Source organism: Hesperophylax consimilis, chromosome 4, assembly GCF_061612785.1.
Source record: "Hesperophylax consimilis isolate HC1 chromosome 4, BYU_Hcon_1.0, whole genome shotgun sequence".
NCBI lineage: Eukaryota > Metazoa > Arthropoda > Insecta > Trichoptera > Limnephilidae > Hesperophylax > Hesperophylax consimilis.
In genome coordinates, this window is record NC_142839.1 from 37,312,037 (window position 1) to 37,598,584 (window position 286,548).

A 286,548-nucleotide genomic window follows, 5' to 3' on the forward strand; every position below is an offset into this window, starting at 1 on the left:
ATTGGTAATTCTAACAAAGCTAACCGCATATTCTTAATAAAATAAGATAAGTACATTAATTATTTGTTTTTGGTGTTTTGATTCCTCTCGATACATTCTAAATCGTACACACACTGTTCTAAGTGACCCCATTCAAATATGGTCATGGTTTCAACGGATCATTCAATTAAACATACAGGAGAATAATTATAAACATCATTGAAGAAGAAGATAATAAATCTAACATATCTAAACTAAATATGAAACAGAACAAGCCACATAAAAATAAAAATAAACGGTTTCAACTGGGAATCGAACCCAGGATCTATGTTTTACCGGGGCAAAGTCTTTAATCACTCGACCATTGAGACTTAATTATTATAAGTCATTTTTTTCAATCTCATATTTCAAATTCAGAATTAACAATACTATATTTTATTAATACTATTTTTCGACGGTTAACTTTTTATTTTTCTGAGTCTTGTTCTGTTTCATGTTTCGTTTAGATTTATTGGTATAATCTTCTTTTTCAATGATATATTACATGGATAACCTTCAAAAGTTATTAAAAAAATTTGATCCAAAAAAAAAAAAAAATTGAGTAAAAATAATTCAATGATAGGCATTTCAGTCCTTATTCAGAAATTCAGTATGAGTCACTTGTCAGAAAAAGCCTTTTCTCAGTCATCCAGAGGATTTCCGGAAACACTTTTATTAAAATTAATAAATTTCCGCCACCGATTTTTTAATTATGTATTGGGTACTGTAATAATTTATTGCATATTTTTTTGGGCATGAATAACAATGGCTAAATGGTTATGCAAATGATTTTTGGATATGAATAAGAATGGCTAAATGGTTATACAAATGATTTTTGATAAATGTACATTATGAACTGGTTGACTGTTTTGTTCGAAACCTGTTGTTATTTCGTAAATTTGATGATACCACTATCATTGGAAAAATATTATGTATTATGTCTTGCATTGAAAAAAACCCACATAATATAAATACACATTTTTAATGAAATCTATAGATAAAATTAATAATTTATTTAAATCCTGCAAATTTAAGCCCGTCGTCCCACGGGTCGCTAAGCAATTGACATACTAAAAACCTAAAGTAAGACCCTGCAAAGAAAAAGTCCACACTGAACTTCGCTGCAGACCGTTAATTTAATTTTCTTCCAGCATTCGGTTTATGTCGATTGCTTACCGAACCGTGGGACGATGAGCTAAATCATAACGATTTTTAGGCTAATAATTTTTTTTAAACCACAAAACGCAGCCTGATCTATTTATTTTAAATGCGTGGCTGCATCAAAGGCGTGTTGATGTATTCTTTATCTTTAGAATATAATTTTTTTAATTTTTTATTTCGGTGACAAATCTTTTTATATGGCTGTTAATTGGGCAATTCTGCAGACTTCACTTTTAAAAACAAAATTAATATTGGATGAATTTATAAAAAAACATTATTAATTGGACTTCAACAATCAGTTTTATACCATGTTCATAATTATTTTGAGAATTTTCCAACTCTGTTTATAAGATTTATAATAAAATCTATCACAACTCAACTGCCATATAAATTTCTTCACACGATTTAATCATTTTAAAGAGACAAGGGATCACATAATATTAATTTGAAATGAAAAAATTACAATATTAAGAAATGTTAAAATGGAATTTTTCAAGGGAGATTATGATTTTGTCAACGTGGTGAGAATGAGAAGATATCAAGTAGGTATAATTAATTTATCTTTGACTAATATTGATTGAATTCACAACGCATTCTTAGAGAAATCTATAATGATTAGATTCAATAAAAAGTAAACATTAAATGTTTTAACTAACTTTATTAGGTTCTTTTAAGTTATATGTTCCAGTGGCGTGCATTGTTTTATGACCAAAGGTAGACTGTGTGTAGTTTTTCAATTTCAAGTGTGAATTTTGTGCGTTGAATCATTGAAAATGTCCATTTTATTATCATCTGTATTTGATTGTTATAGCAAACTGATTATACGAACATACAAGATATCTAGCAAATTCATGAAAAAAATACAATTACATCACTTTTTTCTATAATTTATTCTTAGGTTCATTGCTCATATGGCGCCAATGCATTTGCGAACCGAAATGCGAGCCGAGCCTCGAAGAATGGAACAAAGCAACAGCAGTTCGCGCGAAACACCGCTTGTGGTTGCTTCGTTCATTTCTCATAATTCGATTCTCGGCTCGCGTTTCGGCTTACAAATGTATACGCAGCATTAAAGTAGGCACAGCTTTCAACCTTTATTTACTGCACGCCACTGATGTTTTCGACTGAGAATTTATCATATCTATTGTCAAACAATAATAAATATGATATACCTACTATTTATATATTTTCGTATATTTTAACTTACAGAAAAAATACAGTCCCAAGTTCTTAGAAGTATCGTAAAATAAGTTTAATTTATATTTACCAATTAATAACATTAGTTGGAAATTAGTATTTTTTGTGATAACTAATTTAATTAACTTTCTGTTTCTACCTATCTTCTACCCATCGATCACACCAACACCTTCTAACAATCTTTCCACCTACGCATTATCGTCAGTACACCAAATCGACTAGACATTTTAAAAAGTGTGACAAACTTTACAAATAAAAATTATAAAACTTCCTAGTACACTGTCTTACAAATCGATAATTTAATTAATCAACCTTACAAGTTATTAATTTTAGTAGCAAAATCCAATACCTACGAAACTAAACACTCACTAACAAGGCAAAACTTTTGATTTTTTTAAACAACCATTTGATTTAGGTGACGCGGCACCAACATTACCTACTTAACAACTAGAATTGATTATTTACTTTTGTTAGGACAACAACCAAGTGATACAGTTACCCGTTATTCCATGGCTGTTTATACAAATATTCAAATACAAGAGTGTTTCAAATCAATCCATTTTCATTTCCAACTATCATTGTTTAGCTCCTCCTGCTAGCAGCGCTCCAATACACAAAACACCACCAACCGGAAAGCTTGCCTCTTGGTTATCGGTTTGTAACCTTTAAAGAAATTTCCCTAATTTTGACAGAAAAGGTGCCCTGGAAAGAAAGTTAATATCACAGGCGGAGGTTAGTTCCAGTTTGCTCGTGTTGAACCCAATTTTTCTGCAGTATGCACATCATCATATGGTTGAAATCAACAATAGCAAACTGGAATGCGTTTCCATTTAAGAATCTCTCCAAATTATTGGTAATCCGGATAAAAACGGGATTGCAAGCTTAAAAAAATGAATTAAAAGATTTCTTGATAAATTTTTAGTAAATCACGAATATATTATCACGATGTCAGAACATGTTCATGAAAATCCGAATATTTTCGCATTTCTTCACAAATTAACAAAGGCAAATGCATGTGTTTTCATTACTACCATTGCCATCGTTCCATTACAACGAAAATGCACAGGTTTGGGAAACCTGTTAATTCATTCGTTAACGCCTGCAATCCCGTTTTTAACAAGATTACCAATAATTTGAAGAGATTCTTAATAAATTAGCAATTCTCACTTTTCTTCGTTTGCAATTCTGCCACTAACAAGTAATTTATACATTTATTTATAAATTAAAAGGCATTGAGAAAAAGACGTACCTACAGTTAAATAAATTAATTTGATCATTGCAATTTATAGAAGCCATACCAAACACAAAAACCATATCTGTTAATAGAACGCATAGCATTATATCGAGCCATAATCGGCAGAACAGCGTAAGCGACGTTTTTTGTCAAATTACGATTTTTAACGAAAGCCGTTCAATTTTACCTAATACGTATGCTACAAAAATATAACAGTTCTATCTTACGCCTGACGCTTTTTTGGTACCTGTGCCTTTTAGCGTATGAACTTCCTTACAAATCTTGTAGACGAGCAAAACAGCGCAACCGACGTCATTTGATAGCGTAAGCGACAATATGGTCGGTTACGTTCTTACGCCGAACGGTAGAGAATGTTCCAGTTTTGTCAGTTAGCGTCCATCGGATGACCGGTAAATCTGTTTAATTTAACGTTACGTATTTAAATATTAGCATAATTAGTTATATAATATTAATATAATTACTGTTACCTACTACGCACTGTGCGTTTAAGGGGTAAAATGTCATTGTGTTATGAAGTAAACTAATACAAAATACTTTTCTTGTGCAGATGGCTCCACAAACTCCAACGCGTAAGATGGTAGAAATAGCATTACAGTCTATAGCCAATACCTCTTCAGGTTCACCGATTATTCTGCCAAAGATAGATAGTGATTCAAGAAAGTCACCTACATTACCGAAACCTTTGACTACTGTTCGTCTAGTAGATTACACTGATAGCGAAAGTGATTCGATGGACATTCTGGAACCCCCCGATAATAATTTAAGAACAATTTTATGTATTGACGAGGAGCCCCATAATCAGAAAATGGATGTTTGTGATGGGAACACTTCAGCAACAGCACATTTAAGTCCAATTGTTCATTTCTCCGATACTGAATTATGTTTAGATTTCGAACCATCTGAAGAGTCTTGGAAGCCTGATTCAGATGATGCAGAAATGAGCGATGAAAGCTTACTTATTGGGAGTGTTAGTGATCCACATTTATCTGTTGGATATGCTGGGTTAAGGAAATCAAAATTAGTCCCAAAGAGAGTGCGAAGGAGAGGAGAAAAATGTAATGGACAGCACAAAAGTGTTAAATCAAATCCGTGTCTAAATAAAAAATGTGGCAACAATTGTGCCATTCAATTCAGTGAAGAAGATCGCCTTAACATACATGCATTTTATTGGGGCATGGCCAGCAACCAGCGGCAGAGGGACTGGCTTCTTTTGTGTATAAACAAACAGCCAATCAAAAGAAAAAGGGCTAAAAATGATAGCAGAAGAAACACATCATATAAAAATTTCATAAATTGGAACAAGAAAAGAGTTCAAGTCTGTCAGCAATTTATTTTGACAACTCTTGACATCGGGAAAATGACTATCAGGCATGCATGCAATAATATTTTAGAAAATAATTTTTCTAAAACCGATATGAGAGGAAAGCACGAACCATCCAATAAAACGGACCAAGAAAAAAAGGACATGGTAATAAAGTTTACTACACAATTGCCCGCTGTTCCATCTCACTACTGTCGAAATAAATCTTCGAAAAGATATCTTCCTGCCGATTTGCGTAATGTGAAAACTGTGTATAAAATATACATTGAAAATGTTAATTCATTAGATGAATCTGGGCATAGTAACATTGTGAGTCTGAATATTTTAAGAAAAATATTTAATACGAATTTCAACTTGGGTTTTCATTTACCTAAAAAGGACAAGTGTTCTTTATGTGAGAAAGTGAAAAATTTGTCCGGTGACGAGAAGCTTCAGCAAACTGAAATGGATATTTACAAAAGTCACCTCAGCGAAAAGGAAAAATGCAAAGAGATCTTCATTAATGATCAGGCTAAAAGCAAAAATGATAATGATATTTTGTGCGCAAGTTTTGACCTCGAGAAGGTGCTAACCACTCCCCATGGAGAAAGCGTAAATTTGTATTATAGTCGAAAATACGGAGATCAAGTATAGGGATCTTAAAGGTCTCTGCGAGAAAGGTATTATTCCTGAGAGGATGAGGCATGAATTTTTGGAACTGCCACATGGATCCACAGTGGAAGATACCTTACCCTAATCCGACCAGGAAGACATGTGAATAGTTTTGAAAAATGTGGCTCAAACCAACAAACTTTTTCAAAAATTGCCGATATAAGTGCTATTATTAAAAAAATATATACCTACGATGTATCTATTATGTTTATTATTTGTTAAAATATTTTTGTTTTATTTTTATAGTTTTTAGAAAATAATATTTTTTCTTAATTTTCCCTGTAAAGTACAAGCAAGATAATTAAAAAAATATTACTTAAAAAATATATATGTTTTTTATTAGTAGTTACTTATGGCCTATTGCATGATAAAATTTTTTTAAAAATCTACTCCAAATAGCGTAAGCGACATTTCAGAGGGAAAAAAATCTGTTAGGGTTACAGGCAAAACAGCGTTACCGCCACTATCTCGACAACTGGAGGCATTTAAATAAAAAGTATTTTCATTTCATACAGGCAGTAACCAAAGATTATTAATCTTGATTAACCTAAATCCTTTTTGGAATCAATTAAGAGAGTTAATTAAAAAAAACCTTCTCCTGTATAATTTGCAAATTGTCGCTTACGCTGTTCTGCCGATTATGGCTCGATATATGTCCTATGCCAGTAAAAAGAATTTTTCCTTCTATGAGGAATAAGTAATCCGGTTGGTAAATTTTTGGATATCGAGCACAAATGTTAATTATTTTATTTACAAAAACACCATATTTCTCTAAATTGGAAATTTGATGGAATATCGGTAAAACGGATAATTAGTTTTTATTGCTTTAAGTTCTTGATTTCAAAACATGACATGTGTAATAATTTTTATAAAAACTCAACAGTGGATGCTTAAAGCGCCACCACAGAGAGGTCGCCTGCGCTAAAATAGGGAACCATACAGTTTATTTTTCACCAAACAAATTTCATATTTATAACTTTAGCCATATGTTCTTAGTGATTTGAATGCAAAAATAAATCTCCTTGATGGTGCTACATAATAATGTTTAATATATAAATACAGAAGAGGACAGATACAAGTTCTCACGAGAATTTCTTGAAGTGGAGATAAAAGAGGATTATTTGTATTTCTTACATACATCTTTTTCAAGATAGAGTCACACTTCAATCATCCACTGTAGGTATATTTATTTATCAGCAGAGATAAACCAAGTAGGATTGGTTCTGACCTACACAATGCACCCGGTAGTTTGTTTTGTTGTAGATTTATTAATGTTTGTATGAAATGACTTCTAACACATACCTTATTTATTTCTCGTCAAACATTCAATCTAAATTTTCAAACTAACCAAACACACATTTTCTTTTAATTTCTCTAGACATTCAAACAATCATTTCATCGATGCTACATTCAAAACCTTTCACTCTAATTTAGTGATTATCTTTCAATATCTGATGTTTAAAAGTATAAAACTTACATATCTATAAGTCTACTAGATGCTTATAGATAAAGCCAGAAGTTTATAATATTATTCAGAAACTAAATTGAACAAGGCTTCATTTCTTATTCTGACTGGCAGGCTACGTTAAGATTGTTCAATATTTTAAAAGCCGTAGATCCTAGAGGCCCTAGACGAGTGGAAAAAAGCGAGTAAATCAAAAATAATCTCTGCGATGGTGCTTTTCTCATTTCGCTCAATAAATTAACAATTTCAAACAGTAACCATGTTTGCTGTGAGAGAAATCTTTGAATGTTTTATTTTCAAAAGAAGACTTTTAACATATTTTACTTCAATCAGTGTCTCGATGATTCTAGCAATCAGTTCCATAAAATTTAATCCAATTTGTAGCCACCAACGTATTGTCATTGTCTCACAACAAACATTATCTTTCTGTATACAGAGAATTATTGTGTTATATTATGAATTACTAACAAAAAGGCTCCAGTTCTTAACATTCATGTATTTTTTAAACACACACTAAATAAAAAATTAAGATATCAAAGATTTAACTAAACTTGTAAGCAGCTTTGCGGTGTTTTTGCATTTGTTACATTGTGTGCATAGATTAAGGTTGTTCATCCTTATTCTATGATTGTACGGGATAAATGACATCAAATTTTGTTGTAATTCGAATTATTAGAATTCACAAAATATTTGTTCAGATTTCCAACTTTAGAGGAGAGATTCGCCCGCTGTAGTAAGAATAGGCACAAGCATCCCGTCCATTCAAATCAATCTCTGCCTGAGTCGATACTCATTCATGTTACAATGGTGATTGTATATAGTATTTTTTATCACAATATATTGTAGGAGGCTTCAAGATTGATTAAAACCGCCACAGACAGGAAGAAGTCGGCAGTTCTTTGTCCAAAACTGCACTCTTGGGTAGCTCGCTGTTAATATTTCAAGTTGACCTATGCAATATTCTAGCCCGGAACGTCTTGCTTCAATTGCGCCCGCATACGGCCGGCCCTGGATGAGTTTCCACTGAGTTATAATACTTATGAAATCATTTCACTTGTCTGAAATGTATTCTTTTATTATTAGGTATGCTGCAGAAAATAAACAAACAATTTCCAAGTTTTTGTAAGTTGCTGTAAGCTTTTCAACACCTCATTTACTAATAATATAAGTTCTTGCTTGTTAATATCACTAAAAATTACCCGCATTTGAAGGCATATCTTCACATTCAAATACTTTATCTACCTTTGTAATAACTAGCGAAAATTTGTAGGTCTTGTCTCAGGGTTTTTAGTCTCCATAAGACACAAGATTGAACAATGATTGTTTGAAGTGCTTAAATATTACTATTCGTCCATCGTTTAAAAAGGTCTGATTTCTTTTATCACGACGCTTGAAAATTTTTAACCTACATTGGGGTTCGACAAACTAGAAAGGAACTGATATTCTAAAAAAATATTCAATATTTAGTTTCTATACATATAATAATTACAAAATCTTCAGTCAAGCGACCAATTGTACTTTTAAAATTTCCAAATAGATTAGTAATTATTGTTAGTAAGTTATTTTATAAATATTATATTTGTAGATAGTTGGAAAAGTAGAATTTAAAAGTAGACATATAATTTGACTATGTTTAGTTGAGGGCTTTGAATTGTCGATGCAAAAGGAAGTTCTAGATATATATTAATATGTAAGCTCGAAATATTTGAATAAGCATAGTACTTTATACATGTAGAAGCGTTTCAAAGAATCAAACTTATAATCACATTTATTTACCTACAGAGTAGAGGCCATTGTTTTTTCGTTTTAAAGATAGTTTATCCTTATATTACAATGAAAATATTAATAAAGATAAAAACATTTTACATTCGAGATCATTCTTACGTTCAACCTTAATTTATATATTTGAAAATTATGTCGCTTTCATACAAAATTCATTGAACATACGATACCAAAGACAAAATTTTACACTTTATAATATTATTTAGCAAATGTACAACTATTGAGAAAATAAGCGAAATACAGTTAACGTTTTCAAAATTAGGCTCTAAATATTATTCTCTTAATTGAATCTGAGGTGTTTATTATAATACTACTTTTCGTTTGAGGTTAAATATAAACGCTTGTTATATTCTACGTGTTCATACATGGTATTAATTGATTTTTTTTATTAACGTACGCTTAATAAAAAAACTTAAAAGTAATAATATTTGATAAGTCGTTTGCAAAATACAAATACAATGTTGTGTTGATGATTCAATCCAAAATTGAGTGAAAAGAATTGAGTTTTTTTACAAAAAAAAGTATTTATTCATATTGTGTATTTACGGGCGCAAACAATTAATTTGTTTTAATATTGCAAAGAAATACCATGCAAAAAGCGTTTTTTAATTAATTAATTTAATAACGCCATCTATGGACAAGTAGAATATAAGAAGTGTCACGTTTCACCTTAAATGGAAATATTTTTATTTCATTGTAAACAAAAAAAATACCCCTAAAAATCGTCATTCAGCCTTGATTTTTGTACACGCCAAAGCAAGCTCTTTGAAAAAAATCTTCTTCCTGAAAACCCACCTTAATCGCTGTCACAATATATCAAGTAGTTATTTTATGATATAGTTTATTAGCATTTCGTTTCATAAACTCAAAGGAACTCGTTGACACGAACACAAATATTGATATCAATAATTAATTGCTCTTAAAGTAAAATTAAGGAGGCCTTCTCAAACTAAGAGTAATTCGCTTTATAATATTATTCAACAATTATTTATAACAATAGTAATTTGACGGATGAAAGACTTGCGTGATTTATAAATTTGCTATAAACGTATTTTCAACAACCTTAAATGTCCACTTAGCTACAAACAGAGGATTTTCCGAAATAATCAATCACATTCTATCAGCGACAAATGTTCAATGTTCCGAGATAATATATTTTATAATCATTTGTCCATAATTCACTAATCTCACGGTTTCACATCGAAAAGCACTGTGTGGAAAAATGCGTGTAATTAAAGGGATGAGGTGGCGCCATCTGTGGCTATTGGTTGTAAGTTGTGGAGTAGCCAACAACTAGCAACTGTTGGTGTAATGGGGTGTTTATCTGTCGGGCGGGGCTGGCTTTGTGTCGTCAGGGTCCAGGCTCAGACACTCCCTGAGGTAGTCCTCCATGGAGCGGTACACATGCTCCAGCACTCCGACAAGGAGATGATCCTCGTCTGCGTAACTCTGAAATCAAATTAAGTGATCCTTAAGAAAGTGAAAAAAATGACATCGACTTAACTATTGAGAAAGGTGAGAAAAAAACTATTCAAAATCATAGGTTTTCATAGACGTAAACTGCTATGATTGAAAAGGATAAGAGCAAAAGGCAGAAGGAAATAAAATGATCTAATTAAATTAAAGATTAAACCCAAAAATCAATCAAAGAACTTTCACAAAGAGCGTTCTGAAAACAGGAGTCTTCAAGATCACAATCACAATCGCCAAACGCGGCCAACGCACAGGTAGTTTTATTCCAATTGGAAACAATTTTGTCACAATATGGGCATTAACATGGCCTAAAACAAGAAAACTGTTTGAAGAAATGTTAGAGAAAAAAAATTTCCTGGCTCCTCTAGGAAGTAAATTTGGAATGAAGGGGGACAAACAGACAAATTAAATTACACTAAAATTGTAGGGATGAAATTAAAAATTTATAATATTTTGATGAAGGTCAATGATATTGAGGAACTCACGGAGAAGGCACAAAACTTGTGACAGTTGTCGGTGGTCACTGATCAGTCTCTAAGAAAGAAAAAAATCTAAAACCTGAGCAGGGGACTAGTACCGCTTGAAGACTACCAACCTGATATCTAAAGATGACCCCTGCATCGGCCAGAGCCCTGGCAAGCCCCACGCCGTGCTGCAGGGGGGCGCTCACGTCGGCCAGCCCATGCACCAGGTACAGGGAGTGCGGGGGTACGTTGCGCGCACGCTGCGTAGCGTCCGCTTCCACGTAGCCCTTCACGTTTTCCGTGGGCAGCCCTAGCACTCTCTCCGTGAAGGCTGAGTCTGAAATGAGGTAATAATGTTGTAATTCTTGGATACTATGTAATAGTATCAAGAAATCATGACCATCAGGTGACTAGCAAGTTTAAACCTGCACTGAAGGAGCAACAGATGCTGAACCAGTGTTGCCACATCAAACACCATGCTACTAGTCTCATTACTTTATTTACACAAGTGTATTATAATATTTTTCATGTAATGAATATTGAACTTACTGTAGTAAAGCCAGTCTGTGATGGGTGACACAGCGATGCCACACTTAAAGATATTCTGTTGCGACCCGAGCAACATGGCCGTGACATAGCCCCCATATCCCCAGCCCCACACCCCTACCCTTGTCTCGTCCAGGAACTTTTGCGTGTCCAGGAGATATCTGAAAATCGTAAGATGCTTTTGTAATGTTGAGGAACATGATGGAAAGAAAGATGCTGAATACGGGTACCATATAAAAATGTCAACAAATGAAATAATAAAAAAATTGCTAAACTCAAGTAGTCTCAAGATAAAAGATATCCTAGACTAGACTACAAGACCAGAGCAGGCAACATAAAACCCAGTAGAAAAAAACATTGTGGTCTAGTGACATCACTGTACCTTCACTATTCCAGCAACTCTATGTGGCCTTAAAATGTAACAAGTAATATAATCGTATATTTGTGTAGTCCAAGAAATTCTGAAAATAAATAGGCAACCACTCTTTTTTAACACGCGACGGACCATACAAATCACCATCAAATTGTTTGAAAATGAAGGAATAAAGAAATTGCTTTTGCGCAATTAGCGCTTGAGTATCAAAACAAAACAAAAGTGGCCGAAAGTCACTGGGCTGGAGGGTATCCACCGCTTACCCGCTCTGGTATAAGTAACAGATGGTTACTTCTTCAGAGCTCTCCAACGACTCTAATTTTTTTTTCATTAAACGACTCTACATTTATCATAAAAAGAATCTAGACCCCCAATGTCTCTGCATAGTGGTTAGGCTGCAGGACGAATACAATATACACAAAAACATAATTAACAAAGTTACTGGGCTAGACTAAGCATACTGTATCAGTGTTTCCTTGTGTCGTGCGCTCACCTAATGACGGTGATTTGATCGCTGACCTCAACGCCGCCCAGCCGCTTGTTGAGCGCGCGCCTGCCGTGCCCCGCAGCGCCACGCACATCCAACTGCACATACACCACGTCGTTGTGCGAGGACATGTAGGCGCCCCAGTCCACGGAGAAGCGCTCCGACACCTGCGAGCTGCCTGGCCTACCGTTACTAGAAAGTAAATAGGAAATATTATACACATTGATTGTTAGTTTTTCATTGATTCTATATATGCTATATTTCATATGCTGAACCATCTCAGCCTACCCAGTCACCATCAACTTTACCTAAAGGAAGAAAAATATAATTGCAATTGCTGTTCTTGTACGCATTAAAAATCTAGGTGTTGATTTTATAAGTCAGAAACAACAAATTAACATGCATTGGACGATTGGCATTGATGCGTTTATTAGATATACGTTACTTCTGTTATTAGATATGTTGGGAGGTTGAAGATGTGTTCGGTGTTGAAAGTAAACCATGTAATATTTGATAATAGATTTATTACAGCAAGGATTATTTAAGTAATTAAGTAGCGCGTATTAGACTGACTGAACTGATAAGGTGAAGAACGTTCTAGAACATTCTAGTTGCTATGGCTAAAAGAACATTCCCAAACAAACCTCTAGGCAACGGCCGAAATTTCCAATATGTTTCTATTACGGCCTAGGTACCTTAGCGCTTGGCACTTTGTACTAAGTAGTACTTGACACCGTCCGACTCGAGTAGGGGCGTACCACTACCGATATATATAGGTTATTTGGCAGCAATATGTGGCATATTTTAAATTTATGTTCAACAAATTAGTGTTCCAAAGAAAATCTGTCATTTGCAATTTAAATTTAAGCCCATCGAAATGCTTTTTCAATAATTTTTATTTTTTTAATTATATATTACATTATTTTTGCAAGGTAAATTTAATTTTTTTTTTTTTTTAATAATTATCATTAACTCGCAAATAATTGCCAAAGTTGCCCCTAAAATCATGAAAAATAGAACTTTAGTGGCTGATATTTTATAATTTAAGACACAAATAAGTAAAGTAACACATATCCGTACTAGACATATATTTTATACAGTTTGATTAAAATATAATTTGGCCACAAATCAAAATTTAAGTTTTACATAATATATGAAAAAGGCCGCACAGCCTCAATGAACCATTTTTTTCATTGTATCTACAAATTTTAGTTTCCTACACAATTTTAATGCATTTAAATACAAGCTCATCTTTTGATGTCCGTAAACTTCCTTCCAATCTGGACTGCTGTTGTTGGTAAAACGTGTGCTAGTATACCAACGAATTTATGAATAACTTACACCCTTTCTTTACATCTTTGCCTATTGCACTTAATTCTTCTACCAATGAATCGATAGTAAAAGAGGTCCGACTTACACTTGCACTAACACTGGGAAGGCCGCATCTCTCAGCTCCTCTCTCCAGCTTGGTGGCAGCAGCATGAGCACCTGCGCCCGGCACCCGCCTGGCAGAGGTACTTCGAGTGCTCGGCGCGTGGGCAGCGCTAATTCTCTGATACGGCCGCCCGCTCGCGCCCGGGCGCTCCACAGGATGCGTGACAGCCGCTGGGTTAGCGCATTGTGCACCGCACCCAAGGGTAGACCAGGACCCTCACATCTGGAAATAAAATTATAATGATTATCATAAAATTTATAATATTATATATATAATAATATTTTCTCATTGAACACTAACAAGACATACTATATACATTTCTCAATTAACAAACTACTAACACTCCCTAACACTAAAATAATTATTCACAATAACAAATGTAATAAAAACATATGTATCCAAGGCTGTTCAATATTGAAGTCAGTATCAGAAATTAAATATCTCGGAGTGATAATAGAACAACATATGAAGTGGAAAAGACATATCTGTGAATTGGTTAAGCGTATCAGAAAGTGTGTATACATATTCATAAGATTAAGAAATATTTTAAAAAGAAATAACCTAAAAAGAGTATACTACGCACTAATCCAGTCGTTAATTCAATACGGAATTATTGGATGGGGGGGGTCATACAATAAGATTCTAACCCCGATCAAAGTGGTCCAGAAGCTAATCCTCAAAGTAATCCTCAAGAAACCCTCCACGTATCCAACAGAAACACTATTCACAGATTTCGGGGTGCCCCGAGTAGAAGATATATTCAAGAAAAATGCAATTATCCAAATTTATAAAGAAAATATAATCAACAAATTTGAAACCCACTTATTTAAAAGATATCAATACAATATCAAAATTCCAAAATGTAATACCAAACAAATGCAAAATAACTATAAATATTTAGGAATAAAGTATTTCAACAACCTTCCGATTGAAATAAAGAAATTAAAGGATATTAACATACTTAAACTAAAACTGAAGTTACTCTTTCAGAAATAATTAACTAAATAATTGCCTGTTTTTTCCCTTCATTGATATTTATTATCAGTCTATACTCATCTCCACTGTATTTAGATTTTGTCTCTTTATATATTGTTCCTATCATATATATTATACTTACTTATAGCATAATGATTCTATTTTTTTTATAATTAGTGTAACTCTCTCACCACGCACAAGAACCAGTTTCTTCATTGGTGAGATTGCGAACATAAATATATTTTGTAATGTAAATATATTTTTTTATGTACTCATATTATATTATATTATGTACTCATTATTGACCTAGGTATATTGTTCGATAGCAAACTAACTTTTGTGTATCATATTAATAACATTATCAATAAGGCTCTTAAGACTCTTGGATTTGTTTTGAGAATTTCATAAGACTTCGATAATTTAGGCACATTTATCATGTTGTACAAAACCCTTGTTAGATGCCAACTAAAGTATAACTCTACATTATGGTCTCCCTTTTACAATATTCATTCCGATAATATTGAAAAGATTCAACATAAGTTCTTGAAGTATATAAACTATAAATTGCATATTCCTGTAGAAAACATTGATTATAACTACTTACTAGATAAATTGTCCCTATAAAAACTTTCTGAAAGAAGAATAAACACAGATTTAATAGTACTACATAAAATACTTCATTACAAAATTGACTGTCCTGAGTTGCTCCAATTAATCAGCATCCACATACCCAAAAGATCTTGCCGAAATTTACTACCCTTTTATTTTTACAACACCAGGACACTGTCTTATCAAAATTCCCCAATTCCAAGACTTCACAGTCTCGGAAATAAATACTCTGATCTGGGAGATATATTTCATCTTAAAAATAATCAATATAAATATTGTTTATTTCAATTCTTTTATAGATCGAGACACAAATAGACATCTATAATTTCCGCAATATATATATTTTTATTTTTATTTTGAATATCTATTTATGTGAGACTTCTTATCATTTTTACTAATGTATCTTATTTTATTATATGCTTTTGTTGTAACATTTAATATTTTTTCTTTTTTCGTTGTATTATGTTTCCTTTATTGTTTTAATTTTGTAGAATCTATAATAACTGTGATACTCTACTATTAAACTTTGTAGTGTGTAAAAGCCCATTAGGGCGTGTAATAATAATAAATAAATATCCTGTACCCACTTTATATATAAAAAAAAAAAAAAAAATTAAAAAAAAAAAATGATGTTTAGCTAAGCGCAAAAAGGAGGTGAAGGCATATGATACGGAAACATGGACACTGAACAAAGCATTGACACGAAAGATTTGTATAAATAATATAATGACTACTGATGATTTTATACCGATTTCCATAGCACGGTCGCACTATTAATATCCAGACCAATATCGAAAATGCAAATCGACATACGCGGGAACACTAGCGCGTCTGTTCATGAATTGACATTCTTAAACGTCAGGCGGCTCCGTAAAAGTTGTAAATATTAATAAATTGAACATTATGCAAAATTGAAATAATAACTTCAATATCCATTGGCAGTCCGCGTGTACTTTTTGACACTAAAAAGGAAGTTAATTAGTTTATGGGGTAATTAGGTCATGTTATAACTAACAATGTTTGTTTCTCAATGGAATCAATTGATCCCATCTTAGATGAATTAATTTAGTATATGGATCATGAACCTATACGATTTCTTTCAGTTCTAAGAGCTTAGTTAGTTCTCCCCCACTCATTAATAAGTCAGTTATTTAAAGACACTATCCAAAAAGTAGTGCATATTGACAGCTTATCCGATACCTTGGAAGCCGCGCTAAAGTAGTGACTTTTGTCTACTGACTGTCGGAATCATATTCTGACCGTGTTCTAAAATATCGCCATCTGACCCCGAATTTCGCATTGACATAGGGATTTATCGATCCTCCGTGCTAAACCTCCTGATTTTCCTAATGTTATTTGGAGTAAAAAATGCTAATGAAATTTTGACCTCCGGTGACATTTATGTTACCTTAAATAAATAAAAAAATAATTCATTAAAAAGTATTGCCATTAATACTCCTACATGCAAGATGATTGTATCCAAGCACACTATCTGGAAACTTCCTTATTTGTTATGATTTCGAATTTGTTTATCACTGTCTATGTATCATTCATGCAATATACAAATTGATTAAAAACTGTGCAGACAGCTTATCCATTCCGTTGTTCATATTATTTAATAAGTCTCTGTCAACGGGAATTTTCCCAAAACTTTGGAAAAAAAGTTACTTGACTCCAATATTTAAATGCGGGGATAAATCTGCAATTGAAAATTATCGTCCAATTTGTATCCAATCATCAATACCCAAGATTTTTGAAAAATTAATTCTTCTAGAGATAAACCCCAGCGTGAAATCCATCATTACAACTTGCCAACATGGTTTTGTTTCAAACAGATCAACCTTAACCAATCTATCCCTGTACGAAAATTATATAACAAATGCACTTGCTAATAGACAACAAGTCGATTCTATATATACTGATTTCAGCAAAGCGTTTGATAAGGTTTGCCATAAAATTCTTGTTAGCAAGCTGGCGAAAATTGGCATAACCGGTAACGTACTATCCTGGTTTAAGAATTATCTGTCTAATCGAGAGCTTACTAAAGGTCAACTGTCCTACACTTTTACAGCTACAAGCGGCGTGCCCCAGGGATCACATCTAGGACCCATTCTTTTCAACATATTTATAAATGACGTTACAAATGTATTTAAACGTGTCTTTATTTTGATGTTCGCAGATGATATGAAAATTTACCAAATTATTGAAAATATTAATGACTGCTTATTATCAAATCTCATTAGCTTTTCTGATTGGTGTATCCTAAATAAATTAACCCTTAATGTAAAAAAGTGTCAAGTCATGAAATTTTATAGGAAGAAAAACCCATTGATTTTCACATACTGTATGAATAATCAAGTCTTAGGACGAGTTGTTTCGGAGAATTTGAACAATTCATCAAATTTCAACGTTCATTTTCGGGTTCTGTGAAAGACTTATTCAAGTTCTGTTTTTATATCATTGTAGGCTAGTTGCTTGACAAAACTGAAATAAAAACAGAACTTGAAAAAATCTTTCACAGAACTTGAAAATGACCGTTGAAATTTGATGAATTGTTCAGATTCTCCGAAACAACCCGTCCTTAGTATCTGTACCCGAAATAAAAGACCTGGGGATAATATTTGACACCAAATTAACATTTATCTCTCACATTAACAATATAACCACTAAAGCGATGCAAATGTTGGGTTTCATATTAAGAACTTCAAAAGATTTCAAAAATTTAAAAACTTTAAAAATATTGTATTCATCCATTGTCAGGAGCCATTTAGAATTCAACTCAACCATTTGGAATCCATTTTACAATATTCATGAAAAATCTATCGAGCGAATCCAACATAAATTTTTACGAAACATAAATTATAGATTAGGTATTCCTATTGAAAACATTAACTACACCTCACTGTTGAAAGTCATGGGCCTTGCCACATTAAAAGAAAGAAGAATATGTTCTGATCTCTTTTTTCTTTATAAAATTGTTAATAACATGTTTGACTCCCCTGAACTCCTTAGGTTGATCGACTTTCATGTGCCTAGTAGAACGGTTCGTCAGAAGGTACCTTACCATTGTAACATTGCAGGTACCAAAGCAGAAATAAATTCAGTAATGAACCGACTACACAATGCAGGGAATAAATATTGCGTGAACACTAACGGTACTGAATGTCTATCAGCCTATAAACACATTATTATTAAATCTGTATGTCAAATATGAACTTGGCAAACATTAAATGGAGTATGTGCGAACTATTTCTACTACTCTGCAAACTATTTTTATACTTTCCTTTAATCATTATCATTGATTTGGAGGATTTTGGCAGATTCTCTATTTTTCATCTCAATTATTTGTACCTACATTTTGTTAACTCGTATATTTTTGTATATTTTTTTATATAACCTATATTTATCATATAAAATATAAGATTTGTATAATTTATTATCTGTAAAAGCCCTATGGGCGTTTAAATAAATAAATAAATATGTTTATTATGATGACATACTTTAACACATAATGAACCGAGCCATGTCCCGGCGCCGGTGGGGAGATGAAGGCATCGAAGCTGGTGCAGTTGGAGTAATTCTGGCGATCGTTCAGATCGCAAGTGACGCACAGCGGCTCCGTGCGGCGGGGGTCCTCATTCACTGGGTCCCTCACCACGTACAGGTGCTGCTGGCCTGGTCTTCTCTCCGCGGTTCCTGTGGATAATTAGTGAAAGCATTAGAGGAGTGGGTAGGTATGCTATGTGCAACAAATACCGGCCTTGACAGCAATCTGCAATTACATAGTGTTCAAGAAGACAGTGACCTTCACGAGGGATAATGGCAAAGGAAAATTTACCTATGCATCGTATAACCATTAATGTGACTACCGCCTTGCAGACCTCCCCTAATTCCAATAACCCATTTACCTTTTAAAATCTTGTTTAAGGTTAAACGCAACGCTCTTTGTATTCTACGTGTTCACAGATGGCGTTAATTAATTAATTTTGTTTAAATACGCTTTTGCAAGGTATTGCTTTACAATATTAAGACAAATCATTTGTTTGCGCCCGTATATACGCAATATGAATATGAATCAATAGTTTTGTTCGTTTAAAGACTTAATTCTTTCGAGAAAGGCACACAAATACAATATTTTACCGATGATTCAATCCAATATTGTATTTGTATGCCTTTCTCGATAGAATTGAGTTTTTATATGGACAAAACTATTTATTCATATTCATATTGCGTATATGAGGGCGCAAACAAATAATTTGTCTTAATACTGTAAAGCAATACCTTGCAAAAGCGTATTTAAACAAAATTAATTAATTAACGCCATCTGTGAACACGTAGAATACAACGAGCTTTGCGTTATAGATCTATACAAAATAATGATAATGGTAAAAAAGGTTTGAAGCTATGATTTCAAGATTTGATTAGTAATAGTTCAACTAATTATCAATAGGTGTCTGTTTTGCCACTGAATTATTAATTTTTCTTTTTTTTCTGTCATTATTATTTATTACAATGCACTGAATATCAATTACCATTTTTACCGTTACTGTATGTATAGATAATATTAATTAACATTTTTACCGTTACTGCATCTATGTATAGTCTCTGTTGTGCCACTGAATTATCAAGTTTTATTTTTTCTTTATTCTTTATTATAAAGATATTTTGAATTTATTTATACTGTAACTTTATAAAGGTAAATCTATCTATCTGGTTTCTTAATAATGAAAGGTGGGTTGCAATGATAATTCGGGTACCGTCGCCACGGGAACCATTTATTGGACAACCAACATCTCTGCCATAGGTCATCCACTTGGTCCATCCCAAGTGGTTTGCTACTTTTGGTAACTTTGCAGGGATGCCGGGGTTCTTGGGTTGATGTTTGTCCGGGTCTTGGCGGCAGATGCATCTACCCACCACTGACTGGGAGGTCGAATCTGGAGAGACTAATTGAAGGAGACCTTTTAACCTGTCCAGCAAGACTATCTCGAAACATTGCCTTGCACAGCAGTGTCACTCCTGGACACATTGAAACCCAGATTCGTTTCCACCCGTCACATCTTTTTTCTTCCCAGGACTTCCTCTCCTTACTTTTCTAAAAAGACCCTTTATACAGCATCACCAAAGATGGCATAGGCCCTGAGGCGAATTATTTTTATGTGTTTACTGTTAGGTCGCGTTTCACAACTTAATTTCCTTTTTTATTACTACTTATTATTAAGGCATATTTATGAAGTGTAAAGCATATTTAGCGAATGCTTCACTTTTATTGTTATCCCAAACATGTTACACTTTAAGCCAAGATTCACTTAGGAAAAGTCGTTACCAAGATAGTAGACGAGATGGTTGAAGGTGTCCCAGGCGAGAATCTTGTTGACCTCGTAGCGGCCGTGGCTGATGACGGCCATGCGCTGCTGCGTGATGGTGACGTGCTTGATGTGCGTGAACCTGTCCGCTCCGCCCTCTCGGATCTCCGCCAGCAAGAGGAACGAATCTCCGTCGGCGGCGAACAGCGGTGCCGGCTGAATGTCCAGCCAGGTATCTTCCAGGGCGCGCTCAGAGTGGGTCTGAAAGTAGACACGGCATTACAAGACTAAATTAAACTTAGTACAAAACCAGCTAGTCGCCCCAACTAAGCTGGAAGGCGCAAATGTAGGAGCCGTGCGAGGGCAGACGAAAGAACGCAAATCAGAGTCGCCGATGATTTCATATCGATTTCGCGAGCACGGTCGCGCTGTTGATTGCCAGACCGATATTCATCTTACAATATACGCGGGCAACACTAGCACATCTGTCCATGATTTGACGTTCCTAAACGTCAGACGGCCACGTAAATGGTAAAAAAATACAAAAAAGATAATGTCGAATTGAAATATCAACTTGTATATACATTGGCAGTCCGAATGTACTTTTGACACTAAAAAGGGAGTTAATTAGTTCATGATATCATTAGTCATAATTAACAACTTTTTTTTCTCCAAGCTGGATCGGAATCAATTGTCGGGTCTTAAATGAATAATAATAATAATAAGTGTTACAAGAGAACTACTTACTCTTATTGTAACTCTTTGTGTAACAAATAGATATAATGATATCCTCACTGGGATCTCCCGTGCTGAGGATTTCATTTTAAACAAGTGTATGGATTGTGTATACGATTTCTTTTAATTCTAAGCTTAGCTTAGTTAGTTCGCTTCCAATCATTAATAAGGCAATTCTGTTGCATAACAAATGACATTATCCAAAAAATTGTGCATATTGTCAGCTTATCTGACACCTTGGAAGCCTCTGTTAAAAGCAGCGGCTTTTGTCTGCCGACTGTCGGAATCGTATTCTGACCGTGCTCGCAAATATCGCTAGCTGATCATAAACGATATTTTGTCAATATCGTATTGATATAGGGTTTTATCGATGTAAAGTCGTAGAAACGACCCGTTCTCACTTAGCGAATGTCAACTGTGTACAAATGTTAGCCGTGCGTTTGGCGTATTTCCCGACCATGAATTTATTTTTTTACAATTGGCAAAGTCGAAATTATTTATTTTAACTGACCAACTGGCGAATGCGTATAATATACAGGGTGTCCGGGGGTAAAGTGCGGGAGTTGATTATACGTGATGAAACAAGTAAAGAAAAAAACAACTTTTTTCGAAATTCGAATGTTTATTTTTCCACACAAAAATATTTTTTCATAGAAGAATATTTCTTTTCCCATACAATCAATTCAACTTCTTATTCTAAAAACTACCTTAAAATACAGAGATTTCGAAAAAAGTTCAGTGTTTTTTTTACTCGTACTATCATGTAGAATCACCCCGAAGTTAGCGCACATTACCCCCGGACATCCTATATATTATGTATGGAACTTAACTATTTATTGGTTTATTTTATATTCACCATTAAATATTTTTAAGAATAAACTTAAATAAAAAATAAACAAGTACCTATATACAAATGTTTTTTTGCATATTTTTATCTACACATGTTTTAAATGCTTTCGAATAATAGAGTCGATTGTTCTGAACTCCTGGAACTTGTGAGTCCACAGACCCAACTCGAGAAAATGCGTCATTTCACTGCTCCAATTTCAAATCTCTGCGCAAACTGTAACACGTAACTCGCGGAATTGATTATAGGTAACCCATATTACTAAGTCGATATTCTTAATGCGAATTCACAAACAAGACTAAACGGTATTAAGTTGAATAATTGAAGCAGGAAGAAAATATACGTTAATTTATTATCAATGATTGATTCACCTCAAACGTAGGTAAGTGATTGATTCAGTTCAAATAAACGTGCCCGTGGAGTATAACTTAAATATCTGCAATTCAATTCTATGATGATGTATTGCAAAATGCTGATATCCAAGGGCAGAAGTACCAACCAATATATTCGCATATTCACAATAATATTATAACCTTTTTTTTATGTTCTTAGGGGAAATAGTCTAGTAGCCATCTTGTGTGACTAAATTTTCAACTGATTTTTCTGAAAAGTGACTATTATTGTTTAATTTTTATGTTGTTAATGCAGATATAACGGCTTTTATTTTTTGGGGTGTTGGCTGAGACAAGGAATGGGATACGTCATTATAAAAATTAAGTAGGTTTTGGCATTTTTCGTATATCTTCACCCTCGCCCCGCGGCTTCAAATTGGGTGACCGTATAAATCATCACAATGATAATTCATCACATCTTTAAAAAGTTATATAAAGTCATGGAAAGTGATGAAACAAAAACTTTATTGACTGGGTTACGTAGGTTAGGTTAGGTTAAAACAAAAATTTTCATCGTTTCTATTGACTTTATATCACTTTTTAAAAGTGTGTTGAATTGTCACTGTGTTGAGTTATCATGGAACCTCAAATTGATCTCGAATTGTTCCATCCAGGGTGTTTTAAGTCCATGTGTTCTTATAAACTATGTAAAAATTAGGTTCAAGTAAAACAGAAAATCAATTCTTAAGTTTACAAAGTTTTAGAATGGGTATTCCAGCAATTTCTCTTTTAAATTAAATGAATTTGCTTAAATTGTCGGACAGAAGGATTTTCACTGACAGTATTTCTATATGAAAGTGTAAATGATGCATTTGATAGTTCAGAAATGGTAGCATTGATATGCTTTCGGATTCCACTACGTAACACTAGAAGTCGGGACTTATTTCAGTGAAAAAATTCAGGGACTAACTTACCATAGGTATTCCCCATTGCCCAGAATACTTATGGAGGGAAATAATTATACCGAGTCAGTGGACATCTTTAATTATTTATTTATTATTCATTAACGCCCTATCGGGCTTTTACATAGTGAATTGACAGTATATGTATGTAATTGTAACATAATACATGGATAAAATAGCTAAATATAATTTACTCGTAAGGTAATTAGAAAATAAATTTATGTAATATACTGATATGTATTATAAAACGAATGTTTAAAAAAAGAAGAAAAATAATCTCTGTTGTATCTGTACAGAAAAAAACTAAAAAGTAATGGCAAAATACCAACGCCGTAATTAATATTGAATTTAAATAGTACTACTTGAAATGGTAAATTAAATCAAAGTATAATATACATATCAAGTATGACCGTATACAGTCATTAATATGCGTCCAAAAAATAAATAACAAATAAACTAAGGAATATGTGAGTTAAACGTTGGAAGGTATAGAGACAAGACTTTTTTTAAAGCTAATAAATAATACAAGTTAATAACTAGCAAATAGGTCTGAAATTACATAGTTGCCTTTTGAAACTCACAAAGTTATTAACACCAAATATATCAATAAGTTCACAGTATTTGTTTGCAAGGAAATGAATTCTTTGAATTGGTGAATACATAGAGTAGTTAGGGCGATGCCATACGTAGTAATGCAAAATCATGTGTTTTTGGTTTGAAAATTTGGTCGCCTAGAAATGTTTCAGATGCTATAATTAAATAATGCGAGTAGAATACATCTCGGCCTCTGAAATAATTGAGTATTTTTTAGATAAGTCTTTTTATAAGCCCAGAAAAAAATAATGTATAAGGTCTATGAAAACTGCTTTAAAGTTCAAAATCTCCTACTTACGAACACATTTTCAGCTGTGATTTTATTGTATAATGTGGAAAATTAAGTTATTTATAAAATGATCGAAAAAAAAATAATATTTATGCCTGAACATCCACAAAATAAAATAAAAGGCACTTTTTGGCCATGTTTTTTTCTTGCATAAATCAAAACAGGCGGATGGTGTTAAGCGGGAATTTAAACCTTATCGCCATCTACGTAAGGATTGTTATTGATAGCGGCTCAATTTAAAATATTAAACGACGCAGTGCATCGCCTTTATTGTTACATTTAAAAGTGTCTTTGATTCGAGTTTGTCTGGCAGGTACATTCATATAAATTAATTCCAATAATTCAGGGCTGTCAATGAGAGATTTGATAATTTTTAATAAAAATAATATATCAGTTAGAACTCTTCTATCTGATAGTTTGAGAAGTCTGGTTTCGGTACGTAAGTTATTATAATTTATAAATTCGATGGGAATATTCATTTTAAAATTGATGTACCGAAGAAATTTATTTTGTACCTTTTCTTGAGAATGGACTTTGTAGAACGGTGACCATACTGTTGAATTATATTCTAATTTATTTATCACAAATACAAAGGACTGTTACTGAGGCAGTTTAGTTATGTACAGTAAATTTATGTATTGTATAATTTTTACTATTAATATGTAAAAGCCCCAGAAAAACTTAGATAAGTAAATAATTTTATGTATTTAAGCGGTACATTTATCTACATGGGTTTTTAGTAAAAAAAAACACTTTTAAAACTTTTCCGTTTGAAAATGTTTGTAACCCGTGTAGAAAATGAGTAATGACTTTCAGGCTTCAAGGATATTGAATAGTAAAAAATAAGTTTCTCAGGCGTCAGGGCCAAATCGTAAAAATGAAAACTGTCTACAGCCCATTTTTATAATTCGGAAACCCGCGTGGCTTAGCCGTATAGCTTATAGGAAGTTGATATTGAAAATTCGTTTCCCCGCAGACATAAAATATTACCTAAGAAACAAACTTCTACTACGTGTCTACTAGTATTGCAGTGTTTCTCAAACTTTTTTCGTATTACGATCCCCAAAATAGGAAAAAAAACAAAATTACAATATTAACAGTTAATAAAACGCCCTTTTACAGAATGAAGATACACAACTATATTTAAAGTAGGTATGTACTTATTGTAGGCTTGTGTTTCGCTTTCATCACATATCACTTATTTCGATCAATTCATTCCTGTCGTACATTCGGGTTTGGCTCATAAACTCATTAATTAATAACACGGACTTTATATCTGATAGATAACAATTAGCTCGAATTATTTAGCCGACATTGGGAATCATTCTAGGCCTCGATCTTGAGATTGCAATCGTATTTATTAGTCTCAATCCGTACATTATCAGCAGCTATGCGCCATCTATGGGTAACCTCTTAAAATAATATCTAGAATACCACAATTTCTAAGGCATAAAAACTGTAAATGTGGCAACTATTATGTTCACGCAGTTTCATAAGGTGTCACGTTTTTCTTTTGCTAAAATTCCAGTTCCCTGGTAAGAGTTTCATGCGCTGAATAAATAATACACACATATCTTCAAATATAAAAAAACCGTACTTCCTTCCATGGAGATTTGGACGGATATCATTGTCTCCACTGACATAATACCTTTTGACTATCAGATAGAGACAACCAATAAACATTGCACACTCTATCTCTCTTACACTACCCGACTTAGTGTTTGACTTGAATTAGATTTTTAATCTGTACTGAAAGACCGAATATTTAAAATTTAAGCAAAAAATGGTACTGTCTTACTTTCGCATGTCGAAACGTGCATACTTCGCATTATTTCTCCTGTTCTTCCTTATTATATGATGCCCCCGGGGGAGACTACTGGTTTGAGAAGCCTTGCTTTATTGGTCCTGAATAGACTTAAATTTCCCTCAAAAAGTCCTCACATCTTTTGGGGTTTTTCCCATAAAAGTTTTGCGCGGCTTCAGAAAATGAAATGCGATAAAATTGAGGACATCCCACTGGCATTTATGATTCATTGAAAGCTCATCAATGTTTCAGTTTGGACCGAAACGTAATTTTACCTAAGCTCTTTGCCTAATTAACTTTCAAAGCCCGTGTGACTGTTGTGGATATAATACCGTACGACCTACACAATTAGGAAGAAAACAAATTTTAGTTTTTAATCCTTGAAGATAATATATATTACAACTGTCGATGTGAAACAAAAAAGATTCGGTCGCATCTGGGAATTGAACCCAGGTCCTCTGCCTTACCGGGGTAGTGCTCTAACCACTGAATTAATGCGCCTTCAAGACACAAGACACAAGACACAAGACACAAGACACAAGACACAAGACACAAGACACAAGACACAAGACACAAGACACAAGACACAAGACACAAGACACAAGACACAAGACACAAGACACAAGACACAAGACACAAGACACAAGACACGAGACACGAGACACTAGACACAAGCACACTCAAATTTCTAAATGAGACAAAATTGAACGAATGTGATAACTTTAAAAAACTGCTGTTCTAAGTTATTATCTATGTAAAGATGAAGTTCTCGATTTGATTTCATAAAAATGTTATTTTCATCTACTATTCACCTTTAATCTGAATCCGTTTTTTTAGGAATTACATGTTTACGTCAAAAGAGAGACTTTTTTTTGAATTTATATGTTGAATTCAAACTCTAAAGAGTGTAAGCACGATTTATGAATATGTTTGTTTCGGGTTCGTATTTCACTCGAAAACGTATGGGGAGATTCGAAGTAATCTCCGGTTATTTCCCATTCGAGGGAGGAATAACCTCACGTTGCACGAAGCCTTCTTTGCCGACACGTGTAAGCTCCGACTTCGCCTTGCCGATAATAAAGATGTTTGGAGGCTACTAACTCTTCTCAAACTACGTAAGAAGAGTGTATATTGCCTACCTACATACAACTACGGTAAAGTATAGGTGTAAAGACGCGTTGTAGAATCTATAGAAGTGGAAAGAAAAATATACTTCAATTGCCGTACTTTCGATTTCATAGTTTTAGTCTCAAACTGTCAAAGGTCGCTAAACCTTCTCAAAAAGCAATTTGGTTAAAAGTACAGGGTTTTCCAATAAGAGGTGTTATTTTGATATTCAATCGTAAAAGATCAATGGTTTTGTTGCTTGTGTGGCACGTAGCGCCGTTTTGTTGAAATTAAACGTTGTCCAGATCAATACCATCCAATTCCGGCCATAAAATATCACTAATCATCTCTCGATAGCGCAATCCTGTTGCTCCAGCCACATTTTAAAAAAAGTAAGGTCCAATGACTCCGCCGGACCATAAACCGCACCAAACAGTCACACGTTGAAGATAAAGAGGCTTTTCAACAATAACTCTTAGGTTTTCCGAGCCCCAGATGCGACAATTTTGCTTGTTGACGAAGCCACCGAGGTGAAAATGGGCCTCATCACTCAAGATGATTTGCAATTGATTCACTCGAGTGAATTTTAATAATTTAAATGCGTTGTTGAAGCGTGTATTGTTCCATTTTTATTAATGACGTAGTTTTTACTTGTCAAATGTCAAAAAATTACAGCTTCAAAAGTAACATCTACCGAAATAGCGAGCTATTCAAAATAACACCTCTTATTGGAGAACCCTGTAGTATACTTTTAACTAAATTGCTTTAAAAAGAGTCAAAATTACCTCGTGTGTAATGAAAAAGTGTTATTCGGCAAAATTCGTAAATACACGCAATTAATTTATTGTTATAAAAAACACAATTCGTCTTAACCCGCCGTCCTACGGGTCGGTAAGCAATCTACATAAACCGAAAGCTGAAACACCCTGCGCAGATGATTAAGTTCGCTATAGTAAAGTAACGGTCTGCAGCGCAGTTCAAAGTGGAACTTTTCTTGCAGTATTCGGTTTATGTTGATCGCTTACCGTCCCGTAGGACGACGGACTTAGCATAAGCTTTAACGTCATTGCCTGCATACATATTTTATTATTATTATGAATGTTTTAGGTTAGAGGAGAGTGGAATACCTGTACTTTACTACGGCAATGTGGGATATATCAAAAGGTTTTGATTCACTAACAATTACTAACGATGTAAAATAATAACGAAAAGTTAAAATATTTTTTTTGTTATCTTCGCACATGGCGTAAAGGTGCGTATAAAAAGGGCAAAATTTCCGCTAGCCGAGTCACGAATTGCGGGAGAGGACAAAGCATAAGTATTGGATTACATTTCTGAACCACTAAAGACAGAGTTAATAGCCGCGTTAATACGTTTTTATGTACCATCAAAAAAGCATAAAGGTCGTTTGTAGGTTATGTATTTTTTTCGATTTCTATAATTTATTAAAGTAAAATAAATAATATATTTCACATAAAATTCGTTAAAACGCATGACAAAAAACTAAGGCGCACAACTTGTGTCGCTAGGAGGCGCTAGTTTAGCATGTTGCCATCAGAATGTATGGAAAATATCAGAAGTTGGAGGAATCATTCATATTATAGGGTATTTGGTGTTGAAACAACTTGTTTTAACATACGTATATATATCGTATAAGTACCTACCTCCTCCATTTTCTCTTTGAAAATTAGGTTTTTCGACTCCATGCGCAAGTATATTTCAAGGTACTATATACGATGTAAATATCCAAAGGAACAAAAAAGAGTCGTTGGACAAATATTGACGTTAAGTATTTGTCTGCATCTTGGTTGTGTAAACATCTTAACCTACAGGCCCCTATCAAATTTACTGCTAGAGTGAACTCAACAAATATATATGAATATAAACGAAAAAACAACCAAATACTAGTATTCACTATGTCATGTACCCACGATAACCAAACTTGCCCTTAGTCCCTTAGGTAATTTAGGCTGGCCGCATACATACGTTTTTCGTATTCGATTTCCGAATTCGTTTTCCGTATTCGGACATCCGAATGCACGGAATCAGTAGAAAATACATTAACTGCCGCACACGTTCGTTTTAGTTCCGAACGGAACAAATTCCTTACGCACGTTCCGAATGCCAGCCGGCGCGTTCGGAGAAAACGAATGGAAAAAACCTAATGACGTCATGTGGAACGCAGCTATTGCATACAGTTTGTTTGTGCCGACGCAAACGTACGGAAATTTCTGTTCGTAATTCAGTGTTGCCAACGGATCTTGACCTAATATCGCCGTTTCTCATACATAAGGTAGCGTAAAGTAGCCGAATTTGCTGTTAGGTGGGACATGTTTAAAATTGATGCTTTTACGTGAAAATAAAAATTTCGTGGTGGGGGGGTGGCTAGAGAATTTCAAAAAAATAAAATTTGTCCCCAGAAAATAAAAAAAAATTCGGTGGCTAGAGAATTTCAAGAAAATATAAAATTTGTCCCCAGAAAAATAAATTTCATGGGGGGGGGTGGCTAAAGAATTTCGGGACATGTTTAAAATTGATGTTTTTCGCCGATTCTCGCTCTGAGTAGCCTAAATGGCGATATATCGCCCTTGTTGGCAACACTTGTACTGACGTTTTTACATTCCGAATGAAGAAAAACGAACGTTTGCGCTAGTCTCACGGAATTCCGAATACGGAAAACGAATTCGTAAATCGAATACGGAAAACGTATGTTTGCGGCCAGCCTTAAAAATGCACATGTTCGAAAATTCAAATACGTTCTTTCACATCCCGCTGAGTAGTTACGAATTTTTGAATTCAGTTCCTACACGGTACCCTCTAAAAAATAATAAAAACACACATCAAGTACCTAATTACCAATTTCCGCGTACAATGCAATGAAAACATTTTCTGAAGGAAACCAATTTTAAATTAATAAATTGGAATAGTTCTATACTTTTTCCAATTTTCAAAATTAAATATTTTGGTGTATGTCAAGGTTTGTAGCAAACATCGTTAAGTACGTCTTCTACGAACCTTAGGTTTATGTAGATCAACATTTTAAAAGGAAAACATATATTTTTTTGTGAACTTGTCAAAGGAATTAGGAAATGTATTTATACACGACTTAAAATATTCTTAAACTATAAAACCTGAAAAGAGTGTACTATGCAATCGTTCAATCTATATTACAATATGGAATTATCGGCTGGGGAGGGATATATATGATACAAATTTTAATACACTTCAAAGATTGAATATTGAAAGATTGATTGAAAATACCATCTACCTTTTTTTACTGAAACCGTTTTTACAATAATCAATGTACCTAAAATAGACAAAATGTATAAAATTTTTCAATAATACTGATTTTAAAAGAAAAATAATATAATAACTTACAATTTAATATAGCAGCGTTAGAGTGCTATCGCGCTGTGAGAGTTAATGACGAAAATTGCGACGCGCGTTACGGGCGGCGCTACGTACTTTAAGTCGCGTTTGTCAATCCTTTGGAAAGCGCGTTACATTTGAGTGCTGTGTATTGATAACTGTATTTATTGTTTATAGATGCACCCTAAAGTGAATCGATATTTTTAACCATGTCGGTTGTTAGTTCTATTGATTAATTAATTTGACAAAAGTTTTTACGAAAACACTTGACGATTTTTTGAAATTCCTGCACACGCTCCGTCTTTTGATGCAAAACCAACAGTCTATTTCAATGTATTCTTCACTTCGTTACTTCTTGAAAATGTTGTAAAAGATACCAATCCGTTATGTTGCACAATTTTTGAACACAGGAATTTTGAAATCGAATTCACGGGCAAAAAAGTGGATGATACTTAGTACTGTGAATGAAATAAAGTATTATCGTCTCACCAAAAATGGGGATAACAAGACAAGCCACCATTTTTATTATTGGAAAAGGGATTCCAATGAAATAAGGCAATCCCACCTCATATGCGCTCGCTGTAAAAAGGGACTTGTTGACTTTGCTCGGGAAAACACGACTGTGAAGCAATATAATTTTTTTTTTTAAATAGTTAGAATTGTGTAGTTTTTTTTATTAGAAACATAAATTATCATTCTTTACTTGTTTAGTTGTAAAAATAATCATTGATATGTGTTTATATTTGTCCAAGTTATTGCATTTATATTTAATATTATACTTTTTTATTTAAACCCTGTAGCAATTTGCAAAATAAGCAAAGCACCAAAACGATTAAAATAGCACTAAAATTCCAAAAATGAACACCGAGTATATTCACAATACCAACCTCTATCTACGACTAACTTATAACAAATTATTATAAGCAATAATTATTCGCCTGAAATATCCATACAGATTGAAAATATCTCGCGAGTAAAAATAAATGCCTCCGACGGGAATTGAACCCGCACCTTCTGATGTCCGGTCAGGTGCTCTGGACCACTGAGCTACGTCGACTTATTCCCAACCATCAATACTTACTTATACTAACAATCTTCTTTTAAATATAAAAATTATCGAAAAAATAACGAATTTAAGTTTTAATTGAAAAATTACTGGAAACAACTGTCATTAGTTCCAGTGAGTCCATATTTAGTATTATTTAAAAAAACTTATTTTTCTGTTATTGATAAACACATGCCATGTAATACAACATAACTACTTCTTCTAATCATTGTATTTTTTGTAAACAACACCTTCTAATTACCTAAAAGGTTGAAGAATTAGGTGGAAGGCAAATAAACTAAATTATCATAATACTTAATGTCAAAATTAACTATTTTACGAAATTGCGATGTTCGTGAAAAACAACTTGGAAATGAATGTGAAAAGCTTAAAGCTTATCCTGTTTAATTGTGCTTTGGCGTTTTCACCACTTCTACAAAGTACCGAGCGACCCTAAATTAGAATTTATTAAATTTCACATTATATCGGTCTTTGTACAAAAATTCTGGTTCCCACGCGTAGTAAAAAAATGTATTGTTTGAAAGGCAACAAATAAAGGTACATTGTTAGAGATAGGTGAAATTATGACGAGAATCGGATGATTAGTATTAATGTTTGTATGAAAATTAAAACATAAAATTTATATGGTATGCTGAGATTTATAACAATGTGAAAATATTTTTTTAATTTCATTCCAATCATAAATGGTAAAGAAGGTAATTCTCTGGAGTTATGAGATATGAATAAATATTTAGTAATTGCCTGTGTTCACATTGGGAGAGTAAAAGCTCGCGGAATCCTTTTCTAGCCAATACCACAATTCTGTGACATAAATATACATGACAATATGTGACACAAATAGTGGCCATTGGAGATAGCTTTTCGAGGCTGAGAGCTTTTTGACTCCCTACGTGAACTGAGCATCATGAATGAATTAATTAATAATATTGATACATTATTTGTAGTGAAAGATTACACTGTATTCATTTAAAATGCTAAAAAACTTCGCAGGGTACTTAATTTGCTTTATGGTTACGTATTATTTACTTTTCTTTCCAACAAATGTCTTGAACAGACCAGAGAACCCTTAAATGTTAAGGAAGTTAAGAGTCTTGAGTCTTGTCTTATGTGTCACAATAATAAATAAATAGTGGACAATTTTTATAGCGCCGCTTTTGTGAGTTATCACCTCAGGGGCGCTTTACAGTTGATGCAGGTATTTAAAAATATATAAATATTACCAAAATAAAGTGAAGTTAAGTAAAGTAAAATGAAGTTAAGTAAAATAAAATGAAGAACAGGAACAGGTGACATGAAGATAGAAGATGGAGACTCTGCTGCAAGAATCCTAGGTGGTGAAGGAACTGTACCAGCTGCTGCAGCGAGAGAGACTACCCCGTCCACCAAACGTGCCAGCACGAGGTTCGTCATCCGTTCAGGTATGTGTCTGCTGCTAATATAGCGCTGACATGTGTCTGCTGCTAATAAAGAGCGCTGACACAATATCCTCACATAGATAACAAACCTCAGCTGCACCCCTGTGACGTTCGACGAAGATAGAAGATGGAGACTCTGCTGCAAGAATCCTAGGTGGTGAAGGAACTGTACCAGCTGCTGCAGCGAGAGAGACTACCCCGTCCACCAAACGCGCCAGCACGAGGTTCGTCATCCGTTCAGGTATGTTTCTGCTGCTAATATAGCGCTGACATGTGTCTGCTGCTGATAAAGAGCGCTGACACAATATCCTCACATAGATAACAGACCTTGGCAGCACCGCTGAGCAAAATCGCCTCATCCTAGTCTATTTTAGTCTCCCTAGTCACTTCTTAGCTATTCATGCCACTTAGTGCATCTTCTCGACTCTTTTAGACTCTTTCCTGGTTCTAATACCTAAATAAAATCCAACAAAAAAAATTAAAAAAATTTTCTATTGTCGTGATCCGACGATTTCATACCTCTGTCTCAGACCTATAGAGCTCGCTTATCGCAGGCTATCATAAGCAAAATCTTGAACCAAAGTCAAAGTGAAGTGTATGTGTGTCATCTGTAACAAAAAACATAAACAAAAACAAAATTTTTAAATAAAATTTTGCTTGTGTGTTTTCTAGGTAGATATCCTCGGTTGAAGAGGTCCCGTAAATCCCTACACCACTTGACACTTGAGGGGTCAGGTATAAAATCTTCGACTGCATTGAGAATCTTTGTTCTGGCTTCACTTTCCAAATTTAATCGGTTTAAAATGCTATAATAATTGCAAATTCCGGCTAAACGGTAGAAGTTACGCGCATTTCGTGAAATAAGAAGGTAAGCACTATATAAAACACGGATGCTGAACATTTTTCAGCAATCTCTTAGCAAGGGAAACCTTCTGAAAGGATTAAGCAAACCGGAGCGGTTAAACCACGTCCGCTCTCTATGAAACATATGTTGTGAAGTTCAAATATCACTATGTAAGTAATAGAATAAAATTATAGTAGTTTTACAATAGGTTTGTAGTACATGTGAAATGTAAAATTTTATAGCTTAATAAAATATACATAAAAAAGAACATTCGAATTTAATATTTGATTGAATACGAAGGAAAGCGTCCTAGATGGCCGCCCACCTACGATAGCGATGGGATTCAAAGTTATCCGATTAAACTTCATACGTTTATAATCTAAAAACATGGTGTATTCTAACTGGCGTTCTAATTGAATGTCAATTGTCTTTTACATCGCAGAACGGTTGCGTTCACTGCCACTGCTATTGCAGTACCTGCATATCACCACACGCCCTCCTGATGTCGTCATCACTGTACAAATTGACTTAACCAGCCCGGAGGCCTTCGCACCCTAGTGGGTCGTCCTTCTGTACTGGTCTCTCCTTCTTCTTCACTGTCTTCTTCAAACACATCGAGAAGATTTACGGTGGGACTTGTGGCCAATTCCTCGCATCTCTCTTCAGACTCAGTTCGTTCTCTGTCAGGCATCTTCCGCAGGTCAAGCACATGTCTTGGTACACCATCAACTATGATATTGTTGACTGAATTAAGTCCTGTCACCCTTCCTTGCCTCCAGCGTGATGTGCATCTTTTGTCTACTGGTTTGACCGCAACGACATCGCCCACTTCAAACTCAGTCGATACTTCCTCTTCTATATTCACTTGCGCAGAAGGGTGCCTCCATGAATAAGTGTGAACCGAGCTAGAAGGCGCAACACCCTCATCCTTCTGACTCTTCGCAGCCAAATTATACCAAAATACTGCCTGCAGAGGATCGCTTCCACTTCTGGCTGCAGTTCTCTTTATTGTTCAATGATGTCGTTCAACTATACCATTTCCTGCTGGACGGTATGCCGCGCGAAATCTTTGACGTACATTCCATCTCTTACACATATCTGTAACACTATAGGAATGAAACGCAGTACTATTGTCCATGAGAACTTCACTGGGCGGGCCTCTTTCCCGAAACACTTCTTCCAGATTTTTGACAATCGAAACTGCGTTCTCTGATTCGATTTCCCGCCACACGGCAAATCTACTTGGCCCGCAATCGATGAGTGTGAAGAAACATTTCCTACCGAAATGAGTGACATCAACTGCCAAGCGACTCCAATTTGTTGCAACATTGAGGTTACCCGCTTCATGGGTTGACGGCGGTGGGTCAATTGTCCTGCATTGTATGCAGTTACGTACGCATCTATCGACGTCCTCTCTTCTCACCTCGGGATCAACCAGCCGGGCAAGATGAAGCGTTCGCTCTACTCCAAAATGATGCTGAGCATGTAAAGCTTCTACGCTTAAAGCACATATTTGCTCTCCAGTTTCTTTTTCAAGTATCTCCAACCTCTCTTCATACTCTGAAGATTGTAAGTCTCTTTCATGACGTTTCCTGTCATGGCTACTCTTTACCCAGGCCTTGCAGACCCTAGTAAGTACATCGGCTTTATTTTTACAAGACTCTACAAGGGTGATCGACAATGTGAGATCAAATTCTTCTACAATCTCCTTCACCAATCCCAGACGCCGCTTGACGAGCATCTCTGACATGCCAGAAACTTTTACACGACTACTCCCGGTAAGTGTAGATTTCACCCAGCACAAAACCGTTGCCGAATCTGTAATTATTTCTACAACTTGAAGATTCCACTTGAGAGCTAGGTTTAATCCCTTCAGGACAGCATCTAGCTCCGCTATGTTAATATGCGCTACATCGGTTGTCTTACGCAGCCATGCGGCGTCTTCAACAGTTCTTCCCTCAATTTCCAAGGTAACTCCAAGGGCCAGATTACTTGCATCACAATAAACTCTGGCATCACCTAATGATTCAGGCACTAGCCACTCCCCTTTTACAGGATCGTCAATTCTCACTCTCACCACAAGCTCTTCAGCCATTTGTTGGGCCCTGTCGCCAACGTAATCATCCCATGCCTGGCCTTGACACTCTCTCTTCATGAAGCTGCAGGCTGTCCTTAACCATCCACACACAGGATAGTGCCCAGTCAGCTTGCCACAGATAGAAAATAATTCCCTTCTACTCAGGTGCGATCCTTCTTGCATTATGGGAATGTCATTGCCTCTTCTAAATATTAGACGTCCGACCTTATCACGTTCAATACGCAATCCGAGTACTCTTGCGCCCTCCAGCTTCTCGGGAGGTTTAGTTACGAGACCGTAAGTATGCAAGTGTGCCGCAACCTCTTCAGCTGATATTATGTTTTCATTCACTATAATGTCATCGATGTAGCTATCTGTGCCCCGTCGCACCCTTTCGTCAAGCGAGAGCACCTCGTTTACAATCCGTGTCATGATTTTGGGACCACACTTTAACCCAAAACCTAATCTTGTCAAACAGTATGTTTTGCCTTTATACTTAATGAGTTGGTACTTCCAAAGTTTTTCGTCAATGTGCACTTGTAAATATGCTGATTGGAGATCAAGCAACTTTAGAGGTTCACGTAGCTTCCTCCACTTCCGAAGTGTCTCATCACACACTGCTACATCCTCACCAGTATGGCACTGAACACTCTCGTTGAGTTCACGATAATCCAAGACAGGACGTACTTTTCCTTTGTTCTTTTGGATCACAGCCATTAAAGGAAGGATACCACCGGAGCTTCCCTTCCATGGCCTGAGCCAGCCCTGGGAGATCCACCTTTGAATCTCTTCTTCAAAAGCTGCCTCCGCTTCTGGTAACTTAGTGCTTCTATAGCACTCTACAGTGTTTTCTAATTCAGCAGGAGAACCTCTCCACACCCAACTCACGCACCAGTTTCTTCCGTTGAATGTAGCTTTAAAATCCTTGTTCTCAACAGATATTCTGTCTGCCGAGGTTTCACCAGACTCGACACAATTCGCACTGTACTCGTCTAGTCTGCTTCTTACGAACTCTACCCTATCGCGCATTATCGTAACACCACCCAGTTCTTCGATAACGTCCATGCCCAGTATAACATCGACTGCACTTAATAGTTTTTTCACCACCACACAGTCTACCAGTAGCGACACACCATGCACTTTTTTTTTTTTTTTTTTTTTTTTTTTTTACAGTATTACCGCACAAGAGTCCCAACTGCTCCCGTCTGGAGCCAGTGAGACTATGGCATCCCCAAACTACTATCTTGGCGACACCTCGCCCCTCACAAAATACACGACTGCCATCAACAGCAATCACATCACAACCAGGACCTTGTACACTACACAGCCCACTCATCACTACTGTACGAGAACACCCTGAGTCAACGAGTGCACGCACCTGCTTTCCATTGACTGCAACTTGGATTATTGGTAGCGCCTTTATTCTTGATTCAGAAGAGCTGCCGACGCACCAGTTCTCCTGCTTCCGTTTCCCTTCCCACAGTGCCTGGCCAAGTGACCATCTTTTCCGCAGTTCCAACAGACACTTTTCAGCTGCTCACAACAGAATTTGACCATGTGTGGCCCACCACATTTAAAACAACGCCGTCTTGCATTTGGAGATATTGCGACAAATTTCTGTTGGCCCTGAGCCACCGCCACGACAGGCTGATCCACGAGCTCTGCCATAAGAGCTCTAGCACGCTCCATGATTGTTGACAGCGGCATTGTCTCTACTTTTGGCTGCGCGCGCAATTCACGTGATACCACTGAAGGCAGACCCACTATGAAAGCTTTCATGAGGAGAGCATCCGACGTCACACCCGCTAGCCTTGCCAACCTCCTCAGGTCCGTCATATAGACGTCGACCGGCTCATCACGCCATGTGCGCCTCACGAACTCCTCATAGGCCAGAAACGGGTTTGTTGCGAACGCACAAATCAACGCATTTTTTATGGCGTCACCATTGCCCTTATCCTCTGCACTCAGCTCATTGTAGACAGCAAATGCAGGTCCCTCCAGAAACATCGGGATGATCGCGCACACATCCTTTACTTCTTTAATTTTTAAAACCAACTCGACTTTTGTTATCCACTGAATAACGTCGCTCTCGCCATTAAAACACCTTAATAAATCTCCGAGTTTAATATTTGACATCTTGCCGAAATAGCTTGTATTCTAACTGGCGTTCTAATTGAATGTCAATTGTCTTTTACATCGCAGAACGGTTGCGTTCACTGCCACTGCTATTGCAGTACCTGCATATCACCACACATGGATTATAAAATTAAGGTAATATGTCCTGTAGAACCTTTATCCTTTCCTGTGGATCACTTTGCGGCAGCTGCTCCTTCTGCCTGTGGAAATGATTCGAAAGCCAGGCTTGTCCAAGTTCTGTCGCTGCACTTTAAATTTGAATTTCTTTAAGAACTATATAAACCCTAGTATACTGATAGAGGTAGTCTATCTTGTTTTATCTTATTAAATTTTCTGGACGTTTCTTTTGAACACTGGGCGGGAAGCACGTCTTGCATAAAATTTCTCCGGCAACGATGATTTATAAAGAAAGTGAAAGTAAACGGTGTCTGAAATTGGAACACGTCAAGCAAATACGTTCTTTCTACGGGGCTAATTTAATTATTAGATAAAATTAATAAGAAGTAAGTACCTAATTCTACGCTTACCTGCAAAAGTCAATCATAAAAGAATAAGGGTTCATCAAAGTTAAAAGAAAACTGTGAAAATTAATAAAAAATCAAAAAATTCGGTCGATCGTAGCACTTGCCTTAATTGAACACACAAAGAAAACTGAAAAAAACAACCAGTAAAAAACAAGCTTTTTTTAGTGAAAAACTCTTTAAATTTTTTTTAATATTTAAAAAATGGTTTGACTGAGGACTGAATCTTCCTGCCTAGGAACTGGAGTGGACAACTCTACCAATCTCACCAAATGCCTATCGGGTAGGATGTCATTCGATTTCAGAGAAATGTGTATATGTTGTACGTGTGTAATTGATTACTTTAAGTATAAAATTGAATGGCATTAAAATATTGTTGTAGTTATAACGTTGTGACACATCAGGTTTGAATTTTGTTAGTGAATACGCATCGACCACGCTGTTGATTATGTGTACGAGGCAAAAAAGTCCCATTTTAATTCAGAGGGATAAATAATATAATAATAAGTGTTTTTTGTATCACTTAGATATAATATAACCTCACTGGGATCTCATTTGCTGCGGATTTCATCTACACGTGATTAAAATTTAATAGTATGGATAGTATAAAGTAATTATAAATATATCGAATAGGGTTTTCTCTGAAATAATCATATATGTATTAGATGGTGTTTTTTTTGTTCAGTTTAGTGGTTTTAGCTTCATTTGAATTTTGTGTCAGTATATTATCTATTTCTAATCTCCCTATGTTTTTGTATCCAGATTTTTATTTGATATTTAAATGTTAAAATATTGTTGTAAGTTTTGAATGAGAGTGGGATTTTGTCGTAGAGTTTAGTACCATAATATAGGAAGCTTTTCTGTCCAAATAATATATTTGTAGTTGCTTGTTGGATATGTTTTTGACCTTGAGATCTTGTGTTTTTAAGAAATGTGTTAGTTGTTATTTCTTGTATTTTGTATTTATGAATGTAAAGGGGTATTGTTTTAGAATAGAATAATTTAAGTGACATAATGCTAGTTCTTACCGGGACTTCCAGAATAAGTTTTACTATGGCTTTTTGAGTTTAAATGAGTGATTTTAGGATATTGTCATTTGCACATCCCATTCGATAATACCGAATTATATGTACGATTGGCAGAGAGCCATGTATATATTTATTAAGTATTTTTTAAGTATTCCAGGACATTCCTGGTGGTTTTGAAGAAATAACTTTTTTTATTTCATTATTTAAATAGTTAATATTCTCGGTCAATTTTAAATTTTTGATCAATTTTTACACATAGATAAGTTACAATTATTACAATACCCAATTAAGTGATGGGAGCATGTATTTTTAAAGTTCAGGTTTTCTTTCGGAGTTTTTTTTTATTGTATTTTGAAAGTGATGAATTTGGTTTTATTAGCATTAAGTGTAAGAAACTTAAAGATCTATCATAAGAGCTATCTAAAATCAAACTAATATTTTACACTCCAACAAGTCTTGAACAAATTATCGGCAAACAGGACTTAATTGAAGCGTTCGGCGTTTTTCAAAAGGAAAATCTCGGCTATCGATAAAAACTTAGATAAGTCTTTGGGCCCACAAAGATTTTGCGAATACGAAAAATGCGTCCGCAAAAGTTGGAAAGATTTTCGAAAATGATGCCATTTGATTCCTCGCAAAGTCTGGCTTTACAAAATCTGGCCAAGCGGAAACTGGAGAATTTGTTTCATTAGAGGGAGATACAACCATCCGACGGAGGAATGCGACACGTTTATTGGAATATTTAATTGTATTTTTTTAAATATTTTACATGTTAACCGTTTTCTCGTTGATATCACTGGCAGGAATAAACATAGTGTCTGAATAGCACTGAATTAGTAAATGGCCTATGATTGATGACGGCGATAATTAAGCATTATAATTTCAAAATGATAGTTGGTTTCATAAAGTTTTTGGTTAGGTTAGGTTAAAATAAAGGCAAAAATAAAGACAAGCAGTCAAAAAGTCTGAATACAACATCAATTATACTTACAGCTACAAAATATGTGCCATTCTTATTTTTACATCAGGTCAATCGGGAGACCGAATGAAATTGTAAAATAACCTCTGAAAAACGATGACATCAAAAATCAAGGTCACCGAAAATTATTGGCAGATTCAGAATACGAAAATCATTGAAAGCATTTGATTGACGTAATAAATTAGACCATCGATGACATGTAATAAAGTAAAATTAATGTAGTCATAATCATCATAAAATGAAAGTCACCCAATACCATTGTTATTAAAAACATGGTTGTTGGTCGACAGCTTTCGACAAGTAAAATGTATTTTACAAAAAATATTTGAGGAATACTTTGGTACTGTAATTGTTAAAAATTCTGTTTTTTTTGTTCAGTTGAGTGGTTTCAGTTTCAGTCTGTATTTGGTGTTATTATATTATCTATTTCTGATCTCCCCAATGCCATATTAAAATAAAAGTTTTAGTAGGGCACCATAATACCTACATCTTTTAATGTTAAGTATTATAATCGTGAAGTATCATATTGTTGTTAAGTATTGTAATATTAAGTTAAGTTTTATATTATTAAGTTAAGTATTATATTATTAAGTTAAGTATTTTATTATTAAGTTAAGTTTCATATTATTAAGTTTAGTATAATTATATTAAGTTAAGTATGATATTATTAAGTTAAGTATCATATTATATTAAGTTAATTATTATATTATTTAGGTAATTGTAAACGAATAAATATGAAAAATAAGAGATTTCTTGTCAGATTTGTGTCAAATATAATATTTTACATAAAATAACTAAATGAACACAATGTCAAAAAATCGGATGGCTAACCCTTGTAACAGCCGATATTTTGTGATACGTTAAAATATTGGCATTCTTTGAACTAAGAAATAACTCGGCCCTCGAAGGGTTAAGAAAAGTTTTGTCCGATCAAATTTGTTTATAGAAGGCGGGAGAGGGGCTGGAGGGCGCGGGTGATGGAAGTTCCCTGGTGAAAATATCGAATTAAAAGATTGAATGATCCAATCAATCAAACGGGAGAAACGGTTAACAGGCTGTTTCAAGTCCAGAGGTAAAATCCAGGAACCGCTGATCATTGGAATTTAATAGATATGGAAGTAGATATTTAATATACAAAGTACGGGAGCTGAATCAACACTTCATGTAATGAGAACGCTTATAATGTACACAAACTAAGAATTTTTAATAAAGTTAATCGTCTGACGAATGAACGGCGTATTTTGCATAGCGTGTGCAGAATTTATTGTACTCAAACCATGGCGGCGAGTCATCGCAAATGAATCCACTTGTCTCTGTTGCTTTGACTGGGGTTTACAGAAACAAAGCAGAAAATTTGTTTTCTGTAAGAGCAAAAACCTTAGAAATGTGACGTTGTAGAATGTATACAACTTTTTCTCGTCAACGTACGAGTATCCATTGTCCGGCGCGTATTGTCAAAAGCTATGGAGCTTTAGGGCACCGTGGTATACGTTATATATATGTTTAAATTCGAATATCTGGCAATGTCTGGGAGCGAAACAAATACATCATAAAACCTGGTTTCACAAGTGTTGGTTAATATTATTGGGATACAACGAACATATTTACAAATAATTGTTTTTTATTGAAAGCTCATAAAAAGGGAGGACATTTCCATATTGTTGGATTCCTATCCAATACCTCTATACCACGGAGATTTAGAATCCGTATTTTTATACACCTGTACAAATTATTAGAGATATGGCTGCAAAATACGTACCTGCTTACACAATACCAAGAAAGTAGGTCAAAGCGCAAACTTTTTAAATTACCCCAATTTTTTTGCTGCTTATTCAAAATGTAGGTACTGTATTATAAATTTCGTATTGTTGACTGAGCGTAACGGAGTCCTGTTATAACTCTATCGTCTTGCGTTTATTCTGTTTGTAAATTTGTTTGTACTTATGTTTCCGATACAAGATGGTGGCCGTTTTAACGGTTTACCTAACTGCCTGAAGAAAGTTTGAAAAATCTTTGAGATTGTGACGTTTATTTTGCAAAATGTACAGTTCATCAATTGAAATAAAAAAGTTACATAAAAGACTTTATAATTAAGGAGATACTTAAATGCCTACCTACTTTTAGATTTCTGAGGAAATTTGTTTTTTTTTTTTATTTATTACGAGAAAATTATTACAAGCGCACTTTTTTAGATGCGAGGTCTACTAATTCAGAGAACTCCTAGTACAGAAACTTTCAGAATTCACTGTACCATTCTGAAGCATCTAATAAATAAAGGTTACGTGGTTTATGTCTATTGCCAAAGTTTGGAAGAAAGAGAACAAAAAAAACCTCGGCAGAGTTAATGCATTTGTTCGGGTTGCACGCTTTTTTGGCTAAATAAAAACTCAGCTACGACGCGGCGGGGAAATGTTTGTGTCCGTGAGCAGTTTCACGTTTATTTTAGTCAAATTAGTTGCCAAAACTATGGTATTTTGCTGAAATGCTGGAACCACTTTTGACAGGGGCGGACTGAACAATATTACCATGAAATCGACCAATTGAAAAAAAATACAAGCCAAATAAAAAATTATTTATTATCAAAAAGAATTCAATGACTTATGAAGGCATATTTTGTATTATTTTCGAGTCAACGATAAAATTATGTGCCATTTTTGATTTGATGCCAAAATGATAGGTCGATTTTTGTTCGTGACTGTGGCGTTGTTCACGTCACACCGGCCAACGTTATTGACCACCGTCTTACCAGCCAGTAGCGTCTTCTACTTCATAATGACGCTGTAGTCAATTGGAACCGTTTTAGAATGTGTGGTTTTAGATAATTTTTAAAAATCAATAACTATAATATAATTTATAAAACGATACATTTTAGTGCGATGATCAGAATCAGATAAGTAAACTTTAAATCTTTCGCATATTGTGAAAATACATTGGAAATAATAAAGCAGAATGTTTTCTAGCGTAATCGAAATCTTGAAAACACATGATTTGTGAACGATTTTCAGTGCGTGCTCAAATCAGTTGGGTTCTCAAAGAAAGAAAACTTTCAATTTAATTTAGAGTATGGCCAACCAACTGCAACTACATAATTATATGAAGCCAGAAACTAAACCGTATTTTTATCCAGTGACAAAAAATACTGAAAATCTTAGCAAAGAGCAGAAAATCTATTTTCCGAAGCAGCAAAAACTCTAATCGTGTAGTTTAAAATTCCTAAAACAAAGCAAATATTTTCTGCTAGTAAAATCATTGTCATAGCCAGCTATTCTACCTTGAAATATCATGTAGCTGTTGAAAAATAGGACAAGAAATCAAATTAATTGAAGTTCAAAATGACATTATTTTTAAGCGATAATTATAAGCCCAAAACATCTATATAAATTGAAAAAAAAATCCGAGAAAAAATACATGCCGCCGACGGGAATTGACCACGCAGCCTTCTGATTGTCGGTCAGGTTCTCTGCCAATTGCGCTACGTCGGCATAATCAAAACCCGCCATATTATTTTGTATGTACTATTTTTCATTCAACAATTATTGCGTAAAAAATTTTTTCCCCATAGAAAACATCCAACTTTATAGATTGAAGGTTCAATTGCATGCCGGTATTTTTTCTTCGAAGATTTAATAAAAATATTATGTTATCCTTTATGCTATGCATAAAAAACCTTGTCCCTTAAACATTTAACTTATCGTAAAAAAAATAGTTTAATTTAAATAAACCATTCCGTTGTTGGGAGTGTATCTCCATTTTGCCTTCTAGTCTAGTAGTTAGTTATATTATCTAGTGTGCACGAGAGAGTTTATTGTTTGATGTTCTTTTAATGAAGTTTAGTGCTCCTCGGGCCCCAGGGCGGGGCAGGTGCCGGGTGTCGGGTCCGCCTCTGAGTTCAGATATGCAATTATGAAGCATTCAGCGTTCCCGTAGCTGGATCGCCATCGCCTATAAACTCACAACTTTTCGTAACTCACTACGGGTAATACACGGGACGGGGTGGTGCTGCGAACTGCGAGGTATGGAAAAAATAATGAATATTTTAATATTTGCTAGGGAAAAATTCCTAGCCTTATATTTACATATTTTTCGCAAGTAAAACGTACCGCGTACTGTGTTTTGTTAGAAAGGATGGAATGCCAAGTCCAGCCAAATACACTTAACCCTTAAATGCATGATTTATTAATTTTTCTGGAAAAAAATATATTCTGTAGATATTTAAATGCATATGCAAGGAAATATAAAGAATTTTTTTTTTGTAATTTTTAAATGATATTTGATTAAAAAAAATTGTTGCAAATTTACAACACCACGTATTAAAAAATAATATGAACAATTTACGTATGAAAAAAAAAAAAAAAAAACTTTAAAAAAATTCTGAAAAATACGAGTTATTACATATAAGTATTGTATTATTGTGTCTACTTACCTAAGAAAATCAAAATAATAACAGCAAAACCAAACTGTAATTCTAACCTCCAACCAATTTTCGAGAATCTTCACTTTGTTGAAGAAAAAGTGACATTTGACATTCGCGAAAGAAAAAAAAGGTGATGCCACTCGATAAAATATATTACCGTGACCTTGATAATTCTAAAACGGCATGCATTAAGTATACACCAAAGAGTTAAAGGTGGTTTGAACGGTATGTTGCAGTTTTGCAACAGTATGCATTTAAGGGTTAAGTTTATACGTGATTAACAGTTTGGATAATTAATATACAAAATTATTTAATAGAACCTATCTATAAAACTCACAATGCCTTACGAGATGTAGACATTTTCAAGTGTAACTTGAAACCATATAAAATGCAATTTACTAAACTGATAACTTATTTTTTTATTTTGTGAAATAATCCTATCATCATAGTTTATTTTGTGGTTTTTATTATAATCATGCGAAAACTGTATTACTACTAACTGTCTTTAATTATTTTTATAACATTTTTTAATTCCATATAATGTTTATTCTTTATATTTCTATGTCATTTATAAATATATTGTATGGGTTCAAATATTGAATCAACGATTAGAATTAATGGATGATTAGAATAATTAATTAAAACATTATTTGTCTAATATTGTAAATAATTGCTGTTTATGCTAAATGTATAAATGACTGTTTGTTTCCTAAATAAAAAAAATAATAATAAGGTCACCCCAAGTGGTTCACTACTTTGAGTGAATTAGCAGGAGTGCAGGGTCCATGTAGTGAAGTTTGACCATGCCTTGATGGCGGATGCATCTGCCAACAGCTGAGCTACTGGAGGCCTTTCATCTCTCCAGCTGGTCTCTTTCGACTCATCGCCTTGAGCCGCAATGGGAGAGATAGATTCATACGTCTGTCACTCCTGGACTAAACACCAGATTCCTACCCGCCCCTCGTGCCTTTTTCCTTCCCAGAACCGCATCTTCTTAATATACTTAAAATACACTCCACCCAGCATCCCCAAAGATGATATAGGCCGTGAGGTAAATTTCCTAATGGCCTCCTGCGTAAGACTTATTAAAAAAAAACTTAACAATGGAACTATGCAACCTCTGATTATGGAGAGTATCGTGAGAATGTAGATAAAGTATGTATGTAGGAAGATGTGGAAAAACTGACTTTTTAGAAAAGGTCAAAGTTACGAAAAAAGGAAAATTGCTTTTTGATACAGTGTGAAGAAACTTCTAGGAAGGGGAAACTGCTTAATCATCTCACGTTAGAGTCAAAGTATTCAAAACCCAAAAATATATACTAAAAAGTTCTGATCTCATATAGTTTTTCAAATGCATTTTATCAAACACAAATATTCAAAATTCACTTTGGTATTTTAAAATAAATGGAAATTAAAACAATTTTAACCATTCCATGAAGTGTTTGTTATCGTAACGATAGTAAACACACAATATCCGTTAATAAAATTATATTATATTATATTATGTTTAACTAAAAGTTTTCTTACACATTTTTATGTCTATTGGAATTGAGAAAACGTCCGTAATAAATTAATTTCATATTTCCACGCAAGTTCGAAATTTATTAAAATTTTACACTAAATTACTTTTCATGTGTTAAAGCCACTAAGTTTGAAGAAAATTGGATTGGACTGCAAATGTATTCTCGTAAACTCCGTATTAACAGTTATCTAAAAACTATATCCATCAAATTAGAAGCAGGAAATTTGGCAAATTCAGGCATGTAAGAAAACACTACTTTTAAACTGCATTATTAATTGACTTTCATTATCATTCAGTACAGTAATTAGATTAAGCTGCTTGTTAAAAAGTATGGAATATTATGTTTTAGATTCGCCTAATCCGTTCACAGTAGCAAAATGTATCGTTTTTATTTTTAATAATAAAATGTGTAACGTCATCAGCATCAATTTAGCCTGACAGTTGACACCTCCACGTGCTCTTGACATCTTGTCAGCTGCTGTCAATTAAGCTCTCGTGTAAGCCGAAATCTCTACAAAATTCGTCGGCACGTTTAAAATTCTCGTAGTTTACAACAAAGAATTTTTTTGATCAAACGTCGAACAACGTCAATATTGATATGTTCGCTATTGTTTAATGTTTCCGGGAACTTGGTAAATGTTTACGACTTAAATTTAGAAATAACCTTCTCGAGATTAGAACTATTTTTATCACTAATTGATGGAAGATGCCTAAATTCACGTTCGATTTTCTGTACTCTATTACACAAGAACTAATTATTACAAACTGTAAAGCAAGGTTTGAGTTATGCAGTAGATTTAGCTTTGAGAAATCAATCAGATCGTCAGCAACGCAAATAATTTCAGTCAAAAAACATACATAACTTCAAAAATAGTATACATGATGCTTGATGTTTGATGAGGTTAACTCGTAATGATTCCTGCGAGTTGTTGTTTGTGGTATATTAACGAGTTTTTTTCATTCGTAAAATGAGCTGCGGCAAAAGTGGGCAGTGTTTTTAACATCATTATCGAAATTTTTATGAAAAAACACATTTAGCTATTTAAAAACAGCTGTTATGTTTGGTGACTAAATATGATTAGCCAGATACTTCAGAACGTTCCTCTTCCCCATCTTCTTACACCCTCCACTTCCTTCAGTCTCACAACCAGTGGCGGTTCGTGACTTTTGGGTGTGTATTGAGTTATAATATTTAAAAAAATGACATCATTGATGTCGTTGTAGCCGAAAACGTTTTTTTTTCGAAAATTCGGTTTTTGGTATGAAGATTTTCAAGAAATCGGTGCAGTGCACTGCCAAACTGAAATTTTCATACAATAAAAAGAATTATCGAAAACAAAAACAAAAAATCTTTCTACAAATCATAAATAATGTCGAATTTTTTAAACTTAGCACTCTATCACACTTCAAAGTCAGGAGACAACACTGTTCACAACATACCCAATTTTGGGATGCCATCGTTCCTCTGGTTCCAGATGATTAGCGGTTCCGTCTCTTATGCGGTTCACACATAAAAATGTCATAACTTTTACATGAAATACTAAAATTACATAATCATTTCTTTCAATATAATTCTATTTATACCTAATTTCCGTTCAGAAATCGAAATGTTATCAGATTCTAGAAAAAAATATTGATTGTCCTTCCTTCCGGTTTTCTTACGAAAATTAGAATTGGTAACACTGTTATTAAATCCTTTACCCAATGTCTGGGTTGGGCTGGGCAGTATATATTATAGTTATCATTAACTAGCTGTACCCCATCACGCGTTGCTGTGGCCCAGTCTGTCTGCAGACAGAGAAACAATAGCGAGTGTTGCTTTTACATCCACGATAGATGATGGCCCTGTTTTTAAAAATATAGGTACGCGCATTTTAATGCAAAGTTGTGTCAAAATTTCTAAGCAATCGGTGAAGAACTTGGATTAAAGATTTTGAAAAAACGAACATTTACATTTTTATTTATATAAATAGATATATGTATAATGATATTTTCCTTGTGATTTGAATGACAGTCAATTAAAACACAATTGAGTTTCTCTGTAATGAAAGAAGAGGTTTATTTTGTTAATCTCACAAGAGTTACATACAGAAAAGCATTCAGTAACAAAACATTACCTGTAATGAAAGAAACGACATTTAATGTTATTAATTTTATGTCAATTCCTTAATCACAATCACGATAGCAATTACAAATTATTTCCATCAATCTGTCATGTCACAACCCATAGATTATTTTTACTATGTCACCATAAACTACGATATATCGAGTCGACTGTGTAGGTACTGTGGCGCACATCCAGCCAGTGACAGTCCACGACACACACAGCCACAATGACGAGACAAGCTCGGCATTGCATTGAATTAAAGAAAATTATATTTTTCTTTACATATGTATAAACCCAGCTTCAATAAATACACAAAGCACTTACGAGGGCTGTAAAATAATCACCAATTAGCTATAAATAAAAAAGCCGTTAGACACGAATGGTTTATTGCGTAGGTACATCTTGAAACTACAGTTTTCCACTATTTTTCAATAAAGTCGCTATTTTTAAAAAATTTAAATTGAATTGACTTTTTTTTGAATTTTTTTTTAATTTTAGTTTAAATTGAAGTATTTGTCATGGAGTTTCCCAATTTGCAAATTTCTTCTGCGTAAAACTCAGAAGGCTGAGAATGTGGACGGATCAAATGAAATCCAGGCTTTACGGGAACACGGAATGTTCTCAAAATGTTAATTCACATGTAGAAGTGGTTTAGGGAACTTTGATGACGATGAAGATATTCACAATGCTGTGACAAATTGACTACATTCCTAGGTGGCCAAGGTTTACGCAGAAAGAATTTGCAAATTAAAGAAACGTTTTGCAAAGTAGTTGAATTTGAAAGGCATGAAAAATAGTGCAAAGCTGTAGTTTTAATGGGTAAGTAATGTAATATTTACATACGGAAAAAAAACATTTACTAAGATTTTTTTTAAAATTATTGATAATCCAGTCAAAAACGGGATAGCAGGCCTTTAACTAATGTTTTCAATAAAACAATATTTTTGCATTTCGTCATTATATATTATCAAGACAAATGCACGTGCATGAAAACATGTTCCGATATATTAGGAATTTACTAGAATTTTATCAGGAAACAACCTACAATCTAGTTTTAAACCGCATAACTAATAATTTAAAGATTTTTTTAATAAATTAGCAATACTCATTTTTCTACATGCATCTTTGCGTTTTTTTTTAAAATTTAAACAGTGATTACTTTTCGAACTGCCCCTGTATTTTTAAAATAGCGATCCACATTTATATCGCCAAGAATTTTTCTCTATCCCCTCACCAAGTCTTTATCGTTCTCTTTACCGTAATTATTATAACCCATAGCTGGCCTTCCCTCGTAATGGTCTGCTGGCAGAGACGGAAGAAATAAATGAAAAGAGAACATTGTGAAAAATAAAGATAAAAACCTCATGACACGTCCAGTTGGGTGCCAGACACGCGCTGACGATGCTTAGGTTCTGCGCCCGGTTCATCCAGACCGCCGCCACGTGCAGGTTGGTGCTCCCCACCCAGCTGGCTGATGTGAAGTAGTAGTCTCTGAAAAATTACATACAAATACTTGAGCATCTTCTATTTCTTAACTGGCCATTACTTGGTGACAAAACAAACTGCGCACAACTCGCGTGGTGAGCCACGAGGATAACTGCTCACACATTTTGATGAAAAAAAATTAAGAAAGTCAGAGTTATTCAAATAATCGGTCAGTGTCTGAGGTGGCATCGCAATTGGGTCCAATCCAGGCATCGCGTTGTGAGTTCAATTCCTCGACTGGCGAAGTCCTTCATCCGAGGAAGAGCCATCCGAGGAATTGCACTCATGATACCTGGGTGGGACCCAGACGCGATGCCCACTCAGATCAGGTTGTATTAAATTCAATTTTAATATCTATTATAGCTCAAAAAATTGTGAGAAAAACAAAATAATTTATTCACTGGCAGCGGAATATCCTGTAATGTTTCATAAAATACTATTACGCACTTACATGATGTTACAATACTGAAGGTATCTATTATTATGTCTAGGAGAAGATACATATTTGAAGGCTAACCCTTATCTCCCATTTACTCTAGTACTATGTATATTGGACCATCACCATTATACTCGTATTTATACAATATCATGAACCTACTTGTAACACAATATCGTGGGCTAGTCATGTAAACATTAGATTAATAGGCTTGGAACATAATATTCCCATCTACAAATATAATACACAATAAACTTAATGTCTTATAAATGGGTTCGTAATAGAGTGGCCTGATTGATTCCTGAGCGGTGTTACGTCACCTTTGAACATCTTTTTCGAAGTGTTTGTTCGGAAAAGACACTCAAGATTACAAGACGATGTCAAACAAACCATAAAAATATGAAACCCGGTTATTTCTATGTAAGACGCACCTACATAAATGTCAAACAACGTTAAAGTTTTCAACAGCTCAAGAATCACTGAAGCTCATTTTACATATTCAGAAAAAGAGTCGAATCGCTTAGTCGTGAAGTTTTTAGAAATTCAAACCATTTTCGGATTCAGTAAATGTTGATATTAGGTTCATATTCATTCTCATAAGGATAACCAAAAGATATTTTTTAAGTATTCTAGATATATATTTTAGGTGTCTAACCGAATCAAGCAGAACAGTGGCAAACAGAATACTTTTCAATAATGTTATAAAGCCATAGAAAAATGAAAAAAAACTTGGTAAGGATAGTTTTAGGTTATTTCAGATAGTTCAGAATAGTTTCAACCTTTTTCATTACTTTATATCACTTTTCAATGGTGTTCTGTTTTGTCATTGTTCTGTTTGGTCATGGAACCATCCCTTTCACTAATTTTGTTTAGAATTAGTCTTAATTAGTCATTCAACGAACAAAGTATTATTAATCAACCCTTATCGTATTTTTTTTGTAATTACAAATTAATACGTGTATTGTATTTATTATACTCCTCTAATTACAATGAAATTAAATATAATATACTGTAAATTCAATGGAAATGCTCGATATACCCTGAGAAATCTACTCTTTACGGTAAACACACACTCCATACCAATTTAATTTATATCTACATATCAATTGGTCACCCTACACGATGAAGAAAATAACCCTTCAGATCATGCTTATAAAATTTTGTTTTACACTTAATTTTTTATTAATTAGCTATTCTTTAATTAGAATAACCTGATTATTTATAATATCAAATAGCATGATGATCACTTCGAAGTGAATGTAGAGGATATACCCATCCAAAGATATTAGAAGAACGAGATATGCTATGTTGGCCGCCGGACCGTAGGCGGAGTACTACCTAATTAGGGTACTTTGAACGGTATCGGGACGTGTACGCACAGAAATCTGTTCTATGTATTAGTGCGGATACCTTAGCGTAAGCGAAGGTGTGCAGTAGTATTGGTGAACAAAACCGGCGACACTCGGCAAAACAATTCCACACAGTAAGAACTGCTCATAGCATATCTCGTTCTTCTAATATCTTTGTACCCATCACAAAGTAATTCTCCATTATTGGAAGTGTGTGGTTTTCGAGGATTCTCAAAACTTCAAGACTCGGCGATTCGTTTCAAGAATGTACTCACTGTCCGTCCAGGGCTGGTGGGGGAGAAACTTCCCATCTCCTCGGTTTGCTGGCGTTCTGGACCTCCACTATCCACAGCTTTACTGTCGGATTTGGGGAACCTGGCTGTTAGGGAAGTATGGAAAGGAAATGTACTGTAAACTAATGTAATTAGGGCTAATCTTGATCCTGGCAAAATCAATTACATATATGTTTCAAATCAAATTGTGTTCTAAACAGTCATTTTTGAGAGGTCATGTCTTCTGTTCAAACTTGGATAAAGTATCTACAATTCAAAAAAATCCTTGGAAAAAAGGAGAAGTTAAGGTAAGTTTACACGTTTTAATATTGTATTTCGTCTAAGCTGAAGGCCCCTTTGTTCGATAATTTAAATAAAAAAGCAGTATCGATGATCGATAATGAGCACAAATAAAAATGAAAATAAATTAGGGAAAATCTAGAATCTGCTCAATCTTAATATGCAATAATTATCTATATAACATCCTGTTTCACCTTAATTAGTTGAAGAAACAAATATTTACTTCGGAAAAGAAGGAAAAACGTCACAAAATATATTATTAGGTTCTTAATTTGGGTTAATTAAATAACTTGTATATATTAAGATTGAAACGGAACCTTCCGGCAAATGACACAAATTATTAACAAGAAAAAAAGATTGCATCTTTTATGCATATTTCACCATCTTATTGTTTGTACCTACCTATCTAATTGAGTTGAAACAAAGAGTTTTTTTCAATAATTTGTGAGTATTGACATTGAAGCGGAATTCTAGAATTTAATAAAATTTTCTTTCGCTGACACTGTGTTGATTACATATCGTAAACTATTTAATTAAATCTGTCAGAAAAACTACCTACATATTTAAGTGTTTTTAATGCGACTCGAGTTTTAGGTATTTCCATTTTTCAAACAAATAATATACAGAAATATCAATGCTAAAAAATGTACGAAGAATTTTTCCAGATTCTACGTTCATATCGTTGTGCTTTACTGAAATAATTTTATTTTTCTGTGCGTATTCGGGGTGAACAAGCTTCTGTCGGCATTTTCTGGCCAATGACAACTGGCGTGGCAACAATGAACAATTGAACAACACCTTTGGAAAAGGCGCGTAAACACATGGCTAGAAAAATACGACGGAGCGTTTTGGCTTCAAATATGAACACGGCACAATATTACATATTCGCAAACCTGTTTTCTTGCAGGAGAAATTTTTTCACACTTGTTCTTTTATAATCAAATGAAATTCTTCAATTTAAAAATTTCCGGTTAGTTTTACTGCAGAACCACGGAAAAAAAACTGCTTTTAAGTTCATGCATACAAAAGAAAAGTTATGCTTGCTGCATTTTTCGTGAGGCACGTTTGTACTTTATATTATATAATGTTAATAAAAGATTATCTTTTTGTGCCTCTCACAACAAACTGTCGGTAAGCTGTGTTGTCACGACAGTTTATATGAAAGTATCTATAATTACTCAATTATTTTCAGATGCAATATCGTAATATCCATTAAAAGCTTTGGAGATATGAATTATCTAGCTGGTAAAACCGTAAAATTGATAAAACGCTACAACATTGTTAATTGTATATTTATCATCCTATTCAATTAGAAGTTAAAACAAGGCGGAATCCGGGTAGTAACTACTTGTCGAAATATAAAATATAAGCTTATAATTGTTCATTTTTATTACGTCGCTTGTGCACTCCATTAACATATACCAGTTTTGCACAACATTACTACACATACGCTGGAGTGGTGTTGTTAATCTGAAACACTGTACCATTATGTTATCGTATAAATTTACCTTGTAAATATAGATAAACGAATAAGATAAAATAAAATTGTAAAGATGACGACTTTGACTTAAATAAATGCAGTGTGAGATTATCTGATCCCTTTTAATAATTTCTAGAACACTAATTTCCGGCGATAAAATAAGCGCAATGACTATTCATCTTTGGTCGGTTATAATGACGGTTACTTCTGTGTTCCATGGCACAGAATAATACCTCAAAGCAAAGATTTCCGTTCCATTAGAATTTATTTTAAGTCTGGCTTTTTACGAATGAACGATTTTATTATTGCACCACGATAAACGATTTGCCCACAGGGGCGGAAAAGGCAGATGCCATTGAGCTTCGGGAGATTTTTTGCTGTTTTTGGTTCACCCTGTATTATCTAAAAGGATGCAGGGGGAGATGAGCAAAAAGTGTACCCCGTATTTCAACTTTTTTATAACCTCCCGGTGAATTCACATTTCACGTTCCGAGGCCACTTCGTTTATACGAGTAAACTTAAACTGTGGGTAATTCATCTCCTTTATTCACGTGTGAGTTTTAATGTTGATTGTTTTCAAGTTGAATAATTATAAGGCTATGCTGCAAGCTGCGGCTGTTGCAAGGGTCGTAAAGGGATCTGTTTTAACTGCGCAACGAAGTTTGTTTTTTAATAAAAAAGTGAAATAATTTATTTTAAACGAGGTTTTTTAATGGCTTCGGAATATTTCAAATCCAATGTCAGGTGCTAATTTTTGTTTGAAAAACGTTGTGAATCATTCATAATTTAATGCCGGAAGTTCTGATCTGTTCTTTATATACTATATGACTTACTTTTCCAATGGCTGCGTTTTATTATCTCCATATTGAGGGAATATTATTCCCTTTTTATATATTAAAATATTGACGGCATTGTCTATGATATCATTGTCATTGCAAAATAAGGCAATATATCACCCATTGAAGCCTTTTCGAAGCAATGAGGTATTTTCACAAACTACACGGAGAAAAATGAGTATTGCTGATTTATTAAAATAATGTTAAAAACGTGACAGCGTGCCATTTCCTGATAAATTATTAGTAATTTCATAGTATAATTATTATAATAATAAAACGTGTTCACACAGCTCCGTTCATCTTTTTATAATATAATGACGAAAAGTGAAAATATTAAATTACTATAAATATTTTTACGAACACGTGTTCCGACATCATCGTAACACATTCGTGTTTTACCGGTATTTTATTAGGAAATTTGTCAATTCATTCGTTAAAGACCTGTAGTCCCGTTTTTAACAAGAAAACGAATAATTTGAAGAGATTTTTAAGAAATTAGTAATATTTTATTTGAGCAAGTTTTACACTGTTCTTAATATGTGGAAGATTAAGTTTATTTTACTGATGCATCGTAGGTACCTACTAAAAATATGTAATTTTACGTTACTGTTAAATGTTTTACTAATTTGGTTTTATATTTAGTTTATCAGTTTACTGTTATATTATGCTTTAATTTTTTTGTTTAAATGTGTAATTTTTTCTCTAAATTACAAAAACAGTAAATATATATATTCTTGAAGACGTCATGATCAAGAAAGAATTGGAATTCATTATGTATTTAGCGCAAGAAACTCTAGTAGCTACTTCAACAGTATAGTAATAATAATAAGGTTAGTCAAATACTAGCTACTACAATGGTTCGTTTATGATAAAATGGAAGAAAAAGTGCTGGAATATGAAATGTGTCCTGGCTGTGTTATTTGAAACCTGTATTTTTTTCTACGAACGAAAACATATACCTCAACAAAAGCTACCAACAAAAAGCTGGAGGCATTTGAAATGTGGATTTACGGCAGAAAGCTCAAAATTTCATGGATGGAAAGATTCACAAACAAGTAAGAGGAAAGAAAGAGAAGGTATTTTTAGTATGTACTCGTACATCCACAGCTCGGTTACTTCAAATGGGTATATTGGACATAATATAATGAGGAGGTGACAGATAAAAAGTATTACAATTGCTGTTAATCGAAAGAAAATTTGAGAGAAAACGAATCCACGGTAGATGAAGACTGCCATTAAAATAATCAATGGGTATAATTATACAGGGTTTTCCAATAAGAGTTGTTATTTTGATATTCAATCATAAAAGATCAATGGTTTTGTTGCTTGTGTGGCAAGTAGCGCCGTCTTATTGGAAGTAAACGTTGTCCAGATCAATACCATCGAATTCCGGCCATAAAAAATTATTAATCATCTCTCTATAGCGCAATCCATTCACCGTAACTGTTGCTCCAGCCTCATTTTTGAAACAGTGAGGTGATGACTCCGCCGGACCATAAACTGCACCTAACAGTCACACGTTGAGGATAGAGAGGCTTTTCAACAATAACTCTTGGGTTTTCCGAGCCCCGGATGTGACAATTTTGCTTGTTGACGAAGCCACCGAGGTGGAAATGGGCCTCATCACTCAAGATGATTTGCATTTGATTCACTTAAGTGAATTTTAATAATTTCAATGCGTTGTTGAAGCGTGTATCGTTTCATTTTTATTAATAACGTAGTTTCTACTTGTCAAATGTCAAAAAATAACAGCTTCAAAAGTTACATCTACCGAAATAGCGGGCTATTCAAAATAACATCTCTTATTGGAAAACCCTGTATAATGTATGTTATAAGATGATATAAACGTTTCGGTTCAAACATACTCCGCTCTCTTTTAATTGAGGTTGTAATGAGGAGAGTGCGTTCTATTTAATGAAAACCCCGGTAATTTTTAATTTTTTACAATATTTACCGTCCAATTTTAACTAAATATTTTCATCGTAAAACAATCTTATAAAGCGAGTATTTTTAGTTCGTGAAAAACAGGTCAAATGCAATAACAGTCATCATAGTTGTCAACCTCATAAGGAAAGTGTCTTTTTTTCAGATGAAGTCGGAAACAAGCCAAAACAGACAGAAAAGGTTTTAAAATAAAGTAAAGTTTTCATAATCGATTCATCATATTTTTACGATTAACCATATAGGTAAGCAGGGCCGTCTTAAGCCATGGTGGGGCCCCTGGACACACTGAGGTTGGCCCCCCCACCTATTCTTATCCTGGAGGGAAGGAACAAAAGAATGCCCTCTATACTAGACTCGAGGCCCGCGTTATCTTCAATATTTATCTTAAGCTAAAATAACTATATACCGTAGAGTTATTGTCTATAATTTTTCGTTTTGTTTTTAATTCGTAATACTTCACAACGCGCCCTCTCCTATCGGATTTTCGATAAAATCAGGGTTATCTTGTTTAATCTGCAGGCTGCAGCACGAAACAACTCTTGTCAGTCACGTATTCAACTTGTATCAGTCGCGTAGTCAACTTGTTTTTGTCACGTAGTCAACTTGTATCAGTCGCGTAGTCAACTTCTAATAGTCACGTAGTCAACTTGTATCAGTCACGTATTCAACTTGTATCAGTCACGTAGTCAACTTGTTTCAGTCATGTAGTCGACTTGTATCAGTCACGTAGTCAACTTGTATCAAAAACGTAGTCACATTGTATCATTCAGGTTGTAAACTTCAGTCACATAGATTTTCAAGCCATCAAGTGCGGCATCTTCCTCCACTACGTCTTCCGTCATTCTTACTCCGATTTATCAATTCGGTTATCTTGTGTTGGTCGTTTGGGAGTTTTTTTTTCTTTTGGCATTCAATAAAATATATTTTCATATTTTTTTTCGATGAAGAACTTTTAAGCTGGTTTTTCTAGTTATCAAGGGAGTTTAAATTGTAGAACTCCGTTTTTCGTTATGCGGAATTCACACTATCGATTTTTGCCTTGCGCAATTATGTGCAATTATTTTAAATTATGTTATAATTCTAGGTAAACGAAGATATTTGTAAAACAGAAAGATCACGCTAACGTGTGAAAATCGAGCCATGCATATACCGCATGTGGATGGCTCTGGGTAAAATGTTGTTTATGGCTAGATTAAGATGTGTCGCCTAACTCCTGCTACGAAGACACGGTCTGGTGGTGTGTGTTAGATTTATTGGCGTTGATTCTGCTGTAGCCAGCCGCTGCAGATCAGGGGTTAATTAATTTACATTTTAGAAACCTACCCCGACACTATCGCTCTATTTTCCCGCAGGATACGGTGGATAATACTATGCACTTGGTTACTAGACTTTAAATGCATCCTAAAATAGGTCAATTTTGAGTCGAATGTAATGAGTGTAATGCTGTATGAGTAGCTTAACATATCAAAGTAAACTGACAATTGACGATTGAATTTTTGACTGAAGCTGCATGTACTGTAGATACCTACCTTAGATTGTTTAGTTGTTCATGAACCATCTCCTGTCACATAATACATTATTTAGATTCATTGATTGCATGAGCATATGGTACTTTTACGCAAATTCATTTGCAGACCACTATTATAATTGTGATGTACGAGTATGTTGAAGCGATCAAACTTTCAGGTAAGGGATGCGAAATATTACAGAAATAACCAGTTCAGATCTACTGAATAAATCTTTACTATTTAAAGTAATAATGCAGTGTTTACAAAAACAAGAAATTATATTCCGCAAACCTATTGATGTTTTACAAGTAAGAGCAAATGGTTACGATTATATTATAAGCAAAACAATCTAGTGCAGTGCCAACACCTACAAGCAGATTAAGAACAATCCCATCAACAAGATTTATCTGAAGATAAGGAAACTAGTCGAAGCTTCCAGCATTCGGAAAGAGGATCGATCTAAGCTAATCGTAAAAGCCTCCAGAACTCCTGCCCTGTATGATCTTCCAAAAATCCATAAAAAAGATATCCCAATGAGACCTATTGTCAGCGCTATTGGTACACTGACGTACAAACTTTCTCAATGCCTATGGAGATTACTGCAGATGCAAACAGGAAAAACTAATTCGTGGATTAAGAATTCCACATATCTGATAAGTAAGCTTAAGAAGTTTGAGACTGAAGACTGAGGAAGGAGATATTATTTTCACCAATGTGCCTTTAGAAGACTCCATGACAGCGCTCAGTAAGACGAGGAAGACATTTATAAGCTTTTTACTGCCTCAAAACGGGTTACTGTGTATTTCAGGGTGAACTTTTTGAGCAAGTGGAAGGAGTTGCGATGGGCAGTCCGCTGTCGCCAGTACTAGTCAATTTATTTATGAAGAAATTTGGAAAAAGAAATGGCACTCCTGATAGCTTCAGCTGTTCCTAAAGTAATACTCCAAAAATAAATCACTAAGAAACTGTGTTGAAGTTTTTCAATTGTTCAAAAATATTGTTTCTTTTGGCAAACTGAAAAATTATAAAACCTGTAATGTTTCACCTTTTTGGGTGTGAGAGTAATTTTATATAATTCCTTTTTGTTTGTTTTAAAACAATATAAAATTTTCTTCTCTCTTGGCTATGACCGATATTTAATTTTTTTCTCTAAGGCTTTGCATATGTGTTCGCAGGGATGGAAAATTCCTCCCCTACAACACATAAGCCTCCATGAAAATTGGACCCTTTTCTTTGATATCTACAGAAAGCTACTTAAAGCTCTCTTGTACTATATATCTTTAGAGACATATGTACTTAACTAATTAATACGTTATTTACGATCTTGAACGCAAATATACCCGTATTTATATTGTAATTAAATTCCATCAAACGTTGTGTAATTTTTTTGATTTATGATATAGGAATTTAATTACATTCATTTTTGTGGTAACCCCCTTGGTTCTGATCGAGGTGTTGAGTTTCACAATTTAATTGGTCTTTCCTTTGCAAACCTAGACTTAAATGAATTTTCTGAATGAGCTAACTTTCCTATTGTAATTATTCTGATTCCCTGCACCCTAACAAAGTCGTAGTTAAACGCTGATAAAAGATATTATACATGTTTATTTGGACAGGTAATTTAATATAACTCAAATGGTTAATTGTTAGTAAATTTGATTTTGGTGAACTTTTGTGTCTGTGTGGCACCACTCCTTTATGATTCTGCTGCTATAAGGTACATGTAAAGATTGATTTAGTAGGTTAATGTAATTAGTTAATTGCATATTTGACGAACTCGGAATAGCCCATTTGCTGGCATAATTTGGCTCCAAATCCTCCTGCAAGTAAACGAGATGATCGTGAGTCAACAAGAAATTTGCACAATCCTTTGACACGGCTCCTTGATTGATACCTAAGTTATCTCGTCCCAAAAAGCCTTCCACGTCATCATGTGCAGCCTTCAAGTTTCCCCTCGGGTCTCGATACCCCCAAATTCCGACCCCTCCTTGGACTACAATTTACTTAGGGCGAACCGATTTCGTCCTATATACAATCATATACTCACGGTTGGTGTGGACTTACGGGTTGTGAATCCTCATTCCACGTTTAAGAGAAAATGCGATAGTGGCCTATAAGACCTAAAATGCAAGCTGTATGCAGGTCCGCATTCTCCAGTAAACAGTACATACGAATAAATATATGTATACATACAGTTTGGGAAAGGTTTATAACTCGCAATACGAGGCTATCTACCTCGCATCCCGAGCTCGGATCTCGCGCCAAGAACTCTGCGAAGCTCTAGGTCTGGTAACCGAATATATACGTACTAATAAGGTGATACTAATAAATACTAGTAGAATAAGAAATTATTTGATAGTTTGTTTTGGAGAGCTATCGAACTCCAGGCTTTTGTTTGTTTGGTTTTGACGTTTTTATTTAAGAGAATCGTCATCTCTATTTGGTTTGGTTAATGGTCTTGTTGTAGGAGCGACCACTGCCTCCTATTGATGAACTGTATTTGTTTTAAATTTTACCTCCAGGGTTCAACATTAATTTTTGTTCATCCTATCCCGTGATTTTCCAATTGTTTCAAGTAGTTGATTGCCACATTAGAGAGTACTCGACCCTCAAATATCTCAGGCAACTGATGGGGTTTTGTATGAGCACCCAATCAATAATATTCAAATGTTTCGTATAATTATTCGATATAAATCTTCCTAACCCGTGATTTTTCAATTGTCGTTTGTGATTGATAGGTATTTGAGCGCGCGCAGCTTCCAGCTGGTTCAGATAACTAATAAAAATCTATGCGACTATCTATTCAATGATATTTAAATGTTTCATGTAATATTTCGATATAAATCTGGCTAACCCGTGATTTTTCAATTGTCGTTTGTGATTGATAAGTATTTGTAAGCACGCAGCTTCCAGCTGTTTCAGGTAACTAATAAAATCCTTTGTGACTAACTAATTAATGGTATTTAAATGTTTTATGTAATTTTTTGATGTAAATCTGGCTAACCCGTGATTTTTCAATTGTCGTTTGTGATTGATAAGTATTTGTAAGCACGCAGCTTCCAGCTGTTTCAGGTAACCAATAAAAACTGTGCAATTATCTAATCAATGGTATTTAAATGTTTTATGTAATTTTTTGATGTAAATCTGGCTAACCCGTGATTTTTCAATTGTCGTTTGTGATTGATAAGTATTTGAGAACACGCATCTTCCAGCTGTTTCGGGTAATTAATAAAATCCTTTGTGACTAACTAATTATGGCCAAGGTCGTTTTCAAACTATGCGGTTGACCCAATTCTCCAGTGATCCTTTGTTTTGTAAACAAATAATATAAACATCTCCTGACACACTAACCTAAATGTGAGATTTGTTTATTTTAAAATTCCTTAGAAGTCATTTGTGCCTCTTTACTGATTCAGTTATGATACCGTTTATTGTGCATAGTTAATTTAAATATTTTTAATTCCTTTATTGAAGTTAAACTATTTATTTCATTTTCCGAATTTAGTAAATTTACTAGGTTAAATGAAGAATAAATATAAATATATATATATGTACACATATCTCGATTGTCAAAATACGTTAAATAAGATTACATATATTAATAAATAAATATAAGGTATATGATTCTACATGGTCTTGAATATTAATAAATACATATTTTCTTTTTCAATAATATAGATATGTCCTCGGGTAGGTATTAAAAATCGCTACCATTTCGATGTTTCGATTAATAAATAAAATACATATATATAATTACATTACTCATATATATATTCTTTATATACAATATTTTATTTTATATTTATAAATATATATACAAATATACAATATACATATATTAATGTGTAATTCTTTGTTTTGTTGTTTTAATTTAATATTCAATTGATATACTTCCACTTCACAGCCCTTCTGTGTCTCCTGGGACCTGAAAATTATTTATAAAAGGAAAACTCACCCACGTCAAGGTATTTCCGGTCGGGTAGTACACAACAACCTTGATGAAGAAATCCTACCTAATTAATTGTATTTTTCAACTAATTTCAAAATAAATCTTTTCGACTATTTATTCCTATTTAAAATTTTATTCTCGCTTGAATCGTATAAATTAGCTGATATTTAATTTTTCTTCCGAACGAAATCCTAATCCAGAAAACCCGTTGATTTTATAACACCTTTCTAGTTTAGGCTTTTGAATGATAGCTGTTTCAAATTCTTTTTCGAAATGATAGACTGATGATTAAAATTCCGGTTAAAACGACAAACACTTTTAACACTGTCGCTATACGCACGATGGATTTTAATTGAACAATTTATTAATTCTAAATTTCTTTTTATATAAATTGATAAGAAAATTTATTCCGAATTGTGCAAACTTTTAATTAACTTCTTAATAAATTAATTTTTTTTCCTCTTACTATTAATTTTAGAACAAAGGTTTAAACGTTTATTATTATCGAATCCCTTTTTTTTTGTTTTTGTGTTTCTTTTAACCTAAGATGAAGTATTTATTACTATTATTATTATTTTTTAACCAAATTGACGTTAAATTATAATCTATTTTTAAATATCAATACGCGATCACGTTCACTTTAGATTAACGATAACAAACTCTTAAATTTAATTTGAATGTTTTCACTTTGAATGAAATAATTATTTTTAAATTTTTAATTAATTCACAATTCACTTTTTGCACTTCACTTAACACTTTTAAGCACTGAGTTTAAATTATATTTATTTTCACTGTTTAACCAAATTAAACTGATTTAACAAAACTTCACTGGTGGGGTTTTCAGAATTTAGAAACTGAATTTAAGACTTTTTACAAAACTTTCTAAGTCTAGGGACTTGTTCAGAATTTAACACTTAGATTATTTCACTAGAATTTTACCAATAGACGTAGTACTGCCATGTAACAACTTTTCAAACCCTCGGCGCGACTGCCCTCCTGACTGATGAGTTCCATCTTTTATACCCCTCTCAGGTTCCAAAAGACGTATCTGAATGTCTCTTGATGCTTAATTCTATCTCCTATCAACTCGTAAATCCAAACACCCCTTCCATCAATATCGAATGTGCTCCCATAAGATGTTCTGCTTTCCGGCTCTGGGCGGTAGTTAGTTTTTATCTCACAAATCTAAGTCGATAGGGTCCGAATCGGGTAAGTCTGTGTTAATCGCCCAAGCTTCCTTTGTCCTGTGTTCATACAAAATGTAGTTAAATTCTCATGATTTTGTGTTCCTTTTTTTTCTCAATTTGCGATAGGTCCGTCCTCAATAATATATATATACATCTCAATTTTACGCATCTCGTGTGAAAAATACCTAAATCCATGTTGAAATCCCTACTATGCAGTTTAGAATTTCGATTTATCTAAATTCTACTCAATTTTATTGTCACCTATATGAGCTTTTCCATTTTCACCAGTACTTTCTCTCTTAATGCCGCAGATTTGAATTTTTCCTTATCTTTTGGATTTTCTTTTATCCGCGACGTTTTCTTGCACAATTTTCTTCTTTATTCTTATGTCATTTCTCATAACTCTTTAACTAGTTATTTTCCAAGTCGTATTTATTTATTTCACGGATAAATTTGAATTGTATCACTTTTCTCCACTTGGATTATTCTTTATCTCCGTTCTTTACCCTTTCTTTCATCTTTTCTCCACTTTTCCCGATGTGTGTGGTCTCCTGGGAAATTTCATACTTCATTTATTATTAATTAATATATAGTTTTCCACACTTCTATGGGAGATATACCTAATTTGACTCTGGGATATCTGTCACTTTTATTGCCTGATCCAATCTCCGCCCCATCCTCCATCTTTCTCATACAAGATTTCACATAAATTATATGTCTGGACACCTGTTTACGTTTAAAATTTTTGTACCAGACTCGTAAATTTAGTTTAATTTCAAACCTATTAATTTTTATCTCTTTTGACTAATCTAAATACTTCATAAGACCAACGTTAAAGTTAATCGCTTTTCCAATCGTTTATTACCTTAACGTAAATAAAAATCATGTTCGGATTTCGATTGTTTACCCTTCAAAATATACATGAGACCGCCAACCTTTTGTCTTGTTTCGATCCCTCCGTAATATTGGGTAACTCTAATATATATCTAACCTAATAATCATGAAAATGTCTACTTTTCCTGAATCTAATCTATCGATATATGTTTAATTTTACTGTCTTCTTCTAATACTCAATTTTCATTTTCCTAGAACCTTCGTAGCAGTCCAAAATCCCTGTACTATCCTTCCATTCGATCGCCGCACTTTTCTAAAAGTGTATTTTTTTGCGAGATTTTTCATTCAAAATTGATTTACCAATATGTCCGTTTCATCTTAAATTGATAACGATTAATTTCCATTGTTTCCAACACTCACTCCTCTCTTTAGTACGATTTTTATCGAACATGACACCCTCCTGCTATCATAAATAATTGCACTACAGTTGAAATTCCGCCAGTAACTTTCCTTTGCTTTTCCCGTCCCTTTTTTATACTATCACGTTTATAAATTTTCCATTGCATTTTCGTGCGTGTGTTTTTCAATTTGTAAAATCTTCAAAGCACTCGATTTCAACGGTTCGCCATCACCTAAATGTCTCGGTTATTGTAAACATTTCCTAGAGTTTGTCGCCTTGAACGTCAGTGTTTATGCCATAGTGCGTTCACCTCTAATTTTTGTGGGAACGGAAATGCAATTAATTATCTTTTTTAATGTCGGGTCCAAGGTTCAATCCTTTGTCTTTCGTAGACACACCCCCCTTCGTTCACTGATTGGTTACTCAAAATTTTTATAGCTCTTTGTTTAGATCTATTGGTTGACAACCTTCATTGTTTATTTTTAGGCCTAGAAAAGGGGAAGCCCTGTCTAGTCCTGGACGATTTTACGACATCTCTGCTCTCGTCCCGGAACCTTGATTTAATTTCAACTATTACAGGAATCTACTGCAAGCAAGCTGGATCAATTCTTTCTCCGCCAGATGTCGTTAGCATGTCCGTTTTCATAAATAATTTGCATATTTTCTTGCAGCTATGGTTTATCTGTTTTTCTCTCACTGTGATTTAAAGCCTTTCATCACAGTTCCCCCCTCTGAACTCAATTTGCTGTGGCTAACGTTGTATACTACTTTAGACATCGAAATTGTGTTCAAAATGTAGTCTAGCTTTTCTCCCCCCCTTCGTTCTGTTATTCCCTATCTCTCTTTCCATTCTGTTATTTCCTTTCTCTACCTCACTCTATCATTCTCTATCTCTCTCTCCATTCTGTTATTTCCTTTCTCCCCCCCCCTCATTCTGTTATTCCCTATCTCTCTTTCCATTCTGTTTGGATTGTTAACAACCTTGAACTTTGAATCACATTGTATTTTCTATTTTTTTTTTTTTTCGCGTAGATTTTATTTTATGGAATTTTCTCTAATTTTGATAAACTCAAAATTAATCTCTTTTTTTTTTCTGGGAAAAAAAAACACGCCCCTCGACTCGCGTGTTTAGGTGGTCCTCAACCTGGTTGGACTAAGACCTCCCTCTTCACAACAAGCGTTTCTTGACGTTTTATTCTTCAATCTTTTTTTTTTCTTTAATGAAAATTTTTTTTTTTTTCAAATTCCAAACTGTTGAGTACCCCTGCTCCGTGTTATCAGTTGCTGCAAATTCCAATTCTACGCGCTTCCGTTTATTATTTGTCTAGACCATTTTATTTATTTTCATTCACTGTCAAGTGGCTTATCTCGGTGCCGTCTGAATTGTAATTTTTCTTTGAAATTGAAAGTTGAAATCACAACTAACACTTTTGTTGTTTCAAAACAACACTTATTTGTTTGATCTATACTTGATTTAAGCTCCGATGTTTGTATTTCATAATAAGTGTCCGCAAATCCTAACACTTTTATCCCGTTAGATAAATCATAATTTATCTTTTATCTTTATCCAATGTTTATCCTTATCTATAAGGATTATTTACGTTATCCTTCGTTTCATCTGGATATCACTTTTATCTTATCCTTTTTTGTTTTGTTTATCTTAATGTGTCACCCGTTCGTTCATGAAGGGCCAAAATGGTTTACGTTTAAAATTCCTTCGCGTTTAATCCAAGTCGTAAATTTCTTATTTTGTTTATATTCTCAAAGGCGCGAGGGTTAGTTTTATAAACAATATGAGTCCTATTTTGTGGGTTCACTGTCCCGTCATAATGAATCGTGTTTAATTGCTTTCGTTTGTTTACGTAACGCAGTCTGTTGCATGCGAGCACTTTTTCACTTTTATTTATATTTTATTTATTGATCTATTTTATTTTTAATATCACTAAACTATTTCACAGTTCTCTGGTAACAATATTTCCCTTCTCGTTTTTCTATTTTTTTTTTGTTTTTCTAGATTTTTTTCCGTGTTTTGTCACCTGGCTGTTCCTGTAAAATTTCAAGTTCGTTTATGATTTTCACATCACTCTCTTGTATACCCTCGTCTTGTTTGATATCCGAATATGTTCTAGCCTCCCCCTCTGACTGACCCATATTTTCACGTGCCTTCAAATTCTCGACTTGTAACGAACTTTTTCGCGATCGTTTGAATATTTCTCTCAGTTCATCACCTAAAGGAACTGTTTCGGGTCTTACCTTCTCGTCATCGAGTTTTCTTTTCTCTGCCATATTTATTTATCGTTGAGTTCAAATCTATATTCAATTTGCAAAATTTGTAAATTCTATTATGATTTTGAAATACCTAACATGATTTTTTTTTTCAATAACTATCACGATGTTTCCTCTAAATAGGTATATATATACACATATATATATCCCATCATAAGCATTCGTCAACGACATTAAAATCTCGAGCCAACTCCGAATTGTTTATTTTTTTTCTTTGAAATTGAAACTCGAATTCTCAAATAACACTTTGTCTTTTCAAAACAACGTTTATTTGTTTGGCCTATACTTGAATTCTTTATCGAATCCATTGACTGGGTTCTCTGTGTCTTAAAATATGTTTTAATAGTCAACAACCTGATCCGAATGTCAACAAAATTATCATGAGTAAATCTTACGTTATTTCAACTTACCCGTTTAGATGGTAAATTATATTATGTAAGATTAATCTTACCTCACAAAACAAAACATCAAATGTTTCACCCTCATTAATGTCTCTGCCGATTATCGAGATTTGTGATCCTGACAACAAGTATCTACATTGGCGGCACGTAGCGCGACCATTTGAATCTAACACGTGGTCCTAATGATTAACTATGATGTAATACAATTACACTTTTCTATTTTGATATTATTGTTATTATAGATCTATCTATCACATGATATGGGTGTAATATTTCCGCTATTTATTATGTTACAACATGATCATAATAGATTACACCCCAACATATCAAAATAATTGTTTTTCTTTTGTTTTATAATGATATTGATGTTAATCAAAAAAATATATATATTTTTTTTTTTTGTTAATCAATTGATATTAATCAATTTTATATTTTCCGTAATCATTATTTTTGCAAAACCAATGATATCTAGTAAGGTACATTGGGTGTTGTAAAACATTAATCAATTTAATTTCTCTAAACCTTTCTATCCTCCTCATAATTCTGTCGAATGTCTAGCGATGAAATAATAATTTCTTTTCCTGACTTTGTGAATAATTTGTTAAGTACCACGGCCCGCCGCTGGTCGGATATAAGATAAACAATAATTGTTTACGTTAATACTTCACGATATCCAAATGCAATGTTTATGTTATATTTGTTCCAGCTATCTCGTTTTGTGTCATTGTTTATTTAATCTCGACGTTTGTTATTTAATTTTTTGTTCCTCGGAGTGATACGTATTATTCAACGATGTTTCCGACTTTTTAAAATCTCGATGTTTATCTTATCAATTTTTAGATGTTCTTTGATGTCCCAATAAGTTCGATGTTTTTCGGGTTTGTCTGTTTATTAAACTTGCTTTATATCAACATTCCGATTTGTTCGATGAACCCAAAACATAAACAATGTTTTTGTTTACGGAACGCATTCCTCTCGAGTGAATGACATCATTAACCTACTTCTTTCATATTGTTTATATTATCGTATGAAAGGTATTTTTATTGACTCTAAAGTTCACGGTCATTTGAATTAACACATTTTTATTTATAAGGACACTTTTTGTATTATAAGATTTATTCGTTAACACTTTCTTTTTGGATTTATTGTTTGTTTACGTTAATCTATTTATTTTTAAATTTCACTGTATATTTATGTAATGTCGCACTTTTCTGATAATTTTTTTTTTTTTTTTGTTTTGTTAACTCTTTAATTAATTTCGTCCTATTTATTATTATTATTTTCTCCGTTTTTGCAATAGGTTGACCAATAACTTTGTTTTTTTTTCTCTCAAAACTTATAAAACCTGAACCTCCTGGACACGGCTATGCAGTTGTAATGTTTCACCTTTTTGGGTGTGAGAGTAATTTTATATAATTCCTTTTTGTTTGTTTTAAAACAATATAAAATTTTCTTCTCTCTTGGCTATGACCGATATTTAATTTTTTTCTCTAAGGCTTTGCATATGTGTTCGCAGGGATGGAAAATTCCTCCCCTACAACACATAAGCCTCCATGAAAATTGGACCCTTTTCTTTGATATCTACAGAAAGCTACTTAAAGCTCTCTTGTACTATATATCTTTAGAGACATATGTACTTAACTAATTAATACGTTATTTACGATCTTGAACGCAAATATACCCGTATTTATATTGTAATTAAATTCCATCAAACGTTGTGTAATTTTTTTGATTTATGATATAGGAATTTAATTACATTCATTTTTGTGGTAACCCCCTTGGTTCTGATCGAGGTGTTGAGTTTCACAATTTAATTGGTCTTTCCTTTGCAAACCTAGACTTAAATGAATTTTCTGAATGAGCTAACTTTCCTATTGTAATTATTCTGATTCCCTGCACCCTAACAAAGTCGTAGTTAAACGCTGATAAAAGATATTATACATGTTTATTTGGACAGGTAATTTAATATAACTCAAATGGTTAATTGTTAGTAAATTTGATTTTGGTGAACTTTTGTGTCTGTGTGGCACCACTCCTTTATGATTCTGCTGCTATAAGGTACATGTAAAGATTGATTTAGTAGGTTAATGTAATTAGTTAATTGCATATTTGACGAACTCGGAATAGCCCATTTGCTGGCATAATTTGGCTCCAAATCCTCCTGCAAGTAAACGAGATGATCGTGAGTCAACAAGAAATTTGCACAATCCTTTGACACGGCTCCTTGATTGATACCTAAGTTATCTCGTCCCAAAAAGCCTTCCACGTCATCATGTGCAGCCTTCAAGTTTCCCCTCGGGTCTCGATACCCCCAAATTCCGACCCCTCCTTGGACTACAATTTACTTAGGGCGAACCGATTTCGTCCTATATACAATCATATACTCACGGTTGGTGTGGACTTACGGGTTGTGAATCCTCATTCCACGTTTAAGAGAAAATGCGATAGTGGCCTATAAGACCTAAAATGCAAGCTGTATGCAGGTCCGCATTCTCCAGTAAACAGTACATACGAATAAATATATGTATACATACAGTTTGGGAAAGGTTTATAACTCGCAATACGAGGCTATCTACCTCGCATCCCGAGCTCGGATCTCGCGCCAAGAACTCTGCGAAGCTCTAGGTCTGGTAACCGAATATATACGTACTAATAAGGTGATACTAATAAATACTAGTAGAATAAGAAATTATTTGATAGTTTGTTTTGGAGAGCTATCGAACTCCAGGCTTTTGTTTGTTTGGTTTTGACGTTTTTATTTAAGAGAATCGTCATCTCTATTTGGTTTGGTTAATGGTCTTGTTGTAGGAGCGACCACTGCCTCCTATTGATGAACTGTATTTGTTTTAAATTTTACCTCCAGGGTTCAACATTAATTTTTGTTCATCCTATCCCGTGATTTTCCAATTGTTTCAAGTAGTTGATTGCCACATTAGAGAGTACTCGACCCTCAAATATCTCAGGCAACTGATGGGGTTTTGTATGAGCACCCAATCAATAATATTCAAATGTTTCGTATAATTATTCGATATAAATCTTCCTAACCCGTGATTTTTCAATTGTCGTTTGTGATTGATAGGTATTTGAGCGCGCGCAGCTTCCAGCTGGTTCAGATAACTAATAAAAATCTATGCGACTATCTATTCAATGATATTTAAATGTTTCATGTAATATTTCGATATAAATCTGGCTAACCCGTGATTTTTCAATTGTCGTTTGTGATTGATAAGTATTTGTAAGCACGCAGCTTCCAGCTGTTTCAGGTAACTAATAAAATCCTTTGTGACTAACTAATTAATGGTATTTAAATGTTTTATGTAATTTTTTGATGTAAATCTGGCTAACCCGTGATTTTTCAATTGTCGTTTGTGATTGATAAGTATTTGTAAGCACGCAGCTTCCAGCTGTTTCAGGTAACCAATAAAAACTGTGCAATTATCTAATCAATGGTATTTAAATGTTTTATGTAATTTTTTGATGTAAATCTGGCTAACCCGTGATTTTTCAATTGTCGTTTGTGATTGATAAGTATTTGAGAACACGCATCTTCCAGCTGTTTCGGGTAATTAATAAAATCCTTTGTGACTAACTAATTATGGCCAAGGTCGTTTTCAAACTATGCGGTTGACCCAATTCTCCAGTGATCCTTTGTTTTGTAAACAAATAATATAAACATCTCCTGACACACTAACCTAAATGTGAGATTTGTTTATTTTAAAATTCCTTAGAAGTCATTTGTGCCTCTTTACTGATTCAGTTATGATACCGTTTATTGTGCATAGTTAATTTAAATATTTTTAATTCCTTTATTGAAGTTAAACTATTTATTTCATTTTCCGAATTTAGTAAATTTACTAGGTTAAATGAAGAATAAATATAAATATATATATATGTACACATATCTCGATTGTCAAAATACGTTAAATAAGATTACATATATTAATAAATAAATATAAGGTATATGATTCTACATGGTCTTGAATATTAATAAATACATATTTTCTTTTTCAATAATATAGATATGTCCTCGGGTAGGTATTAAAAATCGCTACCATTTCGATGTTTCGATTAATAAATAAAATACATATATATAATTACATTACTCATATATATATTCTTTATATACAATATTTTATTTTATATTTATAAATATATATACAAATATACAATATACATATATTAATGTGTAATTCTTTGTTTTGTTGTTTTAATTTAATATTCAATTGATATACTTCCACTTCACAGCCCTTCTGTGTCTCCTGGGACCTGAAAATTATTTATAAAAGGAAAACTCACCCACGTCAAGGTATTTCCGGTCGGGTAGTACACAACAACCTTGATGAAGAAATCCTACCTAATTAATTGTATTTTTCAACTAATTTCAAAATAAATCTTTTCGACTATTTATTCCTATTTAAAATTTTATTCTCGCTTGAATCGTATAAATTAGCTGATATTTAATTTTTCTTCCGAACGAAATCCTAATCCAGAAAACCCGTTGATTTTATAACACCTTTCTAGTTTAGGCTTTTGAATGATAGCTGTTTCAAATTCTTTTTCGAAATGATAGACTGATGATTAAAATTCCGGTTAAAACGACAAACACTTTTAACACTGTCGCTATACGCACGATGGATTTTAATTGAACAATTTATTAATTCTAAATTTCTTTTTATATAAATTGATAAGAAAATTTATTCCGAATTGTGCAAACTTTTAATTAACTTCTTAATAAATTAATTTTTTTTCCTCTTACTATTAATTTTAGAACAAAGGTTTAAACGTTTATTATTATCGAATCCCTTTTTTTTTGTTTTTGTGTTTCTTTTAACCTAAGATGAAGTATTTATTACTATTATTATTATTTTTTAACCAAATTGACGTTAAATTATAATCTATTTTTAAATATCAATACGCGATCACGTTCACTTTAGATTAACGATAACAAACTCTTAAATTTAATTTGAATGTTTTCACTTTGAATGAAATAATTATTTTTAAATTTTTAATTAATTCACAATTCACTTTTTGCACTTCACTTAACACTTTTAAGCACTGAGTTTAAATTATATTTATTTTCACTGTTTAACCAAATTAAACTGATTTAACAAAACTTCACTGGTGGGGTTTTCAGAATTTAGAAACTGAATTTAAGACTTTTTACAAAACTTTCTAAGTCTAGGGACTTGTTCAGAATTTAACACTTAGATTATTTCACTAGAATTTTACCAATAGACGTAGTACTGCCATGTAACAACTTTTCAAACCCTCGGCGCGACTGCCCTCCTGACTGATGAGTTCCATCTTTTATACCCCTCTCAGGTTCCAAAAGACGTATCTGAATGTCTCTTGATGCTTAATTCTATCTCCTATCAACTCGTAAATCCAAACACCCCTTCCATCAATATCGAATGTGCTCCCATAAGATGTTCTGCTTTCCGGCTCTGGGCGGTAGTTAGTTTTTATCTCACAAATCTAAGTCGATAGGGTCCGAATCGGGTAAGTCTGTGTTAATCGCCCAAGCTTCCTTTGTCCTGTGTTCATACAAAATGTAGTTAAATTCTCATGATTTTGTGTTCCTTTTTTTTCTCAATTTGCGATAGGTCCGTCCTCAATAATATATATATACATCTCAATTTTACGCATCTCGTGTGAAAAATACCTAAATCCATGTTGAAATCCCTACTATGCAGTTTAGAATTTCGATTTATCTAAATTCTACTCAATTTTATTGTCACCTATATGAGCTTTTCCATTTTCACCAGTACTTTCTCTCTTAATGCCGCAGATTTGAATTTTTCCTTATCTTTTGGATTTTCTTTTATCCGCGACGTTTTCTTGCACAATTTTCTTCTTTATTCTTATGTCATTTCTCATAACTCTTTAACTAGTTATTTTCCAAGTCGTATTTATTTATTTCACGGATAAATTTGAATTGTATCACTTTTCTCCACTTGGATTATTCTTTATCTCCGTTCTTTACCCTTTCTTTCATCTTTTCTCCACTTTTCCCGATGTGTGTGGTCTCCTGGGAAATTTCATACTTCATTTATTATTAATTAATATATAGTTTTCCACACTTCTATGGGAGATATACCTAATTTGACTCTGGGATATCTGTCACTTTTATTGCCTGATCCAATCTCCGCCCCATCCTCCATCTTTCTCATACAAGATTTCACATAAATTATATGTCTGGACACCTGTTTACGTTTAAAATTTTTGTACCAGACTCGTAAATTTAGTTTAATTTCAAACCTATTAATTTTTATCTCTTTTGACTAATCTAAATACTTCATAAGACCAACGTTAAAGTTAATCGCTTTTCCAATCGTTTATTACCTTAACGTAAATAAAAATCATGTTCGGATTTCGATTGTTTACCCTTCAAAATATACATGAGACCGCCAACCTTTTGTCTTGTTTCGATCCCTCCGTAATATTGGGTAACTCTAATATATATCTAACCTAATAATCATGAAAATGTCTACTTTTCCTGAATCTAATCTATCGATATATGTTTAATTTTACTGTCTTCTTCTAATACTCAATTTTCATTTTCCTAGAACCTTCGTAGCAGTCCAAAATCCCTGTACTATCCTTCCATTCGATCGCCGCACTTTTCTAAAAGTGTATTTTTTTGCGAGATTTTTCATTCAAAATTGATTTACCAATATGTCCGTTTCATCTTAAATTGATAACGATTAATTTCCATTGTTTCCAACACTCACTCCTCTCTTTAGTACGATTTTTATCGAACATGACACCCTCCTGCTATCATAAATAATTGCACTACAGTTGAAATTCCGCCAGTAACTTTCCTTTGCTTTTCCCGTCCCTTTTTTATACTATCACGTTTATAAATTTTCCATTGCATTTTCGTGCGTGTGTTTTTCAATTTGTAAAATCTTCAAAGCACTCGATTTCAACGGTTCGCCATCACCTAAATGTCTCGGTTATTGTAAACATTTCCTAGAGTTTGTCGCCTTGAACGTCAGTGTTTATGCCATAGTGCGTTCACCTCTAATTTTTGTGGGAACGGAAATGCAATTAATTATCTTTTTTAATGTCGGGTCCAAGGTTCAATCCTTTGTCTTTCGTAGACACACCCCCCTTCGTTCACTGATTGGTTACTCAAAATTTTTATAGCTCTTTGTTTAGATCTATTGGTTGACAACCTTCATTGTTTATTTTTAGGCCTAGAAAAGGGGAAGCCCTGTCTAGTCCTGGACGATTTTACGACATCTCTGCTCTCGTCCCGGAACCTTGATTTAATTTCAACTATTACAGGAATCTACTGCAAGCAAGCTGGATCAATTCTTTCTCCGCCAGATGTCGTTAGCATGTCCGTTTTCATAAATAATTTGCATATTTTCTTGCAGCTATGGTTTATCTGTTTTTCTCTCACTGTGATTTAAAGCCTTTCATCACAAACCGAACCCCGCAGCACATGTTTCAAAGTTAGTTAATCTTATAGCCTTAGTACTCGTAAATGATTAATTCATAACACTACAAAATTATATAATTTTTTTTTCTTAAAAATAAATATAAACATTATTTTACAAGCAATAATTATTCGCCTGAAACACTCATCCACATTGAAAAATCTCCTGATAAAAGATACATGACGCCAACGGGACTCGAACCCGTGTCCCTTCGATTTCCGGTCGACAGCTCTGACCACTGAGCTATGGCGGCTTATCTCTTACCCGCGAAATGATTCAATATATACTAGTGTTTCATTCAACAATTACTGCTTGTTACATTTTTTCACCTGAAAACAACCAACTTTATTTTATATGAGAAAGGCATTGTAAGTGCTAACTCTCTCACTAGATGGCGTCGAGACAAATTGTCTACATTTTTAGGTGAAATACTTGAACTTGTCAAATATTAATTATTATTTTTTTTCTTAAAAACATTAATTTACCAAAAAAAATAATAATTATAAACATTACCTAACCTAACCTGACCATATTTGAAAATCTCATACTACAACCACAGTAAGCGGAAACTGTTTCTTGTATTATGATGAAGGACTTCGCCAGCTGAGGAATTAAACACACGACCCCTGGGTGGGACCCAAACGCGATTACAACTCAGCCACCGACCAGTCGACCATACCGGTACCATATAATACAAATTAACTTTTTCCCATGCATAAAAAATAGCAAATTAAAAGTTTTTAAATACCGTCAAACACAGCTGAACTGCACAAACGGAACTTGCTCTACGGTTTATATGGAACACAACTATAAACAAACACTTCTCTACGTGTTCATAAAATATCCCTCAAGCTTTTACAAATTGCACGTATTTTTCAGATGCAATTCAATAGCTGGTTGTTTTACAAAGCTGCAGACTGCTTTGACAATATGCGAGGTGTTGGTAAAAACTTCCTAACCAAGTTCTTAATTTAACGGTGTTAATCATTTTACCATTTACTCTTTGCTCACCGCCAGAAAGGCTAGTGACCAAGGAAAATAATGCATCGCATACGTAATATTATATGAGATACTGGGTTTTAAATGTAAAATTTTTAGTGTACCTGCATAATGAACTAAAAATTATTACAATTTTATTAAAAACTAACTGTACCCTTCCACGCGTTGCTGTGGCACATCTGTCTGTGCAAAAGAAGAAACAATAGCGCGTGTTTCTTTTACGTCCAACAGATGGCGCAGTTAAAAAATAATATTTTTACCTGACGCAGGTGACATCTATAACATATAGGTTTATAAAAACTTACGCGTATACGAATGCAACGTTGTATGAAAATTTCAAAGCAATCGGTGAAGAATTTGAATTTTTATTTATATAGATAATTCGGTGGCCGGATAAATCATCAAAATGATAATTCATCACATTTTTAAAAAGTTATGTAAAGTCATGGAAAGTGATGAAACAAAAACTTTATTAACTGGGTTAATTAGGTTGGGTTAGGTTAGGTTTGATTTTTTTTTCATCGTTTCTAATGACTTTATATCACTTTTTAAAAGGTGTGTTGAATTGTCACTGTGTTGAGTTATCATGGACCCGTCGCAATAATACGGTAGATTTTGCCTCGATGTTGGTTTGCGAGGTATATGGAAAGAAATCTAGTATAATAAATAGTTCAGGCCTGACAATTATGGATTTTCTGATCTTTCTTAGTCTTCAACTAATCTTCTGTTGTTCGGATAATTTAAAAAAATTACATATTTGATAGTCATAATTGACAATATCCCTTGTAATAACCATTCTGATAGAAGTAAATCAGAACCAAATCTGCAGAAGTCAAAAGAGCCGCACAAGACAGGGAAGAATGGAAGAGGAGATTAGATAAAATTGCTGCAAACCAATCCCAGGATTGAAACCAGAGAGAGAGAGAACCATTCTGAAGTTAATAAATCATAACAATTTATTTTGATTTTTTCTATCGTTTGTGAATGAATAGCATAACTTGGTGCTGATTGTTGGTATTTCCAACACCATTGAGTTGTACTCGATTTAACTCCTATTAACCAATGACAAGTACAATTTTTATGGTTTGAATATTTTTGATTAGCTGCACATTCTTAATATCCACATAACCCAACATTTTCAAAGCTTAATTTGACGTAATTTAGTTTTAGATGAAAGTTTGCACCCAAATCATTTTCCTCGGTTACATTTGTTAGCACAATGTATGATGGAGTAATCATAAATTAATGGATTTTTTTATTCTACGTAATCTCCTATCTCATGACAGTTGTAAATTATTCTTTAGGCACCAGATAAAAGTATTTGACGGTAATTACTGTATAAGAAGGATATCCCGTGTAGGTTTGCATTTAAACATACCTTCGGTTTTATTCAGAGATTGATGAAATTTCGCACACTTGACCTTCAAAACAAGAAAAAGTGAGGGTTACATAAGATTTTTTTAAATCACTTCACCCCCTTTCCCACTCTTATTATTGAATTTAAAATATGAATATGACTATGTTTAACACACTTAAAAAAATATGAGTACGGCGTTTTTAAATCAAATACTGTTAAAAATTTGAATGCATGATCATTTCCTAGTAAAATTTTAGTCATTCAGAATATATCTGAACACGTGTTAACCACGCTGGTCGCCTTGTCCGAATAAATATAATGGACGAGATGCGAAAATATTATTATTTTTAACAACACGTGTTCCAACTTTCTAATAACCAGTCCCGTTTTCAACAGGAAAACGTATAATTTGACAAAATTTTTAATAAATTAACAATATTTCATATCTGTATGTTTTACTATCTACTATTACCAATCTGATTTCGAAAAACCCTGCGTAAGGTATGAAATCCGGGCAACGCCGGGGACTTCAGCTAGTATTATATAAAAAGAGTTTCCTTGTTTTTTAAGCAAATTTTCAGTTTTATTCTAAGATTGATCAAATTTTGCACACTTGACCTTCAAAACTGTCTGAATGATATTTTTCTAAAAATTACCCCTCCACCTTTTCCTATAATTTATGCTCTTAATATCGCCCGGACAAAATACCAGCATTCAGAATACAGCCGTTGCTTGTAATGACTTTTGCCGTGTTTGCTGACCGGATTTGAATAGCAAGGTTTACACACCTTTTTAAACCCATCTCCTTCCCATCACTACCTTCAGCCTCACAAAATACTCCCCAATTGAGGAAACCATAGCCTCACTAGGCAAAAGAGTATTTCTAAATAAATAAATCTGTAATCTAACAGTCATTTGTAACTGACATGCAGTAATTTCTTCATGTTCGACTCTTAACTCAAGCGTGCTTCTTTAATGTTTCCTTCAAAACACTGGGGACTTCATTGTATCGCAGCTTATTCAAAAGACGGATCCTATTAGAACAAAACTTGAATGAGATGTTTTGTTCTTTCAATCCATGTTCTATAAATTCATTAGCCAGTTCTCTCCCCTCCGGTACCGAGTTTAGCCAAAGTGGCTCTAGCTATTTCGCTGGCTTATCATTTTCTTTGGAGAAAGTTTCCATGTAAATTATCCCATCTGCTTGACTCGAGACTCCACTAGAATAGCCGCCAACGCCAACTTTTTAGTACTCTTCAGAGTGATCCCTCGGAGAGAAACTGAAAGTCCTGGAGAAATGTTATTCGCTAACGGGCGAGTTTGAAACTGCAATTAATTTATGTGATTTAAAAATGCACAGAGGTCAGACGTTTTGTTAGCACGATCTTAATCACTTTTCAGATAGATGAGATAATTTTCGCAGAGTATGAAACGGTGTCTATTTAAGGAGAAAATGGTACCGTAAAATGGAGTGACTTTAATCAATTTTCAACTTTGAAATTAAATAAATTTTTATTTAATATTTTTATTTGGGATATTTATTGCACATGTTTAAACAATCGAAATATATGTTTTTTTAATGTTTATCTGTGTTTGGGGCGTCAAAAGGAATGGTGACCAAAGTCACCTTACGGAATGGGGCAACTTTTATGATCAATTTTTATAAGCTCATTACAATAATAAGTCACTACCAAAAAAACTGTAAAAAGCGAGTTCGAGTGCTAAAATATATAAAATATCGATGGACACTGACTTATAATTTAAATAACAACATAACTATTATAATCCTCCGGCATAAGGCCTCCGTGGTCGAGGGGTAAGGCTCTCAACTAGCATCCGGAGGTCGCAGGTTTAAATCCCAGGGTGCGCAAATAAATTTGATTTGATTTATTTAGGTCGTTTCAATATTTATTCATTTAAAATAATGTATAGCGTAATTGCGGCACGTTCCGTAGTGGAAGATACTCTCAGTAACGCCCTTGTGTAAGACCACCACTCTGATTTGAAACGTTGCTAGAAATGGTGATTAATATGGCCAAGTCATAAAAAATATTAAAGTCAAGCATGTCCTCTAGAATGGATTACTTTTCACTTTTCTGTTAATCAAAATCACGTAATAAACACAACCGATTTGAAGAAAACCCTGTTCAGAGCGCTGAGTGTTTTATTAAAAACGTTGTTTAGAAAAGTCTGATGTCTTCTGTTATTATTATAAAGTATTTGATTTTTTATACAACCCATGATCAAAATAATATTGTGGAGAGTTTTTTTTTAATTTTAAACTTTTTTTACTTGTAGGTACATGGATTAGGTGTCATTATGGGTAAAAAAACACAATGGCAATAAACGATAATTTATCATTTGTTATAACAGCGAATCGGCAACGGTAACAAAATGCGTAAAATAAATGAACTTATGTGAATAAACCTGGATCGTACTATCCTTTCAACCTACATTTATTTGGAATGGCATTTGCTACATTGATTAAAAAAATACTGAAGAATGTAATCAGAGCGGCTAAAAATAGGTCGCCTCCATAAATATAGCATGATCAGATTCCGGAGAAATCCATAAATATCGTTTCCAATGGACGGAAATCTTTTCATGTAGAAATCTAACTAAAGCTTTCGTAATCCTATTTATTTTTCCTCTTTCCCAACTCCAACTTTCCCCTCACAAATGCGGGGAAAGTTAATTCTCTTTAACAATTCTATTTTTGAAGATTTTCTGTAATTTCGTACTTTTGTTGTCTGGTAAAAGAAGCGTCGTAAAAACCGGAGAAAATGAAAACGTCGCTGAGACATTGGCACATAAAACGGCACCTTTTCTTTATGGGAGGTGTGGCACGTTTTCCGTTAATTAGATCGGGGCTCACGACTGTTATTAGTGGGGAGCAAAGAGAAATATACACTGTGGACAGTGGAAACCTTTAGCGGAGAAGTGAAAATAAGGTACCAAAACAAATAGGTGCTATTTTTCACAACTAATGAACGCACTCCATCAGTCTTTGAAAGCAGCTTTTCGTGAAGTTAATTTATTATTAAGAGCATGATTTTGCCTTTAATTAACCGGTTATCTTTGAAATTGCTGCATCACATCACTTTAGTGATGAAAGTTACGATTTCGAAACAATCGAACTAAATGCTTGGAAATGAACGATGTCGATGGATGTTTGAACAAAGGTGCAATTAAACAAGAAAGTACGGCTATTTTTTCACTCTGGATCTTTTTTATTTAATTTGAACATCAATAAATAAACGAATGATTTTTTTCTAATTCCATCAAAAGCATTTAATCGAAAAAAACTGTTTTTTTAAAAACCACCTTACTTATAAAGGCGGTGTAAATATTGACTTATTCCAATGGCGTTTTTTTGGCTAAAACGGTCTTAAACTGGGATCAAGCGTTTACCAACGTTGAAGCAGCGTATAATAATTTAATTAGTAAGTCTGAAAATGTTTAGGTTTATTTTTATGAGACAAAACTTATCAAGAGGAAACGCCTCACTCACGTCACAATTCATCCAAAAGTCAATCGAATATATATTAAGCATACAGAACGCATTTTGAATCAATCTGATAGTTGCTGATTAATTTTTGCACATAGTAAATGAATCAGCGATTCGAACAACATTTATTAATATAAATGAGCAGTTCAATTCATCAATGATAAAATCACCAATAATTTATTGTTGCGAGAATCAAAATTTGGACGCATCAATTGCGTTGCAAATTATATCATAACTGATAACGAGCATATTTGCATTAAATTTGAATAAATTTTACTATTTATGTATTTGTTTTTGCTAGTCGTCACTAACTTGGTGTCGGGCCAGTAATACTCAGCAGCCGGCATGTGTCGTGTCCCTCTAACCGTCATGTGTAATTACATACATATTGACATGTCCACAGTTCTGGGTGGAATTCCACACATGGCTGTGTCGCTAGTTTTACGAGTTCCACTAGTTATCCGAACGATTGAGTCCGGGAAATTCGCTGGAAACATTTAGCCTTTTCACGCTGCCGAACTTCAATGGAATTTTAATGGCTTGTCAAATGCAAGTTGATGAAAGCTCAATTGGCGTAATGTAAAACAAACGACTGCACCCGAAAATTTTATACGAAAAGGGTGAATTTTGTATGTAAATTCAGTACACGATTGCATTTTGTATTTAAATACAAAATACCCAGTAAAATTGCATTTATTTAATGTAAAAAGCGTGAAAAGGGTTCGCTTTAAGCTCGCAGGGAATTTACTGGAAAGGGCTTTATAAAACGGATAAAACATTGACTGTAAATCGGTCGCAAGTTCTACTAAATCGTTACGAGTAACTATGTTAAGGATTTAATTGTCCAAATAGGATTAGATCCTGTTTTAAGGCATCCGCATTGAACTATGTTTAAACTCCCGACAAGTAAATAGTTTATCCAAGTTTGATACATTTTAACACAAAATTCAACAGACATCAAACATTAATTAATTTATTTTTCTTTACATCAGCATTTATAATAGAAATTATATGTAGGTTACCAAAAATAAATACAGATTATAATATCACAAAGTAGTTATAACACACAATATTACACAGCTACTTTACTTTAGATTAAATATTACCCATTTTCAAAACCTCAAAGTATTTTCTAATCGATCTATTTTGGTTAGACTAAAATAATTAGAATTTTCTATCCCGCTCTATTGCAGGTATTTGTAACAATTTTATATCTAAGAAATTTAATAATTTGACTAGAGACAGTTGTAATACTACACAAAAACAAAATTACTCGATTTATGTGACACTACGTGCCACACGCGGGTCGCATGGAGATGGTCAATCTTTGAAAAGGGGATATGAAGCGTTATCCCCATGTAGAAAGCGGTACTGAGATGACGAAAAGAGTAAATTTGAAATGAGTATTTATAGTAAATTAATTTTGAAATTTATTACGTTTTTTTCGCCAAATATTTTATTTACTAAACAAGTTACTTTATCAACATCTCGATCCTCAATTTTATAACGAAAAATATTAATATTTTATCGTTAAAAATTGCTTCCGAAGTGGAAACATTTTTTTAAAACAATTATTTTAGACTTAACCGTGAAATGAAAATATGAATTCCTAAAATTCCTAATACAGGCAACTCTTTCAAGTTAGACGTTTATAATTTTTTCAGATCTAAATGAACTTCGCGACTTTATAGATACAAAATATGTAGTTAATTTCGATGAAAATATCATTACTTGGGACATTTTCAGTTGAAATGTATTTAATTTACCCGTTTTAGTCATCACAGATCCGAAATTCTTAAATTGGTAAACATCGTCATCAATTCGCCAGCAAATGAATGAAGAGTGGGTACAACGAATAAAGAGTACATACCGTCGGGTATCTGACGCTCTTGGTGGCGGGGTAGGTTCCGGTGGTGGCCGCCGCGGAGAACCAGGGGAAGGTGAGCGAGCCCACCGCGGAGTCGTCGAAGGCTGCGTACAGCACGTGGGACCCGTCCGGACTTCCCCACAGCGCCTCCGGGGAGTGCAGGACGTCCTCTGGGGAGAGTTATATCATTATAACACTCATCTATATATTTATTGAATATCAACGGTATAAATATACCATACACCATAATTTATGTCACAGAATAACAATTAACTGTTGCATTCTTTCGTAAAATGACGACAGAAAGTATAAAATTAATACTAGAAGGAAACACAAGTACATACAAAATATTATCAACAAGTATGAGTGGTCTTACATTATATTAATAATGATTTAGAAGATATGATAGTAAAGTCTTTTTGTACCTAGCTTCTGTGATCTGTTTAGATCCGCTACATCTGCGTAGGTACCTATTACTAACTTCGTGTAATCTAGGTACAAACGAGTGTTTGAAATACTCAGTCTTGGAATTGTTACAATTAAACAGGGGTTAAGAACGAATAGCTCTAATGGGTACATGAAATTCATTGAGGTTAATTAAATCAAGGCTGTCTACACTACCATTTACAATTTTGAACATAAATATTAAGTCGAATATAATTCTTTGATCTGAGAGTTTTTAATAAATTTATTTTTTCATTAAGTAATTATAGTTTATACTTTCAATGGGAATACCGAGTTTAAAATTAATGTGACGATATCTTAAAAGAATAAAGTTGCATTTCTAAACTAACCTTCAAAACTTACACATGGAAATACACAATCGTACCTCATAATATAATGCCCCATTTTCATAAATATATATTTTTTAGAATTTTGATTTTTTTAAATATTTTTGAATAATATATTCGTATTATATTGTTAGAATGACCGGTCAGTAGCTGAGTTGAAAATGCGTCAGGTCCCCACCCAGACATAGTGAGTTCAATTTCTAGGCTGACAAAGTCCTCCATCACGACCCAAGCAACTTTCCGCTTATTGTGATGTTAGTAGGAGATTTTTAAATATTCTCAGGTTATTCGTAACCCTGGAATATTTGTCTTTCTTAAAAAAAAACTCTAACATTAGTACTAAACTATTTAAAGAAAACACGTAATAAGTGTTTCTTTTACAAAATATGTTATCAACAATGGTAATTAACGTTTACTCCAACAGAAATCTGACTGTTTCTATCTACAAAATACTGGATCAAAGCTTAGGATGGGTTGTTTCATTTGCGAGTTCCGTGAATGTCCTATTCAAGTTTTGTTATTGTATAATTATAGGTCAGTTACTTGACAGAACTGAAATAATAACAGAACTGGAATAAAACTTTCACAGAACTCGTACTTGTATGTATAATGTATAATAAGCCGTTCAAACCACCATTCAGCTCGAAGATTCCTTGAAATGACACTAGCGGTGTTTGATGACCAGACCTGAAGATTGAGGCATTTTCCAATATTCCTCTGCCCCATCTCGTTCCCCTCCTCTCTCCCTTCATCTTTACAACACACCCCGATTGGGGATGCCATAGTCTCACTGGCTTCGAGCGTATGGAACTAGTGAGGTATGCTAATACCTACCCATCATATTCTAAATATAGTAATTATTTTCAACGCTCCACTAACATAGAACCTATTTGCATTATATCTAGGTGGGCGACAGACCGAGAGCTAATGATTTTTTGATTGATTGATGAATAAACGCTCCGCGTTCCTCTTTCATTACGTACCAACAGTTTTGTTTAGATAAGCTGGAAGGCCCGTCCAGTGTTTATGAGTAATGATAGATAGGTGATGTCATGAAAAATACTTATAAGACCAAGGACAAATTGTACATTATAAAAAGACAATAATTATAGTTGATGAAGAATAAAGACAATCTCCTCGTCAATTTCAGTTGTTGTGTTTCCAGAGAAATCTTTTTATATGTTTTTATTTTGTTTCACGTTTTATTATGACAAAATAACAAATAAATAATATATATTTTTTTAAATGTGAATACCGCACAAGATTCCCAATTGCTCCAAACCGCCTGGAGCCAGTAAGACTATGGTACCCCAATTGGGGTATGTTTTGAGGCTGAAGGTAATGAAGAGAAGAAAAAGATGAAGAGGAGGAAGGTGGGTAAGTACCTGGCTATTTATATCTGGTCACCAAATACGGATAAAGCCATTTTTTAAACGGTTCGATTTTGAATTAGTCGTACACCAGGACGATACTGAGAGTTTCTTCCACGCTGGAACGAGCCGCCACCTTATATTGTTTTAAATGGTTAAACTGTGAAATAACACAAATAAAATTTACATGTGCACCCTGGGATTTGAAACCCTGATCTCCGGATCGCTATTCCAGAGCCCTGTCTCTCTACCTCGGGGGCCGTATTTGTAATAATGTAGGTAATGAAACAATTTTAATTATGCGGGGTTTAGGTTTTTAATTAGGTTTTCATTGCGACCGAGTATCCAATTTCGTTTTATTAATGCTATTTTTGTAATACTTATAATTTAATAATTAATTATGTCTTAGTGCTTTCTATCAGCATGGTGCGCTGTAGAATATATACATCACAAAATTATGCTTTATATATTCGAAGAATTTTTACTTAGCAATGCAAATGATAATAATCGCAAAACGTAATTCAAAACCGAACATTCCCAAAACATAGGCTCTTAATAAGCGATATTTGATATCTGCAGCGTCGTATCTGATCGGCATGCTATCAAAAGCCTCCAGTGCCTAGTAATGTTCGCGAAGTTTGGATCGAATCTCCAATTTTCACTTTTCCACTGAAATCGATCGAGGAGTTTGGTTCCAAATTACCGTTATCTCTCCGAATCTTTGTCAATCGGTTTAGCATTACCGATGCCAAGTTTGCTCCGTCAAAATGAAAATGATTACAGGAAGTAATTTGATCCCAAGTACTGAAAGTTTCAAACTCCAAATTATTCTCTTTCCATCGTTAAACAATTTGGTGTCTCCTGTGTATGGGATCCTTGGTATCAGACGCAATAAATTGGTGAACCAAAAACATTGAAGTTTGCATGATATTTAGTGAAATTTAACCCACACAGGAAGCCATGAGTAAAATAATTTCCATCTGGGCCTATGTCATCAGAGGAGGTTTAGGTAAGGGAAAAGGAGTGGGGGGTGGGTAGAAATCTAGGGATCAGTATGTCCAGGAGGGACGAACAAATGATCGTACCCTCCTGTTGCGGCGCAAGGCGATGGGTCAAGAGAAACCAGTTGAATGGGTCTCCCCAAACCAGCCTCTCCCGATCTGGCACGCCACGCAGCTGGTGGGCAGGCGCATCCTGAACCCACCCCACCCGATGAACTCTGGCACCCCTGCTAACCCCCGCCTCACAAAATGTTTAAAGCGCTTCTAAAATGAAATCGTCTATTGAGGCGGGTAACGTACATGTATTTCTATCAAATAAAAAAATGAACGCCCGGTTTATTGAAATGAAATGAAAATCTTCAATGATATGTTTGGGAAAATAACTAACGCTGCTTACAAATTTATGAAGCTGCAATGTAAACGACGAGAGTACAACTATAGTTGCGATTTTATTAATCAAATAAGAAGATCTCAGTTGTGCAATAAACGAAATGGAAGGATAGCCAAATTCGCAATGAAACCAGTAAAGAAGTACGCAAAAGCCTCGATGAGACTGGTAAGAACATTATAACCAAGGCTATAATGAATCCAGCAAGGATATTTCCAGTGCTGCAAAGAAAGTGATGAGGAGATAGCCAAACGTTGTTACAAAAAAATAAAAAGGTGTTCAAAATGCGTGAAATTAGTGCATGGGTTCCCATAACAGTGGAAACATTGAGAAGGTACTTAAAGCTGCACGTGTGCTGCAAGTGAGAACAAAACCATAGTTGCATTGAATCCCAGTGCTTCATGAACGCAGTGAAAGATACTCAATGCTGCAAATAAAGTGTAAATAGAGATGCTTAAAATCGAGACGTATCTACTAATCTTATTAAAACAAAGTTTATTGAAATTTGTCATTGTCGAAAAATAATGAGGAGAAGGTATCAAATTACTTATAACTTAAAGAACTAAGATATAAAGTGCTCTGATGAAGATATTTTTCATATGTTATCTGTGTAAGAATGTCACATTAGTGTACGAACACAAAGAACGCGTTTTTCGGCTTTCAGATTAGCCGGCGAGTAAGCGGCCGACCGGCGCAGGCGAGCCGACAAGAATGTTTGTATATAAACGTGTGAGAACGCACATAGTGAAGGCAGGTTCAGATTTGTGTCCGCGCGCTGGCGCGCCGAGAAGCTTTACCGGAATGAATTCTTAATTCCTACTCGCCGGTGCGGCCGGTTAGTGAAGCTTGTTTTGGAAGCTAGTGTCAAAACATAAATAAACAAGTCCTGTCAAAATGAGCGACTTACTAATTGCTGCTGTTTTTAACAAATCGCCGATCTGGGATAAAAGAAGCTTACATAGCAACAAAAATGTTGTCGTCAAGGATGTTGTCAGTAAGGATATGAATGAAAACGGTACGAACAAAAGTACAAACTAAGAAAATTTCATAATAACCTCAAATGTCACGAGTGAAATAAGGTATATTTAAAAATCTTTCATTAATAAATAAAATTCAAAAATTCACCATGACTTTTTCTACTACTATTAATTGGATGAATACCAATTGTTTTATTTCTTAATTTCAAGAAAGAATTCTACAAAAGTAAAAAATCTTCTTCCGACGAGCTTGACATTTTGTTAAAACTGACAGCTGCTATCAGGCTACCGCGCAAATGGCGCGGATTTAACCGGCGTTCTATGTGTCCACAAGTCGGCGCCTATCTTCTACGGCGGACTCAGGCACTGAGTGCTGGTAATCTGAAAGCCGAAACACGCGTTCTTTGTGTACGTACACTTATACCTTAACCAGACCGGCGCGGCACCTCGTTGTACATGTAACAGCAGGGCGCCAACCGTACCCAGCCTAGTAGCGTAGCCAGGAGTCTAAACAGTGATGCTAATGAGTTTCTACTTGACTAGGCTATATGACATCAGCGGGTTGTGACTTACCCTGATACAGCCAGTCAGGCACCCCGTTGTAAAGGATGCCCGGCCTGCCCGTGTCCGTGAGCCGCCACTCCTGGTCCACGGCGGGCGATGGCCGCAGGTAGATGTCATTGTCTGCCACCAGCAACAGTGCGCCGGCCGCTCCTAGCCACGCGGCGTACTGCAGCCGGGAGCGCTGCACGCGACCAGCTCCCTTCAGTCTCACGGGGGTGTGGTGACTGAAACAAAATACAAACGTCAACATGTTTTCAACAACATAATTTTTTTAAATCGATCAGATTTGTGAGGTTATGATCGGTGATATCATTCGCGAACCGTGGAAGGTGGCAAAATGAAAACGCTCGTAGCGTCCCACGCGTCGCTTGCCCGTGCACACAACACTTTGTGTTCTACGATTACTCCACTATTTGATACTAAAGGTCAGTTGTTTCATAGAACTGTAACAATTTATCAAAATTCCAAGTCAAGTTCTGTGAATGCTCTATTCAGGTTTTATTATTACTCCTTTACGGGACAGTTGTTACACACTATTTGATGAATTGTTCAAGACGGCCGGCATAGTCCAGTGGTAACGCATTGGACTGCCATTCCGAAGGTCGCGGGTTCGAACCCGGCGTGCGCAAATAAATTTTATTTGATTAATTTTTGTTATTTCACAATTAATTAATTAAAATAATATAAAGTATATTTGCGGCACGTTCCAGAGTGGAAGATACTACCAGTATCGCCCTGGTGTAAGACCACCATTTAGAATTGAAACGTTGCTCCAAATGGCTTTAGCCGTGTTTAGTGACTAGATCTGAATAGCCAGGTACTTCCCCACCTTCCTCTTTCCCTTCCCCACTTACCTTCAGCCTCACAACATCCCCCAATTGGGGATGCCATAGTCTCACTGGCTCCAGACGGGAGCAGTTGGGACTCTTGTGAGGTATTCACTATAAAAAGAATTAAAAAAAAGTTCTGTGAAACAACTGGCCTTAAATATTTAATTTAGTTAAAATAAATAATTGTTGTACCTACCACCATGTAACCAAAACAATCGGCATGTTTTGAAACCATGGTTTCTTCGTCAGGATAAACATTTAATGAAAATTAATAAGGATAGACAAATATTACCAAGAATACTTATGGAGGGAAATAATTATGCCGAGTCAGTGGACATCTTTAATTTATCACATAAAAAATTCAAAAGATTGTTATTGAGGCAGTTTAGTTATGTTTAACTTTTACTATTCATTTGTCGAAGCCCTTAAAATAAGTATAGACAAATAAGTACATACAGATACAGACACTAAATATTAGAGTGAAGAATCCATTGTTTTCGAAACGTATCGATTATTTTGATTATAATGTGTATGGTGCATAAAAAGTGATTTATTTACATTAAAATAAAATGACCACAAAGTAAATTTTGCAGTTATTAACCTGTCGACTGTGGAAAGGACACACCGGTTTCCTGTAAAAACGATGAAATTTTTTAAAACGATTTAAACCCTTAAGTACAACGGAGCTGTACGAAGAATACATTCAGAATCGCTTGCGCTAAATATTGCTTCAGTAAATACTTTTTATTGGATGTATGCAGCTTCTCCGACGGCTTTGGTATAAATTATCTATGATTTTCCAGCTTGTCATTTTTCCTCAAGGTCACGAACGTCATTACAATAAGTAACGACAACAACATAACAAGTTAAAGAAGTAAAATATTTAACTTGGCATTTATTTTACGAAACTGGTGTTAAGAAGTGTTCGAGGTTTATGGGTGTAAATTATTAATCAATCAAATAAATTAAGATATTCATTAATATAGTTATTTAGCGTTAATAATAGTTTTAATTTTAATATAATAATTAAAATAAAATAACTTTGTTTAAATACCACTTTATTGTATATATTTATAACCAACCGGTTTCAGTTCAGCCCGAACCTTCATCAGGGTTAATAAAAACATATTAAATTAATTACAGAGGTGTATGGGTACTTATAGTTAAGCTGGAAGAGGGAGAGAGAACATCAACTTTGGTGGGGGTGGAAGACTTAGGTAGGAGAGAGGGGGTAAACATAGGTGCAGGAAATGGAAATATATTTAAAATGGGGCTGTTTGTTAAATCTAATTGTTTATTTAGTAAATTGATTTTATTGACTTTAAGGGATTTTTTTATCTCGAGTGCTTCTAAATTGTTGAGGCGTAGACCTATCCCGTTTCTATGTAATACTTCTACACCTGAAAGCTTATCAAATGAGTGATCTTTATCTATTAAATGTGTTGCAAATTCCGAAAAACCTATGTTGTTTAAGCATCTCAAGTGCTCAACTACCCGCGTTTGAACATTTCTTGCAGTTTTACCAATGTAAAATGCTTCGCAGTCGTTACATTTAAGTTTATAGATGCCAGAATGACTTAAATTATTTTCTTTATCTTTTGAGTTAATTAAAAGTTTACCTAGGTTATTATTGGTATAAAAAGCGGCTTTAATTTCTGTTGGAAATTTTAAAACACATGAGGACGAGAAATTATTAATGTATAAAATTCTACGCCAACCATGGTTTTTATTTACTGCGATGTTGGGGATACTATTGTACAGGAATTTATTACAAAATATGAGTCGTTGTTTTTTTGCAAGGATTTTATCAATTAAGGTATGGGTATATCCGTTATTTATGGCGATAGATTTGATTATAGAGAGTTCAATATTGAAGTTAACTTTAGATAGCGGAATAGTGACAAGTCTGTGGACCATAGAATGGAAGGCAGAATGTTTATGGGAAATGGGATGGTTAGAAGTACTATGAATGACTGTATCGGTAAAAGTAGGTTTTCTATAAATATTAAAATTAAATTTATTATTAATAATGGAAAGGGATAGGTCTAGAAAATTTAAACTGTAATTAGTACCTATTTCTACTGTAAACTGAATATTTTTATGGAACGAATTAAGGAGGGACAAGAAGGAATTAAGTTGACGTTCTGTACCTTTCCATATGCAAAAAATGTCATCAACATAACGTTTCCACATAAAAACGTTATTTAAAAGAGGTGAGTTAGAACTAAAAATATTTTTTTCCAAGTTATCCATGAAGATGTCAGCAAATAGAGGACTCGTAGGAAGACCCATGGGTAGTCCGTATTTTTGTTGGACTATAGCGTCATTAAATTTAAAGTAGTTTTGGTTAAGACAGATGTTAAACATTCGGGCAAGATCGTCAGAAAGATCTTTTGGTAGGTTTGAATTTGTTAATAAATTAGACAGTATAGTTCTACATTCGGGTACAGGTACATTTGGGAATAAATTTACAACATCGAAAGAAACTAATTTACAGTTATTGGGTAGAGACAAATCTTTTAAATTATTGACTAATTCATAAGAATTCTTAATTGTATACACAGGGGAAAATACATTTGAATTATTAAATAAGTGAGTCACAAAGGAAGCTAATTTGTAATTTGGGGAATTACAGCATGATACTACAGGTCTAATGGGGCTATTAATTTTGTGGATTTTTAAGAATCCATATAGTCTTGGGATTTTTGGGTTTTTCGTGAGGAATTTGACATTATCAGTGATTTATTTGTCAGTGACTGACCCTACTAATAAGTTTCAACAACACATCAAAAACGCATTAAAAGTTTGTAAATCACCAGTTTTTCAAGATCTGTCATATGATAATGTCAAATTCCTCACGAAAAACCCAAAAATCCCAAGACTATATGGATTCTTAAAAATCCACAAAATTAATAGCCCCATTAGACCTGTAGTATCATGCTGTAATTCCCCAAATTACAAATTAGCTTCCTTTGTGACTCACTTATTTAATAATTCAAATGTATTTTCCCCTGTGTATACAATTAAGAATTCTTATGAATTAGTCAATAATTTAAAAGATTTGTCTCTACCCAATAACTGTAAATTAGTTTCTTTCGATGTTGTAAATTTATTCCCAAATGTACCTGTACCCGAATGTAGAACTATACTGTCTAATTTATTAACAAATTCAAACCTACCAAAAGATCTTTCTGACGATCTTGCCCGAATGTTTAACATCTGTCTTAACCAAAACTACTTTAAATTTAATGACGCTATAGTCCAACAAAAATACGGACTACCCATGGGTCTTCCTACGAGTCCTCTATTTGCTGACATCTTCATGGATAACTTGGAAAAAAATATTTTTAGTTCTAACTCACCTCTTTTAAATAACGTTTTTATGTGGAAACGTTATGTTGATGACATTTTTTGCATATGGAAAGGTACAGAACGTCAACTTAATTCCTTCTTGTCCCTCCTTAATTCGTTCCATAAAAATATTCAGTTTACAGTAGAAATAGGTACTAATTACAGTTTAAATTTTCTAGACCTATCCCTTTCCATTATTAATAATAAATTTAATTTTAATATTTATAGAAAACCTACTTTTACCGATACAGTCATTCATAGTACTTCTAACCATCCCATTTCCCATAAACATTCTGCCTTCCATTCTATGGTCCACAGACTTGTCACTATTCCGCTATCTAAAGTTAACTTCAATATTGAACTCTCTATAATCAAATCTATCGCCATAAATAACGGATATACCCATACCTTAATTGATAAAATCCTTGCAAAAAAACAACGACTCATATTTTGTAATAAATTCCTGTACAATAGTATCCCCAACATCGCAGTAAATAAAAACCATGGTTGGCGTAGAATTTTATACATTAATAATTTCTCGTCCTCATGTGTTTTAAAATTTCCAACAGAAATTAAAGCCGCTTTTTATACCAATAATAACCTAGGTAAACTTTTAATTAACTCAAAAGATAAAGAAAATAATTTAAGTCATTCTGGCATCTATAAACTTAAATGTAACGACTGCGAAGCATTTTACATTGGTAAAACTGCAAGAAATGTTCAAACGCGGGTAGTTGAGCACTTGAGATGCTTAAACAACATAGGTTTTTCGGAATTTGCAACACATTTAATAGATAAAGATCACTCATTTGATAAGCTTTCAGGTGTAGAAGTATTACATAGAAACGGGATAGGTCTACGCCTCAACAATTTAGAAGCACTCGAGATAAAAAAATCCCTTAAAGTCAATAAAATCAATTTACTAAATAAACAATTAGATTTAACAAACAGCCCCATTTTAAATATATTTCCATTTCCTGCACCTATGTTTACCCCCTCTCTCCTACCTAAGTCTTCCACCCCCACCAAAGTTGATGTTCTCTCTCCCTCTTCCAGCTTAACTATAAGTACCCATACACCTCTGTAATTAATTTAATATGTTTTTATTAACCCTGATGAAGGTTCGGGCTGAACTGAAACCGGTTGGTTATAAATATATACAATAAAGTGGTATTTAAACAAAGTTATTTTATTTTAATTATTATAATTATGTATACCCACAAAGTGTTTGCTACAAGTGAAAAATTAATTTTAATACTTCTCTTCTAAGGAATGTACAGAAACGATTTACAAAGAACTTAGAAAGACCGACAATACGAAGATAGACCCAGGAACTAAGATTACCAACATTAAAAGAAAGAAGAAAAAGAGGTAACTTGAGACCTTCAAAATTTTATTATGACATTATATTGCCTGCTCTGGCACCCAAGAAATCTTCACCACAAGAATTTAAATCTCCAATAAAAAAAATTAACAAAACACGTTCCGCATCCGGTCCTAGAAAAGACTTCCATTCTAATAGAGTAGTGGATACATGGAACAAACTTCCACAACACGTTAAACTTGTTGTGAAATCAGATATGAGTGCTTCAGCGGAATGCTGCCTGCTCATTAAATAATAATAATAACAATAAACACTATATTCTTGCACCCTCTTTGTAGTTACTATAGATTCTAGTAGGTTATTTGACGGTATTCTACAATGGCTTCCAAATTCATGAAAAGATTTCGAGTCATATTACAAAATTGTACTTGCAACCCCCGACGAAGTCTCATCTTAGAACAGCCATCGTCTAGTGAGATGGGTAATGTGCATAATACGTAACATATATTTTACGTTAATAAACGGCCAAGTAGCCGGCAATGAAATTGAAATTGAAATATGTAGGGCATAGCGTAGACCATTGCTGTGCCTAAAGGAGCAGTTAGCTAGTAAATTATGGAAAATGTGCTAATTTTTTTTCTGGTCTTCGTTATAATGGCAACATTTTTTGTTATCGCATGAAAATACAACGAGGAGTTGTTGATAAGAAGAAAATACAAGAAAGCCTTTCATGACCGGGGAATAAATGCAGAGACATCTGAAAAGGAAGATGGCTCGTTTCATGAATACAAAGGAGGTCGTGTTCCCACAATGCAGGCGGGAAAATGGTTTGCATTCTTAATTTAAAATTTCGTATATTTACTGAAACTTCATTGTGGGAACAAGACGGGACACTGAATTTGAGGGAAATTGGATTCTCACTTTAATTTCGGTTGCTGGTGTTTTTGTTAAGGAATGTACGTGACGAATTTGGCCCATGTAATATAATGTAAGAGTATATTACAGTTGATACGAGTACCTACCTGTATATGATATATATGAGCCTACTCTATTTTGTAATCATATATACTACTCTGTATTGTAATGTAAGAGTATATTGCTGTTGATACGAGTACCATGTACCGGCGTATATCTTTCTTTGGACATCTAGTTTTCTAACCTTGTATTACTCGCTACGTACATCGCCGTACAATGTATACTATCAACCTCTACGTGGATTTCTAGTTTGCTATCCTTGTATTTTTCGCCACATACACCGTATATCGGCGCACCACGTGTTCTACAAATACCAACTGCCACAAATCCACTGGACTTCTGGTTTGCTAATATTTATCGCCAAGAATACCGTATACCGGCGTATCACGCATACTATCAATCTACTCTTGGACATCTAGTTTGCTATCCTCGTATTTGTCAAAGTTCATGATGTTAATACCACAGTATTTTGTATTTCCTTTCATTTGTAACAGAATTCCACATACTTTGTTCAGTAGACGAATAATGTCTACATTAACCACCTTGAACATATATACGTGCAGGATAAGTTAGATAAGCTTGTGTAGATAAGCTTCAATAAGTACGCTAATATAGTTTTCCTAGATATTATATATATTCGAATACAGCATAATTCCAAGCATTCAATAATAACTGATTCAACTCAATCATTTTGTTTGTTTCATACTTCAACACAACCAATTTCCATCTAAATTCATTTCTATGGATTGAGAAAAGTTTTAATGTTTGATTCAACGTACTGGAAATGTTCTTAATTTGTTTTTGCGTTGATCTTTCGTTTGATATTCAACCTTGATTAAAAATGAGATTAGATCTGACAGTATTATGATGGTTTACTATTATTTTATCTTTCAAAGAATTTTTTTGTTTCCTTTCTATAACTATTTACATGGTAAATAAAACATTTAATTCATAAATACATATTATTGTTTTCTCTGTGAAAATAAACTATTTGATTTTTTTAAATTTATTTATTTATTTATATATACGCCTAAAAAGGCTTTTACATAAAAGTGATACATGATGCAGTGTACATAGGAGAATATATGTATTTTACAGGAGATATTCACAGTAAATAGATGTAATCCATTGTAAAGTTGGTACAAAATACACAATTGTAAAATTGTGATTACAAGTATAATGAGAAAATATTAAGAAATAATTTTTAAAAAAGAAAAAAACTAAATGTGAAGCAATATTAGTAAAACGTAAGAGTAACAAAAAATAAAAAAAATAATTACAACAACACTACATATAAGACAAAACATTAAAACTAATTTACCAATGCTACTCTAATTTGTAGGATTCGACAAAGTGTTGGTATAGATTATGCTTAGTTCTATAAATGGAGTCAATAAATAAATCAATAGCACCCCCAAACTTGTTGCCCAGATCATGCATCCTATTGGCCAATGAGTGTGTCTGATAGTTGATTGTGTATGTATTGCAGAAGAATGTTATATTTTGTCGTGTATTCCTAGTCGGCACATGGAATTTAATAGTGGCAACGATGGTTAGACTATCAATTAAGTTGTTAATGACTCTGTGTAACACAATCAGGTCTGAAATAATTCTCCTGTAAGACAGTGTTATTATTTTGTGATTCAATTCGTCAGAAGTTAACAAAGTGTGAAGTAATTACATACTCGTTTAAATAATGTATTACCACAGGTCATGGTATCGAACCAACGTATAGGTACTGAGTACTGAGTACCTACATCTAATAATGCCTACTTACGCTAGTCGCGAGTTACCAGCGACTTGTAAGGCATCCTGCTAGAAAAAAGATTACGTCACCCCTCGGGATATGTTTGAAATAAAAAAGAGCCAACACCTAACCGTCGTTAAAGCAATTTGACAACACATCTTCTTCGCTACCTCCAGAAGATTGTGTCGGGAGGAGTCCCGAATAAGAAGGCGGGATGGACCAAATTACGATTTGGGTATTCCGATCACGAGCGCAGCGCGCGTGCCTTATACCGACGAGCCTCGTCTTAAACAAGCCGAAATTTGATAAAAATTGTCTTTGATATAAAAATTGTGACCAAAATCTGATAAAAATTGTCCTCTGTACAAAATTCGCCACAAATATGATAAAAATCGGCTTTTATATAAAAAAAAAGATAAAGAAGCTTAACCGTTACCCGACAAATGGCGCATCGATTATGTAAATTTGACGCTAATATCTCAGAAATACTCGTAAACAAAGGAATCGTATAATCGTGATTTACAAGCGCAATATTCGTTAGGAATATATTCTTGTTAGATTGGCATCTCTATCAAATGATAATTTGAGGTCATACACGGGGTGTTCTTGTGCACGTACACTATGCTCGATAACTAGAAACCTTGTAACTACTCACATAGGAAAATACATACATTGTCGTAAATCAAGTTGCGAGCTTTCAAGGAAAAAATTCTACCATAATATGGGGCGACTTATCTGTGCGGGGGCAACTTTTATCATCGTGGACATCTGTCAAATTCTCGCTACCACTCAGAAATTTGTATTTGTTCTTAATTCATCTTAGATCATACTTACATCTCAATAATATTACCCATGTATTCTAAACTCTAACCACACCCCCGCGTACCAAATATCTACTGATTTATAACAGGTTTCTAGTTAACTCTTTAAGTTTTTAAGTTCCAAAAAAATATATGTTATTTTTTAAGACAATATCTTTACATTTTTTATGCAGAAACGTTAATTATATGAAATTCCATCGATAGAAAAAAATCGCAAAGTAAGCTCCGAAAATGATTTAAAACACGTTTTGTTGTTCTGTTATTTATTATGTTATAGGCATGGAAAAAACAAAGTGTATATTTAAATGCAAACAAAGCATTTGTCGAGAGACTTTCGTCCCATTTATTTTTATTTTTATTTTATTTCATGTTATTAACGCCTAGAAGGCTTTTACACATACATGTTATGGGTTTTGTTGTTCAGTAGCATTATAAAATATTTTAATTACATAGCATAATAAATTGAGTATGAACTTACATAACAATGTGTAGGGTTATTGTTATGGTGTTATTATTTTATAAACATAAGCAAGCAAAGTTTATTGTACAAAGTACGTCGGTTGAATATTTTACAGAACATAGGTTAAACTAATACATAAACTTGAGAAAAATATAACAGATATAGGTAGGTAGTTAAGTAGATACAATTCAAGTATATAGTTACGGTGTTATTGGAATTTGGACAATGAGTTCGATAAGTTTATATAAATATAGTGTAGTTACAAGAGTACAATAATGTAAGTAGGTAATACACACAAGACAAGTAAGTTAAAACGAATCGTATTTTATTCAATATTTTAAGAATTTTCTATTAATTATTATCGTTTTTTAATAAAAGCGCACTCCCTCTGACATTTGTATTTACATATCCCTTTCAAAACATCTTTGAACGCTTACTACAGGGCCTTTATTACTCCTCTAGGAGGTTTTACTTAAACACCCTTCAGACATGTCTCACACTGTCTATTTCATTTACTTGGCTTAATTAAAATATAAAATGTTTATAAATCAACATCATTGCGATACAATAATTATCCTGTACTCGTATTATCAATTACATTACGAATAATTTCAATAAATTTAGTCTGTAGAATTGGCCCGCCATAACACAGGGAAGTTAATAGTATGGCAGGTGAAATTAATAATACATAAAAATGGATTAACAGAACAAAATTTATTGCATGAAAAAAATTATTTTATATATTGGGTATCGTGGTTACAAAGATGATTTTAAAATAAGTGTAAAATTAATCGGTTTTTTGTTACATTCAAACATATTGGTTGTTGAATTGCGAAGCAGTTTTTCAGATAGTTTCAGAAAGAAAAGGTAATAAATATACTTTATAAATTCCTCAAAATTAAAATATGATCGTGACATTTATATTGTAAATTATATCAGTTTCTATCAATAATGTAGTATATATTTTGCCCTGAGGAAGGAACGGTTGTTCTGGTCGGCGTTAATAAAAAACATAGTGGTTTAAAAAAAAACAATATGGTGGATAACCACAAAGTTATAGCTACATTCAATTCAATAATTTGGAAGTAGTTCAATATTCGAACACGCCTTTTCAATTTTTTTTATAAGCTTATAAGACTGTCATGTGTCAAAGTTGCACCATTCTTGAGTGTGACTTGATCACCATGTTGTTTTGACTCCTTAAATACACAAAAAATTAAATTAATTTACCAGCACAAACGATTTAAAAAAAAAGTTATTTATTTTCAAAGTTGAAAATTTTACAAAGTCACCCCATTTAACGGTACTTTAATTTACATACTAATTTTTTAAAGGTAACTTAAATAAAGCTTATAATAAATCTGTTAGTTACTACCCGGCATTGCCAGAGTTTTAAACTTGAACACTTTCTTTATTTAAAAATATCCAAAAATAAATATGGGAACTTCTCTTAATTTTGACAGTTCAATTAACATTTTTATTTTGTATGTTGTGAGACTGAAGGTAGTGGGGATGGGAAAGAGATGGGGAAGAGGAAGATGGGAGAGTACCTGGTTATTCAGACCAAGTCACCAAACCCGGCAAAACCATTTCAAGCAATGTTTCAATTTTGAATAGTAGTCTTATACGAGGGTGATACTGAGAGTATCTTCCACTCTTAAATGATAAAAAATGTGAAATAACACATTTTCATGAAATAAAATTAACTTGCTCACGGCGGGATTTTACCCCTCGAATACGGAGGCCGTGATAAATGATATCAGAAATAAAAAATCTAAAAAGAAAAGGCTGGGAAAATTTAAAGACTCCGCAGCTCAAAATTGAGAATTGTTTGAAGCCGAATCAGATAAATCGCTTTATAAAAAAACTACGGTATTAGAAACAGTATAATTTTTTTCCCAAAAACATTTCAAAAACATTCTTCCCTTTTTACAAGACAAGAAACCATACACAGTTTTCAAACATGAGGCAATTTATTTTAAAAAAAATATGTTCTTTGGGTTTCATTTTAATTTGAATGCTTACATGTAGGTGAATACCCACATACTCGTACATTTCTTCAATAAATTGTATTGTTTGTGTTTTTATTAACAAATATTATGGTGGTGGTTCGCTACGTTTGGTGATTTAACAGGGGTTCACAGGTTCATCAGGTGAGGTGTGTTCAGATGCGCCTGCCCATCAGCTGCGTGGCGTACCGGATCGGGAGAGACTGATTTGAAGAGATCCTTTGAACTCCTACTCGTCTCTCGACCCATCGCCTGGAATATGTTCGTTTGTCTGTCTGATCCATAGATTCCTGCAAAACCCTCATACCGTTTTCCTTACCAGAACGTCCTCTCCTACGTTGCCTGAAAAAGCCCTTCCACACAGCATACCAAAAGATGACAGACACTGAAGGAAATTATTTTCCTCAGTGGCCCCTGTGTGGAGTTAATGTAAGAAAAAGGTTCGATCACCCTGTTTATAGGCAACGTTTGCATATTATCTAAGGTAACCAGACATACGGAATCATGTTAGCAGTTTGCTTTGTTATACGAGTATATCTTCGTCACCAGCACACGAACATTATTAGTTTACCCATTGACAAACCATCGATTCCGATCAAAATAGATTCCAGAAAGGGAAGTTTTTTCATACAGTCGCTAAGGACTTACGCGGGTTTTTATATTTACACACGCAACGTCAGAGGAAATAACAAAAGCTCAAAGACCTTCGTATTGCAAATCAATTCCCGGAAAGGAAGTACCAATAATGATTAATGAAGTTCATGTTATTACTGTCAACTTTTATTAATTCAGGGTTCGTTGTAAAGAACTATAAACATGTCATATTTTCGTGACATCATTATTATGGCAAATTAGGGAGGATGGTCGTGGTTTTTTTGAATTCATCAAAATAAAATATTTAAAAACAAAGTAGGTCAGACTTGCGACTTTGCAGGTTAAATTTCCAGTTCAGGAGGGGAAGACACTTGTAGTTGAGTGACAATCCTGTGAGAGCCACACAGAAAAACGTTAAGTTAATGACGCATAACCTTGGAATGATTATTTTATTTTAATTTGTCAATGTACACAACAGACTGGGGTTAACATAACAGAAATTATAATTCATAAAATAAAAATGAATAAATACCAACCGTCCAATAACGGCGTACAACAATATATAAACATCAATATAAAAATAAAACAAGATTCAACGGAGGTATGATTTGAGATTTTCGCGTCCAAAAGTATTATAATGATTTGTTTTTGGGGTATTATGCCGTGTTGCGCTACCTATTTCTGTAGCCAACGTTTCGAACAAAGAAGTTTGGCTAAAGAAGGAGGTAATACGCAACTCGGCATAATACCCCAAAAACAAATTACTATAAAAGATTCAATGAAGTTTGAGTCAGGTAAAATCAAGTTAGAACTATATTTATATGAAAATGAAATACTTTGTATGCACCACTTTGAATAAATAATAAACTTCATGTTTCAAATCCAATGGCCTAAGGTCAAGATAATGAAAATTAACTATTTAATTACCTTTATTTAAACTATCACAAAATATATCCAGAATCTTACCACTGAGATGCTATAAAATTTGAAAAAGATTATGTAAAATTTTCTTATTTATTATTTTTTAAGAAATTAATTAATTAATTTCTTAGTAGACGGTGATTGACATAGATTTTGACAAGAAGGAATATTGTTAACTGTTATTTATGATTTTGAAAAAATGTCACGACGTTTATGGTTTCCTTCTGATTTTAAATATTCTAGGCGTTTGGAAAATTCTATTATATAGGATAATGTATAAGTTATTATATTTTAAACTGATTCGATCCTTATTATGTGAATTTCATAATATTATATTGTTATGTGACCCACGCCTTAGTACCACTGGCTCCGGGAAGAACTTTCGTCCGATATTCACATTAAAATAATTTATAAATTATTTCCCAGACAAAAACACATTTTTATTACATTTTCCGTCGCCTCTCTCCCCCACTTATACAAATTTCCCAACACTGTATTTGGGCAGACGGGTAAAATTATTGTTAGATTGTGAAAAAAATTACGATAAAAAAGGTAATGTTTGTTTTAAAAGAGATATTAAAAAATAAATTAGTTAGGGCTGGGTGCTAACGTGTGAGGATTGCAATGCGCAACAGCAGTGGTGGAACATCCACTTTCTCCAAAATTATTTTTCTTTACCACTCTAATAAAGTGACCTTTTCAGCGATATTATTAAAACATACTACATCGTAAAACGAGCGCGGTTTCACAATAGAAATTTCCACCCAACGCGGGCACGTTCCTACGATGATGACATTTTGAAAAATAGCAACTTTTATGGTGGTAATTCCATGACAATGGAATTCGAAGCCATTCACAAAGATGCCTACGTCATTGTGTCAACTTACTAAAATTAGACAACGTGTGGTTCTATTTATGACCATATTCTTCTTGTGCTCCTTCTACAAGAGATTGGACATTATCTTCAGATTTTTTTCCCCACAATATTCAATATTCTATCAATGACGATTAAAAACCATAAATAAATTCTAGAAAAGGTAAATGTGTAGTTAAAGGAAATTTATTACACATACATTTTATATTAATGCTCCGTAGTAAGCGATCAAAACGACGAAGAACGACTCCGAATCCAATATAATGACGCTTGCGGAATCAAATTTGGATACAGAATATACAGCAGTGCATCAACAATGTTCATGCAACTAGGACTGAATGGATTTGCCGGCCTGACTAGACACCGGGTCACTGGTTGTTTTTTTGAGCCAGGCCTACAATGGCCCCCGCCAACACGGTGGTGACCGCAGCCTACCAGCACCAAGCGCCACTCCTAAGTGAGCGCTGGGCCCAAGCTCACTCAAGACTACACCCTACATAGTTGTCCTTGATTGGTTAGTTTTTTTTTAAATCCATTTTTAGATGTTCTTGTATCTCGTAAAGTTCATTGTATTCATGCAGTTGTGTTTATTTTAAAATCTAATTGTATGTCTCAATGTATATATTTATTTGGGACATGTTGCAATCACTAATCTTCCCACATCCTAGAGTAAAAATTATTATTATTTTAAAAGAGACCCCGTGATATTTTTTCGTACCATATTACATAAGAGAAAAAAAGTCTGTTTTAATAAAATTCGGAGCATACTTTGCGATTTTTTTTCTATGGAGGGAATTTCATATAATTACCATTTCGGCTCGACAAATATAAAGATATTATCTTGAAAACAACATATATTTTTTCATGAATTTAAAAACTTACAGTGTTCTAGAGAAATATGTTATAAATCTGTAGAATTTCGGAATGCGGGGGCTTAGTGTACGTCTGTTTATGTATCTAACTGAACCATTACCCAGTCTTATTATAATAAATACTACTTTACGCTAATACGAGTACATAACATTATTCTTCTGCTAAATTACAAATGTAATTCCGTTTCCGCGTAGGTACATATTTGCTATCTGATATACCATTACAAATATGAACATAATGTTTATGATATTACTCGTACGTTTTTCTATTCCAACTTTATTCGAGTTTATTGCTGATAAAAACAACAACTGATCTTGACAAACTGAGGTAGTAGATTAACAGAGTTTAATTACGAATATTATATTTTATAAAAGTTTACAGGATTAGGTTTGTATACACGTTCCTTAAATACAACTTTAGGAACTATTTAAGACAGTTCGTCACCTGAGAAATCTTTCACCTACCGGCATTAAGTTGTATTCAATATTTCCTTAATTAAACATTGTTATACTGAATAATCTTCAAAGTAAATCGAAGTGTTACCTCGATTTTCAAAATCTTATAGACTAAAGCCGACTATAGTACAGGTCTGGATGTGTGACCGCTAAATTACGAAGTGAGTTTAGTAAAGATCACTGACTAAAATAGTCTAATCACTCTCTTTATTTAATGTTGCTGTAAAACAACATACAAATCTTCCATTGCTTCCATTTGCAAACTGTCGTTGCTCGATGGCACTGACTTGATCACGTGGCACTTCAAAATCGGTTCCGCACCCAGATCTATATTTTAATCGACCTTGTATAAACAATATATTACATAGATACCCACCGCAATTTTTTCATCGAGTAGGTAGGTACCTAATTTTTGTTTGTAATTTTTCCATCGATGACATAGGTATAAAATTTTAAAGGAGCTACTTATTATACGAATATTTTCACGGATAGATATATGAACCATAGTAAATCCTTCGTTACATTTCCCACGGCGGCTATCAAACGATCCGGCCAAGTAGAAGTCCGCCTATACGACTAAAATCATTGTTGCCAGGATTATTTTGATACTCTGTTTGAATTCCTCGAAATTTTGTGACAGAATAAAAGCTATTTTAGAGAACACGATATCAAAAAAAGTAAGTTAGTCTTAAACAGACCCATGCTGCAGAAGGGAAGAAATATAAAAGCTTACGGGTCGTTTCTGATTTGAGCTATTTACCATTAAAAAAACTCGTAAAAATTTGAAGAAAGTCGTAAAGATAAATTGATGAAAACAGTTTTGATGGCACTTCTGATCTAATCAGAAAACTAGAACCAAATGTGGTAAAGGTAATATGCACGGTATCCAGAAACTAAATAGAAGAATTGAAATAGAATAAAGGTAATATGCACGGGATCCAGAAACTTAATAGAAGAAATGAAATAGAATAAAGGTAATATACACGGTATCTAGAAATAGAAGAAATGAAATAGAATTAAGGTAATAAACACGGTATCCAGAAACCAAATAGAAGAACCAAATAGAATATAGGTAATATACACGATATCCAGAAACTAAACAGAAGAAAAAATAAAGTTAATATACACGGTATCCAGAAACTAAATAGAAGAACCCATTAGTATAAAGGTAATATACACGGTATCCAGAAACTCAAAGCAGAAGCGGGAAACTGGTGAATCTAAATTATATTTGGAGTCGATTTTGAAGTGTAACTTTTTGATTCGAGTTTTCTTTTCGAGTAAATTGTGTCCTAAGTTGGATTTTTTTTAATCGGTCGCTAGGTAGTTGATAACAGCTACTTAATGTATCAAACCGTAAACCCTGATAGATAAGAAAATAAGTTTTTTTTGGGTTTTCTGATAATATATGTACATTCACCAGTTTCCCGCTTGTACTACGAATTTCCGAACATCGTGGATTTAAATAAGATGCGCACATTTATTTATAGGCAGGATACATTAAAAAAAAATCAATTAATACCGAGGACCTTATTAAGCCCAAATTCGATAGATCAGAATGATAAGGTAATTTTTCAGATTTAATTGAAAAAATAATAATAAATCGGATCTAATTAAGTTTTATCTCACGAAGGTTTTTGATTATCTTTTAAGGAAATGATTTAATTAGGGATTGAAGAGATTTTTTTTTCATTTTTTTCAGGATTGCGTACAGTGTTAAAGAATGCTATGGGCCTAAAAAATGCTAAAAATCGTAAAATTTAGAGACGACCCATTGAAAGCTGAATTTTAAGATGATATTTTTACGATGATATTTTGACAGGGATGAAAAGATTTTGAAGAATCTGGAATTAATTACCGAAAATCTGATGAGATTATTTTTCTGAAATATTTAGCGAAATTTTGGTATATTTATTCATTTTCAACAAGCTTTCGAAATAATTTTATAACATTCTATTAAAACTACCAAATGCTAATCAAGTGTGTATAAAGCAGTAAATATCCTTCGAGCTCTGACGTTTGCAATTTTTTTTCATCTTGCGATCATCAAGAGCTATGGAGCCAAAAAAATAAATGTAGACAAATACAAGAAAGGAGAAACGCAATATTATTATTTGTTATTTATTATTTTAAAATTATTCAAAGCGGAAAATAATAATTGCTAAATATCAGGTCTCTTCAATAAAAAAAATCTCTCTGTGAAAGTTCTTTCATCATTTCAGTTTTGTGGAACAACTGACCAATAATGATATCATAACAGAACTTGAATAGAACCTTCACAGAACTTAAAAATCTACTTTGAAAGTTGAGGTGTTGTTAAAATTCTGCGAAACAACCCGTCCTAAATGATTTTATCTCTGAACTTGAACTCTATCTTATCATCAACTGAAAAAAGATCTGATTTAGTCAAGTTCAAACCCTTAAAAAACTTATACCTACAGAGGGCAGCACTAGTTAATTTTAACAATAAGAAACTTGGATAGATATTTTATACATTTTACACCACGTAGACTATGAAAATAGAAGTTATTTTTTGTGGAGCTATTCAATTGGTCCCTTTTTGTACGATGCTTATGGCTTAGACCAAGTTGGTTAGTTTTCCAAAGAGCCCCAACCGCAGTGGAGATATGAAATGGATTCCCGTCGACAGAACGGGGTGCGTCACTGTAAACTGTGACAATTCTGTAGCAACTTGTCCCATTTGTTTTAGTTAACTTGCCCACCTAATATACTTCAGCCTTTGTTTGGGTAACTTTTAATCAAGTAATACAGTTTAGCCTGACCTTATCGTACCTAACCTAACCTAACCTAACCAACCTATATAATATACATTCGTACGTGGATGAAATTCAAGACCCTAACTTACCATATCTACAATTTAAAAGGTGGGTTTGGGTACCGCCGTTCCCGGAACCAACACCTCTGCCATGGGTCACCCCAAGTGGTTCGCTAAGTTTGGTAATTTAGCAGGGGTGGGAGAGGCTGGTTTAGGGAGACCCTTTGACCTTTCCAACTGGTCTCTCGACCCATCCCCTTGCGCTGCAGTTGAAGGAATTTTTCATATGTCTGTCATTCCTGGACATACTGATCCCTAGATTCCTACCCAACTCTCATACCTTTTGCCTTCCCAGAATTTAATCTCCCATCTTTACTTAAAAGAGACCCTCCATACAACATCCCAAAAGATGACTTGGTTCTGAAGCAAAATATGTTCTTCAACCTCTCGTGTAGGGTTAATATAAAAAATACCTGCATACATTTCATGTGTGATTATTAGGCTCGTGATTTATAATATGTTTTTCCTTTATTTCGAAAAGCAAACTGTAACGGACCTAGGTATGGGGTCCATTCAATAAAATAATGTAAAAATTTCACAATGGCGCGGATGGTTAAATGATAACCAAATGTATTGAATTTATTGTCATTATATTTCATTTGTCGAACTCCATTTTTATGTAAGTTTTTTTTGCAATTATTATGATAATTATTTAATTTAAAAAACGATTTATATGTCAGCATTATTATCATTACTATACATGACAGCTGTTTCGCCTTCCGAAAGCATTATCGAACAGTGGTGAAGCCAGATACAGAAGATCCATTCATATAATTTATATATACGTGCATAGTGAAAATCTTTTAACAAATTTCTTTTACTTGTATTTATTTCGAGTAAATTGTGGGATATTGAAATTATTTATTGTTATGACATTGAGAAGTTTCAAGTGTTATATTATTGTATTGTTTAAATTTATCTAAAGGTCATAGTGGGGCCATTGGTGTTCCTAAATTGATAATTTGGGAGACGCGAAAATTTGAAACAGAAAAATCAGAAAAAGATAGGTCGCATCATTCGGGTTGAATCTTGTGATCCTACATAAAGATAGCAGCCAATAAAATTTGCGGTAAGAAAATGAAGATAACTTTGGTGGTGCTTATTCGAAGTATGATAAAGTTAAATGGCAGTTAAATATGACCGAAAGCGATAGGGTCACATTAGCTCAGATGGTAGAACGGTGCCCCCGCAAGGCGACGCGCGACGGTCCAGGGTTCAAGTCCTAGATGCGACTTTCGTATCTTTTCTGTTTCAAATTTTCGTTTAAGAATCCGCTTATATTGTTTTAAAAAAGTTTTTTTTTTTCATTTTTTAAATGAAAAATAACGTCAAAAATCAAATGTGACGAGAATTTTAAACAAACCAACCATAGACTATTTTCTTTGCGCTATAACTTACCAACATATATATTTCTTGAACAGTAAAACTATTCCAATATAAACCGTTTGAATCTGAGTTCTAGTTTAAAAGGGACTTTTCAAAAGCCTTAAAACACAATCAGAATTCAAGATTCAGAACAAGTTGATATTTTATTTAAAACAAACTTAAAATAGGCTTAATTATATTATATCACCCCATTTCGAAGTACACCAAGCCTCGCCCGTCACCCCTCGGTTGAAAGAAGCACACAATTTGTATTTCAGTCAGGGTCCGTCACCCTCAGCGGCTGGAAAGCTAATCTATCTCCGCCAGTCCCCGGTCCCCGCCCGTCCCATCTTAGAAACACACAGTGTTACTACCTAGACACAAACGCAGACACTGGCCTGCAAGAAGCCACAGATAAACTTGACGGTGTCATGTTCAGATAAAAAGGCGCCTAGGTCGGGGCCTGACGTCCATAGATAAAAATGGATTGATTTAAACCGAGTTGTTTTTCTTGGACGGAGTAATGAATCGAAAGGTGTATTGGCTATGAGAATCGCACACTGGGCTAAATGTGACATTTTCATACAAAAAAATGATCTAAAAATGTCGCTTCGTTTGTTACGAAGTACTCCTTTAGCACAATGATATTAGAAGATGGGGGCAATAGACCCAGCCCTTCTACCTGTCACACCCTTCAGTTGAGACCGATCACTAGTGGAGACAAAACGCCCGTTGCGTGTGCCAGGTCAACCCTACTTATTTCGGAATATACCTGATTAAAACCCCAAAAGCGATTATGAAACCATCATTTTCAGATATTTATTTACAGTTTATTTTTAAAATTATCAGTTGTTTTGATTAATAAAAGTGTACATCAATTAAATACAAAAACGAGACATTTAGAGATTTAATTAGCTCCGGTGATCTCCGGGCTTCTATTTGATCATTTTTAAGACCATTAGTTATTGTAATTTTCTAATTTGTTTTTTTCCGTTTTGCCCTATTTACAGTAATCAATAATTTTAAAGTGATCGGTGGTTGTAATTAAAAAAAAAAATAACATCTCACAACTAGACTATATATTACATCGTGTTAGTTACATAAGAGATTTATTTTGATATATACATCGATGACATTCAATTTAAAAATTTTGATATTGGTAAACTTTTAAACTCAAGAAGAAACCTTGGTGTTCTTCCTTTCAAAAACTGTTTAAAAAACTGAATATAAAATAGAACGAATTTTATGAGATATGTGAAGTCGTGTCAGTTGGTGACAGATATAGCACAGAGTGACTCAACGGCTTATAATGTTTTGTTTCAAATGTAGTGACCCGAGCGGTGAATTAGTTTTTTTTCACGTGGTTCTAATATGGATACCGTATTTGTGGTAAGATGACAACAGTTCAAGAACTCTGGGCATAAAAAAATCCAGATCAGCTAAATTCACCGCAGACGGTAATGGAATCAAATATACACTGTCATGCCGCCATATTGCATTAGATTTTTTTACACGGGCCAGAAATAATAAAAAGGGTATTATTGTCGATATTTACAGAAGAGGCCCAAAAAGCACGAAACAAGGAATAAAATAAATTCAGAGAGCATCATTTCCGTTAATGTTGCCGTGAAAATTTCAATACTGATGTTTTCAATTTTTCTTGTTGTCATCAGATCTTCTCATAACGAGCAAAATGCAGCTGCCAAAAAAGAAGCTAACCACACTCCTCAAAGAGCGGTGGAAATGCTAATGGCTCCATCATCACAGCCGACAAGTGGAAATTGTCCAAGAAGTCAGGATGATGATGGTAGTGATGATAATGATGATTATAATAGTGATTATGACTCAGAATTAAAAACATTTTTGTTAGTAATTATTATACTCGTATATAACAAACAGCTTATAAAATTAACATATAATATGTAATTTTTTTAAAGACCTTCCTTGCCACATTCAAATGTTCACATTAAAACTTTCCTAGGAATAAAGGGCACTTTTGAAAAAAAGGCCCCACTGTGCGTCAGCAGGGGGGGGGGGGGGCAGAAAGACTCAACTGGGAATGAAACCCAGGAACTCTGTCTTGTACGTAAGATACGTTAAATTACGTAAAATAATTAGATCACAATGGCCGAGTGGTTAGGTTAGGTTCCTGGGCTTAGATTGAGATTGTTACCTTTTTGTTTTTCCGTGGCTAATTCTGTTTAATATATCATTTAGATTTATTAGTATTATATTCTTCTTCGATGATATATAACTTTGGTGGGTAATTTTTTTTTAATCATTCCCTTAAATTGAGTATTCTTTAAGACTTTTACAAAAAAGTCAATTGATGTCCCATATAAATAAAAATCAGATATATTTATCCGAGACACAAATAGAACTTTTATAAACAAATAGAACTTCGTAATCATTAAAAAAATAAGGGAAAAAGTTGTTGAAGATAATATTGTTAATTCTGAATTTGAAATATGAGATCGAAAAAAATGACGAAAAATATTTAAGTCCTATTGATCAAGTGGTTAGAGGCGTTGTCCCGGTAAGACAGAGTTCTTAGGTTTGATTCCCAGTTGAGACCGTTACCTTTTTTATTTTTCTATGGCTTGTTCGGTTCCATGTTTTGTTTAGATTTATTAGTATTATCTTCTTTAATGATTGTTCAAATTCATTTAAAACCCGGGTGACCGAAGATCCTTTAATATAAGATTATATGATTTCCAAAAACCGATTAAAAAATAATAAAATATTAATAATATGAAACATTTATCACTAATGATTTCCCTAAGAAACAAAACAAAACTCAAAAGTTAACAGTTGGAGTACTTTTAATAATGGCACTGGCTGTTGGATGTATTTACTGTGACTGTTTCAGCAACCCTCTATTTTCTTCTCAACAGTCGAAAGTTTATCTTTTTGTTTTCGTTGTTTTTTCTTCTCCGTTTGTTTCATTGGGTTTCCGTCACTGTCGTTTTGTTCCGGAACATAAATTTTAACAAGTTTTTTGATTAACTTGCAAAATATTTTATTTATTCTTCTATTCGAATACGCCTTATACGCCTTTATACTTGTTTAATCATTTTTCAATTATAAAAGCTATAAAGATTTGCGAAAAACTCTTTTACAACAGCGATAGTCTATTTATACATGGATACTATTACTAAAGGTCCTATTTATGCATGGATACTAGTAAAAAAGGGCCTGTTTATATATGGATACTAGTGCAAAAGGGCCTATTTATACATGGATACTAGCACAAAAGGGTCTATTTATGCATGGATACTAGTACAAAAGGGCCTATTTATAGATCGATACTAGTACAAAAGGGCCTATTTATACACGCATACTAATAAAAAGAGCCTATTTTGAGTTAGTGTCGCAATTTTTTTATGAATGGTCCTCCCATTTCAAAAGAGAAACAAATCAAATATTATCAGGGAAAGCAGTGTAAATAAGTTAATATATTGTTAATTTTTATTTTTATTAAATATAAGTTAATCACAATCGCATCATGATTATATGGTTCCTTTAATTACGAAATTTAATATAAAATAGTATTTTTAATAAAAAATCCACCTTTGATCGAGAGGTTCCCTCAATATTCAGGGACAATATTTTTAATTGTTCCCCGATATTTTTTGACTCCCCTTGGCCGGGAGACCCATCGGTCTTCGGCCCCTTAAATAGCGGCATAGTTTGTAGTTGGAGGCCCACTTAATTTGGTATCCGCTTCACTCACTGCACTACCTGCACGCGCGGTAACAATAACGAGCCGGTGTAGCCCAGTCAATGAAGGGAAAAAAAGACCCAATGTCGGAACTAATTCCCCGGAAGCTGAATTTTTCACAGATGTTAGAAGACTTTTAGACATGTATTTTTACAAAAGTCCCCGACTTTCCCCCTTGTGCTTTCTTCCCCACCCCCCCTTGAATATATTTTTCAAAGCCTTTCGGAATACGCTAATATCTCCTTAATGGTTTTATAAAATCAGATTATTTATTTTTTGTTTAGTTTCTTATTAGTTATTCTAAAAAATTGTATTCTTTCATTTTTGCACGAAAAGCTATACAATCTCTACAATTTATTAGTAAAGGAAAAATATCAGTTTTTAAAATAGTATTTCAAAATATATTTGCACATAACTTTTTTCTGAGCCTGTTAACGAAAAAAAATAAATCAACAAAACTTGTAGACAATATTTTTAACTATAAAATAATGTATATAATGATGGGTTTTAATTTATAATAAGGCACCTAGGCTGTTAATAAGGAGCACGGCGCGCAGCGGCTCGAACGCGCAGCGGTTCGCAGCGCAGCGAGAAATTACAAAAACCTTAGGAAAATAATGATTAATTCATGTGTTTGCTTTTTTTATAACAAATTCATCTAACTTTGAAGTTTTATTGTTATTTACCAGTTTTAGTTCGGAGGGGAGGGGGGGAATATAAATATTTTCCCCTGCCCAATGAAGCGCTTTCATTATCCACCAACCGCCGTGCCCCGGTCTGGCTAAACAGTTATATTATGTTGTATGATTGTTTGTAACTTATTATTTAAATAAAGGTATGTGGGAAATTTATGGGAATCAGTTTACGCGTCCTCAACAGTAACCCAGATGCTCCAGGGACATGAATATTCTCGGGCAAACAGAGCCTACACTTTATCAGCAGCGTCTCTTGTTCACGTAATCAGAGAAGAATACCGAGATATTGATAGGAAATTAAGACAAATAGAAAATATGTATCAAGATTTTACGTGTTACGTGGAAAAAAATATGGAGGAGGTTAATAATGATGACAATGTAAAAGAGACGATTTCATATACTGAAGCAAATGAAGGCAGGATTAAGGAATCATCGAGTAGGACTGCCAAGTTGTGGCTTTACCTTCTACATTGCATCGACCTCAAGCTTAGATTTATATTTGCAGAGAAGTCCGGGAATCGGAAAATGCACCTAAATACTATTGTTGATATGCTTCCATTTTTCCACCCGGCAGGACATTTACCATACGCAAAATCAGCACATATGTACGTTCAAAGTATGTTGCAACTCGAATCAAGAATAACTAAAGAAGAATATAAACTATTCACTGAAAATGGGTACTTTACAATAAGAAAAAGCGACAGATATTGGTCCGGTACGTGGACGGACATGATCATCGAGCAGTGTCTCATGCGACCAATGAAGTCAGTAGGAGGTTTGACACTTGGACGCGGAATCACTGACAGCGCTTTGTCAAAGTGGAAACTTGGAACCACTTACTGCGTGAAAGTGCAACAGAGCATTGAAGAATTCATCGGTATAGAATTTAATTTTACTGAACAGCATGTTGAACTGCGCGAATCACGGAAGAAAAGGGATTAGCTAGATATAGGAAAATATATATCATGGCTAAGACAGCACACCCCGTTCACCAAGCTCTTGGGGGAGCTGGTGTCTTTATCTTCAGGGTTTATTTCGGATAATAGTGTCAATTGTGATAACGCTTATGAGGTGGGCCTGGCATGTATGCAAAAAATGAAAGGATGTACTTTTGGAGATATACGACTGAAAAGGAAAGACATGGTGACTACCCAGCAAGATTCAAATCCGCAACTGTTAGGACGAGACAAGCTGCAGTAAACCCCCAGCAGCTATTTAACAGAATACTGTGCATTAGTGATAGTCCTAGCAAGCTTTAAACCTACTTAGGAAATGAATTGGCTTCAAGACCCCTTCTATTTTTGATGAAGTCTCCCTTCGTAAAGGAACAACATCATGTATGACGAAAGTATTTATCGAAAGTATTCATGACGAAGTTGATTTGGAAAATGCTGCAATAGTCATCGATGGGGGATACCTCCTACACTCTGTTGTTTGGCAAACTTAAACTACTTACGGAGACATCATTAAATCATACTCACGTTTCGTCCATACTACATTTGGCAAACATTCTATTGTCGTTTTCGATGGATACCCTGAAGAACCAACTGTAAAATATGAAGAGCAAAGACGAAGGTCGGCTAACAACTCATCGTACGATATTGAATTAAACTGCACTACACGTTGTTTGACTAAGAAGGAAGCTTTCTTATATAATAAGAAAAACAACAAAAATAATGATTGAAGCACTGTGTCATGAATTTAGTGAATCTGGTTTGTAAACAGTCACGGCCGCAGGTGATGCCGATATTGACATTTTACTAACCGGCATCGAACAACTCAACATCTTCTCAAAAGTGATTGTTGTTGGCACGGATAGTGATCTTTTGGTATTACTTGTAAGTCTTGCTCCTGAAGGAAAATCTATTTTTTTCTGTAAAGATGTTGGTGGATAGCCCCCTTCAAGAACTTTCTACATCATAGAGAAACCTATAATGTTACGTAAAGATATTCGAAAACACATGCTATTTACCCATGCCATTACGGGGTGTGATACGACCCTATCTTTATATGGGTTAGGAAAGATAAAAGTTGTTGACATGATGAAAAACAATCCCGAAGCAAAACACGCAGCTGAGGCATTTCTGGAAAAAGATGCAACTGAAGGGAACTTGTGGCAAAATGGAGAAAAATTCGCTCTCGGCATGTATGGTCTTGGTAGCTACTCTAATTGAAACGAAGCTCAATACTATAAGTTTACCAGACTAACGACAAAATCAGCTTTTAAAACTAAATTTGACTTGGCAAAACTACCACCGACTTCAGAATCGTGTCATCAACATTTGTTGAGAGTTTATTTGCAAGTACAGTTTTGGTTAGGAAACAAACTAAACCCTATAAACTGGGGATGGAGGTATGAAAATTTAAATGAGAATGGTGGAAAGAAGAAATCATTTGCTCCTGATGACCTTGTTTCTATGGTGTACTGTTCCTGCAAGTCTGGATGTGGAAATTACGGTGGCTGCAGAAAATCTGGATTTACCTGCTCTGGCATGTGCTATAACCGTAACGGATTATCATGTCTGAACACACCCCAGTATGACGAATAAATGGAAGACTCTCTTGACTAGAAAATTATTTAAATATTTGCCTAATTTGGTCATAGATAATATTGATAAGTATATAATATAATTTACAAACCGTTTTTTCATTATAATATTTTTTGAGGTATATTTTAAGAAGCTTGTTTGAAAGTAAACCATTTTAGATCTATGCACTATTTTAAGTGATTTGTTGTTTCGGTATTTTATTGTTGATAGGTGCACATAATAAAACAAGTGAGAATTTCCACAAAAGATTTTTCAGAACTTCGCCATAACATAAGGTCTGCAATATTTTAATGTTGTGAAAGGGTAGTCCTACGCTGTTGTAGGTATTTTTGGCTTATTTAAATAATAAGTTACAAACAATCATACAACATAATATGACTGTTTAGCCAGACCGGGGCACGGCGGTTGGTGGATAATGAAAGCGCTTCATTGGGCAGGGGAAAATATTTATATTCCCCCCCTCCCCTCCGAACTAAAACTGGTAAATAACAATAAAACTTCAAAGTTAGATGAATTTGTTATAAAAAAAGCAAACACATGAATTAATCATTATTTTCCTAAGGTTTTTGTAATTTCTCGCTGCGCTGCGAACCGCTGCGCGTTCGAGCCGCTGCGCGCCGTGCTCCTTATTAACAGCCTAGGTGCCTTATTATAAATTAAAACCCATCATTATATACATTATTTTATAGTTAAAAATATTGTCTACAAGTTTTGTTGATTTATTTTTTTTCGTTAACAGGCTCAGAAAAAAGTTATGTGCAAATATATTCTGAAATACTATTTTAAAAACTGATATTTTTCCTTTACTAATAAAGTTGGGGACTTTTGTAAAAATTCATGTCTAAAAGTCTTCTAACATCTGTGAAAAATTCAGCTTCCGGGGAATTAGTTCCGACACAAAACCTTCATTGACTGGGCTATCAGTGGGGGATAAAAAAGGGCTCCACCTTGCAAAAGGTTAGGTAGTAGCGATTTTCACATATGTTGTTAAGATTGGGACTCTAAAGAAAAAAAAAAGTTTTCGACCTTGGGGGGGTCGAGCTCGATCCGCCATCTTGGATTGAAGGTGCCAAAATTTGGTTTTTTCAAAATAATTATGAAGTGGTTGATTTTAAAACCAAATTGTTGAAAGCAAACTTAAAGACAACTAAATTATCTACAGTTTTTGTGGAAAGTTTTTTTTTGTAAGTCTAATAGGTAACGAGTTACAGCGGTTGAAAGAAGAAAATTTTGACAAAAAATTGTAAAACTCCAGTTTTCTTGATAAATTTTGTACGAACATATTACACAATATCATTTTAACGTATTTCTACGTTACAATATACTTATATAGCATCATCCGTGTACTCGATCACGTTGATTTGTTATAGTGGGATCCTAGTCTACAGCTGACTTGGCAACACTGATTGAGTCCTGGTTACAGGACGTTGCCTGGATGCTCATGTCTGCAGATGTTCTTTTCGATGAAACAATGCCAGTTCAAGTTTCACAAGAACGATTTTTAGCCAATGAAAATAACAAAGTCCGTCTGATTTCGATGCTTACAAAGCAATTTATACAGGATGATTTTACAGTTAAGCAGGCTGAAGATGATGCTGATGAGTTGATTGTCAATACTGCAATTTCCTTGTGTTCATCATATGACGCTGTTTTCATTATTGGCGAAGACGTTGATCTCCTAGTTCTGCTGACAGCATTAGCACCACCCAAAAGTAGTATTTATCTTCGCAAACCCGGGAGAGGCAAAACTTTTGAAAGACTGTGTTCCGCGAATAGTGTGAAATACAAAGAGGCGGCTGAGAATATTCTGTTTCTTCATGGCATTTAAGGCATTTAGAGGCTGCGATACAACATCGTCCTTCTTCAACCAAGGAAAAACAAAATTTTGTTCGCTTGTGCAAAACGACACAAGACTCAATGCCATGATTGGAATCTTCAAACAACATGATGCAACACCAGAAGACATAGCAGTTGCAAAAACACGCTTTCTTGTTGCTTTGTACGGGGGTGACATGGATAAGGAAACCTTGGAAGAAGTCCGCTACAAACGTTTCGCAAAGTCGACAGCAAAAAGCAAATTCAATCTTGCCTCTTTGCCACCAACGAACGACGCTGCACGGTACCATACATTTAGAACGTACCATCAAGTCCAAAAATGGTATGGAATCCAAAAAAATCCAGAAACTGGGGCTGGAAACGTGACACCAACGGGCTTGTTCCAGTAAGAATGACAAAAAAACCAGCACCCGAGATTTCATGCAATTGTAAAAAAGGATGCGGCATTGCATGTAGCTGCACGAAAGCTGGATTGAAGTGTTCTATTGTATGTGGGTGCTGTAATGGTCAAACATGCTGAAATTCGCTAGAGGTTCACATCGATGTCGAGGACGAAGAAGAAGAGATTTTGTCAATGAAAGCCCAGAATCTCAGTATCACAGGCAATGAGTTAGATGGTGACATTGGTGACGAAGACTGTTATTAAGTAACATAATTTATAGTAACATAATTCATAGTAATGTAACATAATTTCGAAATCTACCATCGCTGGTATATCTGTGGAGTAGACCTACTGGAGATACCACAATAAAAAAATGCGCCATGTTCTATACCTCATGGTGGTGTGGAAATGAGTTTACAAAATCATTATAATTATGTAATGAATAACCCGAAAAAATTACAAAGTTGGGAATTTCATCATTTTTTAGAAAAATATTCACATTTCTGCCACTGTAACTCATTACCTATTAGACTTACAAAAAAATACGATTTAAAAAAAATGTAGGTAATTTAGTTGTCTTTAAGTTTGCTCTCAACAATTTGGTTGTAAAAACGACCACTTCACAATTATTTTGAAAAAAACAAATTTTGGCACCTTCAATCCAAGATGGCGGGTCGAGCTCGACCCTCCCAAGGTCGAAAACTTTTTTTTTTCCTTAGAGTCCCAATCTTAACAACATATATCAAAATCGCTACTACCTAACCTTTTGCAAGGTAAAACTCCCCACTGACTGGACTATTAAAGCAGCAGAAGATATCCTCAATTCTGACCTAAAGGCTTTGGAAGAATATTTCCTCAATTGGCGACTAAAGCCAAATGGGTCGAAAACAGTTGCGACAGCTTTTCATCTTAGCAATTCACAAGCGGATGCCAAACTCTGTGTTCAGTTTGATGGAAAAAATATTTACCATGACCCCCACCCCCGCTATCTCGGAGTTACTTTGGACAGGAGCTTGAACTACCGGCAACACATGGAAACAGTGGGTAAAAAAACCAGGACAAGGCTTAACTTAGTTAATAAGCTAGCTGGAACTAGCTGGGGATGCGACGCCAACACGCTCAGAACAGCATCCATTGCCCTGGTTTTCTCAACGGCTGAATACTGTGCTCCAGTATGGGCTAGAAGCGCCCACACTTCCATGGTAGACGTTCAGCTTAATGCCACAATGCGAACCATCAGCGGGACTTTAAAATCTACTCCTCTCCCTTGGCTCCCCGTACTTGCAAACATAACCCCGCCAAACATCAGGCGAGAAATTGCAACACTGAGGGAATACAAGAAGGCGCTGCAAAAAAGCGCAATACCTCTACACGAAGATGTCGTCTCCCACCCGGCATGCCGCTTGAAGTCCCGAAAGCCCTTCTGGGCGGAAGGAGAGAGGCTCCTCCGACTACCTCTCACCCCAGAAGATAGTTGGAAACTTGAGTGGCAAACGGCCAACGTGGGAAATGCCCATCTCATACAGGACCCCACCGAGAGACAGCCGGGGTTCTCACTGCCTCGCAAAACCTGGTCCGCCATCAATAGGTTAAGGTGCTCCCATAGCCGCTGTGCCCACATGATGCACAGATGGGGCCTTAAAGAGTCGGCGATGTGTGAATGTGGTGCGGTGCAGACTACCGAACATGTGGTCAACGAATGCCCGCTCCATTCATTCCCCGGCGGGATTGATGAGGTCCACATGGCGACGCCTGAGGCCCTAAAATGGCTCGCAGATCTAGATGTCCCCCTCTGACCCCCCACCATACGAAAGAAGAAGAATATAAAATAGTGGTAAATATCGGTTTATTTATTCGGTTAAACCAATTACTACATAAAACACCCTACTCTTTGTACTATAATACTAATATGTACTATAATAAACCTTGGTTAAAAACATGCAAAAACTCTTACAACGCACACTGAATTTAAAACCATAGTAGGTTAATTTTTTTTTATGTGAAATCGCACAAGAGTCCCAACTCCTCCCAACCGCCTGAATCCATCCCTATGGCAACCCCGATTGTGTTATGTTGTGAGGCTGACGGTAGTAGGGTGGGAAGGGGATGGGGAACAGAAATCTGGGGAAGTACCTGGCTATTCAGATCACGTCACCAAACACGGCCAAACAATTCTGAATAGTTGTCATATTCCAGGGCGATACTGAGAGTATCTTCCACCCTGGAACGTGCCTCATATATACTACGTATATATTTATTTTAAATGAGTAAATTGTGAAATAACGTAAATTAATCAAATAAAATTTACTTGCGCACGCCGGGATTTGAACCCGCAACCTCCAGGTTGCTAGTCGAGAGCCTTACCCGTCGACCACGGAGGCCGTGTAAAAATCAATATTTACTCATAATGTCAATGTAACACAAAAAATATTTTGCGAATTTATATGACAGGTAGAGCATAAAATTAAATTTTCAAAATGCGTATTTTGAAAATTTTACTTCTATAATATCTATAACTGTACGTGTGAACCCGGCGTTGCTCAGCTTTTCTTTACTTTCAATAGATATTATATGCATGTTTATATATATATATATATATATATATATATATATAAGCGAAAACCCTATCAACATCCGTAGCGTAGTTTAGAAGAACTAAGTGCACAAACAGACAGACGCGGATAGCGGCTTTATTTTATACTAGTTATATATAATGAGAAGTAGCGAAATTTCTCGTAGATTTTTTTAAACCGCCCCGAACGTTTAGAACCGTTTGCATTAACCATGGCTTTATTATGAGGGTGAAAAACATCATGTTACGTCAGAGTGGTGAATTCCTCTTTGAAATGCGAATTAAATTAGTGCTAAAAAATAAAAATTTAATTTAAATATTATCAAGTAAACTCAGCTTTGTAGCTGATGCTTTCTTTGTGAGCTTATTAGAAATGGAGTTAATACGTTGTACTGAAGCGTCACTTTCCTTTGAGATGCGAATTAAATTGATGGTACGTTTTGGTTCTGACAACGCCCGGTAATATATAAATTGCATGTGAACATTCTTTAAATTCTGTTTGCTTCCCGTCGAGACCTACAAATTCCAGTCCCGTTCTCTGGGAATCCTGTTTCGCATACTGAAAATCTCTCACAATCTTGTCCAGAATTTTCGAGAATTATTTATTACTTGTCTTTTATTATGGAATTTCATATTTTCCTTGGTTATTTTTTAAATGAACAATTTAACAAAACATTTGTGTTAATATAATTTTTTTTTTAATACTTCCATTAATTATCATTTAATGTTGATTTGTCATTCGTGTTAACTGCATTTTTAATACACTTCATGTAGTATCCTTTTCTTCACTACATTGTGTTTATGTAATATTGTGATTACTTGAATTTGAACGCCAGAACGAATGCAAGACTGAGCTTCTAAGACAATCATTATACCCTGCGTGATTTGCTAAATCCCATCAACATATTTTGTAATAAAAAATGAATACTTTTTCATATACAAATAAGAAAGCCAGAATAAAAATTTCACGTATTTTTATTTGAGCTTTTTTGAAAAATAAATGCATTTTTTAAATAAGGTTGCAGATGGGTGGTCACAGTAATGGCTTAAAGCATGGCAGGGAAGCTCCGGCTCTTAGCTTCAAGCTCCAAGTTCTAGGCTCGCATCGTGGAGCTTGGAGTGGAGAGGGTTCTAATGGCACTAATGGATGTGCTGAGACGTCTCTTGGTCCTGGAGGAAAACGTTTCCACTTTGGCCGTCTAGCTTTGTCTAGGAAAAGTGTATGGAAGAGACGCTTTTTTTCAAATTATTTACTGTCTGTGTATTGAAGAACGCCGTCTAGGAGATACTGTGTAGTGAATTCACAATGTAGTGTGTTGGCAGTTTGGCAGACTAAACCAGTTTGTAACGAACTATTTATTACCTACTTGATTCAAGTAGTTTGAATACTTTCCTGATTGTTTTTTTTTATTTATTTAATTTAAATTATCAAACAAAAACGTGAATATTATAAGCATTATTTCCTGGCCTGAAATATTCATACAAATTGAAAATATCTCCCGATTAAAAATAAATGCCGCCTACCGGATTTATTTTTACTCGGGAGATATTTTCAATTTGTATATAATAATTTGTTATACTTTGCGCTATGCATAAAAACCTTGTCTTATAAACATTAGTTTATCATTAAAAAATAAAAATAAAATAACATCAATACTGTTTTTTTTCATAACAAGCTTCGTTGGTTAATTATGTATGATGTGCTTATAAAATGTTACAATTATTGTAACATTTTATAAGCACATACAGTAATAAATTGTTCAGTTGCAAATAAAATTCTTACTTGGCCTTTTTCGTTCAAACTTATTTGGATGAGGCCAAAATACTTAACCGAATTGAATAATTAAAAAAAGCAATAATATTAAATATTGTAAAAATTCCTGTAATATTCCAAAATCTGTTTCTGAAAAAATAAGAAAATACACAGATTTAGGAAATGAGATTAAAAGAATTTGGCATTCTCAGACTATAAAAATATTACAATTTGTTATTTCGGTTACTGGCATTATACCTAGTTCTCTCATTCAAAACTTAGGCGTATTAGATCTGTCAAAGAATTTATATATAAAAATGCAAAAATCAGTCATATTAAATACATGTAGGATTACGAAAGATTTTTTAAATATTTATATTAAGTGATCAGTAGGATTTATAGGTCCAGTTAAGAGTTCTACAGAGCTGATATCTGATATGAAAATATCTGGAGTCGGTGAATTATTTTCCCATTTGATCTCTGGTATAATGCACTTGCATAATGTGGATTGACTAGATGATCAATTGCGGAAAAGTGTGTGGAAGGGTTTAGTATTTCCTGTGGGGAAGATTTAACCTGGACATAAAATTAAATACAAAAAAACTTTCAATCAAAATGGAAATAAAAATTCAACTTTAAAAAATAATAAAATAACATATAACCAGTAACAATATATTTTTTAAACTAATAAAAATAAAGGAGAAACAGATTTTCGTAATTTTAGAAGAAACTTAGTCAATTATTTACGAATTAATCAAACATGTTTTAAAAAAATTGCCGTAATTACTATGTTGAAATAAAAAAATTAAAACTAAAGAGACTAAAAAAAAACTTCTTCTCCAGGGACTGACTAAAATGAGTGAACCGCGCTTTCACTTAAGCCAAATCCTAACTGGATCGTACCGAGATCTGTTTCGTATATTAACTGCTGTAAATTTTTTATAATTTCATCCAATTTCAGAGAATTGCGTCGGTGTTTATACCTCAGTTCCAACAAAAGTTGATAGAATGCATTGTCATCGACAACGAGTCTATCTGCCAAGATTGAGCTCAATCAGATTTTGAGAAGTTGTTTTTTTTTTCGCATCCAAGATTCCGTTTCATACATTCATTTATTTATGCATTCATACAAGAAAACAAAATCAGGATTGTATTATTAATTAAATCCCATCCGTATTAAATATAACCTATAATACACCTTTCGATTATAAAATATTAAGTTTGGTTGGGTATTTTGACCTCAAATCCAAAATTTTGTTTTGTATAAAAAAAGCCGTGCAGCCGTTCCTCTTAACACATGCAATTTGAGCCTCAAAGCTATCGAGGAAAAGAGCTCTCTCTCGTTACGGAACATTTTATCTTTGTGTATCCACAAGTTTGTTCCATATTCCGCATTCGAATATTCAAATACATATTACTGGCGTATCAGGCATCAGTTTAGGCGGTTGCAGTGCGCTGGAGCCAGTACGGCGGGAGCAAGTACTATTTCAGCGGGAAAATAGAAAACCAGAGAAAAGGCAAAATAAAAACTTCCACCTTCGTTATCTATGGGCATGCATGCATGATGCATAGACGAGAATGAAGTACGGAATAGCACAAGAGGCTGCGATAATGGTGATTTAGAAGGAGGCCGGCCGTATTTCGGTGTTCTTTTTACGTTGATTATGTTTATGTCAATTTTTCATCCTTTTTACGAACCCCGAGATGAAATATGTACGAATATTTATGGCAAGAGGCAAGAGCCCTCTAAGAGATTGCGAACAATACAACAACAAACCCTTCGTGTTTACGACTCCATTTTTGCCGGAATTTGCATCTTTGGGAATTATGATATTCCTCTAAAACATAAACGAAATCTGGAATATAATTTGTCTACTGATGATATCGTGTGCCTACCATAAAAAAATTACGCACAAAATATTAAATTTTGGCATTTAGTAATATTTTTCCACTTTCCAATTATTTTTTATACTTCTTGCATTGTTCTGTTAATGAAATATGGCGACGAACGTTTATAAATATCAAGGTTTTTTTTCATACAAAAAAGTGAATTAGATATTTTTAACATAATTTATCTATTAACCAAGTACGTACCTACCTACCCGCATAACATAATATGAAAGAAATCTCTATTGTCTCCGATTTTTATGGTCAAATGCTTATTCGTGGTAATTTCCAATCTTCCGAAGAAGTTTCCGCCGGTATAGAAAACAGTTTTTCGCTTTGCGTGTGTTTTCAATTAGAATAGTGTAGATTTAGTTAAATATTTTTATGAACTGTGATAAAAACATCAATTACAATAATGAACTAGAGTGCAAAATATTATTGCTTAAAAATATATTCATATAGACCAATGAACGCTGATTCTGAATATATTAGTATTATTATTTTTTTTTTTTAATTCCTTTATTTTTCCCAATTTTTACATTAATTACATACAATATTTTATAAATCAATAAGAATAATGGGAACCCACTAAGGCGCAGCCTGTGCGTGGGTAATATATTTAAGTTATTATTTTATTGTACCTAGAAATAAAACAAATTGTGGGCATATAAAATAAAAACAAGATTACATTTTGTATTAGCGTTTTGTATAAAAAGTGTTTATAATAGTGTATAGTGAAGTTATAAGTGTTTAGTGTAATATATGGTGAATATTTTATGAGAAACATAAATTGATTAAAACAAATTAAATAAAAAAAAGTTTCAACTGCTGTATCGAAAAGCCATAATTTTAATTCTTTTAAATATTGAGGATGTTTAGTTATCACTTGAATATTTTTCGGTAAAAGATTGAAAGTACGAGGTCCAATGAAACTGCAGTGTGTTTGCATTTGTTTTGTGTTCGTTTGGTGAGTATAAAATACATTATTATTTCTAATGTTGGTTCTGTTTTCATTTATTTCGAATTTATTTTTGTTTTTAAATATGTATTTCATAGTTTGCAAAATAAATAGTTTACGGAGACAGAATAGTTTAGATTCTTTGTATAACTCATCCGTTGAAAATGTTCTTTTCCGACTATACATAACTTTGATGATATAATTTTGAATTATTTGTAAAGGTTTGATATGTGCATTAAGCGCACCGCCCCATCCTATTATTCCGTATATGAGTGAAGATTGCACCAAAGAAAAATAAATAATTTTCAGTTTTTCAACATTGAGCACTTCTTTTAGTCTGTAAAATGTGTATGTAAGATATCTTAATTTACAGACGGTATTATTAATTTGTGACTGCCAATTTAATTTTGTATCAATAACAATACCTAAATATTTAATCTTTTCAACTTTTCCGAGTTCAAAGCAAGATGAGCATATTTCTTGATTACAGTTAACGTTATGTATTCGAATTTTAAGGTTATTAGGGGGTATATTTTTACTATTTTTAGAAAGAGTTAGGTAAAATGTTTTACTATAGTTTAAGAAGAGTCTATTACATTTTAGCCATGATGAGACATATGTAATACATTTTGTTGCCTTCAAAAAAGTTTCAGGCCAGGATTTTCCATTCACTATTATTACTGTATCATCTGCGTAAGATACAATTTCACCAGAGATTATAACATCACATAAATCGTTTATGTATATTAGAAAGAGAATTGGGCCAAGCACAGTTCCCTGTGGTATTCCGTTTTTTATTCCTGTTTCAGTACTATAAAAATCCCCTATTTTTGTTTTTAGTTTTCTGTCTTTGAGATAGCTAGTAAGAATTTTTAGTGCATCATTTTTTAAACCTATTTGATTCATTTTTTTATAAGTAGATTGTGATTTACCATATCAAAAGCTTTTCTTAAGTCTAGGAATATAGCTAAACTCTTTTTATTTTGATCAACAGATGTGTATAATTTTTTAGTCAGATCGAATATTGCATCTTCAGTGCTTAGTTTTGTTCTGAAGCCATATTGATTTTGGGACAGAATTTTGTTTTGTTCTAGGTAATTCATTATTCTATTTTTGATACATTTTTCAAATATTTTTGAGAGGTTTGAGACCAAGGAAATAGGTCTGTAGTTGTCTAATATGTGCGTTTCTCCTGATTTGTGAATTGGTATTATGATAGAGGTTTTTAATTGTTCGGGAAAATGTCCCTCTTTTAAGGATATATTAAAAATATGAAGCTATGAAGTTAAAATGTAATGTTTTATTTTTTTTAGTGTGTTACCTGATAAACCATCAATTCCTGTAGAATTTGTTGATTTTAGACCGTCAATGTGTTTATCAATTTCATCTGTTGTGATGGGTGAAAAATATTCTAAGGAGTTAATTGAATCGTTAGTTGAGTCTAAGTGTAAAGATGAGTCTACGGCTATTGTATTATCAATTTTACTAGAAGATTCGAGTAATTGATCTACCACATTTGTAAAAAAGTTGTTAAAGTTTTCTGCAATAGTCATTTATTATAATCTCATTGACATCGGTTGATACTTTTTTTTTGTTCGTGATTTCGTTAACAATATTCCACGTTTTTTTGGTATCATTTTTTGCACTATCAATTTTTTCACAATAATACTTCTTTTTGCAATTTCTTATACTATTTACTTTACTATTTAGTAAATTTCTATACATTAAATATTTCGTTTTCATGAAAGGCATAATTCTTGTGTTATTTTTTTGACACGCTTTTTGATAATTTAACATCTCTTTGTATAATTTATCTTTTTTTTTTTTTTTTTACAGTATTACCGCACAAAAGTCCCAACTGCTCCCGTCTGGAGCCAGTGAGACTATGGCATCCCCAATTGGGGTATGATGTGAGGCTGAGGGTATTGGGGAGGGGAGGGAGATGGGGAAGAGGAAGGTGGGGAAGTACCTGGCTATTCAGATCTGGTCACCAAACACGGCTAAAGCCATTTCAAGCAACGTTTCAATTCTGAATGGTGGTCTTACACCAGGGCGATACTGAGAGTATCTTCCACTCTGGAACGTGCCGCAAATATACTATATATTATTTTAAATTAATTAATTGTGAAATAACACAAATTAATCAAATAAAATTTATTTGCGCACGCCGGGTTCGAACCCGCGACCTTCGGATCTGTAGTCAAAAGCGTATACCACTAGACCACGCCGGCCGTCATCTCTTTGTTTAATAGAGACTATTAGTCCTACAGTGATCCAAGGCTTAATTTTTTTATAATTTCTCTTAGCGATGACAATTTTATTTGTACTTTTCGAAATATAAGCTTCTAGAGTTTTATAAAATAATTCGAATGCTGAATTTGGGTTAGCTATTGATAGTATGTTGTCCCATTTTTCTGAATGAAGTAAATTGTTTAATGTGATGTAATTAATTTCATTTATTTCAACAGTGTTATAGTACTCTTTTGAATTTGTGGTTAAGATGTTTTGTCCGTAGAATGTTGGGTAGTGGTCAGTAATGTTTGTTTTTAGAGTTGAAGATTTAGTTATAACGTGTTTTTGTGTTTTGATAAATATGTGATCTAGAGTCGTGGAATTATTAAGATTTTCTCTTGTTGGTGAGTTTATGTATGATTGATATCCTGCATATGACAAACAATCTAAGTATTCATTTATACATTTTGTTTTTTTGTTGTTTTCATTAATGTTTATATTAATATCACCAGTTAATATTGCAAAGTTAAAGTTATTTCTGTTAGTAATTTTTATAAGTGAATTAAGTTCATTATTGAATAGAGATTCATTTAAGGAAGGTGATCTATAGATAGCTAATAGCAAATAAGTACAATTACTATGGGTAAATGTTAATTTGATTGCGTTAGCTGTTTTAAAGTCTAGAATTTCGAAGGCAGGTTTTTTAAGACAATTTTTTATAAATAAAGTGATTCCATCGTGACCAGTATGTTTACATTCGGATGAAATAGTTATATATCCTGGCAAGTTATAGGGAATTACTTCTTTCATTTGCGTTTCTGTTAAAATGACAATACTAGGAGAAAAATCAAGACTATTGAGAAGAATACAAAGTTCATCAAAGTGCCTTCTTAAGCTTCTAATATTCATATTAAGAATTGAAAAGTTAACGTCTTTAAAGTGATTATTTAGTTCACTTGTGTTTTTACAAATATAATTTTCATACAAAAAAATTTCATCAGACATTTTGATAGAATATAAGTTATTTTCACGTGCTAGATGTTAGATGGTCCTTTATTCTGAAGGTATGTCATTCGGCTGCCTATTATTATACCTAGAATTTATAAATCGTCATTTAAAAACGAATAGAACATCGTTTTGTTGGTATGACTGAACCTGCTGATTCTAATATACTGAGAATCTACACGTACGTCTATGGTCTACAAGAGAGTGGTTTATTTATGGTCTACAGTGAAAATGGTTGCATTCGAACTGATGATAGATAATATAGTTTTTATTTCGCTGTTATTGTTTCAGTATTGACGGAATTGAAACATTATTTAGGCGCCTATAATAATAAACATTTTAGAAAATGAATTATAGTGATAGGCATTGATGTACAATTTAACGATGATGATATGTGTATTATTTGATTTACAAAGGATATTTTGAGGTTAGAGTCAAAATCAAAACTCAATATTTGTGTGTATGGTAATTTGCTTATATTAATATTATTATTATGCAAATTTGATATTTAAATTATCGATTATAATAATTATAACGTAATAATGCGTACCGCGCATGACATGTCCATAAAAATTAAAACTATGAAATTTATTTAAACTATGAAAAATAACTATAACAATAAAAAATAAACTATATTTAGGTAAGAGAGTTCCTGATTGTGTGCTTTTTGTTCTAGGATTGGGTGGTTACAACTTATTATTTTGGTACACGGAGAAAAATGAGTATTGCTAATTTAATAAGAACCTCTTAAAATTATTAGTAATTTTGTTAAAAACGGGATTGCAGGCCGTTTCCTGATAAAATTTGAGTAAATTCGTAATAATATCGGAAGACGTGTTAATTCCCGTGGTAGTTTGTCTTGATAATATTTAATGACGAAAGACGAAAATATTAGGATTTTTATGAACACGTGTTCGGACATCGGATTTTACTAAAAGTTTTTCATGAAACTTACCAATTCATTTATTGAGGTCCTGCAATCCCGTTTTAAACTATTTGAACTAATTTGAAGCGATTCTCATAATAAATAAGCAATATTTTTTGTCAGTATTTTTTCTCCATGTAGCCACTGGATCCATTTTTGGCCGCGATTCTTAAATATAATTAAATAATATGGTATTAATTAAATAATATGGTATTAATTAAATAATATGGTAAATGCATATATATGACACCAGTCGATCGAGTGGGAAGCTAAAAATACTACAATAAATAAACCACTAACTAGATCGATTTCTTCGGGCTTTTAGTATGAAACAAATTGGCCCTAAGTAATCAAAGATGTGCCAATACATAGACAGTAAAATTCTCATGGAGCCTACTTATTATATTATAAACCAATGAAAAACTCTGAAATTTATTCCATAGACTTTCAGAGATTTTCATTGGTGGATATAGGTTAGGTAATCATATGACGTCACAATATTTCCGTTCCAATTTTCGATCAGAGTTATACCCCCCTGAATACTAGCAATGACCTTTCATACTTCCAGAAATTAATTTTCTGAAGAATGTTGCAATAACGATATTTGTAAAAATTATACTCACTCATTTGTTACATCATAAACTGTGAAGTGAGCGGTGAACGTTCTCCGGAAAACCTGCAAAGAAGATAAACATTTTCATCAGTCTCGCTTTTCCGCGAAATATTTTGCGTTTACAAACATAACAGTGGCTTGTATGTTTGCTATTTAACATTTATATTAAATTGTATACAATAGATTACAGCATAATAGGGGAAGTTCAAGTTAAAGGAAGACAAGAAGCGCTAAAGTAAATCAAATAAGTGGGTCGGTCACGTCAAGAGTCGGAATTATATGCATATGTATGAATACGGATAAGGCAAAGGATGTGTGTCAAGATAGAGTTATATTATGTCTGTCTTGAATTGCGGAGAAATGGTGAACAGTTTAAAACCTAACCATTTTTTGTTTTGTTTTAAACTCCTGGAGCCACTGAGAATATGTTATCCCCAATTCGGGTATGTTGTGAAGCTGAAGGTAGCGGGAAGGTAAGTAGATGGAAAAGAGGATGGTCTTGGCTGTTCAGATAATGTCACCAAACACTGCCAAAGCCATTTCAAGCAACGTTTCAAATTCTAACTATTGGTCTTACACCAGAGCCATACAGAGAGTATCTTCCACTCTGGAACGTACCGCAAGTATACTATATATTATTTTAAATGAGTAATTTATGAAAAATACAAATTAATCTAAGAAAAAGTATTATTTTTTTAATGATAAATTAATGTTTTTAAGTAAAGGTTTTTTATGCATAGCATAAAAGATAATAAATTATTATAAACAATAATTAGTCGCCTGAAATATTCTTACAAATTGAAAATATCTCCCACTACGCCGACGTAGCTCAGTGGTCCAGAACACCTGACCGGACGTGAGAAGGTGAGGGTTCAATTCCCGTCGGCGGAATTTATTTTTACTCTGAGATATCTTCAATTTGTAAGGATAATGTAGAACCGGAACAATATGGAACGAGTTCAGCACAAATTTCTTAGGCACCTAAATTTAAGCTCCCAATTCTAGCGTAGCGAAGTCCTGTTTTAACTCGACCGTTTCGCATTTTTTTGTCTGAATTTTATTTACTACGTTCCGTTTCCGTTTCAAGATGGTGGTCGTTTTAATGGTTAAGTAAAGATTATTTTTTCAAATGTGAAATCATCGTGATTTTGTGGATTTTTTATTCGTATTTTTTAATACTATGGTACCTACATACCTGCCCAGTTAGAAAAAATAATTGTCATTGAGATAGTGACGTTTCTTTGAACAAAATGGTTCGGGAGGTGAATCTATATGATGGTAGAAGTAAAAAAAAAAATTACCTTTTTGAAAATTGCGACTTTTTTCCCAATACAAAAATATTTTTCCGTAGAAGAAAATTTATCTTCCCATATTAAAAATAAAGTTTTTAAACTAAAAAGTACCTTAAAACGTTGGAATTTCGAACAGTTTTATTTATTTTTTACTTGTACTATCATGTTGAATCCCACCCGAAATTAGCGCACTTTACCCCCGGACACCCTAAATACATTACAACTTACTAATCTTATTACTTTAGAGAAAATTTGATTGATTTATTTAATAACATACAATTAAAAATATTTTTTTGGACCCGAGGTCTACTATTCGGTTCATAGAACTACTAGTAGGTACGTGTATTCAGGCTGTAATGCGTAATACCTTCTAAACTTTGGTATCGTTTGTACCTTGGTTCGTAACTATGCATTATTTTTTTCTATAAATTAACCCCCTAACTAATAACCGTGTTTTAAATTTTATACTACTGGTAAATAAACATTTACCGTACCTTAACGGTTCTTTATCAGAAGTGTAAAATTTAAAACAGCTTTATTAGCAAGGCCTTCGTATTAAATTACATCTTATCTTCACAAAATCCATACAAAACGAATATCTGTATGAAAGTTTAATCTATAAAGTTGGTAACAATAGAGCCACAATCTGTCACATTTAACGAGTAGGACCGCAGTGAAATAACGGTCATAAATTATGAAAACGAGAACATGTCTGAGATTTTAATGTCTGCAAATAAACGCAGATAAGTAATGCGAGTGCTCCCTTGAAATTACCCCGCGAGGGAGGCAGTCGGTAGGCGGCACCAAACAGCACAAAGTAATGAAAAAGTATGATGTACTCGCGTTGAAAATAATCCTGCATAAGTAGCTACTACCACAGTGTATTTCAACCTACCACGCTTATATTATACTTAGTACGCTGGGTTATTTAAGCAGGTAGGTAATTATGAAAAACATCACGAGCAAGAGTAGACCACGTTACGTAAAGAAAAAGCCTAACGACTTTTGTATGACGCGATATTATAATATATATATTTTTTAAATTTAAAATGCCTGAATTTTAATCGTACACAGAGAATAACGAGTAGGGTGATATATTAAAAATCCTGTTAAAAGCATAATGGCAAGCCATTTCCTAGTAAAATATTAGTCCATTCAGAATATATCGGAACACGGAATTTTCATGATAAATACAATGACGAAATGCGACAATACTAGAATTTTTATAAACACATTTTCCGAAATCCTCATAACACATTCGTGTTTTACTGATTAGTTTTTTAGTAAATCTGTCAATTCATTCGTTAAAGGCTTGTAATCCCGTTTTTAACAGGACTACGAAAAAAATTCTAGATTTTTAATAAATTGGCAATATTTTAAGTCAGTAAGTTTTCTCCGAGTAGATGCTACTGTAGCCTTAGGGGTACCTACGTATGGGGGTCTAGCACAGTGAAATCGATCACTTTACGATATCGTATCGTCAGGCGTAACTACTGATGATTTTATACTGGTTTTTCCCGAGCACGGTCGCGCTGTTGATAGCCATACCAATATTGATAATTTAATTAATAAGAAATCGATATACGCTGCCAACACACTACATCTGCCTATGAATTGACATTCCTAAAGTTCAGACGGCTGCGTAAATGTTAAAAATACTCAAAAATTGACAATGTTGAATTTAAATATTAACTTTTATCCATTGGTAGTCTGCATTTAATTTTTGACTCCAAGAAGGTAGTTAATTAGTTCTTGAGGTATTTATTCATAAGTCATTACTAACAACTTGTATTTCTCCAAGTTGGAAAGAAATCAATTGATGGCGCCTTAGATGAATTGATTAAGTCTATTGATCAGTATCAGACTGGTTAGTTTACCTCCATTCAATAATAGGCCAGTTATTTTGCATGATGAACGGCATTATGCAAAAAGTTGTGCATATCGACATTACTTAATCTTATCTGGTCGCACTAAAACCAGCGGCTTTTGTTTAAAGACTGTCGGAAACATGTTCTGAGCGTACTCGCAAATATCGCTAACAGACAATCTATGACGGATTTCATCAATGTCTTGTTGATAAAAGGTTTTATCGATTTACCCTAGTCTTTGAAATTATATCAGGATTCTCCAGGTGACACATTTATCAATTTAAGGCGACAAGACTAAACAACAGGGATTTGCTCGACACTCACAATTTAATTATTTATGATAAACTTATTACAAAAATCTCAAATAATTCTACAGGGATCAAAACGGATGCAAGTTTTGTAACACTAATAAAAACAGGACCTTACTATTAAACATACTACGCATGGGTGGGACCCAAACGCGATGTCAACTCAGCAACCGACCCGTCTAATAACTGTAAAATTAGAGGTAATTACCAGATTTTAGTATTTAAACGATGAATTAGTAACTTCCCGAGGAATCCTTGTAGCTACATTTGAGATTTTATTAATACGTTCATCAGAAATAATTAAAATAAACCCCACGGAAAGATAGATTTTAGAATTATTATTTTTCGGAATAACTTATTGAGTAAAACCTCAAATCGTTCCATTTTTATTAATAACGTACTTTCTACTTGTCAAATGTTAAAAAATGACAGCTTCAAAAGTAACATCTACCGAAATAGCGGGCTATTTAAAATAACACCTCTTATTGGAAAACCCTGTAAAAAGGACTAAAGATGTACGATGAAATGCCTGAAAGTCTGAACAATGAAGGAAGAATGAATTATTTAAAAAGAAATGTTATAAAATACATAAAGAAAAATATTTAAAGTTAAAAAATGAAATATTATCTTGTTTACATTAGTTTATATTCAAATTTTGTATAAACTAACTCATAAATAATAAAAAAAAAATTTAAATAAAACTTAGGGTGACCTATGGCAGAGGTGTAGGTTATCCAAAAAATGGTTCCCGAGGCGGCGGTACCCAAACCCGCCTTAAAAATTTAAAGATTTTACAAGTACTAGAAACAAGTTATTTTTTAAATTCTGTTGGAAATGGGATCCACAAATTTCAGAAAGTTAGCATTCAACAATATACGTTAATATTATCTAAGTAATAAATTGGTGTCCCATAGTGTGAAACCGCTTTACGCGGGAGGAGCAATGTATTTGTGCTTAGGTATGCTGCAGTAACATAGTGTATATTATCATGTTTTTCTTGTAGGTGTGCGTGGTTTATGAGTTGCATGAGTTCGGAACAGTCGAATTTGGAGTTTGGTATTTTCAATAATATAAGTTACTTGTTTATTTTACGTCTATCTTCCAATGTGTCTTAATAAAAATAGATAATGTACGAGTATGTGTTCTAGAGGGATAGTTAATTTAATATTTATGAAAAGTAGATTGTTTTGTATTCGCTCAATGTTATTAATGTGAATTTTGTAAGAATGAGACCAAACTTCTGAGATGTATTCAATTAAGCTCTCAACTAGAGACACGTTTCATAGTTTATAATTAATATTAAGCCTAGTGTTTTCGTACTTTTGTTCACAACAACAATTTGCTCATAAATGTTTTCATTATTTCTTATTCAAAATTTCTCTATTGTGCTTGAAACTATGATCATGTTGAAAACTATTATTCATTCATGTTGTTCGAGTTCTGCTTTCACCTGTTTCTACTTATTCAAAGTTCCTCGTTCATACATAAGGGAGCAGGTGTGAGAGCTTCTGAAACCTACAACTTTATCTTTGCAAACTGGATAGTTTTATCATAACACTATTCTCTTTCTAGAACATAATGCCATAATACTGGTCCTACATCGCTTTCCTTTTAGCTAAGTTCACTTAGATTTGATTTTCCAGTGCGCGTTGAAGGAATTTATGAAGGAAGGACATTATGATTTTTAGAATTAGACAAGTAATATTTGAAGAAGGACATATTTTAGGATGAGACAATACCCTTAAATAAACCCAGAATCTTAACAACGTAAGTGAGGAAGCCGTGCACAAAAATATGCTATGCGTGGTCCTGTCACGTATTGGTATTGGTCAGACCTGCGGTTGAGTTTGCCCCATCAAATCTCTAAAATAAAGTGGGAATTGACATAAGTGAAGAAGTCATGTAAAAAAATATTCGGCGCTCGGACCGGCGTAATGGATGGACCTATAGTCGACTTTGCTCTAACAGGAAACTCTAAAATCTATTTAAATACTGAAGACAATATTAGTGATTTTTTCAAACGAAAATCTGAAACAGAAAAATCAGAAAAGGAAATGGTCACATCTGGGACTCGAACCCAGGACCCTTGTCTTTCCGGGACAATGCTCTACCAACTGCGCTAATGGGACCCTATCCTATTCGGTCACTTTTAACTGTATCATACTTCGAATAAGAACTACCAACGTTGTCTTCATTTTTTCACCGCACATTTTTATTGGCAACTATCTTTATGTATGATCGCAAGATTCAACCCGAACTAAATGCAATCCTAGACAGCGTCTTATAGATAAACCTATCTTATTGTTTTTATTTTTAATGTGAATATTTAATGTGAAAATGTGATGATGTGTTTTTAATGTGAAAATAATAATTCATTTTCTAGACTTGCAGAAAAAGTCAATAGATGTCGCACACGGTTTGGGTACCGCCGCCTCGGGAACCATTTTTTGGATAACCTACACCTCTGCCATAGGTCACCCTAAGTTTTATTTAAAAAAATTTTTTTATTATTTATGAGTTAGTTTATACAAAATTTGAATATAAACTAATGTAAACAAGATAATATTTCATTTTTTAACTTTAAATATTTTTCTTTATGTATTTTATAACATTTCTTTTTAAATAATTCATTCTTCCTTCATTGTTCAGACTTTCAGGCATTTCATCGTACATCTTTAGTCCTTTTTACAGGGTTTTCCAATAAGAGGTGTTATTTTAAATAGCCCGCTATTTCGGTAGATGTTACTTTTGAAGCTGTCATTTTTTAACATTTGACAAGTAGAAAGTACGTTATTAATAAAAATGGAACGATACACGCTTCAACAACGAATTTAAATTATTCCACTTGAGTGAATCAAATGCAAATCATCTTGAGTGATGAGGCCCATTTCCACCTCGGTGGCTTCATCAACAAGCAAAATTATCGCATCTGGGCATCGGAAAACCCAAGAGTTATTGTTGAAAAGCCTCTCTATCAACGTGTGACTGTTTGGTGCGGTTTATTGTCCGGCGGAGTCATTGGACCTTACTTTTTCGAAAATGAGGCTGGAGCAACAGTTACGGTGAATGGATAGCGCTATCGAGAGAGGATTTATGATTTTTATGGCCGGAATTAGATAGTATTGATCTGGACAACGTTTACTTTCAACAAGACGGCGATATGTGCCACACAAGCAACGAAACCATTGACGAAACTTTTACGATTGAATATCAAAATAACACCTATAATTGGAGAACCTTGTACATTAGGCAGTTCTTTGATTTTGATATCTTCGTATGTGGCAATCTAATTCTATTTAAATTTCTGGTTTCGTAATTATGATAATTAGTGGTTCACTACGTTTGGAGATTTAGTAGGGGATACCGGGTTCATCAGATGAGGTGTGTTCAGGATGCGCCTGCCCTACAGCCGCGTGGCATGCCAGATTGACTGGTCTCTCGACCCATCGCCCTGCCCCACAGCGAGAGGAATAGATTCATAAGACCTTCACTCTTGGACATACTGATCCCTAGATTCCTACCGACCCCTCATACCCTTTTCCTTTCCAGAACTTCCCTTTTTTTAAGCAAACAAAACTATTTATTCGTATTCATAAATAGACGGCCGGCATAGTCCAGTGGTAACGCATTGGACTGCCATTCCGAAGGTCGCGGGTTCGAACCCGGCGTGCGCAAATAAATTTTATTTGATTAATTTGTGTTATTTCACAATTAATTAATTAAAATAATATAAAGTATATTTGCGGCACGTTCCAGAGTGGAAGATACTACCAGTATCGCCCTGGTGTAAGACCACCATTCAGAATTGAAACGTTGCTCCAAATGGCTTTAGCCGTGTTTAGTGACTAGATCTGAATAGCCAGGTACTTCCCCACCTTCCTCTTTCCCTTCCCCACTTACCTTCAGCCTCACAACATCCCCCAATTGGGGATGCCATAGTCTAGGACGGGAGCAGTTGGGACTCTTGTGAGGTATTCACTAAAAAAATAAAAATAAAATATTGAGTGTGTACGCACGAAAACAAATAAATTGTATATTGTAAAGCGATACCTTCCAAAACTTATTTATGAACACGGAGAATATAAAGAACGCCGCGCTTAACCTTAATTTATCAATATACGTTATCCTATGGATAATATAAGCTATCAAGAGGATGGAGAAATACTCCCTCAGTATAATAATGGTTCTGTCATATTTTTTCAAACATAGACAACGCGTTTTGTTTTCAATATATTTATTTATTTATTTATTTGGTACAAAATATTTTTTACATTTTAAGTTTTCCAGTAATGTAGGCTTCACTGGGTGGCTTGCCCGTGCTGAGGCCTTCATTTTATAATATGAAAATATAATCTACATTATTCATTTAAAGATAAAATAATACATTTAAAATTAAAAATACATAAAATATATTTAAAATTAAAAAATAATACATTGAAAATAATCTTGTGTTTTTGTGAGTGATGTGTGTTTATATTGGTTTTGTGTGTTACGTGTAGGTTTTATTTTTATTTTATGCTATGAAATTTTGGTAATATTGTCTTTAATCCATTTCGTTCTTTAATCCATTTTGTAATTTTGTGTGTGAATGTATTTTTATTTTCCTCAATTTTAATTTCAAGTTTTACACTGTTGAAAGCTTTTATAGCATGGTATTGGTAGTGTCTTTGTATTGTATTATTATTATTATTATTTGTTGTTATTATTATTATTTTTTTTTACTTTCTACTTCCGATTTAGTTGTCCGGGTTAAATCTTCCCCAAAGGAAAAACTTAACCCTTCCACTCACTTTTCCACAAATGATCATCTAGTCAATCAACATTATGTAAGAGCATTGTATAAGTAAAATAAATACAAAACAATACAAGAACAACAACGCGTCAACTCACCAGATATCAAATGGGAAAAAAAATTCACCGTCTCCAGATATTTTCATATCAGAGGGTTCGGCTCGGTAGAACTTCTAACAGGGCCTATAAATCCTACTGATCCCTCAACATAAATATTTAAAAAATCTTTTGTTATCCTACATGTATTCAAAATGACCGACTTTTGCATCTTTATATATAATTTTTTTGATAAATCTAATACGCCTAAATTTTTAATTAGAGAGCTAGGTATAATGCCAGTAGCCGAAATAACGAATGGTAATATTTTTATAGTCTGAGAATGCCAAATTCTTTTTATTTCATTTCCTAAATCTGTGTATTTTCTTATTTTTTCGCTAACAGATTTTTGAATATTACAGGAATTTGGTATAGCGACATCAATGATATAAGTTATTTTTTTAATTTTGTCATGTAAAACTATATCGGGTCTATTATGACTAATCGCTCGGTCTGTTAGTATAGTTTTATCATAATATATTTTATAAAATTAGTTTTCTAAAAATGAATTTGGTTCGTATTCATAATATGGTACTACATTACGGCAGTCAATCAAGTTATGTTTAATTACCAAATTTTGGTGAATTATTTTTAAAACTTGATTGTGCCTAAATGTATACTCGGACGGTGCTAATATAGAACATCCCGATATAATATGTTCTATAGTTTCCGGAAAAGCCAAACATTTTCTACACAAATCATCAATTTGATTTGTATCTTTGATTATATGCTTTCTATAATTTTTAGTATTAATGACTCTATCCTGAATGGCAAGCATAAATCCTTCTATTTCTGCGCTCAACTCTCCAATACTCAACCATTTGTTTGACGAAATTTTGTCAACATACGTTTGGTTGAGATAATTGAAGTGTTTTGCGTGTAAAATTTTATTTGACCAGGAATCTAATAATTCCTGGTTTGGATTTATAAAAATGTTGGAATTCTCATCGTATAAATTTAAAGGTGTAATATTTCTATCTGCCTTGCAAATTATTTTGTGCATTTCTGAGCTATGAGCTTTCCTATGGAAAAAAGTTCTTAGCATTTCTACCTGATTATGTTTCAAAGAAGTTATTTTGACTATACCTCTACCTCCTAAATTTCTAGGTAAATTAACTCGTTCTATAGCTGAATTTGGATGATGGCAATTAAACTTTGTTAGCGTAGTTCTAATTAATCTTTCTAAGTTATCTAAATCTGTATTAGACCATTTAATTATGCCAAATGAGTACGTTAATAGAGGTATTGCCCAAGTATTTATTGCTTTTACTAAATTTTTAGCAGATAGATTGCATTTTAAAATTTTCCTGATCCTAGTTTGAAATTTAATCCTAATATCACTTTTAATACTATTATCGTCTAATCTATTTGATTGTGGGTATCCTAAATATTTATAAACCTCATCCCTTTTCATACTAGTAATTTGGAAATTTCTAAATATACTCTCGTCCCCATCTACAATTTTGCCTTTCTCTATATGGATCGTTCTACATTTATCTAAACCAAAAGTCATTTTGATATCATCTGAAAAGTTTTTAACTACCTCAATCATTTTCTCTAAATTTTGTTCAGAATTTGAAAATAATTTTATGTCATCCATAAATAATAAATGCGAAATTGTACTACTCTCCCCTGTATTACCCTTAACTTTTATTCAAAACTTGCTTTTAATTAACATTTTAGATAGAGGATTCAATGCTAAGCAAAACCAAAGAGGACTCAATGAGTCTCCTTGAAAAATTCCTCTTTTAATTGAAATGCCCGGTATTACTGTTTTCTTCCCTTTTAAATTGATAAGTAAATTGGTATTCCAAAAGGACATAATATTTTCCAAAAAGTTAATAATAATGGGGTTAATTTTATATATATTTAATACTTTGATCAGCCACGAGTGCGGGACACTATCGAAAGCCTTTTGGTAGTCTATATAGCAAGTATGTAAATTACGTTTTCGAGTTTGAATCTGTTTTAGAATTACAGAATCAATAACTAATTGTTCTTTACATCCCATATGTTTTCTGCGACAACCTTTTTGTTGTTCAGATAAAATATTTTTTTCATCTAAATGAGTATATATTAAATCTGTTAAACAAGAGGTCAAAATTTTGTATATTGTCGGTAAACATGTAATCGGTCTGTACTGAGAGGGATTATTAATATTTTCGCTTTTGGGTAACATATAAGTAATGCCCTTAGTTAGAAAATTTGGAAAATTTTGAGGTTGACTGACAAATTTTGAAAGATTTTTTGCCAAAAGAGGATGTAAAGTAGTCAGACGTTTGTACCAAAAATTATGTATCCAATCGCAACCCGTGGCTTTCCAATTATGAGTATTTTTAATAATTTTGGTTAACAATTCAACCGATATATTAGAAAAACTCATTTGTTCAATACCTGAAAAATTGAGTTCTTCATTTTCTATCCAGGGAGTTGACTCGTTATGTTTTATATCTTTACTCCAAATTTTAGTCCAAAAATCGCGCATATCTGATTCAGATGGCAACGGAATATTATTATTCGAAATAATATTTTGTTTATCGTCAAGTTTGGAATAAAATATTTTTTCATTTTTCTGGAATAATCTATTATTATTTTTTTTATTATACGTATAATTATATCTTTTTAATCTACTAGCTTTTACGCCTAATTTTTGTTTTAATAAATCCAATAAATCATTGATTATATTTTCATTATTATGACTATCAATGTTATAACCAAATTTTCTACCAATTTCATCTACATGTCTCAAAATTTTCCTACTTCTATTTCCATTTTTATATTCTATTACTCTAGCTATGTTACTTCTTAAAAATACTACATCATTTTCTAATCTGATCTGCCATTCTGGTTTACTATAACTATATGATCTATCGTCAGAGGATGATAATTTAATTCCTAACTTATTACAAACAGTAATCGCACTAGCGTATACTATTGTATGAAGATCTAAAAAACTAATTTCGTCAAATATGATTTTTGGTAAAATTATGTTATTTAATTCAAAAATTAATTTAGATAATTTCTTTGACGTATGCAATTTCGGTAATTTTGGTCTAACTGTTGGCTCTACATCTATATATCTGTTTATATTATTATGAAGTAAGTTAGCTAATTCTACTATATTTTCATCAACAAAGTTTAAATTTGCAATGTTGATTTCCCTAAGATTATAAATAATGTCTAAGTTATTTGAATCTACTGTAATATCATTGGACATTTCGACTAGAATATTATCCAAACTATCTACATTCAATGCATCTGATATGATATTATTACTTGTGTTAATTTGTTCTAAATTATTTCTCCTTTGCAATCTATCTGCTACTTCTCTTTTAATCTGTTCTAATGTGACTACAGAAATTAAATTATTTTTGAAAATAGCTCGCTTTTGGTCTGCTAATCTTTGTTCGCTTACTTGGGCAATCGGATAATTTTGTGAGAAAAGTAAATGTAATTTTTTCCTGTATAACAACATATCTGTTTCTACTTTGGTTACATAAAAATATGAACGAACAATGAACATATTGACATCGTTCGTCCATTTCATACGCTGTCTAGGAATACCTGCTTTTGTTTTTTGGGGTCTTAGACTATCCATGTTCATCTGTACAGATGACATAATAATCCCCTGTTCATCTACGTTGGTTGCAAATGACATTGTCATTTTGCAAAACAACTTGGAGATGATTGTATCTTTACTACTACATTCCAGTAACCAAATCTTTTTTTGTATTTTTATTATTATTATTACTATTTATTATTGCATTGCCAACACAAATCATACAAAATGCTAGTTCCTTGTGAGATATCCGTACACATTTTAATTATTATAGGCATACTACATGTCTAATGACACCAATGTTACACATTAGGTACATCAAATAATGTGCGGGCATTTTTTTTTTTCTAGTTTGTGTACATTTTTCACTGTTAAAAACTGTTGAATTCCGAAAAATCTGTGTCGTATAAAAATGTGACTAGGTACCGCAGCCTGCTCGCTTCTATACTAAAACAGCCAACTTTGCTTTATCCAGTTACAGTATTTTTAAGTTTGTACATTGCTACCGCGGCAGGAAGTGAAACACGTAAGTACAAGACTTCGATTTGCGCATTCTGTATGCTAGAATTCCGTAAATTTGTATGCAAAAGATTTCTTGATCAAAAATCTAAGCCACGAAATTTGTTGCTTCTCAACTCCGAGTTTTGTAAGCAAATTCTGGAGTCACCCAGTGCAGCGTTTCCGTGAGTATTTTCGTATGATTCTGTACGAGTATGTAGATATTAAATGGACAATGCATACAAATATACACATGTATTATGTATGTTTATAAGTATCTCGGGAAGCAACATGGCAACGTGCCAGCCCGATGATTTGCCGGCGCTATGTCTTTTTGCCTCAGAGCGGGTTGGATTTTATAAAAGAATTTTGTATTGTTGTCGTACAATGCTCTGAATAGGGATGCAGTTGATTTGATGGATTCGAATCAATCAAGAAGTGCATTCAAAGGAGAAATATATTGTTACATTTGGAGTATTATTTGAAAGAATGGGAACAATTTTACCTAGCTCTGAGTGTAAATAGGGGTGACTACATTCGTCTTCGTTCCTTTCTTTTCATATATTCACAAAAAAATGTGTTTTTTATTTATTGTTTTCAAGTTTAATTTATAGACCTCTGTTGTGTTCGCACAAACAGTCTCCAACTCGTCTTGGAAGGAATAATAAATAATAGGTTCTTTAATATTAATCAGCGATTTATTAATACTACGCGTATTATATTGGTGACTCGACCTAACAAGAAGCTTGCTAATTGGAATCTGAGCCAGTGAGATTGTCTGAGACCCTTCGCAATGTCCATGGCGACAACTGGCCACTGGCTCCATCTTGCGGACTTCCCCGCAAGCTCTACGCACTGCCATCTGTGCGTGCATCTACAAAGCTTCCTAACAACCTCTATTTAATTAAATTTATTATCAGTTTTTCCTTTGGTATAATCGTTATAATTCACCCATAACAGGTCACCCTAGTGAGGAGAACTAAGAAATACAATTTACTATACATGTATTTAATATCATATTTTGTATGTACAATGTTTAAATAGTCTCCATAATAAAAACTAAAATAAAAAAAATGTATTGCTTAAATTTGTCCCAGGATCGAAAGCGGCCATTGATGTTTCCAATTTAATAATTTGAAAGAAGCATGGGTTTTTTCCCGCATAATTTCCACAATTTGATAATGCCATCGGAAGGTGATACAGCCGACACGCGTGAACCTTAAAAAAAGTTAAGTTAGTGTTTGTTAAAGCTGATGGATGGAGAATGGTATTCCAAACACACAAGTGAATGGAATAGGAAGTCCGGGACACCTAGGAGACTTGGAATGATCAATTTAATCAAATGCTTATATCAGATCGAGAGTCGGTGTAACCGTACATTTAATATTACATATTTCAGAAGTGCGTACGGTTCAATATAGTTAGTATTCCGCTGATTTGGGCACTTATCCTAATATAGTAGGTAGGTACACTATTAACTAGATATATAGTTAAAGCCGCCCGTTCAAGCCAATAACGGGTTTAATGGTTATTGAAAGCACCCCTTCATTTTAAGCTGCAGTAAACATATGTATGTAGGTACTAGTTGGTAGTATTCGCTTTCGAGCAGGGATTTAAGATTGGGGGGATGTTTTCGTGAAATTTAGATCATTTTATTTGTTGAACATTTAATTTCTTTCAAACTGTATTACCGAAAAAGCTGAAAATTGAACCAGTTAAAAATCTGTAATGCTGAACTTGGTCGAGTGGTTTCAAATCGTGGCGTCCGCAAGTAAATTTTATTTGATGAGTTTGTGTGATTTCAAAATTAATTCATTAAAAATAATATATAGTATTCTTGCGGCACGTTCCAGAGAGGAAGATACTACCAGTATCACCCTGGTGTAAGACCAACATTCAGAATTGAAACGTCACTTGAAATGGCTTTGGCCGTATTTGGTGACCAGATCTGAATAGCCAGATACTCCCTAACCTTCCTCTCCCCCATCTACTTCCCCTCCCCACTATCTTCAGCCGTACAACATACCCCGATTGGGGATGCCATAGTCGCACTAGTTCCAGGTTGGAAGCAGTTGAGACTCTTGTGCGGTATTCACATAAAAATATAAAAACTCATATTTTGAACATTATTCTATGTCTCTGTTTTTTTAGGTTATCCGTGTAATTTTACTATTGTCTAGGTACATCTGAGTTCCAAAAGCCCAGGCAACGACGGAGACTTCAGATAGAATGACTTTAAATAAGCCCATTGAAGAAAAACATACATAGATAAAAGTACCTATGTGCAAAGCCTGATTAACACAAATAGATTTTTATTGGTGAAATTTGACGTCGAACAAAACAATTCAATAAGAAAATGTTCAGAAAAGATACCACGTTTCAGTTCAACTTGAATCGATGCGCCACCGAGGGGATTAAAAAACCACCCGGGAACCATTCTCTAACCAGCGACAGCCTCTATAAAGTGTCACCAGTGGTCGCCATTGTTACCGGGACTACAATGGCGGAGTTTTTAGCGGTTGCCATTGGCCATTAAAAGGTGCGGCGCCGGGTGCTTTTTAATACCCACCAATATGAAAATGTTAAGTAATATTTTTAATGAAGGTGCCAGCATGTGAATTCGATAAAATTGAATTTATTTGGGTGTGCAACTCGATAATTTCTGACATGAAGGTACTTACTTAAAGGGGGTCACAGATTACGCTATAAGTTCAAAGCGTTTTATATAACTCCATATTGCTCGCCATACAATCCCACACAGACCTGTCACACCTAAAAAGATGATGTGTTATAAATAAGTGTAGGCGTGGCGAATGTGATCTGCTAGCCAGGCTATACTTGAAAATTTTGCGACCCCCTCTCCTACCTACGGCAGAACAATTTACGGACTTGTGTAATTACGCGGCGGTCATCTGTCAGCTGACAGTGATAGCTCCCATACATAAAAATGATACTCCGCGGCAGTCCCGTAATTGATCTTATTGATTATTAAAAATCTCTTCAAATTATTCGTAATCCCGATAAAAACGGGACTGCAGGCCCTAAATGAATGAATTTATAAGTTTCTTTTTAACATTTTAGTAAACAGGTATGCAGTAACGCGACGTCGGAACACGTGTTTATTAAAATCATTATATTTTCGCATTTCGTCATTACATATTAACATGTACATGAACACGTATTCGGAAAGTACTCAAATTTTATTATGAAATGGCCTGCTGTCCCGTTTTTAACAATATTTTAACAAATCAGCAATACTCATTTTTCTCCAGTACGTATCACAGTTTTACAGCCAAAGGTATTATCAAACTGTTGTATAGCGAGAAGAATCGTGAAATAAAATTGGTAATAATTGCATTTCTGTATGACATTTCCACTCTGTTGACAATTTCAGAAAGTTCGCGCCGATCATTACAAAAACCAAAAAATTAAAATTGGTTAAACATTTTAAATTATTGTATTCAATTATTTTTCAAAAGTTTATTATATCGTAATATTTTACAAGCACCGTGCATCACGTATCTAATATTAAATTTGAATCCCACCTTGATAAATGTCGGCATAAATATGGCTGGTCAAACGTCAACCCGTATTCCCTCTCAATAATATATTCCCGGATTCTATGTGAAGACCTAATCTTCCCCACGCAAGAGGGCGATATTGGAAATAGAATTTCCCCGTCAAATGTTGGGAAAAAATAGTCCATCGAGTATGGAGGCATTATCCATAAACTCTGACGAAAAGAAGATAGAGGGAAAATTATGCCTGAATTTCGCCGGAATTATGGTAGAATTTTTGCCGCAAGTTGAGTGAGTAAGCCAATCTCCCTCTGCTGTCAAGTCACCAAAACATATTATCAACATTACCCAATTGCCGATCGCATTTAATTTACTCTACTGTCACTCCGTCCGATTTTTGACATAAGCGTTGACGAGAAATATTTATATTAGCAATTTGTAAAATCACACTGTGTTGGATTGTCGGTTGAATTGGAAAAGGTTTATTAGTTTAAAACAGCGGAAGGCAACAATCGGATATGAAAGGCATAAAACTGAAAAACTAAAAACTTTGGACCACCAAAATATTATCTTAAAATTACAAGCTTTTTTTATATTTGTAAAAGAAATTTTTTAGACTGCAGTGATTTTTTTCTCATTTATTCTTCATTACAAGCACCCGCTAAAGTGTTTAAATCACACATATATCGAGAAGATACAATATAGAAAATAGATATAGAAGAATACCATTTCAAGTTACTACAATACGAAGGCATAAAATACAGACAGATAGATATAACACAGTGAACATACTCATAGGCATACACACACTCAAAGGCACACAACGTACTTAAACACACTCACAGGTATATTTATGCAAATTGAAGACTTTGAAGTACTTTCATTTTCACACGTTGCGTTATAATAATAATTCATATCACATTCCGTTGCCGTATTGACATATAAATACGCGACCGAATATTGACAAAAAACCTTCATTCCAAATAACTATAATCAACATCATTTTACCGCGTACATTTAAATATTTTCGCCTGTGGGGCTTTCTTGGATGGAATTGTACCTATACCCAACTCCATTTACCCTCACAACAAAACCCAATGGATGCCATATTCTAAATATTTAGACTTAATAAATTAGGGCACAAAAATAAATGTTTAAGTAAAATGGCCGAAAAATATGGGGAACATAATGAAACTAATTACATGAGATTTAAAGACACATCCCTTTTTGAGAAACTTAAATTACCTGTTATCTTTGTTTCCCTGGACCGAAAATTAATTTTACAGCACTTGCCAGAAATTAATTTCCGACCCCTGGTTTATAATATCATAAGTATACAGCAAAATGTAGTACATTATTGTGACGTCATTTGATTATGCCTAACAATATCCACCAATGAAAAACTCTGAAAGTCTGTAGAATAAACTTTCAAAGTTTTTCATTTGTGTATAATATAATAAGTAGGTTCCGAATGAAAAAAATTCTGTCTATATATTGTCATATCTATTGTTTTTTAGGACCAATTTGTTTCATACAAAAAGCCCGAAGATATAGATTTAGTGAATGGTTTATTTATGCACGCCAGATGCCAGGAATTTACTAACTAATGCGCCAATGATTTACGCTAATTTGCGTCGAAATCAGGAACTATTTTTTCTACCAAATAAACCGTAGATCTATATTATAATATATTTTCAACTGCAGGTAGATTTCACCGCAGTAAATTCTTCAGTGTTTCCAAAGACACATAGTGTCTGCTTCTATATTATTTGAATAGTACCTAAGTACCCATTTGAACTTCCACCTTGAAATAATAACCTTCCTTAAATTTTGAAGTATGTTATTATTTCAACTTTCAACACAACATTGCAAGATATACTCACAATAATCTTTGTAATTAATGCATTGATTAGGTAATATCATAAAATTTAAAAATATTCATCATCAGCAATAATAATTATACAATTCCATTGCTTATAATAATGTATCATAATTATTTATTCAATATTGATAATCATATCTCTCTAGGCTTGCGATATTATTATCTTTGTGAGTACTATACCTACTTATGCACATAAATAATATTATTATCTTTTACCACGAAAGAAGGTAGGTACCTAACTAGTTATTTTTAGTCAGATGACCGACCGCCTTGATAAACCGGTTGCTTCTGTTTAAATATGCAATATTGGCCCAATCTTAAGTATCTTCAGTAGTATAGTGGTAAGTATCCCCGCCTGTCACGCGGGAGACCGGGGTTCGATTCCCCGCTGGAGAGATTTTTTTTGTTTTTTTTTTCAAGCGCTATATTAATTTTATTTTTAATAAAAACATATTTTAATCATTATTTCTAATTTTTTTATAAAATACAAAAAAATGCTACAGAATCAAAAAAAAACTTTTTTTTTTAAAACTTTTATGATGTACAAATAAATAACTATAATTTACTGAGGTGTTTTTCGAAACTAGTCGATCGCGAAGTAAATTTTTTTAGTTGAAAATAATACCTAATGGGAATGAGTTTCGACATCACATTTAAATATTATCTGAATGAAAATACTGTCTTAAATAAAAATTTAAAAAAATATTGAAATACGGAAAGTAGGTACTTTATACTTTATACAAAATGATCGTTGCTCGCCTGTGACGTCATGCTTGCCGCGGACGTGCTCGCCCGTCAGAGGGCCGCTATTGGTGTCGCGAGGAGGTAAGAGAAACGCACGAGGCACGCTCATAATAATATAGCCGTTTCACCCGTACACACATTCTTTGTGTGGCTATCTCTTTCATTAGACGCATTAGCGTTCCGTTAATTAAGCTATGTATGATATTATTTGTAACTATTTCATTCATTCACACAAATTCTTTATGGCTATTCTTTTCTCGTGTGTTACATTATTCGATTTCAATCTAGAAACAGGAACGCGCCATATTTTTGTTCGATTAGTAAGAACATAACGCGTCTTTATATTTATGTTAATGGCAAGAGCGCTTCTAATTATAGCTCAATGGTGATGAAACACTTTTGAGAAAGTGTTCTCTCCCCCCCGAATTTTGGTACGAAATCTAAAAATTTCCAAAAAACCGTTCTTTATGAAAACTTTTTTTGAAGTAATAAAATAATATTAAATATTAGACTAGATAGAAAAAATATAAGGATCTGAGATCTGAATGTACTCTTGTGTCCGAAAATAAAAATGAATGAAAATCAAAATATTTTCGCCCGGCACGGGATTCGAACCCGTGAAATCATTAATGCTTGGGAGGAACTAATAATAAAATATTAATGAAAATTTAAAAAAAAACTAGAAGTGGTAACTGGGACTCGAACCCAGATCCTCTAGAACATATTATTTATATTTAATTATTGAAGACAATATTAGCGATTCCTAAACGAAAATCTGAAACAGAAAAATCAGAAAAAGATACGGTCACATCTAGGACTCGTAGCAAGGCTGAGGTCCTGGGATCAATTCCTAGATGCAACCGAATCTTCTTCTGATTTTTCTGTTTCACATTTTTAGTTTAATTATATTCAAATAATAAATATTATTTATTATTAATGTTTTTATCCTTTATTTTAGTCTTGTATTTTGATTTTGTTAGTGCGTATTTGCATTTATATTTCCCCATTTCGATAGTGCTTATAATCCGATGACTTATAATTCATGACAGTAGCAAATATGCCCTCAACATCAGGAGTAGACTAGTATTTTAAGGGATGTTGTCTATTTTCAGCAATCGTTATGTTTAGAGAAATTGGTTTTGCTTGAACTATTCTTTGTAGAATCTAACCACTTTATCTAACCACTTTTCAAATAGGTATGCGTATTTGCATTTCCACGAATAATTAAACTAGCTTAATTATTTCACCACCCAATAACCCCTTCGAATAACCAATGAAAAGCCACAACACACTCTCGGTCAAAGAGCAACGCAAGCAATTTAAATGTACCTAGGATGAAATTAACAATATCGTTGGCATAAACCTTCCACTCTGTGCGTCATTGGTTCTAACTAGATGCTGTGACGTGTACAGGTCGACACACATAACTTTACAGTCAGGCGTCGCTAAATTTTGCGTGTAGATTTTGCGGTTTTAAAAGAATGGATTTAAAACAGTTCGTTAGTTCTGCCTTTGAATTCCTACAGTTAAGCATGTCAAGTTGTAGATGATTTTCTCTATTTTTCATGTTTTGTCACATTATTGAGAGAAAACCCCAGCTTAACTAAAACTAACTAACCACCACGTTGTTACCCCGCAGAGGTAGGCAGGGAGGATGGACCACCAAACATGTCTGTCTTGTCACACACTCCTTCCTTCGTTCATATTTACACATCGTCTCATACATACCCTTATGTTATTCTGACTCTTGACATGGCCCGACTCAAGTATTTGTTTCACTTGATATTGCCATGTCTTCCTCGTGCGTCGCCGCTTTCTTCTAGCTTTTCACATTCGCGTCATATGTTCTGCTAACACTTATTTCTTCAAAGGGTAACAATTATTTTACAAGCAATAATTATTAGCCTGAAACACTCATCCACATTGAAAAATCTCCTGATAAAAGATACATGACGCCAACGGGACTTGAACCCGTGTCCTTTCGATTTCCGGTCGACAGCTCTGACCACTGAGCTATGGCGGCTTATCTCTTATCGAAAGGACACGGGTTCAAGTCCCGTTGGCGTCATGTAGATATCTTTTATCAGGAGATTTTTCAATGTGGATGAGTGTTTCAGGCTAATAATTATTGCTTGTAAAATAATTGTCACCCTTTGTGCTATGCATAAAAAATCTTGTCTTAAACATTAGTTTACCAAAAAAAAAAAAAAATTCTTTCTTCATTCATTCGCTCTACATGCCCAAACTAAATAAGCGCCATCAGTTATTGTAATTACTCAATCATTACGCTTACATCTAAAAGATACCTTTATGTTCTAATCTTTATCATTATGTGTATATATGTACCTACCTAGTCCCAAGCAGCAGTTAATCTTATGTTTAATTGGATATTTTATTTTATTCTATTTCTTCTCTTTGTTATTTATATTTATACAAAATATGTTAGTAGGCTTAGGCACCAGTTAAAAGTACATATACCTATTATTTTAATACTATACTAATCAAACAACTTATCAAAATGTTAATACTCATCCTAATTTTACTGTAATAAAACGAGAATCCTCCTAGTTGGGAAGTCAAAACATTTCTTAAATAATGTATATAAATGTATAATCTTTTACTAAATAAATAAATACATACAAACATCAACCTTGCATCATTTGAAAATCTCCAAATTTATCACACGATCATACCTGGCTTTATCACACATACTCCTCCGAGATCTCATATATACAGCATTTAGTATACGATTTCTTTTTGATCAATTTTGAAAGTTCTTACCTTGCGTTACTTGCATCGGGTTTAGTGCTATGAAAACAGTATGAATCGTCAATTCCTAGCCAGTTATCAATCTCCTTTAAAAAAATTATCCCCAGATTACCAATATTTGTCCTACCAAATCCAATTGGGGCGATGTAAAGCGATGGTCACACGATGCTTGTAAAAGGTTTATTGTTCGGCTCAATCATATTCATCAAGTTCACGCCGAACGTAACTTGAAATAAGCACTCAATCAGGCGCGCGCTTCCGCCCAACACAACACAGCTCGGTTAGGGTTGCGTTAGGACCATTGCGTTAGCATCTACATCGCGTTATAAACGGTGTAACGCTGTTACCGATGTACCGGATTTACCGCAACGTATCGTATTGAATGATGTATCACTATAACCGATACAGTGTATGCTGTAGACGTTTTGTACCCACACCGATGTATCATGTTAATAGATGTATCGTTTAAACCGATTTAAAAAAAGTAGGGACCTACATTGGTAACCGATATATTATAATTAATATTTTTGTATGTGAATACCGCACAATATGGGTGGTCCGATGCTCTGTAGGGATCCCGCTTGCACAGCGCGGGTGTAAACTGTGCACCCTAAAGTTTAAGTTTAGACTTACGGAATTAAATACTTCGTTTGTGTGAAAGCACTATGAAACAGTAGTCCCAACTGCTCCCAACCGTCTGGAGCCAGTGAGACTATGGCATCCCCAATTGGGGTGTGGGGTGGGGTGGTAATTCGAAGTTATAGTGATAGGGAATAGGTTAAAGGTATGAATCTGAGATGATTTTCTAATGAAATCGGCTCTATGGAATTGATCCAAACATTATTATTATAAGATTAATTGAGTGCAGAATAAGAATAAAAAACATTATCTCTTTCTCCCTCAGTATATTTCAACTTTTTCCTTCAGAAATACTTTTAATCAGATTTTTTTTGACAGAAAGTAGTTGCGTTGAACCAAAAATTACAGAAAAATTCGTGTTCATTTTATGAAATCAGATCTCATCGTATGACTGAGAAAAACTTCTCTAGTACAAACATTCTTGTAAACTTTAATTAAAAATCTTTAAATATAGATAGATATCAGCAATATTTTTACTAAGCCAGCTTTACCACGGTCCGGTAAGAAATTGAAAACGGAGTGATTTAAACCCTGCGCAGAAAAGTAAAGTTCGCTACGTTTTACAGAGCAGCCATTTGTGTGCCTTTTCTGTGAAGGGTCTTCGGTTTATATCGATCAATTAATATCAAGTGTTTTATAATCTAATTTTTTTGTAACTAATAGGTATAATGAAATCCTCACTGGGATCTCCCGTGATGATTCCTTAACCTTACTGATCCAATAGGACAACGGGCTAAATACGAAAATGATTTGAGATTTTCACGGCCAAAAGTATTATAGTGATTTGTTTTTGGGGTATTATGCCGTGTTGCGCTACCTCCTTCTTTAGCCAACGTTTCGGACAGCATTGCAGTGTATTATCAATAAATTCATCCGTACGTCAATTTATCATCCTCAACATATATTACATAATTACTTGTAACGACATTTATTAGTTCATCGATTTCAATCGGCAAAGTATGTATCAGAAACAAAATCAAGATATCATCAACACTTCAATGTTGTGATAGTGTCGATTTTTTTTAAATAGCGATGATAGTGTTGCATCCCTAGCCGATTGGCGGCGCGGCGCCTCCCCGTCTGAACAAAAGCCTTAAGAATGCCATCGCGGATTTCAATGGGACGTTTTATCGATATCGCAGCCACCCCTACTCCCTGCTTCCTGGCCATGCTCCGCAGACACCAAAAATCTCCACACACCAAACAACTCGATAGGAAGCTAATCAGTGCGCCCATCTTTATTTTATCAATCATCACGAAAAAAATATTTCTGATATTCGTGTATTTAGTTAACTATACTTTTCTAAATCGAACAGTTGAACGCGAAAGCTCAATATGACTAGCTGTTGATTAAATTCGACGCTAGTCAAAATATAAATACTAGCGCTAATCCGTGAAAAATAACTGGATCGTCTGGTCTGCATTTTTGAAAAATCCGTACCAATTTTGAAAATGACAATTTTCTGTTAAAATATTATACTATAGGTAATTACTTTATCAATTATCTGAATTCTTCACACAATCAGTTCCAATTTTGAAAAAAACAATCAAATAATTTTTTGTTAAAATATTACTTCGTGGGTAATCAGTTCCGATTTTTAAAATGACAATTTTCTGTTAAAATATTATACTATAGGTATGTAATTTATAGCATATCTGAATTCTTCACACAATCAGTTCCAATTTAAATCTATTGTTGTAAAAATATTACTTCGTAGGTAGGTGCTTTATCGCTTATCTGAATTCTTCATACAATCAGTTCCAATTTTGAGAGTGACATTTTCTGTTATAATATTATACTTTATAGCTTATCTGAATTCTTGACATAATCAGTTCCGATTTTGAAAATGACACATGAATACAGAAAAATCGGGAAATTACTAATTCACCGTCTAGAAAAATAAAATCTGGTGCTTACCGCTAATTTTAATTTTAAGTGATAAACGTTTTATAAAATTTTCAAACCTTTTTACAAAATATATTTTAATGGTAAGGTACTGTTCTTATTAATCTTAAATATAAATAACTTACATCCATAGGTATCGGTCAAAAAAATATATATTATCGTTAAAAATTCTTCGAAATTAAATTAAATGTGAGCCACGAGCAAAACCCTCATTATTAAAGTCTTGTTTCGCCTTATTTTAAGGCGAATTTACATTGTTAAATATATGTACGTTGGTGCATGCAAAAATGAAGATTATTAGGTACATTTATTTACCCACTAAGCAATATGATTAATAATTCTTAGAGTTGTACATCGTTCCCGTATTAAAGAACTTTCTGGCATAATATTTTTTAATTCTTTCATGATAAATTAGGTCATGACACTAAAATTATAACACTTCTCGTGCTATCATGAGTTCTCAATTCACTGTGTAAATAAATTTGTTTTGCTCTCCGGAAAAGTTCTCTTTTTGACACACATTGGACCTCCCACGATAGAATTCATAATAAGAGTATATTATTTAAGTCTTTGCGAGTACGACGACATCAAATGACCCAAATTATCAAGAAATTGATATTCCCCTAACACAAAATGTCGTAAGTATATTAGAAATTTTCTTGGATTGATATAAGATGATTGATCGGCATAAAAAAAATGTGTCAAACTGCAAACTCTTACACGGTGAGCTCTGGCATCATGAAATTTGCACTCTCTAGGACGTATTGGTCAACAAACTAAGGTATAGGTCAACGAGCTTTTTTTAATCAATTTCAATCAGAAAAACAACTTTTAAATTGGTTCCTAACTACTAGTCTCTAACTCATTATTACAATTTTTATGTTAGACACCTGAATTATCAAATATTCTTAACTTTTTGTTGCGAACTCCAAGGTCTAGTATAAACATAAAAGATCGAGTTTTTTTGGGACTCACAGCAATGAATTAAATTTAATATAAATATGAAACTGTTCAAAGCGCAAACATATCGTTTCACTTCTATATACCATCACTTTTCACATCTGCATATCCACTCCCAAATACACGCACGTCACCCGCTAAATACTCGTACCCACACATCAGAAATTACAAGAAAACGTGTTATTGTTACCCACAGTGAAATATTTAACATGTGTCCATCTTCTATATAAATAATATAAAATGTAACTAATATAAAAGCCCTATGGGCGTATAAAAGAGTAAAATAGAATAAAACTATGCCTAGACAAGAGATACCCTAACACTAACTAATAATTAAAAGTGGTTGATATTTCATATCAAGAGATATCTATTTCGCGCCTTGCCCTTCATCTCCCGTTGTTTTCCCAGGGATGTTTTCGTAACGTTTTGAATGGGGTGTTGGTAGGTAGCCACCCCTGCCACCCTCTCCACCGGAAGCGGAGGTTGTCGCCGATTTGCGGCAAACACTCCAGCTCGAGGGCGGGAGCCGGAGACGTCTCCAGACTACAATATTAATCTTTCCCCGGAGAGGCAGGAATGGGGAGTTGAGAGGCGGGAGGCAGAGGCATCTGATTTCTCGAGTATTGACACGGATTCAACATTATTTATGTATCTGTCAAACAAGTTATGGAGGGTGATTCGACGACTTTTCAACAATCTTCGAGTGAGAAATATTAATTATTTTCGATCGACGAACTCTCGCTCTTCGAATAACCGATTCGATCTGTACGGAAAAGTAACGAATAACAAGATATTTTTTAGTGGGGTAATCATCAATTGTGACGGGGAAAAAATGTTTTCAATGAAGAAAAATGAGAAGCCTTAAAAAATAAAATGCCAATATTTGTAAGGTATTTTGTAACCATAATTTTCTTTCACGTCTTCTATTTCCTTCAACATTTCGTCTTAAAATGCTAAAAACTTCAATATAAATACAAAAACACGTGTCACCCAGACTATATTACAGCGAACCCGATGAAATTATAAAATGGTAACTGAGATCTCCGCTTTTTTGTGATGTCACAAAAAAAAAATTTTTGCAGTTTTATTTTGGCTAGACGAACAATTTTAAAGGAAATTAGAAATAATATTATGCATGCAAATTGCTTAGTAGAAGACAGTAATATTTAAAAAAATTGACATTTAAAGAAAGTCGATTCAAAAATTAACATTTCAGAATAAAATTAATTTAGTGAAGTTCCTTTTTTCAATGAAACAAGTAGTTATGTTTTAGAAGAATCTCTATTTATGAAACCTCGAATAGTTAACAAAAGACACGGAAGTATTTATTTTCTGTATTTCATCCAAACCAGAAACGCTCGACGTGTCGCAGAAAAGTAGGTGCAAACATTTCAAATAATACTGTATAATTTTCATTCAGCTATTCCTCACTCGACCGATTCTCTTTATGTAAAATCTTTTTTATTTACATTGTTTCCTCTATTTTCATATCTATTTGAACCTTGCTTTCTTTTTGAATGATTTATTAATTTTAGCGAAATAGTGACATTTCTGTTGTTGTTGTTGTTTTGTTCCGTGAGCTATTTTAGAACGGGAATAAAATTGATGACATCCTACATAATAATATTACTATAAAAATCACAATAAATACTACATAATAATATTATTATAAAAATGACAAGAGATTTTACAAAGTGGACATAATCTTACGATATTTTATCGTAAGCATATAATGAGGTCTAAAAATGAGCTAACTTAACTAATAGACAAACGATTTTGGTAAACGTGCCGAATTCCACTGCATGCAAAGGCTCTTTAAAAAACAACACTTGATTTCAACTTAAATATCTAATGGAGACAACTATTTTAGTCGGCAGTCAAAGTAAACATGCACAAAATAAATTTTTTAGGGTGTAAGTAATAAGTTTGGGTTATTTTAATAATTTATGCATATTTCGTAACCTTTAAACTTAACTTTGATTGAGAAAATTGGAAAATTAATCCATTTTTTACCTTCTCCGATGACATAAATAGTTATTTCTTTTAGTAATTAAGTTGAAACCAAGTGCTATTTATAATTTCTTTGCATATTATGGAGCTGACTGATTACGCTATACGCATCTTGGCTTGGCCTATTTCAGCATACAGCTCGCCATACAATCCCAATGAGAATATATAGCGCTCTTATAGCGTAGTCTGTCACAGGCTTCAGCGTGCAGCGGAATTCGACAAGTTTATCACGTTTTTTTTTCAAAATTCACTATTGAATCTTCTTAAAACATGGCATTTGACTTGTTCGGGCAATGTTTTTGTATGAGGATGGCCTTCAGGCAGATTTTTCAGAAAGCTGTATTTTATCGAGTCCTGGAATTTTTTTCGCAGATCTTAAGAAGGGATGCATTTAATTTCTAAATTTGTATTTTCCAAATACGTAGCTGCTTACACTGAGAAAACTTACTGATATGACACATTGTTTATTATTTTATTAAAAATATAGTCACATTAATCGTCTTCCTGTTAAAAACGGGACTGGAGGTCTATAATGAATGAATTGAGAAATTTCATAACAAACTATCAGTAAACCCCGAGTCTAACACGTGTTTTTAAAAATAATAATATTTTCGCATCTCGTTCATTATAATTATTCGGACAAAGCCACGAATACGTATTTTGATACATTCTAAATGACAAATGTTTTATTAGGAAATTGTCATTCAGTCACATTTTTAACAGTATTTTGATTTAAAAAATGCCTTACTTTTTTATTTCCGCTTACGAGAATATTCGAAAACGAACAATTTATAGTGCGATGATAAACTTACAGCATATATACATAATAGTCGATGGGGCTCTCTTGGAAGAACCATACATTGTGAACACTGTCACACTGAACTTCACACAATGCACTTCAAAGTAAATTACCTCAGCTGTCCTGAAATGTGTGTTGTTAAGTTGTTAGCATCGCAACTGGCTAACCACTGTTTATAATTAACCAACGTTTCAAACATGACAACGTATGATAACCACCCAAATGCACCAAAATAATATAATTTCAACCGACGTGTAATGTGTCTAACATTCTGACATGTGCGAGTGTTTTTATGGTATTTCACTGTCATTTTTTTATTCTTGAAACAGATGAAGAAAAAAATTACGATAATAAAGGTATCACTGTTTTATTTTTATGTTAAATATAAATAAAATATAAATAAACGTACCATTCTAATTTCTCCGCCAGAACGACATTTTTTACATCGACCCCACACAGGAGGCCCTGAGGAAAATAATTTCCCTCAAGGTCCATGTAATCTTTCGGGATCCTGTGTGGAGGGTCTTTTTTAAGGAAATTCTGGGAAGATATAAATATAAGGTTGGGTAGGAATCTTGGGATCAGTGTGTCTTAGAGTAACGAATATATGAATATAATCCTCTCTTTGCGGCGTAAGGTGATGAGTAGAGAGAACAGTTGGAGAGGTCAAATGGTCTCCCCAAATCAACCTCTCCCGATCAGGCGCATCCTGATCCAATAAATAGTTTCCGGGCGGCGGTACCCAAACCCGCCTCCCAAATTGTAATTGACGTGTTCATTTTTATTCGTGATTTCGGCGTTATTGACGTCACGCCGGGGGACGTTTTACAGGACACAAGCGTTTTCTATGTCATAACGACCTTGTAGCGAGTTGAAACCGTTTCGAAATATGTGGTTCGTTTTAAATCAAAAATTATGAATTAAATTATCGTACTAAAAAAAACATTTTTTTAGTACGATAATCGTAATTAGAAAAAAAAATTAAAATTTTCCATAAAGTTTGAACGATTTTCAATGTTGAAATGTGAATATGCCACAATGTTTTAAACATTGTGCTTCAAAAGGGTTAGGGTTTTTTGTAAATTGTAACAAAGATTGTACGTTGGTGCATTCAAACGAAATAATATAGCATTGACTTTCGAGGATATGCGATCTGCGATTATTGGGTCTGTAACTGCGGATATAACTTTAAGCTCTTTAGATTAGAACGCGATAATCTGAAGTACTCCCTCTGGACCGAGTCAGACAACGAGGTTTGCGGAGATGATTGTCGTCCTATGATTTCGTGATGAAAGGCGAGTGAAGGTAAAATTGGAAAGCCGGAATTTCGTAAGAGCCCGTGGGATCCCTAAATGCTCTCTTGAGATTATCAACAAAATGAATGTAGTATTTTAGGGCTATTTTGCGCGTATTGCTGCAGTATCGTCTGCATCATGTTTTCTATATGCAATACAATACAACGTTTTCATGTCTCTCATTCTATTATTGTGTAAAAATAATTAAATAAATCTTTAAAATAATATACTTAATTTCTTTTATTCAAATCATTTATATTGTTATTTAAAAGCCCAAAAGGAAAGTATTAAATAAATAAATTTTCTGTTAGTTAACTCCAAAATTTTCTGTTACCTTACTTACTACTAAACTTATTGATATTAAATATTTCTAATTTATTGACAATTTAATTTGACAGATTTTCTAATCAACTATTGTAAAACACGAATGTTTTATTAGAGTATCGGAACAGGTGTTCATAAAAATTCTCGTATTGTCGCATTTTGTCATTATGTTTATCAGGAAAAGCGCAACTATATGAAAACGTGTTTCGAAATATTCTGAATAGACTAATAGTAATTTATTAGGACATGGCTTACCATTCCGTTTTTTTTAAATGATTTTAATAAATCAGGCATTCTCATCTTTCTCCTTGTGTCACCAAATGACAGGTTCTCATCAAACATCTCATCTCCTTTTCTATTATGGTCAGGCATACAATATAAACGGATTTAGAAAGAAGGAATATCAGGCTTTCCCTTTGCATTTAAAAGTTTACTATGGATGCTCCCGTATAATTTGAAATAATTCTACAAAACAGAAAGCTTTTAAACAATTCACCCGGTTAAGGTATGCCAATTATTTTAATGATTATTTTTAATTAAATCAAAAAAGTTATGTGTAAATAACGTTGTTTAAATAAGAGGGTATTTCACATACTCTTGATAGCTAATTTACAGGATAACGTATATTAACAAATAAATACCCAAAAAGGGTAGAAAACTCCGCCAAGTTATCTCACTCAGCCACTATTACTTACTATCGGTAGGTTCGCGTACCAAATAGAAAACGAGGACATCATAAATAAATAAATCTATCTAAATTCGTAGATAGAAAATATGCGTTACACTATGGATATGCTATCAAGAGGATTATGAAATACCTACCCCCCTCTATGTGTGTGTTTTTGTTTCATATTTAATGTGTTAATTTAAATTTTACAAAAAAGTAAACTTTATAATCTATGTATTATGAATATAAATAAATTGTTTTGTCCGTATAAAAACTCAATTCCTTTAAGAAAGGCATACGAATACAATATTGTATGTAAGATTAAATCTAATACTGTATTTGTATGCCCTTCTTGAAAGAATGAAGTTTTTAAACGAACAAAACTATATATTAATATTCACATTGCGTATGTACAGGCGCAAACAAATAATTTGTCTTAATATTGTAAGGCATAACTTGCAAAAGCGTATTTTAATAAAATAAATTAACTAACGCCATCTATGAGCACGTAGAATATAAAGTGTCAACCTTAAGTTGGCGAATTTTGTTTTGACGAATAACTTGAACCTTCTGTTGTATTTTTGTAAATTATTTTATCACTGTAGATTATTTATTATTTTGTTTTCAAAATTATCTGTCATCTTAAAGTTGTACTACCTATATTTTAAAGCCCTCTAGCCGTTAAATAAATAAATACATTTTTCTAAAGGCATGACTTCCTCGTAATTCCATTTCCGACAAAAAACAATATTTTTTCTACCCCTGAGTTCCAATAAACACAAGTATCCCGCTACCCGAATATCACTAACCTTAATCTGCACTGATCCGCTGCATAAAAACTGCAAAAAACCCGGAAAATAATAATGGTAATAATAATCATGAAGCGCTGCAAATCCGTGTTACCGCTCAAATGCTACAAGCGCCTACAAGGATTAGAAAATTAAATTCTACCGCCATTGCTGAAACGGAGAGTTGGCGCGAAATACGCGAACAGTACCGGATTTTGCATTCGCAGATGTAACGTCAAATCTCTTTATTTATGGTTGCCATCTATCAATACAAATCATAAGTCTCAAACGTTGGTTATCTGATAGTACGCTATCGTCTGGACGTTTTCGGCTCTCTGATTGGTCGAAATCAAATCGTATGTTTCGGGTAAATTGCCCATAGCTTTCGTGCAAAAATAATAAATCGGGGGTCTGCTGTAAAAAAACGACCACTTTGCCCCTCAATTTTAACTGACCGTAATGTTAAAAAAATTAAGTCATTAAAATTAATTTCGTACTGAAATACCGTTTCCCGTTTAAAATTTACCTTTCACCCCACGGCGACCAAAATTGGAATCTCTCATAACTCACCGAAGAAATTCAGCCTTAGTTATATTTCCAAGCGGCAGGATCACCAGGAAAAAAGTTTTGACAAGGAAACTGTCGTACCAAAAAAATATTTAAAATTTGTTTTTCTTTTGCCGTCTTGCCGTTAGGAAATGTACTATGTTTTGGATCTCCTCATGTAATACGAGATTTCTTCAAAACACCGTTCCTGCTCATATAATTTTTGGATAATATCGAAGAAAATATGTTTTAGAAAGTTAATAATCGATTGGATTTATTACATTATAATAAAAATTATCCACAATTATGTTTTAAATATTTGACGTTTGTAAAGAATCAAGCGTTCTGAGGTCCTGAGGTATTGGGAAATTGGGAATGTCTGAAATGTCCTATTGGATATTAAAAATGTCCTATGGGATATACGAAATGTCCGATCCGACAATAGAAATGTTTTGTTGGATATAAGAAATGTCCGATCGGATAATAGAAATGTCCTGTTGGATATAAGAAATGTCCGATCGGATAATAGAAATGTCCTGTTGGATATAAGAAATGTCCGATCGGACAATAGAAATGTCCTGTTGGATGTAAAAAATGTCCGATCGGACAATAGAAACGTCCTTTTGGATATAAGAAATGTCCGATCGGACAATAGAAATGTGCTTTTGGATAAACGAAATGTCCAATCGGACAATAGAAATGTCCTTTTGGATATAAGAAATGTCTGATCGGACAATAGAAATGTCCTATCGGACAGAGGAAATATCCAGTCGGACACTGCAAATGTCCTACCGGACATTGGGAATATTCGATAGGACATACGTAGTGTTCTATCGAACAGAGAAACAAGCGTGGTCGAATTATTGAAGCTGAAAACGAATAAGCTATTCGTTTTTAGACTTAAATACTTCATCTAAGACGCGACCAATTTATTACGTGTTTCAAATATGACAAAAGTCCTCGAAAACAAATTAACTCTTGTTTAGTATAAAAAAAGTACATACAAAGTGCCAAAGTATATTAAAATTATTATTTCCATTAAAAATTGGGAATTTATTTATTTTTAAAATTTTTTAGGACTTTTCCCAATAAAATAATTATTAATATATTTAAAAAAAAGTATTTACTTTGACAATCTTTTGTTTAGAGTTTAATATTATATCAGCAATGTTATATGTAATATTTTATTTATTTTCTAATTACATATATATATACAGGGTTTTCCAATAAGATGTTGTATTTTGATCTTCAATCGTAAAATATCAATGGTTTCTTTGCTTGTGTGGCACGTAGCGCCGTCTTGTTGAAAGTAAACGTTGTCCAGATCAATACCATCTGATTCCGGCTATAAATTTTTTTCGAAGTAAGGTCCAATGACTCCGCCGGACTATAAACCGCACCAAACAGGCACACGTTGAGGATAGAGAGGCTTTTCAACAATAATTCTTGGGTTTTCCGAGCCCCAGATGCGACAATTTCGCTTGTAGACGAAGCCACCGAGGTGGAAATGGCCCTCAACACTCAAGATGATTTGCATTTGATTCACTCAAGTGAATTTTAATAATTTCAATGCGTTGTTGAAGGGTTTATCGTTCCATTTTTATTAATAACGTATTTTCTACTTGTCAAATGTCGAAAAATGATAGCTTCAAAAGTAACATCTACCGAAATAGCGGGCTATTCAAAATAACACCTCTTATTGGAAAACCGTGTATATATTTATTTTTAAATTTAATTTCGATTTAAATATTAAATCATTTCGGTGGTATGGGAGGGAAAGCATTTTTCTCATTGACGAGATTTATGTCGGGGTGAAGGGTGTTCCTCTCACTGTTCGCGCTCTGACTACTTACTACATACTATTATATATCTACCCATTGAACTTATATCTACCTATTAAATGTAACTGTTGTTAGCATCACTTAAACTGGAAGCCCAACTAAGTGCCGCCCGCAGGGCCTAGCAGCAAAAAACCCGCGGAGAGGGTTTTTAACTGCTAGTAATTATATAATGTGTCAATGCCATCTACCGACCAATAGCGTTAACGGGGCAGAATTGGAACATAAAATAAAATGTACTTAATAATACACTTGGGCCACATTGGTAAATCACAGTGAAAATTCGTATAACCTAGAGCTATTTACACAATTTCTATTGTAAAATATGGTGAATTGGTTACATTTATGCAGAGTTTATCAGTTTATCGTGGAGACAGACTATTCCTAAGCTTATCCGTTTTATCATTTTGATGTCCGATGACATTTTTTTTTTCAAGTAAAAACAAAAAATATGTTTCTACCACATGTCGCCATCGTATACAACATAACGCATCACGCAATAGACGCTCTGTCTTCTTTGTATGGTGCTGTTAACGACATGTGGTAGGAAATGATATTTTTGTTGTTAATTAAACAGTCAAATGAAATCTAAATTTTTCAAAAAATTGCCAAATAAGCTCAGGAATCACCTGTTAAAGTCTGTTGAGTACGTCTTGATACATCCTGTACAGATGTGAATTTTCAATATATTGGTAAAAAGGAAACTATTGATTTCTGTTGTAAGATCAACATTAGGTGCATTCAATATTACGTGTTTACGTACCGTCGTATTTCAGCAGAAGGTAGCTTACTTTACATCTCCCTAATTGCAAGACCAACTCTAAACAAAAAAGCTTTATCTATCCATTCAACTTAAATATTACCAAGTTGAAATTTTTTACTCAACCATACAGGATATAAAACGAAAATCCATCACACAATCGCACTCAAACGAGATCACCCAAACTACTTTCCCATTCTAATTCAACATTAATCTCCACCCTCCCCACCCCTCACAACATTTTTAATGTAGCTAAAAAATTCTCTTCTTATATTCTCACACTTCAGTTCCACATTTTTTTTATCAGCAGAGGAAAGATTATGATATTGGCATAATTCCTTATTTTTATATTCACATATCGTAGGCTTATTTCGTAGACTAACTCCGTTTTCTCGAAAAAAGATTTTAATGCCATTTGGTTGTTTAAATAAGTCCCGCTTCGAATAGTAAAACATGTAAGTTCCCAAAAAAATCCACTTTAAACAGAAATTAGTAAAATGTCCACTAAGGCGCCATTTTGCAGAATTAAGTAAGTCCCCTAACTCATTTTAAAATAGAAAGCCTTAAATTACAAATGTTTAATACATGTTAATGTTAATACATAAATGTTTCTACAGGGTTTTCTGCGCCTTCTGTAAAATTTGGAAATGGGTGTTATATGTTAGTGTTTTAAATGTTAAGGTATTCTGTTAATTTTCCTAAAAATACAATAAAATGAAGAAAATCAATATGTAAGTGGCAAGGTTTTCACCATTGATTTGCAAAATGAGAATTTTATAAATGGTGTTTTCAGCGGCAAAGACAAAAAGATGATTGAATATTATTTAGGTAACTCCGGTTACCTCATAAAGAACGCCAAACATAATATTAATAAATTCTGTACTGGGCGCAAAATATTGCAGATCCGGCACTGAATGCGAATCGGCGGTAGCGGGCGCAAACCATTCTGGTGATACCAAACCGGCCGGGGATTGTCGAACCGGCCGCGGATAGTCAAACCGGCCGGGGATTGTCGAACCGGCCGGGCTGAAGCTTGCAGGAACGAAGGGGTAACTTTATTGTTTACCACGACAGCCGCCTGCACATTCTTGTAATGGTCGTGTTATTAGGGCTTCGAGGAATTTGGTATTCAGAATCATGCCCCGTGCGATTAATTCACTTTGAAAACAACGCCGCAACTGGCAATGGCGGTAGTTTCTGGCGACAGCGCATTTAACTTGGAATAGTTTCATAAATAGTACGAACTTTATAAATTAATAAGTAGGCAATAAACCTGCCACCTACTTGGTATTGAGGAATTGAGGTGGAACTATTAAGCAGAAGGACTCAACCATTTTCCTTAATTGGAAATCGTAGATCGCTTCTGACCCAATATTTTCTGGATTCTTAAGTGAACACCCTAGCACTTAAAAAATATTATAACTACGATCATTAAAAAGTAGGAGGACGACATTTTTAACAGTTAAATCGGTTTTTATCAAAAATATTAAATCAATTTAAACCTCATACATTGGAGGAGTCCCGTTACTGTCTCAATGAGGCGGTATAAGGAAACTTGTTTTCCTCCTCCGTCGTACATCTTTAGATTCAAATTTCTTTTTGCAAAACGAAGCTACGTTTTATTATTATGAACGACTCTAGACCCTATAGTATCCTGTATTGGGTTCGAGAATGCTTTGAATTAACTACGAAGTCAGTTATACATTGACCGCTGAAGAGCGCACATTGAAATAACCAGACCCTGATCAGAAAAGTTCGCCTAAGAAAAACAAAGTAGTTGCAGCGCAGAACAATATGGGACTTTTCTATGCGGGATCTGAATGTCCGTTTTTAAACAAACCGTCTGGTGTAGCGACGCAAAAAATGAGGGAGGTGGGAAAAACACATTTGTAAAAGTGTCCATCTAATTAGTGTAACAAAATATTCAATTTTGGAAATAATCCCGAACTTTTGTTTTTTCGAAATCAGTTTTTTCGTAGCGAACAATTTGCGCGCCATTATAAAAAATACTAGTATTCGTAAGCAGATTTTATTTTAGAGTACTGAATAGTGATGTTAAATGCGAGTTACCTGTATACTCTCAGATTCATTTACTGACGAATCACAGAAAGAGAGACGGTGACGCCGTATCCCGTGCTTCTTGCACTTTGTTTTTTTCCTTTTTCCCTGATTGGCTGGTCTATCAATTTGATTGTCTATGGTTAGAATACATATTTAAATCATAGTTAAATCATGTCAATAATCCGTACAAAATACGACTGTCGGTAAAAAAGAGATCTATCTGTGAATGGGAATGAAGAAAGCAGTACTTAGTATAAAGAAACAGTTGTGGCGTGAAGGTGAAGCATTTTTCTTTATTTCATTAACTCCTAAAATAACCAGCTAGAATCACTGTAGAATAAATAACTCCCAATGAAGAAAGCCACAAATAAATATAGGGTTTGCAATCTTTAGCAGCGAAGTAAGAACTGGCCGGTTGGGCACGTCGAGCTGGTGACGTAAATATTTAATGTAGTCTGTAGACACTATCCGTATGGCCACCAAAGTTACTGAGGCCACCTCAGCCACTGAAGCCACGACTTCTCCACGAAAGAAGCGCCCGCCGAGGTTTGATGTAGCCACAAAAAAGATCCATCCTACAGGACCAGACGATCGTAAACTATAATATATTATGTTTATGTATGCTGTACAGGGTAACTGAAAATAACTATTCAATGGTAATAAAATGTTTTCTATAGAAGCGTGGTTTTATCCCAATGATACAGTAGTGGTTTTCTATAAAATGAGTTTGTGCTGTGAACGCTTATAAATATAAATAAGAAAAAAAACTGAATAAAAATATTACAATTTTACCACGGTTTAATCAGCACACATTCATATTCCGTGCTAAAAAGTCCACCTGTCTGTAATCTGAATCCCGTGAGTCCCAAATGAATTCCAACTCCCATAAGTGCGTTATGAATATCAGCACCGATGGGATCTTCGGTCATATACTCGTATATTATGTTCACCTAAAACATACCAGCGGCGACAGAGCGGTAGACCTGCAAACCTTGGGAATTTACTATGACTGAGTGCGCAGCACCTATGAGATTTTTGTATGAAACTCCAAATTTGTACTCAATATTATTTTACATGAATCAAAAGAAGTTAGGTATGTTTTTTTATGAAAAAAACGAACAGTTTTTCGTCAATTGTGATGTGATAAATTTCCTATAGATCTCAAAAGAAAAATATATGTAATATGGAAAAGACCAACATAGATTTCTTGCATATTTTTTTTTTTTTTTTTTTTTTATAGTCGGAGGCGGTTTACTTACGTTCCCCGCGAGCACTTAGGCCATAGGCCCATTGTACTATCTCCCATTTTACCTCATTCCCTTGCCAGTAACCCGGTCCCTTTTATGAAGTTCACCAGGGCTGTCATTGGATATGTGGCGATGTCTTCTGGTTCCACACTGTGTCTTCCCAGGTATCTGAGCCTTATTCCCAGCAGAGCGGGGCATTGGCACCATAGGTGAATTGGAGTCTCTTCCTCCTCTTCACATTTCCTACAGATGTTGGTGTTTTCCACTCCCAACAGTTGCATGTGTCTCCTGAGATGGCAGTGTCCCGTTAATAGTCCTACCAGTTCCCTCAGTGAGTTTCTGTCCATATCGAGTAGTTGCCTGGTTCGGTTAGGGTCCGGTCCGTTTATGAGTACTTTAGATTGCCTCATTCCGGGTGCCTTCTTCCATTCCTTCCAGTGTTGGGATTTGACCCACCTCTTGATATGTAGTTTGGTGTGGCAAGCTGCTACTCCTACGGCCGGCTCAGATCCCACAAGTGGTGCTTTCGCCCCTTTCCTTGCTAGTTCGTCAGCCCGCTCGTTGCCCTCAATACCTTTATGTCCTGGTACCCAGAGCAGGGTTACTTTATTGATGGTCGCCAGTTCTATTAGGATAGTCCTGCATTCCATCACCAGTCTGGAGTCGCATCGGTTACTTTCCAGTGCCATTAAGGCCGCCTGGCTATCAGAACATATGTTTATGTTCTTATTTCTGTACCCGATACTCATATTCTCCTGTGCGCAGACTAAGATGGCTTTCATCTCAGCTTGAAACACAGTGCAGTGCATTCCTAGAGGTATACTGAGTTCCCTCTTAGATCCCTGTAGACAGACCCCGGCCCCTGTTCCTTCCTCCATCTTGGACCCGTCTGTGAACCAGATTAGTTCCTGTTTGGAGTTTGGACCTCGGACCGTGTCCCATTCCTCCCTTGTGGGGTACGTCACTTTAAACAGCTGTCCGAAGAAGTATTCGGCTTGTTTGCCGTCCTGCTTCATCCCAGCCGTCGGACTAATTGCCCTCAGTCTTATTCCTATCTCCGTGTGACTGTTTCTGGGCAACTCTCCTCTCCATTAGCCATTGCAATGTAACCTGTAGGCTGCCGCCATCGCCGCCCCCTCTATTTCTATGTTTAGTGGGGGTAGGTTCAGCAGCACTCCCATGGCTAGTATTGGAGTGGTTCTCATGGCTCCTGTGATGCTTCTGCATGCAAGTCCCTGTATGTGATTGAGTGTGACCATCACTGTTTTCAGTGTTATTCTCCTCCACCAGACCAGGGCTGCGTGCATGATCCTTGGTTTTACAACGGCTGTGTAAAGCCATTGCATCATTTTAGGTTTGAGACCCCACGTTCTGCCGCAGATTCGCCTAGTTGCCCACATCAGAGCACAGGCCTTTCTGCCTACAGTTTCCACCTGGTTTTTCCAGCTCAGTTTGGCATCTATGATGACTCCGAGGTACTTAACCGTGTCAGAGGGTTCTAATTCCTTTCCATAGAAGGTTGGATTGCTCCATCCTTCTAGTTTCCTTTTACGCGTAAAGATTACTAGTTCTGTCTTGTCTGGGTTGACTGACAGTCCTGTTTCTTCACACCATTCTTCCACTGTTGCCAGTGTTGACTGTATAAGGCCTCGGGTTGTGTCTGCATCCCAACACCTTATTATGGTTGCAATGTCATCCGCATACCTTTGCGTATATAGGCCCCTGTTGTTGAGTTTCCGGATGAGGTTGTCCACCACCAGGCTCCACAGCAAGGGTGATAAGACCCCTCCCTGTGGACACCCTCGTGTCACCAGCACTTTGATGCTTACCTCACCCCTTGTCACCGTAAGTATCCGGCCTGAGAGCATGTTCCTCAGCCACCTTCTGGTGGTTTTGTCGAGTCCATGTCTTTCTGCCGCTTCATCAATGGATTTAATAGTGGTGCAGTTAAATGCTCCCTCTATATCCAGGAATAGCCCTACCGCCAGTTTCCCAGTCGCTTGTGCCTGCTCCAGTTTGTACACCAACCTGTGCAGTGCCGCGTCGACTGACTTACCTGCTTGGTAAGCAAACTGTAACTCGTGGAGGGGCTTCTCTTTCAGTGCCCCGTCCCTTATGTGCCTGTCCATTAGCCTCTCCATTGTCTTCAGAAGAAATGAGGTGAGGCTAATTGGGCGGAATGCACCTGGTTGGTCGTAGTCAGCTCTCCCCGGTTTGGGTATGAACACTACCCTTGTCTTCCGCCATGGTATGGGGATGTATCCGAGGGCACAGCATGCCCTCAGGATCTTCGTCACCGGAAGTAGGATTGTATCTAGGCCCCTCTGTAGAAGTGCCGGAAAGATTCCATCCTCTCCTGCGCTTTTAAAAGGGTCAAACCCTATGATTGCCCATTTAACTCTGGAGGGAGTAACTATTTTAGCCGCAGTGTCCCAGTCCTTACCTTCCCGTGTAACTCGGGCTGGTGGTGGACCGGTATCATCTGCTTCTAACTTTATGTAGCCGGGAAAATGTTTCCCCAGCAGTACCTCCAACTCCTCCTCCCAACTGTTGGTATATCCTCCATCAGCTTTTTTGAATGGGCCTTTTGCTGTCCCTGGGTCTTTTCAAGAATTTTTTGGATTCTTGCAGTCTGTGGGATGGTTTCCACCTCCCCACAGTATTTCTCCCAGGAGCATGTTTTGGCTTCCTGGATTGCCACCTTGTACTCTTTCTGGTATTGCTTGTGGGCATCCCAGTTTCCTGACTTTTTGGCCTTGTTGAAAGCTTGCCTTACTATTTTCCGTAGCTCCTGCAGTCTTCTGCTCCACCACGGTGTTTTGTCCCTGGTACTTGTCTTCAGAGGGCAGCTATTTTCGTATGCCCTTATCATTGAGTCCCTCAGTACTTCTACTGCGTCCTCAATTTCTTCGGGGCAGCCGTATTTAGCTGGGAATCTTGTCATTCCTATATTTAGTTCCTCCGAGTATCTAGTCCAGTCAGTTGCTTTTGGGTTCCTATATGTATCGGTCCCCGTTTCTTGCATATACTTGAGGTAATTTTTTTTCTCCCTTTTTTAAACTCGAATTAAACTCCCAACATGATAAGTTACGAACCACCACAGACAATGAATATAGAAAAATACAATAATCTTCATGTCCACGCAATTTTTATGTTTATCGATAAGATCTTATCACGCATTAAACAAAATGACGACATTCATATGTGTTGTTAACATTGTAAAGCAGCACATTATATGTAATACAAAATGACAAGAGGAAAAAAAGTAATATCGCATCCGGGGACTCATTGGGAAAACGAGATAGTCGCAGGGAATTGAGTAAAAATATGTATTTTAATTAATACACTTTTAATTTATTGTGTTTTTTATTGAAGTGAAACTTCTTTACGCGCGTTATGCATTTTCGAGGACCGGAGTAAAACCGACTCATGACCGTCACGAAAAACCGTGATCATTTCGCTATAGGAGCCTAGCTAATATTATATACCTAGTTTAGGTCACTCTCCAAACTCAGCTTCGCGGTCTGGAGGCACAGCGCCCGACTCTCGTCGTGAAGAACCGAGGTTCGATCCCCAATTTAAATTAAAAAAAAATCTTTTTGTGATTTTTTTAATACGACGAAAAGTGATAAAATGCTCTCGAGCTGCGACTTTGTCAGGCATACATATAAGAAGATATCTACATAAGTGTTGTCAAAAATGCTTATTTACATTTATTTATTGAGTAATTTATTTTTAGAATTTTTGCGATCGAACCTTCTAATTCTGTTTGAAACGATCGATTGAAGGAAGCGAATTTTGTATCGTAATATAATATCATTTACAAACACCGTTATAAAAATAAGCGCGGGACAAGTCAATTGAGGAGTACACTTTGTATACGCGGTTCTCGTCGCGCGAGATACTTCTCCTCGCGGTCTAGAGGCAGAGCGTTCGACACTCGTTATGCAGGACCCGGGTTCGAATCCCATATTTTTATAACTTTTATTTTTTTTTATCACATGCTACTTATAAATATGTCAATATTAGGAATCTAGTTAAACGTTCATTTGCTAACAACACGCCTATAAATAAATTTATGCTTTTTGAAACTATAATGTACAGCATTCTGAATAATAATAATATGAAATGAAAAGAGAGAGAGAAGAATACTAAAAGTTTCACTTCCGTCGTGCGTAGGCTTGCCACACACTGTATTTTTTTTAAACATTTTTCCAGTGTTATCTATTCGGTTTATATAAAAATATTGTTTCAGCGATAACTCTTCTTTTTTCTTACTTCGGTGGATTTAAAAGTAGCACACCATTTTCAAAATATATGAACAACATCATGTTTTCTTAAAAAACTTACATGATCAGTAATGACAATCTAGGTATTTATATTTTAAATACAAAACAGTTCATAGGTTACAATTGAAAGTGATAAAATATTACACATATTAAATATTCATAGTGGCAACCAATAGCTTGTTTTTTATAATTTATTATAATATTACTTGGTAGATACATTGTGTAATTACCATGTAGTGTAAAGTGTGTCTACGAGTGAGTGTGTTTATGGATGTGAGAAGTGGCGCATTAGTACACGCTCGTTGAACAGGTTATATTATTGCCATGATGCTCTTTTTAAATGTGGTCAGTGAGTCCGAAAAAATGTCGAAGTTGGAATTTAGGTAAATAATGCTGAAGGTATGAAGAGCACGGTTGGTTATTTAGTTTGTAGATGCATAAATTAATGATGCTGAGAATAAACATACTAATAGAAGAATGTACCTAAATTTTGGGCAATATTTTCGTAAGTAGCATTAGAAAATAATCATTATGAAAATAGCGTGATCAACGTAATATTTTTACTTACCAACTAATATCTTCAACTTCACCCCTTTTTAACTTGTAAACTGGGATACTAGGTTGAGAGCTCACCCGTAGATGGCACTAGACATAAGTTATTAAGTTACCCATAGATGGCAATTAGCTGTCGATTATTGCAGAGACCGAGTGTAATAAATAAGGTGGGCACCTCAAGGTCGGGGTCCACATTATTCCAACCGCCTGCTAGTTGAGATATTTTTTTTTATGTTTCTTTATTCATAAAAATTTAAATGATTACAATTATTTACAACCACCATACTAAGCTCATATCCGTATTATGGGAGTCATAATGTTTAAGATTACAATCTTAAGATGTACAGAGATAAGAGAGAGAAAAAATAGAGATGAAAAAAAAGAAAACAAATGAATAGAAGGGAATAAATGAGCAAATAATTTAATTTAATGACACGAGGAGACATTCTTTGAAGAAATAGTTCATTCCCTTTACCAATAGCCAATTCTGAATATTTTTTATATAAAGATGATCAGTTTCCGATTTTCTGGTATCTATATTGAGTGAATTGAATATCTTGGGAGCAATATAAGAGAATTATCGCTGGGCGAATGCTGTTTTGTTGGAGGAATTACACATCAGAGCCCATTGTCATTATATCACATTAAAGTCCAAGTGTTTTGTTGAGCCGGAGTTTTATTTAACAAGAGAGACACAACACAAACTTTTCGAACAGTGAGAAAAAGTTTTTCATCAGAGATTTATTCAATCTATCTAAAGATAAGTAGAGGTTTATCCAATTCTCCTGTCCGCGCTCGTCAACTCTTGTCCCGTTTGCCGCTGATCTTTATAAGCGCATTGTTCCCTACCCCTAACCGCCCGACATTGTCTCCTAATATCCGCTTATGGGTTATTTACAGCGAAAATCTGTTCCACTGAATTATCTTTGCAAAATGGAACGTTCATAGAATTCAAGGGACCTCATAAAAAGTAGTGACCTACTTACTATATTTTTTTAACCCTTCAGGCTTTAAGATATATTTTAACCTACGAGTCCCAACGATACGGTAAAATTTCGGAATACTTCCAAGGTATTTTAAATGCATATGCTTCTTATTTTAGAGGTTGTCCTAAAAAAAAAAAAACATTTTTTGAAACTAAATAAAACTGTCTTTGAAATGTATTCTAAATAAACATTAATATTTCTAAATATAAAATTTTTAATATCAAACATGAAAATGTTCACAAAAATTTTAACGAAACATTTTGACTCGAAGCATCCATAATTTTTAAAGAATTCGATTTTTAGAAAACACAATCCTTTTGCGTAAGCAATTAGTAAGCAAGAAAACCATCCGATCACTTTTATATATTTTTAAATTTTAACTGTCAGCCGAAAAATCCCGCCAAATTGCAATCATATAATATTATATATTTGAAATTTTTTTTGTATTTTAACCATTAAATCATATTTTAATATTTGAGACAAACTCTAATGGAATATGATGTTTGTGGCTGGTAATGTTCTTCCGAGGCTCAAGGGGTTAATGCACGCAGTACAAATAACATGTCATTTCAAGCAACCACCACGTTTTGATAACGAATGGTGATTTCTCACCAGGGCGATACTGAGAGTTGCTTCGATTCTTAACCTAAGGCACAGATTTGCTATTTAGCCGGTGCAAGGTGCTATGAGACGAATGGTGCCATGCCATTTCGTTGTGATCGTAAAAGCGCGCTAATGTAGGTACGTACGTATATTATTCAACGAAACTCGAATAAAATATTGCCAGGTGGGTTTTCAAACTTTGACAAAGGATAAAACAGTAGTGACATGTGGTTAAAATATGAATAGTAAATTTTTTATTAAAAAAAAATGTTACCGGACAGCAAAGTGCCCATAACATTTTTACTCCAAATGTGCTAAGGAATAGCTGGTTAAAGTTTGTCGGGTACGTACTGATACACCCTGTATATTACAAAGGTATCCACGACAAATAATATAAGACATTGATAGATTGATATGTTTTTTTATTTTTTATTTTTATTTTTTTCATACATTTGTTACTAAAATTTTGTTTATTTTTGTCTACCGGTCTCGAAACGTCCGTGTCATAAACTTTTCTTTTTTTGTTTAAATTTAATTTAATGTTGTTATTATTTTAAATTTACATATATGTATTTTTTTAAATGATATTATTGTAAAGCTGCACATCTTGATACAGGAATGCCCTAGTGAGATGTGCAGAGTATGCTTTTTATGTAAAAACTGTTTTTTGAATTAAATAAATAAATAAATAAATAGAATGATTTGGTTTATCAAATCGTCCCGAGTCCCGAAGCAAACCGACGATAAAGCTGGCCAGTTTTACAGCCTCGCAAAAATGAACCATTCCCTCAGAGCCGAAAAACACTATTCGTCCCAGCCGGGGCAATGAAGGCAATAGGGACACCTAATCTATCTGGTCCACCGTGGCTAAGGCACTGGTGACTACTAGGCATAGGCAGTAGCAGGCAGTAGCAAGCTGTAGCAGGCAGTAGGCAGTAGGCAGTAGGCACGTGAGGAAGGAGAATGTGGCATAAGAAATACCGGAAATACAACACGGGGAGAGATTTATTGGCGAAAACAATCTGATTTATTGCGGTTTTACTCAGTTCTGTCGATTTGCTTTATAAATGAAAGTCCCAGGGGAAAAAATAAAACTTTTACACGCTTTTGGAAATGTGGTTTCATAACCTCCAATTTATGTTTGATTTTATACTAGCTGACGTGTACCCGGCGTATCTCGGGGACTTATACATGGTTTGGAGTAAAGTTTTGAATTTGCGATTTCTTTAGTGTATAATATTATTGTGTTGTAATAAGTATTTGTTGATCGTGCCATGTCTTCCTCGGGCGTCTTCCACCTCTTCAACTATTCACTTCCTAGTCATACATTCTCACTTTCGTCGAATTTTACCACAAATAATAATCTGATTCATGTCTTCCTAGGGCATCCCCCCGACTTTTTTACCGTTCACTTCATGTAGTGACATTGTTACATTGTTAAGTTTTTCTCTAAATCACTCTCTAAACACTCATGACACTAATAAGAACAAACTTTGAAATTTTCAGCGCAAACTGATGTTCAAAGAAACATTCTTCTATCTGTATAAATAAAAATGTAAACGTTCTCCAAAAGTTCTTCACCGATTGCTTTGAATTTTTGACACGATGTTGTATTTGAATTCTCGTGTGTTTTATGTACCTATATTGACAGTGACAGGTAAAAACAGCAATTAAAAGAAACTCACGCTATTGTTTCTCTATCTCCATAGACAGACTGAGCCACAGAAAGGCGTGGCGGGGTACAGCTAGTTTATATAATATATATATATATAGATTAATTTTTCCAACCGTCTGAGCTCGAAATTTAGATTCGTACATAAAGTTTGAGTTCCCTTATTTACATTGAAAAACGCTGATTCTTTCGAGGACGGGTTGTTTCAGAGAATTTGAACAATTCTTCAAATTTCGCAGTTGATTTTCAAGTTCTGTAAAAGTTTTTTTCAAGTTCTGCTATTATTTTACTTTTATCAAGTTACTTGTAATATAAATATATATTAACAGGACAACATTCACAGAACCCGAAAATGAACGTTGAGGTTTGATGAGTTGTTTAAATTCTATGAAACAACCCATCCTTAGAATAATCCGATGTTAGTCAAAAAATTTAAGACGATCCACTACGTCGTGTAGTATTTTAAATTGAGCCGCTATCAATAACAACCCTTACGTAGATGGCGATAAGGTTTAAATTCCCGCTTAACACCATCCGCCTGTTTTGATTTATACAAGAAAAAAACATGGCCAAAAAGTGCCTTTTATTTTATTTTGTGGATGTTCAGGCATAAATATTTTTTTTTTTCGATCATTTTATAAATAACTTAATTTGCTATATTATACAATAAAATCATAACGGAAAATGGGTTCGTAAGTAGGAGATTTTGAACCTTAAAGCAGTTTTCATAGGTCTTTACATTATTTTTCTCTGGTCTTATAAAAAGACTTATCCAAAAAATACTCGATTATTTCAAAGGCCAAGATATATTCTACTCGCAATATTTAATTAAAGCATCTGAAACATTTCTAGGCGACCAAATTTTCAAACCAAAACACATGATTTTGCATTTCTACGTATGGCATCGCCTTAATACAGTTTAAAGCTTGGTTGTAAGTGATCAAAAAGAAGAAGAAGATCTTAAGAAAGGGAAATATGTAAATGTGATAGAGGGCGTGCATTAAAAAAATATACAATTAATAGGCGTAATCGAATATGTGTTTTCATGTTTCAATATGTGTATGTGGAAAAAAAATTAACTTTCTACTACAACACATAAATACCTGTCACACTTAATCACAAACACGTTAACACCTCAGCACAGGTTCTCCTTGTGAGGTGTTCACGTAACATACAATATCACCCACACACAGTTTTACCTATATCAACCTATGTTCTTTATTTTTTATACCTTTTTTTCTGTACTTTTTTCTCTGTACTACAATATAAACCACTGTAATCATTTGTAAAATGTGTATTCAAGAATATACATAAATCAATAAAATAAATATATTTTATGAAGCATAACTTATTTAAAATAGAGCAAATGACTCTCGACAAATGCCTTAAGTAGCATTTAAATAAATACTTTGAACTTTTTCATACCTGTTCCACAATATCAGAATTAGATATGTTTTTTTTATAATTTCCGGAGAATACTTTGTTTTTTTTTTTCTGGCGGGTAAATTTCATACAATTACTTTTTCAACTCAGCAAATGTTTAGAGATTGTCTTATAATATATCATACATTTTTAAGAGCTTTAAATCTTAAATTTGTCAAGAGAATTATGTTATATTTCGGTAGAAATTCGGAATTCGGAGTCTTACACGGGGTGAAGTTTATTCAGGTCTTAGCGGCGGACTCGTCGGTCTATCAGCTACGTGGCGGGCCGGATAGGGAGATGCCGCGCCTGGTTAAAGGAGACCGTTTGACCTATCCAGCCGGACTCCGGAGACAAGACATACCGACCCCAAATTTCTAACCACCAATCATACTCTTTGCCTTCCTAAAGCTTCTTCTACTTTTTTTTCTTAAAAAGACCCTTCATACAGCATCCCCAAATATGATATAGGCCTCGAGAGAATTTATTTTCTTTAAGGACTCCTGTTTGGGGTGAATTGGAATTAATTAACAATTATTAAATTTATTTCTATTTTTCTTAAGATTTTACTAGTAAAGACCAGCAGGACTTTAAAATCAGATTAAAATAATTTCGTGCAGTTCTGCCAAAAGTTATTACCTTCGAATTTCATATTCGCCCAAAGATACCTTCATAAATCGAATAAAAGTGGATTCGATGCTTCCACGTGTATTTCTATGCCGACAAAGCAATTTTAGTTAAATAATTGCAATCATAAATTTTTAGTAAATCTGATTTCAGCGAGAATACGAATGTGAAAATTGCGATAACCCGATAACATGTTTATGGACTAACTTTTGGCTACCGCACGATGGTATAAAGTGTATCGAACGATCATATGGAAGTATACCAAATGTACACTTATTAAATTTATAAATTAATAAACGTTTCGAATTTTTGATTGGAAACACTGAATAGATAGATAGATGATTTTTGGTAACAGAGATTTTGTTTAATTAACCGGTAATAAATACGATTAGAGTTCGATTTAAATATTAAAATACCAAGGACAGAGAGTTGATCAAAGACAATCCAAGCATGAATGAAAGCGTTGTATCCGAAGCTGCTTACGAATTACGGCTACAGATAAATATGAAAGTATGTGTAGGAATAAACAAGGTGTGGAAGGAAGGAAAATGGGGTGTCCAATCACTTACTACTGTATCTTTGCGAAGGAGCATACCACACAATAACAATATGGTGAGTTCCACCGCGATGCCCAAGGTAAATATCGCCACAACAAAACGAATGAGTAGGTACTTAAAATGATATTATGCACTTCCAAGATAGTTAACTTTCTTCTTTTTACGTTTCAACGAGATTATGTACACGAAAAAAACCAACAACTTAGATCCATGATCATCTCAATCCTTCTTCAGCTTTCAAAACAACTGCACTCGAATTACTTGCCATTGTTCCAAATTTAAAATATTTTTCCAGCAAGGTGATAGTTAGGGAGAGGTAGGAACTGGATAAACGACATCCCGGTAGGAACTAAACATATTCTCATTTCAAAACCAAACAGGAAGAATAAAGAGTACGATTTCACCCCGTCACCCCGTATTCCTTACACACTTTCGAGACACAGCTGCGTTTCGGTTGAGAATGAGATATTTTAAGTATCGCAATGATAAGAAACCACTTTTCGTTGCTTAGAGTCTCTTTGTATAATGTTGAGTTTCCCAATCCAATATGTGTCCACTTCACATTTATTTTTTCCAATTCCCTTCGGTCTCGCAATGTTTTCCAATTAAGGGTCTACACCCTAATTTGATAAAAAAAATTAAAACATCACACCCTGATTTGAAACACACAGTAAAAATACATTGAATTTACTTACCGTTTTGACGTTGTGTTGAAAAAGTACGAAACGTAGATCTGGAGAACATTGGTATCCCCGTACGTTCAATTGTCTCTGAAAGAAAGAAAAAAAAACAAAAGGTTTAATTAATATTAGCCCTGTCAGACCTGAATTAAAACTGGAAATGGAAGAACATATTTGTTGCTTGATAACAATGGATAGAAAAATTATTGTTATTGCAACTTTCATTTAAAAGAACATTAGGTCCCAGTGGTTATGCTTCGCGTAAAATAACAAATCATAAACTGTACACAAAAAAACAACATTTTATTAAATTAAAAAACAAAAACAAGTCGTAACATTACACTCGTCTCACGGCCCGATTGGACGGAACAACCTTGTGAAACATGCATCACAACTAAATAACGATGAATAAATTAAATATTAAAGCTTTTCTTCAAGATCACACCCACGCCAATATATTAATAATCTGATAAATTGATAACACTAATGCACAGACGCAATGAGTCTGCTTCGTAGGTATTTAATTGGAGCCTGCTCAAGGAGCTGGTGGCACTGATCCCCTGTTCATCCGTTTTGTGTAAGTCGACATATATGTGGAACGAGCTACAGGTATATTTTCCATTAATTTTTCCTCCTTCATATAATCCGTCTCTCTTCAAAACCCGCATTAATAAATCCCTTCATATAGCCTCTACCTTTATACGCCTATCTACGGTGCCCAACCGAGTTCCCCTCTGTTACACGGGGAAATATGATCTTGTTAAAATAATGATAGCACACAAATTTCCCAAAAACTATTAGTCATTCAGAATATACTAAGAACACATATTCTTTTCCTAATAAATATCAATATTTGTATAAACGCGTGTTCCGTCGTCCTCATTTAACATTCGCTTTTAACTGATACTTTGTTGGGAACTCTGTCAATTAATTCGTTAAAGGCCTGCTGTCCCGTTTTTAACAGGCAAACGAATAATTTGACCAGATTTTAATTAATTAACAGTATTTTATTGTAGTAAATTTTTTCCGTACACACTTTACAAAAAGGGGAACTATACTAATAGACTATTGGTGAAAATTTTTATCTCTTATAATATGTAGTATACAGCATACATAGACGAAATTGAATACAATCAGGCAAGTCAGCTGTCACCAAAATTCCGCAAATCAAACATCGAAAACTAATTCTAATTCCAACTGATTTTTTCGCAACTCGTTGATTCCTCTTTCAGCAAAATGAAACTAAACCTTTTAACATTAAACACTGGTGGGGTTGTATAAAATAATGCCAAAAAAGCAGAGGCATTAGTCGTCCCGTCGCGTTGTTTTAACTAATTAGGTAAATATTTGAACGGTTGCTAATGGCCTGGCTCTTTACAGGAGGCAGCCTCGCGCCCTCTGCTCAAAATGCATGATGCAAATAAACAAACAACTTCGTACGTTTGAAAGAGATTTCTTCATGGATAAAATTAAATTTCAACACGAAGCATCGGGGAGACAGTTGGAAATTAAGTTTACCGTGTTGCCCTAAATATAATGACTGTATATTAAAACAGTATAACGCGAAATTTTACACGAAATTTAAAAGCATTTTTCAATTTAATTTCAACTTGTCTGACTTGAAACCCAGTGTTTGACCAGTCTGCAGCAGAAACTACTTTATTCATTGTTTAAAAAAATTAACCTGTAAGAGATGTATCTACATTTTTTTGGTTTGATTGAGGATTGAACCTTTCTTCCCAGGAAGTGGAATCAACCACGCTAACAAGTGAACCAAATCCCGATTGGATAGGACCGACATTTATTTCTTAGTTTAACTGCTGTAGTGTTATACAATTTCAGAGAAACGTGTAAATATCCGCGTAAGTATTCGTGATTACAACCATAAGTCGACAGAATGCATTTTTATCGACAACGAGTCTATTGGCCAAGTTCCAGCTAAATCTAACGTCCAAGATTTGCATTCATTCAATCACGAAAACAAAAGTATAATTCAAATAGATGTATTTAAACATTGTATCTCTTGCTATTTTAGTTCGACTTCTAATTACAAAGTAGGTGAACATAAGAAGCAAAATTATAGAGATGCAGAAGAACGATAGTAGAAAGAAAAATAAAAATAAACACATTAAAATCATGCTACTTTTGCAGCATTCCGTACAAAAACAACATATTTAGTTTTTGGAAAGCCACATGCAGTCCCAACGAGAGTTTGTGAGAATTGGGACGAGAGGTTAGTCCTTTAAACTCTTCACTTTATCCCCGGTGGCACAGTTACCTCATGGAACACAGTGGGATAGTGGTGAAGAGACTCTTGGGAACTAAGTAATTCACTCTAGCCGACAGGGCCACATGAGGGCGGGAGATCAGTGTGGAAGGCGAATCTTCCTTTCACTATTACGGCTACTACAGGGGTGGTCCAGCGGACAGTGCAGGAAGCTAAAAGACCTCACATAATATAGAAATATCGAGTCAGTGGTGGGGAACAACCTAGATCGCTTGCTTGATCACCGCGTAAGCAAATCGGCCCAACTCCGAAATCGGGACCGATATCAGGTCGGTAAGAAAGCGCCAGAGCCAATCCTATTTACTGATGTTTGAAAAGTTTTGGCGCCGTCTTAATCTAAGAGAGCTTTTCTGCGAGATCAGTTTCGCATCAGAAGACGCCAATCTTACCTCCACCACGATTCTCCCTAAATCGCCTCGAATTGCAGGGAGGTATGTAAGGCCTTACAAGGATATTTAAAAAGTGAACTATGAATAGAGATAAGACACACTGGCCATTTGATTAGCAGCACCAGCAGGCAGCGTTATTCCTTGAACCTCATGCAATGCCTTGATCAGTATGGAAGTACTAGCATGCAATATAAGTCAGGGTATACTTACAAGAGTATGATTAGTGACGAGGGTAGTGATGGTGTCGTTGGCCGTATCCAGGACGGCCAGTCCTCCGTCATCGGCCTGGAAGATGAAATGCGTGGGGGACACCCAGGCGGGCGGCAGGCGCTGCGGGGACAACTCCCCGCGCAGGAACTCCTCGAACCTCATGCAATGCCATGACCAGCATGGCAGTACAAGCATGCAGTATCAGTCAGGGTATACTTACAAGAGTATGATTAGTGACGAGGGTAGTGATGGTGTCGTTGGCCGTATCCAGGACGGCCAGTCCTCCGTCATCGGACTGGAAGACGAAATGCGTGGGGGACACCCAGGCGGGCGGCAGGCGCTGCGGGGACAACTCCCCGCGCAGGAACTCCTCGAACCTCATGCAATGCCATGACCAGCATGGCAGTACAAGCATGCAGTATCAGTCAGGGTATACTTACAAGAGTATGATTAGTGACGAGGGTAGTGATGGTGTCGTTGGCCGTATCCAGGACGGCCAGTCCTCCGTCATCGGCCTGGAAGACGAAATGCGTGGGGGACACCCAGGCGGGCGGCAGGCGCTGCGGGGACAACTCCCCGCGCAGGAACTCCTCGAACCTCATGCAATGCCATGACCAGCATGGCAGTACAAGCATGCAGTATCAGTCAGGGTATACTTACAAGAGTATGATTAGTGACGAGGGTAGTGATGGTGTCGTTGGCCGTATCCAGGACGGCCAGTCCTCCGTCATCGGACTGGAAGACGAAATGCGTGGGGGACACCCAGGCGGGCGGCAGGCGCTGCGGGGACAACTCCCCGCGCAGGAACTCCTCGAACCTCATGCAATGCCATGACCAGCATGGCAGTACAAGCATGCAGTATCAGTCAGGGTATACTTACAAGAGTATGATTAGTGACGAGGGTAGTGATGGTGTCGTTGGCCGTATCCAGGACGGCCAGTCCTCCGTCATCGGACTGGAAGACGAAATGCGTGGGGGACACCCAGGCGGGCGGCAGGCGCTGCGGGGACAACTCCCCGCGCAGGAACTCCTCGAACCTCATGCAATGCCATGACCAGCATGGCAGTACAAGCATGCAGTATCAGTCAGGGTATACTTACAAGAGTATGATTAGTGACGAGGGTAGTGATGGTGTCGTTGGCCGTATCCAGGACGGCCAGTCCTCCGTCATCGGACTGGAAGACGAAATGCGTGGGGGACACCCAGGCGGGCGGCAGGCGCTGCGGGGACAACTCCCCGCGCAGGAACTCCTCGAACCTCATGCAATGCCATGACCAGCATGGCAGTACAAGCATGCAGTATCAGTCAGGGTATACTTACAAGAGTATGATTAGTGACGAGGGTAGTGATGGTGTCGTTGGCCGTATCCAGGACGGCCAGTCCTCCGTCATCGGACTGGAAGACGAAATGCGTGGGGGACACCCAGGCGGGCGGCAGGCGCTGCGGGGACAACTCCCCGCGCAGGAACTCCTCGAACCTCATGCAATGCCATGACCAGCATGGCAGTACAAGCATGCAGTATCAGTCAGGGTATACTTACAAGAGTATGATTAGTGACGAGGGTAGTGATGGTGTCGTTGGCCGTATCCAGGACGGCCAGTCCTCCGTCATCGGACTGGAAGACGAAATGCGTGGGGGACACCCAGGCGGGCGGCAGGCGCTGCGGGGACAACTCCCCGCGCAGGAACTCCTCGAACCTCATGCAATGCCATGACCAGCATGGCAGTACAAGCATGCAGTATCAGTCAGGGTATACTTACAAGAGTATGATTAGTGACGAGGGTAGTGATGGTGTCGTTGGCCGTATCCAGGACGGCCAGTCCTCCGTCATCGGCCTGGAAGACGAAATGCGTGGGGGACACCCAGGCGGGCGGCAGGCGCTGCGGGGACAACTCCCCGCGCAGGAACTCCTCGAACCTCATGCAATGCCATGACCAGCATGGCAGTACAAGCATGCAGTATCAGTCAGGGTATACTTACAAGAGTATGATTAGTGACGAGGGTAGTGATGGTGTCGTTGGCCGTATCCAGGACGGCCAGTCCTCCGTCATCGGCCTGGAAGACGAAATGCGTGGGGGACACCCAGGCGGGGGGCAGGCGCTGCGGGGACAACTCCCCGCGCAGGAACTCCTCGAACCTCATGCGCTGCCCTGACCAGTATAGCAACTCATCCACGTAACTGCAAACAATCACAAACAAAGTCAATACTAAAATTCATTATACCTAACAAATCGTTAATGTTTCTTCTTAAAACCTTCAACTTGCTTATCAAGCGGCTACTCTTAATCAGACAATACATAAATATCTACACCATGGAAACAGACGAAAAATAAATTACCTAACTTATTAAAATTGTTAGGTTAGGTTAGGCACTAAACTCGATTGCTGTGAACTTCAGGATTTAATCATACGACTAGACAGACATTAACACTTTACTTAGTATTTCTAATTCTATATATTATGGTTTGCATTTCCCTATACAACGTTTACATAAGCCTTGGTAACAAATATTCAACGATATGGATATAAACTTCAAGGGCTGTATGTGCGTAATATTTCTATGATATATATAAATTAAACACTTTGTTTACACCATTTCTAATTAATACTAATCTAAATGTTTCAAATACAATGACTTCTTTGTCGGGATAATTAAAATTATTATTTCTTTGTTGTTCATAAAATATAATATTGTATAGAAATTATTTTTAACAACAATTTCATAAATTTTAACATTCATTTTGGTGGTTATAAGCATATTTGAAAATGTTTTTTTGCATATTACAATTTCCTTGATTTGTGAACTCCTATGCATTTTTAGTTATTATTTTCATTGTAATTTCTCAAAAACAGATGTACAACCCCCAGGCGTTTAAAATAAAATAAATCTCCTCATTCTACACGACTGATTCTCAACCACTTATTTTACATAAAAAAATTAATTTTATCTAATTTTTTATTAATAATTAATCTGTGTATATCGTATATAAAGTAGCATACTAGTTAAATCATTCACCTACTCGTATCGAATCACCAAATAAACTAATTTATGAATTAAAATCCAGGTGTTGTCCAAAATTAACCGACTTTTTTTAAATATGCTTGAATCATAAATGTCAATGATTCTCAGTCTGTTGATCAAAAAGGTCAAATCAATTCATCTTTGGACGTTGAGAAGTAGCATAAAGACAACTTAACACTTTATCCCTTATTATTAGTACAACTATATTCATAAATAATACTATTTAATTGCCAACTTAGTGAAATCACCAAACAATAACAATAGTTACTAATCAACTTCACATTGAATTATCAAAGCAACAGCAAATACTGATACTTAATTAAGTAGTAATTATTCACCACCAAGGAAACTCCAAATAGGTATGGAATATCAAAATTGCTACACCGCACATTGACTCATCAAAGTAATTGCAAATAATAGCAAAATCACGACATCAAATCTGCAACAATACAACGACAAAAATACCATCGGTGAAATGGATGTTTTTTTAATGAAATGTGTTTTTAATAAAATAGTGGTTTGGATGAATAATGAGACATTTTGGATGAAACAGGGTTGTGGGAAAATTTGAGTTATTATGTTATCTGAGTTATGTAATTAGGTGAGTGTAATTACTGATACACTGATCAAAGGTAACACAAGCAGGGTTAGTTGAAACCCAAAGTCACTAAACCACACTGAATCATTCAAATTAACTACAAATAATACCATTGGAATAAAAAATGCACATCCATATATTCGACTGCATATAACATCATGGTGTCTAATATAAACCATAACCAATCTTAATAGTAACTGCAAATAATGGCAAAGCCACTAATCCACAATGATACACTTTTAAAACTGCAAATTACATTAAGGTTACATCATTTTTTTATCAAAGTAACTGCAAATGGCACTTAGTATCAATGTTACTAATCCACAAATCAAATCGTCAAAATAACTGCAAATAGTATCAATGTTACTAATTCACAAAATAAAATCGTGAAATCAAAGTATTAATGTTACTAATCCACACATCAAACCATCAAAATAACTGCAAATAATACTATTAAAGTTATCACATTAAATTGTCAAATTAACTGCAAATGATATCAAAGTTACTCAGCCACGTAACTGTGAATATTATAACATTAAATCATCCATATCTGTACCTGCAAAAATTATCAATCATCCACTTTCTGGGACATGTGGACCTGTTGATTTGAAATACGGTCATAATGGTTAAAGCAATATCACCTCTGCTTTTGCATAATTGAATCACACCATTTCGTTCCGAAAATCCCCTCGATGAATTGTTCTATTGGAAACATTGGTTCATCTGAAAGACTCACTTTTGGAGGTGGTATGATTATTTCAAACACTCAACGTGTTTGCTTAATAGTGTAAAGAGTAAGTTTAGTGTATGTAGGTGTGTAATAAAGATGCACTGCGTTAAGTAAGTGAGTTAGTGAATTAGTGGTGGGTTTAGGTGGCTTACCCTAATAAGTATATGGCAGTGACGATTCCCGCTATCACCATCCCAATGACCATCAAAGAGAAGATGATACTTCTCCAATTGTGTCCATCTCCGGGATACACCAAATCCTGAAAACAAATATATTTTACTACTGTTCTTATATCCATAATTAAACCGATATGATTTGAGATTTTACGAAAGAACTAGATATGCATGAGCGTGGCAAAAACTCCCGCTTAGCCAATTTCTAGCGATTTATAACAAGTTTCTCGTTAACTCCTTAAGTTTTTAAGTTCCGAAAAATATATATGTTATTTTTGAAGATAATATCTATACATTTGTTATGCCGAAATGTTAATTATATGAAATTCCGTCGATAGAAAAAAATCGCAAAGTAAGCTCCAAAAATTATTAAAAACAAGCGTGGTTCTGCTATTTAATATGTTATACGCATGAAAGAAATCACAATGTATTTCTAAATGCAACTAAAGCATTTTTCGAGAGATTTTTACTATTTAAAACGAGTCGTGTTTTATTAAATATTTTCACAATTTTCGCTTAATTATTATCGTTTTTTAATATATCAGCGCGCTCCGTCTAACATTCGTATTTACATATCACCCTTTCAAACCATACTTTAACGCTTAATGCGGGGCCTTGATGGAAAAATAAAAGCTGTAGAATTGAGGTTACTGCTTAGGTAAGATTTTTTCATAAATTGGTGTAGAGTTCCAGGCCAATTCCGCCCTCTCCTTTTTCATTTTTTTTACATTATGAGTAAACGGAACTCGAGGTATCTATGCGTTCATAAATGGCGCTAATTTAATTATTTATTTATTTTTTTTATTTATTTATTTATAATGTATTACAAAAAACATGGTAAGTAACACATTATTCCCAATGAGTTGAGATAAAACTCATTACGGGAAGTACAGACACATAAAATACATTTTACAAGGATATTACACTTTTAAAAAAATACAACATATTGAAAAGGAAAAGAAAAATAAATAAAAAAGGAAAAATACATTGTTAAGAATAGAGATTTTAGAAATACTGAGAGACATCTATACACATGAAACATAGTAAACCAACATATGAAAGCGAGCGAAAATTCACTGGTTTAAAAACATTTTCAGGAAATAATCTTTAAGCGTTTTAACTAATATTTTTTTGTTAGTTACTGATTGCTTTATTTCATTAGGTAATGCATTGTATTGTCTATATGCAATATATTGTAATGAGTTAATACCAAATTTTGTTGTGTGGGTAGACGATGCTAGGTGTATTAGATTTTGGGACCGTGTTTTGTGCTGGTGTATGTCTGAATTAAATGCTGGTTTGATGTTAGTGTGTGAGGATCTATGTATGATTTGTAATATTGTACAAGTGATATTGTATTTAGGTAGAACCGTAAAAGGAAGTATGTTTGTCTTTAAATATATATCTTTGATATGTATATCCCACGGTAGACGGTAGATATTCCTTATTGCTCGATTTTGAATCACTTGTATTTCTGATATTTGTTTTTTAGTAATAGTGCCCCAGATACTAACTAAATAACTCAGATGGGAGTGAATCATCGCATAGTATGTGGCCCTTAGTAGAGATGTAGAGAGAAGACCTTGGAGTCGGTACAGTACGCCGGTTATTGGGGATATTTTAGATTTCACATGCTCAACATGGGAATTCCACGAAAGTTTAGAGTCTATTAATAGCCCTAAATATTTCGTGACTTCTATATTTTGGAGCTTCTCAGTTCCAAGTGTGATATTCATTGGCACATAATCCTTATTACCGAAAGTTAGGTAGTGCGTTTTTTTATATTGAGGCTCAATTTATTAATACGCAGCCAATTAGCTAGAATTGAGACATCTACATTCATTTGAGACTCCAGGTCACTCAGGCTTGTACTGTGATAATAGATTACAGTGTCATCCGCATAAAGTTGGAGGTTTCCAGAGATACCACATTTAGTTATGTCATTGACATATAGCAAGAAAAGCAGAGGCCCAAGAATTGATCCCTGTGGCAACTCCACATGTGATTTTACCTAAGCCACTCGAGACACCTTTGACTTCAACAAGACAAAATCTATCATCTAAGTAGCTTCGGAGGAGATTTAGGGGCTTCCCAACAATTCCCAAATATTCCAATTTCTTTAAGAGTATTTCATGATCGACCGTATCAAAGGCTTTTTTGAGATCTATAAATATGGCTGCCACATATTCACCCTGGTCTATATACTGTTGAAGGTTGGAGATAAAATCAAAGGCGGCACATTGAGTACTAGAATTTTTCCGAAAGCCATATTGTTGTGGTGTAAGGATATTATTCGCAGATATGTATTTTAGGAGTCTATCTTTGATTATGGTCTCAAATACTTTTGAAAAAACCGATAGAAGTGATATAGGACGGTAGTTAGAGATACATGTTTTACAGTCTCCTTTGTGTATAGGTATTATCTTCGCTAACTTTAATTAATTTGGAAACTTTCTCGAGGACAGTGACCAATTAAAAAGTTCTGTAAGGTGACCCGCTAATTCTTCTTTACAAGTCTTAAGAACTGATGGTGTTACTCCATCGAGTCCCGGTGCTGCTTTCAGCTTAGTTTTAGAGATGATCCTCAGTACCTCATCTTTGTTTGTCCTAGCCATGTACAAGGATTGGCAAGCCTTCGGTTCCACAAAAACGGTATTACAGTCATCCGGGAATGACGGAATGGTAGCTGCTAGCTTTTTTCCTATTGAGAGAAAAAACTCATTAAATGCGGATGCTATTTGGCTCGGATCCTTAATTACGCAGTCATTTTCCACGAGGGATTCTATTTCGTTAGTTGGTTTATGTGTTCGGTTTGATAGAATAGAGTTTATGATTTTCCAGGTTTTAGTGGGGTTATTTTGGTTTTGTTGAAAGCTGTTCGCATAATATTTGTGTTTTAGATTTCGCCTATAATTAGTAATGGTATTTCTCAATCTCTTTTTAAGTGTTACAAGAGTAAGATTACCAGGGTCTTGTTTCCACTGCTTGTGAATCTGGTTTCGTTCTTTGATTAATGTATTTAATTTGGAATCAAACCACGGAGTATTCAGTTGTACCCGACTTCTTAATCCTGTTTTTGGTGTAGTTGTACCTGATTCTATTGCCTTTTTAATGTGATAATTGAAACTTTTAAAAGGGTCTTCTGAGTTGCTTAAGTTGATCGTGAAATTGTTATCAAGAAGATAGGATTTTACTGACATACTGTTGATGATAGGTCTCGTAATCCGGGATTTGGTTCTATTATTAAAACATTTTTTTAAGTTGTTCTTATAATCAACAATAAGTATATTATGGTCACTAAGTGGATCATCAATATTCGATATAGTAGTCTGAATGTTTTGCCTATTTGATAAGATGTGATCTATTAAGGTGCAGCTTGTATCAGTGACTCTCGTGGGAAATGTTTTGTTATGTATTGAAAAATTGTAAGATTGTAAGATGTTGCAAAAATTTAATGAAGAATGTGTGGATATGGATATGTCAATGTTAAAGTCTCCGAATATTAATGTATCTTGTCTACTTTCGTTCAGTATTTTTTCTAGATGTATTAGAAAATCCTGCATATTTGTGTTGGGTTTTCGATAGATAGCATAGATGTTAACTGGTTTCCTATCACTGCTACTAAGCGTTATACCTAAAAGGAATTTTCATTTGAGAAATTTTCAATAATTGCACACTTCATAGTATCAATCACATATATTGCTACGCCGCCTCCTCCTTCGTTGGGGCGAGAAGAAAAAACACTTTTGTAACCATTCAGGGAGTAAAACTTTTCCTCTCCAATCTTAAGCCACGTTTCCGTAATGACGAGCACGTGTACAATGTACCGCGAACTTCTTACTTTTTCTTCGATCTCATCAAACTTATTACGGATGCTTCTCGCGTTCATATACATTATTCGTAGACAGTTCGTCACGGGATTATAATTCTCGATGGTGAGGCACTTATGCTCATGTATGTTACACTCCATAATCTATAGTTGCAAGGTCGTTCTTGAGTGCAGCGATGTAGGCCGGGCAGTTGTCCCTATCTCCAGTTGAGTGATCAGCAGGCTTACCAAATCTGGTGCATGTCGCGCAAACTGGTTTGATGGTGGAATTTGGGCAGGACTCACCAGTATGATTCTGTTGAGCACAATGTCCACATGTAGGTTTGGTATCTCTGCAATACTTGTATGAGTGACCAATCATGTAGCATTTGGTGCAGACAGTAAGGCCAATAAAATCTCGGACGCGGCAAATAGTCCAGCTTATAAATACTTTCTCTTGCTCGACTAGAAATTTACGTACGGTAGCGGGTACTGCGTAGATACGGTGACAAGCGTTACCTGTGCGAGCACCAGCCAGGTGACTTAGTTTACAGCCTGCAATAGTTTCTTCAATGTCTTCAACGTTGGGAATACCAGTGAGAGCCATCCTTAAAAAATCTTCGTCGGTCAGGTCCCGGGGAACATTAAAGAATATCAGTCTCGGTAGACGCTTTGACGGTAGTCGGGCCTTCAGTTTGCTCGAGTTGTCGAAGCAAGGTGCATTTAATAGCTTTTGTTGTTCGCCCGTGGTTGCCGTATTGATCAGGATGCCTTTATTTCTTATTTTTTTTATTCCCGTGACCCGAACGCCTAGTTCAGATGGCCGAATTGTATCTTCAATCATTTTTTTCGTACCGTCACTGTCCTTTGTGGCGTCCGCATCCGTTGGAAAGATGCAAACGGCAGGTCTTGGTGGTCCGACGCGATGTCCTTGTTGAGTGATTGGTGGGGGTTGGTGAGCATCATATGGCTGTTTTCGGGCGATGTCAGCAAACGAGAGGGTAGCCTCCGTTGCCACTGCCACTCTCCGCATTACAGGCCCGAGATCAGACTCTAATTGTATGATTTTTTGCTCAAGGTGCCTTTTTTCCCTCTTCTCGTGGCGTATTTTTATTTCTGCCATTCTAAGTTGTGCTGTAACTGTAGCTAAATCCGCACGCATCGTCTCTCGCTCCAACAACAGCTGAGATACGGATCTGAAAACTTCCGATACGTTTCTAGCGATCCTCAGCTGCTGGTCTTTTGAGACCTTAGATTGCTTCTCTGCTAACACAAGTTGAAGAGCTGTCAAATGTGCTTGGGTTTCATTGAGCACATCTACTCCTGAAGCGCAAGGATATTCCGCTTCGGTGACGTCCGAGCCTTTGGATGACGTAACCGAGCTGTTTTCATCCGCATCCTCAATCGTGACGCACTTTCCTCCTATATCCTCTGGACTAGGAGACATCATGGTGCTTATGTGTCGTTTTTTAGGACGATTCATTATTAAACACTACTTTATAAGGACACATAAAAAAAAACAATGTTTGAAACAGAGTATTAGTTCTGTTCAGCTTTGCGCCTGAAAATTCGTAGGTGGGCAATTGGTCTAGCTCTATGTAAATCAAAACAAAAGTCGCCGTATCGAGTTTTTATATCACGATTTTTTTTTATATTTGCACTAATTGAGCACAAATAACTTTAAACAGTTTATCACTATGAATGTATCTATGAAATCCACTATCGGTTTTACCGAAAAGTTTCTGTTTTATTCACGAAATTATCGGATATGTTTTTTTGTAGGTTCTGGATAATTTTATTTAAAAGAAAAAATACACAAATGTATACTAAAAAGTATTTTGCGAGATGAGAGTAATCTCTTTCGACGCACAATTGTCACTTTAAAAGGATTTAATACACAGAATTTAGATAGTTTCGATTGTAAACAAGGGGTATGACAAATTCACAACACAAACGCAACCAATAGGAGCCCTGAAAGGTGAGCTCATAATTAAAGCGGCCAATCCGCGCACTTTATCCGTTGTACACAACACTTTGGTTTGGGATGCAGTGAATTTTATAGTTTATATTATTAAAAAAACAATGGTAAAATGTTAAAAAGTCACTGGAGAACACTACCACGTGTTAAACTTTCGTTGTTTTTAACGACGATTACGTTTTATCTTCCGTCGGATTTATTATAAAGTTGTTTACTATTATTAACGATAGCTTGACAGAGCACGACGCTTCGCTTCGTAGGTACGATTTTATGTATAATAATTATATGTTACGTAATTATGTAATGTAATATGTAATAATTATATGTGTACGATTTTATGTATTATAATTATTTTAGGAAAAAAACACTACGTGCATATTATGCTTTAAAACATTAAAATAAATTATTTATTTGCTCATGTACATTAGGAATATGAAAATGTATAAATTGTTTTGTATAAAAATATTTATTCATATTAATATTCCATGTGTACGTCACAACCGCACAAACAAATGATTCATCTTAACATTTTAAAACATATAACGAATATTCCTTAACTCCACACGGAGAAACTGAGGAAAATAACTTTTCTTACAATATATGTCATCTTTGGGGTGCTGTGTGTAGGGTTGTAGGAGAGAGGAAATACAGAAGCCAGCAATTTGTTCCAGAGCCGAGTAAATTGTTGAATCATAACTATATTTTGATGGCACCAAATATTGCATACTAAATTAAGGAAATGGTTGCAGGTGACTGAGGATATTTATCTTCTTTTGCCGTACATATTCGTCATACCAGACTGTACATTAAGGAGGCGTTTTCATGTTCTGAAATCCACGTTGGGGCTCCCAGGGCTAACCGGGTGCTTTTATTATGAAATATAACTTTTCTTTTTAAAGATGGGTACCAAAATAAAGCGCTAAACAGCACTTAGTATCATTATACTACAAGCAACACAATAAATAATTTATTTAAAGATCTACAAATAAGATAGTCTGTGACGTGCGGCCAAGTGGCGAACACCGGCGTCAATTAGATTTTTATACAAATCTACAGTTTTATTCCTACATTGATGAAATTTTGTACACTAAGGTTACTGTCTACGTCTGATTTAAAAAAAAAAACTCTGTGTAAAGACCGGGCAATGCTCGGAACTTCTACTAGTAGGTATGTGTATGAAAAGTAGAGTGTCCTGATGCGGGTTTATTTTTTTAAACAAATCTACAGTTTTATGCCGAGATTGATGAAATTTTACACACTTGACCTTAAGAGTGGAACAAGATCATTGTCTAAATGAGATTTTTAAAAAATCACCCCCATCTGCTTTTTCCACCCCTTATAACAGAATTTTGGTAATTCTTGATGAAATTTTGCACACTTAAAAAAACTTTATTTTTTAATAACTTAACAAGTAAAACTTCGAATTGTAATATTAATAATTTTACATAATATCACTACTCTCAAACGAAAAATTGAGTGAAAAGGTGAAAAACCATTGAGTTTTGAACTTTCGTAATTTTTAACTGTTTCATACTTCGACTGAGAGCTGCCAACATTACATTAATTTTCTTAGAAAATACCAACATTGGCTATAAAAATTATAAGCTTCTAACACTATGTTCATTTTCTAAATAAAATTTATGTTGGTAGATGTCAGTCGAAGTATGAAATTTTTTTAAATGACGTTGATATAGTCGAATTAACTCAGTAGTCAAAGCACTTTCCCATTAAGGAAGAGGTCCTGAATTCAATTTGTAGATGCGACTGAATCTTTTTTACTGTCTTTTTTGTTTCATATTTTTCGTTTGAGAGTCGTTAATATTTTCTTTAATGATTAAATAAGAAAAAATACTGTCTATATCCGATTAGAAAAAACTCTGTATAAGTAGTTTTTAAAATTTCTAAGGGAGGACAATGAAAAGTTATTGATGCATGGAAAGAAAAATTAAGTTAAAGATGCATGGAAATAAATTAAGTTAAGAATGCATGGAAATAAATAAAGTTAAGGATGCATGGAAATAAATTAAGTTAATGATGCATGGAAATAAATTAAGTTCAGGATGCATGGAAATAAATTAATTTAAGGATGCATGGAAATAAATTTATTCTATTTTTAAAAAAAATATCTTGTATTAAATTAAAATTCTGCCGCTATATTTTTAAAATGTATTCAAGAAAATGGATTAAATAAGAAGAATATTTTTTTATGCTAATCTCTAAAACAGAAGACTCAACAGTGCATGAATGCGGAGAAAAGTAACCCTGCCGCATGAAACAATATCATCATCTCCTTTATTTGTATTCCCGAGGCGACCCTAGTGACAGCTGTGATTTATTCCCCGGGCATTTTCTCGATACAAAATAAAATAGCATTATTATATCAACAGAATCCGCGACTGAAAACTCTTAGATCGTGTGTTGAATCCTTAAGTTCTTCTCTGGCAAGAGAGAAATATTAGAAAATGGATACCTACATGATTAATTAAGTAATAGACTGGTCATTGTGATCTTTAGTTATACCCATTGCTAATACTTTCCTAAAATTTTGAATCTTAGCAAATTCAAAACATTACTGAAGGTGTTGGATTCTCCAGACTCAAACTTACTAGCATACGTTATATATGATGAGTAAGATAATATTGTTGGCAGCCCATACAGACGGAGACTAACAACCGTGTTCCGTTTAGTTTGGGGGAGGTATATGGTGTGATGGGACCATGATGGGACACTCGCTTTAATCAGCCGAACGATGCTCACAAATAGTGACCAACCGAAGTTTCGGATTCAAACAGTTGACCAAAAAAGTAATTTCGGCCGCAGTTTCGGTTCACACAAAAAATAGCCGTAACCAAAAACTGTTTTCGTGATGTGTTGGCTTTAATCGGACGCGTTTGTATGCCTCAAGAAAAACTTAAAAATTATTTTTAAGGTAGTTTAATAAAAAGTTGTGATGTTGAAGTTTATCATAAAAATGATGTATCATATTTAATTTTTAAGTTTAATTTTTTTAAACGAAAGACAAACATTCCCGAAATACGAATAAGCTGACAATATTTGAAAATCTTCTACTACCACCACAGTAAGCTAAAAATGTTGCTTGTGTTGTGATGGGGGACTTAGCCAGCCGAGGAATTGAACACACTACGCCTGGGTGGACCCAAACGCGATGTCAACTCGGCCACCGACCGAGTTCTATAATATATATTAAATATTATTAAATTTATTATTATTATTTATGATTATTTTACCAAGATACGATCTTTTAGTTCTAAGATCTTTTGTATGTTTGTTATTTCTTTAAAGTAAAATACCCACCTACAGCGAACATTGAAAAACTGTTATATGTATAACAAAGTAAACCAGTTTATTCTTTAGACTAGTGTCTTTTCTTTTATTGTGCTTTTTATTTAACACTAACTAATACAACTCTAGTGAGTTTAATAATAAAAATGCATAATTTTGGAGAGCATAGCATTTTTAAAAATCCTTTAAATAAGTTTCGATATTGATTTCGGCCGAAACTAGAACAGAAGCCGAAATTCGGTTTCTCTTCCGACTGAAATTTTTTTTTCGGTCGATTACTACTCGCAATCCATGCCGCCACTAGAATTTGCAATTTGAACAACGCAACGTGACATTTTTTATATTTTGGGAACATTAAATACTCAGCGAAAACTCTATTCTCGCTTAATTAAAAGTTATTTTATTTTTTTAAACTTTCCTATGGGAAAGTTACAACCTGAGCTTTACATGAATTTTGGCGTTGTTTAAGTAAAGATGAATGCCGAGAATGTTTGTAGGACAACCGGTGTGGTCGAAATGAACCTCCATCAAAGTGTGACAATTTTTTCGGTGTGTCTATTCAAATTAGAAAACATCTATGGATTGATTAATTAAATAAATATGATACATCTACGCTGGCATCAAGAATCTTGCAATTGTTGCATATTGCATGATTACAGTGTCTGCATGTATTATAGTGAGAATTGGAGGTTAACCAGTAAATAAATTGTATGTGGTTGAGAAGGTATACAACGCTGCCAGTGCACAGAAGGATTTTGTGATCAAAGGACCTTTGGCAAATTTTAGCAAGCTAGACTCAAAGCAGTGAGATTTAACCTCCGTATTTGACGTGAAATGGTTTCGTACGAACAGATCAATAATTCTGAACCTCTTTTTCGCGATCGTCGATTGAGTTACTGATTTTCGCTATTGGGTGGCATTTCATATTATTCACCTGATATATGTAACTGATAAGATAGCACCACGTAAGCCCTATTTATTAAGTTATATATTGTATGTATGGTTGTTAAAACTTCAATAAAAAACACTTCCAAAATACCTCCAAAGGAACGAAGATATTAAAAATAAATTCCGTGTCTTTGAGACATAAATGCTATTAAAAGTTTTAAAAGAAAATGAATGAATCCTTTACTTAATCGAAAAATAATTAATAAAAATGCATGAAAATCACCGGGCAGTTAACAAAAGTTAACAAGTAATTAAATATATAAAAAAAATTATAAAACTAAAAAAGGGTCAGTTATTTGTAAACACCTGTGCAAGTCTCGATACACTTACACAAATAAGTGCAGGCATCAATTCTTCGGGCGGTTTTAGTGGGGCCCACACTATAATTGATTTGCTCAATAAAACAGTCATATATACAGAATATCACAGGCACTTCTGAAAATTGGTCTTCTCCCGGCAATGATACTACTAGAGATGAATATACACTTTTCCGCCAATTCGGCCAACTGTAACAACCTTGCTAGGTCATTACAGGGCTAGAGGTAATTGACAACTGACAGCGATTACGTCGAACTGTACAACCGAGCGAGGTCGTTACAGAGCAAAGGATCCATTTTAATTGACAACGGGCGGCGACAACATTTTAGTGTGGATTTTAACGTAATGTTTCGAATCCTAGCTCTGTCATTGCGTGGAGAACAAAACAAACCCATCGGGAATCAATTGACACCATGAAACAATACTTTACACTACTTCTAGTAGATTGAAAATAGACACGACATTGAATCGTGCCTACCAAACTACACGGCTATCAAAGTGGCCATAGCGGAGCGAATTAATGTAATGCATACGAATATGATGGGTTGGAAGAGACAATTGAGGAAAACGCGCGCTGTGCTTTGATGCGATTTGTTGTAGTATGGATGTACGATGTTGATGACAACTTTAAGAGTGAGGTATAGTACTAATAATGGTTCATGGCTCATCTCCCTTATTTCTATTATCCTAGAATCCGAATAGTTCCTAATGCATTGGGCCAGGGGGGGAGGATGTACAGATAATTGAGGAATATAAGAAAAAAAATGTGGAAATGGGATATCAATTTGCATGTAATGTTTGATAAAACCAAAATCAATCATCAATCAAAACCAACTGTTGAAGAGAATTTTTTTAACCACTTGTTCGCTGGCGTATCCTTAAAGATACTGTATATTGAAAATAAAGCATATTAAAAAATCATTTCTCTATGATGTGTATTCGTTATGTTGTGTTCCGACGCCAGCTCTTTAACATGTCCACAATAAAAGGTTTATAAAGCATATCTTTTTTAATTTTTCGGAATAACTTAATTGAGTAAAACCTCAAATTGTAATATTTAAATATTGAAGACAATATTAGTGATTTTTAAACGAAAATCTGAAACAGAAAAATCAGAAAAGGAAACGGTCACATCTGGGACTCGAACCCAGGACCCTTGTCTTTCCGGGACAATGCTCTACCACTTTTTTTTCATATCTTTTTTAATTTTTAATTTCTTTTTAGAGCAATCCCGATGAGTTACAAAACTCACTGTAGGACGTGAGGAACTTACAATACATAGATGGGAGTTAATAGGTACAATTTTACATTAGTATTTTAACATCAAAATATCGGCTTTCTTTTATAAGCAAATCGCAGACATACAACTCTGAATAGAACTAGATTTTTGGAAAAACTACTAATGGTAGATAATATACTGTGTTTATAAATATTAACTTGTTTTAATCATTTTTTATAAACCATTTTCTAAATCATTTTACAAAAAAAAGCAAGTAATTTATGATGTAAATAGAATCAGTTGGCGAACGGCGAAAATTTTGCGTTGGTGATAAAGTATCATCTCTCTGAATAGAACTAGCTTTTAATTTAATCAGCATTGATTTGTAGTCTTGAATACACAGAAAAAATGTTCAAAAGGGATAGTAATTAGAGAGAAAGACACAAATTAACTCCGTAAATCATGTTATAAGTAATTCTCTTCATCAAATTGTGAATATCTTTGTTCTAAGTCTGCATTATAAATAAGTAGGATTTATTACAAAGTTTTGTGAACATAGGTACTAATAATTATTATGTTGTTCAGACCTATCAGTGCACCGAGGTGAGAGGGATGGGGGTAAGGATGGGGAGTGGAGTATGTTAATGATAAGAACATGTTTCACCTCGCTCACCTCTTCTTTGCTCTTGGGGTCCGCCACCTGCAGGGTCTCATCTGGGGGCAGCCGCCAGGAGCCGCCCCCACCCCCGCCGGAGCGGTCCGTGTGTCCAGTGACGTGCATGCGCCGCCCTCACACCCTGTAACAAACAACCAAACACCACTACATTAATATACAACTATTTAATATTTTTTCACTCTCCACGCAGGATCGTGTGTCATCTTTGGGGTTGCTGTGTGGAAGGTTTTTTTAGGAAGGAAGGATGGGACGTTCTGGGAAGTTCTGGGAAGGAAAAAGGTACGAAGGCTAGGTAAGAATCTGGGGGTCAGTGTGTCCAATATTCCGAGAGAGTCCTGTTGAAGAGGTCAAAAGCTCTCCCTTAACCAAGCTCTCTGGATTTATCCTGCCACACAGTTAGTGGACAGACGCCTCCGCTGCCAAAACCCGGATAAACCTCACCGCATGAACTCGGGGACCCCTGCTAAATCACCAAACATGGCGAACTGCTTGGGTGTTGATTATCCAATAAACGAAGGTACCCATACCTGCCTCTCAAATTGAGAGCATTGCTAATTTATCAAAAACGTCTTAATTTTCATCCGGTTAAAAATTGGATTGCAAGTCGTTTCCTCATAAACATTTAGTAAATTCCTAAAATATCGGAAGAGGTGTTCATCAAATATTAATGATAAAATGCCTCGTTATCACGACACGTTCTAATTCTATTAACAGTTTATTAGGAAACCTACCAATTCATTCGTGGGGGTCTGCAATCCTGTTTTTAACAGATTACCAAATAATTTGAAGAGATTTTTAATAAATAAGCAATATTAAATATCAGTAATTTTTCTCCGTGCATATACGGCCTCCTAGATCTAGAGGTAAGGCCAAACCTGAGGTTGCAAGTTCAAATCCCGGCGTGTGTAAGTAAGTTTAATTTAATTTATTAATTCAGTGGAAGATACTCTTAGTATCGCCCTGTTGTAAGACCACAATTTCGAATTGAAACGTTGCTTGAAATGACATTACTGAAAAGTGTCAAAAGATACATTACATATCTGGGACCGATATTATTAAACATGCTTATTTCGATAATAAATTATTATAAGCAATAATTAGTCGCCTGTAACATCAGTATAAATTGAAAATATCTCATGAGTAAAAATAAATGCCACCGACGGGAATTGATCCCGCGCCTTCCGATGTTTTTTCTGATGTATGTTCTTTCAATTTGTATTAATATTACAGGCGACTAATTATTGCTTATAATAATCTTTTATCTTTTGTGCTGCGCATAAAAACCTTGTCTTATAAACATTAGTTTCTCATTAAAAAACATAATACTTATTTCGGTTGTCTGTGATGTGAAATATTCCCGCGTAAAGAACTTAAATTTTCAAAATTATAACTGATTATTGTGTGAATACAGACAAACGGTATAGTAGGTACCTACCTCTTTCTTTATTTTTTAGTCTAGGCAGATAAATTATAAAATATTGTCATTAAACTTTCTTAATACTATTTATTTTTCTGATTATAAAGTTAGCCATTCAACAAATTATTTAAAATCACTAGATATAAAATGACGCATAAATTAAAATCTTGCTTGTCTTTATTTTTATTTACACTTGGTTTTTACAGATGTTCTCACTTACGTGAGAACTATCCAGTTGATATTTGATTTACTTCTATTGCTTTGATTTATTCAACACTATTATTGTACAGTTTTTACTATTATTTAAATATGCATGTTTCATTTAAAGCAGGGAAACATAATAAAATATAACAAATATAATAAAACTTTTAAACTTTTAAACTTGAAAACCTGAAATCAGAAAATTGTTAAATTTTCAGGCAAAGTGATCCTTGGGCATTTTTTTATAAATTCTTTCAGCTTCACAACTCCAACATTATAATATCCCGTGATTTTTCACGGCTTTGCGCTAATTCTATTATAAAATCCCTCCACAAATAAACATTAAGACCTTTAAAACTTCATGAAATGGTCCAATAATACCCAAATTGTTATTTTTAGTAAACGGGAGTACGAAAATTGATACAAGAAATTTTTAAACCTACTTACAGTAGATAATTGAATATTGAAAAAAAAACAATAATATTACAAAATAATAAACCATGAACGACTGGATTATTGAACAGTATTTTCAATCTATGAACTAATATCGACCTGACAAGACATTTAACACTTGTACACATTTTAAATATTTTCACTCGTTTTAGATGTAATTGGCTGTTGTACAATGTTGTGTGCTTCGTATTATGTTGCTTGCTGTGAAAATTTAATGAATAAATGAATAAAGACTAAACAATGAAGTTTAGGTGCTCTGGTATTAATACGTTTTAGTTAATTAATGCTTTCTTCTTCAGTAATCTCCTGTGGATTCTTGTGGATCGTGACCTCAACTCAAAAAAGGTTCCTTCATCCCTCATGGTCCAGCACTGCATGGGGGACCTTTGGGATGCTTGAAACTAATGACGCTTCCTTCATTACACAAGTTCATTCGATTCATTCAAGTTTAACTATTGTCAAAAGGAGGTTACATTGAAAGAGAATATTAAGAGATACATTCATGGCGAATAGGAGATGGAAGAAGGCGCTGGAAACGTTCAGTTTTCAGATGAATTCGTCGAAGTTTTTACCTATCAACATTAGACTATCATTTACAAATGGTGTTTTTCAAAGACTTTCTTCTACTGTTTTCAGAAGATTTAAGAAAATATCGTTGTAGGTTAAAATACTAATACTATATATATATATACTAATAAAATATAATAAAATTATCGTATTTCACAAAAAATAGAAAAATTCTCAAGCTTTCCCGAACGAAAGCTTTTAGAAAAGTTTGTTCTATTCAAGCCCTGAAGAGTAATCAAATATGGGAAAATGTCGTCGTTTAGTGGTGCCTAAGAGTACCCACGAGAGTTGAAGGTCTCACGTAAAGCCTCTGAATCTACCAGATAAACAAATTCGGAAGATATACGAGACAGCAGAAAGAAGTAGCGTGGAGGCTGCTTGGGGAAATCTTACCCCGCAACCACACTGCCTGATGTGAAAAATCACATGTACCTACTACCTTCATAAGAACACCAATCAATAACGTTTTAAAAGGCGATGCACTACGTCGTGTAATATTTTAAATTGAGCCGCTATCAATAACAACCCTTACGTAGATGACAATAAGGTTTAAATTCCCGCTTAACACCATCCGCCTGTTTTGCCACATTATACAATAAAATTATAGCCGAAAATGGGTTCGTAAGTAGGAGATTTTGAACATGAAAGCAGTTTTCATAGGCATTTATATTTTTTTTTCTGGGCTTATAAAAAGACTTATATAAAAAATACTCGATCATTTCAAAGGCCAAGATGTATTCTACTCGCAGTATTTAATTAAAGCATCTGAAACATTTCTAGGCGACCAAATTTTCAAACCAAAAACACATGATTTTGCATTACTACGTATGGCATCGACTTAATTAATAAATGTAAATTATTATGACTGAACTAACATAGGTGATTCGCAACAGACTTGACACTTTTATTGTTTAAATTGTTAATGAATTTATAGATACACCTGATTTAGTGATCCTAATTACCTTCAAAATACCAACTAGAACTTTTCGTTCGAAAATTCTTTTTGATTACAACAACAATATCAGGACTGAGTCATTTAGACACTCGCTTGTACCTAGATTACATGCAGTTGGTAATAATTTCGCAGAAATTTTAGATGTTTTTTTTTTTTTTAAAGAAAGACAAACATTCCCGGATTACGAATAACCTTACAATATTTGAAAATCTCCTACTACCACCACAGTAAGCGGAATTTTTTTTTATTTATTTAGTACAGGTGATGATACAATAACACATGTACATATGCGTAAAAAATACTTTGACTGCCCAACTAGGAGGAATTCCCGTTTTAGGACAGTCAAAATATTGCTTGTGTTGTGATGGAGGACTTAGCCAGTCGAGGAATTGAACACACTACGCCTGGGTGGGACCCAAACGCGATGTCAACTCGGCCACCGACCGGTCTACTATATGTGTTCTACTATACAATATATATAAAAAGAAGGCTATTGTAACATACCTCAATAATATTAAAAACTAAACTACGCATAATACTATTATTCTGCATTAAATTCTAAACACCTAAGAGAAAACTTATATTTCTTGAATAATGTTGCAGTAAACTATGATGTATATGGAATGCTTGTAAATGCCCGTATATGCCAAGAATACATAAATAAATAAATGAACAAAGTTAATTATTTTCAGATAATTAAAATGATGCCGCAGAGTAAATATAATTTTCATTGCCATGTCTGAAAATCCAATGGCATGCGGAGGAAATCGGCCCTCTCGGTTAGTCATGTGTCTTTCCGACGAATTATGCGGCTAATTTAAGCGCGGCAGTGATATTCGGTGTATTTATATCCACACGAAATATTTTCTTTTTTCAAGCGTACTGATACGCGATAGAAAAAAACAAACATTTTAAAGTCCTGCGAAATCGCATTATGAAAATGAATTCTGGAAAAAAACGTCTAAATGTCAGTGTTGTTACTTTTACAGATAAATTTATGTAAGAATACATTCCAACTGGATATTTTATTTTACTGTTATTATATTCTCAGTGACATTTATGAGAATAAAAGTTGGACAATGCGAGGTATTTTAAATCTCTTGTCTCTAATCTGCGATTGTTCGACGTTTTTAAACTGCATTAATTCTGACAGCGTTCAGCGTTCGGAAATTAAATTGTAATTACCCTATCAAAGCAAGACGCATCCAATTAGGTCATTACCAAAGATGTTAGAATACAAGGTCATTACACTTACGCCCGCGCATACCCAATTTCTACCGATTTATAACAAGTTTCTCGTTAACTCCTTAGGGTTTTTAAGTTCCAAAAAAAGAGAGTTATTTTGAAGATAATATCTGTACATTTGTTATACAGAAACGTTAAGTATATGAATTTCCCTCGATAGAAAAAAAATCGCAAGGAAAGCTTCGAAAATTATTAAAAACACTTTTTGTTCTCTTATTTAATATTTTATAGGCATAAATAAATTTACAGTGTATCTTTAAATGCACCTAAAGCATTGTCAAGAGGTTTTTGCTCTATTTTAAACAAGTCGTGTTTCATTAAATATTTTTACCGTTTTCGCCTAATTATTATCATTTTTTTTAATATTAGCGCGCTCCCTCTAACATTTGTATTTATACATCTCCCTTTCAAACCACCTTTGAACGGTTACTACGGTCAATAAATTTGTAATTTACTCTCCGATTCCCGTAAAAATACACTTTTCTACTACCTTTTTTTTGATTTCTTGGCTTCCCGGGTTACAACCTTTATAGGTAAATATTATATTTTTCTTTTCAAAATAAATACACTATTTTGTGTCAAATTTTTGTGAAATTTTTGTCCCTTTACTTGTTGCTACTATTTCTTAATCACATTTTTACATCAATTTATAATAACATTGACGGCCGGCATAGTCCAGTGGTAACTGTCATTCCGAAGGTCGCGGGTTCGAACCCGGCGTGCGCAAATAAATTTTATTTGATTAATTTGTGTTTTTTCACAATTAATTAATTAAAATAATATATAGTATATTTGCGGCACGTTCCAGAGTGGAAGATACTACCAGTATCGCCCTGGTGTAAGACCACCATTCAGAATTGAAACGTTGCTCCAAATGGCTTTAGCCGTGTTTAGTGACTAGATCTGAATAGCCAGGTACTTCCCCACCTTCCTCTTTCCCTTCCCCACTTACCTTCAGCCTCACAACATCCCCCAATTGGGGATGCCACAGTCTCACTGGCTCCAGACGGGAGCAGTTGGGACTCTTGTGAGGTATTCACTATAAAAAAATAGAATAAAAAATAAAAAATAACAATAATTTATTTCAACAGGAAGTCAATTATCAAAAACACCCTCTCTTAGAATGACAATTACTATAATTACGATATAAAAATTATATACCCATCCATCCATCCATTCTGATAATAAAAAATATTATTATTAAAATTAGAAATAGGATCTATGCACAATGTTCCCATCTCTTCAACTGGAATCTAAGGGATTGGCGTTGTCCCCTATAGCGCGATTAATTTTATTTACAAATGAATATTATAGTAGAGCATGCAGAAATTAACACCTTTATTTTATTAGTTACGTACTTTTGAAATGTTTAATTTTGTTATTAGTGTCTCTGTGTAGTTTTTTTCTTTTCATTTTTTATTTTCACGTTTTTTCTTATGTTAACGAGCACTCATTTCCTAAAACGTAAGCACCAGCGTACACCAGAAAATAATGTACATAATTGTACACAGCAAACTCAATAAATATGTTTAAAAATTCTACTTAAAAATATATATTTAGAAAACAGAAGTCAAAATACCAAATATCTTCGATATAAGCCGTTAAAATGTTGTTAATCTCGCCGGTCGGCCGATCGATAAGCGTGTGAAGTCACACGCTTATCGTACATAGATATAATCGAATTTGGTTGATTTGTGTAGGACCGTTTTTGTGCAAAATCACCTCAAGGGCACTGTACAAATATATAATACATTTCTACAGTGATCTATGTTATTACTTATTACTAATTATAGGCCATAATTGTGACCCGTGACATCGTGGGTTTTCTCCGAGTTTCCTTTGAAAATTAATAATTTTGTCATTTTTGGAGATATCGAAAAACTATTTTAATATTTTAATTAAATTTGTACATTTTCGTTCAAATAACAGAGACCTTATTCCAGGTTCAGATGGTTCACGTTTGGTTTTAATTTTACTAACACTTTTACCATAAACTGCAATCTATGTTTCACTATCTAATGACTTATCGATTTTTTTCGAAACTAAGAACACGTGCACGGAGAAAAATGAGTGTTGCTGATTTATTAAAAATATCTTAACATTATTCGTAATCCGGTTAAAAACAGGATATCAGGCCGTTTCCTGCTAACTTTTAGCACATTCCTAATACATCGGAACACACCTGTACAATGACTTGATTATATATAATGACGAAATGCAAAAATTTTATGAACATCGCGATAATACCTACATTCCTCTTTTACTAAAATTTTAACAGGAAACCTATCAATGCATTCGCTATGGGCCTGCAGTACCATTTTAACCGGATTACGACTAATTTGAAGAGATTCGTAATAAATTAGCAAAAATATATATTAGTAATATTTTCTCTATGTGGGCAAGGGGTATGTATCTACACTTTTTTAAGAAATTATCGCAGCTTGAAAATTATGATGTTTTCGCAAGATTATTATTATTATTGACTTAATTATTTTTATAAGCAATAATTGTTCGCCTGAAACACTCATCCACATTGAAAAAATCTCCTGATAAAAAATACATGACGCCAACGGGACTCGAACCCGTGTCCATTCGATTTCCGGTCGAAAGCTCTGACCACTGAGCTATGGGGGCTTATTTCTTACCCGAGAAAATATTCAATATATGCTAGTGTTTCATTCAACAATTACTGCTTTTTACATTTTTTCACCTGAGAACAACCAACTTTATTTTTATATGAGAAAGGCATTGTAAGTGCTAAATCTCTCACTAGATGGCGTTGATACAAATTGTATACATTTTTTAGGTGAAATACTTGGACTTGTCAAATATTAATTATTATTTTTTCAATGTGGATGAGTGTTTCAGGCGAACAATTATTGCTTATAAAAATAATTGTTATCCTTTGTGCTATGCATAAATAAAATCTTGTCTTTAAAACATTAATTTATCAAAAAAAAATAATAATTGACTTAATTATTATTGTATGTTTAAATACGCATCTATTTCTTAAAACCTTTTAAATAAATTTAACAAAATAATTTAATAAACACAGTTAAATATAAAATAAGTAGGTACAAATAAAAAAGGAGAAATGACAGAATTTCATTCGTTTTCATTTGTCCAATATTCATCTAGTGAAAAATTGTGGTATTTTTCAGCTAACATATCACAGACTAACGCCAAGTTTATTCCGTGAACATTAATTTATAATGGTGCGAAAATATCTCGTAAACAGCTACATACGATAATAATATATAATATAGAGAGAGGTGAGAATGATATTCTGCCACGAGGTTCGAGCATAACTTTGAATTCTTTGAGAATGGAATAACGACGCAAGTTTAAAATTGACATTTTATTGTTGAATATTGAATTTACAACAGTTGAGTGGTAATGGTGTAATTATTGTGCAATATCAAATAATTTGTGTAATAAATATTTATTGAATAGTAAAGTTTTATATGTTATGGGATTTTTTTTTACTTGAATTAGGAAACAGAACGTATGTTTCTATATTATAGCCTCGAACATTCACATTAAAACTACGTGATTGGAATCTGGGGAAAAGCATATGAAACATATATAAATGAACTACAGGTAACACAAAACAAAGTAATCAAAAATCTATTTTACTTCAAATCTAGAACATGGACAAAAAATAAATAAATTGAAAAACAACTTTTAATATGAAGAAAATTATATGAATATAATACATGTCTCCTTATATACAAAATAAATAATAAACTCATACATATAAATACAGAACTCATTTAAACTTCCCAAATACCCACACATTTTACACGGCAACACCATAACGTACATTTTAACACCGTACATACTCACTATGGCAAGCAATCCTTCAAGACAAAATTAAGAAAGAAAAAGTATGGGTACATTAAAAAAAAATTGTTCATTTTTATGCTCAATCAACAAAACACTGAAAGTGAATAATATTGTTATGTAATGTATTTATGTGTAATGTATTAGTTATTTCTGAATATAAGTGAAAAAAATAACTTTCTTTTATGTAAAACGTTCCAATACAGTTCATCGGGTGAGGTGTAGGTATTCAGGTACGCAGCGTGCTGGTTTGAGAGAGGCTGGTTTGGGGAAACCCTTTGACTTCTTCAACTGGTCTTTCTTGCCCCATCGCTATCCCTACCCATCAACTATACCTTTTTCCCTCCCAGAACTTCCTTTCCTTTAAAACATCCTACACACAGAATTACCAAAGGTGACATAAACCTCAGTAGAAGTCTTTTATCACATTTATTTCATCTAGAATCTGTGGAGATCCACAAGACAATTTGCTGTGGAAATGTTATAAATAAATATATTTTTTAACTTTTTTGACTTATTTCGATTTTGCATTCAGACGACGATGTTTCAAAGCGCAATAAATAACATTCTCAGAGACTGTTTTATATTAATTACTCGGGAATTATTTATACCTATTGTAAATATTTGTATTTCAAAGTGTTTCTTTTCAAAGTATTTGTAGGAAAGAAACTGAAAACGAAAATAATAGTTGTGTACAATAGAGAAAAGATCCCTCAACGCCTCGCGTATAAACAGATATTAATTTATGTACTATTAGTATGATTTGTATATCGCCGTTTTTACACTCCGTCTCCCTCTAGATGAGATAGAGCGCGTACACACGTATATCAGGGTAATCAGTGGTGACGTGTAATTTACTATTTCATCGTACAGCAAATTAGTGGAGACTCAATTTTTACCTCCGAATAAGCTCAAGAATCGCTGGTTGAGATGTTTTGGGTGTGTGCACGGAGAAAACTTACTGATAAAAAATATTGCTAACTTATTTATAATCTGTTTAAATTATTCGTATTTCTGTTAAAAACGGGACTGCAGGTCTTTAACAAATGAATTGACAGATTTCCTAACAAACTATCAGTTAAAACACAAATGTGTTATGAGGATGTCGGAACACGTGATCATAAAAAATCTAATATTGTCGCATTTCGTCATTATATTTATCAGGAATAGTGCAGCTGCATGAACATGTGTTCCGATATATTCTAAATGGATAAATATTTTATTTGGAAATTACTTGAAATCAGGTTTTTAACAGGATTTTCATACTCATTTTTCTTCGTTTGCTGATGCACCCGTATGCACTGCAACAAAAACTACATTTACACCATATTTTCTCCTATAACATGGCGTTCCCAACCAAAATTAAATTATTTGAATAATTAATCTACAAACACTTAACGCATTGCGATCATTATGCTTAGTGAACACTTAACCACCAGGCCAATGCAACAGAATAATTCTGTGCAGTCATTTAACGCTTCCGTTTACAACGATGCAATTTCTGAATAAACTTTACTACCTAGTTGACAAACCTACCTACCTAATTTCTCTAGTTATATATACAAATATACCATCTGGAGCCAGTGAGACCATGACATCCCCAACAGGGGTATGTTGTGAGGCTGTGGGTAGAAGGGAGGGGAAAGAGATGGGGAAGAAGAAGTAGAAGGGGAAGAGGAAAATGGGGAAATACTTAATACCCAGATTTGGTCACCAAACACAGCTAAAGTCATTTTAATCAACGTTTCAATTCTGAATGGTAGTCTCTCACGGGTGATTTGAGAATATCTTCAACTCTGGATTATTTTAATTTATAAATTATGCGGTAACTCATATTAGTCATATAAAATATATTTGCACGCGCCGGGAAATGAACCCGCGACCTCATTTAAACTTCACTCTAAATTTACGAGGATAACCAAGAATAATTATTGGATTATTTGTATAGCGCCGTTTTCGTGAGAAAATCACCTCAAGGGCGCTTCACAACTTATGCATTGATCACTTAGACTTATAACTTATTACTTTTGGCTTATAACTAAGTTTCAAGACTTTTTTTAGTTATTACACAATATTTTTACTTCTTCAATAATTGCAAAATTACACTGTGGTTTAATTTTAAATTAAATGAAAATAATTAACTTTGTTTACACCACTGCTTTGTGTATTTGTATTTATATTTATAATCCATCTATATTCTTAGTACAAAATTAAATTTTCAAATATACTTATTTGATCATTTTAGCCAAATTTTTTAACGAAATATATTTTTTAACTTTGAATTTAAGTGAAAATGTAACTTTAAGAAAATCAGCACTTTTACTTATAAATTTAGCGAAAATGACACTTTTTCATTTAAACATCAATGATACTCTCACTTTTTCAACTGCACACATTGTAATCGGCATTTTTCGATACATCATTTTAACGAACAAAGCACTTATTAATTTTAAAATATCGCAAAAACAACAGATTTTCATCTGATTTTAACTAACCGTTTTCAAGATTTTTTTAAAATTAACGCAGTTAAATTTATCTTCACAGTTTCATAAATACACAAGGAGAGGATAACTATTTGCAAATTATTTAAGTAAACGATATGTAGGTACATACCGTAAGTGTGTGATGCGAAAATTTCTTTCCGAGAAACGAACTGTGACTCTTCGCCCTGCGACAGAAATTATATCTAACGACTTTACTATAGAACGCTACGAAAATAATATAAGTACGCGTTCTCCACGGGCCAACACAATGTCTAGATTGGAAATACATGCATAGGAGTGGTGCGGAAAGCGAAAGCATAATAATATTTCAAAAAAAAATTTGCGACAACTACTGCTGCTGTTCATAAAAGTTAGAATGTGAATTAAACGAAATAACAGATAAGGATTAAATACTAGTTTAGTTATTAAACTAACATTTTTCTATCCTTCTATTCGGTTTTCATCAAGATTTAAAAAAAATACATCATCTTTTCTTACGTGAATGAATCCACACAAGAATCTCAACCCTATAGAGCTAGTGAAACTATGCCATCCCCAATTGGAGTATGTTGTGAGGATAGCGGTAGCGGGGAGGGTGGGGGATTGTTAATATAAGGGTGGGGTATTAATACGCCTAAAGCCATGACAGGCAATGTTTCAACTCTGAATAGCGGTCTTAAACCAAGGTGATAGTGAGAATTCTTCCTCTTGTAACGTGCCGCAAATGAACTTTATATTATGTTTCAATTAATAATACGGATCGATAATAACAGTATGCTATCCTGTCTTATTTTTGGATTTTCAAAGCTTCATAGCTCATGACGAAAATTACTTAGCAAGCTAAAAATATTTGCTTTTTTTTTACATTAGCTTCACACAAAAAATCCCTCAGGGAATATTTCATCTTTGGAGATGCTGTTTGGAGGGTCTTTTAAGGGAAAGGAAGGGGAGAAAGTTCTAGGAAAGAAATGGGTAAACTTCCAGGACGGACGTATGAATCCATCCTCCCACTGCGGTGCAAGGCGTTGTTCCGAAGTCGAACATCCTGAGTCCTGTTGGAGAGGTCAAAAGGTCTCCCTCAACTAGCCTCTCCCGATCTACCCAGCCACGCAGTTGGTGGGCAGACGCATTAGTCGGCAAGACCCGGACAATCCTTACCCTATGGACCTGGGCACCCTTAATAAGTCACCAAACGTAGCGAATCACTCGGTGTGACCTAACCACCGGAGGTGTTGTATATCCAATAAATGGTTCCCGGCGCGGCGATACCCATACCCTCCTTTCAAATTGAATGACCTAGAAATTTAATTTTAAAAACTGTGCAAATTTCATGACTCTCAAGCTCACAATTATAGACACTTTCAAAACCTTACAAAATTTTATGTGGTGCAACACTATTCTACTCATCAATTGGTTAAATAGTTACTTGTTTCCATTCTTTGAGTTCCTACAATCTGTGGAGGGATCGTTGCCAGAAGTTGCCGGTTTCTACGGTCTGACAAAAACTTTACAAGACTGCGTCAACAGTTAGTAGTCAACGTGACTAGATTAATTTAGTCACAGAAATAGTCAACATACTCATATCAAGAATTTTCGAGTTACTATATGTTATCATTATTATTGTTAAATCTATTGTAAAATATGCTTTCCAAATCACAAAAAAATAGTTGGTCGGAATAATAATAAAACAAACTGTGTTTTTGAAAGCTCAAGGATATTATATTAAATCTCGTTTGTTTGTTGCTGCTCCAAGTGCGTACATATGTCGCCCCCGCAATACAAGGAAGGCCGTGACCGTTTCACAATCTGCCATTTTCGTTTTTACTTTGTGTGTCATGTCAACACTTTGACGGGAATTCCCTTGACCTTGAGCATATTCTAAAACTAACATTTTGGTAGACGATTGTTAGTATGAATTATTTATTTCGCACTCTTAGCTTACAGGGTGAAGATTTCTTTGATGATGACTATCCTCCGATAGGAGAAGGTACCAGAAGAAAAATTATCCTTCCATTTCTATATTTCAATTTTATTTTTACGCTGACAAATAAATTTTTCTATTATTTAAAATGTGTCATTTTTGATTTTCCGACAAAACAGCATGTTCTTTTTTGTTTGTGAATATGGCGTTGTTGACGTCACACCGACCAACGTCGCTAACAGCCGTCTTACCAACCTGTCTACATAGATGACCGGATAACTAGGTTAAATAGGTTACATATGTAACTATAGAAAGTGTTATAAAGTCATTAAAAATGATGAAACAAAAACTTGGTTAAATAGGTTACATATGTAACTATGCGGTCGTAGCGTTTTTTTAAATCAATAAATGAAAATATAATATATCATTGAAGAAGAAAATATTACTAATACATGAACTAGAACAAGACAAATAAAAATAAAAAGATAACGGTAATAACTAGGAATCGAATCCAGGACAGGCGTCCTAAGCCATATATAATAATACCAAAATTTTGTAACATGTTTAGTTTGATGATCAGAATTAATATCAGATCAATGATCAGAAATAATTGGCCAATAATGATATAATAACAGGACTTGAATAGAACTTTTACAGAACTTGCAAATCAATATAGAAATTTGATGAATTGTTCAAATTCTGTGAAAGAACCCTTCCTAAATCACGTCTAAATTTTTAATAGCACATATTCACAGTTTATGACAATACCCAATTAAATATTAAAAAATATTTACCTTCTGGCTTTCAATACTGTTTTGTTTTCTAATTAAAATTAACTCATCGTAATTTTAATACGCAGCCTGGACTACTCCTCTTTTACTCTAGAGTATTATTAGTACTGTTGTTATTTGGTTTTATTAATCATTCGATTGTAATCAATTCATATTTTATTACATTGTCCGCGGCGGGTATGACGTCACGCCTGATAAATCAATGCATAAGCGCGGACCTGCCTTTGTGACGTCATGCTAGGACAAGCTCGCCGCGGACATGCTCTTCCGTCAGTGGACCGCTTAAGGCACCCCTAATGGAGGATGTTGCGAGGCGGAAGGTCGTGTGGAGGGGGAGGTATGGGAAAGAGAAAGGTGAGGTGAGTAATATACCTACATACATTTTCTGCTCACTTTATTAATCTTACTGTTTCTGTATCAATCAATGATTTTGAGCATATCCATTTTAGCCAATTCATAAATATACCATATTTAAAAATCTATATATATATACAGGGTGTATCGGCACTAACCCGACAAACTTTAACCAGCTATTCCTTAGCACATTTGGAGTAAAAAATGTTATGAGCACTTTGCTGCCCGGTAGCATTTTTTTTTCAATTAATAACAAAAAGATTAAAAATTTCCACACTACATCACTGTCATTGGCATTGCTTTTCGTGTTCAACAGCTGTTATAAGCAAGTATGTCGAAAAGTGTCTTCGCTCTTTCACACACATTAAATAATAATAGTTAAAAATGAGACGAATGGTGCCGTGCTATTTCGTTGTGATTGTAAAAGTGCGCCAATATATGTACACACGTGCATTATTCAACGGAATTCGAATAAAATATTGCCAGATGGGTTTTCAAACTATGACAAAGGATAAAACAGTGGTGACATGTGGTGAAAATATGAATAATTAATTTTTTACCGGACAGCAAAGTGCACATAAGATTTTTTACTCCAAATATGCTAAGGAATAGCTGGTTAAAGTTTGTCGGGTTAGTGCCGATACACCCTGTATATATATATCGGATCGATAAGCTTAACTGCTGATGGTTTTATACCGGTTTCCCGAGCACGGTCGCGTTGTTGATAGCCAGACCGATATTAATAAAATAAATCAACAAACGCGAGCAACGCTGGCGCATCTCTCTATGAATTCCTAAATGTCAGACGGCTACGTAAAATTTGCAAATACTAATAAATTGAGAATGTCGAATAAAAATATGTATAATAATTGTCAGTCCACGTGTACTTTTTGACGCTGAAAAGGGAGTTAATTAGTTTATGAGGTCGTTAATCGTAAATAACATTTTTTGTTTCCTAGAACTGGAACGGATTGATCAATTGATTGCGTCTTAGATTAAGTAATAATAATAATAAAAGTCTACGGATCGTGTATACTATTTTTTTCAGTTTTAAGAGCTTAGTTAGTTCACATCCATTAATTAATAAGCCAGTTTTTCTGCGTAACGAACGACACTTGTCCAAAAAGTTGTGCATATTGACAGCTTATCTGACACCTTGGAGGACGCGCTAGCAGCGGCTTTTGACTACTGACTGTCGGAATCATATTCTGACCGTGCTTGCAAATGTCGCTTACTGACCATAGTTGACGGATTTCATCAATATAGTATTTGATCTATCTGCCGTGCTAAATGCCTGAACCGGAATGAATTCTACTTTAAAAAGCACACTAGTAAAGAAATAAGAATAGGTAGTTCGATTAGGTGGAATAGGATGTCTAATGTCCAATGCCACAACGCTTTCAATAACAGGACTTCCGAGCTATAACAATTAGGTGGAATGGGATGTCTAATGTCCATGTCCAATGCCACAACGCTTTCAATAACAGGACTTCCGAGCTATAACAATTAGGTGGAATGGGATGTCTAATGTCCATGTCCAATGCCACAACGCTTTCAATAACAGGACTTCCGAGCTATAACAATTAGGTGGAATGGGATGTCTTATGTCCATGTCCAATGCCACAACGCTTTCAATAACAGCACTTCCGAGCTATAACAATTAGGTGGAATGGGATGTCTTATGTCCATGTCCAATGCCACAACGCTTTCAATAACAGGACTTCCGAGCTATAACAATTAGGTGGAATGGGATGTCTAATGTCCATGTCCAATGCCACAACGCTTTCAATAACAGGACTTCCGAGCTATAACAATTAGGTGGAATGGGATGTCTTATGTCCATGTCCAATGCCACAACGCTTTCAATAACAGCACTTCCGAGCTATAACAATTAGGTGGAATGGGATGTCTAATGTCCATGTCCAATGCCACAACGCTTTCAATAACAGCACTTCCGAGCTATAACAATTAGGTGGAATGGAATGTCTTATGTCCATGTCCAATGCCACAACGCTTTCAATAACAGGACTTCCGAGCTATAACAATATACCATAAAGCAGATATTAGTTATGACTCGCCGTAGCCGCATGCTATTATAAATATACAAGTGAAGGATCTATGCAGCATGCATGAATTGAAATGATTTTTTCGATCATTCACTTCTTAAAATCCCAGAGGCGAACATTAGAAACACTTATTTGTTTAAATCTATAAACTAACTTACACGTAACTACCCCGCAGTGGTAGACAGAGAAGATAGTCCGCCTCACAAATTTGTTTTGGCAACACTCCTTGCTTGCTTGATAGACGCTTGACTATTGACATAACCTGACTCAAGATTTTTGATTCACAAATTATTATATTACCCACACTACCACAACGCATTATGTATTTAAATTTATACTTACTATTACTAAGTAGAAAACGTTTACTTGGTTTATATTTTATTATATATTAACTCTTAGTCTACAAATAAAATAAAAATAAGATGTATTGGTTCAAAATAAAATTAGTTTCATTGTAACACAACATCGTTTATCGATTTTTTCAAAAGATCCGAAGAACAAATAAAAACGATAAGGGGCATCTAACGTTGTTAAGAGGGTACAACAAAAAATGAATACGTTATCAGAAATGCTATAATAGCGACGGCTGGAAGAACGATAAACATCGTCGTACTCTTCATATCACGCATCGTTGTATCTCTCGGTAGTTCATACGACTTGGGCCTATACTCCGAAAGAGGGCCCTTTATTTCAATATAATCAACAACGAAGGCATATTCCGCCGGGTTGTCGCGTGAATTGAATTCAAATTTGAAGTAAACGCGTCCTATCCCCGGCTGCAGGTCTCCATCATCCATAACCCATAATAAGTCCGTAACGTGTGCGGTGGAATATTTTTGAGAGGCAGAATCTTGATAGACGGTAAATTTACCTCCATTTTTACTGAGCGACTTGCTGTTGATAAGAAAGTATGTTCCCTTGGAGAGGTTTAGAATTGGAGTAGCCGCGCAACCTTCATCCATGACCATCATCCCGATCCCATTAGAAGACTCCGGCGGATCGGTAACGTCCTCATCCTTGTATTTAAAAACCTTGAAGCGATTGTAACAATCATCTGTGCTCTGAAGCTGTCCCATGTTTCTATCATCAAAATCTGCTTGAAAAATTATTTCGTCATCGTAAAAATCATCTTCGGGAACGGCGTCACTTTCATCGTATTCCTGCTCATTACCGGTTGTTTTTGTGGTTGTGGTTGTGGTTGTGTTTACTTTAGATATTAACACTTCAGTGAATAGAAGAACTGCGATAGTTAATAAGTATTTTAACATTTTTTACGTGATGACCGGACGCTTTTATCGAAATTATCTAAATGCCATCAACAAACAATACATTGGCCCAAACGACTGAGCGACACAAAAGCGTTTGTCACTTGTTACAATGAAAAATAGAATAATGTGTTTGATATTAGTATCTGTTTAATGATACGCCCGAACCGCCTATATAAGAACCTCGTGAAAGGAATCATTGAATGTAATTAATTTGAAAATCGCATTCCTAATAATAGAATCGTCTGTGAATGATGACAACTTAAACAGTTTTTCGTAAAACACACCATGCTAAAAAATGCTAAAGATATTAATGAAACATTGTAAGATAGTTGTTCTTTTTAACGTATTCACAGTCATTTTATCAAGTATTGAGTATTATGACGAAGAGCTTCTTATAGAAGAAAACTTTGGTTCCAAAAGCCTAGGGAGGTTTCACGAGACCGAGGAATGCGAAAACACTTTTGAGGTAATCCATTACACCGACGTGGAGCTGCATGCACCAGCGGAATATTCCAACGGATACATGACGATAGTGCGGAGCTCTGGGTGCATGGGCGTACAAAGTCTCAGTCTTCATTACGGGTACTCCGTTGAAATTCTTTTCAAATGTTCCAACTTAGGGAACCTAACAATCGAATCATATGACATACTAAAGTCCGAAAACAGGGTGATATTCAATACTACTATCGAAATAGAACAATGCTGGAAGAAATATGTGTATGCCTTGGAGAGTTACGTAGACAAATATCTTAACATCAAATGGACGACAGCGACGCTCAATGAAACTGGTGGTGAATATTTTGTTATGATTGACTATATCAAGATAATTGGTCCTAAGGACGAAGGACCTGTAAGTTCTAGCACTGTCAGTGAGTTGGAACACGACACTGGCCTGTTGAATTTGACTGCTTCCTTTGCATTGGTTCTACTCCCAGCAGCTTGTGTTCTAGGTACTGTTATTGTCTGCTGCTTTATTTTTAAGCATTAGTCTTTGTTTGTGGCATTGTTGCACTCTTTTATACTCATATTCAGTCAGATATATTCCTGTGAATTGCCGAAAGTGTTGAAACGCCAACGATGTGCTTAATTTGTGTATGTATTCATTTACGGTTTTATGATAAGCATTGTGTTGACATTAATTATTAATTGAAAAATATTTAAGAGTACTTAAAGGTATTTTAAAAAGTAAAAATACTGATAACAAGTAGATTTTTTCGTAATTTTAAGAGTTTGATTGAATATCATTTTATTCCATAACTTCTACAAATAGATTTAGATAATTTGATCTATTTCGTTTTAGTAGAAGTTAGTAACATTGTTGCGAAACATTATTTAAAATTAACATTTTTATATACAACACTTTTAATTTGAGAAAAAATGATTAGTTATATACCTACGGCACAACTGCGCTTCTTACTTTGCAGTATAACTATTTTGTTGGTACAATAACTAGTTACATAACATAAAAGGTGCATATAATATACACATTTTATATAAGCTATAGAGATATGTTTTGCAGTATTTTACTTTAGAGTATTTATTTTATTTTTTAAATAAATGAGGGATATGACCAAATACTTTCTTACTTGCTACCACATGTTTTTTTTATCGAAGAAAGCAGACACTTTGTGGCTTGACATTATACAAAATGAAACAAACACTTAGTTTTAAACCACTTTATTTTGAGTTATATTCGTCGACCGGTTTCGATTGGACTCAATCTTCTTCAGGACAATAAAATATAATACTAAATTATAATACAGAGCAAGGTATAAGGTAAACATAAAAGAAAGAGAAAGTATGTAGCAGAGGGAGAGAACATCAGAGACTGGTTGGTGGAGGGGGAGGGGGAGGGGTTGGGGAGGACCAAAGGAAGGGAGGGGGTTACGGGTTAGGTTGAAGCAAGGAAACAACTTTAAAATCGGGCTGTTGGTTAGTTCTATCTGTTTATTTAAAATTTGGGAATTATTTTTCGTTGATTTAGAAATTTCCTAAGTTATTCAGGCGTATTCCTATTTTATTTTTATGAATTATTTGGACTCCCGTATTTTTATTAAATGTGTGGTTAGTATTGATTAAATGTTCGGTAAATTCTGAGAAACCTGTGTTTGTTAAGCACCTGATATGTTCTTTAACTCTAATATTTATATTTCGCTCGGTTTTACCTATATAAGTTGCTGGGCAATCGTTGCAATTTAGTCTATAGATGCCAGAGTGGTTTAATTGATCCTCTTTGTCTTTAGAATTACCTAATTAAAATTTTTGCTAAGTTATTGTTAGTATAGAAGGCCGGCCTTACTTTTGAAGGAAGTTTAGATATGCAAAGGGAAGACAATTTACTTATATACAAAATTCTACGCCATTGGGTGGCAGCATTATTATTATTAATAGTTGGGAGGGCATTATATAGGAATTTATTTGTTGTGATTCGGCGAAGTTTTTTTCAGAGGATTTTATCAATTAGATCGGAGTCATATCCGTTGTTGATGGCTATTTGTTTAATTGTAAGTAGTTCATTAGAAAAATTATTATTAGATAAGGGGATAGTAACAAGCCGGCGAATCATGCTGTGGAAAGAGGAGTGTTTGTGTGACATAGGGTGGTTGGAGGTATTATGTATTATAGTGTCGGTAAATGAAGGTTTTCTATAAATGTTGAAGCTAATTTTGTTGTCAATAATGGATAAAGAAAGATCTAGAAAATTTAAGTTGGAGTTTATGCCCATCTCTAGTGTGAACTGGATTTTTGTGTGGAAGGAATTAAGGAGTGATAGGAAGGCGTTGAGTTGATGGTCTGAGCCCGTCCAAATACAAATTATATCGTCGACATACCGTTTCCACAAAATAACATTTTTTAATAAAGGGTATTTAGATTCAAACATCTTATTTTCGATAGTATCCATGAATATGTCAGCTAATACCGGGCTGGTGAGCGATCCCATCGCGAGGCCATCTTTTTGTTGGTACACCACATCATTGAATTAAAAATAATTTTGATTTAAACACAAATTAAAAAAGGCAAGAGAGATCATTAGAGAGGTCATTAGATAAATGGGAATTATTAAGTAAGTTAGATACTAAAGTTTTACATTCAGACATAGGGATATTCGGAAATAAGTTTATAACATCAAATGAAATGAGTTTAGAGTAAGATGGGAGAACTCTTTGAGAAGTCTTTCAAATGATTCACTAATTCCATGGAATTTTTAATTGTATAATTAGGGGAAAACACATTGGAATTATTAAACACATTAGTAACAAGAGAGGCTAATTTAAAATTTGGGGAATTACAGCAGGCAACTACTGAGCGAATTGGTGAGTCACTTTTGTTTATTTTTAAGAACCCATATAACCTGGGGATTTTAGGGTTTTTAGTGAGTAATTTAACTTTGTCATATGACAAATCTATGAATACTGGGTTTTTACAGTCTTTCAAAGCATTCTTTACATGTTGTTGGTATTTATTAGTGGGGTCTGAACGTAATATTTCAAAACTCTTATTGTTAAGAAAATTGCCAATTTTAGAGTTATATTCACTTCTGGGCATAATTATTACAGTGTTGCCTTTATCGGCCTTTGTTAATATCAAGTTTTCGGTATTTAGCTTGTTTCGAATGGTCCTAGTATGGAGGGTTTCTTTTTTTTTATGTGACACCTCACAAGAGCGTCCCTGCCTGTGTAGTGTACAGACAGGGGAACTATGTCACCACCCAGTTGGGCGGCGTTGTGAGGCGGAATAAGGTAGGGGCTGTAGGAAGGGATTTGTTAATGCGGGCCTTGAAGAGGCTCGGATTATAGGAGGGAGGAAAAACAGATGCCGGTAGCTCGTTCCACATACGAGCCGACTTACACAAAAACGAGTCGTAAAAACGGCCCGTTCTCATGAAGCCAACGTCAACCGTGAACGGGTGTTCAGCTCGTGTCGATTTTCTGAATCTGGATTGAATGAAGGGATATTTTTGGGGAATATGTTTTTTTCTTTTCCAAGACATTGTGGACGTAACCCCGGTGGATTTGAAAGCGCGATAATCACAATTACCGAGATAAAAATTACCCTAAAATAGATATATTAAATGTCATGAGAGTTTTTATTTAAAATAATAATTTTAACCAAAATCAAAATAAGGTATACCTGCTTTTCTCAAATGACAAAATCAATCATAGAAACGTGATAAATTGCAATCCGGAGCTTTGAAAAAATGTTAAATTTATTTCCCTTTTTATGTGACAGTGAAACATCGTCAGGGGTAAGTTAAAGTAAAAATCGAGTTAAAGGAGCAGGCTTTTTTTAAACACCATTTGAAAGGGAATTGCATTTGACAGCAACATTATATGTAGTTCGCAATATTAACCACTTCAATGAATAGAGCGCTGGGAATTGAAGAGCTACACCGATGGAAGTAAACGGAGAAAAATGACTTATTCAATTATTCAAGTATTTATTTAAATACATTGATAAGAATGACATTAAAAAAATTGTTTCTCTTGAAATTATTGGCAATTCCGGTTAAAACAGGATTGCAGGCATAACGAATTTTCCTGCTAAGCTTTAAGTAAATGTCGGAAATGGTGTTCATGAAAATCTGAATATTTTTGTATTACAATAAAAAAAATTGTATCGTCATTATATAGTATCAAGGCAAATCAATAAAACATTCTTAAGAGGAAGCTACAAGCCAAAAATCTGCATATTATTGTTATGCCTTATATTTGTAAGTAATAGGCATTAAAATCGCTTGACAAACGGAGTCTAGAGATGTTCGATTTCAAACACAAACTGGTTTTTATTTATTTTGTAAATAATTTTATAATAAAGCAAAAAGTTAATCAAGTGAAACTGTCACAGATAATCTTAGCTATAATACTGTATTTTTTAATGTTGTTTCCATTATGCATTTCCATTGAAAATGTCTCTTTTTGCGAAACGATAGGAAAACCTTCAATTTATCTAAATCATATTTTTTGGTATTTATAATGTACACCAATTCGTTATAAAGATTAATCAAAATAGTGATTTGGCATTAAGCTTCGCCTTAAATTGATGTTGTATTAACAAGTCCTGTTAATTTATCTTGAATTGATTTTTTACTAATAAGGCCTGTTTATTTATCTTAAATTGAGGTTTTATTAATAAGGCCAGTTAATTTATCTTAAATTGATGTTTTATTAATAAGGCCTGTTAATTTATCGTGAGGGCAAAAATCAAAAAAATCTTTCCGTATATGCAGTGGCTGGTTGTGAGTATTTGTGTCCAAAGTTGTTTTTATCTTATTTTGGGTGAAATTAATCATTCTCAAATCCTTCTATATATAAAACTTATTTCATTGGCCTGTCTAGGGCACAGTAGTCATATATAAATACCCCCCATAGTTTGAGAAGCAACCATCACATTACACACTATTGTAATATAAGTTTGACTCTAGCAAAATTCTGAAGTTTAAATTACTCGTAGAGTACAGACTTGAAATTGGGAGTCAGAGGCATCAGCGACTCGTTTGGCTTGGTTAAACCAGATTGTCCCGTCTTCTGCTATCTCTTTCTTTATCACGCTTCCTTTCTCGCTCTTACGGCGCTTCTGACTTTCATCTGAACAGTGAACTGAGCAAATTCAATTTGGAAGGAACTTTCTGCTTTTGAAGATAAACAAACCGAAACAATGTACCGTTTAATTTCTCTTGCCATAACGACTAAACCAAATACGGGTGGCGCAATGCATGAAAATACGTTGTTTCTAGTTCGCACCATCATTATATTAAATCCCTCATGACAGCTGGGAGAGCTATTTTTTATGTTAATCGTCATTCACGACGTGCAGACCGAAGAGAATTATTAATAATATTAGGTATTTAATTAGACTGCAACCCCCGTACTAAATATGGCACGTTTTGTATTTTGTCTTTGTGAAATTGAATAATTAATATGATCAATCTAGAACGAGAAGTTTGTAAATCTAGAGATTTTAGTAGGGACAAATATCAAGACTGAATGCAGTAACAGATTTTCCGTTATTTCACAAATTATTCTTTTAAAATAACATAGAGTTTATTTGCGGCTTGTTTCAGAGTGGAAGACACTCTCAGTATCACCCTGGTGTAAGACCATCATTTAGAATTGAAACGCTGCTTGAAATGGCATTAACCGTGTTTGGTGACCAGATCGGAATAGCAAGGTACTTCCCCACCTTCATTGACACCACCTCCTTCCCCTCCCTACTACCTTCAGCCTCACAACATACCCCAATTGGGGATGCCATAGTCTCAATGGCTTCCAGACGGTTGGGAGCAGTAGGGACTCTTGTACGGTTTGACATTTAAAAATAAAATACAAATCTTTAATATTAAGTTTTCGTGTCATTCGTAAATATGTTTTTAGTGATCGTATTTATTTTTAGATATTATCTGAATGATTTAAATTAACAAAAGGTATTTCAAAACAAAAATACTACCTCCGTATAAATTGACCCAGTGGTCCAGAACACACGAGACCGTGGCAAAACTGACCCAAAAGGAATGGTTTCCTGTCAATTCTTTTATGGTTTTATCTTCCTCCAACCGATGTCAAAGAATTCATATAGTAGTATTATTTTTCAACCGCACGGAAACATGGGTTTTCATGACACATGACAAAAACTATCAATAAAGTGCTTATCACACTTATTTGCGAATATAACGCAAAACATCAATGCGCATCAATTGGTGTAAAGTTCAATAACAACAATGAAGACACACCAGGGTATCGATTCTCCAATCGCGGCCGCTCGCAATCGCCGTCAAAAGTACATACATTGGTCAACGTTCTTATTCTTCAGTTTCGTCGAAGGTACATACTTACATACGCCTAGCGACAAAAGTCATTCCACTCGAACAACGAGTGGAATGACTTCGTCGAGAATCGAGGCTTAGTGATGGTACTGATTAGTGTAAGACAGTTTTACTGCTCCACAAATAAGTACAATTTTATTCTACACAACTGCCCTGAAGATAGACACAGCAGGGTTATCCTAAAAGTAGGTTCAAAAAGGCGGGGAAAATACAACACGGTACCTATTATTACCCAACTACTCGATCCATAATTACCCAAATTTGGGTATTTGTAGGTTGGTGATTTTTATGAATTACAATTAATTTATTTAGAACATCCCGCTATCAGTATATGTAATATTTTTAGTCGCTAGTTTGATTAAACTTCTATCGAAATCAAAAGATGTTGCTCATGTCCGTCGCATTGAATCATTATTATTGTAGGTAACGTTTTATACCGTGAAGTAGTCGAAAATATATGTTGTTTTGTACCGCGTAGACGTCATTTTTCTATAAATCTATTTTCATATTGTTGGGAAGTGAGTTATCTAAGAGCTTCACAGATGCACTCATAGAGGGCAGTCCAAAGAGCTTGCTTGGAAGTCCGCAAGATGGCAGCTAGTAGTCAGTAGTCGCTGGGGCCAGTTAGGCTGCTTCCATACAAACCTGGTGTTTGCAGATCTCATTTAGCGAGCTCCTAGTTAGATCGACCATCGAAGTCACTCTTGTAATACGCGAAGTATTGAATAAATCCCTGATTTAACATAAAGAACTTATTCTCTTATTCCTTCCTCGATGACTTGGAGAAGTGTTTGTGGGAACACAACACATGTTAATATCTATGGGATCTATGGACCTTAAAAGCCCTGGATTGAGCGATTCGAGAATAATTTGAAGCCACGGGGTGAGGGGGAAGATGTATGGAAAATGCCAAAACCTTCTTAATTTTTTTAGTAACGTATCTCATTTTGTCTCATCAAATATCCTACGCACCACTATGCATACAAATCAGTACTAAAGTTATTCACACAAGATGGCTGCCGGGCAATTTCCCATCGCCATAGATTTGGCTTCAATACCATTCATACAAAATGGCACTTATGCTCTGTCCAGGGTTTCTTAGATCCATGATTTATAATGTCTGTTACTGTATACATTTTCAGTAGACCATAGACAACAAACAGAAATAGTAATATTAAATATTGCCCCAAATAAGTATAAGTTGGCTCGCCAATTTTGGTAATTAACCGACAAAATTCACGCGTTTATAAATTTTATGATTTAAGATTAATATAAAAAAAACTAAAAATTTGAGATAAACGGTTAAATATGTGTGAATTCATTTGCTTTAAATCGCAGTAAGCAGTTTAGATGTTTCAGTTAGTATTACTATTTAGAGATTATGATTATTATTACAAAACTGAATGCCCGGAAATCTATCGCACTAGTGGAAAAAAAACAACCTTTATTTGTAAACGATATAAAAGTCTAGGAGGTACCATATATTAATTTCTTGTGAGGGTCGATATTAAAATATATTTATAAATGTATACCTATTCCAGGATGCAGATATGTTTATCGTTTGTTGTTGGATGTTTCATACGGCGTTTTTTATGTCGATGATTCAACATTTCACCCTAAGGGAGGGTTTTATTTTTCACCCAGTTCCGGAAATGAAATATTATTAAGGAAACAATGTGAAATCGAAAACACGATGTAAAGGAAATTCCAGAATTGCCATTAAAAACGTTAATTCCAGATAAGAACCGTTGAATGGGGATAAAACAAAAAAAAAAAACAAAAAAATTCGACACAAAGGAAGTACCTTCAGGTAAATCATTTTAAAGAGACATTTGCTTGTATTTTTAGTATTGTTCTGGATGGATCAAAAATAATTTAATTTAATTCTAATTTTTTTGTTGCTACAGAATGAAACAAGAAAAATAAAAACGTGTCTTCTTTAAAATGATTTTTCTGAACAGTAAAATTATTTATAAGAGATTCTTGCTTGTGGAGCGGTGTACTGTTTCTTAGAACTATTGCTATGGGGTATGAGGTGATTGGAAACTACTATTGGTATGCCCTTGACATAGATATGTGTTTTTTTTAATGTTTTTCCAATCCAGCCGGTGAACAAGTCTAAATTTAGTGGACATCTATCAAAAAAATTAAGCATTACATGAAAATTCTGAATAGCATGATATTATCTGCATTAATTCCCGATCATCCTATGGACTGATCTTCAGTGGATCTGTTGATTTGTCTCTTAACCAAAATCCAGTGGAAGAAAAACACGGAGAAGAGAGTGAGAGAGAGGACTAGTTTAGCAATTTCTTTCGATAAAGAAGAGTAGGTTTAAGGTTGTAAACGGGACAGGCGAAAATCTGTCGAGGGAGCCGGCGCATGACGCACTGTGATTCACCCCATACAAGCTAGAAGGAATCTAAAGAACTTTGGAGTTTTTGAATCACAACGTCATGGGGGTATTACCAGATAGGCAGTGTGACAAAAATATTCTTAATCGGGCTGATTAAGGCACGGGTTGACTAATACCAGAGTCGTAAATTCTGATAACATTTTAGGTTGTTTATTGAGTTTAAAGGGTTGTATTTTGGTTCTGAAAAATAAAGATTACTTTGGTAAGTGTATGGTATAGATTTTTATAAACCATCTTAGATTTTGATATAAGTTTTCTATATTAAATCACAGGGCAGGGTATGATATAAATAATATTATGTCTCTCACTTATCCAGAATTCATTTCGGAGAGAATGTCAAAATCGAGCAATTAATTTTATATTCAAATCAGTTTCGATATTGAAGCAATCAAATATTTTGTTATTTTTGGGGACCGGTTAGGAGATTTTCAGGCAGTAATTGTTCGTGACATGAAGGAGTTTTCCGAAGAAATAAAGACTTCAGGGAAAAGTGTAAATAATATTTTAAGTAAATTTGAACATGAGAAGTTCGGTGCAAATGGTGAAAAACAGTCAGAAAGCTGAGGTGGGTTTTTTCTGACTGTAAATAAACATGACCGAAAATGCGCATAAATTAATCATTTTGTAAAAAACAATTACAAAAGGTCATCTATATATATACGTATTATAAACAAAATTTTAATAAATATGTATTAAAAGAAAAAATGTTATTTTTAAACATACCCCACAAATGGGTTAAAAGTACTTGATTTTATTTTACCGTCTAGCATGTGTAAAACGAACCACTGTGCGGCGCAGAGAATTTACCACTATATTATAATCGTTTAATATGAATGCATACGTCTGCAAGTCCTGGCACTAACTCATCATACCCTTTTACTTTCCAGAACCTTTTTATCATTCCTTTCCTTAAAAGACCCTCCACATAGCATCCCCTAAGATGACATTTCATCTGGGGGTCAGTGTGTCCAGGAGTGACGTATGAACCCATCCCTCCCACTGCAGTGCAGGGCGATGTGTCTTGTTGGAGAGCTAAAGATCTCCCGCAACATCCAGTCTCTCCCGATCTGGCAAGCCACGCGGTTGGTGGGCAGACCCATCCGCCGCTAAGACCCGGAGAAACCTCATCCCATCAACCCGGGTACTCTTGCTAAGCCACCAAATGTAGCGAATTACGAAGGTGTTGGTTATATAATAAATGGTTCCTGGGGCGGTGGTACCCATACCAACCTCCTGAATTGTTAAAAAAAAATCATCTCGAAAGTCGCACGATGATTCGGTGATGTACCACTCCGTTCCAAATAAATAGAGGGTCGATCTAAAAGCACTAAATTTATTCTCTAAAATGGTCCGCATTATGAGCCCTGGGCACTAATTGTATTCCCTAAAATGGTCCGGATTATGAGCCCTGGGCACTAATTGTATTCCGTAAAATGGTCCGGATTATGAGCCCTGGGCACTAATTGTATTCCGTAAAATGGTCCGGATTATGAGCCCTGGGCACTAATTGTATTCCGTTAAATGGTCCGGATTATGAGCCCTGGGCACTAATTGTATGATTATTTTTTAATGATAAACTAATGTTTATAAGACAAGGTTTTATTCGTAGCATAAAGGATAACAAATAATCATAAGCAATTGGTCTTATATTAGTCTTATATTAGGTCTTATCAATTAGTCTCCCGAAATATCAATACAAATTGAAAATATCTCCCGAGTAAAAATAAATGCCGCCAACGGGAAATTAACCCGTGCCTTCTGATATGAACGTGCCTTCATCAGAAGGCACGGGTTCAATTCCCGTTGGCGGCATTTTTTGTTACTCGGGAGATATTTTCAATTTGTATTAATATTTCAGGCGACTAATTAATGCTTATAATTATTTGTTACTAATTGTATTGCCTAAAATGGTCCGGATTACGAGCCCTGGGCAATAATTGTACTCCCCAAAAATTTTCCGGATTATGAGCCCTGTGCACTAATTGATATAATATCCTTGAAAAAGAAGTTCTTTTTAAATTAATTTTTAATGAAAATAAACACGTTCTTCCTATGTAAGGTATCAGTTTCTAGTCAAATTTGCTTACAAAAAACTCTGCGAACTGAAATGAGTATATGAATATTCTATAGTATAAAGTGAGATTATTGCTGCCACCGCCCTTTTAAGTCGAAAAAAACTCAAAGAAGAAAACAAAACAGAACTGAATATTACTAAGTTTTGTAAGAAGTATGTGAAAAAAAGATTGTAAATATTTTTTTTTATAACCTCGGAAACTTACAATTTCAAATCTGAAATTCTGCTATTTTTTATTTATTTATACATGCTATATTTTCGTGGCTTGGCGTATTTCAGCGTATCGCTCGATGTATTCTCCCATTTGTAGTGTATGACGAGCCATACGCTGAAATAGGCCAAGCAATGATGAGTATAGCGCAATCAAGAGTATTACACTGCACTATCGGACAAAAGGATTGATTTATTGATCGAAATCACCGATTGGAATGCAATGTTAAAATTGTCTGAACCAAACATTATTTATGCAGAATTAAAATCGATTTTTAAAAATATTTATGAAAAAAGTACCTTTACAAAATTAAAAACAAAAAAATTTCGAAATAACCAAAAAACTTGGATGAATGACAGTCTCGCTGAAAGTATTCTAATACGAGATGCCATGTGGAAAAAGTGGAAAAACACGCCTAATAATAAAAAATATGAAATCTCTTTCAAAAAATATAGAAATAAACTTAATAAACAAATATTAAACACAAAAAAGGCATACTATAATAACAAATTTAATCACTGTTTCAAGAACATTAAAAAAACATGGAATGAAATTAATACAATTTTGGGTAGGAAAAATAAATCTGGTTGCGATGAAGTCTTATCTAAATATTTCCTAAAGTCACAATCTTCTGATGCAGTGGCAGAAAATTTTGCTAACTTTTTTGATGAAGGAGTTAATAAGTTGTTACATGAATGTGATTTCCGAGCGTCTAATCACTTGCAAGAATCCCTACCGCATTCAATGTACTTACCTAGAGCTAATGCTAAGCAAATTGAATATATTATCGGAGGTATGAAAAATTCAAAGTCACCGGGCATAGATCTAATTCGTATGTTTGATTTAAAAAACATGTCAAATTACTTAGCCCTGTTATTGCTCACTTTATCAACAGAATAATCGATACCAGCCTCATCCCCGATGAATTAAAAAATAGCATTGTAAGACCTATTTTCAAAAATGGAGATCACTCCGAAATTAACAATTACAGGCCAATTTCTATTCTCCCGGCACTAGAAAAATTTTTAGAAAAATATATTTCGATAAATTTAGATAAATATTTGAATAATTTGAATATTATAGATGAATGCCAGTACGGGTTCCAGAAAAAAAAAAGTTGTGATAAATTGCTGGAAAAATTTTCTGATTTTATAAATTCTCAACTTAATTCTAAAAAACATGTACTGGTGCTTTTTATTGACTACTCAAAAGCTTTTGACACTCTCAGCCATATACAATTAATTAAGGTTCTTGAAAACATTGGAATCCGGGGTAAACTCCTCTCATTCTTTAAAAACTACTTAACTAATAGAAAAATGAACGTAAAGATTTTAAATGATATGAGTAAAGGGAGACATATTAAATCAGGAGTACCGCAAGGATCAATTTTAGGTCCAAAATTGTACATTATATATGTTATTGTTATGTCAAAACTCTTTAAAAAGGCCTTTAGATTCATTTTTGCTGACGATACTGCACTTGTAGTATCCAATGAAAATCCTATCATAGCTATTCAACAATTGCAAAGTGACTTTAACGAGCTACTTAAATGGGCTCATGATGTTGGTTTAATTATTAATGTTAAAAAAACAAAATGTATGTATGTAAAATCACCAAGCCTGGGAATATGGAATATACCCAAAATAATTGCTCATAATTCTGAATGTATTCATAGAAAAATTGAAAATATTTGCCACTGTGAAACAATTGACTTTACTAACGAATATACTTATCTGGGACTAATAGTAGACAATAAATTTAAATGGGATAAACAAGTGGCTAAAATCTGTAACCAGCTCCGATCTTTTGCAAGTAATTTTTATAAACTGAAATTTGTTTTGCCTCATTGTACTCTTAAAATAATTTATTTTTCTATGGTCGAATCCATACTCAGATATGGCATACGAACTTGGGGGCACTCAAGCAATATTTATATTAAATATATACAAAACTTACAAATTGCTATAATAAAAAAAATTGTACCACCGAATATCTACAGACAAAGAAGTAATCTAAAACTACTGTATGGTTCTGAGGGCCTACTTCCAATAAAGGGTCTTCTTTGGTACATTATTATAATGGATAATGAGGGAGATAGCAAATATAAAAAGCAACCGGTGCATAATCACACAACAAGATTCACTGAAAATAAGGGCCTCATTATTCCAAGAGTAACAAATAAGTATGGAAGCCGAACGCTTAAATATTTAATACCAGAGATTTTCAATAAATTTAATAATTATTTTAAACCTCAGAATAATGAGAGACCCTGCCCCAAAAACACTAAGCGTTGGCTAATAAGCGACGAATCAATGTATCTCTGAACATTATTATTGATGTATTCCTGAACATCTCAACGTACCTGCCTAAATAATTTGTATATAGGTAGGTACTTTGATATATATTATTTTGTGATATTGTTTATTGTATAATTTTGTGTCATACATGTATTAAAAATTAAAAATGTTTTATATATATTATTTGTAGAACCTACAGACAAGCCGTCATGTGTGACAGCTTTGTGGGACTGCATATACCTGTATCTTTAAAAATTTATAATAAATAAAAAAAATAAAAAAAAAATAAAAATGTTTCGCCTTTCTATTCTATAGTCGAGGTTTCTATTTTTAGGCTTAATAGATATTTATCGAAACATAACACAAAATATTTTACATAGATTTTGCAAGCATTCTTATTTTTTTGTGTGAATTACGCACAAGAGTCCCAACTGCTCCCGTCTGGAGCTAATTAGACTATATATATATATAACAAGCCTACACATACACACAAGCCCTGCTTATTTATGGGGGTATATCAAATACTTATATTATATTATATTATGTAATTAATAACTGTACTATATTGTGTAATGTAATTCGTGTATCTTTTTTTACAAATAAAAAAAAATATTGATGAGAAAGTACTTGGCTGTTCATATCTGGTCACCAAATACGGCTAAAGATATTTCGAGCAACGATTCAATTCTGAATAGTGGTCTTATACCAGGGTTATACTGAGAGTATGTTTCTCTCTGGAAAGTACCGCAAATGCGCTATAATTTAATTGTGAAATAAGAAAAACTAATCAAATAAAAATTATTTGCACACGTCGGGATTTGAACCCGCGACCTCTGGATCGCTAATCGAGAACCTCACACTTCAATCACTGAAATAAGGCAATTTCCAAAAAGAAATTTAAACAAAAACGTTTTACAAATTGCAAAAGTTGGTATGGCAAAAAACTTAAAATATTAGAACACCAGTTAAAATCCCGAACGAACAAGCTAAAACCGAACTTCACGCAGTTTTCGAAATCAGATGGAGTCAGGAATTTTTTGTCTTATTCTGAACGTAAAGTGTGTAAAATTTCATCCAGAATTATCATATTTTATTTATTTATTCACACCCTATTTGGATTTTTACATTTTAATGCATGATAGATATATAAGAAAAAAATAAATTTGAAGATAAGGATAATTTAAAAATAAGTTCTGCTTTAAGGGGTCGGAAAGAGAATGGGGATGGTTTTACGAAATCACATAAAAGCAGTGTGTTAAAGAACGTATTTGATTTACTTTAACCAGTGATTTCGGAAATCATTTGGAGTAAAAAATGTAATTGAAATTTTGGTCTAAAATGGTCTAAAATTTTATTTGCATGTTTTACTCTCAACAATGTCAAGAATCGCTGATTAAAGTAAGTATTTTCCGTAACACCCTGTATAGACTAGTTTAATTTTCGGCGTTAACCGGGATTCACACAAAGTTATTTTCAATCAGACTTAAACCATGACCTTCCTCTTGTTTTGAAAGTCAAGTGTGAAAAATTTTAAACTCGGAATAAAACTATAGATTTTATAAAAAAAACAAACTACCCCACCCGCCATAAACTTTTTTTCATTGTCTAAACGCAATACAGTATTTCCTTCCCGAAATTCTATCGATAATTGATTTACAAAAAAAAATTGTTTGAAGGTTAGTCTCTTAAAAAAATCCTTTTTTGTTTAATTTCCAAAAGAACCTTCCGGTGAACCCTCCCCCTTCTGTGCCCCGCTACATCTGTCTGCATTACCGCTGAGACTTTAAGCTCCCAAGATATCAACTATCAACGCGACCCTCGCCTCGAGTCGTGGCCCGCAAACAGCTGACCAAAAGCTCTCCCGACCAGAGGACGATGTATTTTCTGTTGGGGGACTTAGCCGCGATTAGCGAACATTTGCGGTACACAAAAAAATACTTCAACAAGTATCAACCGACACAAATATCAGTGTGTTTTTACACACAAAGGCGGTCCTTGACATATTTATTTTCTATTGTAATATCTACGACATGGGGCTTTAACATTTCGCGGATGATATTTCGAAATTATTGTAAAAAGGAAAGTAGAATAAAATAAAAATAAATAAAAAACAAAATAGCACAGAGAATCACAATTGGGTGAAAATTATACTTATCGATAAAACATAGTAAAAAATATGGAAGCAGTTAATGTGATACGGAGAAAAATTATATTATCTATCTATCTGTCTATCTATACTAATTGCGGATTCCATCACAAGACGCCACTGGCTACAACCTATCCCATCACATGATCGGTTGTGTCGTTTTAGCAGCAACATAAAAACGAGATAGGGCGCGTACCAAGTGATCCGCTGTGACGAATGGCAGGGGCGACGTGTGATATATTTTTTGTTGCTTTAAAAATATAATCGGACCGCAAAATGATATCCGAATATGCTCAGAAATCGCTGGTTAAGGGAAATGGCTGCACGACCTTGTTCATACAATTTTTGTTGTTTGTTTTTGGGGTGTTATGCCGTGTTGCGCTAACTCCTTCTTTAGCCGACGTTTCGGACAGCGTTGCAGTGTCCATCATCAGGGCAGATCGGGTAGATCCGAAGATGTGTAAATTTTGGTTGTCGAGTTTGTGCTTATTTGTTTGTGGCCTGGGCCCGTCCAAGTGCGAAATGCCAACGGAAGTGGCGACATCTTGTGGCGAATTCTGAAAGCACAGTATTTATGTTAGCCTGGGGCCCGTCCAAGTGCGAAATGCCAACGGAAGTGGCGACATCTTGTGGCGAATTCTAGAATTAGAAAATCGATTGACAGCGGTTAAAGTAGATGTACCCAGTATCAAGGTATAAATACTATGGTTTTATATTGTATTATTATATGGTATTGGAGTATACTTAGACATGTTACTCCATGTATACTCCGTTCATACAATACTTAAATTGAGGCTAAAATACCCAACCAAACTCAATAATACTTTTAGCAGGAATTCAAAGGAATTCGATTTTTCATAATTTAAGGGGGAATTTTTGATTTTTGTGGGTTAGTAGTATTTTTTTAAAAATTATCTTACCCAACTTAATATGTCAATATGTTAAAATACAAAATAATAAATAAAACAATTTAGATACATACCCAATATGTAGCAAAAACTACAACCTAATTTTTACCTTTTCTACTTAGCTAATAAGAATCTAGCCTGATCGTAGCTTTTATAAACGTCTTAGATCAAACCCAATTCTTGCCCAACCACATAGTATCTAAAGGAAGATACAAATCTTACACCGCGTTCAGTGGGACCACTAATAAAAATGCAATGTCCGCCATAAATTATAAAATGTAATTCAATATCCCTTTTATGGACGCAGCACAGTATTTTTATTGCACACATTAACTTTCAGCTTGTTTCTAGCTGTAGCTTGCCGCACTCTCCAGCTTTCTTATTACACCACCACCACCACCACCGACTACCTACATTATTCATTCTACATACCCACTACAATACATTACATTAACGAATATATCTTCACTATTATTATATACATATATATATGTTCCGGTGACCGTGTATCTCATCAAAATGACAGTTCAACACACCTACAAAAAGTGATATAAAGTGATGAAACAAAAACTAGGTTACATATTACAACTTTTAAAACTAGTTTTTGTTTCATCACTTTTAATGTATCCATATCACTTTTTAATTGTCATTTTGATGAAATATCGTGGAACCATGTGTTCCATTTTAATTTTGGGAGGCGGGGATGGGTACCGCCGCCCCGCGAACCATTTATCGGATAACCAACACCTCACCCCAAGTGGTTCGCTACCTTTAGTAACTTAACGGGAGTGCCCTAAGGTGAGGTTTTTTCCATTCGTCTGCCCATCATCTGCATGGTGGGCCGCATCAAGAGACGCCTGTTGAGGGAGACCCTTTGACCTCTCCAGTCAGACTCTTCAGACAGACCCTCCAGTCAGACCCTCCAGAAGATTTAGATACCTCGGCAGTATTCTCACGGAGACTCTTGACCCAGATGTAGAGGTTTGGTGCAGAATTGAAGCAGCAAGAACTGCGTTCATTAAAATGAAATCCCTCTTCTGCAATGATAATATCAGCTTAAAACTAAGGCAGAGAATGCTAAAATGTTATGTGTGGTCGGTCTTGTTGTATGGATGTGAAACATGGACCTTGAAAGTAAATACCATGAACAGGTTAGAGGCTTTTGAAATGTGGCTTCACCGGAGAATACTCAAAGTCCCATGGACCGACATGATCACCAACACACAAATTCTCAGGCGGGCTAGAGCAGAAAGAGAACTGCTTTGATTAATAAAAATCAGGAAAATTTCATATCTGGGTCATGTACTTCGAGGGGAGAAGTATCACTTGCTCCAGTTAATATTGAAAGGCAAGATAGAGGGTCGCAGAGGGCCTGGTAGGAGACAAATGACTTGGCTGCGAAATATACGAGAGTGGACCGGCATTAGAAGTGTGGAGGAGCTATTCCGGGCAGCGCAAAACAAAGAGACATTTTCTAGAGTGATCGCCAACGTCGGGGGGACCTGATACGGCACATAAAGAAGAAGTCAGACCCTCTCGAACTATTGCAACGCATAGTGTGGGATGGATTAAAAGTCCGTCACTTTTCTTCCTTTACTTCTTACAAAATAATCTTCACACGACATCCGCCCTGATGACTACGGCCCTGAAAAAAATTATTTTCCTCAGGGCCAGTGAGGAAAACCTTTTTTCCTCACTGGCCCTGAGGAAAATAATTTCTTTCCGGGCCAGTGAGGAAAACCTTTTTTTTTTACTCACACACGATAGGCTGAGAATATAAAAAAATTATGATTTTTAAAAGAAGTTTGGATTTTAAGTATTCATTTTTTTTGTAGACAGCGTCACTTTGTGGTTTGACATACTAATGAAAATAAAATAATCACTTTGTTTATTACAGACCGGTCGGTTTGCATGGCAGGAGTTTCGGTGTTTCTGTTATCCAATAAATGGTTCGGCGGGGCGAACGGGGCGAACCCGGGGCGGCGGTACCCATACCAGCCTTCCAAAATAGTAAATTTTCAAGTTCTGTTAAAGTTATGATATTATTTCAGTTATGTGAACCAACTGACCATTAACAGAACTTGAATATAACCTGAAAATGAACTTTTAAATTTGATGAATTGTTAAAAATCTGTGAAACAATCCGTAATAAGAAACAAGAGCAAACAAAGAAATGATTTAGCCCAACTGTAAAGAAAAAGTGTCCGGAAAAATTTTGTGATCAACAGTGATCTCTGGCATCAAAATTTGCAAATATTTTTCATTCTGTAATTTCTGGGTCCTCACAACGATTTTCAGCTCGCAGCGTCAATTACATCATGAGTTTTGAGTTCTAAAACATTAGTTATGAAAAATACGATATTCATAATAAATTAACAATATTTTATACCAGTAAGTTTTCTCCGTGTAGTAGTCATGATATAACTAGTCAATTTCACTGCATTCAATTTTTAGGAGGTGTCTTTTTACCCCCTTGCATGGATTCTTGTTTTGATTCAGAATCATACAAATAGACCCACGTTTCATTTCCAGTAAACACTTCATTGATAATCATCGCTGGACTGTCACCACACATCTTCAAGAACTTCCTAATTGTGTCAACTCTGAACTTTTTGTGAAGCGTTGACGTTGTGATCGTTCTTGTTACCCATCTCTCACGCCAAGATGACCAAGTACAATTTTCAAAACTGTTACTCTCTGAGCGTTAATCGTAATTTAAGGACTCTCGACCATTTTTGATCAACACAATGTCAAATGAAGATCATTGTTTTATAAATAGTATAACCTATAAAGACAGCTGTCATTTTTTGAATGATGGTTATTGGTCTCTTTACTCGCTTCGTGAGAAATTTTATAACCATTCTCAGATGATTGTTCATTTTTGTTTATTCACTCCGGCTTGACGAGCTTCCCCGTTCAGTACAATTGAATAACTGATGCCATTTCATTTTTTAAAAATGTATCCTGCGGCCATCTGAAATAGTGATAAGACGATATGGTTGGTTGGCCATCCTGATCACTTCCTTTTGCCTCATTCCGCGAATTTATTGACCACCCCTCGAGGGTATATAACATAATATATTATGCATTGCGCAATGCGCAGTATTACCTGAAGTGCATAGGTATATCCAAGCCAGCTCGACACGGAACTAATACCAGCGAGAAAGGCATAGAACAAAACGATTGTTATAAAAATGTTATCAAGATAAATTTTTATTTTAAATAAAGAAGAAGAAGAAAAACATAACAAGACACAGACAAATAAAAAAAGATAACTGTCTCAACTGGGAATTGAATCGAGTATATCTGTCTTACCGGGACAATGCATATCTGATTTTTTATTTAAATGGGATACCTGTCATACACTATTTTTGCATTCATTAAAAAATGCCAAAAATAAGAGAAAAATTAGCTGCAAGATAATATTGTTAATTCTGAATTTGAAATATGAGATCGTATAGTAATTATGTCCCAATGGTCGAGTGGTTAAAGACCTTGTCACGGTAAGACAGAGATCCTGGGTTCGATTCCCAGTTGAGGCCGTTATCTTTTTTTATTTTTCTATATTACATTGATGGGTGTAGCTTCATAAGTTATTGAAGAATAATTGTTCCAATAAAAAATTGAATAAAAATATGCTCTTGGAAAAAGTTTTTACAAAATAGTATCTCGTGGAATCTCATATCTTATCTTCCGTTATCACTACTATGTTTTGACTTGAATAATTTATTGCCAACTTATTGTTTTTTTAAATGGCCTGCTTATTATTAGAATATTTATCAGCTGTGTATACACAATATGAATATTAATATAATGTGTCATAATATATAAAATATTCACCCTACACCCTACAATGTGTGTATAATTTTCTGCTGTTGATTGATGGGTTAGTCGTTTTAATTTATCATATGTTACAAGTGGTGATTTCATCTAACCTGTTTCCGAAAAAAAAAATTTTTAATAATGTAAATGAAAATAAAAATAACCTTTCCTCACAATAAAGAGAAACAAGGCTCTTGTGATTGGTGATGGAATTCTAGCTTAAGTATATAAAGTCATGTAAGTAAGTAAAAATTAAATATTTTAAAAGAATTAAAAATTTCTTAATAATTTTACCTTCGCCTGATAGCATTAGCGGATCGTGACTTTTGAGTGTGATAGAGCGCTAATTTTGAAAAATTCGTCTTGATTGATGCTGTTTAATCCAAAACGATTTTTTTTATTTTTTTTTCGAGAATCTGATTTTTTGTCTAAAGATTTTCATGAAATTTCAGTTTGGCCGTGCGCCGCATTGATTTCCTGAAAATCTTCATACGAAAAAATGAATTTTCGAAAAAAAACAAAATAGACGTTTTCAGCCACAACAACATTAATAATTATTATTGCATATATATATATGGCATTTTTCGTATTATTAGCTCTCCAGTACACCCAAAATCATGAGCCGCCACTGCCTGCCAGTTATACGTTTTTGAAAAATTGCTTTTGGGTTTCAACGGGGAAGCTGAAAATGTTTTGTTGTACATATGGAATAGTGTGAAAGAAATGAGCTACAACCAAAATATTTGTTGAAAGAGAATAGTAAATTTCACAGGATTAGTTTTAAAAAGATGTATGCCCACGAAAGATTTTGTTTTTTTAAGTGATGTACATTTTTTTTCCGGAATGAATTGACAGTGTGGTGTAGGATGATATTCTAAATTTCTACAATACTTTATGAACAATAAAAGTATCTGTTATAAACCGCATGTTTGGAAAATTCAGTATTTTTAACCACGAAAAAGATGTTTTTGCTGGAAAATCGGATTAAACGTATTATATCGGTTTTCACATATTATCGGTTATTATATCACCATTTGTGGAATATATCGGTTATCACCTAAAAATCTACACAAATATATTAATACACAGCATTGCAACGGCCAGACACTCTGTCTTTATCAACTCGCCTAGGCGTACTTTGCATAATTCGACATAATTTAATATTCAATAAAGCATTATCAATCTTCGTTCTAATTACTTTAAAACGACGTTTCATTAATATCAATAGTACCGACTTTACATAAGAAAACGCTTTTTCTTTTAGCGCTGACTGAGTGTTGTTACGTTGTTTTGACCTTACAAATAATGGTTTTAGAACTGTAACCAACATTGATAAATGTATCAAAAATAATTTTGCTATTTCCTATTTACTTCTAAAAAATGTAATTAGACAAAACGTTTAATTTCAAAATCAGGCACTTTGTCAACAGGCTTTGTTGCTTTGTACCTGTGAAGCTTTTTCTAAATATATATCTCTAACTGTACTTATGTTCTCAAAGAAAATTCAGATATATGAATAAACGACATAAAATTCTCGTTTCCGAATGATAAATTTAAAAAAATGAGTTAGTATGTAAATTTTTTAAATAGACATTAGGTGTAGATTAGAATATAAAAATAATAAATATATCGTGTCACGTATTGATAACAGCGTTATTACTATCAAAAATCATTTGTTTCTCGTAATGGATTCCAAATAACAAAATACACTGATGCATTTTGCGGTAGTTAAATTATTTAAAAAAAACTAGATTAAAACGGGTACTTGTATAGTAAGCACAAATATATTACACATATTTTGTAAACGAGTAGAATTTTGTTAGGTGATTAAAGTTTTTAACACAAAATTCTATGAGTTTACGAATTGTGCCAGAGATGCACGTTTCAGTAAATACTCGCCCCGCCCTCACCCCTCTGCTACTCAAATCCCCTCGTCCCTTTTCACGCTTATTTGGTTCTCTTGGGACATTCTATTCTCTAGGACTGTCAGTAGTATTGTGAGATGCATTCTGCAGGTATTCTTAAAATTCTAAAAGAGACTGAAAAATATTTCTTTTGTGTGGGTTTTTCATCACAATAATCTTGAAAGCCTCTGTACGTTCTGATTACTCTTGAAGACATATGATATAAAACACTGTGGTCCAATGAGAACCACTACTATGTTTCTAAAGCTCAGTCTGTATAAACTCTAGTATACCAGTACACTACTACACCCTGCCTTTTGTGACGGTACATTTACAGCCATGTATATTGTATAGTACATCCTAATGACCGTCTCTATATAATCTCATACACGCCTCCACGCTTTCCGTTTTCCTATGGACCCAAACGATCATTATGTGTTTATGACGACGTAATACGATGTTTGTGGGAGCTTAACAATTCATAACTTAATTTGTGAAGAGATATAATGAAATTTAAAAAAAACTTGCATTTAGGGACATTTATTGGATCCCGAATCGTGTGATTAATTTATTAACCTGTAATCATCACTAGTGATTTTGCAGGAAAAATGTTTTTAATTCATTATACATTATTTAAAATATCTTATAATGTAGTTAGGTCTAATTCTTTATTTTTTTAATTCATTTATATACAGTTTTCAGACAATGATTCGATTTTCTTTATCCGAATGGAATATAATGGAAATAAAGAAAAAAATTGCTTTTCGTTTCGCGCAAAAATAGTTAAAATAGGGATGTTTTTATGCTTTGGGAGTTTATGTAAATTTTATCGCCAATAAATCTTTCATTAATCAGTGTTTTCTTAGTAAGGTCTATAAAACTGAACTCAAGCTTATAAAAATTACGTATTGGTATTAAAGTCCCGTAATAAAGTCCGCGTCTTTAATAATGTTGTAAGAAGTGATGAGATCTACATATAAAAATGTGTGTGACGTGAGATTTGTTCATTTCAAAGGGATTACAAAGACGTCGGATGTAGGGGGTAGGTAGTTAGGGTATAGATAGGGCTTCCATTCGTGCACCGAAGTCACAGAGTCGCAGAAGGTAAAAGGTTAGAGTTGTAACATACCTGTGTTAATCAGAGCGGCGTGTGTCCTCCGGCCGCCATGTCTCCTCCTCGCTGCTTCCTCTCGCCCCACTGCGCAACCCCTTCTCCCCACCTCTCCCACCCACTCCCCCACTGGCCCCACACCCCCGGTGACTATATTTAGCCCAAGCGGGTGTACACTCCAGTAGATATCCGCCGCTGTATATTTTTCACAATCACCGCTTTAATCCCGAGGATTTCGGCAATCCTTGATTACGGCCTCCGCTCTCGAGTCTCCTTTCAAACACCTTTTGCACTATTTTTAGACGTCAACCCGGATTAACTTTTTATTATTATTAGCGAACTGACGAACCGAATATTTAAAATCTATAAAGACGAATTTATCTACTATGTTTAAGGCTTGCAAAGCGCACGAACATTAGTATATACTTATTATTTATTTATTCTAAAGAAGCGAAATATTTAACAACCATCGATTATTATTATTAACAACGAATTAATTACAAATGAATAAAGCAGATATAAATAACGATAAATATTCGGACTACTATTACAATGATTTCATTTGATTGTAGGCACTTGAAAACACTAACTTCTTATTATTTACAATTATTATTTGTAATTCACATTGATTTAAATTGTAATTGATTTCTTCTCGGTGTTTTAGCGTTCATAACTACACAGTTTTGTGTTTATTCATTGGGAAATGTAGATAATTAATTATCAATCCGTAAGACTCGTCTGAAAACCAGGAAAACATAAGTAACACAAATATACTTCGCTTGGAGAAACGTGGATTTCATTAATCATTGTCCCAAATGAATGGACTACAACGATAAATTACATATTTTTCTACAAAGAGCTAGGGTTGGTTATCGTTGTAAGACTTGTATGCATATCACGGGACAATGACACAATAATAGGAAAGAAAGAAGTTCAAATTCGGTTATTAAACTTACTAAGTTTGATTTCCTGTGATTGGTTCATTGTAAATAAGTAGTATGTAGTGTGAAATATTTATGCGTAGTGCATAATGCTCATTGAATTTTTAATTTTAAAAATTGGATCTTGTATGTATAATATCGGACAAGCGATAAAGTAGGTTCCTACCAACCCAATTTTGTTCAAATGTTTATATTTACAATTCGGGTGGCGATTACGCGTACCGCTGACACGGGTCCCATTTAGTGGATAACCAACACAATAATAAAGCAAATACTTCAGCTTCACAAATCCTACAATTACAATACATCGCGAGTTTATAATAACAATTGCTGGTCTGTCCTTGCTGGCTGGCACTGATATTGATGTGTCTAAAGTTTCAGAATGTGAAAAGCTGCCCAACTCACAGCTTAAATGAAGATCAAACTTCGAGAGATCTTAGTTTTAAAAGCTCAACCTCCCCCATTCGTTGTACAAATAGCTTCTGAAACTCCGCCGCTGAAAACACCCAAAACTTTTACCCGAAGAACCGCCATTTTTTTCACAAATAGCTTGCAAAAAGTCGGCTACTTAAATCCTCAAAGTTTTACACCAAAATCATTGAATAGCGCAGGGGAAAGCATAAAAGGCCGTGTAAAGGTGTGATAAATCATAATTTGTGTAGCGGGATAGGGCTATCTCCTCGGTCCAAATAATAAACACTTGGATAAAGATCGCGAGGGCATTAAAAAGCTAAATAAATTAACGCCACCATTCCCCATCAGATAAAGCTAGCGCTGCGGCCTAATTCCGATCATACAAAGAAGATACTTTGTGGATAAAGTCGGAACAGTCGTTCTTCTGTAAGCCTTTCTAGCTTAATATTCTATAACGTCATTTATTATTCGTTGGGTTGTTCGATAATAAATTAGGGATACATGAGACGTCATCTGGAGGATCGTAAACAACGTACTCATTATACCGGTTCATTTAATGTTCCGCAGTCAGGATCACTTCCTTCTTTCTACTTCTCTTCTGGTGTTTTTCATTATTACTTTTGAATATCTGATATATTAATGTAAATTGGCCTTTCGTAAATTGAGGCTTACATATAATACATCGAATTTTGATGTTTTATTTTATTTTATATTACAGAAACAAACAGTACATTGGTTACAGTGATGAAAAAATTAACAGATATTAAATATTTTAAAGTTATGTTTCCTTGTAATGTCTCATATTATGTATAATGCGTGTGTATGTATGCGCACTGAACAGTTTATGATATTATTGACATTTTATTAAGGATAGAGTTATTACAGTAAAAACTGTTTAAAAAAATTAATAATCATGTTCCATATGTACGCCAACAAACAATTCGTGTTAATATTTTAAGCTTTAACTTACAAAAAGTTTTATTTTATAAAATAAATAAATTAGCGCCATCTATGAACGCGTAGATAATATCGTTTGTTCCTATTGACTAAATAAAACTAGTCGTATCGCTATTTATGTCGCATTTACTACATTACATTTACTATTACATAAATTACTTATTTATCATATAACTTTCTCTTTACTCGTAAATAGAAATCAATAGTTTGTATTAAACTATTATCTCTAATACAAACTATTTCTAACTGCATGTATATTTTATAACTTGTATGGGGTTTTCCAATAAGAGGTGTTATTTTATCATGTAGGTATATATATTAAATTTTTATTTATTTTATATACATAAACACACACTTGCCACAAACATCATTTCATATCACTTAACACTTTCTTATAACTTCTTTTATTTTATTATGTATATAAATTTAAAATGACAGCTTCAAAAGTAACATCTACCGAAATAGCGGGCTATTCAAAATAACACCTCTTATTGGAAAACCCTATATTTTATGTTAGATATATCATTATCTTTTATGCTTGGATACATAGTTTTCATTGTTTTAAATACTAATAATATTGACCTCCACGTGGTTGTTATTTAAAATGTTTTTAATTTTATTATCTCTGAAAAATATGTTTTTTTTCTTTTCAACCTGAAAAGAACCCTTTGACAAACTACTACAAAGTAGTTTATTGGAACTCTTATTTTTTCTTGTAATATTTCAAATATACATCATTGAAAAAAATAAAATCGGAAGTCTCGAATGTATAGTTATTTTATTTTATTAATTCATATGGGAATGTTTGTATCGTTTAAAAATGTTATGGATACGTCCTTGACTGATTTTCTAAAGGCATTGTTTTTTATTGATATGTTAATGTTAATTTTCATTATCCTGACGACGAAGCTCTTGGATTTGAAACACATAGATTATTACAAACTATTGAAGAAGCATTGAGTTTAACCGTTTTCCTTAACTGTGGTATTACTCTATAGGATTTCTAAACAATATTACTGAACTTTCTTTATAAACGGCATTACTAAACCACATTAACATATTTAAGTGATGAATTTTATGTTTAAAAATAGTAATTTTCTACCAAGAACTCTTGCTTTTTTAAAACCCTTATTCAAAACCTAGACAAATGGTTACTTTTACAATAAAACCAACAAGATTTCAATGGAAGTCCATCAATGTTGGAACTTGAAAATATTGATACGAATGCTGACGATAATTTTAACGAGGAATTTTTGTTGAGTTGGGAATAGGACCGCCGAGCATATTTCCACCTCGTTATGGTAATTTCCACCAAAACAAAACTGCGGGAGAGTCCCAGGGCTGGGGAATCTTCACTAACCTTGCTACATAAATAAGGAAGATTTAATCGGATTTAAAAATATCGTATCTCCCTGTTCAATCTCTTAGTTGGCTCTTTCTCTCGACTTAGCTGCGTTTTTCGTTTTCTTTCCGGAAAGCGGCTAAGTCCGGGTTTACTTGTTCTTTCGCTTTCTAAAAAGTTTAATTATTTTTTTTTGTTACGGTGGATGAATTTATTGTTATTAGACCGTGATGTGCCATGCTTGATATATAATTTATTGTTATTAGACCGTGATGTGCCATGCCGGATATATAATTTATTGTTATTAGACCGTGATGTGCCATGCCGGATATATAATTTATTGTTATTAGACCGTGATGTGCCATGCCGGATATATAATTTATTGTTATTAGACCGTGATGTGCCATGCCGGATATATAATTTATTGTTATTAGACCGTGATGTGCCATGCCGGATATATAATTTATTGTTATTAGACCGTGATGTGCCATGCCGGATATATAATTTATTGTTATTAGACCGTGATGTGCCATGCCGGATATATAATTTATTGTTATTAGACCGTGATGTGCCATGCCGGATATATAATTGATTGTTATTAGACCGTGATGTGCCATGCCGGATATATAATTTATTGTTATTAGACCGTGATGTGCCATGCCGGATATAATATATTTTTTATTTCGATTGTGTATTTTTAAGTGTGCGGATGCGTTATCCTTAGAAATAGCTAATATTACAAAACCTAATACCTAAGAATTATTCGTCCTAATTTGAAAATCCTAATAAATATTAGAAACACCAAAACTCTCGATCAGGGAGCTCCAGCATCGTGAAATTTACAAATGTTTTTTTCTTTTTAATTTACATTTTGACACAACTATTTAAACCTCGAAAGGTAATTTCCAAATTATTACGCGATAACTGTAAAAACTAACGACGAAAACATGATTTAAGATTTTCACGGCCAAAAGTATTTGTGTTATTTGTTTTTGGGGTGTTATGCCGTGTTGCGCTAACTCCTTCTTTAGCCAACGTTTCGGACAGCATTGCAGTGTCCATCATCAGGGCAGATGTGTTTTTTGAGGTTGTGTTAAAAAGTAAATAACAAAAATACTTTTGGCCGTGAAAATCTTAAATCATATTTGACGAACCTCTATGGGGAGGAAGTTCACACACTGGTACGACGATTGGAGAATCTGAGAAAGAGAAGGATGGACACTGCAATGCTGTCCGAAACGTTGGCTAAAGAAGGAGTTAGTGCAACACGGCATAACACCCCAAAAACAAATAACAAAAAAAACGACGAAAATTTTTTTTTTTTTTATGTGACACCTCACAAGAGTGTCCCTGCCTGTGCAGTGTACAGACAGGGGAACTATGTCACCACCCGATTGGGCGGCGTTGTGAGGCGGAATAAGGTAGGGGCTGTAGGAAGTGATTTGTTAATGCGGGCCTTGAAGAGGCTCGGATTATAGGAGGGAGGAAAAACAGATGCCGGTAGCTCGTTCCACATACGATACGACTTACACAAAAACGAGTCGTAAAAACGGCCCGTTCTCATGAAGCCAACGTCAACCGTGAACGGGTGTTCAGTTCGTGTCCGTCGAGTTTCGGGCACGTGCACCGGTGCATTAGGAATAAATGCTGCTAGCTCCTTGGAGCAGGCTCCATTGAAATACCTGTAGAACAGACACAGCATGCCTACATTGCGTCTATGCATTAGAGAAGGCAATGGGTCTGTTAACAACGGATTTTCAATCAGACGGATCGCTCTCCTTTACACAGATTCAAGCAGGTTTATTAAGTATTTTGGGGCACCAGCCCAAAGGTGGCTCCCAAGTTCAATAGTTGGGCGGACTTAAGACTTGTACAGGGTCAGCAGCTGGTCACTGTTGAAGAATCTCCTAGCCCTGTACAAGACGCCCAACTTTTTGGAGGCCTGATTTACTCGGGCTTCTATGGATCCCGATACTTGAGCCGGTCTGATATAGTATCTCCAAGCATTTCAATGGACTCTTTATTGGGGAGAGTGCTCCCATCAAATTGCACCAGACAGTCTCCCTCTTTGCCGAAATCAGACACGCTTGGGTTTTTGATACGTTGAAACTGACCAAGTTGGCCTTACCCCAGTCACGAACCATCTCGGGGTGGTGGTCAATTTTTTTGCTTCAAAACTTCCCGAGCTGTTCGGACATGATTTTTTGTTCTATAATTGAGGAGCTTTTCCACAAATCGAAATATATCCCTATCTCTATGACTTTGTAGGTGTAGGTGTCTATGAAATATATACCTGTCTCTATGACTATTTAGGTGTAGGTGTCTATGAAATATATACCTGTCTCTATGACTATGTAGGTGTAGGTGTCTATGAAATATATACCTGTCTCTATGACGATGTAGGTGTAGGTGTCTACAAAATATGTACCTGTCTCTATGACTATGTACATGTAGGTGTCTACGAAATATATACCTGCCTCAATGACTATGTAGGTGTAGGTGTCTATAAAATATATACCTGTTTGTATGACTATGTAGATGTAGGCGTCTACGAAATATATACTTGTCTCAATGACTATGTATGTGTCTGCAAAATATATACCTGACTCTATGACTATGTAGGTGTAAGTGTCTACGAAATATATACCTATATACAGTAATTTTGAAAGATAAAACAAACTTTTTTTTTTTTATTAAAATGAATCATTTTATTATTCAACTATAATGTATTGACATTTCGCTTTGTGAAAACTTTTATTTTTCAATTTCTTAGATATATCTCTATCTTTCGTAGATATGTTGAAATTTGCAATTATCGGCTTATTCTTAAATAAAGATGGCTTGTCACAAAAAATTATGATTGAATCTTATTATTCATCATCTTAAACAGTTAATTGAATTTGTATTTAAAGATTATCATAAAATATTAAGCCGAGTGATTATTCATTTAAAATTGATCACGAAAAAATAAGTGTTTGTAGATATTTCTCTTTGTGAAATTACTCCACAATTGTTCAATACAAAAAATTATTAAGTAAAACAATGATTATTTGTTCTGTTCTCATTCCGTATTTTAGAATCATTTGTTTTTCAAAGCTTAGTTCTTCATTTTCAAGATTAAATTTCAACCTCATTTGAAATTCTTACTCGTAAACGCAGTAATGAACGGCATGGCTTTTTATGTACGTCTATCGAACCTGATATATTTACATATAATAAGATGGTATGTTTGGCCAGAAATTTCATTTTTGGGGATGCTTTGTGGAGGGTCTTTTTAAGAAATATGAAGAAACGCAGAGGTCGCCAAACGTTCTTCAGCCTAGCTGTTGACCTTAAGAACGAATGGTAATGGAATTTCAATCGTATTCTTATGTACCGGAGCATTTTCAAATATAATACCGGTAGAGTAAGAGCAGCATATCTGACGCCTGTCAGATTGCAATCCGTTTGTTAAGATAGGGGAATCTATAAAACGGAACGCCCGCATCTGCACGGAATCAAGGGCTCCATACCAGAGGTGGCTGCCAATTCAACAGTAGGGCGCACTTAGTATCTGCGGGCTCAGCTTCCGAGAGGCTAACTTGACTATAGCCTCGATTGAGCCCCCGTGCTTCATTTAACATTGTAAAATATAAACGATGTATCTACAGTAGATAGTATGGGTATTATTATGATAATGCTAATACCCAAGAATTAAGATAAAAATAATATTATTTAATCAACAGAACTAATGAAAGATACAACTGATAATAGCATTATTTGGTTCAAGGTTTCATGAAAAAAATATTATTATAACAGTACCTACCTTGAAAACAGAAGTTAACTGACTGAATTTTATCATTTTTTATTTTTTTTCGTTTTTACTGTTCTTAAATTATATATTGTTAATTTTGTCTTCTGTTTTTGTTTTCAAACATGTTTCAAAATAGTGTGTATAAATTGCTAATTTAATTAAATTTATTTGATTTTTCTTTTATTTATTTCACAATGTAATATCGTATTATAAAGATTGACTTTAGTGTTTGGTTCCTAAATATAATTAAATTAAAATACCGAGAACAACACAAACTTTACGAGATACTTCGCAAACCTAGTTTTAGACTTTAAGATCTAGGTAATTCTCCGAAACAACCCATCCTAAGAATTGGATTCCATTCAAAATGTGCTGTACCTAAAAGCAAGTAAATTCATTTAAATTAAAAATTGTCATTATTTTATCCTGTTTTTTTAAATTGTATATTGAGTTAGTTCATATAACATTTTACGTATACAAACTAATAAGTACATGGTTACATTTCGTTATTTATAAAATTATATTTTTTCAGCAAACATAACAACTTTTTTGAATACATTTATTTTCCTTCATTCTTCAGACTTTCAGGCATTCAATCATACATTTTTAATCCTTTATACATTAAGCTATTCAGTCATCGTGTTTTATATGCGGAAATCTAATTTTATTAATATTTCTGCTTTCATAAATTTGAATATTATTATAAAATTATCATTATTTAGGTATTTGGTTATTCATAATTTAGTGTATAAACATTAACACATTATGTAACAGTCTTTTTTATTGGAATCCAATTCAGCTCCTCTCTAATCAGTATTCCTGCTGCAGAACGAAATGTCTTCTAACAACATTAGTTAACTGACGACAGTCTGTCCTCTCAATTCATCGTCAGTTAAGTCACGTATGCAAATTGTAACTTAACAGGTATTAATTCACACTCTATGGGACCTGAATCCACGAACCTTTCAGGGTCAGAAACGTGGAGATAGTAGATGCTGTGAAGTAGATTCGCTTTCGATATTCACGCATAAATAAATACAGTCGTTGTGCGTTGAAGTAAATGTAAGTGCCGGATGGTAATACACCGAAGATAAAGAGATCTCTAACAAGCGCATCTAAATAGAAATTATTCCGGCAAATACAAATCAGTGAAATATTTTCAAAAAAGTGCTTTATGATGTTAAAATATTGAAAATTAATTATTCTGTTTAAAAAAAAAATTGCGTCGATCACTGATCGATTACATGTAATCAGTATCTCTTCTACCAAATATTAATACGGTTAAATTTAAAAATTACTCTCTCTCTCTCTGGTTTCAATCCTGGGATTGGTTTGCAGCAATTTTATCTAATCTCCTCTTCCATTCTTCCCTGTCTTGTGCGGCTCTTTTGACTTCTGCATATGATGAGCAGCGCACGTCCACATTACATAATTTGTATATTCCACAGTCTTGGTGAACCTTGGTTACAATGAGAAAATTTTTCAGCTAGTAGAATACAATTACGTTACAATACACCTAGAGTTGTTATTGTAACACAAAAATAAGGTAACATGTGGCAAGTAAGAAGCACTCTTATTTTTCCAGTATTTTTTTTTAATTCAAACGTTGCTAATGTATGACTATTTATTTATTTATTTATAGAGCGAAGACGGCTTACATATAGTTCCCGTGTGCATTTAGGCCATAGGCCCATTGTGCTATCTCCCATTTTACCTCATTCCTTTAACAGTCACCCGGTCCCTTTTATAAATTTCATCAGGGTTGTCCTTGTGAATGTGGCTACGTCTTCTGGTTGAACAATGTGTGTTCCAGGTCTCATCTCTCTTTTACAATCCCCCTTGGTTCCCCAAAGGCCCCACAAGGGAAGAGAGCCTCCTCTCTTCTCCATTCTCCTTGAAGAGGTTCCATGAAGGCCCTACAAGGGAAGAGTTCACGGAGGTGGCCTTGTCTCTCCTCTCCACTCTTCCTTGGTTCATGTATGACTAAGATAAACTCTAAACTATATCGAGTATGTGTGTGTTTACGTATTCAAAGTTGCGGCGAATACTCCTCGAGGCCAACTAGAGTTACAAGCCTGAGCGCCTGACGGATTTTGAAGTGTCAAAAGTTATGTCGGTGGAATGCCGAAATAGAGCAACGACAGTTTACAAATTGCGACTATTCTTGTTGATAATCGTTGTTACTGCTGATTCGTTTGTTGATGTAACACAATCATGTAAATAAACAGAATGATCAACATTATGATAACTGATAAACATACTATTTAAAACAGTGAAATTATGTTGGCGACTTAAGTTGAGCACTGACCTCGTAAGTTCGCTATTGCGTGCCCAGATCTCTACTCTAGTCAGCCTTGCGTATTCTCTAAGACCCATCAAATCTTCAAACATTTCTTTTCTTTAGTTTTTACTTGTGCTTGCCTTGTAATTAAAACACTTTATCATCATACGCGAGGGCATTTTGGCAATGTTTAAGTCAATTTACATAGAGGTAGCACATGACCTTACGCGACAAGTGAAATTTTAGTACTAAAACTACAAAATCAAAAGCACTACAATTGACGTACTTTTTGCTTGCCACTTTGAGATTTCTACAGCGCTCCTTATATAGTGTATCTTCATCACAGGTAGGTACTTTATTTCTGAATTCTTTACACAATCAGTTCCGATTTTGAAAATGACACTATACTTTTTTTAAATCTGAGTTTGTTGAATCAGATACAATCAAAGACATTAGGATAATAATCCTCATTTATAAATGACGATGAGACTGACTATCATTTCGAAATTACCGATTATTTAACATATTATCTATTCTGTAAATTACCGATTCAGATTTTCCTATGAATGATTAATCGAAATAATGTATAATAAATTAATATCTACAATTTTGTTACTCGTTCCTATGAGTTTAGTACGTTTTTATTCTAAATATTTAATTTTTTTTTTAAAACATAAATAGTATTTTTAGCAACAGTAGAAGCATCGTGTCTGACTTGATTAATGAACACACGATTAATATTATAACTGTAATTTTTCCAAAATAAAATAAATTTTAAAATATAAAATATACATAACAAAAACCATGTGCAGCCAAATACAGGATAAAAAACCGTTTAATACAATATACACTATGTCAAAACTATGTATAACAAAAACCGTGTATAACAAAAAATACGATGACAATAACCATGTATAACAGAATAAACCATAACAAAAACCGTGTATTACAACGAATTACATAATTTCATTTATGTTCTTAGTTATATTGCACACTATAAATGGAATATTTACAAAGCGAATATCTTTCTCTGAAATATCTGGACCCGTTTCGAGATTTGAACTGTAACAGATACGTACCTTCCAAGTGTTTACACATCATCTGCACGAACTATCAACACCATCGAATCACTCTAGCCTTTTCAGTTAATTAATTTCTCACAAAACAGATGCCGAGTGAATACGTCACACGCCTAATGCAAATCGCGACCAGCTCACGTAAAACTGCCAATGGAATGCATTAATAAGGCCAGGTAAATCTTAAAACGTAAGTAAAGCAGATTATGACGTCATGGGCTGGCTATCGAATCGACCCCGTATCTCCAGGGGGTTCAATTTGAGATTTAAACAAGCAAATTTTTCTTATTTTCGGTCTAGGAAAGAAATGTGCTTGTCAATATTTTTTTCTCAATTTACGGTACCATTGGATCTACGTAGAGGAAACAGCACCTTACTCTTTGGGTATAATCTCCAAAAAATCTAACTTTTACGTTTGTAAAAGTTTGCTTGTGGCTCGGTAAGACCTATATTAACTTTACAGTGATTGTTACAAACCAGAATTGTAATTTGTCTATCGAAAGAAACAATGGACGAGTTGTTTCGCAGAATTTGAACCATTCATCTAATTTCAATATCGATTTTCAAGTTCTGTGAAGGTTCAATTTAGGTTATTATGTCAGTTTTGTGAAACTACTGGCCAATAATGATAAAATAACAGAACCTTCGCAGAACTTTAAAAACAACTTTGAAATATGAACAATTCATCAAATTTTAAAGTTGATTGAGGTTTTTTTCATGTTCTGTTATTATATCATTATTGGCCAGTTATTTCACTAAATTTCATGAATAAAAATTTCAGAAAGTTTTAAAATCAACTTTATTTTGATGAATTATTCAAATTCTGTGAAACAACCTTTCCTAGCAACTAGCTGACTTGTATACGGCGTTGTACTTATCTGTACTTTCCTATAAATATAATATGCATGTATTATAGCATGTATGAAGCCTTCCGGAAGAAATTATCTGAGTGATAAAGAAAACCTTAGCAAAATAGCGTAGTTTAGAAGAACTAAAGGCAAAAACAGACAGACGTGGATAGCGTCATTATTTTGGTATAATAGAGAAGAGATAGAGATGATTTTTTTTTAAACTTTCTTTACAACTGAGATTGAACTCGTACTCCACTTTTCAGAGGCTGGGCTACTGAGAATCTTCACGCTAATATGTTCGGTTTTGAGAACAAACAGCTAATACTCGTCCATTTGCTTGCCTTTCGGAACAGCTCATATAGTCTCATAGAAATCTTTGTCTCCCTTACCTTCATAGTTAGAAATATAAACTTTACGATGTTTGAAAAAAAAAACACCAAGCTTTATATTCAAATTTAGAAGTTAACCAAAGAATAATTAAAATCTTAAATTAAAATAATTAAAACAATTTTTTCGACCGCAATTTCAGAATAATATTATGAAAAATTGTGAATTTTTTACTAATTATTGTTATATAAAACGACAAAAATTGAGGTAGCAGTAATGTTACAATATTTTTTTGTAATAAAATATGTGTTTTTTTCTTTATCAGTAATTTTTGGTCAGTGTTTAGACAAACAAATGTAAGGTGAGTGCCTATTTCAAACGTTTTTTGATATTTGATTTCAAAATTTTAATATATCAAAAATTATATATTCATTTTTAACAATAAAACTTGTATTTTATCACTTTTCTAAAACAGTTTTTGGAAACGTTTAGAATTATTGTGAATCGATTTTGATGAGCGAAAGTACATAAAAAAAATTCTGACATTATGACAACATCTTTAAGACATATAACGGTCGATATGCCAGAGGCCTGAGGGCCTCTATTTATCTTATGAACCATTTTTGCAACAAAAATCGAATAGGCTTTTAAGAATATACATCATTAAAATTTTAAGTATATACATCAGCAAAAAATTCTGAAATGTAATGTTTTAACGAATATTACAAATCCTAATTATGTTAACAAGAAGAGGAAACTTTCACTAATTATATTAAATAAGAGCATTGATTTTAATTATATAAGTGAATTAAAATAACATATTTCAATTGAAATTCATAAAAATTACGTAAATATTAACAGACACGATGGAGCCAAGCTCAGTTGTTCTTGGTATCCGGTAATTGACTGCTACACCAGAACTAAACGCAAAAAACCACTTACGTCAATGTCAACTCTTAGAGGGCTGGAGCTGGTAACACGGTATAGCATCTTCATACATAAGCACACATTTCACCAAAACCTTAGATTACACATCTGCTCAAATGATGGACACTGTAATGCTGTCCGAAACGTTGTCTAAAGAAGGAGGTAGTGCAATACGGCATAATACCCCAAAAACACATCACTATAATACTTTTGGCCGTGAAAATCTTAAATCATGCCTAAAATAACCACGTCGCGAGTTTTTCAGAACGTTACACCTTTCTTTAGCAACAATTCAATGCTTGGTTGATGAATTGATGTTATTGTATTTTAATCATGAATGCTTTAGTTAAAGCCCAGACTGTGAGTAGATGTAAATATTAAAGATTTTCTGAAAATGATTGTAAGAATATGTAGGAATCGCTACTCCAGTGGATAATTCCTGAGAACAAGCGTGTAAAACAACAGTGTTCTGGTTATTTTATAGTAAAAACTTAATTTTTGGGCACAGAATAAATATGATCTCGTAGTCCAAGGTTCTTAATTCAATTTTCCATGGAATTTCCATGAATTAAAATAAATCTTACACGTGCCATGTAATTTAAAAATAACACTTGCCAGTGTTGGTTTTAGATCGTGCTCCGACAGGGTTTACTATAAAAACAGATTTAAGGGATGAAAAAGGGGCTGTTTTCTTGTCAGAAATTACTGCAGGTATTTTGATTAGGTTAATTTAAATTTTTTGCCATGCTTGGAAAACGTTATAGGTGTTGTTTTAATTAAAATTGATTTTTTAAATTGAAAATTAACAAAATATTTAAATATTAAAATAAAAAACGTCTTCAAATACAAAAAAAAATCCAGTCCCGTCTTGTAAAATCTCGTACTTTTTTTTAGTGATCTAGATCTGTGAAAGTCACAAATTTAAACACTACACCAATAAATGATATATCCTGCGTACCTAAACGTTTTTTTTATTTTCAAAAACGAGTCAAGAGCTTTATAATATTCCGTAGGTATTTATCTCAAAATTATGTTAATCTGGATGGTGTGAACATCGCACATCTGAACTATCTTCACTTACACCCCTAAAAATGTAACAATTTTTTTTTAAATATTTTTTTTACGTTGAGAATGCGTATTTATTTATATTTTAAAAAATCCAGGTAAAACACCACACCACACTCGGATGATGATAAGTCGCCCCTTGTGGCCGGTCGGTGCCGGATGCCGGTGCCAGTGCCGGGGCAGTGCGAGCGCGCACGCGGCGTGCGGGCGGGCGGGGCGTGCGGGCGCGGGCGGGCGCGTCGCGCGGGCGGGTCACTGGTCCGCCGCCTGCGGGGAAGTGTTAGCGGCTGGACGGCCAGGGCTCGACTGGCGGCCGGGCGTCGCGGAGGCATCTGCGGAGACGAATCACAGGGGGTGCAGGATGTGCCTAACATTCATCACTATATTTATTCATATTCAAAATACGATCAAGTCCTGATTTAGAAACGCGTACCATGATGGTATTGGACGACGCGATAACTCAGTGGTCAGAGAAGATGCTCGGAGAGCAAATGTCGCAGTAATAAACTTTTTCCTTAATCTTTTCAACATACGGTTATTTTATTAATATTACCAAATTTCGTTTCAAAATGTCATAATTAAACTAACCTAGTCCCATGAAAAATCACGGGATACTATAATTTACGAGAAGCGATACTGAGAATATATGACACATATGTGAATGTTAACAGAAGTCGGGGACGCCCGAGGAAGACATTGCACGATCAAGTGTATCAGGAACTTGAGTCGAGCCATCTCATGAGTCAGAATAATAGAAGAGTATGTATGAGACGATGTATGAATGTGAATGAGTCAAGCAGTGTGTGTTTGGCGGTGCGTCCTCTCTGCCTACACCTGCAGGGAAACGGCGTGATGGTTAGTTAGTTAGTTAATTTAATTTTTCAATTCAAATAATTTTCTGTTAAAAATTTATCTTTACTTATTCGTTTAAACAAATAGTTTCAATTTTGAAAATGATGCTAAAATCAAACCCAATCGGACTTTTAGAGTTCATTGAATCGAAGTTACAGATACATAACCAAAGTTAGTATTTTTAGTTGATTGTATTATGATGAAAATTTAATTTCATTAACATATTTCAGTCGTTCAACGTAAAAGTGGAAAGAAATGTTAAAAAAAAACATTTGTTAGCTGTTCGTTCCAGGTAGGTACTAGATAATTGAGATAAAGAAAACATAACTTTGTTTCTTCAAAGGATTATGGTTTTATAACAATCATAAAAAAATCTAAGAAAAAAAATCCTTCTTGTAGTGTACGGTGTAGAAGAATATAAAAAGTTTCCAACGACTGTTTTCATTTTCACTGCATTTTTCGGTGGTTACTACATAAAGTGAAATGCGTACTCACATTGAAAGTTTGTTGTTTTTAATCCCCAACAATATGAACAAAGCCATTACAATTTGAATGTGTTCAAAATCTAATTGTTGATAAATGTCTTCAGATTTTAGTGTGGAAGGATGTTTTGAATTTCTTATGATATCTATAGTATAAAACATACATTCGTGTTTGAAAGAGATTGTGACTATGTCGATCGTATAAAAGGGCCTGTCTCCTTTGTATCTCGTATTTTTTATCATTTGCCTTTCCGATAGTAATTTAATTCAGTGCGACAGTAAACAGTTTAAATACTCTACCGACAGATCATTATTATATCATATCCATCAATAATAATTTAGTTGGTGATCGAGATCTTCTGTGAACGAACAATTATTTTTTTATATAAACAATAGAAAACATGCATCATTTAGCTTATTGTTCATAAAAGCTGTGTAGGTAAGGGTTCCATGATAACTCAACACAGTGACAATTCAACACACCTTTAAAAAGTGATATAATGTCATTAGAAACGATGAAAAAAATTTAAACCTTACCTAACATAACCTAACCTCACCTAACCTAACCAACTTAACCCAGTTAATAAAGTTTTCGTTTCATCACTTTCCATGACTTTATATAACTTTTTAAAGATGTTATAAATTACCATTGTGATGATTTATCCGGTCACCGTAGGTAAGAACTATTAATTAATCCCACATCTAAATAATAATTTGTGTTTGAACAACGTTTTATCTTATTTTCCTCTCAGTTTGACTCCCGAATACGGTGGGTTGTTTAACTCGACTTTTTAAAATACATAACGAGCATATGACATAACGATTCAACAATCGAACACAGGAACTTACTCTGTCTTTGAGGTCGACCCTATGCGGGTGCAATTGGAGCACTCCGCTCCAGGCGCCGAATTGCCAAGGTGCCAATAAAACACCTAACAGTCCTAACACATCGCCCTTGAGATTGTGTTTTATAAAATACCGCTACCCTACAATACAAATCATCAGAATATTGTTCATTACGGTGATCAACTACCCACTACCTAGGGCTTAGGCGTCCACTAGTTTTGACAAGAGGAGCCAAAATTTTACTCGCGCCAGGCGCACTTCGGCTGACCCTGTCTGTCATACCGGGACAATACTTTTATCCACCAAGCCATTGAGAACTGATTATTTTCAGTCATGTTTGTCGATCTCATATCTCAATTAAGAATTATCTTTAACAATTTTTCTCATGTTTTTCGCTGCTATCTTTTTTTTATGATTACAAAGTTCTAGCGAATTATTAACTGATATTAACTGATATATCTCACTGATTATTTTCACTCATGTTTGTCGATCTCATATCTCAATTAAGAATTATCTTTAACAATTTTTGTCATGTTTTTCGCTGCTATCTTTTTTTATGATTACAAAGTTCTAGCGAATTTGTTTGACACCTTTTGACTTTTTATACAAATCTCGAATGAATTTTCAATTTAATTAGAATAATATTTAAAGGTTATACACATCAATCTAAGATAAATCGTTGTAGAAGAAGAAAATGCCAATAAATTTAAACGAAACATGAAAGACAACAAGAGGAAGAAAAAAGGGGTAAATTTTCCTAAACTTATTTGTATATTTTAATGAAATGGAAAATAATTAAGTCTCGATATTATAAAAAGCGTTGTCCATGCAAGACATAGTTCTGGGTTCGATCCAACTGTTACTTTTTTTATATATTTTGTTCATGTTTCACTTAGATTTATTATGATTGTTGACTTTTTCAATGATTAAATTTTAATTAAAATTCGTTAGTATTCAGGAACATAAAAAAAGGTTATCGGTATACATTATAAAAAAGTGTAAAAATCTGAAACAGTTCAAGTATGTTTTCAAGTACCTGTAGGTCATTGCACCTTGATTTCCAGAATTTCTCAACCACCCTACTCCTACGTAGGGGACAGCCCGGGATCCGCGCCTTTCCCCTCCTCCCTCACCCACCCGACCCTACCCTGTGGTGGGGGGAGCTGCGATAACAGGGTGGCGGGAGGAAGCGGAGGGAATGGTGAAGGGGGTTGCGTGCTGGGTGCGTGAAAACTTAGTGCGCGCGACGCATCTCGGAGCCAAGGAAACGAACGCAATATTCCCGTAGCATCGGACTTGATGGAAAACATCGGACGGAGATACGGGCTACGTACTATGGGCTATGGTCTGTGATGGGAAAGTTTGACCCAATAATTCGAATGGCTGTAATAGCTACCCCCACGATATCTTTATGATTTTCTAACATGCATAGGTGGCTACTTGCTTAAGTGTATTACTCTATCTCCCGTATGTGTATACTTATGCCATGTATACTCACAGAGTTCAAGGAGAATGAAGCATTTTCAAAAACAAACAAGTAAATTCGGCGAAATGAACTAACGAAATGCGGGGAGCTGCAATTTTTATTTTTATTTCCACATATCTCGAAGTATAATATTCGCGTACTGCATTAATTTAATTTTGCTTGAGTTTCACTAAAATTTGGTATTATAGACGAACATCATATTATTATTTACTGGCTGACGTGTACCCGGCGTTGATAGGGATTATCCTTAGAAAATATACATATACCATCCCAAACTTTACTATAGGCCTTTTTAAGATATAAAATTCTGTTGTACACTATTTGTATGTATCTCATGAGGTTTAGCCAGCGTTAGCAATGGAGTGCCCGAAAATAATCTTTTTACGACTCGATTACAAAACATCGACTTTTTTCTACTTTTTATAAAAATAATATGCATATATCATACATATAAACCTTCCGAAAAAAATTCTTTAAATGATAGTGAAAACTCTCCAAAATCAGTTGCGTAGTTTAGAAGAACCAAGCGCACAAACTGACGGACGCGGATGACCACTTTATTATATTATTAGAGATATTATTTCAACAGATCTTCAATAATTAGCGTGATAATAACTAATATTATCAGTATATTATATTTCATGCTTTATTTTTTAAATCTTTTTTATTTATGTTGTTTTCTTAATTTTCTTCTTAATGTTTTTCTTTTCATAATCTTATTACAAAGACCCAATAGGGCATTAATAAATAAATTATATGCAGAATGCGTGCAAGAGATGCGTAACGTTGCCTTTGTGTCTTGTTAAGTCGTCTGTTTTAGATATGATAATATCTTCTCGGTGAACGGATTACAGGACGGGGCATTTAAATTATACAAATATTGGGTTGAATTATTACGCTTGCATAATGTAAAATAGATTACCTTAGCGTACTCAAGGATCTATGCGTTTGGCTTGAAATATAAGTATAATTTCGACTCTAGGCTGCAAAGTTTCGAATCATTTTGACTGTTAACACCATCATTAAAAACTAGCGCAAAACCCGTGAAAGTTCGAATCATTTTGACTGTTAACACCATCATTAAAAACTGACGCATAACCCGTGAAAAATCACGAGATGTTATAATTGGGGGATTTGCAAAGCTGAAAGTTTTAAAATATTTCCTCTGGATAAGTTGCCTATTAAAAAAATATTTGGTGACTATCAGAAATTTACCATTTGAATGAACATCATTATTTAAAAAATGTAAATAAAAGATATACACATTTAAAATATTACAGAATCATTATAATTTTTTGGTGGGTACCTACTATATCACTTGTCTGATAATATGATTTAATGCTGATCTGTTCCGATTTAGAAAATTTCATTGACATCATTGACAACCGAAAATAGTATGTTCATAATCTCTAAATAGTATAAAACAATAAGTCACTATCCGCGTCTGTCTGTTTGTGCGCTTTGTTATTGTAAACTACTTAACGGAATGGGGTTTTCACTATCAATTAGATAATAAATGCATTTTATATTTATAGAAAGTAGAGAAAATGGCGTGACAATACATATTAAAACAGTTAATAAAATAGCCCTGACGAAGCTTGAGATAAGCAAAACCTATATGGCTGTCAGTTATTAATTCAATGAAATGGTTTATTAACAAGTGTGTTTTTTCGTTAATATATAACATAATGGGCATTGTGGTGTATCGATCTAAAGAAAATTCTTGAATTAAAAAAAAAATGAATTGGACGAATAAAAACAACGAAAATAAATAACAAATTAATATTGAATCACAAACCGCAGTACAGAGTTAATTAACGTAAAAAAATCAAAATGTTGTTTTTTATTAATGTTTCATGCTTGCGGTATTTCCATTTATTGTGATGAGTAGGTGAAACTCAATACTGCAAAAATTTACTGTTTTCATGCTAACAAATCCAACTTTATTAACATGCTGATATTTTATTTTGTATACGAGTACTCATCAGCTTTTTAATTAAAAAATAAACTGGAAAATTAGCGCGCAGTTCTCATTTTATTTTTTATTATTTTATATTTATTTATAAGATAATTATACAAGGTGTCAGGGTTCTTGTCTTGTTCTACGTGATAGTACAAGTAAAAAAAAACATTTATTTTTTCGAAATGGTAAAGTTTTAATGTAGTTTTCGGGTACTTATAGATGTTTAATCAATGTAGATACCTACTACAATGTGTACAAAAACATACAAAAAATAAACAATTGAACAAATAAACAATAAGAACAACGAAAACAGTAAAAATGAGTATATTACAATTTTGGAGGCGGGTTTGGGTACCGCCGGCACAGGAACCATTTATTGGCTAACCAACCTCTGTTGTAGGTCACCCCAAGTGGTTCGCTACATTTGGTGACTTAGCAGGGGTGCCCAGGTTCATTGGGTGAGGTGTGTTCCAACTGGTCTCTCGACCCATCGTCTTGCGCTGCCGTGGGAGGGATATATGGATACATATAAGAGTTGTATGCACATTCATGTTACATTTAGTAAATATATGTTTTGTTTACGGGTAAACGTAACTTACGTTATAATCTACGCGTTGATAGACTGTGTTAATTTAATTATTTTATTAAAATACAGTTTTAGCAAGTTATGCTTTATAATATTAATCCGTCTTAATATTTTCTAGCATAACCTTCAAAAGTGCATTTTCATACAATAATTACATTAGCGCCGTCTACGTCGTACATTACTTTTAACCCTAACGGGAGATTTTGTTAACGACGAGTAATTTATTTTGCCTATAGATTAATTTGCATATTTTTACCAATCCTGATCTGTTGAAGTACCTCGTCCCTCTACGTACTTCCCATTCCGCTTACCGTATTTCACGCTTATGTGCTCCTCTGGCGATATCTTTTCTCTGTGGTCATTGCAGACTCTGAGAGTAGTTTTCCACGAGAAGTCGGCTTGTATTAGGAGATTTTCTATTTTGGGGTTTATTTTATAAACTTAGAGTCACGTAAGGTAACCGTACGCGGCGACAAAGTGTACGCTGCGATTAACCTGCGCTTATTCCACAATTTTGTAGTGTTTAAGTCGCCTTGATTCCAGTCCTACGTAAAAAAATTTAAAAAATTGACAGAGAAATTACTTGTTCTTTTATATGTTTTCTTATTTTTTTCCCATCCGTTACCAAAAGATGCTATCATGTAACCAATTATTATGACAGAACGGTGTGGTACATGAATATTTTTTTTGTTAAATAGTGTTCAGTTTCACGGGTGCAAAAAGGCTATTCTAATACAAATAAAAGTTTTTCATAACCATACATCTGTTTTTTAAGTTAGTTTTCTTTTTGTGGAATGAAATAAGTTTGCAATAAAATTTGAAATAAGGGTGATAGTACGTAGTTTTGTGGGTGCGTACACTTACTCGATACATTAAAGGGATTTAAATATACACATATTATGCCTCATTTTTGATTCTTACAGATAAATATTCCCTGAGTAAGGAAGCAAACGTATTGGTCATTAGCTGAATGAAAGCCAAGTGCCTACACTTACACTATGATGTGCGTCTGCTTATCCCGCCTATGGTTCAAGTATACGCAATCGACAAGCATGTCGAATGAGATTTTGTGTTTGCCTGAGATACTTTAATAATCATTCTTATTAATAAACAACAACAAAAAGGAATAAAATATCTTCAGCTTCTTATTTAAAAAATCATAATGTACAAGTACTATACGAGTATGTACTTTATTTGATTCTATTTTACCTCTTTATTTTCCTAACCATGCATCTCTCTGCTAGAGTCACTCAATTTCCAATGTTCCATTTCCGCCGGGATAAATCTCGAGTTAGGTACAAATCGTATCCCTTCAAGTGATTCGCTGCCGCTTCAAGCCCTGGAATTAATCCGGAAGGAAGAGAAAAAGAACGCAGCAAGATGGGTTAAATAATTTTTAACCCTCCCTTCCTTTCGTACTCAATCACTTCTGTGGAAGTATGCAAAAATTAATTTTACAGCCAAAAAAAAAATATATACACCAAGAAAGACACAAATGTGATGATGGTCAATGCACACTTTACTAAGCGCACGCACAAACTTGATTATTGAACGATTAAATTAAACTAGCAGTTAAAAACCCGCTCCGCGGGTTTTTGCTGCTAGGCCCTGCGGGCGGCACTTGCTTGGGCTGCGCCCAGTTTAAGTGATATTAACAACAGTTACATTTAATAGATAGATATTAGGTCATTCACAGAGAGAGGGTGAGTATATATTGTTAAAACACGGAACAGGAAGGAGTTAATGAATAATAACATGCTCAATTTAGGCATAATAAGAATGACAGTTGTTTGAATAAATGAAATTTTACGTATTTGTGATGGATTATTTCAAATGAAACACTATTATTGACTACATGTCTACAACTGATATTAACTGTTATGGTACCTAATATAATTTGCTCATAGGAGACTTGCAGTGCTTAAATATGTGTTACAACCGTCAATGTCTATAAGTTGAATCAATATCGTATAGTTTGTCACAACAATTAAAGATAGTTACAACAAAGTTGACTGAAATAATACATTATTACATATTGATTAATTGTACCCGTGTTTATGGATAAAAGGAGGGTAATTGTGCAATGTGATTAGCAGTCGGTTTAATTAAAAGGTGTGAATTTTACTCCAACTGGTGGTAATTATTTTCCTAAAACTGTTACTGTATCTAATAAAGTTTAAAGTTAGATTATATATACACCTTCATCAGGAGAGTAAAAATCTATATATAAAGGTAGATTATTACAATATAGCGCCCCTGAGGTGATATCTCACAAAAGCGGCGCCATGCAAATTGTCCAATTAATAAATAAATATAATGTTTACATTTTATTATGTACGTATGCATTGATATACAATGGAAATAGATAAAATAATGTTATCCGATTAAACTTTATTTTATTAAAAAACAAATAACTTTTTTAACTTCACTTTATTATATACAACCAATACATGTTTCATGAACGAAGTATACACCGAAGTCAAAAATTAAATATAGATTACAATTGGAAAAAAGAAGTGGAAGGAGGTGGGAGGGGTAAGAGTAGGCTGGGTTTATAAGAATTAGGAATTACAATATGAAAGACCAGTTAAGTGGGAAAATATTTAAAAGAGAGTTTATAAAAAAAAATTCTTGTCAATTACATCTACTTTTATAAACATGTTCTCTTATTTCTAAAATTTCGAAATTATTTATTTGTAATGCTTTATATCCTGTGTGAAGTATTTTAAGACCTGAAATTTTTTTTTGCATATAACCATAAAACAATATATTCATAAGACAAATAACATTTAATAACGGTTATTCTAATAAATTGATAGTTGAAATACTAAATAAAATAATTAAACATATTATCTTCAAACGGTATTTTTACCCTAGTTCTTAAGATATAAATAAACAATGGCGTAGAATTCTGTTTGTGGATAACGACACTTCTAAAATTATATATGTATATAAACATTCCTGGTACTATTCAACCGGCGTTTTACACTAATAACAGAATGAATAAATATATTCTTAATAATATAGATTGCGAAAATCAAACAAAAAAATCAGGAGTTTATAAACTCAATTGGGCTGGATTGTAATTTATTTTACAAAGGTAGAACCAATAGAAACTTTGAAGTCAGAACTAAAAAACATCTCAGGGTTCTAAATGGAAATAGTGAATATGAGTTTGCAAATCATCTTTTGAATCACACTTTCGATAAAAATTCAGGTCTTAAAATACTTCACTCAGGATTAAAGCATCGCAAATAAATGATTTAGAAATTTTAGAAATTAGAAAACATGTCAATATAAAATCAGATGTAATTAATAAGCAAAAAAAATATATAAATAATAATGAAAAATGCCATTGCAAAGTAGAACTAAACTTCCAGAAGAAATCTTATTATTAAACACTTGATGTTCAAGTAATTTTGCATATTTAAATATACGCGCCAGTCATTTGATTCGTTTCTTCACCGCCAGAGGGGCGCTCTGTCGGCCACCTAGCCGCGATGCGTATTCGGGTATCGGCCATATTGAATTAACGCTTGCTTTTTTCGTCAAACGTCAAACGTAATCACGTAATTGTGGATAATTTTCACTGTAATGTAATTAATCCAATGGATTATGAACTTTCTAAGACATATTTTCTTCGATATTATCCATAAATTGTATAAGCAGAAACGATATTTTTTAAGAAATATCGTATTACATGTGGCGATTCTATTTCAGTATGAAATGGTGTCTTAATCTTTAAAGTCTTATTTAAACACAATTTGAATTTGACCAATCACAGGGCCTACACCGTCCAGACGCTGGAGTAATAATATTATCAGATTCATTTAATGTTATTAAGTTTAATTAAAATAAAATCGTTGGTAATAAAAACAAAAGCAATTTGTCGAAAGGTTTTCATTACAAACTCCTAAATATCGTAAGTAGATCGTCTATAATTAAAACCACTGTTCAGAATTATAAAGTTGCTTGAAATAGCGTTAGCCGTGTGACAAGATCTGAATAGCCAGATACTTCCACATCTTCGTATTTATATTATCCTTCCCCTCCCCACTACCTTCAGCCTTAGAACATACCACAACTGAAGATGTGGGATATTCACATAAAAATAAAAATAAAGTAGCTTCACCACAGTTTGATAATGCCTTCTTCTGAAGGCAAAACAGTTGTCACACGTAATAATACTTTAGAACCAGTGGCGGCTCGTGACTTTTGGGTGTACTAAAGTGCTAATATTACAAAAAATGCCATTATTTATGTTGTTGCAAATGAAAACCTTTTTGTATTTTTTTCCGAAAATTCGATTTTTTTATATTAAGATTTTCAGGAAATCCGTTCGGCGTACGGCCAAACTGAAATTTCCTTAAAATCTTCATACAAAAGATAAAATTTTCGAAAAAGAATAAAAAATCGTTTTCAGCTACAAAACATCAATAATGCCATTTTTGTAATATTCGCACTCTAGTACACCCAAAAGCCACGAGACGCCACTGTTTAGAACTTGTTTATGAAAAAACCGATTTTTTTTTTTGAATAATGGTTAGATTGTTAACTCAAGAGATGGGTTTTCGATTTCCAATTCGACATTCGATTTAATTAATATCTTTCCTTAAATTCTATCCTATTCATGTAGAAACATATGAACTGCTTACTGCGGTTTAAAGCCAATAAATCGAACTAGATTTCACTGTTTTTTCCATATTCTTAGGTTCTACGATATATAAAGTTGGCACACAAGCGATCGCTCAAGGCGTTTTGCAAATTTGGCATAATATACCAAAAATCGTTGTGGATGATTTATGCAAAAAAAACATTAATTTTGTTATTTGCTTGGTAGGTTTATCTTTTATTTGTGACTGCAGCAAATTCCACGTGGATTTCCGACAGCTGTATGGTGGGGAATCAAATTACGCCATTACAACCTACAACCGACAGCATAGGCCTCCTATCCACAGTAACTACTTCCCCACTATCGCCGAAGCGAGCACGCAGGTTCTGAATTCCAACTTTTACGGGCGGCCTCAACTTTTTTATGGGTGTGACTAGGAAGGAATAGATTGGTATTTTGATGTGCTGTTAACATGGTATTTGACGTATTCGTTTACCATATTAAATTTCACTTATGGCGTAAGTTTAAATTACTGCATGTTATTTATTAATGGCCTGTAAACATAAATCGTATGCATGTTCACATCAAAATTTTAATTAGTATTTTGCCATAAATGATACATTGTCGTTTTGGGTTTTCATCATGTAATTATATTTTTGGTGATCGTTTCAAAAATATGTTTCACATGTGTTTGCAAACATTGTTTAGTTTACGGTTAAATCCATTTATTCCAAAGAATTTATTCATGGGATGTGATTTCATATTTTCATGGCTAAAAGAATTGTAGTTGTGTATTTTTGGGATACTATGCCGTGTGGCGCTCCCTCCCTCTTTAGCCAAGAATTTCGGAAAGCATTACAGGCCCATCATCGAGGCATCATTACACATTCGCTCTGATGATGGACAGTGTAATGCTGTCCAAAGCGTTGGCTAAACGCAATACCCCAAAAAATAATCACTTTAAGCGGTTAATTTTTTGTCAATAATAGTTACTATTGACAACACATTTTAAAAATTTTCCAACAAGTTAAGGTTACAATTTTTACCCTTCATTTCACTACAGTATAATTAAGTTTACATCAAAACTTCAAATTTAACCGTTTATCTAATAGAACACTGATAGTTTATTTAAGACACAACAAATGACCTATTGTAATGTGATGTTTGATAAAACTATTGAAAAAATTGGTTAGTAACGAAATGATTATTATTTTACAATTTCGACTGTTGAATTTGACACATTAAGAAAAACTCTAAAAAAAATTTGAAGATTTACTGGAGATAAACAAGACACTAATTTTATGAAGCGGTTAAGCACTGGTGTCATTAAACTTGCTAAGCTGAGTTTTCAAGGTCAACGATAATATTTTCAACTTAAAACATAATTTCCATCAAGAGCTTGTCCTGCCTCCGCGGTCAATGAGTAAAGCTCTCGACTCGCAAGCCAGAGGTCGCGGGTTCAAATCCCGGCGCGTATGCAAGTCGTTTGTGTTATTGTACATTTTAACAAACAAAATAATATATAGTATATTTGTGGCACGTTCCAGAGTGGAAGAAACATTCAGAATCGCCCTATTTTGAGGCCACCATCCCGAATTGAAACATTGCTTGAAATGGCTTTGTTGGGTGCCCATATCTTAATAACCAGGTACTTTCCCATTTTCCTTTCCTTCTCTCTCCACTACCTTCAACCTCACAAAATACCCCAATTTGGGATACCATAGTCTCTTTGGATCCAGACGGTTGTAAGCAATTGGGACTCTTGTCGGTTTTACATAAAATAAAATAAAACTATAAATGAAAAAAAATCATTAATGAATAATAAAAAATATGTAAATATATCAATTTATTTAATAATCCAACACTGGCGAAATGATTTCCAATAATATCGTATATCATTTTACAAATATTTCTTTTGGATTTTTTTAATGTAAAAAATCACAGTAAGTTTATTTTTAGACTTAATGTAATACACAATTGGCCTAATGATGATGATGATTCTATAAAGCTATCTGAAAAGCTGGCTCAAGAAATTGGCTATTTCACGGAGTTTCTCAATGGTTTCATGAAAACAACAAACTTATATGAAATAGATTTGCATATTATTATATCCTAAGTGTATTTGTAGAGATACAGAAAATGTATTTGGTATTTTTGGGAGGCAATCCCAAGAGATCCGACACGTAAAAACACAACCCAATCGGAGTTCTTAGGAGAAAAAGCGCTTCTTAGAAACATTAAGGCTATTTTAAGACACCGTATTTTAAAAACCCTTTTTTGTTTTCACTGAAAACGATGCTTTTGAATCAGAACGAAAAATAAAAATAATTAATAGAACAAATACCAGAACGTTGAATTGTCATCGATATGAACATAATAATTGGAGTGTGGCCTATTAGTGGACTAAAGCAGGAAAATTTAACGTTCTGTTTTTTGTTCTAATTAATAGAACAAATAACAGAACATTGAATTTTCACCGATATGAACATAATAAATGGAGTGTGACCTATTAGTGGACTAAAGCAGAAAAATTTCCACGAAAACAATATAAACATGAAATACATTTAAGCAACAACAACAACGACAAACCAAACATCTTTCATTGATAAAGGACCTGATTGATAAAAAATATAGGTAACAACCGATCGCAAAAAAATTAAACACAAAGATAAATAATAAATTTTGATTGGAATAATTTGTGTTTTAATTTTTGATTTTTATATTCAACATAACTTTGACGGCCTTTATGGTCGAGGGGTAAGGCACTCGACTAGCAAGATGGAGGTTGTGTGTTCGAATGCCGGCGTGCGCAAGTAAATTGTTTTCATTAATTTATTTCAGAAATTACTTAATTCAAAATAATATGTAGTATATTTGCGGTACGTTCCAGAGTGGATGATACTCTCAGTATCGCCCTGGTGTAAGACTACCATTCAGAATTGAAACGTTGCTTCGAATGGCTTTGGCCGTATTTAGTGACCAGATCTGAATAGCCAGATAATTCCCCTCACAACGGTATTTATTTGATTTTTTTACGTTATTTTGTAAACCAATGTTACTGTAACTCTTAAACTGTATCTTATTTTTATTGTATTTTAAAAAATTTTACTTGTGTTTTATATATTTTCCTACTAGATGTATGAAAAAATTTGCATACATCTAAATAAATATTCAAAACAACGTACCCCAATTGGGGATGCCATAATCTCACAGGCTCCAGACGGTTGGGAGCGGTTGGGACTCTTGTGCGATTTCACATATAAAAATATGGTTGTCGTTTTCTTAGTTATGTCTTCTTCTTCAATGACATAAATAAATTTTCCACGAATACCTGCCGAGAATTATTAATAGTTATTTCGCGATTATACTCATATAAGGTTTGCTGTAAGAAATAGGAATTATTGCAAAAGTTCTTTTTATATACCAATATTTTCTACACGGTTTCGCCCTCGATTTAACCTATTCAAAAAATATTTCTCTGTTCATATAAATCAAACATATAAATGGAAAAAAAAGGAAATCTTATTTTGTTTTTTTATGTGAATACCGCCCAAGAGTCCAGACTGCTTCCAACCGTCTGAAGCCAGTGAGACTATGACATCCCCAGTTAGTAGTAGAGAAAAGAAAGAGATGGAAAAGAGGATGGTGAGGAAGCATTCGGCAATTAAGTCGCCAAATACGGCTACAGCCATTTCAAGCAGCGTTTAAATTATTTATTTATTTATTTGCAAAAACAGTACAAAAACCAATACATCGTAAAAGCGGTAAACAAATTATGGAAGAAAATTTTATACATAAGTATACAGTTAAAACATATGCAAAAGCGGTAAACAAAATATGGAAAAAAAATTATACATAAGTATACAGTAAAAACAAATACAATATTTCGCGCTTAAAGTCGTTGTAGGACATATGGAAAATATCCAAGTTAGCTGGAAGGGAGTTAATTAACCTAGTGAGTCTTCTCAGGGGCATCACCAGTGGTAAGTTAGTTCTGGACCTGGGAAGAATTAAAAGCCTGTGTTGGCGGCCTCTCGTGAAATTATCCGGGACATAAAGTCCTATTTTTGACAGAATGTCTGGAATTGATAGTAAACCATTCAGAAGCTTGTAAGCCATCAACAATAATGCGACGTCCCGTCTGGAACTAAGGCTGCAGATATTCAGCATTCCCGAGATAAATGCTGTTGGAAACAGCCATGGGTAAAAACCAAACTCTCTCATATAGAGGTATCGTGAAAAAAATTTTTGTATTTTCTCGACCATTAGTACGAATGAATGGAATTTATAATTACTTTCCATACTTCTACATAATACATTTATAATTATTACTTTCCATACTACTACATAATACATTTATAATTACTTTCCATACTACTACATAATACATTTATAATTACTTTCCATACTACTACATAATACATTTTTAATTACTTTCCATACTACTAAATAATACATTTATTGTTACTTTCTATACTACTAAAATTTAATAATGTGTTAAAGGAAACCGCAATTAAAATATCATTGTCGCTATTTATTAAAAAAGAAAGTTAATAACATATTTATTATTATAATAGGATCGTGTTCCTAATCTTTGTTAAGCTTGTCTATGATAAAGTGCAAATAAAGAAAAACACCCTATAAAATAGCTCTAATTAAAAATAACACGCATCACTAGATCAATTTAATGAACAAATTACTCCAACCATTTCCATTGTTACTAGAAGAATTCAAATGCGATAATTTGAATGAAGCTTTCGCGTGGATTGATGGACGTCCCAGGGCCACCGCCTTATCTCCACATAGCGCCCGTCGAGCGGAAGCTTTCCTAACTAGAATGATAAGAAATCTTTTCAGAGAACGTTAATTTCGATTGAGCTTTTACTTTTAATAAGGCCAGACATGCAACAGTCACGTAGCGGTATTTAAAGGCTACACAAATGATATCGTGAGGCTACCAGCGTTGCTTTTCACACCCTGCCTACTGCCTACTACATACTACCTACCCTCTCCCCCTTGAATGGGTGAATACGGAATACCCTGCTTTTATGTAAGACCAACAAACATACAAACCACCTTCTGTTTTAATTATATTCTAAGCTGGCACAGAATTCTAACTAGGTTACGTGATGTGTGCTTTGTCGCACTGTGATACGAAGCGACGCAACCTGAAATTAATATACTTTTTTTTTTCAGTCTTCATAATTTGTTGTAGATTGTTTCATTTGGCCTTTATTGGCTGATACTGAATACAAATCATCATTCACATTTGTGTTCAAAATTGTAAATGATGGTATAGGTAGCCCGGATTTACTTAATCTCATTGAATTTTATATACCTACAAGACCTACTCGTTCCAAAATCATGTTTAAATGTAACAATACCAGTGCTGAGTATTTCACACACTCATTTGTATCAACAATAAATGAAGTTAGTAATAGATATGCAGATGTGGCGGATCTATTTAATTGCACGGAATTTAGGTAAAAGAATGCTAAATTATTATATTTTTTCAATCACTATTAATTTAACCGTAGTCAACTTATATGTTTTACGGTAACCGGATAAATCAATACAATGATAATTCATCACATCTTTAAAAAGTTATATAAAGTCGTGGAAAGTGATAAACAAAAACTTTATTAACTGAGTTATGTAGGTTAGGTTAGGTTAGTTAGGTTTTAAAAAAATCATCGTTTCTAATGACTTTATATTACTTTCTAAAAGTGTGTTGAATTGTCACTGTGTTGAGTTATCATGGAACCGGGTACGGGCTTTGATTCCGCTCAGTTGATAACCACCACCTCTGCCATAAGTCACCCCAGGTGTTTCGCTACGCGTGGTGAGTTAGCAGTGGTGCCCGGGTTCTTAGCGTGAGGTTTGTCCGGATCCGTCTGCCGGATCGCGAAAGACAGGCTGAGGGAGAGCCTTTGACCTCTCCGGCTGGACTCTCTTGACCCATCACTTTGCACTACAGTGGAATAGTATTGAAACGTCCGACCGAACTTCAGATCAAACAGGCTTTAAAGGAATTATTGTACAAAAGTAGAAGTTAATGTACAAAAAAAATTAAATAGTGTTTTTTTAGAATTTTTGTCTGATTGATCATGTAAATAATTTACAAAAAAAAATACAGTGTGTGGCAAGCCTACGCACGACGGAAGTGAAACTTTTAGTATTCTTCTCTCTCTCTCTCTTTTCATTTCATTCTCTCTTTTTTTCTGTCTATTGACATATTTATAAGTAGCATGTGATAAAAAAAATTAAAAGTTATCACAATATGGGATTCGAACCCGGGTCCTGCATAACGAGTGTCGAACGCTCTGCCTCTAGACCGCGGTTATTACGTATTCAACCAAAATATCATATAGTCAAAATATCTAAAAGTTGCAGCACGAGAGCATTTTATCACTTTTAAAAAAATTATTATTAAAAAAATCACAAAAAAAAAAAAATTGTTAAAGCTGGGATCGAAACTCGGTTCTTAACGACGACAATCGGGCGCTTTGCCTCTAGACCGCGAAGCTGAGTTTGGAGAGCGACCGAAAGTAGGTATATAATATTGGCTAGGCTCCTATAGCGAAATGATCACGGTTTTTGATGACGGTCATGAGTTGGTTTTACTCCGGTCCTCGAAATTGCATAACGCGCGTAAAGAAGTTTCACTTCAAAAATGTTTCGCATTTTATATACGTTCATTGGTTTATGTTATAAATGTATCTTTAATGATTTAACAAAGCCAAAAATTAAATTCCTCAATCTTTTAATATATGGAATATTTTATTCTGTTACTTATCTTTTATCGCACTGTGGCACAAGTGCTACGATATTTTTACCTCAACGTAACAGCCGGTAGCTTCATCACTTTCCGGTCCTCCCTTAAGTGGCGACATTTATGCAAAAAGACGATTTTATTTACAACTGTCTTTGGAACAAAATGTATACGGATATATTACTATTTCAAGGCTCCATGGCTCACAACGGAAAAGACATTGTAACGTGAAAGAGGTTGAAGAAATTTGAAGCAGAAAAATATTTTTATTATTTCGTGGCGTTCGGGAGTTTTATTGCAACAACAAATATACTCATATTTACAGCTTATAAAGTCCTGTTAAAAAACTGAATAGCAAGTCGTATCCTAAGAAACTTATAGTACATTCATTAATATCCCAACATAATAGAAAACGTGTTCATGCACCTGCGTTTGTCCTGATTATATACAATGGTGAAATGCGAATATATTTGAATTTTTATGAACACGTGTTCCGACATAGCGATAAGATATTCACTTTCACTAAACACGGAGAAAAATGAGTATGTATAAAAACGTGATTGCGATCCATTTCCTAATAAAATATAGTCCATTCAGAATATATCGGAACACCTGTTCATTCAGCAACGCTTTTCATGATAAATATAATGACGAAATGCTACAATATTAGATTTTTTATGAACACGTTTTGCCGTCCTAACAATACAATCGTTTTTTTACTGATAGTTTGTTAGGAAACTTATCAATTCATTCGTTAAAGGCCTGCAATCCCGTTTTTAACCGGATCACGAAGATTTTGAAGATATTCTAAATAAATTGGCAATATTTTATATCAGTAAGTTTTCTCAGTGCATTAGAAAATAAATATACGATTTTCACAATCTCCGCGCAAACCTATTTTTAACTGCAAAAAGCAGCCTTAATTGAACGCAAGGCGGGGGATGATTTACGAGTAGAAACACAAAAGCCTCGCGAGAAGTCGCGAGTGATAATCTTTACGGTCAAAAGTAATAGTTTTCCGATGAATTATTTTTATCCGTTTAACAAATTTCCCCTTTTCAACCTTCGATAAATTCACGGCTAAAAATAGACCATACCTATTTCAGTTTTTGATTCGGGCCTCTGATAATAATTTATCATGAAATATGATTATTTTATGTTAGTTATTTATTAAATGGAAGTTTTTGCGTCAGAAAGGGAATGAGAGTTACGTGACGTAATAGTTTTATTTGACACCAGAAAAAAAACTATTCAGTGAAACAACTTTAAGGAGTACAATTTTTTTTTTAATTGTTTCTTCTGTCGGAACAGATTCGTACGATAATTTATTTTTAATTTTTTAATTTGTATTTGTTGCTCATTTTTAAATATTATTAAAAATATAACACGTTTGGGTTATGAGTTAATTTATTTTTTATTAAAGAAATAAATTAATTACTTATAAAATTATATTTACATTTTGGGTATCTACATATTAAGAGATTTGAATTCTCTTTCATAGAAACGTTAGCTTTTGGTTGAAGCGGAGTTTACAGTACATTATTGTAGTAATTTATAGGTAATTAAAAACATGATTATTACGTGTTGTGCTAAGTACATTGCAGTGAGCAATTAAACAATAGTTACATTTTATGTTTGGTCGATATGATTTGAATGTAAGTAGTTAAAGTTAGTAAGTAATATACTATATACAGTAAATGGGAGATATAGGTTATTTTTACATGGAAAAATTTTTCTGATAAGTTAGTGTTTAAAATATTTTTCCACAGTTTGAATTTTGTCATTAATACTTTTAGTTTCTTTCGGTAATTTTCGCCAAAAGAAGTATTTAATTTTAATTTTTCACTTGTAGCAAACACTTTGTGGGTATACATAATTATAATAATTAAAATAAAATAACTTTGTTTGAATACCACTCTATTGTAAATATTTATCACCCTGAGAGAAAACTTACTGATTTAAAATATTGCCAATTTATTTAGAATATCTTCAAATTATTCGTCATCCGGTTAAAAAGGGGATTGCAGGCATTTCACTTATGAATTGATAGGTTTCCTAACAAACTATCAGTATAAAATGATTGTATGATTGTAAAAATCTAATTTTGTCGCATTTCGTCATTATATTTATCAGGAAAAGCGCAGCTGCATGAACAGGTGTTCCGATATATTCTGAATGGACTAATATTTTATTAACCCTAATGAAGGTTCGGGTTGAACTGAAACCGGTTGGTTATAAATATATACAATAAAGTGGTATTCAAACAAAGTTATTTTATTTTAATTATTATATTTAATTTTAGGCATAGAAAAATACATTCAAAACGAGTTTGGTTTTCAGTTAAAAATTAGTACTTGTCCTTTTTTATTTGAATTATTTTTTTAATGTTTATTAGTTTTAAAATTTTGTGTTATTGGTGACGTATAATGTGTGAGATATGACATGCCGGAAGAGGGAAAAGAGAAGTGTGTTTTTAACGTTCCGTTTATGAAAGTTTTAATGTGATTAAAAAAATTGATTTACCAAATCATCCACGCCGTCTTCTCCGCACTTTTTGAATGTGAAACCGCACAAGAGTCCCAACTGCTCCCAACGGTCTGGAGCCAGTGAGACTATGCGTCTAAAATTGGGATATGTTGTGAGGCTTAAGGTAATGGGGAGAGGAAGGAGATGAAGAAGATGTTGTGAGGCTAAAGGTAATGGGGAGAGGAAGGAGATGAAGAAGATGAAATCGGGGAAGTACTGCCCAATTGACCCAAAATGACTCTGGAAAATAGTCTTTCAGTTTGGATGTCATCAATTAAACAATTATTTAAATTAAAGGGTTATTTAAATGTTAACGATTATTTAAATACATCACTTACTTAATATAAAATTATATAATGAAACAATGTTCAATATAAAATTAAAAATTCGAATTTAACAGTTTTTTTTAAATAAACAATTATTTAAATTAAACCATTACTGTATCATAAAAAATGTTTTAATTATTTCGTTATATAATTTAATAATTATTAAAATTACACAATTATTTAGATGAAACAATACTTAATAATAAAAATACTTACAATACCATAATTGGGCAATACCTCTATTAACGTACTCATTTGGCATAATTAAATGATCCAATACAGATTTACATAACTTAGAAAGATTAATTAGAACTACGCTAACAAAGTTTAATTGCCATCATCCAAATTCAGCTATAGAACGAATTAATTTACCTAGAAATTTAGGAGGTAGAGGTATAGTCAAAATAACTTCTTTGAAACATAATCAGCTAGAAATGCTAAGAACTTTTTTTCCATAGGAAAGCTCATAACTCAGAATTGCACAAAATAATTAGCAAGGCAGATAGAAATATTACACCTTTAAATTTATACGATGAGAATGCCAAAATTTTTATAAATCCCAACCAAGAATTATTAGATTCCTGGTCAAATAAAATTTTACACGCAAAACACTTCAATTATCTCAACCAAACGTATGTTGACAAATTTTCGTCAAACAAATGGTTGAGTATTGGAGAGTTGAGCGCAGAAATAGAAGGATTTATGCTTGCCATTCAGGATAGAGTCATTTATACTAAAAATTATAGGAAGCATATAATCAAAGATACAAATCAAATTGATGATTTATGTAGAAAATGTTTGGCTTTTCCGGAAACTATAGAACATATTATATCGGTATGTTCTATATTAGCGCCGTCCGAGTATACATTTAGGCACAATCAAGATTTAAAAATAATTCACCAAAGTTTGGCAATTAAACATAACTTGTTTGACTGCCGCAATATAATACCATATTATGAATACGAGCCAAATTCATTTTTAGAAAACGAGTTTAATAAAATTAATATATTATGATAAAACTATACTTGTAGCGGTTATGTCACCGCTCCTAGAGTCATCAAAATCATAACCAGACGGAATGTGTTAAACAGCCGAGACAGCAATCATTCTTACGAAACTTCGGTACCACCATACGTAGACTGCTGACTTGCATATAGGGTGATACCAACGCTCATACAATAAACCGAGTCAGCGGTCCTGCGGGTTTGAAGTCCAGACGCTACTCCAACCCGTGGCAGACGGGAACAAAGGAATCAGCAGCTATATAAGCGGTGGAGGACCTAAGTACATCAGTCAGTAGCCAGTCATCAATCTGCCGCCAACGATTTACTAATCTCACGAGTGACAACTGGGGGGCCCCGCGCCCCTCCGCGAAGGACATATACCCGGCTTCGCCCGTACCATCATGGACTCTACCTGGACATCAACCTAGCGCCTTGTCCGGATCGCCGTCCCTGGCAAGCGCTACTCGGATTACAAGCGCCCTGGTCCCAGCGTCTCTGACCAGCGCTTCTTCCACGCATCATGACCACCACGAGGACACGCAGCATCCTCACTGGTCACACCGCGCCCGTTCAACCGCCTACAAGGTCCACCGCACCTTTGGCCGTCTCGTCAGCACTGGAGTGCCTGAAGACCTATGTTCTTCGCCAGTACCTGACCTTCATCGAGTCCCGGTCACCAGCGCCCGGCGTCGACTCACTGACCCGCGCTTGACCACCACATCATTGCAGCAACCGGAGTATTCAACATCTGTCCTACATCATCTCCTCGTCGCGGCAACTGACTCAATAAATGTATTATCCTGACTCTTAATAAACACTGCAACAACAACATCTTTATCTTGCATTGTCTCACTACCAATTCCCAAATACTAACAGACCGAACGATTAGATATAATAGATCCGATATAGTTTTACATGACAAAATTTAAAAAAAAACTTATATCATTGATGTCGCTATTCCAAATTCCTGTAATATTCAAAAATCTGTTAATGAAAAAATAAGAAAATACACAGATTTAGGAAATGAGATTAAAAGAATTTGGCATTTTCAGACTATAAAAATATTACCGTTCGTTATTTCGGCTACTGGCATTATACCTAGCTCTCTAATTAAAAATTTAGGCGTATTAGATCTATCAAAAAATTTATATATAAAGATGCAAAAGTCGGTCATTTTGAATACATGTAGGATAACTAAAGATTTTTTAAATATTTATGTTGAGGGATCAGTAGGATTTAAAGGCCCTGTTAGAAGTTCTACCGAGCCGAACCCTCTGATATGAAAATATCTGGAGTCGGTGAATTTTTTTTCCCATTTGATCTCTGGTGAGTTGACGTGTTGTTGTTCTTGTATTGTTTTGTATTTATTTTACTAATATAATGCACTTACATAGTGTTGATTAACTAGCTGATCATTTGTGGAAAAGTGAGTGGAAGGGTTTAGTTTTTCCTATGGGGTAGATTTAACCCGGACAACAAAATCGGAAGCATTAAAAAAAAAGTTTATATAAATTCACGTTATGAATTTAGGAAAATTGATTAATGATTAATAAAAAAAAATATATAAGCAAAATTTAATACATATTAAAAAACAAAAAAAAAGCTACATATATTTTTTTTTACATATCCTCTAAAGTTATAGTATGCGCTTCCTAATATGCGTTTATTGTTGTTGCATTTTATTAAGTACCCATTTCATACAAGATTGCCAACTCGGTCATTGAACAATTTACAACCAGTACTGTACCTACCTTCTATTATTTCGCACCTAATAAGTACATTTTTATTTTTATATCTTTTTTTTATAAGTTTAATAACTATTATATTATTTAAGTTATATTTTTTAGTTTGTAATTAAATTTCTCATTTTCTTAATTATATTGTATTATCAAATTTATCATCTAGTTTTATAACTATTTGTTAATTTTTAGCTACATCAACTAGTGAAATTTTACAACCTATAAACCATAACGACTCCCAACACTCCCCAACTCAAACACAAGAAATAATTTCTCAATTGAGTTGGGCAAATTTCGTTAAAAATTTCTAATTTTTTCGCAATCAGCCTCGAAATATCTACATCTAATAGTATTATTGTCCCAGCGTCTGGACGATGTAGGCCCTGTGATTGGTTAAATTCAAATTGTGTTTAAATAAGACTTTAAAGATTAAGACACGATTTCATACTGAAATAGAATCGCCACATGTAATACGATATTTCTTCAAAAATATCGTTTCTGCTCATACAATTTTTGGATAATATCGAAGAAAATATGTTTTAGAAAGTTCATGATCCATTGGATTAATTACATTACATTGAAAATTATCCACAATTACGTGATTACGTTTGACGTTTCACGAAAAAAGCACGCGTTCATTCAACATGGCCGATACGCACCGCGTCAATAGATAGCCGACAGAGCGCTCCTCTGGCGGTGAAAGAACGAACCAAGGGGCTGGCGCGAATATTTAAATATGCAAAATAAAAAGATTTCTTCTGGAAGTTTATTTAAACTTTGCAATGGCATCTATAATATTATTATGCGATCGTCTGGACGGTCTGGGCCCTCTGATTGGTCGAATTCAAATAATTTGTTTTGGTTAAATTCCGCTAACTTGAAAATTAAGACCCAATTTCATACTAAAATAGGATCACCAGATTTCTTCAAAAACATCGTTTCTGCTCATATAATTTTTGGATATCTAATATCGAAGAAAATATGTTTTAGAAAGTTCACAATCCATTGGATTAATTACGTCACAGTAAAAATTATCCACATTTACATTTTATATATTTGAAGAATCAAACATTCCAAGGTTCCTTAAAAGTGTCAATCCCTCCTTTACCGGCCGCTGGGGTAGTTTCTCTATTGGCCGACAGAGCGCATAAGAGCGATATACAAATACGTACAACTTCATTTATTCAAACAACGGTAATTATTTACGTGAAACTACCGTTTAAATACGCATTTACAAATAAAACAAACATTTGATTCAACTTAATGACAACAAACAACAACTCTTTGCATGTACGATTTTGAAAAATATTGATATTTAATATTATTTACGTAAGTAATAATTTCGCATTATTTTGACAGAACACCGATATGATATACGCGAAAGTATTGGCACTGCCAACCCAATAAAATAACATGAAAGACAATCGGAAGATAGAAACGCTTCGTTGATTGTAAAATTAGCCAACAAATCTCTAATCTGACATGTACTTATATGTATAATAAAACAATCATTTTGCCAGGTATAAATATTTAAATAATATATATTAAGGTATTATTAGGAAACGCTGGACAAGGATAATACGAAATATTTTTAAGTAAAACCTTCGGATTTACCTTAATTAATATAGAAGGAATCTGAATGCATTCGGGAATTTTTGAATTTTAGCATTTTAATTTTTAATTACGTAAAATTAAAATTTGCTTTCGTTGTATTGGATGACAGCCGGAATAATTAATAATAATATTTTAAAAAATGTTATTATAGGTTAGGATAGGTTAGGTTGGGTTATGCTAGGTTAGGTTAGATTAGGTTGGATTAATATAGTTCAAGTTAGTTTATAGGTAAGGTTAGATTAAGTTGGATTATTATAGGTTAGGATAAGTCAGGTTATGTTAGGTTAGGTAACGTTAGTTTGGGTTATTATGGGTTAGGTTAGGTTGGGTTATTATAGGTTAGGTTGGATTTGTATAGGTTAGTTTAGGTTAGGATAGGTTAGGTTAGGATTGGTTCGGTTGGGTTAGGTTAGGTTAGGCTAGATTGGATTATTATAGGTTAGGTTAGGATATAGGTTAGGTTAGGCTGGATTATTATAGGTGAGGTAAGCTTAGGTCAGGTTAGGATAGGATATAGGTTAGGTTGGATTATTTTAGGTTAGGTTAGGACATAGGTTAGGTTGGATTATTATAGGTTAGGCTGGATTATTATAGGTTAGGTTAGGTTATTATAGGTGAGGTTAAATAAAATAATAGTCAAATAAATCATTTGTGCTAAGTAGGTACTATTTTGCCGAAATATTGTATTACATTATATTTTTTTAATTTACGTTTTTCAATTGTCTCTAGCCGCTCATTTCAGGAATACCGACAAAAGAAAATGTTATCAACAGAAATTATTCAGGCTGTCATCCCATACAGCGAAAGCGAATTTTCATTTTATGTAATTAAAAATTAAAATTTTCCCAAATGCTGTTCGATTCCTTTTATAGTAACTAAGGTAAATCAGAAGGTATTATTTAAAAATATTTCCTATTTTCCGTGTCCAGCGATTCCGAATATTTACCTATATTAATTTACCTTTAGCCATTTAGGCAATTATTCGGGAAAGGTAAAGTTTTACCCGAACAACTGTCATTCTTATTATGCCTAAACGCCTTCCTGTTCCGTGTTTTAACAATATATACTCACCCTCTCTCTGTGAATGACCTAATATATACCTATTAAATGTAACTGTTGTTAGTATCACTTAAACTGGGCGAAGCCCAATCAAGTGCCGCCCGCAGGGCCTAGCAGAAAAAAACCCGCGGAGCGGGTTTTTAACTGCTAGTTTGTTAATTATTGTAATGTATTTGTATATTCAATAAAAATAAAAAATAAAAATATCGATATCATATAATTTTTTTTTAAATAATCAAACAATTCAAAATGTTCATTTGGACTTTTAGACAACGTGTCCAACTCGACTTTTAGACAACATGTCCATTTCGACTTTTAGACAACGTGTCCAACTCGACTTTTAGACAACATGTCCATTTCGACTTTTAGACGAGTCCGAATATACACTAAATAAAGATTAATAAAGACCGAGGATATAATATGGTATACCGGATTACCAAAGACAAAGTGGTATTAGTTATAGGTATTGTCGCATTCCGTCATGATATTTATTAGGAAAAGTATACGTGTTCTCGATATATTCTGAATGACTAATATTTAATCAGTTATCATTTCTGGGTGTATAATGTATACAATGTAATAACATGTAAATACAAAATAGGGCGCATTAATTGATTTAAGAAAAAAAAACCACTTATAAATTATTAGTGATCCAATTTAACGGCCATTTTAAAATTATGTTTAGAAATGTATATCACCTGATATAAATCACCATTTAAATTTAAAAGTTATTTTATCGGTATCTTTAAAATAACTTGCGTGCTTAAAATTATGCTACGAAGCTCACGCAAATCACGTAGACATTTATTTGTGATGAAAAGAATGCTAAGTATGCGCATGCCGCCCTATCGTAAGTTCTTATCCGTTAGTATATGACAGGAATGTTACAAAATCCACTAAATTTTAAAATAAGACTAACTTAATCGCTGTTACATTAATAAACTGGTTTGTTTCTGTGACGGTTATTGAAAATAAAGTGATAAATTAGAGCGGTATGCTTTTGAATCACGCCATTTTTATGGAGAATTGAATAAAGACTTGACAAAGGGTTCCTGTAGAATAAAATGTGTTCTAGATTATTAAATGAGCCGAGACGATAAAAAGTGTTTCGTCAATCAAAATTGAAAAAATTGTGTCTGAAAGTATGTTAAGGTGGGTCAAAGTTCTATGGAAAAAAAGTGTTGAAATAAATGTCTACCAATAATTAAAACGTGAATTTTGTCGTTTGATTTGTAACAGTGTTTATTTTTAGTATTTATTTGCTGATTCTTAATTGATATGACCGTTACATATTTTATTCAATATTACTCTGGAGTTCTAGCAAATAAAATATCAAAGTTATGTACATATTTTCGTTCAATTTTTTTCAATTTTTCAACTCATTTCCAAAAATTTTATAATATGTAACCGAAAGTGAATCAAACTGGACATATTCATAATATTAATTCAATGGGTTAAAAATATCGATTTGTTTCAACGTTTTTTTTATTATTGTGTGAAATTCTCTATTAGGCAATCTATATTTAATGAGAATATCTAGGTTAACTTTATTATATTTGCGCGAAATTCTCACAAACTTCCTCAAAAAATCTCTAGAAATTATGGAACCTCGATGCCGAGTATAGTGGGTCATTTATAGTGGGTTCATTGCGGTCCTATCAAGCCAGTGCTACCTAGTATAATTTTTCTTTCTTTCCTCTATAGTTCTTCCTTTTGCTATGAATGGACATTTAAGTATTTACATTGTTGAAACTGACCATAATTCCATTTCCAAGAATATATATGTTCTGTATTTGACACTCAGAACCGAAGAAGCTATAACCTGAGAACGAGAAGAGCCGACCCCAACAGCCTACCTAGGCAATGAGTTGGGATAGTGCTAGGAAGAAGATATGTTCTGTATTTGTTCTGATTAAAGAGCATACTGAAGTGATGGATCTCCGACTCTTTACAAAAAGAGATTAATAGAGTAGAGTAGTAAAGTAGTCATAATATGAATCACTGAAGATTTTGAGGAATATGGTGCGATGATTCACATCTCTAAAATCATCCATCAAAATCAAAATCATTTTACTCCGAAAAATTAAACTTCTTAATTCCTGTATTTTCCCAATCCATATATGAAAAATTCACGAGCCGCAGCTGCCTTTGAGTGCTACTGAAAGAAAATCTGTCTATAGGACATTTTCGCTTACCGTTTGTCGACTAAAGGGCAAAGGGTAAAAAATCCCCACCCCATACGTCATACACCGCAGTCTTGTAATATACAGCAACCCTTATATTTTATTGAACGCGACGGCAAAATATGCCCCTCTAATTTAAGTACCTACCCTTGCGAAGACATTGCTCGGAGGGTATTTTGTGTAGTACAATACAGCCTGCCGGTAAGCAGGGGCGTAATAGCCCGGACACGACCCGGGGGCATTTTGCCTGGTTTCCGGGGGAGTACAGCCCCTGAATAGTGTCACCACCGCCATCTAAGAGGCGGAGTGCATAAATACGTTTAAGGGAAAGAGCTTTTATCTATAAAATGTTTTGTTTTGTCTGAGTTTTGTTGATATGAAACCTTATCAAAATTGAACAGTCTTTGATTTTGTTAAGATAAAAACTTCAAGTCCTGTTGATAAAGAGATAAATTCTTTAGCTTGTAATACTTATTTTATTCCATACCGAACCCGTGAAAAATCACGGGATGTAATATTTGTGAAGCTGAAAGTATTTATAAAATATTTTCCTCGGGATATTAAAAACCAATGTTCCAATTCTCAATTTAATATTACAATTTTTTTTGATAAATAATTAGAGCGATGACCGGAATTACTTTTTGAATGAACACCGTCAGTAAACTTTAATGATTATTAATTTAACTCGGTAAGGGCCAGTTATTCACATATTTTGGACAATTCATCAAATTTGAAATTTAATTATCAAGTTCTGTTTTATCATTGTAGACCAGTTTCTTCACAGAACTTGCGAATAAATTTCTGAATTTGATGAATTGTTCAAACTGTCAAACATTAAAAAAAAAGAAGTACACATTTCAAGTAAAGAATTATTAATTAATAAAATGTATTAAGGGCCTACTTTATCGCTTGTCGATATGATTTATATTCATCAACTTCAATTTTTAAATAAAAAAATATTGAATTTGAATAATTTCATTCATTATGCATAAATCATATTCAAATCACGCATACAACCACGCAACGATAACCGAAATTAGTATTTTTAATACTAACAATATTATTTGTTTTGAAGATAGGCAAATGAAAAGGTAGACAGTGTAGTTTGCAAGTATAAATTGTGCATTGAATTTTTGAAAATTACCATTTAATATAATATAACATCTTCATCGCTGAATCGTTTATACTTAAAAATACAAAATAATCTCTAAATTATTATTATATTGAAATCCTTTTCTCTTATTTATTATTCTTATCTCTTTCCTTCTTGTTAGAATATGGCAATATAAATGCAATTATCTTAGGTTGGTTATACGGTATCTGTAAACATTGTTTTGTTGGCAATACTGTTTAACCTTGTCCTATTGTCTATTACTAAGAAGAGACCTGTCAATGTGTACATTTGTAAGAAGAAGAATAAAGTTATTACTGCATAAAACTGAACCCTTTTATTGTTCTTTTACATCCTTTTCTCTGTTCTATTTGATATAATTTATATATGTATATATATATATGTGTGTATATATGTATGTAAAAAAATAAAAATTCTTTTCATGATCTTTACACTCTCTGAAAAAATATGTAAAATTATTATTTACACGCGTTTCTCCGCCTTTTTAACACGAGCATTTGCTCTAAAAAAGGTGTATCACGATAAACTGTAATGTATTTAAAAGAAAACAAACTTAATGTAATGTAATAACATGTAATTGTAAATTTAATATTAAAAAAAAAAAAAAAAAAAAAATTTCACAGCCTTCTTCAATATTTTGCATGGTCAGGACATAGTGAATCACGCCACTGTCTAACCGCCTCACCTGCTGGAAAAAGAATATGTCCGGCCGTAAAGCGAGCGGCAAACATTTCATCAGATAACCAGCGGTAAATTTTAAATTACTGCCGTTGCCGCCGCGATCGCAATCTACGCACTGGAAGGCGCCTTTAATTTGGTCACAGGAGGTCACGCGGGCGATCGGTCGCTGTCGGGGGAGGGGCGCCGGGCCAGCACCACCCACAGGGACAATAAACAATAACAAACCCCGGCACGATCCCGAAACTGTTTTAAGGGCCAGACGGGGCCTCTATCAAGTTTGCTCTTAATGAATCAGACTTATTTAACAATATCAATTTAACAGGGGCAGGTAGTAAGGGTGTAGTCAATCATTATGCCCATCTGTGAATACAAAAAGGCTATGAATAACAATATTCCACTTCAAGATTACCCCGCAAAACTCTGCTTCCATCACGACACTCTCATAAAGTGTCGTGACGAAGTCAATGGCACCTTGTTGTGAATTCAACTATTAAACTACCAGGGTTCCATCTCCCTCGGAAGACGTGGACGTGGACATTATTAAACCGCATTCGGTGCAGTCATAGCAGTTATGCCTATATTATGAATAAAAGGGTTCCAAAGTGTTAAGGATGTACTGTGTGAATGTGGACACATTCACACAACAGAACACATCAGTAGAATTCTGTTCATGATCAGCTAATCACAACAACCATAAATGTGTGCCAAACTAATGTGTTTTTTCGATTGCACTATTCCTTGTTCACAGTTAGCCTCATTTAAATAAAGACGAAGACTTTAAGAAGTAATTGGATTTGGCCGTCGCCACTTGGCACTATCTTCGTTGAATTTACTACGTGCCGGAAAAGAGATGCAATTGTTTTAAAATGCTGGTATTATTTCAATTAGTCACTTACTTTTAATTCAATCTTTCCATTAAAATATGCCGCCAGCGATCCGTGATAAACTTGTTTAAAGAAAATTGTGTCTTATTTTTATGTAAAACACCCAGAAACGAAGAACTTTGGATATTTATTCAAGGATGTGTAATCAATCATATTCTAATATAATGTGTCGGTACACTGGTAGAACTACTGCGTCATGACAAAAATGATTAAACACTCCTATCGGAGGTTTGCTATCATTAGGACAATATTTAAGACGCGGCGTATTCCTCTTCAAAGTCTTAAATTTAGAGGACAGCGGGGTAGTGGCGAACAACGGGTAACTCCGGACGATCGAGTTTTAGAAGGTTCCGTTACCTTCACACCCATGCATACCAAACGGCATTTCTCTCATCAGCACCGAGCTACATTTATTACAGGGAAGTTTCGCACGTCGTTCAAGGAGAGAACCATTATATATTTCCATAAAAAAATTGTATTATTGGTATAGTTCTGTTACATTTCACATGCTACGTAACTTTAACATGACTACATAATATGCATACAGTGTGAAAATCGAAGATTGCGGTGTGGATTTTTTATTGACTTTTATTATGCCTCGGGATTTTTTTAACGCAAAGAATATTATTTTTCATTCAAATTGTAAATATATATAAATTAGATTTTATTGAAATGTGTAGTATCATCTCAAAGGGAAGTTTCAAAATTAGATTTATAGTAAAAAAAATATTTATTTATTATTCCTTCTTCAGTTTTTTTCGTTGGTGTTCGCCATTACCCCCACTCTCCCTTACTAGCTAACCATAACACCATTACCCCGCCAAGATGGACTGTGAGGAGTGACGCCGCAGTGTGGCCAGACAACTTTGTCATGTGAACTTCTACGGCTTACATCATTGATGTATTCTACTAGATTAGCCCTGTCCTGTAGTTAAATTCATTTAAAAAAATGACACCACATAGCGTACGTCAAAAATATGGAGATGAACTTAACAACCCAACTCTGTTTAAACTCCTTGTACAAGCGTTCAAACTCCTAAGCGAAACCAAGGAACAGCGTTCATTTTGTTACCGAGGTGTTGTTGTAATTATAAGCCGATACATCATTTTGCCATATTTAAATTCTTTTTTTTTTTACGAGTTGTCCAAAGTTATTTTTTGCCACCACCTATAATTTATCGATTGGCCACACTTATAAAAAACTAAAGTTTCCTAATTAAAACAAAGTGGTATTATTATTTTTGGGGTAGTTTATTAAAAGCAAATAAACAATATTTTTTATTTAACGTTATTTCAGTTACATACAAAATGTTATGACGAAAATATACGTTTACGCGTATGTTCTTTTGCCACAACACGTCAAACATATTTTTCAGATGGCACTAAGTGAAATCTTTTTAAAACTTCGCATATTGCAGATTTTTACTTTTGCCACATAAAAGTATATACTTTTTGTAACATTTTTGTGGAAGAAACTTACAAATGACCATCTATAACCCTTTGCCTTATAAATACCGAAATATTCCTTTAATTCTTATGTCATGTTGCATCTTTCGTTCCCGTTTGCAAGACACAATAAAAATGTAATTTCCTTTCGGAGATGAGGAAACTGCAGAGATTTTAAAACGATTTACTTTCCGGCGCTGCAGGGAGTTAGGTTGTATTATTTAACGGTGTACTTTATTTATCATTGTGCTCCCAAAGAATAACGACAACGCCAAATGGAATTTGTTTTTGTCATTGTGAATACAAATTTGGTGGAACGAGAGCACTCTTTGTAAATGAAAATGTAATAGGGCGATTAAAGTATTGTTTGCAGATATTTTCAACATCCTGCAAAGCTGATTCTACTCTGTTTAGCAAGTATTATTTGTTTTTACTCATTCAAAATACTAATTTACTGTATTTGTAATTTACTACCTCCAAAAGAAATTGGAAAACAATAAAAAAACTCTGAGCTTATGAGCACAATTATTTAATACTATACCCAGGTGTCACGGGTTTACATCCCACTTATAATAAAATTAAAAATTGACTGTCCCGAATTACGTCAATTTATCAATATCCATGTTCCCAAAAAATCATGCCTACATTTCTTACCTTTTTACTTCAATAACACCAGGACACTAGCTTACCAAAATTCTCCGATTCCGAGACTTCACAATCTCGGAAACAAATATTCTGATCTGGGTGATATATTTCATCTTAAAACTAATCAGTATAAATGTTGTATATTCTATCACTTTTATTCTTCTAGACACAAATAGACGTATGTAATAGAGGATTCATTTTTGTCATTATGTTTACATTCTTCTTTATTGTATTATTTTTCAAGTGTTTACTCTGATACAAAAAATTGTATTTTTTTTAAGAAAAGCCCACTAGGGCGTGTAATAAATAAATAAATAAATATATAAAATCAATGTACACCATTCCCGTTAATCCCCTCTCCTTCCCCCAATCGTTATGTATATAAACCATAGTTTAAGAAATAATTCTACCTGTCTGAAGATGGCTATAATCAGCTGAAACCGGTCACGGTCAAAACATATAACGTTTAATTATTTAAGACAATATTAGCGATTCCTAAACGAATCTGAAACATAAAAATCAGAAAAAGATACGGTCACATCTAGGACCCAGGACTCAGGATCTAGTGCCTTGCCGGGGCACCACTCTACCAACTGAGCTAATGGGATCCTAACTCCTTCGGTCATATTTAACTGTATCATACTTCGAATAAGAACTACCAACATTGTCTTCATTTTTCTCACCGCACATTTTTATTGGCAACTATCTTTGTGTATGATCGCAAAATTCAACCTGAATCCTAGATAAGACCGTATCTTTTTCTAATTTTTCTGTTTAAGATTTTCGTTTAGGAATCGCTAATATTGTCTTCAATAATTAAATATTACAATTTGTGGTTTTACTCACTAAGTTATTCAAAAAAAAAATTTTTTAATTTGTTTCAATATGCCATTTACATCAAAGCTTTAACGGGTATAATATACTAACGCAGACACCCGTGAAAGATCCTCCACTATTCAGTAATGTATACAACAATGTTACTTCTAAAAAACAACACTAAGCAAAGACAATGGGTTAAGTAATCTTCGGGCGTCCCCTACTTCTTCTACCATCCCAAAACACTTCTGGCTATATTAAGAACATACTTCAAAATTTTCAGCGATATCGGTTGACTGCTTTTCCAGTTTTTCTAGCACAAATATACACTGGCTGAATTTTTGTATAATAAAATAAGATGTGATGTTTCCTCGATATTTGATTTTTAACAAATACTTCCGCTGTGCAAGTTAAGTTTACATGAACTAACCACAGGAGGCACAAAGATTTTTTTTTCTTCAGGGACTATGTCTTTTTTGGGATGCTGTGCGGAGGTCTTTAATGAAAAGGAAGGAGAGGAAGTTCTCGGAAGGAAAGGGATATGAGGGGTGTGTAGGAATCTAAGGATCAATGTGTTCAGGAGTTACGGACGTATGAATCCATCCTTCCTACTGCGGTGCAAGGCGATGTATTGAGAGAGTCCGGCTAGAGAGGTCTAAAGGTCAAACAGTCACTCCTGATTCGTGAAACTCCTAACTCCACGCAGTAAGTGGGCAAACACATCCGGCGCCAAGACCTAGATAAACCTCACCCGGGAATAAAATCGTTTTAATAACCAAATTGAAATAATCAATAATATTTCTGTACTCCTGGTATTTTTTAGCCGTCGGCAGGTTCACGTTTTTTGAAGTTTATATAATTTTGTATTACTGTGGTGTTGAAATTAACACAAATTACCCGAGTCCATTTCTGTGCTCCTGGTACATTTTGTTACTGTCGACGGGTTCGCGTTTTGAGATATATTATTTATACCTAGCGCAGACCCGTGAAAAACCACGGATAGCTGAATTCTCGACAAATCAGTTCCAATTTTGAAAATGGAAATAAATTTTTTTTTCTGTTAATAATATATTTTAGGTACCAAAGTACCGTTTGTCTGAATTTTCCAAATAAACGCTTTCAATTTTGAAAATGACACTTAAATTCAAAGTAAGTATTCTAGAGTTCATTAAATTGGAGTTACAACCGAATTTAGTATTTTTAATATTTTTCAAATAATATGTTTTTTCGAATTTTGTAAATTCACTCGTACAATATTGGGAAATACTC

At 34.1% G+C, this 286,548-nt stretch overlaps 1 protein-coding gene and 1 non-coding gene across 2 annotated transcripts; one reads left to right on the top strand and one right to left on the bottom strand.

The window, feature by feature from the left end:
* Positions 1 to 9,063: 9,063 nt before the first annotated feature.
* Positions 9,064 to 237,742, bottom strand: LOC149424663 (inactive dipeptidyl peptidase 10). The gene is made up of 17 exons (XM_089630913.1): positions 237,670 to 237,742; positions 196,376 to 196,499; positions 184,108 to 184,214; positions 181,586 to 181,784; positions 176,735 to 176,809; positions 128,174 to 128,226; positions 87,610 to 87,824; positions 82,513 to 82,679; positions 52,212 to 52,315; positions 50,028 to 50,157; positions 20,539 to 20,779; positions 18,713 to 18,908; positions 13,611 to 13,850; positions 12,200 to 12,385; positions 11,337 to 11,494; positions 10,919 to 11,118; positions 9,064 to 10,299 (listed from the first exon to the last, which is right to left on the bottom strand). The coding sequence occupies exons 2-17, from the start codon at positions 196,481 to 196,483 to the stop codon at positions 10,171 to 10,173; spliced, it is 2,508 nt and encodes an 835-aa protein (XP_089487039.1). The 5' UTR covers positions 196,484 to 196,499; positions 237,670 to 237,742; the 3' UTR covers positions 9,064 to 10,170.
* Positions 146,300 to 146,371, top strand: TRNAD-GUC (transfer RNA aspartic acid (anticodon GUC)). Its single transcript has one exon. It is a non-coding gene; the product is annotated as a tRNA-Asp (tRNA).
* Positions 237,743 to 286,548: the final 48,806 nt, after the last annotated feature.

Bases quoted from the DNA above. Each gene is read 5' to 3' on its own strand.
- LOC149424663 (XM_089630913.1), bottom strand. From the start codon at position 196,483: ATGCACGTCACTGGACACACGGACCGCTCCGGCGGGGGTGGGGGCGGC. The intron at 50,158-52,211 runs GTGAGTACATTC...GTAATTTTTCAG, and splicing joins CCACCAGCCCTGGACGGACA to AGACTACTACTTCACATCAG. The intron at 12,386-13,610 runs GTAAGTCGGACC...TTTACTTTCTAG, and splicing joins TTCCCAGTGTTAGTGCAAGT to TAACGGTAGGCCAGGCAGCT.